This window comes from Acipenser ruthenus, chromosome 3, assembly GCF_902713425.1.
Source record: "Acipenser ruthenus chromosome 3, fAciRut3.2 maternal haplotype, whole genome shotgun sequence".
Lineage (NCBI taxonomy): Eukaryota > Metazoa > Chordata > Actinopteri > Acipenseriformes > Acipenseridae > Acipenser > Acipenser ruthenus.
The window spans coordinates 74,611,214-74,886,909 of record NC_081191.1 but is presented as its reverse complement, the minus strand read 5'-3'; the positions used below and the strand labels follow the sequence as shown (position 1 = coordinate 74,886,909).

General features: G+C 39.0%; 3 protein-coding genes across 4 annotated transcripts; all 3 read left to right on the top strand.

Annotated features, from left to right (window-relative positions):
• Nucleotides 1-16,006: 16,006 nt before the first annotated feature.
• On the top strand, nucleotides 16,007-48,726 carry LOC117435269 (protein-L-isoaspartate O-methyltransferase domain-containing protein 1-like). Its single transcript, XM_034058311.3, has 6 exons — nucleotides 16,007-16,207; nucleotides 38,032-38,488; nucleotides 44,738-44,840; nucleotides 45,573-45,744; nucleotides 45,982-46,105; nucleotides 47,868-48,726. The coding sequence occupies exons 2-6, from the start codon at nucleotides 38,182-38,184 to the stop codon at nucleotides 48,227-48,229; spliced, it is 1,068 nt and encodes a 355-aa protein (XP_033914202.1). The 5' UTR covers nucleotides 16,007-16,207; nucleotides 38,032-38,181; the 3' UTR covers nucleotides 48,230-48,726.
• A 9,009-nt stretch (nucleotides 48,727-57,735) lies between these two features.
• LOC117435611 (peroxidasin homolog) lies at nucleotides 57,736-183,416 on the top strand. Of its 2 annotated transcripts, XM_059016748.1 has the most exons (23): nucleotides 57,736-57,986; nucleotides 122,130-122,201; nucleotides 125,356-125,427; nucleotides 125,608-125,679; nucleotides 128,683-128,754; nucleotides 130,334-130,405; nucleotides 130,705-130,874; nucleotides 135,767-135,884; nucleotides 145,785-145,954; nucleotides 149,258-149,527; nucleotides 151,753-151,869; nucleotides 160,736-160,894; nucleotides 162,005-162,117; nucleotides 162,549-162,705; nucleotides 163,607-163,715; nucleotides 168,118-168,275; nucleotides 168,486-169,989; nucleotides 172,245-172,379; nucleotides 174,672-174,880; nucleotides 177,374-177,497; nucleotides 178,259-178,394; nucleotides 181,232-181,345; nucleotides 181,443-183,416. In XM_059016748.1, the coding sequence occupies exons 1-23, from the start codon at nucleotides 57,820-57,822 to the stop codon at nucleotides 181,572-181,574; spliced, it is 4,422 nt and encodes a 1,473-aa protein (XP_058872731.1). In that variant the 5' UTR covers nucleotides 57,736-57,819; the 3' UTR covers nucleotides 181,575-183,416. The 2 variants fall into 2 exon arrangements, with proteins under 2 accessions (XP_058872731.1, XP_058872738.1); XM_059016755.1 differs by lacking the exons at nucleotides 57,736-57,986; nucleotides 122,130-122,201; nucleotides 125,356-125,427; nucleotides 125,608-125,679; nucleotides 128,683-128,754 and having other exon boundaries at nucleotides 130,700-130,874.
• Nucleotides 183,417-185,790: 2,374 nt separating this feature from the next.
• On the top strand, nucleotides 185,791-236,098 carry LOC117394535 (uncharacterized). The gene is made up of 8 exons (XM_059020879.1): nucleotides 185,791-186,966; nucleotides 198,034-198,110; nucleotides 211,415-211,540; nucleotides 213,449-213,677; nucleotides 215,557-215,730; nucleotides 225,735-225,814; nucleotides 233,658-233,807; nucleotides 235,142-236,098. Exons 1-8 carry the CDS (start codon nucleotides 186,117-186,119, stop codon nucleotides 235,412-235,414), a joined length of 1,959 nt encoding a protein of 652 aa, XP_058876862.1. The 5' UTR covers nucleotides 185,791-186,116; the 3' UTR covers nucleotides 235,415-236,098.
• Nucleotides 236,099-275,696: the final 39,598 nt, after the last annotated feature.

The following is a 275,696-nucleotide window of genomic DNA, read 5'->3' as shown; positions in this document are numbered from 1 at the left end:
TGAAGTATAAATGCCAGCTGTTCTAGCACAGTGGCAGAGGAAGAGAAAGATGGGCACCAGTGCAGGAACTTATTGTGGGCAACTTAACACTTGTTTATAAACACACCAAGTTAAGTGTTTAGTATTTAACAATATGTCATTAGAATGTATGTGTCTACTTGTTATAAGAAGGTTTTTTACACACCTACTTGAATTGCATTTTGCATTTTGCTGGTTTAATCACCAGTCCCTTCAGGATTCCGCGATTCTGCTATTGCACAAATCAGTACAGAATGCACACAAAGGTGAAAAATTCTGCGCAGAAATTCGTTTCTCACATGGGATAGTGCTTTTTTCAATCGGAAACACAAGCATGTTAATTTGCTGTAGTTTATTTTGGCACCCAGCAAAACTCCGCCGATGATGAAACATAAAACAGTGCCCAGTACTAGCCTCCATGCAAAGACAGTTGCGAGGAAAGAAAAAAAAAAAGGCTTGGAAGCTAATTTTAATTCAGTCATTTTTATTATTATTAGTTTATTTAGCAGACGCCTTACAGAGACTAGGGTGTGTGAACTATGCATCAGCTGCAGAGTCACTTACAATTACATCTCACCCGAAAGATAGAATACAAGGAGGTTGACTTGCTCAGGATCACACAATGAGTCAGTGGCTGAGGTGGGATTTGAACCAGGGACCTCCTAGTTACAAGCCCTTTTCTTTAACCACTGGACCACACAGCCTTTTTAAGTGAATAGCGGCACCTGTTGAAATGAGGGAGTCGTAACATCAGCAAATATAAATCTCAAGGATATTAGGAATGTTAAATATATTTGTTCCAAACTTTCCGACACTCTGGGGATCCTCTAATTGCTGAGCCCCTGTGCAGTTGCACTGGCTGCACAAGCTATTCCTCCACCACTGCTCTAGCACCTCTAGATCAAGACACTTGCTGCTCAGAATTGATGGGTGCCCAACTACTATAACACTGACACCCTACAGCTGTAATACACGTACATGCAAAAAGTTTTGCTTTTAATTATGCATACTGTATAATTATCATTATTTTCATGATGGCAGTTCCATTTTATAGCTATTGAGTAGTAGAAGATGGTATACAGTGTATATTAGATTTTTCTGCATGTTTTACTAAAATCAAGTGTTTTATTTCCGTGTCTAAATTTACTCTTCTGACCCGCCCATCCATTGTTTTGTTTCTGGTACTTCCTGGTCCGTGACGTCACCACACACGCCACTCAACAACAGCACTCGGTCACAAGGCTTTGCAATGATTCTGTACAGCTGATCACTGCAGCTGTTTAGTTGAAAGAATCAGTGCATCATAATCTAAATTGTACAGAACAAAGGTAGTCAAAGGATATTAAAACTAGTCTTTTATTTTTTGTTAACAACCTCTGTATTCTTTTCAGTATTTCTCAGAACATGGAAGATGTTATTACAACTTAATTCTAAGAGCATTTTTCAAAAGCAAAAGATGCAAATACTGCTCATTGACTGTAGTGTGTGTTTTGTTTTTTGCTTGTTTTTGATACAGTATAAATATGGATTTTACACAGACATAATCTATTGTACACTAAAATCATCAGGTTAATTTTACCCAATGACTAAGGAATTCATCATCATTACCTCAAAAATCTGTTTATGTATTCACTGGATAAATGACATCAATATGACTTGTAGGGTGTAATGATACACTAATCTCACAATACAATTCATATTGTGATATGCTGGTTGCAATACAATGTGTATCACGATACATCCAATTATCCTTGTATGATGTCATTTAATGATGGATCATTTCATTGAAAGACAAAAATGTAATGGAATATTATTATTATTTGTATTTCTTAACAGACGAATAGGGAGAGTATGTATCCATATAACTATAAAAACACATGTATTCTTCATTAAAGAACAATACAGTGATCTACAACAAGCCATCTTTTGCTTTTGGTCTTGTATCACAATAGAAACAATACATAGCTACATCTATTACAATAAAATAGATAATTTAATGAAAGTATAACGATTCATCAATACATGATGAATCGTTACATCCCTAATGACTTGTCAACCATGTAACCCACTTGGAGCCATCACTGCAAATATACCTAAATCTCGAGTTTCAAAAGCTGAAAATAGTCTTAAACGACAAACACAGAACCAAAATTTCTTGCATTATGGCATCAACCCCCAAGTAAAATGTATGATACATAGTAACCGTAATAAGAGCAGGAAGCTGACTGTTTGAAACATCAATATCATGTGAATGGGGAAAAATATAATTTAGCAAGCACTTACACTGATGGCTTCACTTGTGTGCTTCAAACATTCCCATATGTCTTTCAATTTTAGATAATCTGATTATGTATCCCAATTGGTATCCCTGTATAGTGCTTACTGAATCTGTGGGATTTTGAAGTTTCAAGCAAAATACTGCAGACAAGCATCGATTGAGACTGGATTTTCCATACAGGTTATTTTTTTTCTTTAATTAAAAAAGTTTTTTTATAAGGCGTGCTGGCTTCTTTCTACTTTTTTGAGTTTCAGCACCCACAGAGAAGTCATTAAGGTTTGAGTTGAGCGTGTTTCTTTGTGAACTGTTTGTTATTTTTTGTTATCACACATGCCACAAACTGTACCTGCTGTGCGAGTTTATCATGACTATGTTTATTTTCTAATCTTTCACAAATTTCCCACATATAATACAACTATTCTACCTAACTCAGCATCGTTTACATTTGCTGTCGATGAATGTGAGTTTTTTTGTGTTTAATGCCATGTCATGGTGGAGTTAACTTTTAATTTATCATTGCGAAAATCACCTAACCTTGCCCTATATATATGGTGCTTTGTAGGGAACGCTGAGTTTAGTTGAGTTATTGACGCCTTTGGTGTGACACCAACTTGAGGGCGTCAAAACATACCAGACTGATACAGCAGTTTGGTGTGAAAAGACCTTAACACTGCATTTGTTGAAATTAAATATAATTTGCCACATTCCTGCCGAGTTCTGTATGTGTTCTAAATCCCTTTGGATTTCCTGGGTGGCTAAAAACTTGTCGGCCACTTCCACAAGCTTTATGTTGTTTGAAAATTCTACAAGCTGTACAAGTCATTGATGTAGATAAGAAAAAACAGGGACACAAGCACAAATCCCTGCGGCACCCCACTGAATACACGGTCCCAACAAGAGGTTTCTCTTCACACAAGTACTCTTTGCTTTCTATGTTTTAACCTATCCATTTGCATGTGCTTCCTTGAATTCCAACTGATTTCCACTGTAAGACCAGCCTTTTGTGTGGCACTTTGTCAAAAGGCTTTTTGGAGGCTTAAGTATATTATACCATGTACTCTTTTTATCAATTGTGTTTTTTATCTTGTGTTTTTCAGGCACAATAAAAGCGGATCAAACTTGCATAAAAAAAGCCAAGTTAATAGAAACAATTGGGGCAACCACAAAAAGATTTCAAAATGCACATTAAAATAGTTGTATATAGTAAGCTGTGGTAAAATATCCCCTCGAATGAGGGTAAAGGACTAATAATAATAATTGTTATTATTATTATTATTATTATTATTGTTTTTTTTTAATTCATGCCGTCCGATTTTTACCCACATGCCATATTATCATAAATCAGCATTTTATATGTGAAGTGTTCTAAATAATTGTACATTTTGCATGACAAAATGCACAATTTTAAATGAAGTTTACAAATTATACACAAAATAGATATTCCCATTATTTTTTCCATTTGGCTGCTGCTCGCTGGTGGGAGAGCCGTCTCCGTGTATGCTAGTAGTTTCCATAACAGCGAATTCTGCTTCCGTTCATTTATCTTGATCTCGTTAACATGCATTTTGATGAACGAGTTCCCCTTATCAAGTTGTTGAGACAGGAAGTGATGTACGTGACTGTGGCAGAGCAGGGCTCTGCCCTTGTAAATATTGGCAGGGATGGGGTTAAATTCTTCTCCCTGCCCAGGTTTATTGTGTCAGGTGGGAATCATTAGTAATCAATTAACACCCAGTGCCTGAGTGGGAGGAGCCCGAACGTCCTGCGCCTGAGTGGGAGGAGCCCGAACGTCCTGCGCCTGAGTGGGAGGAGCCCGAACGTCCTGCGCCTGAGTGGGAGGAGCCCGAACGTCCTGCGCCTGAGTGGGAGGAGCCCGAACGTCCTGCGCCTGAGTGGGAGGAGCCCGAATGTCCTGCGCCTGAGTGGGAGGAGCCCGAACGTCCTGCGCCTGAGTGGGAGGAGCCCGAACGTCCACAGCCCAAGAGGGGGGAGTCGGTGCGTCCACAGCCCAAGAGGGGGGAGTCGGTGCGTCCACAGCCCAAGAGGGGGAAGGCCACCTCCATGGGAGGACTGTGTGTTGCTCCCACCTCCGCCAGCAGAGGGAGAGTTCCTGCTGGTTTCGCCTCCACCTCCGTGGGAGGACGACTTGCTGCTCCCACCTCCACCAGCAGAGGGAGAGTACCTGCTGGTTCCGCCTTCATCGCCTCCGCCACCAGAGGGAGACGTGCCGCCATTCCCGCCTCCGCCACCAGAGGGAGACATGCCGCCGTTCCCGCCTCCGCCACCAAAGGGAGACGTGCCGCCATTTTAATGAGAAATGTGTTCATTAACGACCTCATCGACTCAATTTCAAAGCATTAACAGATTGATTTAATTAACACATTTCATTTGAAAATCACTTGCTACTAAAGCTCTCGTTACTATACCACGAGTTCGATACAATAACACAGTTTTATGAAAATCCTGCCCTATTGTACTTGCTGAACAACAGTCTAGAAAAATTCCACATGTACCTTTATTTAAACAAACAAATGATAACATAAACCTTTGTGAATACAGAACACTGTTTACATTCTGCAGAAAGGAATTGTGTGAGTATCTGGTAAGTATGTCACCATTCACTATATTACCCAGCAGAGGTATGTAGCATTTCAGTCTGAGAATTGTCAGGGCAAAAAACCAAAAAAACAGTGATCCAAATCCAAAAGTGTTTTGTTTTCTTTCTCTTTTAAATAGCGTGTTAGTAAATTGGCATAGAGGACAATCAGCAGGAACACCTAGTAAAGAAACAGAAACAGATTTAAAAGAAGAGAAAAAATGAATGGATATTAAACTGGTAAACAAAAATATAAACTTTTAATAGTTTACATGGACCGGTATGGAAGATTACACCAATGTAACCAATCATAGAACTCATGAGCCAGACAATACAGTAATACTGCTACAGCTATTACCACATTATATAGCTTTATTTAATATAAGACTGTGTGACAGGATAGCGGCGAGACTCAGAAGCCAGAAAACTGCAGTACAAAGAGCCAACGTGCACTTTAATAAACAAAAATAAAACAAAACACAGGAACAAATAAACAGGCACACGGGCCAAAACAAAAAGGTTTAAACCAAATACAAAAACATAGGCTGAGCATTCGCCTTCACTACTAACACAAAAACAAAATGTGCAGAACCACCGTAACAAAAACACACTGTACACTCAAACTCCTCTCTCCAAATGGAGCCCTGGGCTCTCCTTTTAAGTGATGTGGCTGCTCCAAATGAGCCCTTAATCATTCTATTAAGGAGCAGCCACATTCTCACATGTTTTTGGCAGGGACAGGAATTAACCCCATCCCTGCCAACCACCACCAAAACACAAACAAAACACCACAATATTTACAGACAGAGCTCTTGCTCTGCCACAGACTGAAATGATAATTTCTTTAAAAACATGATGGCACATCACACTTTTAATGTGATACATTCTTGTTCAATTAATCAGTGAGTGGATGAAAAGAGATTTGATAGCAGAGGCCACCAGTGGTTCTTCAATGCTCTTGATCATTAAGTGTGTTGCAGCTGCGAGAAAACATTTGAATTGAGTAGAAAACCTGGTGTAAAAACTATAAAAAATATATTTGTCCTTCAATAACCTTTATGAAACTGCATTATGCTTCACTTAATGGATAATGGCATTGTTATGGTGTTTACAGGAACAAGCTAATAATGCCATTATGACTATTATGCTATAACTTTTTAAAGTTATTTCTTAACTATTGTAAAGTGAAATAATGATTGTAGTCCACTGAAAGAGTTCATCTTTTTGAGAGCCAGGCTAGAGCGTCATGGTAGCAGGTATCATTAACTAGTGTCAGCTCAGCCGTGCTTTATTTGCTGTTCTGTTAATTATGGAAAACGTCATGTATGAAAGAACCAATTAGTTTACATTAATCCCTGCATAACCAAGTCTACCTATACTATTTATTGATGGTCACTGATGTTCATTATTCATATATATATCTGTGTTCCCCAGGTCAACTATAATTAGCATGTGTAAGAGATTGCACCTACACGGGTTCGTTGCCCCTTTAAAAAACACTGACCCAGGACACCAGAAATGGATTTTTAAAGAGCAGTTGCGCTATTTTTAATGAACAACACAAAAACTAAATAAACAAAACAAACACCTAGCTCTTTTATGAGCACTAACTAAACAGAACAGGAACCTAAACTAAAAAAAACAGGACAGCTAAGCTGTTTACCTGTAGCAAAATAAACAAAACAACACACACTGTTTTCACGCACATCACACCAAAAGGCTAGCTTGTGGCAGCGGCCTAGTTTACGTCGGGGGATATAAACCCAAACTAGAAAGTTAAAGTGCTGTCCCTGAGCATCATAGTACTGCTTTTGGTGGCCACCTGCATCCTGAAGCTGGTCGTGGGTAAAGCAGTGTTTTTGTCCAGTCGGTCTTGTAGACGTCTGCCGTATTCCAGGCCGGAAATGGTGTGTCCTCAGAGGTGTCTGGGGGCGGCCGAACAGCAGCTCAGCCAGGGTCTGGAGTTCCCGGCCAAGCATCAGCAGGGTGGGGGTGCAGCTGGTGGTCTCCTGGACGGCGATGTGACAAACCAGCAATATCAGGGGTAGTCCATGTAGCGACAGTGGCAAAGTAGCAATGTGTATTCCCAGGCGGTGGCACATCTCGGCAAAGACCCGAGACTCAAAATTGCGGCCCTGGTCTGAGTGTAGCTCCTGTGGGACCCTGAACTGGCAACATTGCCTGTTCTTATTATTATTTTATTATTTGTTTATTTAGCAGACTTACAGAGACCAGGGTGTGTGAACTATGCATCAGCTGCAGAGTCACTTACAATTACGTCTCACCTGAAAGACGGAGCACAAGGAGGTTAAGTGACTTGCTCAGGGTCACACAATGAGTCAGTGGCTGAGCCGGGATTTGAACCGGGGACCTCCTGGTTACAATCCCTTTTCTTTAACCACTGGACCACACAGCCTCATGTTCTTCCTGTTTGGTGGTGGTGGGGGGGGGGGGGGGGGGGGACCTCACGTAAGCTATGCAGCTCCCCAGGCTTCCGGGGGGAAGGTAAAACAGCATCAGCTGTGCATCACCTCTCAGCAACTTAGTTCTGCAAAGTGGCATAGTTCAGTGCAAGCACAGTTCAAGCACAGACACACCAACAAACAAAGTCCCAACGCCAGCTCTTTGTTACAGTATGTACAACATTTAGTGAAAGTACTCATGACATTTTACTCACTTACAGGTTGATTTTAAATAGTGGGCACTCTAGCCTTTCTTGCACTCAAATGCTGCACCCACTCTAAGCTTCCCTTGCGTGCACATATTCAGCGTTTATTTTTAATGATCATATTCCTCCAGGCCTGGTAGCGCAGCTGTAACCTGCACCAGGTGTAACCCAATTTAAATAAGGCTTGCGCTCAGGTGCATAGTAGGTGTTTTTTATTTTTAGCAATGGATGAACAAACAACCAAAAAAGTGGAAAATAAAACAAAAGAAGAAAGGACACGGATTGCAATACAAAGAAGAACTCTTTGGAGAAGGAAGCTTGAGGCTTGGAGCAAAAGACAAAATAAGAGATAATATCAATGCAGTGTCATCTGTGAAAAGAAACACAAAGCAAATTTTAAAAAAAAACTAGCATGGATTTGAGCACATGACTGGAACAGGTTGAGGACCAGCGTCTAAAGAAAAATGAACAAAGCGAAAAGTACTCCACCTCATAGACAAATATGCATTGGATGGTGCGGGTATAAAGGACTCCCTTTCTGTTCAGGTTAATGCTGCAAAATGTAAGTAGTTTATTAATTTTAAAATCTCAATGACCCTCAATGGAACCATTCAATCTATAATCTGAAATGTTGAGTTGATCTTTTCAATAATGTTTGATACGTAATGCAGGCTTATACTGTACAATTTACTGGCATGTTTGTTAGGTTCTACATGTTGCCTTTTATGAGTGCTGCAGCCTACAATTAAGTATACTACTGAGACTATATTAATTTGAAGCAGTGAATACATACACAATAAGCCATCAACCATTGCATTGTAATTTATAGACGTTGTCTTTTGATCTGATAGGTGAAGCCCCACCAGCAGATGCAGATGAAATTCATGAAAATCAGGAGCATGATCAGCCTGTGGATGTAACTTTTGAGATGACAAATGCTGCAGAAAATTGCATGCAACAGACTCTAATGGTACCAAGAAATTCAAATGCCTTGACATCTGATGAAAAAGACCAGGGTGAACCTAACATGGAGGTGGAAAAAAATGGTCAGTAATGATGAGTCTACTCCATCATACTTACACTATGAATCTGTGTGCAAGCAGAGAAATCCTAGCAATAATAAATACACTGTCAGTGAGTCTGCTACAAAGAGAGAATAACCAGTTATTAAAGTGCTGCATTGACAAAGCTGTTACAGTAATGAATGTGTAATAAAGTTAGAATAATAATACTTTTTTGGTGTTGGTGTGGGGAATAATGAGTTGGCAGAGAGGGGGTTACATTTCTCCCTGTCAAAAAAATTTGGAAAGTGGCTGGAGCCGTGAATTTTTATAAGTGATTAAATAATTAATTAAGGCTCCAGCCACAGGTGTATAAATATGGTGATCACGGGTGTTGGATAGTAATGGTTAGAATTGATGTTGGTGAGAGGTGAAGGTGTTTTTCGTGCTCCATGCTGTCCCGTCTCGTTTGTGTGTTTATGTTTGTGAGTGTTTTTGTAGACCTTTTGTTTTGGCCCTTGCGCCTGTTATCTTGTTAATGTGTTTTATTTGTTAATTAAAGGTGTGCATTAATGCTTTGAAACACGCACCTTCCTTGTCTGAGTCTCCCTTCCTGGTGGAAACAGCTTGCCAGTGACAGTATCCTGTCACATGTGGTGTAAGAGGTGGGACAGCGCCCATAGAGACCAGAAAGTTAAAAAAAAAATTATAATAAGAAGAAAATAAAAGAAAAATGGAGCAGAAGGAAAGCGTGGACAAGCAGCAGCGCCGGTTGGAGGCATAGGGGCTCCTATGTGCAGGTCATGTGGGGACTTTGGGCACGGCTTCATGGAGTACCCATAGGGAGAACACCTCTTCAGGGAGGCTTTCTTTCGGGATGAGGTGTAGACGTGTGAGGAATGGCTCCGCCTGAAGGCTCTTCAAGTGCGAAGAAAGGGAGGGGTGGTCATTCCTGAAGGCGAACAAAGAAGCCAGTGCCAGCTCCAGAGCCACAGAAGGAGCAGCCACCGTTGCAACTGCTGGAAGATCCCGCACTCATGCCAGCTACATGGCAGGAGGGCAGCGGGGACACCTACAGTAGTGCTCTCGAGGTGGAGGAAGAGGGAACAGCTGCTGGCCCCGAAGAGGAAGAAGGGGAAGAGCAGGCATCCCCGGAGGCAAGCCAAGGAGCTGGTACCATCTCCAGCGCCAGAAAGAGACAGCAGCTGGGACACGTATCTGTGCTCTCGGGGGCTTCCTGTTTGTGCCTCATCTGCAGGGAGTGGGGGCATTTCCCGCTCAACTGCCCCCTCCCACAAGGAGTGCCCAGCGGGACCACCACTGCCGGAGTGCGCAGTGCCACTGCCACTGCTGGAGTGTCCCACGCTAAGAGCACGATTGCCGCTGTCAGCGCCACTGCCACTTCCGCAGTGCCCCGTGCTGCTATCAGCATTGCTGCTGTCAACCTCACCACTGCCGGAATACGCAAAGCCACAGGGAGAAGCCCCGCTGTCTCCAGTGTAGGGACCCAAGAAAAAGCCACAGACAAGGATATAATACAACAGACTCTGTTGTTCAGTTTTCTGGAGAGAAGCAAATCAGGCAGTCTGAATATGGTTCTCTGACCTTACATTCAGGCAGCTCAGTTTATATAGTAGTGCACAAACAAGCCTATGTGCACTTCATGCAAGGCGCGTATCTACTAAGTTAGATAAGCTGAGGATACATCAGCATTAAAAACAAGAAGCCAGTATAGGCAAGTTACAAAACAGTTATACTGGAAGTGAGCCAAAAGGCATTGACCTTCAAATTGTACATATCAGCACTCTATACTCCCCTTCTCAAGATACACTATAATAATAGGCCCATGAGGCCAACCAGGGCAATCTTCTGCACTATATAGACAGAGGTTACCAGCACATGGCTAATAGTGACTTATATTCACAAAAGAGCATCCTTCACAGTCCAGACCGTTCTCTGTGACTGTCGATGATGACGGAGGGTGCAATGCATGCGGCAGTACAGGACAAGGACCAGTACCAAAGTGATAAGAGACCCTAAAGATCCACCATCCGAACCAATCAACTTTTGCTCTAGGTAAAAAATCCCCAAGTATCGGAGGATGCCCGAGACCTACCAACCTTCGCTTCTGCCTGAGCCATGCTAGTGTGCACCTCCATCATCATTGCCTCATGTTGGGCCCTTTCTAGGGCCTTTCTTATCTTCTGTATTGCTTGAAATAGGGCTGCGTGATCGATGGTGTACAAGAAATTGGCAGGTCCATCCTCATCATTAGAGACATACAAGCGAGGTAAGGTATGTATGGTTCTGGATCCTAAAGTAAGTGTGGTATTAACATAAACACAATATGAAACATTAGTAATACATTGGTGATGTCGTATAGAGAGATGAGTTCTATCACCAATGAGCAATTCTGCTGTACAATTTGTTCAAACCCACGAAAAGGTTTTACTATAACTTGCATTTGCAAATTAGTGGTATTAAGCTTCCCATCACATGTACATTATTATTTTATTATTATTATTATTATTAGTTTATTTAGCAGACGCCTTTATCCAAGGCGACTTACAGAGACTAGGGTGTGTGAACTATGCATCAGCTGCATAGTCACTTACAATTACGTCTCACCCGAAAGACAGAGCACAAGGAGGTTAAGTGACTTGCTCAGGGTCACACAATGAGTCAGTGGCTGAGGTGGGATTTGAACCGGGGACCTCCTGGTTACAAGCCCTTTTCTTTAACCGCTGGACCACACAGCCTCCTATACATACAACAATCGACAGAGTACATAGAACCAATACCAACCCAGCCAACAGTGGCCAATGTATATACATGGTTACCTTGGTGCATAGCTAGAGGACTGTGGCAATGTGCCCCGCCCCTGTGTGCATTTGTGTGTTATATGTTGCGTGTGTTAATTTTGGTGTATTGTAGTTGGTACACGGGATATAATGTGAGTAATGAGCACGAGTGTTTAAAATGTATAATTGTATTTAGGCACGGGGATTGCACTTCACTTCACGTGCATTTAAAATATTTAATATGTGAGCACTGGGTTCACAGAATTAATTTGTGTGCTGGGATTCAAGTGAATAATTAATTAGTAATTGAATCCCGGCACAACAAACAGTATATATAGATGCACAAAGCACTCACTCAGGGTTGTGTGTTCGTGAGTGGAGAACGGGTGAGAGAGAAGGAGATTTATAAAAATAACAATTGCTATTTCGTGCTGGAAGCTCCAGCTCGGTACTTGTTTAGTGTTCGTCCACTTTGTTTGTCTGTCTATTTACTTTGGCCAATGCACCGTTTTGTTTTGTGTTTTGTGTTACAAACCTTTTATTTTCTGTCTGTTTGATAATAAACCGCGCAGCAGCGCATTCAATTCACCACATCACCTCGCAGTACTGTGTGTTTCCTTTCCTCGGGCTGACATCATCACTCAGCCAGCCTGTTCACAGGACGAACAGCCAATTCTCCAATTTCAATAAGCCCGTGTGGTGGGGATTCAAAAGTAGATGGGTATGGAGGACACTTGTTTTCCCTGTGTATTAATCTTCCATATGTAACGGTGCATAGCATCCCAAGCTGCCACACCCCATAGGGATTCTCAGGACCATATGAGTGAGGCAGCCATCTCATAATCGCAGTTATATTGTTTTTAAAGGCGAGATGTCCTTGACATTGTGGGTATGTGAAACGGATGACAAATAAAGTATGGTTGGAGACTGAGGACCTGTAAATGTACCCATGGAGTTGAGGAGAATGTGTGTACAAGCATCAAAGGGGTAGTCTCTCGCCATACCAACCCATTGTGGGATAGGTTCCAAGTCTGGACCCTTCTGACAATCGTTGGAGCTCAATCTGAGAAAGAAAAATATGAGGTTAACTCAGCAGTCTTGCCCCTTGTTGACTGCTCTGTAATGAGATAACACATAATACATTAATGTTCATACAGTTTAGTCTGTGTTTTATGAACCCATTGTCCCCTGTTCCCCTTCTGAATACACACACTGGTAGATGTGGTCATAAGGACCATATATGGTCCAGTCCATCATGACGATAGACCTTGATTCACATATTGGGTCAACAACACTTGATCCCCTACCTGGTACTCAGTTTGCGGTATATGTTTCATCTCATTTTTATATTCACTTTCTCCTGCTGTTGTGCAGCAATCTCACGAATTACCTGTAAGTGCTTACCGAGTTCCCGGAGGAACTTGACCTCACCATCTCATGCCAATACCATGACTCCATCGGTCTGTACTACCGGATCCATTGGCAGCCACATCCGTCAGCCCATCATAAGTTCATATGGGGACACACCAGTTGAATTGGACGGTGTGGCCCTCAGTTTCAGCAGAGACCAGGGTATCATGGAGACCCAATCTCTGCCCAGATCACCCAATAGTTTTGTAAACGTTTCTTTTAACGTTCTATTAGTGCGTTCAACCACGCTCGATGACAGGGAGAAGCCCCGCTGTCTCCAGCACCACAGGGAGAAGCCCCGTTGTCTCCAGCACCACAGGGAGAAGCCCCACTGTCTCCAGCACCACAGGGAGAAGCCCCGCTGTCTCCAGCACCACAGGGAGAAGCCCCGCTCTCTTCAGCACCACAGGGAGAAGCCCAGCTGTCTCCAGCACCACAGGGAGAAGCCCCGCTGTCTCGAGCACCACAGGGAGAAGCGCCACAGGGGGAAGCCCTGCTGTCTGCAGCGCCACAGGGAGAAGCCCCGCTGTCTCTAGCACAACAGGGAGAAGCGCCACAGGGGGAAGCCCTGCTGTCTGCAGCGCCACAGTGGCAAGCCCCATTCTCCCCAGCACCACAGGGAGAAGCCCCGCTGTCTCGAGCACCACAGGGAGAAGCCCCGCTGTCTGCAGCGCCACAGGGAGAAGCACCGCTGTCTGCAGTGCCACAGGGGGAAGCACCGCTATCTGCAGTGCCACAGGGGGAAGCCCCGCTATCTCTAGTGCCAGCATTGCCACTGCTGGCTGCACATCTGAAGGAGCCAACATTTCCACTGTCAGTATTGCCACTGCCGGCGTTGCTGTTTCCGGAGTGCCCCGCACTGCTGTCAGCATTTCCACTGCCAGTGTTGCCACTGCTATCTGCATGTCCGGAAGAGCCAGCATTTCCGCTGTCCGCATTACTGCAGACAGCATTGCCAGGGCTGGTGCCCCGCACCACTCAGCATTGCCAGTGCCACTACTGGCCGCAGGTCTGGAGGAGGCAGCATTTCTGCTGCCGGAGTGCCCCACAAGCATTGCCACTAGCAGCATTTTTGTTGCCGGAATAACTTGCCCCACTGTCAGCCATGGGCACACCCCGGCAGAAGAAGGTGAGGAGACCGCCACGACAGCCCTGATCACCAACAAGGATCCACATGGGGAAAGACAGACATGAGGGGAGGGGGGTTGTGTTTTAGGGGGAGAGGTGGCCAATGGCGGCCATGTGTGCTGGTCACATAGGGGGGAGGTATGTGGCAGTGTGGCAGGGGGGAAAGCCCTGCCAAGGCATGTGTGTATGTGTTGGTGTGGGAAATAATAGGTTGGCAGGGAGGATATTAAATTTCTCCCTATCAAAACACATGCGAATGTGGCTGGGGCCGTGAATTGAATAAGTGATTAAATAATTAATTAAGGCTCCAGCCACTGGTATATAAATAGGTGAGAGGTGAAGGTGTTTTTCGTGTCCGCGCTGGCCCGTCTCGTTTGTGTATGTTTACGTTTGTGAGTGTTTTTGCTGACCTTTTGTTTTGGCTGTTCCGCCTGTTATTTTGTTTTGTTAGTGTTTGTTTCTGTGTTTTATTTGTTAATTAAACACGCACATTAGTGCTTGACTGCAACTTCTGTGTCTGAGTCTTGCTTCCTGGTCCTAATAGCCTGGCCAGTGATGCTGTCCTGTCACAAGGACTTTGTGGAACGCAAATGCTACATTATACAACTGCAACATGACTTGCCCCTATTTAATATCAAACTAAATTGGAGAGTAAATTACTCAATGGCCCAAAACCTTATCTGGAGCACTACACAAAGGTGAAAGGAAGTACTAGAATCTACTCCAGGGGTCTCCAACCCTGGTCCTGGAGAGCTACTGTGGCTGCTGGTTTTCGTTTCAGCCAATCTCTCAGTTACTTAACTGAACCAGTTATTGGCTTAATTAGTCAAGATTAACAGGTGTTCCAGATCTTTAGCTACTGATGATGTAAAGACACCAATAAAACCTGCTGGATAGGGGCTCTCCAGGACCAGGGTTGGAGACCCCTGATCTAATGTCTATTCATTTGCAATGTAATACAAACATTTAATATCAATGACAAAGTTACTGTGACCCACAATATAGTTTAAAATTATAATGTATTGTTTTCTTTTACACGAATTTAACAAAACATGAAACCATAAGCATTGCAATATCAACTGGGTAGCTGGTAACTGTGGTTTCGGCTGAACTGCTTAGAAATTGATTGTGTGCCCTGCCTGCTCAAAGTAAATTCTGCAGCTAGTTATTCTGGAGCATATGGTAGTCATTTGTGTATTGGGCAGACTCGTTTGTGTATTGAATACTCCAGCCAAGTCATTTCAATCAGGTCTGATGTGACTCAAATTGAAAGGTGGATCCACTTTTATAAAAGTGTATTACGTGTTTCTTCAGGACTTTCTAGCAGGACTGCATAACAAATGTTGGTTGCATAGTTGAGTAGATTTAAAACATTCTCTATACTGCATTATTATTACAAATTGACACAAAGGCATACGGAAAAAATAAATAAATAAATAAATAAATAGACTTATAATGGAATGTTGAAATGCAATGCCTCTTAACTGTGGTTTGAAACAATCAGTGAGTTACTCAATTCATACTGGAGATCATCCCTTCTTTGTTTTTCTACTCAAAGCATACATTACTCCACCAGTTATAAGAAAAAATATCACCACAAGGCAAGCTTACCAGGCAGCAGAGCAGTAGCAGTGTCTGCATGTGAACACTTCTCAACCTTAACAGTTCTGTGATGGGGGTGTCAGACTCCAGAGGTGTTACAATTTACTTGTTAGTAACAACAATTTTATGAAAAAACAGACATTTTACAATGTACTGTTTTAGATAAGGTAGGTCATTATGAAAACATATTCCAGAGGAAATCCAGGGGGTATTTAACATTTTATTTATAGAAGACATACAGTAACATCTAGTTTGGTGGTGTTTAAAGCCTTCTATTTAATTAAAGATTTCTGCATTTTAAGAACAAAAAGCTAAGTACATGAACCCTCCCTTAAATTCTTAATCTCACACTGTACTGCAATTTCCTTTGGTCTGGTATAGTTTAATTTATATCGAAGAGATCCTTCACATTAGCATTTATGCACCGTTTCCCGAAGCCCCCATTTGGCCAAAAGTAAAAACACACTGCATGTTTAAAGACCCCAGTTTGCCAGCTCTGCAGCTCCATTTGCTGACGACCACGTGACTTTGTGTTTACTTCCTCCCAGCTGTTTCTTTGGCGTTTAAAAGACACTGAACTAAACATAACTCTTTTTTTAAAAAACACATACATTCTTCATGTATTCCAATTCAATATATCTGTAGATTTCTCTGGATCGTGCAGTTTTATAACGGTTGGCTGCTGACTGCAAGCAATACAAATAGGTGAGTGATTATTTAAAAACAAAATACTGATGTCGACATTTTGTTGTTTTTCTTAGACAAAGTAGCACGTCTGACTTGTGTAAAGACTGTCTGGAGACGTGGAGGTCAGAAATAATTATTGTAAGAAAAAAAAAAGGATTTCATGCAGTAAAATATACATTGTGAACACACATTTCGTTTAATTTGTTTAATTTTATTTCAGTTTATCAAATGAAAATTATATTTAAAATAGTCCCAGTCAAAATATACAGTACGTGCCGGCGGTGTGTGGTTCCAGGGGAAGTACCTACGTGAAGCTGTTAAATTATGTAGTTTTTTGTGACTTCAATTTCAGGTGCTATTATTATTATTATTATTATTATTATTATTATTATTATTATTGTTAATGATATCAGACGAGTGAGTGTCTGTTAAAATAAAAAACAAAATATTTTGACTTCACAGTATACTTTAATAATTTTTTTGGCACAGGCCCGATTAGTTGTGGTCAGAGTAGTCTATATAATAAAATGTAATATTTGTTTTAAGGTTTGTTTGTATTACATTGTTGGGAGCTTAGAATAACAGTCCCCGGTGAGTTTAGGTTGATATTGTTCATTCGTCTTAAATTGACGCTTTAAATTAGTGTACTATATAAATGGTGTATCTTGATCAACATGGCATAACTAATCCAACTAAAAGGAATACATCTGCATCGTTAACTTTTGATGCAGTTATATTAGTTGTAAATTGTATTTTTTGCAACAATCATTGCAAAACCTCCACTTTGCATTTGCATTTTAAAATTTGCAGCAGATTTTAAACATACTGTATACATTTTCTTTTCTAACGTGTAATTATTTATTTCAATGCCAAATTCTAAGTTAGATTGTAGGATACTAGCTATACATAATCGCAATGCTTTGTGTAGACCTTTTGTTGCTACTGTGATTGCGTCAATGAAAAGTTTTTCCAAAGTACACTGCTGCAGTTAGGGATGGTGAATAAATGTTTTTGCAAAAATCCCAGCATAGTACAGAGTAGAAGTGAAACCCCTGTTGAATTAAATAGTAATGTCCCACTATCAAAGAGTTAAGCATTACACCATAGAAGAACTGGGAGAAGGTTATTGTAGTGTAGTAAGGCTGAGTTTTGCTACAAGTGATAACTACTGTAGAACACAAGCAATGAACTGTAAATAGATTATTTATAGTACTCTTCATCCTTGGTGTCCTGAACAGTTTTGTCACCCAATGATGAAATGCCAACACAGGTTTAGTTTATTTTTGGATTTATGTCACTAGCTTGACAGCAGTATCTCCACATTACTTTTTGGTTACTTGTATTAAGCATGGGCAGCATTGGTGCACAATGTGACTGACAGGCAGTACAATACACAATTGTAAAGTACTCGATTTCATTGCCTAAAATACATTACCCGTTACAGCAGTCACTTTCAGCATACAGGCTAATTATACATGTAATCTGTAAATACTCCATATCTCTGAAAACAATGCAGCTTGGGAACTGCAATTTTGGAAATAAAATAATGTACTAATTGACAAGCCTGGTAATTTTGTCACATTCTGATACAGTGAACTGGGAGCCATCTTTTCATTTACTTTAGCATGGGTTATATACAGCAAACTCATTTACAAGTAACTATGAATTCTACTAACATATGTACGGTCGCAGACAAAAGTATTGGCACCTTAAAGAAAAGGCAGCCCAGTGTCAGTGTGGGCCCAGGGCCTGCAATCCGAGACCAGGGCCGGCCTTTGTATGAATGCAAAGCAGACAGGCCGCCTTTTCGCCTCACATTACCAATTTGATTTTCTATGCTAACACGGAAAAACTAGGATTTTCTATGATGTCAAAGATTTTTTTTGTTTTACATTTGAGGAGGGGCAAAAAACATGCAAAGCTTTTTTTGTTTGTTTCAAAATAACCAAATCAATACACATACCATATATAAACATTAACACAGGCAACTTTGCTTTAAATTTATGTAAACATACCTGTCTAATAAAACTGCTTCCGGTATTCAAGTTCAGTGTTGAATGAGGCTTCGGTTTACTTCAGTCAGTATCCAGAGCTGTTCAAAGATGCCGAAAACAATTAACAATCATCCCTAAAGATCGGATCAATGAGTTTGGCAAGGACGAATTTCATATTGATGGTAATGTGCTGTTTTGTGCAGCAAGGCTGTAGATTACACTCGTAGGCAGACCATTGTAGAACACATGGGAAGTGCTAAACATAAATGAAAGGCAACGTAAACAACAGTAAACTTGGGATTCTTTTTTCTAGTACGTCAATATATCTGTATTTTCTATCTGCTGTTGCTGTCCCACATTAATGTTTTTGCAGCACTCCTGATTAGGGCTGTGTATCTGCAGTGTCTTCACTATATGATACGCATCGCAATACTATTATAATAATAATAATAGTACAAAAATAATAAATATAAAATCTATGGAATTGCATAGTTTCTGGAAACAATTGTTTTTAGAATTTTTTTTTATTTTTTTTTATTTTTTACTGTTTTTGCAAAACATTCTGAATCTGATAGAGCTATCTAAATGGAGATTCATTTCAAAGCAAACACTTGAGATGAATGCTACCCTCTGCATGACCACTTATTTTACAAGCCGGTATAGGCTAATTCAGGAATAGAATCAGTAACACTAAGACCCTGTGAAAATCCCTGAAATTTTCTTTAAAATTCACTGCAGTGTCACGGGTAAAGTATTGTATTTCACAGAATGTGCACTGAACTATTTTATAAATTATGTGTACAGATTATTATTATTTTTTTAAACATCAAATATAGAGATAAATGCACTGACATCAACATCAAAGTTATTCATGCACTTTACAATAGCTTGTAAAATGGTGTTGTAATTAACAGCCTGTAGGTAAATCTGCAAGGACAGCTTTCAGTTCTAGTACATCAGATGCATGTTCACCTTAGGTCTTGCAAAACAAATACAATGTGTAAAAAAACCAAACTGATCTTGCGCACCAGTCGACTCGTCAGTGCGACCACTGACAAAAAACCAGACTGTTTTACCAATTCCATAATCTCCTGCTTGTGATGTCCTGCAACTTTAGGTAAGTGTTCATGTCTCAGCTGGGCTGATGAAGGAATCACTCCACCATTTGCTACACTCAGTCTGAAGAATATACATACTTTTTGGTTGTCCAATTTTTCAAGAAGGATATTCGTGCAAACAAACGCCTCTGTCGGGTCTAAATGTAATGTGTTTCGTGCTTCACGGTTTTCAGTGGACTTTTGGAACATGGAAGTCTTTTTTTTTTTTTTTTTCTTCTTTGCGAGTAAAACAGTCGCAGTACTGCTCTGGATTTCTGCCTTTCTCGTTCGTGAATACTTGAATCTAAATGCCTGTCAACAGCCGATTCTCTGTAGTGATCTACAGTAATGTTGCAGGACATACATCACTGTGTAAAACTCCTGCTGGATACTGCTTTACGTGATCTGCTGCAGACACTGCCTTTTTAAGAGACATCCATTTTCTTGTTTACAGTGTGCAGTATATTAATTTCCTGCCTAGACTGCATATAGTCACATGACATAATCACTGCACAGCACTATGTGCATGGCGAAATAGTACACACAGGCACACATAGGGTATTGGCATCTGTGTCCCTGTGGCAGGAATTAACAAACCCGGACGCCCTAATGTTTTAAGTGAAACGCATAAGAAACACCAACCTTCCTTTAATATTTTCTTTGACATACCATATAATGGGATTTTTTGGAGTGGAATTTATTTTGGCTTTATTGGCTGTTTGGATTGGATCGCCAATGAGTGTGGCATACAGTGTGCGATCCTGCCCTCTGACAGACTGGTGGTATGCAACACAGGTTAAAGAAGCACATGCTGGACAAGGGAAAGAATGTGTCGGATGTCAAAGTGAATATGAGAATGGCAGTGAGTGATGAAGCCAATTTGCTTGAAAAAAATTAAAAGCAGTCCAGACATTTCCATCAATGGATTTAGGAAATCTGGAATTTATGATGCGATCAGAAACTCTGAGGGTGTGTAAAATGCACCTGCTACTGTGGTACCTGTAGGACTATTCTTTTTTAGGTTAAGCAGTTTTGTTTGTATTTATTTATTTTACAAGGGGTTAATTAAGTAGCAGCCAAAATTGTTTATGCCAGAAATCTGTAACAATGGTGCAAATTTGCTTTGGATTGTTATTGTAGATACTACTATCCACGGTGCAGGTATCGCAAAGTCCCTAAATAAATTAGTTCAGCACCGTATAAAAAAAGCTGATTTTGCCTGTGCTTGCTAGTCTATTAATCAGTTTTAAATTTAAAGTGTTTTGGTTTTGGCTTTATTGTTAAAGTTTTCACAAGTGCAATACTGTCCTACAATTAATACATGATACTCTGATCATTCCACTGTGTTATGCTAATGAACCATAGCTAAGTTTTAAAACTGAGAGTTATCAAATGCCTACCGTTAAAGTGTATTGCAGTTAATAATCCTTTCCAGTTACTGATATTTTATGAATGAAATTTGCCATGACACAATGGCTCTAAACTAATTCTGACCGTCACAAACAAGCTTTTCCTGCTCAGAAATTATTTGTAAAAAAAAAAAAAAAAAAAAAAAAAAAAAAGAAAAAAAAAAGGCACGTTGACAGGATCTTTGCTTCAGAAATGGCATTGATTTGCCACAGCTACTTGTCTCAGATAAGATTAGCCTCTAACCTACCAAGATATAGCTACTATTTTTCTGGCTTGCAAGATCGAGTGCTAGAAATATCAAGAGCACAATACTGTGTATACTGCATGATTATTGATTTGTACCGAGATCTGGTGGTATTGTGTTAGACTGTATTACAGTATACTGCAGTTTTGATAGACCTAGACTGAGAAATATGTTCAGCTTTGGTCTGTGGAAAAGGTGGCAACCCTAGGCACACAGCAGAGCTGTACAGTTTCGTTAATGTGATTGTGATTTTAATAATTATGAAATAATTTATTTTTATTTCTTAAGAATATTGTAAAATCACGGTATTGGGCTAATTTCACAGTTTCCGCGCAGCCCATGAAATCGCGATTAACACAGGGCCTTAAACATAAGGACTGGTTAGAAGTGTGTACTGTAGTTTGGCTGCAAAGATGTACATTTGTTTTCCACAGTACTGTAGGGATGCAAATGAAATACATGAGGGACTGGTTTTAGTGCTCACAGATACTTAAGTCTATAAACGCCACAAGCCGCTAAAATCGGCCTGACGCACGCACACCCGCCCCTGTACACCAGAAGCTGCTAAAGAGCCTTGCTCGAATGAGCACAAATACACCACGAGCCAAAAATGCAGCTTGCAAGCATCATGTGTTGCCAGATCGGTAAAAGCTTTATGTAAAGCTTTGATTTGTTAACATCAGCAGTCATACAGAAAGGGAGTGTCAATCATTGCAAATTGGCCAGTAGGATTTCTTTTTTTTTTTTATCATGATTGTAAGCGGGTTCTTTGAAGTGTTTCTGAGGTGAGATTTGACAGCTATGAAAATGTACACAGTGACTAATAAAGGTTGATATTTGTGGTGAACTAGTGAAAAGTCAAGTAGCGGGTTGTCTGATTGAGTTTTAGATTTCAGTTCAACCTCAGGAAGATTTTAAGGGGTTTACTACATAGTAAATCTATAGATCCGGTCTCCACTATAATCAGTGGAATAAAGTGACAGGAACCATTCTGACAGGCACTTTCTTCAAGGAAATGGCAAGTTGTAGAAATATTCCTGTATGTATCTCCAAATCGTCTGATGCTCTGTCATTTTTCAATCTTATGTAGGGTGACGATACTTGGGAAATCTTGGTAATAAATATGAACAGGAACGTCGATCAAGTTATCAGAAAGCATCCTAATAAAGCAATTAGCAAGATGTGGACACTCACTAACGTAAAAAATAAAAGCTTTTTTGGGAATTAGGCTATCAATGGAGCATTGTGTGGTGAAGAGGCTATACGAATCGTACTGGTTGTCAAAGCAATTTCAATTTGACACTCTGGGTTGCCGAATGGTGATGAATAAATAAATCGGTTTACAGTAATATGGATTTTTTGCATTTGAGACAGTAGAAAATCCAAGCTGTACAAGGTTCTGCAATTGATGAACAAGCTGATAACAAATGTTCAACTTCTGACTGAATGGGAGCTGTCAATTGATAAGGGAGTGATTCCAGCAAAAAATCTATTAGGCTTCAAACAGTATATGAACGGTAAGCCTGTGAAGTTTGGGTTCACATCTTTTCAGCTTGGTGAATCGAACATGGGGTATGTTTTAAATTCTGAGATTTACACTGGGACTGAGAGAAGATTTTGGTCTTGTGTCATGGGAAAAACAGAGAGCACAGTTTTACGGACTGGACTTCTGCCGCGTAATTTTGAACTTTTTTTTTCAGGGCAATGCTTTTTTTTCTGTAAAAATCTTGTAGGTAATGCTACAAATGCAGATACACACAACACATTTGTTGAGGTTGACAGGCCACCGCCTGAGACATTGCCTTTTTATATATCCTGATTTGTGATCAGCTACTATCTATGAAATACCAAGCTGTGTGTCAGTTCCCCCAATATTCTATTGAAAAATAAATTGTGTGTGGAGGTTCAGGGATATTACAGGAAGGCTACAGCAACTTAAAGAAAACAACACTAAACACCATTTAAATTTATAAAAAGTATGTTTTAGACACAGTTATGCTGTCATTTATTTAGCTAAAAACAATTGTATTTCATTTTACCATAATGCTGTACAACAATGCAAATGTATTTAATTTAACTTCCACCTGTTGTATTTGCATATATTTTCAAACATGATGGCTCACAGTATACTCATGATGTGTGGGCTTATGAATCCAATAGAGTACAAGAGTAATGCACTTATTTGCATGATTATATGGTAATACACATTTACTGGTATTTGTGGAAACAGTTGCATACACAACCTACCGGTAAGAGACAGCAATTTACGATATATTGGGTCAGGATGACTGAAGCTACTTGTACTTTTATTAATCTTGCATTAATAATAAATAGAATACATGTTATGTCTCTACACTGTTACTGTGTCTAATAACTGTGACAGTTTTTGAAACATCCAAAACTGTCCCTTCTATTGTCGATAGTTTCAACACCTAGGTTAATATCTAATAAACCATGGAAACTGCACAGGAATGTCTAACAGTACCTTTCACTTTGACCTTGGCTGTTACATTGTGGTCATGGTTTCTGGAACAAAAATACAAACCTGTATGATTCTCTGGCCATATCCATGATACACAGTATTTGAACATATCATTTTTACAGTATGCCCCAAAAATACATTTTAGTTTGTAGTTACTTACGTTACTAATTTTTTTAATTTTTTTTTTTTAATATGAACAATTCTACATAGTACACCTTTCTTCATCTTCTTCATTGTTCATTTGTAATATGTACTGTATGCAATGCATTTTAGCTGCATTTTAGGAACACTCAAAGCCAATAAGAGTTGAAAGTTAAACACAAACATCCTGATGTTGGCCAACCACCTTATTTTAAAAGAAGTTATTTATATTAGTTATTTCTCATCCAGAAATTCAATAACATTTTATAGGCCTATGTGGTCTCATCTGGATGTGAATGAAATAGGCTGGTCAATGTTATTCTGAAAATCATTTCATTTCCTTCAAGGCATTGTATTTGATATTTAATTAAATAATGAGACATTAAGAGTCTGTGATCCTGGGCTGTTTCTTTGTACATTTGAAGTTGAGGGCATTAACAGTGTGTCTTTAAAGCACTGCTTTCTGTCTGCTTTTTTTGTTTTGTTTTGTTTTGTGCCTAATGCATTAACTTAGCTGGTCAGCATATTCAATCTATAAAATAGATCAGATATGCTATACTGAGGCAAAATAGACAAACTTGTGTCTATTAGCCCCCGGTAGCAATCATGGCTTTTATTTCATATTGGCATGTGATTACTTACTCCCTTCTTTTTTTTCTTCCTTTTTTTTCTTCTTTTGCTCAGTTGGTTGTTGTTTATTTTACTTTTATTGCCGATTGGTTGTAACCAGGAGGTCCCCGGTTCAAATCCCACCTCAGCCACTGACTCATTGTGTGACCCTGAGCAAGTCACTTAACCTCCTTGTGCTCCGTCTTTCGGGTGAGACGTAGTTGTAAGTGACTCTGCAGCTGATGCATAGTTCACACTCCCTAGTCTCTGTAAGTCGCCTTGGACAAAGGTGTCTGCTAAATAAACAAATAATAATAAAATCAAATCCTTTTTATTACTGCCTGGTACCTAATCACTTGCTGTGCTGTAGGCAAGATTTACTGCCGACCTTGGAGTGAATATCGCCTAAGTGCAGTCGGACCAGTAACAGCTCAGGTTTTATTTTACATTTGCGCTTTGTTCTCTGAAGTGTGATGAAGGTTTAGTGTACAGTAGGTGTTAATCGAAGCTCAGTGAGGTGAAGATGGCAGCAGATGAAAGAGTCACAGTTTAACCCCTTTGTGTTGCTGCAGTTTGCACCTTATTCTTTAATGCTTTAGCATTTCCTTCCTGTAGCCACATGTTGTTTGTTACTGATGACAAAACATTAAGGAGGTTAGCTCAGTATTTAATTTGGGTTTGTTAGAGATGACTAACTTCCTGCTCGTTGTGGAGGTTGTTTTGTTAACAACAGACTCCTCATTAAGACTAAAAGTATTTGTTATTTATGTCATACCAGATATGTTTGGTATGTGTATTTTTTGAGGACCATACATGTTTACATATTTTCAGTGCTACTGTATATTAGACTTTATACAGTCAGCACTCGCACAGCCTACCTTATACAATTTTGACTTCAGTGACGGTTAAACGCGTGTGACGCATATCTGATTATTTCATTTTGGCTCGTTCCAACCCTTGTCCATTTTTCAGGGAACACATAAAAGATACAATATCAAAAATACATATTTGAAACTACTTTGTCTTAAAATAAGTAGGCTTCCATCATGGACATCCACAGAATTAATTCGGGTGTTTAAAAGTAGTCGGGTAACATGGTTTTGTATTGCATGATAATTCTTCTAAGCCTCATTTACATTAACAACTGAGACTAAAGCTAAAATCAGATGAAAACCAATACTGTAAATGCACCTCCATTGGGGGGCGGGGGTTCTGTTTGTTATTTTATTTAAATATAGATGCTCAGAAATCATATCCTGTGAAGGAGTAAATTACAAAAAAATAAAAATAAAAACTTTGCACAGTGGAGCTTTAAGAGTATAGCTCATACCTAAATGGCAATTAACAGTGGTAACCCTAGCCTCCATATTGACTCCGATTTATCAAATTCAGACTAACGAACGTCAAGACATACACAGTAAAATGATTTAATCTAATTAGTGATAAGGTACCTGACTGGTCCGGGTTTCTTTGTGCTCCTGGTTGTTTGAATGTGTGAGTTCTTTAATGTCGCGCTGCCTTTCTCTCCCTGTAGTCTGCACACTGAACGCACAAGTTATTTCCTGCCAGCGAAAAAAAAATTCCTGCTCCTGCCCAAGAATCTCTGGACAGCCAGCTTGTTATCCTTTTGATCAGCTTAGTGTGCTTTCAAAAACATTATATCATATATATATATATATATATATATATAATTTGTTTTCTTACTATTTATTATTTAAGATGTGTAAAGTAAATTACTAACAATTAATTAAGATTGGGTCATTTTTATATGCATTCTGAGACCAAAAAAAGGCCAAAGGTCAAATTTCAGGGTAATGCCTTTTTTTTTTTTTTTTTTTTTCATTGCCAATGATTTTTACCCCAGTATTCTCCCCAATTTGGAATCACCAATCGTCTTATTATTTATTTATTTTTTTAAATAAATTTAGTCGTTGCCAATTATTTTTATTATTTTTCTCCCAATTTGGAATGGCTACCACCCCTGCGCTGACTTGGGAGGGCGAAGACGAACACACGCTGTCCTCCGAAGCGTGTGCCGTCAGCCGACCGCTTTTTTTCACACTGCAGACTCACCATGCAGCCACCCAAGAGCTACAGCGTCGGAGGACAACACAGCTCTCGGGCAGCTTACAGGCAAGCCTGCAGGCGCCCGGCCAGACTACAGGGGTCACTGGTGCGCGGTGAGATAAGAACACCCTGGCCGACCTAACCCTCCATCCCCCCGGTCGACGCTCGGCCAATTGAGCGCCGCCCCCTGGGAGCTCCGGTCCTCGGTCGGCAAAGGAATAGCCTGGACTCAGACTCGCGACGTCCAGACTATAGGGCGCATCCTGCACTATACGCGAGTGCTTTTACTGGATTCGCCACTCGCGAGCCCTCTAATCGTCTTATTATTAATCCTGGTTCATTGCTGCAACCCCCTGGCAACTCGGGGAAACGGAGGCTGAAACATGCATCCTCTGAAACGTGTTCCTACCAAGCCGTCATTAATTTGTAAAGGAGAGGCGAAAAGTCGGAAGAAAACACCGAAAGCCAGAAGCCCTAGTGTGTGTGTGTATGTGTGTAACTCGTCTTGACATATAGGAGAGGGAGGATGTCTCTCAGAGAAAATTAGAGGTAGTCTTTTTATTTGTTTATTTAAAAAAAAAAAAAAAAAAAAAAAACTTAACTGAATATACATTTTTACATTTTTTTGAACTATTGCACCTACCTGCGGACGCCCAGAACAATATGATTCTGAAAATATCGCTTGCCAAAACTAAAGAGACAACACATTAACTGTAATACAGTACATACTTTTAAATCCATACGTATTGTAGCGGTATGTAAAATTTCCTTTTGTTGTGATGTTTGATTTATTTTTCTAGTGACAGTGCCTAATAATAGAATATATTGTAATACATGTACTGTGAGGACACCAATGCTTTTTTTTTTTTTTTGTAACATACTGCCCCCTCCTCTGCCTCTTAGGGGAAAATAAAAGGTTGAGTTTCTGCTGTACATAATATATTTGTATCATTTATTAAGGGTACTCCAAATCTAACACACTAACTAAATAACAATTCACCAAAAAAAAAAAAAAAATCATCAGCATTGATGCAAAAAAAAAAAGAACATTTCCATTTTTCTATGCGTTATTTTTATAAGGACGCACCAGTGCTGATAGGCATAAGAAAATGGGACAAAGAGTGTGGCAGTAATGCTGGAAATTGGATTAGATTTTTTTGGTCTTTGTGAAATAAACGTAATGTAAAGACTGCACAAACTGTATTGTTGTCCATTAAATTCAGGGATATCTTCAATATTTAGAATACCATTGCCTAACAGATGTGAAGGTGCAGATAAAGATACTGAGGGGGTTCCTCTTGCCTTTGGCTCATGTCATATAACTCTGTAATGAGGTTCTGCAGCCATCATTTCTGATAAGCTACTTGGACCATCTGTTAATCCTGTACACTATTGCAGGGGCCGCCCCCCAAGACTGAAAACACTGTCATGTCTGTTTCTTTGATTTATTGAATAGACTTCAGAAATATAATGAAATTACCTAAACTGCAGATTGAATACATTTTTTTTTACCAAACGAACATTGCCAATAATTTAGCCCAATGTAATTTTTGTTTTTGCATGAATAAACTAAATGAAACGACCATTAAATCAGTACATTTACGAAAATGTTTATCAAAAAATAAATGGATGTGTGTGTGTTTAAACATAGGTGTACTGTACATGCCCATATGTTTTTTTTTTTTTAAAAAAAGACTTACTGAATGGCTTTGTAAACTGATTTTTCTGATGAACTAGGCAAGATGTATGAAGTGATATCACCTTCAGTTCACTCAGTCTTGACTTACCAATGAATGTGTCGCATGCAGATGAGTCTGTTCTACAACAAAATACTAATACAGTATATTTTACTGTAGATCAACATCTCAATTGTTATGTTGTCTGCATATCAGCAGGCACAATAAACAGTTTTTCCTTATCACTGACTGTATGACAGCCTCCTTATTTATCTTTTTTCCTCATTACACTGACTCTTGAGTAATGTTATAAACCTGCTAATTTTAGTAGGTGCATTTGTCTTGGGATACATCAAAACCAATAATAGATTCCTTATTTAGTAAATGATTTAACTTACAGACCTGATTCACGTTTATTCATTTTTAAGGAACTACAGGAAATTAGACGGTACAGTAAGCTTGAGTTTAACTCTGATTTATATCGGTCATTTGACGTCCGATGGATTATTATTATTATTATTTATTTTATTTTTTTATTATTATGTTTAGAATGACTGTAGGTTTAAATAAAAAAAAAAGAAAAATGAAGTAAAATGTGGTTACTACACTACTAATACATGCAGCATACAGTATCTTCAGATATAGACACGTGGGTCGTATAGAAAGAGAAACAGAAGACCTCCATTGTATTGGCCAAACACCTACATTTTGTTTTGTGGCCTCCCAGGGTTGAACGTTGCAGTTCTGCAGTGTGAGGCAGGAATACCCTCACAGAGAGTGCTGAACAGGAAAAAACAAAATTGTCACAAAATCTTAGCAACTGATCTCTGGTTGCAGAGAGGAAGTGGTAATTGCCAGGGACTGGATGAAATGAAGCAACTGACTACAACTAATGGAAACCAACAGGGTCAACCCTATATGCTAGACGTGTAATCAGTCATGTGACAAATTTGACCAAATGCATATTTTTTAATGTATTCATTTTAGTAATTTATTACCATATACAGTCAGTCCGTCGCATATCCGACTGCTGTGGTGCCAGAGTTAAGGCGGATATTATAAAAAGGAAGGGATTTGGCAATTGCCTCCAAGTAGCTTTTCTAATTGGTGCAACAGAAAGATTGACACTGGGGCGGGTTTAATTCTCAGTTGATCTGGCACTTAATTGGTGCACTCTGTTTTTCATGCTGTAGTAGGCGTGGTATGGCATCAAGTCCACAGGGTAATAAAGTTAGTGACAAGCGTTTTTTCTGAAGTTTGTTAAATATTTTTAATAAAATGGCATCTCTAACAAAAGAATGAAGCGAAGCTACGTTTGGAAGTATTTTGAGGAACCGGGTGAGAACCATGGTATGTAAATAATTATGCCAAACAAAATTGCCATACCACAAAAACACGTTCAATGCTTCACCATTTGAAATTAAAACATTCAGAAATTACTGTGGATGGAGTTACTGATGGCAGTGAAAACCAAACATCCATAATAAACAGAACGCTTCAAATAGCGACTGATGTTTAGTTAGCCCTTACGTCCCTGTGAATACGTATAACACGATTTTAAAAGGATATTTTTTTCCCAATATTAATTCAGAGAACACATACATGTAAATAAGTTATGTATAGGCTTTAATTTACCACTACACTTTTACGGAAAATTGTTTGTTTTAAAAAAAACAACAGAAGGGGCTATTAAAAAAAAAAATATATATATATATATATATATATATATATATATATATATATGGATTTGTGGCACCGATCCCTGAACAGTAGCGTTAATATATGGGCTCGCCCCAGGTCGCCCCAGGTTCGGCTGCCGGAGCAGGACTGAAGCGAAGCTAAAGCGTCTCGTCTCCCGGAGAAAGCCTCAGCTCTCCTCGCAGCAAAAAAAAAGGAAATACATTAGAAAAGATAACCACATAACAGGCCTAATATTTATTTAGTTATAAAACGAGTGGTTTTGTAGAAAAGAGCATAGCTGTGCTTGATGAGCGCTTGATCGATTACGTACTGCACTTTCTTCCAAAAGCCTAAACAAAAACACAGCCTCCATGCTGCCGCCACACAAACCTAACGAATGTCGTGTAGTAATGGCCCGAGTTCAGTGGTTTGTTTAAACAGGGAGTGCACGCACTTCAGTAATGAAAGGCATGTGTGTACAACAAACAACCGCAGCGAGTGCAGTTTGTTAATACGGTTGTCGCGTTAACAGCAGTGTATGTGTGTACAAGGCCTCTCTTTAGTTAGCTACTGCATTCACCGAGTCTCCTCCCACTAGTACTAGACTATTATAATTGTTGTTTTCTGTAAATCTTCCTTTCTCAGTCTCTTGTTGAGCCCTCCCTTCAATATATGAAATAACTTAAATGCAAAAAATGTCCAACATTTTTTTTTTTAAACCGTACTGATACTGCACTATAAAAACACAATAATGTTGTGTTTAGGGGTGAAATTGGTACTTGTTCCACAACGAGAATCAGTTGATTGTTAATTTAGTAATTGGATTTGGTTTTTGCTCCTTTGTTATGCTTAGTTCAAAATGTGTCTCTCACATTGCGGCGATGTTATCATGAGTTTATTGGAGTTGGAGTTTGAAATTCCACTTTACACAGACACAAGTGTCTGTTGTAAGTGAAGATAGTAGAGAGCACTATGTTTTAGATGTAGAATATGAAAGTGGCATTAGAAAAATAAAAATGCAAAAAACAAAAAAAATGTGAACCAGAAACGGAGAGGAACGTTATTGATAGTTTTAAAACAGATGCAGACCTAAATGTCATTTCAAGAAATCAGTTTTCAAAAAGTATATAAATGGGCTGTAAGCTTGTTTGAATAGTGGTTAAAGCCAGGAATGAAATGCAAAAGCTGTAAATGTAATTGATGGAGGTTTACAAAGTGATGATGAAATTACTTTTGTTACTGAAAAAAAAAGTTAAACTAATACACCTGTTCATAATTTAACAAGCCAGGAAGGTATAAAAGAACAGGTCTGCGCAATACAAATTAAGTGCCACACCTGAAAGCCTCCCTCTGCTGCTATTAACATTGTTATCTTCTTGCCTGTGCATTCCTTGTAAAGAATAAAAGAGTTGATGGCTGCGAGATCCAATACATTGTAAAACACATGAACAGGCCACCTGCGAGACCCAGCTTTCACTGAATAGTTCCCTGCCATCTGGTCTAAAATGTCAACTCCATACTTCGTTGTATTGTAAAACGTCCCCAGTCCCTGATGGTAACTGATGGATGAAGGTAGCTGAGCATAATCACATTTTTTCTCTGCACTTGTAAAGTGAGTTTCAGAATTGTAGTGGAGTACAGCTCTGTTTGCAAGTCTCCTGCAGATGGTGGCAGTTCTTTCCTTTGTTTATTTACAGTTCCAGCCAGTTTTTTTTTTTTTCTTCAACTCTGTTGTCACTTGCAGTGAGGTGAAAAAAAATTGTTGGTGGTAACATTTATTTTCCTAAATAGGGTCCCATTAGCCGAAGTGCCACATTGTCACCCAGCCTTTGGTTAGCTGGGCGAGTCTCATCCTTTCCCAAGTAGGGGTAGCCATTGACCAAATATTTGGACTGAACGTCTGCGGCCTGCCAAAACTTGATCCCATATTTGTCAGGTTTGTTGGACATATATTGTCCATCAACACATTGCTTTTGTTAGAAAAAGCTGCTCATCCACTGTAATGTTTTTAGCAAAGAATGCTGTTATCATTGAAGCGGTTCCAAACTTAGGATGCCAGGGAAAATTTATTATTTTGAAGACACATGCTTCTGGTTGTCTTCAAATCGAAACACAAAAAAATTATAATTTCATAAAAGCAATTCCGTGCCATTGTCTCTGGGGTGGAAAAAAAAAAGATCCCCATTCACTGGACCACAAGCTGTCCAGCGACAGGCTGTTGGCACCATATACTCCATGAACAAACAATAGTGCAATAAATGCCAATTCCTCCAAGGGCATTGACAAGGAATCATCGTCTCCAAATCACGTCCTCTTCTGCGGCCCTTTTCGAGTCCGGTTCTGTGTCCAGATGTTCCTAATGGAGTGCTGGGCGATCTCTTTGCGCACTTGGTCTTGGCACTTTGCTGGCACTGTCCTCACTTTCACTGCTGCTGGAATTTTCTCATACACAAACCCACTCTTCACCAGAGTCAGTTGCGTCAGTGACAAGAACTTTTTCGTCTCCAGACTCACTTTCAGATAAATTCTGTTAGTAACTCGAAGCATTGCTCAGCAGTCTTACGTCTTTGGCAACTCATTTTCACTTTCTCCAGTGTAATTGTGGAAAACTGAATTCCTTTGGGTAACTTCAGACATGAATAGTATTCGGTGGCAGTATACAGTCTTAACTTGAATGGAACATTTTTGTTCCATAGCCAATTCAGAAGTTTTTTAATAATTAAATAATATATCAAGTGGCAAGGGGGTACATTACAAAATTGGGTTTTTTGTGACCTATTATTAAGCAATAAAACTCTGGTTTCAATTGTAAACCATACATTTTAAGGATAGCCTTTATTCACTGACTGCGTTAGCTTGGAGTACAATCGTAAATCTTTTAAAAAAGAGGTAAAAACTTGCAACATGCAACAGGTGGCTTAGAGAATTACAATAACGGTAAATTGCCTGACTACAACACCCTTTTAGTTTCAAAGAGCACATGGGACAATTCTGTTTAGCAGCAAACAACAGTATGGGTTGACCAGGCTTAAAAGTCGTGGTGGAGAAGTAAGGACAACAAAATAATGTTTAACATTAATGTTTGTGCATAACTGACTGAAAACTTTCAGGGCAGCAGTTAAATAGAAATCTTCGGAGATATTTTCTTTAACATTGTTTTCATTATTTGTGGGGTTGCGCTGTACTGGGTCTCACGGTGATGGGGTTGCACTGTACTAGGTCAGGCGGTGGTGGGCAACCTTTTATCAAAACAAGGCCTGTTTTGTAATGTTATAAAATACATAGTTTATAAAATTATTATTATGCTTTTGTAATATATATTAAATTGATAGGTGTGGTTTCTGGCTGGTTTAAAAAACTGAATTTTGCTACTTTTTGGCTGATAACGTCCATAATTTTACTTTTCTGCTTCGAATTATGCAGTCCATGTTCAATAGCACCCACCACAATTTCATGTGCCCAGTACGCCACCAAAGAATGAGATACTGTGGCAAAGTGGCTTGCAATGCACAGGTGTAGTTGGTGCAGTGCTCAGGAATAACACACACAAGACAGTGAACGTTCAATAAAACAGCTCCTTAATTTGGCTGGGTTGTGTATCAGCAACACTTAAATAATAAACACAGGCTCTACACAGCAATGTGTATTGCTCTGTGCAAAACAAGGTTTTCAGTCCCAAAATAATATGACACTTTTTAACAACACCAAACACAGACATGATCACTTCACCAGACTGCTCGAGTGCAGGTGGGGTGAAATACAGCAGTTCATGAAACAGTGGTGCAGTGCAGTCCGGGTTTTGGTGCTGGCTAGTAGCGACAGCTCCCGGTTTGTGTTAGCCGTCTAACAGCGACAAAAGACAAACAGCACAATCAAACAAACAAAACACGAAACACTCACAATAATTAATTACTTCCGTTTCCTAAATGGGTCCTTTCAGTAACCACATCAAGGGAACAGATTACATCGTCACACACCCTGTTACACCCTTAGTCACGTCTCCTCCAATCCATGAGTGACACATCGCGTACCGCATTAGGACGATGACTTCGGACATTGTGACTCCACCCCCTTCCTGGATGGCAGCCTTCCGACTGACCCTGGAATGAACTGCCAGACTATCCAGTACGAAGCACACTGTTCCTGTTATACAGCACCCTCACAGGTCGGGAGGGAGATTGTTAACTAGGATTCATTCGCTCTCTGTCACGGATACCCAGGCAAAAATATATATTTTCTGAATCAGCACAAAATAAGGATTTTAGAAATGGGTAACATAACATCTCCAATTAATAATTAATATTTGTTCTATGCGTAAAACACCCAGTATGCAGCTTACCTGGAGGTCTGATTTTTTATTATATATAATATATATATATATATATATATATATTGTGAGCGATCTTGCCACTCACTCGGGTTCGTGCCCCTTTAAGAACTGCGACCCAGGACAGAGAAATGGAGGTTTAAAGCGCGGTTGCGCTATTTTTATTAAATAGAAACAAAATAAACACAAAACAAAAACCTAACTCCGTTTTTGGAGCGCTTACTATACACACTGGAACCTGACTCACTCGCAGGACGGCTAAGCCGTTTACCTGTCCCAAACCTTCACAGGTTTAAACTGTACCTCTTTCTCCTGACTGCTCAGAAGCAGAGCACCTCTCCTGCTTCCTTCTACTCAGCAGCCCGGAGCATTCTGGCTTCACTCCTTAAATACCCTGCACCTGGTCCTAATTTAATAACAACCACCAGGTGCAGGGGATAATTAAACAATAAAACAATTAACCAATTTAAATTAACAATAAACAAATACAATTAAACTAAAACCAGTGTGCATTTTCACCTGTTTTCTGCGCAGGGAGGTTTTAACCCCCTCCCTGCTGTCTCACATACCCCTCCTCTTGTCTTTTCAAGACACAGGCCACGAGACGGCCACCTCCTCCCTTAAAACCCAACCACCCAACCTCAAGTCCATCAATGTCCTTTTCCTCCCTTTTCCACGGGCAGACTTGAGGGTGGATCTGTCCACATCCTGGCCCTGCCAGGTAAGGACCGCTCACCGGCGACAAGGGGACTCAACAGTTCGACAGGGGCGACCAGAGCGTAGGCCGGGGCACTGGAGGACGCAGCAGTGGACAGAGATCTTCCCCTGGGAACCGGCGCAGCGATGTCTGATCACCCAGGGGAAGCGAAGCAGCGAACAGGGGGAGCGACAGCGACGTCTGGCAGCAGCCCAGCGACGTCTGGGTGCTTGGGGAGAGCGGAGCAGGGAACCAGGGGCAGAGCTGTGGCCAGTGTTGCAGACTCCTGGGCTCTAGGCCCAGCACAGGGAGGTCCAGGAAAACCGGCAGGGTGTCCAGGAGCAAGGGGTGAGGGACTGGACGCAGCGGCGCCGAACTGGACTGTAGGGGTGGTGGTCGGGGCTGTGGTGGAGGTATGCTTTTCACTTCCTCCCCTCTGGGCTTCGGAAGCGGCGGCTCCTCCCCTCTGGGCTCTGGCAGCGGCGGCTCCTCCCCTCTGGGCGACGGCAGCGGCGGCTCCTCCCCTCTGGGCGACGGCAGCGGCGGCTCCTCCCCTCTGGGCGACGGCAGCGGACCCTCGGGAGGCGACGGCAGCGGACCCTCGGGAGGCGACGGCAGCGGACCCTCGGGAGGCGACGGAGCTCCGCTAGCCTGCTCCCCTTCTAGGAGCAGCAGCTCCAATTCTGTTGGCTCCCTTCTTTTCAATGGAGCCAACCCCATCTCTCTGGATGTAGGTGAACCCAGTGGCACTGGAGCTACCGGTGTTGCTGCTGACGCTTGGGCCGGCGCATTGGGACATCCGGCCCAGTTGTGCCCATACTCCTCACAGCGACCACACCAGTCACCCGGTAGCCCCTCTGGGCATGCCCGCCAGCGATGGTCCTCGTTCCCGCACCAGGAGCACCATGGGAACAAGCTGGCTGGGTCCTCCAGCAGTTGCTGTTGCAGCTTCTGCTTGCTCTTCTTGTCCATTTTTTTTTTTTTTTTTTTTAAAAACCTGCACTTCTGCTCTGAGTCTCTTGGGGCGCTGCCCCACTTCTGGTACCACTTGTGAGCGATCTTGCCACTCACTCGGGTTCGTGCCCCTTTAAGAACTGCGACCCAGGACAGAGAAATGGAGGTTTAAAGCGCGGTTGCGCTATTTTTATTAAACAGAAACAAAATAAACACAAAACAAAAACCTAACTCTGTTTTTGGAGCGCTTACTATACACACTGGAACCTGACTCACTCGCAGGACGGCTAAGCCGTTTACCTGCCCCAAACCTTCACAGGTTTAAACTGTACCTCTTTCTCCTGACTGCTCAGAAGCAGAGCACCTCTCCTGCTTCCTTCTACTCAGCAGCCCGGAGCATTCTGGCTTCACTCCTTAAGTACCCTGCACCTGGTCCTAATTTAATAACAACCACCAGGTGCAGGGGATAATTAAACAATAAAACAATTAACCAATTTAAATTAACAATAAACAAATACAATTAAACTAAAACCAGTGTGCATTTTCACCTGTTTTCTGCGCAGGGAGGTTTTAACCCCCTCCCTGCTGTCTCACAATATATATATATATATATATATTTTTTATATATATATATATATATATATATATATATTATATATATTATATATATATATATATATATATATATATATATATATATATATATATATATTTCAACCAAGAAAGGATTTCAATAGTAGTGTACTTTAATAAACCAATATAGTGTCTTTTCAGTGTCCAAGTTTATTTTTGAGTCTTTTGAAGTTCTAGGTGATATACCTGAAAGTAAAATACAACCTGGAAAAATTATTCTAATTAGTTAAATTTCTCCCCGTCAGGTGCTGATTCCTACAAAACTATTGTAACTTTGGTATATAATAACCTCCAGCCAGGAAGAGGTGGTCCCGACAACACATGCCTGCCCCTGTGCAGCATAGTGCTGCAAACAGATAGGTATCAAGGTTACAGAATAATCTTCTACCAAACCCTACAGTGCAGAATCTACACCAGTGACCTGAGTATATTGATAGCAGATGAGCTCAAGAGAAATTAAACCGGTATTATTTTTTTTATTTACTTGTGTTTTTCATGCATTCAGAATTAGCATATTTAATTACAAAGCACATAAAGCCAATTAAAATAGTTTAACTAAAAATTGGACTTTCTATGAATTACTTTTTCGACCAGAATATTTCAATAACATTAAATCATTCTGCTGCTCGATGAGGAAAACCAAGACACTAGAATCGTTATTTGTTGTTCATTTGCATTGTACTGGGTCAAATAAAGAACCATAACACTTGTAGAAATTGACAGTAAGCAAGTATATGCATATATCGAACTGTTCATCCAAAAGTTCTTGAGGGTATCTGAATGTAGATCATGGTAACCTGCTGTTGCATGTCTTCAGACCAGCTTACCCAATGTGATAAACTTGATAATGGTAATGGAACATTTACATGCAGGGTCTATAAAGGTTTTGGCATTCAAACCTTTTAACTACAGTATGGAGCTATTGTCAGATTCAAATATCTGTGTAAAGAAACAAAGCATTGTTATATAACTAGCATTGTAATGTATACAATGAAAGATTAGGGCAGCAAGCAGTCAAAATACTTATTTTAGGATGTATAGTATGTATAAATTGTGTGTTTTATACAAAAGTTTTGGCAACATGCCAGCCAGTTGATCCTAAGTAAATAACACTTACATAAGTAAGGTCATCCTTCTTCAAGATACAGGGAAGAGAAGGATAAAACCAAGCAATTATGCAGAATTGGCTACCTCTGTTTGAGGCTGCAGACTTTAAATTGAACAGGTTTTACAAGCTCTTTCCAATATGGAACAGTCATTTCCTTTTTAAATATGTCAATATACTGAATGTAACATGTCCAAACATGTATACATAACACGCAAGCCATATTTTATATGTTACTCTGCTGGGATCTGGCTTGCAGATCCTAAATGCTCATTTGTGCTGCCCACATTATTTGTAGTCTCTGTCAGTCATGGTATGCTGGCTGGTAGGTCTTGTCCATGTGACACTGTACCTGGCATATAGCCATTAGGCTACTGTTGACTTTCGACAGGTCACAAGACCAACACTGAAACACATTGATTCCGATCAACCTGCAGCTGTACAGGAGGCCCGAGGAACTTATTAAATGTAGTTTACAACCTCCATTAAGGAGATCCCAAAAGGAAGATGGTCCATCTGTTTGCATTCTGGGTTCTAAATGTCATGAGGAATGCCAGTGCTGCCTGCTCCTCCATTTTGTTTAGTTTTCTAAGCAAATCACGTAAGCGCCCGTTGGGCAAAAATAAATAAATAAAAAATATTGCTATCTGCTGGCATAGAAGAGTAGTGATTTTGTTCAAATATGTGTATTGACTAATTGAAGTAATGTCTTTTCTTTCACTCCAGGATTCTGCTGGTTGTTCTGCTCTGATTCACAGCATACAGCACACCTGGCCTTAGTGTCCCCCATGCTCCTGTGTTGCCTGTTGCACTAAAAGATAAGCAGAAGACCAGTTGTTGGGAGTTTGTGTGTCTGGGATCTCTGCTTATCTAGCCATGGGAGGAGCTGTGAGTGCTGGAGAGGATAACGATGACTTAATCGACAATCTGAAGGAGGCTCAGTACATTCGCACTGAGAGGGTGGAGCAAGCCTTTCGAGCCATTGATCGGGGAGAGTACTATTTGGAGGGATACAGGGAAAATGCCTACAAAGACTTAGCCTGGAAGCATGGCAACATTCATTTGTCAGCACCATGCATTTACTCTGAAGTGATGGAGGCACTGAAACTACAACAGGGGTTGTCCTTTCTGAACCTTGGAAGTGGAACTGGTTACTTGAGTACAATGGTGGGCTTAATCATAGGTAATGTCCATTTATGCTATTCCCAGTTTAAATGGATAAATGGTTTCATATATAGTAAATTTTAATTTTTGTATAAGTCTGTCAGCTTGTCTAGGTGTCTGTCTCATTCTGTTGAGTTTTTTTTTTGTATAGAAACATATGCCTAAATTGGGTGGCACATTGTGTTTCACAATTAAAAATGAACGCAGAATTTAATAATAATAATAATAATAATAATAATAATAATAATAATAATAATAATAATAATAATAATAATAATAATAAAAACAACTTAAATAAAATGTTTCCTTGTTGACCAGGAGAGTAGTTTTAAAAGCAGTCATAACATTTAAATTAAATATTACTGACTTTCCTTGCTAGTGTTTTTAATATCATAATATCTGTATAAAAGATAAGCTTGCCATTAAGTTATTACTAGTGGCCCAGCAGCTTCTAATGTGCAGATTATTGACTTGGTTACCTCTGGTCACATGGCCATTTTGTTTGATTTGGAACTCCCTTTCCTTCCATGTAATCCCAAACGATTAATTACTTTTCATAACTTAAGGTCATTTGACCATGCTAGGTTCACTGATGCCATTGTTTCCACTCTTCGTTTCTCCTTGGTGGACACTTTGGAGGATATGGTCCAGCTCTACAATAACACCCGGATACCATTCTTAGTAATGCAGCCCCTGAAAAACACGATCTCTCTCCTATACACGCTGTTCTCCTTGGTATACGGACCAGCTGCGCTCTATGAAGGCAGCTTGTCATAGGCTTGATCGTAAGTGGAAGGATCCCGGGTTAACTGCACTTTCAGGTCTGGAAACAACACCTGTATGAATATAGGGATGCTACTGCCTCAGCTAGATCCACTTATTTTTCCAGGCTTATTGAAAATGGCCATGGTAACCTGAGGCTTCTGTTTTCCACTATAAGTCGCTTGTTAGAGCCAAACCGTTCATCTACATTATCAGCTTCTCAAAATCTATGTAATTATTTTTTTGAATTTTGCATCACCTAGATTGAAAAAAATATACGTCAACTTCCAGTTTTTGACACACCAATTATTTAGTTTTACCCTGTGCCTGAGTTTATTGGTATTCCCTGTATTCATTTTGCCCAGGTTGCCTCCCTAAGCCTGACTGAATTGATTCCAAAAATTCAACACACTGCTTGCTTGTTAGACCCCATTCCTACTTTTTTACTTCATTCCTGCTTTTCAGCTCTCTGCCCATTGGTGACTAATATAATCAAGCAGTCTTTGAGCTCTGGAGTTGTGCCTTCAGCATTTAAAATCACTGCAGGCATACCAGTGCCAAAAAAAGTTACTGATACTTTTGGTAGTTATAGGCCTATATCAAATTTGCCTTTTTTGTCTAAAATTTTGGAATGTGTTATGGCACAACAATTGAATAATTATCTTTCAATAAATAAACTCTATGAACCTATTTAGACTGCTACATAGTACTGAAACAGCCCTTGTCATGGTTGTAAAGGATCTTTTAATGGCTTCTGACTCGGGTGCTCTTTCTATATTAGTTTTACTGAACCTTAGGTCTGCTTTTGATACCGTAAACCATAACATTCTACTTGCTCGGTTAGAGAGCCTGTTTGGCATTTCTGTCCTTAGTTGGTTTAGCTCTTATTTCTCTGAAAGCAAGCATTTTGTCTCTGGGAGGGTTTAGGTCCGTTACTGGGACGGTTTCCTCGGGTTCCACAGGGCTTCATATTGGGGCCTCTTATTTAGTATGTATATGTTTCCACTTGGTCAAATTCTTAGACATCATGGTGTGAATTTCCATCTCTACGTGGATGACACTTGGATTTACTTGCAAACTAAACCTGACTGAAGTGGCTGTTTCCATACGTAGTAATTGTATAACTGATATTAAACTTTGGATGCAACAAACTTTTTTTGCAATTTAATTGTGATAAGAATGCGGTCATGTTACTAGGTTCTCTGCACCAACTGCGTAATTCTAACAGTTTAAGCATGGCTGTCGATGGTGTACAGACCATGTGTTAAAATGAAAAATTTGGGGGCCATTTTTGACCCTAGCTTAACTTTTGAGCCATGTACAGAATATCGCCAAGATGGCCTTTTTTAATCTTAGGAATATCGCCCGGCTACGCCCTGTTCTCTCTATGCCTGCTGTGGAGAAACTGGTCCATGCCTTTTTGTCACCCTTGACTACTGTAATGCCCTGCTTGCTGGAGTTATCAAGAACACCCTAAACAAATTTGCAGTATGTTCAAAACTCTTCAGCCAGGGTTTTGACTAGGTCTCGATCTGGTGATGAAATTACCCTTGATCTGGAATCCTTACATTTTGGCTTTTTGTTACGTTTTCGCATTGATTTTAAAATCTTGTTATTGACTTTTAAGGCTTTGAAGGGTGTGTCTCCCCCTTACATAACTGACCTTTTGTCTGTTTATACCCCTAGACGCAATTTGCGGTCCACTGATGTTGGACTCTTATGTGTCCCCAGGACCAGACTCTGAACTGTGGGTGATAGGGCCTTCTGTTCCTATGCCCCTAGGTTGTGGAATGCCTTTCCCAAAGAAATTAGGGACTCTGAATCTTTGGCTGTTTTAAAATCTTGCCTTAAAACTTATTTGTTTAAACTGGCTTTTTTAAATTTAGATTTGGATATTTTTCTTATTGTTTATTTGTATTTTCTGTTCTTTACAGCACTTTGTGATGAACTTTTGAAGAAAATCAATTTTTACATAACAAAATTACATGTTAATAATGCATGATACATTTCTGTTTTTTGTGTTGTGTTTTTTTGTTTGTTTTGTTGTGTAATATATTTAAATGTTGAGCTCAAGTTAAATATATGTCTGGCTTCAGATTTCTAGATGTTTTACATTTTCTTTTCTTTTCTTTTTTTTCTTTTTTTTCTTTTTTTTTATTTACTCCTGTCAAGTTTGGATTATGATGGTAGATGAGTATACAACAGCTTTTTGAGGCAGTTTAGTCCTTAAAAGCTAGATAAGCTGTAGGCGGCACCTGCTGTACATCTGTTGCTGATATAGCATTATCTTTATGTTTGGGGGTGCTGAACTGAAAATGGCTTGGGAAATAGAGGGTTTTGGCTGTATTTAGGCAATTCCTCAACTGCTCATTTAGACCAGGAAATATCTCTAAACTGCCTCTTCCAATGTTGATTAAGCTTGATTGGATTACTTAGAACAACTTTATGAGAGTGTATCAGGATATAGGTGGCTTACTTCTGCAGAAGCTTTTGGCCTCCGAATGGCTAGGCCTTTATCTCAATTTGCCAAATTTGATGAAACTGTGCTTGTACGTTTGCCACAAGAACTAATTGACTTTTTCACGGTATTGATGTCTGAATGGTTGTTATTAAAGCCATGAGTTGATTAAACTAATGCACTGGCACTTATCTGATGCTATTATATAGATGCAGTTCATAACCTGTTTTTTTTTTTTTTTTTCTCTCCATGATTCTACAACTTAGGAGACAGGAAGCTTTGCCTTTGCATATGAAAGGCTTGCAATTATGTGTACAGTCAGTATGTTTTTAAAGTGTACCCCAGCTGTGTTGTTTAATTTGTATATTAGGCCAATACAGTGTATGGTATATACAAGCTATGGCAAAGTTTGACATCACCTACAATTGTAGGATTATTATATATTATATTATATAATATACTGTATATATAAAAAACATAATTTATATATTTTATTGAACATCATGTAATCAAGGAAACTACAAAATGATATCACAAAACATTTTTCAATATTTGTCAGTTTGTCATTAAGTAAATGGGAAAACTACAAATCAGTATATAATTCAATATGTTAGCATAACATTATTCAGCAGGTTTAATTTGACTTTATGAAGCAACATTTGTAAATTCTGTAGGGTGATGCAAAACTTTTGGCAGTAGGTTGTTGTTATTACCTACTTAAAATGAAGTGTTTACGTTTTTGTTACTGAACAATGATGACAAATTAAGGATAACTGAAGTATGTTTAAAAAAAAAACAACTCTAGTCTTTGATGAAACATGAAGTAGTAGCTTTGAAATGTTAGTGTATTGTGCCTCCTTGTGGACATGAAGTGTTTTTTTTTTTTGTTTTATTTAAGATTTACATTTTATGTAATTTATAACCCATAGACATTCTAACATGTTTACATAATCTAAGTGAGAAGAGTGAAATATCACAAAGTGTTGAATTGACCAGGGGTTGAACTTATGATCTGGTCCATAATACCTTCACGTGACTTGACAGAATTATGTTAACAGAGGTGGTTGTTGTTGTTGTTATTATTTTACAAGTTAATTTAATGGGTTGCATTACATTTACAATCATGCTTGATTTTCTTTTTCTTTTTTTCTGAGGAACTAAATAACTCATTTGTATTTTTTGTGTTTTAAAACACCCTTCATAAAGTTTCAAGCCTTAAATTAATTTTCAGGGTTCATTCATTGTTAGACAGCCAAACATGTATCTCTAACATGCAAACACTTGTGTTTCAAGGTTTCTCAGCTACACCTTCATGTACATGTAACAACAACATTTTGTTTTGACACTGGGAATAACATAAAATGAAAAGATTTAAAAATATGTATTTAGATGGCTGCCATAGCATCCACTTTCAAACAAAACCTGAAGTTAACAAATCATGGGAAGTTACATTGTTTCTTGGTTGTAATCTGCTAAGCAGTCAACAGGGATTTATTGTTATGGTTCCTTTGAACAGGATCTACAACAATCAGCTTTTACATTGATATAATAACCATAGATGTTATGGAAATGGAGCGCCTAACAGTACTAAATGTAAATGATAAATGACAAATCTATTATAGAAAATGATGGTTATATGTCTGGCAGTGGCAAGTTAAGATACCGATAGTGAGCCATAAATTGATGCTGTAGGCTCTACTTTATACATAACTTACAGAATCCTGTTCTGTGTACTTACCTGACATCGTTCTGTCATCAGCAGTTATGAATTAGTTTCATTATCTAGAAGTTTTGAAAGAAAGTAAAGTGTAAATGGGAATTTAGCATCTATGGGTGTGCTGCTACCACAAAGTCTGTATAACCTTTTGATCTCCATGTAAAGAAAAACCAATGGTACAGGAAAACTGAATACTCTTGGTTAAGGTTCTAAAAAAGAGCCACAGCCAAATATAATTAAAAACAAATTAAATAAGAATTAGTTCAAATGCAGAGTAAAAACAAACTTTATTCCAGGCCTTTTTTTTGTGGCATATTTCTATACGTCACAGAAAAAGCAAAGCTAATTTTCTAAAGCTAAACAAGTGTTTTAATATGACCCATCAGTCCTTTAACAATGAAATCAGCTAATCCATCTGTATGATGTACACCAGGGGTTGGCAATTAAATTTCATGGTGGGCCAAATGACCGCAAAGCAGCCACTTACATCCCCAACCAACCCCCCCCCCCCCCCCCCCCCCCTCCAGGTTTTGGATATTTAGCCCACAAGTAAAACTGCTTTTTTATTTTTATTAAATTGTTCTTGCACTGTTCTATTCAAAGGGCCTCTCTCTCTTTCATATTACCTGCTCTACTCAATTCCCTCAATTGGCATGCAGAATGCCCTTTTATGGATGCTGACTCATCACCCATTGGCCCATCGATATCCACTCGCATTCATACACACATGCGCAGGCAGGTTGCTAGGGAGAGAGATTAGCCAGCGAAAAAGACTCACACACCCACTCACATCAGCGGACAAAACATTACATGTACAGTATACAGTTTGTTGTGTTTGCCCCGCCACTATTATATAAGAAGATCATATGGGGATTCCCCATGACAGCCCCCCTTGCGGCAATATTACAATGAAGTTCCACGGTCGCTCTGTCCTTGATACAGCCCTGCCAAGGAGGTTTCCGCGGGCCACTGATGTGCTCTATCCTGTGTGACATAATTGTTTATTTTACAAGTCCATGTATTTTAACAATATAAAAATCTATTTTGGAGCACCTTTACATTAAAGATGAAAGCCTTGGCTGAAAAATGGCACAGTTGTCAAAATGATTTATGAATGTATAATCTACTTTACTAATGTACTGGAATTAATTTGATCAAGGGCCAGCAGGTCATTTTTTATTTTATGTGTGCATGCAGTACCGGTACATATTTATTTTAAGAATGTATCTGTTCATGAGTACATGGACTGCAGTAAGAAAGCAAATTACTTATTTTATTTCATATCTTTCCTTAATATAGCCTTCCATTGACCTGTTTCTTTTTAATTTTAGGTCCATTTGGAGTTAACCATGGAGTTGAGCTTCATACAGATGTGGTAGAATACGCCAGGGAAAAGCTAGATGATTTTATTAAACATGGTGATAGCTTTGATAAGTGAGTATTGTGTTATTTAAAAGCTGTAAATCCACATTTCCGAAATTATTATCTCCAGTTTTAAAAAAGTGTTTTAATGAAGAGGAATTCGTCCCAATGTGATTTTAAATATTGTATTCTGCAAGCTATTTTACATAATATTTGATGTGTTGTGTTAACTAAAATTGTGTTAGCCTGTCTCTCTCCTTTTTAATTTATTTTTTATTATTTTTTTTATAGCAGAATTCTGTGTTTTGTGAACTTCCTGAAATGCATAAATTGGTAACCAATTGATTTGCGTTGTTCCCAGTTTGACTTCAATGAAAACGCACATATTTCTGTTCAGCAATAGCAAGTAATTATGTAATTAAGTTCTGGTTTATACTACGGTAAGATACAAAAGCTGATGTTTATTTCAAATCTTTCTGTATACAGATATGTTTTAACCAAACATTAGCACAGCTAATGCAGCTTTGGAACAAACCACAGAGTACTGGACTTTTTATAAATGCAGCCTTATACTGAATATAGTAGCAAATTACACATCTCATAGTGTGTTCTACAGAAAGCCAGGTAATCGTGTGATAAATTATTACACTGGAGAATACCATTCAGGCTTTTCTATATGCAGTAAAAAAAGCACTTCAGGCACTTATTATAAACCCAGAGCACATAGGGTTATTATGAAAGCAATGTAAATTCTCTGTTGAACAGAACAATATTAGACATTCCATTTGCTTTAATTTTTGTCAGGTTTGAGTTTTGTGAGCCCAACTTTGTTGTTGGTAATTGCTTGGAGATTTCTTCAGACTGTCATCAGTATGACCGAATCTACTGTGGTGCCGGAGTTCAGAAAGATCATGAGAACTACATGAAAATACTGCTGAAAGTAGGGGGAATCCTTGTAATGCCTATAGAAGATCAGGTATGTTTATTGTACAACTACTAGTAAATGTTTTGCTCATACTGTACTTATTAGGGTGTTTTTTTTTTTTTTGTTTTTTTTTTAAATCCACCATTAAAAATGACAGGAAATCTCAAATGATGTCATTAAACAGCGTAATAATGCACTGTTTGCTATATATTATTCTCTACATATAGACATGAAGTCATTTAAACATTGAAATACCTTGCACTGTGTTTTTTTCTGCTTTTTCCACAGCTGACACAGATAATGAGGACAGGACAGAGCGCATGGGAAAGCAAAAATATCCTTGCTGTGTCATTTGCACCTCTTGTTCAGCCAAACAGAACAGACAGAAGCAAAACAGATACAGTAAATCTGCGTAAGTATCGGATGTGTATTTTTTCCCTTGGGTGAAACTGTTATCGATACTGCTTGAACTGGTGCATTGTTGAACAGTTTTGAATTTATTTATTTATTTATTTATTTATTTATTTATATCTATCTATCTATCGATCGATCTATCTATCTATCTGCAAGGATTGAACCAGAAAAAACCTAATCACTCTGTTTTACAGAGACTTGCATGTCGAAAGAAACATTTTTTTTTTTTTATGACATTAAGGTTTCGTAATTGTGGAAACTATGCATTGGAAGACAAAATAGTAAACATGTTCCTAATTGTATTTAGTCAGTGACCCTTTCTGTAAAGAATGAGATTTATGTAGGAGAAGTTGTACTACACTACATCATCCCGGCTAATGCAATTTGGTCTAATAGCCCCACGGTTGTGTTAGGTTAACAGTATTTGCAAGGACAGTGCTAGGGTTACCATATTTATGTCAGCTTTGGTAACGTGAAGAATAGTTTGAAGACAATCTTGTAGTGTTTAAGTCATTGTTTTTCATGTTTGCTGAAAATCATTTTTTGGTTGGCACAACTTAATATATACGTTGTGATTTCAACTGGAATTCTTAATTAAAATGGAATTTGTACACCTGGATTCACTGCCATAGCTAAATAATGTGATTGTTTTCTGCTTTGTCTCTTAATCCTGCATGTTAATATTTTGAGAGTTGTCAGCCTGCCCTCACTTTACCTATATTAATCACTCATTTTATCTATGTAGTTATTCATATTATCTTTCTTTCAGAATATGGAAATAAAAATGTCTTGTTAAGAGCCATGCTAAACAACCTACTTTGTAACAGTGTCCAGAAATTCTCTTCGGAGGTATACAGAATGCCATTCAACCCATGTAGCTTTTAAAATCAGTGGCTATTTATGATTGGATATATATATATATATATATATATATATATATATATATATAGATATATAGATATATATATATATATATATACACACACACACACACACACATAGATAGTGGACAAAAAATGGAAACACCAATGTAAAGTCACTTAATAGGGCTTTGGGCCACTATGGTATCCCGCTCTGTGGAGTTCTTGGTGGACTGTTTTTGATTAAACTGGGTGCTTGCGCCCCAGGTTGAAATTTGCAGTCAATTGCTCTGCAGTTGCTCACCTGTTTTGCCTTGCACTTCGAATTAATGCACAGATATCACGATCCTGGAGTATGCGCATCCGGCCACTGTTGCCCTTTGCTGAGCCATGCTAGCCATAATTATAGGCAACCAGGCCTGTCCAGCATTTTTATACATGACCCTAAGCATGCTGGGATGTTATTTGCTTAATTAATGCATGAGCCACACCTGTGTGGAAGCCCTTGCTTTCAATATTCTTGGTGTCCATGATTTACCCAGGTGTTTCTAATTTTTGTGTCCACTACCTGTGTGTATGTATGTATATGTATATAAGAATAAATCATTACTATTAAATCTGCTCCAGCTCTTTAAACTAACAAGTAGGTTTAGCGAATATTGTCCCCAGTACCTGTTGGATCTGAGTTACAACATTTTGTGCCACTGAAGTTCTGAAACATTTGCTTAAAAAATATAGTATTTTGGGCTATTTATCTCACTTGCAAATTTAAAAACAGAAGTGAACTTGGCCTAAAGCCACTGGAATTGCAACACATTCAAATATTTGTACCTAATGAAAAAAAAGCATGTATCCAGTGCTAATTTATTAAGCATTACAACTGACTTTTTTTTCTTTCAGCCCCAATATCTGTTAGAAACTTACAGGACTTGGCCCGCATCTACATTCGACGCACCCTTAGAAACGTAATCAACGATGAAACGCAGGCCAAAGGCACTCCCCAGATAGCACCTCAGAAGCGCAAAAGGAGGAGGTGTCGACTGCGTAGAATCAACACCTATGTATTTGTAGGAAATGAGCTAATCCCCCAGCCTGTTGATAGTGAGGAAGATGAACGAATGGAGGAGGATAGTAAAGAAGGGGAAGAAAATGAGAGCATCAAGCAAGAGGAGCCACCGCAAAATCTGCTCATAGAAAAAATAATGTCTTTGCCTTTACCAGAATCTTTAAAAGCATACTTGACGTACTATAGGGACAAATAACTCACCTACTGAAACACTTCAATTTTTAAATCTAGAATTTTTTTGGTGTATCCAGTTTGTTCTTTAAGTAGATGAGACTGCCATGGTAATGGCTGTCACAAAAGAAGTCACTAATTTACAAGCAGAGTTTAATGAACAGAGTTATAACCTATATAGATTTAAATCTAGTCTGCAAAATCTGAGGAGCAACTGCTAATGTTGCTTTCTTATTTGTTCATAACAAAACACTGTTCTTGTGGACATAGAATTTGTCACCTACAAGAAAAAAAAGAAAAAATAACAATTCTAACATATACTAGTAAATATATAGTTCAAACAAAGCTTTGAGCATAATTATGTTGGTTCAATTTTTTTATTGTGATGGTCCATCAAAAGATTTTGATGCTTTGAACAATTTCCCAAAGTTTGCTTGTTCTGAAAATATGTTTGCAAATGTTTTGCTATTATGAATTTTTAAGTAAATGTTCTACAATAATTACATTATGATTGAAATTAAACTTTGTTTGCCTTTGTAAAGATAATACAGGGGGGCTTGCAGTGGCACATAGAGCAAATGCACTTTATTTGGTTTGACTTAAGCATATTAGAGCAGACTTTTCTGCTTTCAAATTGTGTTTTTGAACACTGTTGTAGCTTACCAGCCACAGGTAAATCAATCCTTATCCCTTTAAATGGTAGCATTACATTATACTGGTGACTGTGTGTAGTCCTGGGACCTTTAAAGAAACAAGATATGTGTTTTTTTTCTTTTATCTTAAAAAAAAAAAAAAAAAAAAAAAAAAAAAAAAAACTTTTGGTCATGTTTTTTTTTTTGTTTGTTTAATTCCATCTCCGTCAGTTGTACTTGTCCAAATTGATTAGGCTTTGCTTATTGGCAAAGGGAGTGACAAGGATGTGTTAAGAGAATCTATAGCTGTATCTGTTTGTATAGCAGGGACAGCAGTGCTTTGATTTGCTGAGGTGATCATGTAAATTGCAGGGATGCTTTTACATTCCTTAAGTGTTTATGAAAAACAAAAAACAAAAAAAACATTTACAGCATGAGAGAAGCATGTGGCCATGTTTTACTTACCTGTAGCCAAACCACTTGTTGCTACATGGTAATGCAGTGCACCTCGATCACAACCAGCATTTATTTCATACTACCTGTTTTATTTTACTTTCATTTAAAATTAAATTATTGTATTTTTAGTTTTCTTCAATAGGTATGTAAGATACAAAGAAAACAGGTCAGGTAGTTGGTTGGAAGGCTTGACAACCATGCATCTCCCATATACCTTTGAATGACAAAGAAGCCTTTCACATGTATTATCTGTGGCATATATTACAAGGATCAGGAACATTGTCCTTTCCAGGAACACTGAATAGAAGCAACATTTGCTTTCTAAATCCCTCCAGGTAATAGAGAAATATAGGTGGAGATGGTAGTTCCAGGAGCCTACATGAAGACAAGACTAATGGTGGAACAAATTCCTGCTTGAGGAAGACAGAAGCCAAATATACTGTACAACCATGAAAGTATGGATCACCTGAAATTGAATTCCTATCCCTGAAATGCCAAATATTTTTTGGCACTGAACTCCTACTTGATCCTTAGCATTAGCATGTAAACTGAATTGTAGAAATTTTAATATTATTGAAAACAAAAATGAATCAAGTTTTCTTCTTTTAAGTTTTTATACATTAAGCTTTTGAAGAATGACATTGTTCTGCACTGTTTGTATTTTGGTAATTTATATTATAGGTACAGCAAGCAATAGATGTATTTTCATAGATACTTTTTAGATCATCGAAATATAAAACTATGGTATGGTGTTTCCTTTGTGTTGAGAATGTGGATTACTTTACATTATATAATTCATAGAATTTTTCATTGGAAAAAAAATAAATAACAAAGCTTTAACTGTTCTGCAAATTCTGAATACTGGGTTTTGCAATAAAATTTTCGATGTAATCAATTCCTGTATATGTTGTGTCCTTATGTTGCTCACAGTTCTGGACATTTTTTTCAAATCATGTTGTTTTTACTTTTGTGAAAAATACCAGGTCTTTTGTGTTCAGTTGATTGTGATAAAGAAAGTTTGAGGTTTTGAGTTTCACTACTCAAATGCCATAGTGCAAAGGGACATGGCAGGTAGCAACAGTAGACCATGGGGAATGGGGTGATATGGTTGGCCATTTCTGCCCTATTCTATAATGGCTTCCCCTAGGGCAGAAATGGCCAACCATATCACCCCATTCCCCATGGTCTACTGTTGCTACCTGCCATGTCCCTTTGCACTATGGCATTTGAGTAGTGAAACTCAAAACCTCAAACTTTCTATAAAAAAGGTTCGCATAAAATTATCCTAAAGGCAATAATGTTGCCTTATGCTGAGGGATGTCTTTCCCTTGAAGTTCCATGCCGACACACCGCTTGGGGGAATGGTTGACGTGATTTTAATCACCCAGGAAATCTAAAAAGTTGAGCTATGAAGATAGGCTGAAATAACTGAATATTTTTATTCTAGAACAAAAAAGAATTGGGGGGGGGGGGACATGATTGAAGTCTTTAAAATCTTAAAAGAAGTTGGCAGTTAACCTTGACCAATACGTTAAGCACATTACAGAGACCAGGACCAGGGGATACAGCTGGAAATGGAAGTTCAGATAGACTTGGGACAGAAGCAAGGAGTCATTTTTTGTAAGGGTATGGGATTGATTACTGTGGAGGTTCAGGCATACAGGTCAAGCGCTGCGTCAGGGAGCATTCCACACAAATATCCAAATAAAGCTCTTATTAAACTAAAGCCTACCTTCCACTGGAGCACTAACAAAAACACCTAGCCGTTACCACAGGCAGAATAACAGGAGCTTGGCAGCAACTCCTGGCAGGCACACCCTCTCCTCCTTGATTCCAAAAACTGACTGCATGGCTTCTCTAACCAGGGCCCATATTTATCATTCGTGCATGCGCACATGCAGACAGAAAGAATGTAATTTATCAACACAGAAGTTTGCGTGAGAATGTTTATAGACTCACACACACCTTGTTGAAGCTCCTATTAAAATCGGCTAAAGATCCGTAATTAGTGCAATATGTAAAATAATAACATTCCCATTAGATTTATGTTATATACGTAAATATTGCTGAAATTGCAATGTTTGTCACATGTAATTCCTTTATAAATTATTACTTTTATATACCAAATATGCTAATATAAATATTTGTATTAATATTTAGGCAGTAGTATGATATAAATGTTGGTTACCACCACCATGATTATTACTTAATGAGCAGAATGTATTGTTTTTGTGACTCCCTTATTTCAGTTGTACGCTGGCAATTACAGAAGACATTGCAAGATACCGCTTTCCAAAGGCAGTCCAAATGGAATTGTGCAAGATGTTGGGTCCCAGGTTGCACTGACCAACCAAGAGCACATATCCTATTTCTGCACATATTCAAGTTCTGTCTACTATTGGCTTTTAGGCCACTGATAGCTTTTACAGGCAGATCGGAGACTTAACTGGCATTTCACAAGCTCTTTTAACGCATTGATGCTTGGACTTGATCATTTCACTCTGTCTTCAGTACATTCAATTTCCCTACAGGGAAGAACAGCAGATTGGAGTAGAAAGGGATTTGCATTAAAATGCTAGGTTCCCCAATACAATACGGTGCTATAGACTGTACTAATGTAGTAAATAAAGCACCAAGAGTGAACTAATTTAATTTCATGAACAGAAAACAGTTACATTTAATTAATGTGCAGACTATATCTGATGTCCGTCTCTATCTACTAGATGTTGTGGCTAAGTGGCCAGGTGGAACACAATTAATTTATTCTTCAAAACAGCAGTACAGGCACTCGCCTAGAATACGGAGCACTGACAGAGGGCTACATTTACTGTATATGGCTATATTAGGGGCGTTTTAAGAGCAAATTTCCACGTGTGAACAGTTTTAATGACATTGTGATTTATTAACATCTATTACAGTACTTAGAAACGTGTATACGAGTGCCTTACACAAGATTGATAAATCAGGATTCAATTATGCATGTGACAATTCTAAATGTTATGCCTACGAACAAATCAATCATTTATTTATGCACAAATGATACATATAGGCCCTGTTCTTTGTGCCAACATGATCTGACCTGGGCAAGAGCTTGTCTGCCCCCAACCCCACTCTGTTTATGTTACTTGATTAAATGCATGATGATTTTAATACTAGACAAGCAGAATAAGCTACAACTTCAAAAGCTTGTTGCTAATTGTCTTTTTTATTCCCCTCAGGGACTGGAGAATGATTTGCTTCAGATATTTTAGAAAGAATGACTGGAGTCAACATAAGTGGTGAATCTGCATTTAAAAATCCCAAGCTTATTCAAATGTATGTTGTGTGCTACCCACCCCAGTCTCCACTGCCTCTCTACCCCTCAACACTCCTGGGTGTCATACAGTTTGTCACACATATGTGTTTGGTGAAGGGTAAATGTGTTATTTTTCTCAATGTGTTTCTAGTTTTGTAGAGAGTTTCCTCATGCCTAAGCTCTAGTTGCATTACATCATTTGAAACTGTTCAACTCTGAAGACAAAAGGCATTGTTTTCCTACAAATGGCAGTTAGGAATAGGAATGATAATAAATACCACCAGATGGCAGTAAAACTATCTAAAAATCTAATTTTATTGTGAAGATCCTCTTAGAGCTTTTTATGGATTTTTAAACAAATGTTTAGCATTGAATTTTAAACAATAAAAAACATACTGTATATGGAAAACATATACAAGTTATATACAGTACAGTGCAAAAGTTTTAGGCAGGTGTGAAAAAATTCTGTAAAGTAAGAATGCTTTCAAAAATAGACATGTTAATAGATTATATTTATCAATTAACTAAATGCAAAGTGAGTGAACAGAAGAAAAATCTAAATCAAATCCATATTTGGTGTGACCACCCTTTGCCTTCAAAACAGCATCAATTCTTCTAGGTACACTTGCACAAAGTCAGGGATTTTGTAGGCATATAGTCAGGTGTATGATTAAACAATTATACCAAACAGGTGCTAATGATCATCAATTCAATATGTAAGTTGAAAAACAATCATTAACTGAAACAGAAACAGCTGGGTAGGAGGAATAAAACTGGGTGAGGAACAGCCAAACTCAGTTAACAAGGTGAGGTTGCTGGAGACAGTTTACTGTCAAAAGTCATACACCATGACAAGACTGAGCACAGCAACAAGACACAAGGTAGTTATACTGCATCAGCAAGGTCTCTCCCAGGCAGAAATTTCAAGGCAGACAGGGGTTTCCAGATGTGCTGTCCAAGCTCTTTTGAAGAAGCACAAAGAAACGGGCAACGTTGAGGACCGTAGACGCAGTGGTCGGCCAAGGAAACTTACTGCAGCAGATGAAAGACACATCATGCTTACGAGTGTCTACAGGCAACAGTGAAGCATGGTGGAGGTTCCTTGCAAGTTTGGGGCTGCATTTCTGCAAATGGAGTTGGGGATTTGGTCAGAATTAATGGTCTCCTCAATGCTGAGAAGTACAGGCAGATACTTATCCATCATGCAATACCATCAGGGAGGCATCTGATTGGCCCCAAATTTATTCTGCAGCATGACAACGACCCCAAACATACAGCGAAAGTCATTAAGAACTATCTTCAGCGTAAAGAAGAACAAGGAGTCCTGGAAGTGATGGTATGGCCCCCACAGAGCCCTGATCTCAACATCATCGAGTCTGTCTGGGATTACATGAAGAGAGAGAAGCAACTGAGGCTGCCTAAATCCACAGAAGAACTGTGGTTAGTTCTCCAAGATGTTTGGGCCAACCTACCTGCCGAGTTCCTTCAAAAACTGTGTGCAAGTGTACCTAGAAGAATTGATGCTGTTTTGAAGGCAAAGGGTGGTCACACCAAATATTGATTTGATGTAGATTTTCCTTCCATTCACTCACTTTGCATTTTGTTAATTGATAAATATAAACTATTAACATGTCTATTTTTGAAAGCATTCTTACTTTACAGCATTTTTTCACACCTGCCTAAAACTTTTGCACAGTACTGTATATATATATATATATATATATATATATATATATATATATATATATATAATGATAAATGTGGCTTAAAGCGACCTAGAATATCAGAAACTGCAGCTTTGTTTCCATGTGGAAGGCCATAACTGAAGACAGATACAAATATGTGGTGTAGTGTCCCGGGCAAGGCTGGTCTGCACCCTTGAATTATAAGACCCAGACACTGAAACTGCAGATCAGCACTCTTGCGAACCTTTATTTAACAAACACAGGAACAAAATTAAAGGGTCAAACAAAACACTGTAAACAAACTCTTACACAAAACAGCAGACAAGCAATGGCTATCAGTTCCTTCACTCCTGAGCCAAGATGGCCACCAAACACACATACATGCAGAGCCTCTGCTCTGACAAAATAACAATGCAGACAGATAAACTGTCAACACCTTTATCTCCATGCCATCTATACCAACCAGGATTCTGTATCAATTTTTAAATATCTGCCATAAATATTAGCATAGTATAACTGATTCAGTACATTCCATGGACAGCTCAAATTAATGGCAAGTGGATCTATTTGAAAACAAATTTAGGAGGATGATGTCCCACTAGTGAAATTATTTGAGTAGTGTAGCCTTCTGAGAAACAGCAGAGATATGACTGTGTATCCTGAGGGTAGAGAAATGTGTTCACCATGGCTAAATGAGAGGATTACACAGACTGGATTAATTAAAATATGCAGAACGTTGCTTTTGCGCATGTAGATATGAAATTGGCTGCATTGTAGGAGTTAATGACATCACAGGAACCTCTGTAAATAATCAGCATTACCTCGCTGGTCAGCACATGTTGGCTGTGTGGTAGGAGAGAGAACAGAGCAAACAGAAATGTAGCTGTCAGTATCCTTTCAAAATGTGCAACAGGAAAAAAGTCATATCAGAGAGGTTTGCTGGTTATTGATCCAAGAATTAGTTTTGGCCTTCAAAAGTCCTTGTGATGCTTTCCTGGAGAAATCATGAACAAGAATAATGTGTCAGAAGCGTTGTTCCACATGTAGGCTATACTCTGCTATATCTGACCTTGATAATGTGTTGCAAATATTATTATTGGGCAATTGATTTATTTCACATTCTGTTCATTTTTTATGTATATAATAAGGCAGTGATTCGTTTGCAAATTTATGATGACTTGGTACTACAAGAGCAAAACTTCAAGGGTGCAATTTTGAGAATTGTGTAACTAAATTCAAGCACAACTGGATAAGTGATAAAATGAGACATATGTATATATGGGTGTCTGTATGCATGCCTCCACCATACCAGGGATATGCACCCTCTTTGGGGAATAACAGGCTAAAACATAGAGATCTGGAGCATTATTTTGCTTAAGTGCAGCAACAAAGAAGTCTTGGTTCCAACTGTGCAAATGAAACCATTAAAACATCCTGAGATGGTAGTTGACTAGCAGGAACTTAAGGAAACTGCAGCTCTTTGGAGAGCCTTCAGCTTAAGGAGTAGCAGTTAAAAACAATCATGTACTTGTGCAATGATTTATGACAAAAAGAAAAACCCTACAGGGAGTACTAATAAAAGAAAGTACCAGTAGTACTTCCTCTCTGCAGATAGTGCTGGAGGAAAAACTTCTAGTTAGATCCTACAGTGGTACGAGTGTTCTCTGGCTCCAAAACTAAATGGGGTACGGTGACCAGCTTTTTAATATGGTCAAACCTTTGATCTTCTTAAGAAATGAACCTTCATTTCTTCGAGTGACAAGACTTTTCTCTTGCTTCGAATAGTATTCCATCACAGCTGCTTCCCTAATCCCATCTAACAAGATTACTGTGCAGTATTTTAATAAATGTTGCTCTGGCACTGTAAAATAAATCCTCTGGAAATATTGCTCAATACTGCTCAATGATGATTCACTATAACCATCAGCAGACATACAGAGATTTATAATGCAACACTTTTCTTCCTTGTAACATCCATAGAGAAAAAAAGAAAATCATTAATTTTATATGAGGACCCATGCATTTTTCTTCAATATTTCTCTGTAGCTATTTGAATAAGTCACTGAAAAGAAACTCATGATGCTTCTACTAGAATACAGGGCCCAGCAATCATTTTTCAATACTTTCAATTGATAAATGCTCTTAAGAACTCACCCACATCCTATATTTCAGGCAAAGTGGGACCTACAATAACACATACACCAGATGCAGGTACTTTTTTAACCTCAATAGTTTTAAAGCTTTTGCCTAATACACATGTGCCTGAGGCCTTATCCTTCATTCTTTATCCTTAACCTCAGAGTGAGGTCAGACTGTGAGCTATCTAATAACTATCCAATAAATACACAACACAACATTACAAAAATGTGTTGAGCCAGTCAGTGCCAGCCTATAAAACCCCACAATTGTCCCCATGTACGTGACACCTTCGAGCCAGTCTATTATAGTCCCAAACCCAGCTGGCCCCTTTTACCAACCACCCTGTTGGAAATACCGTGTTTCAGGCACTCTAAACTAAGCCAACATGTTACAAAGGTCATTTATATGTTGAAACACATCTACACAGTTTGACACATTGTTGGGGAAGCACAAAAAGGTCAAATGACTTTTTGGCCCTGGAGTAACAAGTGGTGTGTTGTTACAAAAAATGTAAAACACATGTTTTTACATGAGACAATTATAATAAAGTAGATATTTAAGCAAATATGAAGGCTTTGACTGAATTATTACCTGTTCGCTATACTAATGCCAATATCTGACTTCACCCTGAGGGGTATTTCTTAATTAGATTTCTTTTTTGACTTATGAGCTGTATGACCTGCTTTAAAAAAAAAAATCCTAGAGCTGTGTGACCTGTCTTTTTAAAAATGCTTAGATACTGAAAGGTACTATATCAAATTTTAATTTGCTAGATAAATCCCATTAAAGAACCCCACATTATCTCATTATGACCATAAGTCAGTGCTAGTTTTGGGTCCAATGGGATTTCTGTTATAGAAGTGAATTTTCCATATACTGTACAGTAAGCTATCAACACCAACACTTCAACGTTATGTAAATTGACTGCGTAATGTATTTATTTTTTCCTTTATCCTGTGGTTTCTGCATTCATTTGTCTATTAAATTACCGTAGTTGCCAAATAAATCAAATGTAAAGTAAATTCACATCTTTTCAGTGCCAACACAATTCACAGAGATCCATATGAGACAGCTGCTAGTAGAGACATCATGTTCATTATTCTATAGTGTGAAAAAGGCTTTCACACGGCCCAGGAGAACCCCAACAATGAGAATGGAATGCGTAGTGTCAGTCTGTGCTGGGTTCCACGGTGAGACAATTCACCTCACGCTAACTTTAAACATCTACAAGCTTTGCAATTGCAGCATCATTATATCATGTTGTTGCATTGTAGTGTAGCACTTGCAATGTAATGTGATCCTGCTGTCTGATTGGGTGGCAGGCAGTTTTTAACATAAAGCTGTCGAGAGGCTGCACTTTTTCCAGTGCAGCTCCAGGCGCTGCCAGAGCGCTGAACAAGACAACAAAATGAAATCAAAACTACTTTACTTCTTGTGCATTGTTCTGCCTCTGTCTTTATTTTTCACCTATTCTGCTTCTTGCCCCACTCGATGTCTCTGTTTTAGAACCACCATTCGATGTATGCACTTGATGTTGGACAACATCCCCAAAGTGCCACCACCGACTGCTATATTGTAAGTGTTTAATATGTTTATGTTTCATTTACTTCACAGAGTTTAGAGTTTTAAGTTTCAATCCATATGGCTACTTACGAATTCCTTGTTTACATAAAAAACGAAAACTGAACAGTTTGCATAAAAAAAAAAAAAAACTACTGAGCAAAAAGTTAACTTTTCAACTGTTACGCCCTATAGTACTATTGCGTTTTTTCATTGATTATTTGTTTTTGTTCCGAAAGAGAATTTCTGTTGTTTTTTTTTTTTTGCTGTAACAGCTGGTAATTGCGGTTTATAAATATTTTAATTTATGTTTTATTATTGCGGTGTATGTACCACTTTAACACGTATATAAAAGTAGTCATATAATTCTATTCAGTACATGTATGCAAGGTTAGTTGTTGGCGAACATTTGCACATTGACATATTGGCATTTATTTCGCGAACACTGTTATTTCTAATGTGTTCGTACTTTACAACAAATCCTTTGTATTTTCTTAGTTATATCATAATGCATTGCTAAACGGTCATTTGGAAGTAAGTTGTCTGTGTCAGTTTTAAGTGATTATTTTAGTTTTTAGCTTTGTCTATGATCTTTGTAGATTGGTATTTGTCTCTTGGGTCAGTTATGCCTATCTACTTGCCCAAGACTGGTTTTAATTATTGAAGTTGGTGACTGCACTGTGTTAACTTAGGAAAGTGAAATCATTCAAAGTGGCAGAAAACGTCAATGCTATATGTATAGTGTTCCAAAATAAAGAACAATGAAATGCCCAAGGGCTACAGAAACAGAAACATTATAAAGAAAGTTGTTTTAGTTGACCTTTTGGAATTATGCATCCAGGAGAACCTATGGGATTGACCCTGTTACTGATGCATTGCACCTTGAGAAGTGATTGCTTGGACAGCTGTTATGCATTTTCACTCCAGTTAAGGTTTTTGCAATTAAGGGATCCTTTTCTGATCCTTTTCTTGTATTTATTTGGAACTTATTGCTTGCTTCAGAGTCAAGGACCTTGTAAATTAATGTGTGAAATGGCAGTGTATGTAACATATTATTTTGTTGTTGTTTGTCTACCTCCAAAACACTAATAAGCTGAAATGTTTGGCTTCTTAACTACTTAGTGTTTTGGATTCTAATGGAAACTCTACACTAAATATAACAAATGTATTAATAGTCATGTATGTGCCTGAAAACTATTTACACATAATGTTCCCTTTACCTAACCTGAACTTCAGTGTGTTTTATGGCCAGGCAACAAGGAGAAAACACATTTCATTCCTACATATGTAATGAAGTGCTTAGCCCAAACCAATGTGTTGTATTTCTCACGCTTACAATAAGAAAACCCAGCCCATAAAGTAAAACACTGGAAAGCTAACTACACAATTTAGCTATTAAGTTATGTAAGTTACTTGGGAATAAAGGGTGGGGTGATGGGGGAGGTTATTCACATTTATAGCATTTTATTATACTGTCAAAGTAAATCAAAATGTCACCAGCTTTACCAAGGTATACAAATAAAAAGAATACAGTTTTTGTGTAGAATAAAGCATCATGGGTGAAAGCAAGAATTAATGAGGGTTACCATATGACTTCATGTTTACTAGGACATTTGGGACAGTTCAGGCTTTTCAACTCACATCGCAATGCATTTTAGGGTGTTTTACCTGTCTCAGGTACTGTACCTGTCGCTTGTATCTTTATTTCTTTATTTTTTTTTATTTATTTTTTTTAAAGAAGCGGGATGACACTTACCAGAATGTACTTGGGTACAAGTTAAAAAGGCTGAATTGTTCCAAACAGCAGCAGCAAAGGTCATTCAAAATGATCTAGACAGCATTCAGAACTGGGCAGACACATGGCAAATGAAATTTAATAGAGAAAAGTGTAAAGTATTGCATGCAGGCAATAAAAATGTGCATTATAAATATCATATGGGAGATACTGAAATTGAAGAAGGGAACTATGAAAAAGACCTAGGAGTTTATGTTGGAGTTTATGTTTATGTCAGAAATGTCTTCATCTACACAATATAGCTATAAAAAAGGCCAACAAGATGCTCGGATGTATTGTGAGAAGTGTTGAATTTAAATCAAGGGAAGTAATGTTAAAACTTTACAATGCATTAGTAAGACCTCACCTAGAATATTGTGTTCAGTTTTAGTCACCTTGTTACAAAAAGGATATTGCTGCTCTAGAAAAAGTGCAAAGAAGAGCAACCAGAATTATCCCAGGTTTAAAAGGCATGTCGTATGCAGACAGGCTAAAAGAATTGAATCTATTCAGTCTTGAACAAAGAAGACTACGCGGCGATCTGATTCAAACATTCAAAATCCTAAAAGGTATAGACAATGTCAACCCAGGGGACTTCTTTGACCTGAAAAAAGAAACAAGGACCAGGGGTCACAAATGGAGATTACATAAAGGGGCATTCAGAACAGAAAATAGGAGGCACTTTTTTACACAGAGAATTGAGAGGGTCTGGAACCAACTTCCCAGTAATGTTGTTGAAGTTGACACCCTGGGATCCTTCATGAAGCTGCTTGATGAGATTCTGGGATCAATAAGCTACTAACAACCAAACGAGCAAGATGGGCTGAATGGCCTCCTCTCGTTTGTAAACTTTCTTATGTTCTAAACTGTCCCAGTGATCATGGAGTCATATAGTAATTCTAAATCATGTTGTTATATTTTCTGACTGTCCTGCTACTGTTAAACTTTTTTTTTTTAGTTTTATGTGATTTATTCTATAATAGAAAAATATGCATTAATTATTTCCATTATAGTAAACATCCAGTGATAGAAGCTTATATTAGGCATGGGTGCCAAGTCTCAAGGTTTATCTGTGAAACTCACGGTTTTTCACAATTTTGAGAGTCTCACGGCCGTGCAATGGATTCTCACGTTTGTGCATATTAAGTTTGTTATTGTTTGTGAGGCTGTGAAACCCTTTATACGTGATACAGCGGTAAATCCAATACAGCTGTCCAAGCGTATTGTTTCATTTGGGGGGAGGGGTCACCATGAAGAGGTGTGCATTACCATTCTATATTCCAGTAGCTGCTATGCAAACTCCCCCCTTACTCCAAAGATAGAATTGCCTTGTTGTCTCAAACTGACGGTTTGTCTGAGTGACGAGCCTTCACTGTTTCTGTACACAACATGTCATTACTTGGACAGAGTCGAAGGAGAGACTGTCACTGTCTTGTTCACACAGAAATTACCACAGAAGTAACAAAAGGACATCAATGAGAATTTAATTATTTATGATGCCAGTGTCAGTGGTTATAAAGACACTATATGGTAAGAAATAGCAGAACAATTGGAAATGGATGGTATGTCTATCTCTCTTTATTTCACCTTAATTTTAGTCAGTGACTGGGGGCACCATAAACTGGTTTCGTTTTTCTGTAAAATGACGCTTCTTTGTTTTATTAATGTTGACCAATAATATTAATCACATTCACACACTGAGAAGATTTTAATAAAACTGAAAACACTATGTAACACAATTTTTGTTCCTGGGTAGTAAGTGTTATTTCCAAATTGCTTATGCCTCAAAAGTATAGAAAATGGCTATTATTCCCCACAAACTTTGCTTTTGTGACCAGGACAGTGATATTTTGAAATTTACCTATTTCCAATGAGAAAGCGGGCGAATGTGTGTCTTTTCGTTCACATAGTCAGAAAAAAAACAACATATGAATCCAAATTAACATGTATTTATACTAAAGTAATACAAAAATGACTACAAAAGATTTAGAAGTGAGTAGTTTTTCGAGATTTACGATTATACTGTAAATCACTTTCACGAATCAGCCCCCAAATGTAGTCTCCCATCATGTTTTCGTTATACTGTCCTTGGTAGCAGCGTTCAAAGTCCAGTATATTCCGGTGGAAGCGCTCGCCTTGCTCCTCCGAGTACGCTCCCATGTTCTCCTTGAATTTATCAAGATGAGCATCAAGGACTTTGAGGGACATCCTACAGCCCATTGTGCTGTAGTTCTTCACCAGAGTCTCAACCAGCTCCACATAGTTTTTTCGGCCTTGTGATTGCCCAGGAAGCCCCGAACCACTGAGACAAAGCTGTTCCAAGCTGCTTTCTCCTTACTAGTGAGCTTCTTGGGGAATTCATTGCACTCCAGGATCTTCTTTATCTATGGTCCGACGAAGACACCGGCTTTGACCTTTGCCTCAGACAGCTTAGGGAAGAAGTCTTGAAGGTACTTGAAGGCTGCCGACTCCTTATCTAGAGCTCTGACAAATTGTTTCATAAGGCCCAATTTGATGTGCAGTGGTGGCATCAGCACCTTCCGGGGGTCCACCAGTGGCTCCCACTTGACGTTGTTCCTCCCCACAGAGAACTCGGTCCGCTGTGGCCAGTCCCGTCTGTGGTAGTGCGCCTTGGTGTCCCTGCAGTCCCAAAGGCAAAGATAGCAGGGAAACTTGGTAAAACCGCCTTGGAGACCCATCAGGAATGCCACCATTTTGAAGTCTCCTATGACCTCCCAGCTGTACTCATCATAATTCAAGGCGTCCAGCAAGGTCTTGATGCTGTTGTAATCCTCTTTGAGGTGCACCGAGTGAGCCAGGGGATGAGACGGGTACTTGTTACCATTATGGAGCAGCACGGCTTTGAGGCTCCTGGATGAGCTGTCAATGAAGAGGCTGTAGTGGAAATTTCAATATCTCCTTTTAGACCCGAAAAGAATGTGCCAAGAGACGAACTGAGTCAAACAAAAGTTTACCTTTAATAAGTTTGCAAACTGGAGCGTTCAACAGAGTAACACAGACTCTGTTAGCAATAGGCAGAATCGCACCACGAGCTAATTTTAAATGCAGCTTATATAGTTTTCTGGAACATCATACAGAAGAAGGAAACTAAGCAGTGTAACCATATAAGGATTGGTTATAAAACTTAAAGGAAGTGGAGACCATATAGGGTCACAGTCAGGCTATAGAACAAGAAATTATCTCCATTTCGGAGAATCATAGAACAGTCATAAGACAAGTACACGCTAGACATGACAGCTAAAATTAGATTAAACTGGTTGCTCCTTGTTACCCGCAAAGTTTGTTTACTTTAGATTCTCATTGGTTCGTCTGAATTGAGAGGTTAATAAGTCTCTGATTGGTTGTTGCCCCCCCGTGAGTTCCAAGGAACAGCCAGTTTAGTTTAAAACAAATTATACTTTTTTTATATTTGTTACACACAAAATCATTATTTTCCTAATTACATGTCCTGCTAGTCCTATTGACTTGGACAGGCTTCAACTTCAACTTAACGTTACAACCTACATTGTCATCTTAAAACCTATTTGCGAGCTATTGAGCAAGCTTTGTTATCTTAACCTATTTGTTTGCTATTGAGCAAACTAAGCAAGTGCGAAGTTACAAAAATTCCATTACAAGGCACCACTCATTCTGGTTACAGGCGATTCCAATTGCCTCGAACAGACTGGTCACATTGTGGCAGAAGCAGAGCCCATCTTGACGGGTGAAGAAGCTGGAAAAAGGGGCTCCCGAGTGGCGCATCCAGTAAAGGCGCTCCTCGCAGGATGTGCCCTATAGCCTGGAGATCGCAGGTTCGAATCCAGGCTATGTCACAGCTGACCGTGACCGAGAGTTCCTAGGGGGCGGCGCACAATTGGCTGAGCGCTGCCCGGGTAGGGAGGGCTTAGGTCGGCAGGGGAATCCACGGCTCACCGCGCATCAGCGACCCCTGTGGCCGATAGGGCGCCTGTGGCTCTGCAGCGGAGCCGCCAGATCTGTGTTGTCCTCCGGCACTATAGGTCTGGTAGCATTGCTGTGGATCTGCAGTGCGAAAAATGACGGCTTGGAAGGAGCACGTTTCGGAGGACGCGTGTTTCAGCCTCCGTTTCCTGAGTTGGCGGGGGGGTTGCGAGCGGTGAGCCGGGGATACAGATAATAATTGTGCATGATAAATTGGGGTGAAAACCGGGGTAAAAATAATTGGCGACGACTAAATTTAAAAAAAAAAAAAAAAAAAAAAAAGCAGCTGGAAAAAGGTTGGTGACCTTTCTCTGATCTGCGACTTGCACACTTTCATCCAACAAGTTCCACTGCTTTAGCCTAGACGTCAAAAGCTCAGCATTGGGCTTGGTGAGACCAAGATCTCTAATCAAGTCGTTGAGGTCTTTTTGGTTGGGGTAGTATGGGTTTCTCTCCTCAGCTCCACCTCTGAAATTGTCATCTGGATCTACAACGTCTTCCTCGCTCTCTGACTTGCTGCTCTCTTCTAAAGACGGCTGCTCTCTCTCCGGAGGAGTGGGTACGGGGAGCTCATGGCAGTGTGGCACCGGGGCGATGGATGAAGGAAGGTCCGGATACGTGATAGCAGGTGCATTCTTGCCAGTCCGATGTTTGGAAGGGTCCACCATGCAGAAGTAGCAGTTGCTTGAGTGGTCAGTGGGTTCCCGCTAAATTCTTGGGATAGCGAACTTCATGTCTCTCTTTTCCCCTCTGTACCATCCTACAAAAATACATTTATTTCACCCATGACTAATGTGTAAGAGATTCTCGCAACATTTTTCATATATGATATATTTTTTCAATAACATTTTAAAATTAAAAACTTTTACAATTTTAAAAATTAACAAATTTTATAACATAAAATTCCGAGCAACAATTGTCCATCTTACCTTCCAGAGTTTTTTTGCAGTGCTCGCAGGTGAAATGAGGTGCCCAGGGTTTGTCTTGATCCCTGACAGGCATGCCGAAATATGCCTTGTATTTATACTACTATTTATATTACTGGAAAGTTCTAGAAAGTTCTAGAAGTTACTCCAAGTTTACTCAGTACTGAATCTATCTGGAATGTTCTGGAAAATAGGTAAATTTCAAAATATCACTGTCCTGGTCACAAAAGCAAAGTTTGTGGGGAATAATAGCCATTTTCTATACTTTTGAGGCATAAACAATTAGGAAATAACACTTACTACCCAGGAACCAAAAAAAAAAAAAAAGTGTTACACGGTGAAATCAATAAAATTATATTGTATTAAACTAATTCTCAGTATTTACAAAGAAATGTGTAGATGCATTCTTTTTGAATAATTTACATGTTAAACCCAGATCACATATAAACATTCACTATTAAATGGCATTTTATTTTAGTGTGTGGTGTACCCAGACTCTTTCTTTTGTTATTTATTTTATTTCGTCTCCACAAAGAGCAAAAGCAGTTTGCATTTTCTTTTCATGACAGTTGTGTTTTTTTGCATAGCTCTTTAAGTCTAGGTCAGTGGTGTAGCTGTCAGCCATGTGCAAAAATCTTGATCTGTCTCCAGCACCCCCCACCATCCCCCTGCCCAAATTAAAACTGAGTGGTCTAGGTTAAAGTTTTTGATCAATCCAAGGTTTTTCAGCAGGGGTCTCACTGGTGTGAACACTTAGGGGTTGACATGTCTGATTAGGGCAGAAACTGTATCTGTACAATATGGAATGTAAGGAACCTTTATAACATACTTAATAATTACTATTAGAAAATGACTTGGTACCGTCAGCCAATCAGCTTCCAGCTCTAGTGAGCTCTAATAGATGGTAGATGCCCGCTGGAATGTCTCAACACCAACTGTGAATTGCATTTAAAATATACCAGCTTTTTTAAAATTACATTCATACATACCTACAAACCACTAAAAAAACACCTTTGGCAATTTAATGGCTACCTTCAGTGAAAAAGCCAGTCTCACCAAAAGTACACAAATCACTGTGTGAGAGCAACAGCTGTAACAGGACACCGTAATGAAAGTTCAATTCACAGCTATTGGACAGCAAATGTTCATCAAAAACACAATTGGTCTACAATACTATCCTGGGCTGGATCCTCCAAACAAGACTCAAAACCAACCAATCAAGCAGTGAATCCTGTTCCTGTCACCACCGCACCAGCCAATCCACTCCCTGTCAGCTCAAATGACACACCAATAACAAGCAGTCTGACTGCGTCGTACAGGGACTGTTCAGTAATTGCTCCGTTCATTCCTCAGGCAATGTCCAGATTATAAATAGGGCTAAATTAAAACTCTAACAAGTTAATACAAAATAAAAATCGATTTACTAAATAAAAACTAATTGTTTTAATCTTTATATGTATGCCATCCTTGTTTTTTATTTAAAAAATGTTTGGGGCTATTTTCTTAGAATGTCTTTACTCTGTACCTGACGAATCAGTACAAGTTCAAGGTAAATCTAGGTTGTAAAAATAATAAAAAATAGTAAAAATAGTTTTCTAATAGCGATAGTGCCCTCTCGATGATGGCTCTACCATGTCATAGTTGACCTTGGCTTTCGTTAGCGCCCTCGCCTTTGGCTTGGGATGCGGTCAACTATCGCATGGTAGAGCCATCATTGACGGGCACTAATCGCTTAAGAAGTAATTTTATTGTTAAGAGTTTTCATTATGCTTACGTAGTTATTATTTTAATTTCCTATTTTTTTCGGAAATATCTGCAGTTGTGGCTATTAACACTAGAACTACCGGACGTACATATATACCTAGAACAGCCGGAGCGGTCTTTTTTAAGTTATGTCATATACACTATGAAACTGTTCTGTGCTAAACAAAATTAGGAGTATAGATAAGACTACCAAATGCAATAATTTCGATGCATCCTGATGAATACCACTTACCTGCATATGCTACTGGATATAATTAGATGATTTGTTTTGTTTTAATAATGGGGCGGTATCTCATGCATGCACTTTCTAGAAGCTACATCCTGACATTCAATGAAAACCTGTAGTCAAAACAGTGTGTTTATTTTAACATACCAAACATAGTGCTTACCTTTAAGTCTGTTTTCCTCACTTCTGTTTTCCCGTAATTTCTTTGTATTCTTTATCAAGATATTTCTTGTGCTGCTTATCCTAAAGAACAGGCTATTGCTGCACTGGTATAATCAGACGTTCCCCCATCTTGCCTGTGATATTAGGAGCGCAAATGAGCATGAAGAAGAGGGTTGCGAAAAACTTTGCGTTTGATATTATTGTTCATTTTCCTCCAGGATTATGTTTGTGACAACATTTCTGCCTGCTTGATACCAGTGAGGGACACCTGTTGCAGCACGACCAGGGACACAGAACTTGGGAGTGGTGTTGGAAGGGGAGTTATGATTGGCTGCATTGTTTAAAATGTTGTACATGTATGCCAATGCTGGGCTATAAAATGGGGTGGTTTTAGCAGCTCAGAGGTAACTTTTGGGATGCAGCAGGAGCTTACAACACTCTGAAGCAGTAGAGAATAGTGCCTGAGATTTGTTTATTTGACTCTTATTTTATACAAGTGTTTTCTGTATGGCGCCGAGCAGGTGGAGTCTTTATACCTAAAGAAAAAGATTCTACAAGCATCAGTCAGTTTCGTCCCATTTCCCTATTAAACGTAGAAGGCAAGATTTTCTTCAGCATTATTGCTCAGAGATTGTCAGCTTACCTATTAAAGAACTGCTTCATTGACACTTCAATACAAAAAGCGGGCATTCCAGGTTTCCCAGGTTGCTTAGAACACATCAATGTGATCTGGCAACAAATTCAATCAGCTAAAAAGGAGAGGAAGGAGCTCCATGTGACATTCCTGGATTTGGCTAATGCATATGGTTCAGTGCCACATGAACTACTTTGGGCAGCATTTGATTTTTTCAGTGTACCGATGACAATAACAAATTTAGTGAAAGCCTATTTTGGAGATTTGCAATTCAGTTTTTCAACTTCAGAATTCAGCACTACATGGCAATGCCTAGAGGTTGGAATAATGGCAGGATGCACCATTTCTCCACTGGCTTTTACCATGGCAATGGAAGTAATCATTAGGGCATCAAAATGGGTAGTAGGAGGAGAGCGCTTGGCTTCTGGAATGCGACTACCACCAATTCGAGCATACATGGATGACATGACAACCATGACTACAACAGTAGCCTGCACTAATCGATTATTGGGCAAATTAACCAATAACATTGAATGGGCACGAATGCAATTCAAGCCCACTAAATCAAGGAGCATCTCTATAATTAAAGGCAAAGTAGTAGATAAAACATTCTTCATTAATGGTGAGGCAATACCAACAGTGTCTGAGAAGCCAGTGAAGAGTCTTGGGAGATGGTACGACGGGGATCTAAAGGACACAGTTCGTGTGGGAGAAGTTAGACAACAAGCAGTGGAAGGGTTGAAGAGCATAGACAGCTGCGCTCTACCAGGTAAACTAAAACTCTGGTGCTTTCAGTTTGGTCTACTGCCGAGGTTGCTGTGGCCACTGACTGTGTACGAGGTTTCTTTGACAACAGTAGAGAAGCTGGAAGCTTTAATCAGTTCATACATCAGGAAATGGTTGGGAGTTCCACGCTGCCTCAGCAGAGTGGGACTTTATGGTAAAGGAATACTGCAGCTACCAGTCTCTGCTCTAACCGAGGAGTTTAAGTGCGCCAAGGTCAGACTGGAAATGACATTAGTAGAGTCACGCGATAAATGCGTAAGGGAGGCAGCACCTGTGTTGAAAACTGGAAGAAAGTGGGCGGCAAAGAAAGCTGTGGAAGATGCAAAGGCTGCCCTTCGAATTGGTGATATCATGGGGCAAGTTCAGCATGGAAGAGGGGGTCTTGGTTTCAGTTCAACTCCTCCTACATGGCACAAGGCGGCCCCAGCTCAAAGGAGGAAGCTGGTAGTCAACGAGGTGCAAAAGCAGGAGGAGAGGATGAGGTGTATAAAGGCCATTTCCCAGGCCAAACAGGGAGAATGGATGAGATGGGAGAGTGTGGAACAACGCAAGATTGGCTGGCAAGACCTATGGTCAATGGAACAGAGCAGGATCAGTTTCCTCATCAGGTCAACATATGATGTTCTCCCATCACCACAGAACCTAAACCTCTGGGTAGGAGAGGATCCCTCATGTCCTTTGTGTTCATCACCTGCAACATTAAGGCACATTTTGACAGGATGTAAGGTGGCTCTTAGCCAAGGACGGTTTACTTGGCGCCATGACCAGGTGCTGCGATGTTTGGCCTTAGCATTGGAAGACAAGCGTAACATGACCAATAAGTTGCCACCTGTTCCATCAAAACATTACACACAAAAGACAACATTCCTCCGCCCAGGAGAGCAACCACCAAGAAAAGGTGTTAAAACCAATCCTCGCCCAGGACAACTGGAAGCTGCTAGAGACTGGAATATGCTGGCAGATGTTGGTCAACGGCTTATTTTTCCACCTGAGATTGCCACCACTAACCTTCGACCAGATATTGTCTTGTGGTCTGGATCAGCACGCCTTATTCACCTGGTAGAGTTAACAGTGCCATGGGAGGATGCTGTAGATGAGGCGTATGAGAGGAAGAAACTGCGGTATGCTCAACTAGCCACTGAAGCGGAACAGCGAGGATGGAGAGTTCGGGTTTACCCAGTGGAGGTGGGTTGTCGAGGATTTGTGGCACACTCTACAACCCGGTTTCTCAGAGACGTCGGATTCAGTGGCCAAGAGTTGCGTCGCACAGTGAAGAACTTATCTGAAGCAGCAGAGAGGAGCAGCAACTGGCTGTGGTTGAGACGGAAAGATTCTGGCTGGGGACAGGTAAGTAAGCTGGGCTGAGTTGAGTGGGGGACGGAGGGGGGTCATGCTGGGACGCCAGAATCACCGTCGAGCCCTCTTGAGGTGTCGTGGGCTAGTCGACGAAACACTGAGGATGGAAGGTGCCCACTTGAAAACCCCAGAGATGTACCCTACTTAGCTCAATCCAGACGGTTGTCATGCTGATGCGCTGGGGAGGCCGCACTTTGGTTGATCCCCGGAGCCAGCATCGCAGCCGTTGTGTGTGCTGATGCGCCTGGGAGGCAAAATAAGCTGATCCCTGGAGCCAGCATTACACTTCAGCCATTAACACCAGACAGAAGGATATCTACATCATCATATGGAAGGAAACGTAAATGGATGGAGACGCATATGGATCACATTAGTTTACTGTAAAGCTACGTCTTAGTTGGTGCTTATCTTGGCGAGAGCCGAGTTCAAATCAGCATGAAGTTTTAACATCTACTCTCGTGTAATGGAAATCATGTTTACCATTCTTTTGTTTTGTGGCTGAGTTCGACTCTGTTGGCTATTCAACAATAATTTCCGCCTCCAGTCTTGCAATAGCTGGTTTGCTGCACTATTATTCTGTAACTTCCTTTTTGTTTTTCAATATAATCATGCACAACAGGACTACATTAAAAAAGTGAAGTACATTAGTGACGTGAACAAGTTGTCAGTAGTAATGTTCCTGCCTTTACCAATGTAAGGTGGCATTAGGCGAATAACCACATTTTCACCTAGCTGTTGGCCAGCTGGACGATTCTCATCCTTGCACAGGTAGGGGAATCCATTTGCAATATATTTTGACACATCTACTGCAAGCCAAAACTTGATGCCAAATTTATCTGGTTTGTTGGCCATATCCTCTCATCCACCGACACCTTGTTTTAGTGGGGAAAAAGTTGCTTGTCAACTGTGATGTCCTCTCCTAGTTTATAGCAGAGAATGCTGTTGTCAATAAACTGGTTCCATACCTCCGCTGCCAAGGCAAATTTTCATTATGAGGGGCTCCCGAGTGGCGCATCCAGTAAAGGCGCTCCACGTGGAGTGCAGGATGCACTCTATAGTCTGGATGTCGCGAGTTCGAGTCCAGGCTTTTCCACAGCCGACAGAGGACGTGAGCTCCCAGGGGGCGGCACTCAATTGGCCGAGCGCCGCCCGGGGGGGGAGGGGGGGTTAGGTCAGCCAGGGTGTCCTCGGCTCACCGCGCACAAGCGAACCCTGTAGTCTGGCCGGGCGCCTGTGGGCTTGCCTGCAAGCTGCCTGAGAGCTGCCTTGTCCTCCGACGCTGTAGCTCTTGGGTGGCTGCATGGTGAGTCCGCAGTGTGAAAAAAATCGGTTGGCTGACGGCACATGCTTCAGAGGACAGTGTGTGTTCGTCTTCGCCCTCCCGAGTCAGCGCAGGGGTGGTAGCAGTGAGCTGAGCCTAAAAATAATTGTCCATTTCCAAATTGGGGAGAAAATAATAAAAATTGGCAACGACTTAAAAAAAAAAAAAAAAAATTGTCGTTATGAAGATCCTGGCTTCTGATTGTCTTCAAGTCAAATCGCAGAAACTGCATGATTTCAGAGAATCTGTTTTATCCCATGGTTTATTTAAAAATGCTGGCCCCCACTTGCTGGACCGCAAGCATTCCATTAGCTCCAAATGCACCACGAGCATACAGAAGTGAGATGAATGCATCCAATTCCTCCAAAAGAGATTTACCAGGAGACATCCTGCAGTTGTCGGTGGGCTTCAGCTTCAGTGCATCGGTGTATGTGGTGAAGCACAGGCTCATCTATCAAGAGTCGGAAGGCACTGAATACTCTCTCTTCACTGATACTGCGTTTTGCGTATGGGGTTGGTCCTGAAGCTTCCTTCAACACGTTCTGTTGAGCCATTTTTCTTGCAGCTTCCACACCAGGAGTTATAATGTCCCACACAGTCCCATCATGAGCAGCCCCTGGATTACTTTCTGGTGCTTGGGCTCCCAACTGATCGCGGGATGGTCCATGACTTCGTCCCCTTCCCCTTTTGTGTCCACAAGTTGATGGTAACAAAAATCTTACTTCAGTATGCAGCTGTGTTTGTGTTTGTCTCAGTCCCAAAATTTCTGCAACTTTGTTCTCACTATCACTAACCTCATTGTGATCAGAGTATGTTTCATCACAGTGGCACATTTTCGTGTCCAGATTCAGCTTCCGATAACTCCTGAAAGACTTGCTGTGCAGTCCTACATTGCGTTGGTCTATTCATTTTAACTATAAAATAAGTATTTTACTTTTGATAAATCACATCTGAAAAAGTCTCATGTTGTAGCTATTCAAAATAAGCACGAAGCTGTCAAGTTCAGCAGCTCGATCATGTGATCGATCTCATGTGCACTAAGCTAAACCCACTGTTTTTACTATGACAGTCAGAATGACAGCTCCGGTAGTTCTAGGTATAACATATTATATCTTCATAAGTTTCTGCAACCCTGGGTCTACTGATGCTTTGAGATGTTTAATACATGTATTTGGGAAAAATAAAAAAAGCACAGGCACCAAGCTGCCAAATCAGTGGAGAAAAATGCATTTAAAATCCGTGATGGGTCAAAAAGACCACTCCGATAGTTCTCGTGTGAAACAAAACACAAATTGCATGTGCGCTTTTAATAAACTGTATCAGTAATTTAAAGAGCAGCTCTAAGTTATCACACCAGCTCAAAACATAGAGCCATGTAATAGCTACTAGCTTGCAAATACAAGGCTGGATTGTATCAAAAGCTGTACTGTAGATATGCCTGTGAACATGTAGGATAAATACCATGTTACTTTGGCAGTATTTAGTGTTGCCTGATTTTTTTTTTTTTTACTGCAGTTCTATTTCTAATGTCTGATTTTTGTTCACAATGTCTGCACTTAAACCCGACATGAATCTGGTATGTGCCAGTTTTTCAAACGGTAGTATAGGACTGAGCCCCTTTCAAGCAGCAGCTGCGTGCCTCAACCGCCCCCCCCCCCCCCGCCCCCCATTAAAGATTTTAGAAAACTGATTACACTTTTCCAATAAAACCTTCTTTTTTTACCTTCCTAAGCTGCTTTGTTAATCAGTAAAAACCTTGCCAAACTATAGTTTCTTATTTTCTTTTAACCTAGTTTCTTAATTTCCTATTAACATTATTATTTATATTTATTTTAACAATCTCTCTTCACTTACGCCAACACACTTTTTGTACAGCATAAAAAATACAGGAATATTTGTGTACAGTACTGGGTGATTGCACATCAGACATGATAAATACATGCTGTAAAGCCAGTGTTTCTCAAATACGGCCACCTGCGGGACTCCCAGCAACTCCTCAACGTCTTTACCTTAATCAGCGCTCATACTGGATATATGAACAAACATTGCTGTACATTCATCTATGCTGTCTATGTCTGCCGTAAATTACAAAGTTAGAAATACATATCGCAACACGTTTTTGCTTTGCCCTGATTTACCAACTTTCCAGAATTTGCGTGATAGTTTCTAAAATGTAGGGCCCTATGAAATCTGTTTTATTATTTTGAATTTTGGATTTATTTTTTCCTGATTTCGAATTTTTCGGTTTTAAAAAATATGTAATTTGTTAGTTAGTTTGTTTTTTATAAGTGCTTGATACATTGACAGCAATGATGAAGCTAGAAATGCATGAAAAATATGACAAAAAACACCTTTCTAAACGGTTTTAATCAAAGTGCTTTCAGAAAAAAGGGTACAAATTGGCACAATGTAATAGAAACAAACTAGGAACATTGTAAAAAAAAAAAAAAAAAAAAAAAAAAATGTAGGCTTTTTTAGTAGTTTTTCTTTTCAACACAAGCTGAACTATAACATTTCAAAATAGATTCAATAATTATTTTGATTTATTCTAATTTAATAAAAAAGGCACTAGTAATATCTCCCTGAGAACCCTGAGAGCAAAATGCAGCAACTAGACCCTACATTCTGCAGTAGTCATTACAGTACTGACTGCTCAGAATAATTTATAGGTAGTTGTTTTCCCCGAAGTGATAACGGTAGCTAGCAAGTGAAGTGGCACGAGAGGCAGCGCTTTTTTACAGTTAAAATCACGGTCGTGTACGGTGGCTGAGAGGTGCAAAAATAGTTTTTTCATGCGTTCCCATGAGGTCTGTTTCTTGAAGCCTCTTGTCATAGAAACACCGTGCTATTTCAGTGTAATTTTAAAAATATATACATATATTTTAAAAATGACAAGTGATATTTGGGACAGTAGGGATTAACATAATCAGGATCACAAAGTGCTGCTTTAGATTTGGCAAGCGAGTCAGAATCTGGGGATACCGATGCAGGTGTGCTTCATGCTTTCCAAACACTGCCCCTGTTGGATTTTTATAATTAGTAATATTTGTTCTCTGTAATAATTAATCAATTTTGATACAATATATGTTTGTTTTTATTCAAATTGATATGTAACACATAGTACAACAACAAGTATGGTAAACAGTAATTCAACATTCATCAAATTACATACTACCACGACATCTTGGTACACTGTATATTAACCAGTTTATTATACTGTACCAAATAATCCTGGACAGTTTAAGACTACAGTATTCATTTGATTGACGTATACTGTATCAAAATGCTTTAAATGTAAACAAGAACCTTTAATTAATCTCATGCTTTCATCAGTAAAGATGGATATATTTTTTTAAACCTAAAGAAGACAGTTAAGCTAAAGGAAAAACACAATATTTTAAACATTAGTCCAGGTACAGTTTCAGAAGGAAGAGTTCTAGTATGCTTACATAGAGAATAAATGCTGTTTTTAACCATGCTGTACAACATTGCTTTCATTCAGTGTTTTACAGGTTTTTTTTTTTATACTACTATAGTTCACAAGAGGATTTGCTGCAGCACAGTAGTGAAGGAAAGCAACATAAAAGTATTTGAACTTTTATTTTTAATGATAATCAGTGGCAATAATTAGGTGAGCTACTATTAGTAGTACTGTATTAAGATTTATTTTAATGTATGCAAAGAAAAAAATGTTGACCGAGTTTTGACCATGTTGGGATTACATGTTTGGATATCGGTTGTATCGGTTTGTTACTTTGCAAATAAGTTTAATTTAAAATGACAATTGGGACTTCATACTGTATTCCGGCGGTACTAGTGAGGTATTGGTATTAATTAACAGGTTTTATTGGTTTGGGACTGCAAATAATTCTGGCTTTATTTTTGAAGATCTATTTACATTGAAGTCAGTGAAAGCAAATAGGGGGAAATGTGGCTGGATGACTTGTGAAGTGGCTGTTAAGGGAGGTTATACTTTACATCTACATGAATTGACTGTTTCTTACCTGACTTTGGAGAAACGTAATTAGATCCCTGTGACAGGGTAGCATCACGGCCCAGGCTGTTACTGGCAGGAAAGAGACCCAGAAACCGAAGCTGCAGTTCAAACGCTAAAGCACACATTTATTAAACACAAAAACAAACACAGGAAAAAACAAACTGGCACGAGGGCCAAAATAAAGATTCAAACAAACCCATACTGTATCCAAACACTGCTGTCAGGCTGGGAATTTGCAATTAGCACTCTCTTACCTAATTGGGGAATGGCCACACCTGTGATTGCTGGCAGGGACAGATTTAACCCCATCCCATGCAAACCTTAAGCCCCTTTCACACTAGCACGCCTACCCGGTTCTGGCTACCCAGGTCACAATCCCATGTAGTGTGAAATCACGTACCTGGGTCGTACCCAGGTCCCAGCGACCCACCTCAGGGTCGACGCGCTTTTACCTGGGTTGTGCGAGACAAAATGCATGACAGCCGTTCATATGCCGACGAAATAACAAACAGCCTCGCCTGCGTGAAGGTTTCACTTCGGCAAGGAACGTTTCTGTTTGTTCTGTTTAGCCATATTTTTTGTTGCATAAAACACATCATGAGCCAGATTGCAGTATGGACGAAGAAACATTTGCTCTCATCAACATTTGGGCCGACGGTTAAATCCAGAGAAGCTTGGATGGAAGCGTTCGTAACAGGCTGCTTCCGGGGCATTGATACGCACGTTGTGTACTTGTGTCTGTCACCCAGGTCAACCCTGCTTTATTAAAAGCAGTGTGAAATAGTGTACCTGACCTGCATGACACCGGGTCCTGACCTGACCGGGTCCTGGGTTCCGACCCAGGTACAGCATGCCAATGTGAAAGGGGCTTTACATTCCCACACACACACTATTTACAGAAGCGGGGCTTCTGCCCTGCCACAGTCCCCAAAGTCTGAATTCAATCTGTTGGTCTTTGCAAGATATTAGGCAGTCCACGTAGCTGATAACACAGCATCCTTTTCTTTGCTGAGCATATTGGTGATGACACACTCAGTAATGGCTGCATTGCTCGTGGTTCTGTGGCAGGAACATGATCTTTTGTACGGCTTTTTCATCAAGTTGTCTTTCATGAAATCTCGGCAGCCTTTCGTAAAGGCATTGGCTTTGTTTGCTTCAATGCAATAACTACAGTTCATCAGCACGTTTTTTTTATATCATACTAGACAACCCATGGAAATAGAGTATTCCAGTGTGTCTAACACTTTGCCATTTTGTTTGTTGCTGTTTTGTGTGATGCATTTGAACTTTGTTTTTTCTTTTTTTTTTGCCTTAGGTTCTTTGTGGTTTCATGTATGCAGGTTCTTTTTTTAACTGTTGTGTGGTTTTCATTATTACTGTCACGCTATAAGAAGTTTTTCCGCTGTGACATGTTTAACTGTTAATTGCAAACTGCTTCATCATTTTCCACTACTGCGCATGCATTCCCTGCGTGAGAACAACTGTTATGGGGAATTTGCCGTCCCAGTGTACATCACTCGGGCCCCTTGCTTACTAAATCTTGAAACTCTGAGGAAGATAATCAACCATTTTATTGCCTGGTGACTGCCATACTGAGCATTATATACATAACTGTGTATGATGGTATCTGTTCGCCAGCCTTACCAAGTTAATACTTAAAGCTGTATAATGGTACAGTTAAAACAAAACAAACACATAACTCTGTATTGGCTTTTGTTTTTATTGAGGACATATTTGTACTGGCAAACATACAACTGTGTTTTCACTTAAAGCCCAAATGATGTATAATCACAATTTAAGAAATTAAATCTTAATATAATTAAATCATTAATTTGTGTCAGGACCAAAAGTACTTTCTGAATCTGATGGTACTGCAAAAACCGAGGCTAGACCCTTGTCTAGAAATTCACTGTCTTCCTATATTAAATCCACATCCCCTAGAAACATTTTTAATACAATCTCCAACTTAGAATACTGTATTGTGCAAGTATTTTTTATTTTTCTTATTTCTTTTGTATAGAAAGCATGTACTTAAGGGGGGAAACAACTGTGCTATCTGGTCTCAAGTATAATACTGTACCTGCAGGCCTTTCTTTCTCAAATTCAAAGATAATAATTGTTTCATTACACAAATGTCCTGGCCTCAGTGACCTCAGCTAGCTACATTATAAATCAGTTGAGGAGGCGGGGTTGTTGTTTTGTGTTGTGGAATTCTGCCAGTTAAGAGATCATTTGAGTTTAGCTTTCTGGGAGAAATGCTTCAGACTAACACAGCATTTGAGCCTGGTTTCCCGAGGTAAATTATTCCTATAATGGTCAAACTCCCCCATATTTATGTAGGAAAATAGTATAATAGATAAATGTAGAAATTATAAATGATTGTAAAATGAATAGGGGATGTAAGACATGACCGACACAATATTTAAAACTACCTTCTTTGTGTGTGAGATACTGTACAGTAATTAAGACATGCTTGTATAATGTATGTATGGTACTCCATATATGTATTTCATTAGTAACCTATCATCCACGTCGTATAGTTAGCTTGAGAGATGTTTGTGGTTTTATAGTTCACCATCATTCATTTTTATTTTTGGAAAGTGAATCAGGCTCTGGTTCCCTTGAAGATTTTGAACAGATTTTGTTACAGTTAATGAAGACCCTTTTAAATAATAGTGTTTTCTGTTGGCAGAGCCCAGTAAATTGGTTCATGTTTTAAATTTCTTTAGGAATGTTTTGTTGGTATTGTGTATTTTTATGGGTTGATAAAAAGATTGGCTACACTGTAATGGATTAGGGAGTGGTTAACATGTAGAAAACTGAAAACTGATTAGAGGAGAAACCTCAAAATGGAGCGAGGTAACCAGTGGTGTACCACAGGGATCAGTATTAGGTCCTCTGCTATTCCTAATCTACATTAATGATTTAGATTCTGGTATAGTAAGGAAACTTGTTAAATTTGCAGACGACACAAAAATAGGAGGAGTGGCAAACACTGTTGCAGCAGCAAAGGTCATTCAAAATGATCTATTATTAGTTTATTTAGCAGACGCCTTTATCCAAGGCGACTTACAGAGACTAGGGTGGGTGAACTATGCATCAGCTGCAGAGTCACTTACAACTACGTCTCACCCGAAAGACGGAGCACAAGGAGGTTAAGTGACTTGCTCAGGGTCACACAATGAGTCAGTGGCTGAGGTAGGATTTGAACTGGGGACCTCCTGGTTACAAGCCCTTTTCTTTAACCACTGGACCACACAGCCTCCAATCTAGACAGCATTCAAAACTGGGCAGACACATGGCAAATTACATTTAATAGAGAAAAGTGCAAGGTACTGCACGCAGGCAGTAAAAATGTGCATTAAAAATATCATATGGGAGATACTGAAATTGAAGGGAACTATGAAAAAGACCTAGGAGTTTATGTTGACTCAGAAATGTCTTCATCTAGACAATGTGGGGAAGCTATAAAAAAGGCCAACAAGATGCTCGGATATATTGTGAGAAGTGTTGAATTTGAATCAAGGGAAGTAATGTTAAAACTTTACAATGCATTAGTAAGACCTCATCTAGAATATTGTGTTCAGTTCGATCAACTCATTACAAAAAGGATATTGCTGCTCTAGAAAGAGCGACCAGAATTATCCTGGGCTTAAAAGGCATGTTGTATGCAGACAGGCTCAAAGAATTAAATCTGTTCAGTCTTGAACAAAGAAGACTACGTGGTGATCTGATTCAAGTATTCCAAATTCTAAAAGGTATTGACAGTGTCGACCCAGGGGACTTTTTTGACCTGAAAAAAGAAACAAGGACCAGGGGTCACAAATGGAGATTAGATAAAGAGGCATTCAGAACAGAATATAGGAGGCACTTTTTTTACACAGAGAATTGTGAGGGTCTGGAACCAACACCCCAGTAATGTTGTTGAAGCTGACACCCTGGGATCATTCAAGAAGCTGCTTGATGAGATTCTGGGATCAATAAGCTACTAACAACCAAACAAGCAAGATGGGCCGAATGGCCTCCTCTTGTTTGTAAACTTTCTTATGTTCTTAAGACATAACCAACACTTGATCATAGATGTAAGTTAAGCTACAAAGCAGTGTGTCTGTTAACTGGTAAATACTGGTCAGAGACGATTTCAAAAACTAGTTGACAGGCAGAGACTGAAGCCGACCATCAGTTTGGCTGGAGGGTGCGCAAACTTACATAAGACTAGACTGACATATCTAGAATAAAGAGAACATGTAAAAAGCATACAAATATATAACAGTAAACAGCACTAGCTTCATGCTTTCATTTCAACGAACACACAAGGCACAGTCAATCACAGTCATGGATGAAAACAAAACAAAAAAATCCTTCCCTCCAGGAAAAACAAAAGGAAGGGATGTGGATTGAATCGGCCTATCGGTGACTTGCTTTGTGAGCAAGCAGGCGCCAAGACAGGAACTGCCGAATCACTCACTCATCTGATTGCCTGTGCCTTTTAAGGGGGTAGTCTAGAGGCTCACTAGAGGCACACTCATTCTTGATAGTGCCAGTCAATGTTTCTAGCTGCCCGTCGCAGACCTTTTGCTGTTAGTCAAACTGACGGCCAGCTTCATTCTTGCCTGTCAACTAGCTCTTGAAACCATCTCTGATGGGTATTTACCAGTGAACGGGAACGCTGCTCAATTTCATTAAAGATGTTCACACGTGGAAATTTGCATTTAAAATACCCCAATATAGCCATATATGGTAAATGTAGCCGTCTGTAACTGCTCCCTTTTCTTGGCGAGTACCCACATTGCTGTTTTTAAGATTAAATGAATCGTGCATTCCGCCTGGCCACTAGCCACAAAATGTAGTTGACAGAGACGGGCATCAAATATAACCTGCACATTAACTGAATGGTACTGTTTCCTGTTAAGGAAATTAAATTATTTCACTCTTGGTGCTTTAATTGCTACATAGTACATACAGTCTATAGCATTAATCGTATTGAGGAACCCAACAATTGAATGAAAATCCCTTTCTACTCTAGTCTGTTCTTCTTCCCTGTAAGGAAATTGAATGTACCAAGGACAGAGTGAAATGATCAAGTCTAAAACCCCAGGCATCACTGCCCTAAGAGGCTTGTGAAATGCCAGTTATGTCTCCGATCTGCCTTTAAAAGCTTCCAGTGGTCATAAAGCCAATAGTAGACAGAACTTGAATATGTGCAGGAGTAGGATGTGTGGACTTAGTTGGTCTGTGCAACCTGGGACCCAACATCTCACACAATTCCATTAGGACTGCCCTTTGGAAAGCGGTATCTTGCAAAAACTCCGTCTGTACTTTCTGCAAATAAATCATATGGATCCCGAAACTGAAAAGCGGTTTTAACAAGGTCTCCCAGAAGTGCGAGATCAGTTATTTTCAAATGATGTTTTGACGTATTACGTATGAGAATTTAAAGAAAAAAAATTCTTAATAGCATACACACCTCCTACAACTTGTTAATGTCTTCTGTAATTAGGTAGTCACAAAAGCATTACCTTCTGCTTATTAAGTAATAATCACAGTGGTGGTAACCAACATTTATGTCATAATAACTATATAAATATTAATAATAATAATAATAATAATAATAATAATAATAATAATAACAACATATTGGTATATAACGGAATAAGAAAGAATTATATGTGACAAACATCGCAATTTCAGCAATACTTGCATCAATAACGTAAGCCTAATGAAGATGTTATTATTTTACATATTGCACTGATTATGGATCTTTTGTCTATTCAATAGGAGTGTGATCTTGTCTTGCAATGAACATTTTCACACAAACTTCTGTGTTAATAAATCCGAATGTGTAAGACTGGAGCGATGCCTAATTTTTCACTATCAATGTATCATTTTCCAAAAAAAGCTGATGCATCGATTCATTGACGTTCAGGCTTCTCGCCAAGAATTTTTCACAGCGTGGTGGTGGGAGGAGCAGGGGGCGGGGCAGTGAAAGAAATGCAACCCCTTGCAGGCGAGGCAGCACAAGTCCTGCACATGCTTACGCTTTGTGGAAGTAGTTGTCAGCATATATAATATTCTGTATCTACGGTTGTCAGTAGGTAGAGATGCAGAGTCTGCATCATAGGATGACGTGCTCCCTAGCAATGCATGGACAACATTCCACGGAGGGGAAACTAGATTTTTTCCATAGTGTTATAGTTTCTGTCTGACTGAGAAACCTGTTTTTACCTTTCAAAACATTAAGAATGGCCTACAATTATATGTATATATAATTATGCTGTTTTTATTCTTCTTTCAAAAATAGCCTAAATATTAGGTTTTCTAAACTTTTTTTTTTTTTAATTCACGACTGTTGTAGCCTATTGCATAGCAGTAGTTTCTGCATGTGAGTTGTATTGTATTATTTGTAGTTAAAATAATATAGGCTACTTATTGATTACTAAAAGCTATACTAATAACATGCATCATCTCACATTTTAAATATTCTAATAAACTTTACTGTGATCATGTGATTGTGGAGTTTTGCTTTTGCTGTCGTTGTTCCGATATGGTTGTTGCGCCATTAAAAGACGTAACTTACACTTGATCACACGTGTGCTTGCAAGAATAAGTGGAAGATCCGTTTGTCACTGTTGTTCCATAGTTAAGGAATATACAACATAAACGTTTTTCCACTTATCGCAAGTAAAACTGGACATGTACTGTGTCCCACATTTTAGATTTTAAAATCTATCTATGGGAAACTGAAGTCATACGAAAGGACTATTGTAAAATTGTGGAACTTTGGATTCTTTTCTAAAGACCTTGAAATAAAAAAGATTGAATATCTCAAAACTGTGTGGAATACACATTACTGTTCTTCGTCTGAACGATTTATTTATTTAACCCAGCTTGTTATGCTAGGTTCCCGCTAGACACTCGCCACGTTGCCACAAGCGAAACGTTTTCCCTTGTAGCTCAACTATTTTTCCCAAAGTTTGCCACGGTGGGAAGGTTTTGAAAAATGTACTTGTGTAAGACTGCCAGCACATTCAACGTGTGCTGGTAGATGAATCAATACAGACTTTTTAGTTTGATTTCATTTTGCCCAATAAAAGCTCTTTAGCTTGACCACCTAACATATATTCATGCCACAAATGTTGTGTTTGGCGGGAGGACAGAGGCTCTCTTAGAAACAGTCGGGACGGCGCTGCTTGTAAAAAACAAAAAAAACACATGGCATCCAAATGGAAAAAAAATGTATAAAACAAATTGTACAGACCAATTACCAGAATCACGTTCTGAAAGATGTAGCCCAAAGAATACCAGTCACCCATGTACACACAAGTAAAATATAACCGCGATACTAGTCACAGGGAGGTGAAGCAGTTGTGGTTTCAGACATATCCTCTGGTCCCGAAAGAACATTTTCACATACGGCAAGAGTGGATTCGAAAGAGGAATAATTTAATAAAATAATAAACACATTTATTATTTTAAAAAGAATGATTCTTCTCACTATGATTTATTGAGTTTTAATGTCAGAATCGATGCAATATTACTGTCAGTAGTCACAGGTGACATAACACAGTAAAAAAAAAAAAAAAAAAAACCTTTTTTTAAAACATAGTAGCATCTCTAGTAGCTCTAGTTAGTAGTATCTGTACAATCCTACTAACTAGAGCTTTGGTTGGTCAGGGAAGCATTCATATTAACATACACTAATAGCACTGTTTACTGGCACAATTTTGCTTTACCGTTCTGTAGTGGAAAGAAAACCGCGTCTCAGTCAAAATAATGTAAAGGATTATTGCAGTACATGATTCTCTCTGCAGACCTATTCAGAATTTAGGAAATCTGTAATGACGTTTTTTCACGTGGGACTAAGATTGGCATTTATTATTCAGAGTTATAGTGCAATTTAAATATAATATTTATGTGTATTGTAAATGGTAGGGTCTGGCATTTAAATATCTACATGTTTTCAAATAAAATACATGTCTTTTTGCCTTGCTGAAACAGTATGTTTGTAACCTGTTTATAGTATTATTATTATTATTATTATTATTATTATTATTATTATTATTATTATTATTATTATTATTATTTCTTAGCAGACGCCCTTATCCAGGGCGACTTACAATTGTTACAAGATATCACATTATACATTATTTCACGTTATACAGATATCACATTATTTTTACATACAATTACCCATTTATACAGTTGGGTTTTTACTGGAGCAATCTAGGTAAAATACCTTGCTCAAGGGTACAACAGCAGTGTCCCCCACCTGGGGATTATTGTTACGTGGCTAAAGTTTTTTCAGTGTGGCTAAAAAATGTTAAGTTACTTTAGCCACAGAGGCTAACTAAATGAAAGTCTTGGAGGGAACGTAGTTATGGTATAATAATAATAAAGATCTGCAGTGGTGTTGGTTGTTAGAGCTGTGTATCAGTGTGCACCCACGATCTAGTCTCATCCGTCAACAGGGAGGAATGTGCTAATAAAGTGAAGTTCAATCTCTTCTCTGTGTCGCATACATTACGTGCACCAAACTAAAGAACATGCTGTCACAACCAACCCATTGAAGAGTATTGAGAGCTGAAACAAGTATTTTAAGCAAACCAATTTCTCACATAAAGGAATAATCAACAGTGTTTCACAGGATTATTAGTATTTTTTGGCCGTTACACAAACTGAAAACACAGCGTAGGCCTAAATACAGCGTCATTTTTCCAGGTAACAACGTAACAGCCCGTTGCGCTCAACAGCGCTGGCGAGAACCCTGATGTTGTGAAAGGGTAAAGTCCAGCAGTAATGCATGTGGAGCTGTGGATTAATGTGCAACATTGCTAGTAAAGGTTTTAAACTATTTTATACTGATTTAAATTACATCAGTCTGTGCATATAGTAATACAAAAAAAAAGATTGTATCATTTTGTTACCTTATCTGTGTATTTGTGCCAGCTGAGGCTCATCGATTTAAAAAATAATAATAAAATTGTTAAATCCAGTTGGTTTAACAACCAATCCAGAGAACAACACAACTAATTTTCAAAAAGTAACCACTGTCCACAGCAGTTCAGTAAATTGTCCATGGCTTATATTTTACTTGGACACCGTCTTTCGGCAAGGCATTTGGTAGGCTGGTGCAAGATTTGTAACCAGTTTTCAAAATGCAGCAAGTTAAAAAATATATTGTTTTATTCATATTATAAGACTACTGTATATACACTATTTAAACTGCAAAATCAAATGTCAATCCATGTTTGCCTAATCACTGTTTTTTAAGCAAAAGAAAGAAAGTATGCTTATTAAACGTTTAATATTCTCATAAACATACAAAGGGGTGAACTACCACTTTTTAGAAAACAGGTTTTGCAGACCCCAATCAGTACCAGACAGTGTCACTCCTGTGGAATTAATATGGAGACTGCTTTTTGACAACAAGAAAACCTTATTAAATGTTTTTATTTTAGATGATGACAACTTTGGTAAAGTAACATTTTGAAAAGAAACCATATTGAGAGCTCCACTGGGCTACTGAGCCTCATTATAAAACACTGTTTTGATTGTTTAGCTAATAAGTCAGGTACAATTAAATCAAAGTGGATACATACAGACGTGCTCAAATTTGTTGGTACCCCTCCACAAAAAACAAAGCATGCACAATTTTCTCTGAAATAACTTGAAACTAACAAAAGTAATTGGCATCCACCATTGTTTATTCCATATTTAATAGAAATCAGACTTTGCTTTTGATTTTTTATTCAACATAATATTGTAAATAAGAAAACAAATGAAAATGGCTTGGACAAAAATGATGGGACCGCTAACCTAATATTTTGTTGCACAACCTTGAGGCAATCACTGCAATCAAACGTTTTCTGTAGCTCTCAATGAGACTTCTGCACCTGTTTAACAGGTAGTTTGGCCCACTCTTCCTGAGCAAACTGCTCCAGCTGTCTCAGGTTTGATGGGTGCCTTCTCCAGACTGCAAGTTTCAGCTCTTTCCATAGATGTTCGATAGGATTCAGATCAGGACTCATAGAAGGCCACTTCAGAATAGTCCAATGTTTTGTTCTTATCCATTCTTGGGTGCTTTTAGCTGTGTGTTTTGGGTCATTATCCTGTTGGAGGACCCATGACCTGCGACTGAGACAGAGCTTTCTGACACTGGGTAGTACGTTTCGCTCCAGAATGCCTTGATAGTCTTGAGATTTCATTGTGCCCTGCACAGATTCAAGGCACCCTGTGCCAGGCGCAGCAAAGCAGCCCCAAAACATAACCGAGCCTCCTCCATGTTTCACTGTAGGTATGGTGTTCTTTTCTTTGAAAGCTTCATTTTTTCGTCTGTGAACATAGAGCTGATGAGACTTGCCAAATAGCTCCAGTTTTGACTCATCTGTCCAAAGGACATTCTCCCAGAAGGATTGTGGCTTGTCAATATGCATTTTAGCAAATTCCAGTCTGGCTTTTTTATGTTTTTCTGTCAAAAGTTGTGTCCTCCTGGGTCTTCTTCCATGGAGCCCACTTTCGCTCAAAAAGCGACGGATGGTGCGATCAGAAACTGACGTACCTTCACCTTGGAGTTCAGCTTGTATCTCTTTGGCAGTTATCCTTGGTTCTTTTTCTACCATTCGCACTATCCTTCTGTTCACTCTGGGGTCGATTTTCCTCTTGCGGCCGCGCCCAGGGAGGTTGGCTACAGTTCCATGGACCTTAAACTTCTTAATAATATTTGCAACTGTTGTCACAGGAACATCAAGCTGCTTGGAGATGGTCTTGTAGCCTTTACCTTTACCATGCTTGTCTATTATTTTCTTTCTGATCTCCTCAGACAACTCTCTCCTTTGCTTTCTCTGGTCCATGTTCAGTGTGGTGCACACAAGGATACCAAACAGCACAGTGACTACTTTTCTCCATTTAAATAGGCTGAATGACTGATTACAAGATTGGAGACATGTGTGATACTAATTAAAGAAACTAATTAGTTTGAAATATCACTATAATCCAATTATTTATTATCTTTTCTAAGGGGTACCAACAAATGTGTCCAGGCTATTTTAGAATATCTTTGTAGAATAAGCAATAATTCATCTCTTTTCACAGCTTCTTTGCTTTATTCTATGACATACCAAAGGCATGCAAGTATTTATGATTAAAGAGCTTTTAATTTCATCACTTTTCCGGAGGAATGATGCATTATTTCAATGAGCTGTAAGGGTACCAACAAATTTGAGCACGTCTGTATAAAGAACCCATAATGAGAGCTAACATACAAATCACTGTATTTTTATTTGTCTTTGCAAGGCTTGCTGCTGTGGAATTTAGAATTGCACTAAACGCCCTTACGCACTCAGAAATACTTTGTTTGACAAAACTTGTTGCACTTGCAAGAAATGAAGCCTTGCATCTTCAAAATCTGTTCGGGAACTGTGCATTTGCTCAAAGCACATTTTGCAATTTGATTATATCGCTTTACTCAAAGACCGAAGAAGCTATCTGTTGTTTTCTATTTTGTTCTTTGCTTGTTTGGTATTTTCTATTTCGCAATTTGAGCAAAATAATTTGCTCAAAGACCGAATTAACCTTTTATTTCGTTCTTTGATAGTTTGTAAATGCTGAAATTGCTAAATGGTTATTTTTTTATCAGAATCCTGACTTTGAGTGTAGTTTATCTACTGAAACATGTACTTTTAAAAAAAGGCATGTGTTTATGACATCTAGAACATAATACCAGCATGATATATTAAACAAGCCAAACGCATTTCCTCTATCCTCTTGTTAAAATCAAGACAAGGCAGTTGTAAACTTGGAAAAGCAGTTCCAGCAGGTTATTGATTGGGCACTAGGGCCCTTCAAAGAAACTTGACATGGAGACCTTGCTTAACCCTTTGCGGTCCATTGTCGGACTGGGTCTGACATTGCAATTATTCCTCTCAGATCCTTTGTCGGACTGGGTCCGACATCATTATAGCAACGCAAAAAACGGGTTTCTAGTCGTTTTTTCTCCGGAAAAAGCCGAGAAAACCATTCAATTGCCGAGTGGGAGCGACAGGAGCTAAGAAAAGTCGGGGAAAAAAAATAAATAAATAAAATAAAGGCGCATCTCATGAATAGCCATACATGGCCGTGGTATCAGATAACGGGGCGGTCATAGTAAACAAGCTGGCTGAGTGTGTCAGCGCACAGAGACTATCATGGACATTTGCAAAGATTTTTTCAGATGTTATAGTAATAAAATAATGACTTGGATCGCATTATTGAGGAGTTTGGTGATAAAACAAGTGATCAGGAGATGATTGATTGGTATGTACGACTATTATTTTTATTATTATTTATTTCTTACATAGGTGAAAGCGATAGCGAACGAAAGGGTGGGGCAGGGCTGGAGATGCCTAGTGAGTACTTTGTTGATATGCAGGGCCATTTAAACCCGTTTGACTGTGAAAAAAAAAAACTTTTAAACAGCGCGTCTAAAATTAACTGCGTGTGTGAAAATAAATTAGACCTGACGTGCCTGACGCGCAATTAATAAATGGACTGCAAAGGGTTAAATATTACTCCCCCAAAATATTATGAAAAAGGTAATGCAGTTTAATTGAATATGAAGGTCAAAAGAACGTACTGAGGCAAAAGCTTTCAAGCAAACTGACTTTCAAGCTGTAGTATATTAAAAAAATAAGTAAGTACATTTGCACATCTACAAAGTAAATTAACAATTAATTCAGCACGAAAAATGTATTCTAGCCCATTAATAGCCCTCTACAGCCAAAGTATAGGGACTATTTTGCATTGTCAAAAGGATACATTGAATACAATTTAATTTGAAGTTTATATTTTGTGTTTATGGTATTTTATTTTTGTAAAATAGTAATTTTGTCATTTTATTAGTGCAATAAAACACTTGAAGGTGTTAATTGCATTGATACAACCACTTCTCAACCCGCCCACCAGCCGGTCAGATATCCACAGTTATCCATCCCTGGTTGCCATTACCTGTTAAAATACACAGACAATGGCAAGTGTATAAATTGCTGTCAAGCACACAATATAATACTATGCTATTCTTTGTATTCATTTTCTGAAGTAAATGCAACAAGTAAACAATACCTGTTCATTGTTGCCATAAATACAACAAGTAAATGATATCTGTTCATTTTTTAACATTTATAATTATAAAACAGTTTAAATATCGGCCAAATGTCTTGTTCTAGTAGTCGACAATCGCTTACCTGCACTGTCTAGTATTATTGGTATCGGCCGATATAGGTAGATAACCATCGGTATCGGCCAAGAAAATCTTTTTCGGTGCACCTATAATATATATATATATATATAGTGCTCGCCCATTATAATGCGCCTCGTTTTAGTGCGAATTGGGTATAACACGGTAGGTTTGTGGTTCCCATTTGCTCCTTAATGCCGTTACAATAGCCCTTTCATACTCGTTATAAGGCGGAACACAAATAGCACGGTCTTGTAACTATGGCTCCCCACTACAGCGTTATAAAGGGTGAGAACTGTATGTATTATGAATGTGTGTTTTATTTATAATTAAAATACTGTGTTCTATTATGATTAAAATTATAATTAAAGTGATGCACTTCCCCAAAAGGACACCTTGAAATGTGTACTGTGTAGGCTACAGTCAGACATTCTTTCCACTGCTATGATCCACCTAATTTCTGTCAAAACCCCAAAGCACTGTTGACATAATCCACATCACAAAGATAAATGATTAATAACAGGTCAATATTAATTGTTTCACTTTTTTTCCCACATCATTTGGATGTTTAATTTGCAAAATGTAATGTAAGCATACAATATTTACAGGTCTAATATTCTAGTTTGTGCAGCACTGAGTTAAATCAGCACTGAGTTAAACTTTTAAAATGAAAAATGATGAATATTTTTTCAGCCATTCAGCAGTGTATCTAATAATTCACCTCACTGCTCTCTGTTATTGCTGGAAGGGATTCTGATGATTATCACATTTCTGGCATCTTAATCAAATGTCTATGACTTGGGAGATGTCATTTGCTGCAGTTGCTGTTTGGAATAAAAGCCTCTAAACTCTGTGCACTTGAGCAGTCGAGATCATTTTTTAAATGTGAACATCAAATTGGTTATAATGCAATTTATAGAACCCCACACAGAGTATAGAAGTATGAATATTAGGGCTGCAACGAAGGGTACATTTTGACCTTCGAAGGTTTGGAACACATTACCGAAGGAAGGTTTGAACCTTCGATGGTACTGATTTGCATACATTACTGGTGATATCACCATAGCTACTTGTTTATATTTGATTAAAAATCCTATTTTACAGGTAATCCATGTAAATTGAATAAAATATTCACATATAGTTTAAAAATATGTTATATAGAACAGTAATGTTTTTATAATTTCAATAAAAAAATACACATTGCTTATTTACACGTAATTGATGCTGCTTGTGATCTAAACAGTAAGCTTGCACTGCAGCGGACTTGGGCAAAACAAAGCTTATTTTAAGAGTCATCTATCCAAGCAGGTTATCGGTCACATTTTACTACTACTAAAAATATTAATAATAATATGAAAACGCTTGTCAGGTGACCCCGCAGATTGGTTGTGCCTCCATGATACATCAAAAGTCGCTTTCACAGTTTGCATTCAACTTTTTTTTTGGTCGTCTAAAATCCCAAACAGCAGAGGGGTTTCGAGACATTTGTTTCAATACAGTTTACGCTATACAACGCTTTTATGTTGAGACGACGAATGAAGAAATTAAAGGTTTGCCTTTGGATAACACAAGCTGGAGCGGAGAGGGGCGGATGATGCTCAGTTTTCAAAATTACATTTATTGGTGTTAGTGTGTATTTTGTATGTTTCAAACATATTCTACCATAGCACTTCTCTTACACTGTCTTGTACACTAGGTATTCAGTGTACAGCATCACCCCTCCGTCCCCCACTCAACTCAGCCCAGCTTACTTACCTGTAGATCAGCTTTCCTTTCTATTGTGCTTGAGATCCCCAGCCAGTTGCTGCTCCTCTCTGCTGCTTCAGATAAGTTCTTCACTGTGCAACGCAACTCATGGCCACTGAATCCGACGTCTCTGAGAAACCGGGTTGTAGAGTGTGCCACAAATCCTCGACCACCCACCTCCACTGGGTAAACCCGGACTCTCCATCCTCGCTGTTCCGCTTCAGTGGCTAGTTGAGCATACCGCAGTTTCTTCCTCTCATATGCCTCATCTACAGCATCTTCCCATGGCACTGTTAACTCTACCAGGTGAACAAGGCGTGCTGATCCAGACCACAAGACAATATCTGGTCGAAGGTTAGTGGTGGCAATCTAAGGTGGAAAAATAAGCCGTTGACCAACATCTGCCAGCATTTTCCAGTCTAGCAGCTTCCAGTTGTCCTGGGCGAGGATTGGTTTTAACACCTTTTCTTAGTGGTTGCTCTCCTGGGCGGAGGAATGTTGTCTTTTGTGTGTAATGTTTTGATGGAACAGGTGGCAACTTATTGGTCATGTTACGCTTGTCTTCCAGTGCCAAACATCGCAGCACCTGGTCATGGTGCCAAGTAAACCGTCCTTGGCTAAGAGCCACTTTACATCCTATCAAAATGTGCCTTAATGTTGCAGGTGATGAACACAAAGGACATGAGGGATCCTCTCCTACCCAGAGGTTTAGGTTCTGTGGTGATGGGAGAACATCATATGTTGACCTGATGAGGAAACTGGTCCTGCTCTGTTCCATTGACCATAGGTCTTGCCAGCCAATCTTGCGTTGTTCCACACTTATTATTGGTGCATGGGATATAATGGGGCTGCGGAGCACAAGTCATTTAAAATATATAGTTGTATTTAGGCACACGGATTGCACAATCACTTCACGTGAAGATAAAATGTGTATTAATATGTGAGCACAGGGAGTGCACAGATTAGTTCACATGCCGAGATTCAAGTGAATAATTAATTAGTAATTGAATCCCAGCAGAATTGATGCACAAAGCACTCACTGGGGGTTGTGTGTTCGGTGAGGAGAGAACGAGAGTCGGGAGGCAATTTTAATAAGAATAATTACAACTGTTATACTTGCTGAATTAAAGCAGCACGGTACTTGTTTTGAGTTTGTCTCATCGTGTGTTTTGGCCAACTAGCCGTTTTGTTTGTTTTTGTGTTTTGTGAAAAGTGTTTTGTTTTGTTCAACCTTTTTATTTTGTTCATTTAATAAACACGCAAGCAGGGCGTCTTCATTTCACTCGCAGTACCGTGTGTTCTTTCACACTCAGAAATGTCATTTTCAAAGGACAAAAGATTACTCTTTTTTTTTTATATGCTAAAATAAAGTACTCTCATATAAGCATTTTGAGTAAACTTCAGCAGAACGTGCTGAAAGACGTCTTGAGGCATGTTAATCTGTTCTTTAACATTTCACAAAATTGGTGCAGAGAAGTTGGCAGAGTATCATGATGAAAGTAGTCATCCGAGCACCTTTGTTGGGTTGTTGTTGATCCCCAACAATGCTTGATTAAACTTTGTCATTCATTCGGCCTTCCAGTGATATCAACTGCTAAAAGATGCTTCAGCCAGAGTGATGCCAAATTCAATTGGGTAGACAGGTCTAATAGACTGGCCAGGAAGTCTATATCTGTAAACTAGGATGCCAATAAACTAGGCTGTGCAGTGATAGGCCTTTGTCAGTTTAGTAAATCAAAGTGAGGAGTTTGTCTCAAACTGTTGGAAGACTATAGTGTTAGGACAACTGTAATTTTACAAATAAAAGCAATATAATTTATTTGAACAGCTTTTGAGTTACATTCTCAAAATCACTGTAAATTAACAAACATAAAATATTTTCCAATATGCAATACATATTTTGTTTTTTTTTAAAGCTTGTATTGTGAAGCTTTAAGTGCATTTTTGTCAATAAGTAGGCTACGAAGCAGTATCACAACTTTGCCTGTCAGGGTTTAAGTATCCTCAAATTCAAGTGAACAATACCACTGGTCTACATGGAAAATAACCATTCTTGTATATTCAGTAAATGATAGGTATTTAGTGTTCTAGCATGCATACATACTCTGACCTTGCTTGTCTGTGGCTTGATTTAGGTAGATTTTTGTTGAAGTTATTTTGTATGTTTGAAGAAAAAAAAAAGCAAATGCATATGGGATTTGCACGCATTTACTGTAGGTCCTCAGAAAGAAATTTTTTCTAGCATAGCAGCTCTGGAAGTTTGATCTTTGTTTCCTGTGCCCATCTGATAGCCCATCTTGATCCGAGCATTCAATTATCTCACTGTTTGTACTGTACAAATTGATGGTGGTGAAGAAATTGAAATTAGAGCATGAAGCATTTGGACAGCAGTGAGTAATTTGGACACAGTAAAAGCTGGGGCATGATGGGATTAAACATCAGATCTATATTTAGATTTAAGTGTTGCGCACACTGACAGCGATGCTATTTTCCATTTCAGCTGAGCCTGAAACACATCAGAGTGTTGATAAAAATGTTATCTTTCTAATTACCTTTTTTTGCATTTTTTAGCTTTGCTTTGAAATGCTAAATTTATATATTGAATCGCTGAAGTAAAATGTATTTATTTCTAGCTTTTCTTGTATTACAGCCGAGTGCTGGTAAAGTTCCAGTGCGGCCTATTTCCCCGCGGGAAGCCTGCGGCTCAAGTGCTGTCCTTCCTAGAACCTTAGCAAAGTGGGTTTGTGCTCTCAGTTTTTCTACTCAGCAGAGTTAAAAAAAAAAAATTGTTCAACTGTGTTCGCTTTGCATTCTCAAGTGGTGTGTAATTATTGTACATTATTGTATATTATTATAATATATTCATATTTTGTTTCTTTTTTCTTACAGAGGTAAGGATTGAAACAAAACCGAGCAGCTACTGTGGGTGTGCCTACTTTAGCAGCTTGTTGTTGTATTAGAGCAGCTATCAGCACACTTTTACAAAAGCTTGCTCACAAGCAGGCTGCTTCCAGTCTCATGTATGTACTGACTGTAAGGTTAGCCAGTGGCTGTTTTTACAGTTGGGCATCCCTGTTAACACACCACTAACGGTAACTGCGACACTGTTGCTCCCGCTCCCGGTACCAGTACCGAGACTGAGGTTATCGAGTGTTGGTACCAAGTGCACTGTGTCGGTACCGAGTGACACTGACACTGTCTTTGGTCGTTTCTAAAGCGGACAAACTGGGTCTGACCCATTTTCCGCCAGTAGAGGCACCTAGTGCAGCACTGGTTCAGCCTACCAACCTGTCTTTGTGCCTGAACAAGCAGTGCAGGGTGACGGAGGTCATCTTCAAAAAGGCTTATGCAGCTGATGCATTTAACACACACCTGGGAAGCTATAATAGCATACTTGTGGCTTACCAAGCACACCTTCTTTGGTCCTTTGCCCAGAAGCCATTGTCTCAACAGCTGGATACTTGATCGCCAGGAACCTGCTCCAGCTGTCCAAGCTTAGTGGACAGGCAATTGGTAGAAATCTGGCAGCATTGGTGGCTGCTCACAGGCAGCTTTGGCTCTCTCAGGCATGTGTGCTTGACGGGGACAAGAAGGCATTGCTCGACGCTCCGGTCAACCCCAGGTCATCAGGCCAGCCGATTGGTTCGCCATGGTGGACCTAAAGGACGCCTATTTTCACATTCCCATAAAACCAGTGCACAGGAAGTACCTGAGACTCTCTGCTTTCCTGTCTAGCCACTCTGCTCGACCCTCTCCAATCTGGTTTCCGTTCTGCTCTCTCCACTGAAACTGCTCTCCTGTCTGTCACTAACTCGCTAAACTCTGCCTGTGCTGCCTCTCTCTCCTCTGTCCTAATTCTCCTTGATCTATCTGCTGCCTTTGACACACTCGATCACTCTATTCTCTTATCTTCTCTCGCTGACCTGGGAATCTCTGACACTGCTCTGGCCTGGTTCTCCTCCTACCTCTTCGACCGCACCTACCAGGTAACCTGGAGCAGCCTCCCTGCGTTCGCCACCCGTCCGCTCCAGCTCATCCAGCATTCCGCTGCTCGTCTGGTGTTCTCTCTGCCTCGCTTCTCCCATGCAACTCCACTGCTCCATTCACTCCACTGGCTCTCGATCACCACTCACATCCAGTTCAAGACTCTTGTACTTGCCTACCGATGTCTTGACCAGACTGCACCCAGCTACCTCCAGACCCTCATCTCTCCCTATACCCCCACCCGACCTCTCCGCTCCACCTGCACTAGAAGACTGGCTGTACCTCCTCTATGCTCCCCTGCCTCCAGAGCCTGCTCCTTCTCCACCCTCACCCCGTTGTGGTGGAACAACCTTTCTATGGATGTCAGGACTGCCCAGTCCCTTCCGGTGCCTCCTCAAGGCACACCTCTTCAGACAGCACTTGTAAAACTCTTCCCTTCTGGACAATATAGCGCTCTGCCTTTAATGCACTTTAATTTGCACTTATCTGCTCCCTATTTTACTGTATTTAATCCTACACTTAACCCAATCTGTAGTATCTTGTATTTCACTTGCAATCGTATCTAACCCTGATGTAACTATCAACACTGTTATCTGCTCTTGAACTGCCCCAATATCAAATCGTACTGTGTTTTATATTTGCTCTTATTAGGACTGAAGTCATTGTATTTTGTATCTTCCTCTTAATTGTACTGCAGTTCTTGATATGTATTTTTTTGTATACAACTGTAAGCCGCCCTGGGTAAGGACATCTGCTAAGAAAGAAATAATAATGTTGAATCGCAAGCTCCTGTTGACAGTGTCTCGACACTGTCTACAGGCACTCTCTGGTGAAGACAGCCGGCCCATCTATGCCTAGGCGTAGCGCTGGGCATCATCACAGACGCGTCCAACTCGGGTTGGGGTGGAGTGTGGAATGGCCGAGGCGTACAGGGTGTGTGGCAGCTCCCGTGGAACGGTCGCCACATCAGTGTTTTAGAACTGCAGGTAGTGTACCTGTCCTTGCAACATTTTTTGGAGCAGGTTTTGGGGAAGAAACATGTCTGTGGTGTCCTTCATCAACCACCAGGGTGGTTTGAGGTCATCCAGTCTCCACTGTGTGGCCAACAAGCTACTGCTGTGGGCACAAGAGAACCTCCTCTCACTCTGGGCAGTCCATATTGATTAACATGCACAAGGCGGTTTTGGGTTAGCTTTGTAGCTCAGTAGTATACAACCATGTCCTTGCGACAGCTTGGGTATACTCACCCGTTTTGTAATGGTTAATATTCCCTACTTAAGGGAATTTTCGGTTATTATCATAACCCTGGTTCCCTGAAATAAGAATATTAACCATTAATTTCAGGGTCGCGGCATTCATGGTCACAGTTCTGGAAGGAAAATGACATCTTTGTCAGTGTGCGCAGCACCTATGTGGCTCTCGTGGGCAGAGTAGCAGCTGTGTCACACTGCTCTGACGAGAGTCTTTGGTAGTTTTCAGGTTTCGGTATCTTAAATGGGAAACATCCATTTTGTAATGGTTAATATTCCTATTTCAGGGAACCAGGGTTATTATAATAACCTTACGTTATAATTCCTACTCTTCCAGAATTTCTGTACTGTGCAATACATTCTATTTGGGTGTGTGGGCCTGGGGGTTTTAGGCAGGGAAAAAAATCCTCATTCAATTCCCAAAAGGCAAACACTGAGAATTTATCTTGGAAACACTGTGGCTATTCACAGCTGGATCACAGCTGGATCAGTTGCATCATGCAACTTTTCAGGTTGTTGGATTCTGTGACTCCATGACATGGCTCTGTGGGTGGCTAATAGAAAAAGCGGTTAACTGCATTTTCAGTAAAGATAATGCACATGTACTACTGCTGGAAGCAACAGTGTCCTTTTTGCTGCATGGGAAATTTTTGCAATGCATTTTTTGTCGAATACAAAACATTTATGTTTTTTGTCGGAATTGTTTATCCGCTATTTGAGGATGTTCATCACGCATTAACAGCATGGGAGTTCATTTTAAATCTGAGGCCTTTCTTACCAGAGTACAGTTTGGATTACCCGAGTGTGGTGGGTCATCTAAAGATGGAAGGGAATTATTTGTGTCATGCTTGCCAACCCACCTACTGTATAACCTTCATAAAATGATTAAATAATTAAGAATAGAAAAACAGTCCCAAACGTAGCTACATTATATATCTTAGTGTGGCGTGTAACCCACAATCTGGAAAAACTATGTTGCCTATTTCTGTAAGTTTCTGTTATTTTTGTCATTTATTGCGGTGCTAACATGCAAGGTGGAAAACACCACAACAGCTTTAACCCTTTGCGGTCCTATGTAGGACCAGGTCCAACATTACAATGATTCCTTTCCGGCCCGATGTCAGACCTTGTACGACATCATCAAAAAGACGTCAAGCACAGGTCTCTAGTCGTTTTTTCTCCGGAAGAAGCAGAGAAAACCTTTCAATGGCCGAGTGAGACCGGTAGAAGAAAAAAAAAAAAAAGGCAGATCTGAGCAATACACATACAATACCACAGACATAAACAAACAAGATAGCTGCTTCCACATCCAGTGCTGATTTCCATTACGTGAGAGTAGATGTTAACACTTCATGCTGATTTGAACTTGGCTCTGGCCAAGATAAGCACCGACCTAAGACGTAGCTTTACAGTAAACTAATGTGATCCATCTGCATCTCCATCCATTTGCGTTTCTTTCCATCTGATGATGTAGATATCCTTCTGTCTGTGTTGATGGCTGAAGTGTAATGCTGGCTCCAGGGATCAGCTTATTTAGCCTCCCCAGCGTATCAGCACACACAACGGCTGCAATGCTGGCTCCGGGGATCAACCACAGTGCGGTCTCCCCAGCGCATCAGCATGACAACCGTCTGGATTGAGCTCAGTAGGGTACATCATCCTTCCATCCTCGGTGTTTCGTCGACTAGCCCACGACACCTCAAGAGAGCTCAACGGTGATTCTGGCATCCTGGCATCACCCCCTCTGTCCTCCACTCAACTCAGCCCAGCTTATTTACCCGTACATCAGCATTGCTTTCTTTCTATTGTGCTTGAGATCCCCAGCCAGAATCTTTCCATCTCAACCACAGCCAGTTGCTGCTCCTTTCTGCTGCTTCAGATGTTCTTGATGTATGAACTGATTAAAGCTTCCAGCTCCGAAGCTTTCACTAAATTTGTTATTGTCATCGGTACACTGAAAAAATCAAATGCTGATCAAAAGAAGTTCATGTGGCATTGAACCAAATGCATTAGCCAAATCCAGGAATGTCACATGGAGCTCCTTCCTCTCCTTTTTAGCTGATTGAATTTGTTGCCAGATCACATTGATGTGTTCTAAGCATCCTGGGAAACCTGGAATACCCGCTTTATGTACTGAAGTGTCAATGAAGCAGTTCTTTAATAGGTAAGTTGACAATCTCTGAGCAATAATGCTGAAGGAAGTCTTGCCTTCTACGTTTAATATGGTAATAGGGCGAAACTGACTCGTGCTTGTAGAATCTTTTTCTTTTGGTATAAAGACTCCACCTGCTCGGCGCCATGCTGTTGGTACAACTAGTTTTTCCCATGCCCCTTTCATCAATTCTCACAGGATTCGTAGAACTCCAGAAGCACTCTTGTATACTCTGTACCAAACTCCATTAGGCCCTGGAAATGATGACGCCTTTGCTTTTTTCACAGTTTGCTCTATTTCTTTCCACTTAGGTGCACAGCCCTCCATTTGGTATTCTGTTAGATTGATAGGTGGGATGTCTGAAGGAATTGACATAGGCTCCTGCGTTTTTGAATCTGGATGTGTTTACTCCAAATATCTCTCCAGCTCAAACTTAGATGATTTAGTGTGCCATTTTTCTCAATGTTGAATAACTTATTTACAAATTTGAATTATTATTATTTGTTTATTTAGCAGACGCCTTTATCCAAGGCGACTTACAGAGACTAGGGTGTGTGAACAATGCATCAGCTGCAGAGTCACTTACAATTACGTCTCACCCGAAAGACGGAGCACAAGGAGGTTAAGTGACTTGCTCAGGATCACACAATGAGTCAGTGGCTGAGGTGGGATTTGAACCGGGGACCTCCTGGTTAGAAGCCCATTTCTTTAACCACTGGCCCACACAGCCTCCTCAAAGAAAATATTTAAATAACAGTATGGATCTTTATAAAAGTTAGTTCTTGCACGCTCCTTCTTTTTGTAGTGTTTCCATAGGTGCTCAGCTCTGCACAATGTTGCTAGCTTAGCTTTTATGACCCTTTGTAACAGATTGAGTCCCTCCTTCTGACTTTGTTCTGCTCTTCTCCATTGCTTCCTCAGCTGCCTCCTTTCTCCAACTAAGCATTCAATCTCCTGCTGCCGTCTAGACTTTCCAGGAATAATTTGTACTTTTTCCTTCCTTTTTTCAACTCCAAACCTCTCGCTTCCATATGTGTGATGTCCCCAAAGTTATCCAGCTTCTTTTCAACTGTTCCACTTAACCTTTCCAACGCAAGAGATCCGTGTTTACTGTGTCCTACGCAGTTTTCTCACAAGCTCTTGGCCATTTAACTCCAGGCTTATGCCCGTTGAGGTTCTTTTCTCTCTTACGCTGGTTCATCTGACCGGGTTTGCAAGGATCATTAGGTTCACCACTAGTTGTATCCATGCAAGTCCTCCTCACGTCTATGACAGGGTGCCGATATCCTGTGAACTGTGGTTTGCTTCCTGTTGCTGGATTTCATTCGACTGACTTCGTAAGAAGTTCTGATCAGTGTGAGGCCCTTGTCCCTTTTCCCTCAAGCATTTCACAATTGTAAGTCCTCCTGGATAAGGGTGTCTGCTAAGAAATAAATACTAATAATAATAATAATAATAATAATAATAATAATAATAATAATAATAATAATAATTTCATTCTCCCTCGATGAATCATCAAACCCCTGACCGTTGTCACCTTGTTCCAGCCACAGACATTTGCCAAGGTTTTTGAGATGTTATAGTAATAAAATAATTACTTGGATAGCATTATTGAGGAGTTTGGTGATAAAACAAGTGATCAGGAGATGATTTATCAGTATGCAGTACTATGAAGAGATATGTGAAAAATACAGCGACCAAGGTGTGGGGCGGGGCTGGAGATGCAGTACTGAGTGTCCTGTTGATATGTAGTGCCTTTTAAATCCGTTTTAGTATGAAAATAAATTGGACCTGACCTGCTTGACAGGCACTGAATAAATGGACTGCAAAGGGTTAAACACAAAGGGAACCTTTAACCTGGCATAGCAATATTATGTTTACTTAACATACTTTTAAAAGTCGTTATCAATGTCAAAACCATAAGCTAAAATTAAGCACCATGATGCATAACTGTTGGTGTGCTTCCCATCCTTTGCATTGATGCCGCTAAACTGAACTCACCTACTTTAATCATTTACCCCTATTTACATACCAGGGGCCTCATAATTCCAGACTACATTAATGTATTGCACCCAAATTCACCCAAATCTAAAAGGCTATGATGCAAGTTTGTAAAAATTCAAGGCAGATATAATTTTACTATGGAGAGTGTTACAGACAGACACGCTCATAAAGACCCCAAAAGTGAGACAATTACAAAATATCAGGAGACATCAGTGAATTCACTGACTGAAGACTGAAGGTCTGGAGCACCTGACATTTTACAGGAAAACCCTATAGCAGGTGTAGAACATTTTTTAAATTAACATGCCCAATGCAAAAATTCACATGCCCAAAGGGTTAAAGTAAATAACCTTTACCCTACCTAAAGTGCTCAAATTGTTTAATTAATTTTGAAATTTCATGATTTCCAAATGTTGCAAGAGCTTCAGCATTCATAATAGGCCATAGAGTAAAGTCAAAGACATTGAAGTTTGACAGTGGTTTCTGTAAAAAAATCTTCAAAATGTTTTCCAGTGCAGCTGATGGTTTCATTCAAAAGGTCTGCCAGTTCTCTTTCTTGATCGTTTGGATTTCCAGACAGAATTATCTCAGCATAGCCACTAGAAAATGACTGCAGATAAAGACCAGGTTGGTACAGGAGTGCTTCTAGTCGTATGCAAGCCTCTTCCAACACACAGTAGACCTCTGTAATACAGTAGTCATCAGATTGAAACTTCACTGACACCACCACCAGTATTTCCAAAAGGTCTAGCCAGTGTTGCAAAGTTTTCATAAAACACACACTTCTGATCTCCTTTAAATATCCCTTAGCTTCGAGTAGTGCAGGTCGCTGGCTAACTAACCATCAAATTTGCTTCAGTGTGCCCATTTGTACTACAGACATGTCTAAAAACGGACTAATCTCCTTCAACAGACACCAAAGTTTCAGAGAATACTGGTATAGTTTCAAAATGCCTTTGACTGTATCCACGAACTTTCCATTCAAGTATGTAGATTTAACGGCATCTGCAATAGCCAATTCAAGATTATGCGCTATGCAATGAATGCGAATGAGATGTGGAATGTCTGCTGTCATTCTTGCTGCGACACCAGAGTTTTTTCCCATGTTTACAGCAGCACCAACCAAATTCAATCCCACTATTTTCTCTAACCGTTGTTCTTCATTTAATTTGATTTCTTCTAGAGCGTTGATAATGGCTTCAAGCACACCTTTTGCATCTTTCTACATCCACTAAGACAGCTAGTTTTGTCATTGGTTTACCATCATGTATGTAGCAAACATATCACAATGTCTTCCTCTACCACATTAATCTCGTTACTCCCATCTGCCATTACACATATAAACCTTGCTCCTTCCAATTACTAATTCCTCTTTTTAAGACTTCTGCTATGCTTTCATTTTCTGCATTTGGGGTTTTCTGCTATTTTGCTCTCATGCACAGCTGTGTTTTTTGGTTTTGTTATGTGCTCTCACAAAAGTAACTCGAAAGTGCATCACCCTGTACACCTGATTCTATGACTCTGATCTGATTTTGGGAAACTGGCGACATATTTTGCACCTCATCACAGTACGTTCTTTATTGCATTCAAGCCACTCAAATTCTTGTAGCCATTAATTCATAACAACACGTTTGTGGGTTTTTTCATACTCACTTTTCTTTTTTCTTTTGTGGAGGTTCTGTCGTAGATAGGCCTAATTCCTGTTCAGTTTGTGTTGTTGGAGTGGTTCTAGAAAGTTCTTTGACTTCAACAAAGGCTTGAGTCGTAGAAGGCCTTTCTTCTTGCTCATTTACTGAACTGTCGGGAATCGCTTTAAAAAACTTGCGAATATCCATTTTAAGAGATTTTATTACGGCCACAGAGGGCCTCTTTTACCAAACTGAATTTTTTTGTTGTTCTTAAGTTTGACACTCGCGAGCAGTTGGAATACTGGACTCTGCTGTTTGTACATGCACTTTTGTCTTCCATATTATTATTTATTTATTTTTATTTTTTAAAGAGGACGCAGTACTTCATGAAAGTAGTGAGTGCGAACATACAAAAGTTTATTCCGTCATATATATTAAATTAATAGCCTGTTTTGGTTTTATGACATGAAAAAAAATTAGATGCCCGACTCGGGCATGTGAAATATATTTGTACATGCCCAACCGAAATTTTTACATGCCCTGGGCATGTCGGGCAATATAATTTTCGAACACTGCCTATAGCCTATACTAACTTGCTCAGACCTCTCCCCTTTACTTTAGATATACACCACCCCTCCCTCCACCATTCAGTCCCTACCCATGCAGTCCCTCCCCATGCATACACACAGGGGAGAACTGTCACGCAACACTAGATTTTGACATACTTTCATCATTAATCAGAGTAAACCACACATGTTTCTAAAAAAGATACACCCATCTCACATATTCTTTTAAGATTTGGCTTTCTGTGGGACTGTTAACTTGTGTTTACCAAACTGCTATTGAGTTTTAAGCCTGAACTCGGGAATGCAGAAAATAACACTTTTAGCAGCATTTTATACGTACCATTATAAGGTCTGATCCACATTTTCTTGGTCCTGTAAAGGCACATACCCAACAAATAAAAGGCTGAATATTCAACTTTTTTATTAAAAGAGTGAACTAGCCATAAATAATTATTTGATAATTCTGTGCTTTAGGGATTAGCTCAAATGTTTTAATAGTTTAGAAAAATGTACACATATCTTAAGTATGCTTAAGGGAAATTACATGAACAACATTACTACATAGTTCCCAAACAGCAGTAAATTATATTCAAGTAATTGGATTTAGTATATTCTACAAACCAGATGTTAAAACATGGAAATCATAAAAAAGTACAACCGAGCTGATACAAAATTATAGTTTAAGTTTTAGTCACAAGATTTGAACTCAATGTCTTTCTTGAATGCCATGTATAAGGCGTGGTTCCAACTTTTAATATGGTGTAGCCTCTAATGAATTTGTTTATTTTGTTCTGGAAGTTTCACACACTTGTAAAAAGTTTATGAGGAAATAATTCCTTGAAAAACTTTTAAAAGTCTCCTAGGCATAGATGGCTGTCAAAAAAAGGATATGGTCAGTTGGCTGTTGTGTCATTTTAAATTCTTTATTTTAATGTATTTTTTTTTAGAAAATGGAATCATCATCATAATATATATATATATATATATATATATATATATATATATATATATATATATATTGTGAGGCAACAGGTGGAGTGAGACAGCAGGGAGGGGGTTAAAACCTCCCTGCGAGATGTGCGAATGCACATTTGTTTAATTTAGTTTGCTAATTGCTTTATTGTTTTGTGTAATTGTTTTATTATTAATGATCATCCGCACCTGGGCGTTATTGGAAATCAGACCCAGGTGCGGGCAGTTTAAAAGGAGAGCAGTCAGTCTGCTCAAGGCTGCTGAGGAGAAGGACATGGAAAGGAGTACTCTGTGTCCTAGCAGTCCCAATGTAAGTACTGTGCTGTGTTGAGCTGTGTAAAGCGAGTGTTTTGGTTGCTACGGGTAAATGGGGTATCCGTCCCGTGTTAGGAAGGGCGTTCCTGTATGTTTAGTTAGTGCTCGTATAAGAGCTAGGTGTTTGTTTTGTGTTTTTGTTTGTTTTATTAAAAGTGCGCGTAAGCGCTGAACCGCCTTTTTCTGTGTCTGGGTCAATTCTTAAAGGGGCAACGAACCCATGAGAGGTGAAATCTTTTACAATATATAACTGCTTCAGGGGATTGTGCTATTCCATTGAGATTTCAGCAACCAATGAACCACTGCAAAATCAAAACATTCTCTTAAAACATTATTTTCAAGAAGCGTGGTTGTTTCAGAAGCAAATATTGACATGCATAGGTAATAAATAGCACTGCATTCAATGAACCATTTTTTTAGTGATCTGAAGTGTTGTCTTTGATACGTATTAAATCGAGTGAAGTTGTATTTGTTTATATGTTTTTAAATGTAATACTTGTACTGAAAGGCACCATTTTACACTGTTCAGGAATAATCAGCAGGTGCGTGCTAGAGTGGAGATATGTAGGAGAGTCAGGGGTCCAGGGTTACTACAAGGCTCTTGGCGGAGGGAGAGAGCATGGTAGATTCCAGAGGAATGGAGATGGAAAGATCAGAGGAGGGGAAGAAAAAGAGGTCAGATTTAGAGAGGTTGAGTTTGAGGTGATACAAGTGCATCCAGGAGGAGATAGCAGACAGACAGGTAGAGATACAGGAGGGGATGGTGGGGTCAGAGGGGGGGAAGGAGAGGAAAATCTGAGCATCATCAGCATAGAAATGGTATGAGAAACCATAGGATGCGATGAGGGGGCCCAGGGAGCGGGTGTAGAGAGAGAACAGGAGAGGACCCAAGACTGATCCTTGGGGGACTCCTGTTGAGAGAGGGTGAGGTGTGGAGGTTGAGCCACACCAGGTTACCTGGTAGGTGTGGTCGAAGAGGTAGGAGGAGAACCAGGCCAGAGCAGTGCCAGAGATTCCCAGGTCAGCGAGAGAGGATAGGAAAATAGAGTGATCGACAGTGTCAAAGGCAGCAGAGAGATCAAGGAGAATTAGGACAGAGGAGAGAGAGGCAGCACGGGCAGAGTTTAGCGAGTTGGTGACAGACAGGAGAGCAGTTTCAGTGGAGTGAGCAGAGCGGAAACCAGATTGGAGAGGGTTGAGCAGAGAGTGGTTAGACAGGAAAGCAGAGAGCTGGCGGTTTTCTGCCCGCTCAAGGGTTTTAGAGAGGAAGGGTAAGAGGGAGACAGGATGGTAGTTCTGGAGGGAGGTGGGGTTGAGGGTAGATTTTTTGAGGAGGGGGGTGATAGAGGCTTGTTTGAAGGCAGAGGGAAAGAGGCCAGAGAGGAGATAGGTGTTGAGAAGGGAGGTTATGAAGGGGAGTAGAGCAGGAGCAGTAGCTTGAAAGAGGTGAGCGGGGAGGGGGTCCAGGGCACACGTGGTGGTTTTGTGGCCCTGGAGGAGAGAGGAGAGATCAGAGTCTGGGAGGGGAGAGAAAGAGGGTGAGTTAGTAGGGGAGACAGTTGGGGTTGGGGTTGGGGTTGGGGTTGGGGTTGGAGCGGGAGGGGGTGGGGGGAGGGAGAGGTGTTAAAGAGTTTGTGGATATCAGAAATTTTGGAGGAGAAGAAAGAGGCAAAGTTGTCAGAGGAAGGAGGGGGGGTTGAGGACGGAGGAGAAGGTAGAGAATAGTTTCCGGGGGTTGTTAGTGGAGGATTGGAAATAGGAGCGTTTAGCAGAGGAGAGAGTAGAGGAGAAGGAGGAGAGGAGGGAGCGGTAGAGGTCTAGGGCAGCAGGGAGTTTGGTTCTCTTCCATTTCTTTTCAGCAGAGCGCAGTTAGGTTCTTGCCGAGCAGAGCACAGAGGAGAGCCGGGGTTGGGGTGGGGAGGGGAGGGGAGGGGTGGGGTGGCGGACGGTTAGAGGACGGGTGGCGGACGGTTAGAGGACAGAGGGAGTCGAGGGAGGAGAAGATGGTGGAGGTAGCAGACTCTACAGAGAGTTGGGATGTGAAAGAGAGCGGTGGAGGTAAGGACAGACGAGGAGAGAGAGCAGAGGTTACGAAGGGAGATGACAGTGGGGTTAAGTGGAGTAGGGAGAGGGGAGAGACGGAGAAAAAGAGATGAAATTGTGATCAGAGAGGTTCAGAGGGGTGACTGAGAGGGTGGGGGGCAGGGGGGCAGGGGGGCAGGGGGGGAGGGATGAGGTTAGAGAGGTTAGGGGAGCAGCAGCAGAGAGAGGACAGAGGATGGGAGTGGGAGGACAGAATAACAGGGATGTGAGAGACAGTCATAGCAGGGCAGGTGAGACAGAGAGGTACAGTAGTAGTGGGAGGGTACAGATCTGTCTATTAGTTGGCATTTATCAGAGCACTGCTAGGTTCAGTTTTTCTCCAACAACCTCTCCTCGCAACCTCACTTTGCAAGGGAACTGGTTAACAGCTGCTAAACTGCGCTAAGACAATACTTAAGTAATACAATAGTTTCAATGCAGTTCAATGGGATCACAACTATAAAAGCTGTGTGGAAAACAATCAAATTGCAAAGCAACCTATATTTAATTTAGCCACACTTTCCTGGTACTAATCACAACAATGGATCACCCAATTAAAACCCGACCTTTTAATAATGTTACTTAAATACAGCTAATGTTAAGAGTTGGAGTGAGGCCTCTAGTAGTCAATGGGAGATATTTGGAAAAGCAAAAGGTCCTCGCTCGGACTGCCACAGCTCAGACTGCCCTTGGATGTGTGGCCCTTCGACGGCTGGCGCTTAGAAAGGCTGTCGTTCTAAGACACTGATTGCCAATTTATACTATCCTGTTGGCCTGGAGCCGTATACTTAACACTAAATTTGCATCAACCTCACAATGCAACACACCCAACACACTTTGCATAACTTAATTACTTTTTTTTTTTTTGTGCAGGCTGGTTACTTAAGCAAGCAATGATTATAACAAGCAAATATTGTTTGTAGCTTATTATTCCCAGAATCTCATAAAGCAGCTTCTTGAAGGATCCCAGGGTGCCGGCTTCAACAGCATTACTGGGGAGTTGGTTCCAGACTCCCACAATTCCCTGTGTAAGAAGTGCCTCCTATTTTCTGTTCTGAATGCTTCTTTTATCTAATCTCAATTTGTGACTCCTGGTCCTCGTTTCTTTTTTCAGGTCGAAAACGTCCCTTGGGTCGACACTGTCAGTACCTTTTAGACTTTTGAATGCTTGAATCAGATTGCCATGTAGTTTTCTTTGTTCAAGACTGAATAGAGTCAATTCTTTTGCCTGTCTGCATATGACATGCCTTTTAAACCCAAAATAATTCTGGTTGCTCTTCTTTGCGCTCTTTCTGAATACAATATTCTAGAAAAGCACAATATTGTCAACAGCTTTCTGGAAATCTAAATAAGCCATGTCATATGCTTTGCAATTCTCCATTGCTGATGTTGCATCGTCAAAAAAAACAATCAGGTTAGTTACACAATCTCCCTTTCCTAAAACCATGCTGACTGTCTCCCAGGATACTGTTACCATATAGGTAATTTTCCGTTTTGTATCTTATTATAGTTTCCATAACTTTACATATAACAGAAGTCAGGCTTATTGGTCTGCAGTTACCTGGTTCGGTTTTGTCTCCCTTTTGCGGATCGGTATTATGTTAGTAATTTTTCAGTCTGTCGGTACACCCCTCTGGTAAGAGACTGTTGCATGATATTGGTTAGCAGCTTGTAAATTGAGTACTATTGGGAGGATCTCATCCGGCCCAGGGGATTTGTTTATTTTAAGAGCTCCTAGTCCCTTTAACAATTCTGCCTCTGTTATGCTAAAGTTATTTGGATAGGAACAGGTCGACATGTGGGGCATGTTGTCCGTAACCTGTTGTTTTAAGGCACAACCTATTGTTAAGGCTGTATTTGTTTTGCGATTAGCATGGATTTCACAATTTCCGTGAAATGCACCTATTGCTGTGTAATATGTAGTTCACCGTGAAAATTCCCATTTCTGTAATAATAGTGTAAATGTACATATTTATCACTTTCCAAAATACAGTAGACATTTGCCTTATTGATGCACTACCTGTTACACTGCATTTAGGAAAATGGCAGACTGTTTTGTTAGCGGTAAATTATGGAACACACTGCATTGAGCTGTATGATTTCTATAAAATGTCTTCAACAAAAAAGACACCATCTGCATCAAAGATTGTAAATATTTCTGCTAAAGATCTCTCTGTCCAGTACAAGAAAGGGATATTCCATTATTTGTACATGTTTTTATTTTGTTTGATAATTCACCGATTGTCTTTATAAAGTGGACATAAAATATATATATATTCTACAATTTAGCATGTACTTTTTTTTAGGTAAGCATTTAAATATTTAGGAACATTTGTTGTATAATAACTGCGTAGAAAATGATCAATTTTGAATGTGACAATGGTATTTTTTTTCTGTTTTAAAAACTTTGTTTAATCCTGAAATATCTTGAACAGAGAATGTGAGCAGAGTGGAGTGGTGACAGAATTCCGCTCCCCTCTGCTCTTTTTTTTTTATTCCGCTCCACTGATTTGTGTTTCCCGATCCGCTCCCCCGCTCCAGACAAAATAGGTACGCTCTGCTCCATTCACATTGTATTAAAACAAATATATAATAATAAATAAATAAGCTAGCCACCCCCCCCCCCCACACTGTGTTGCCGATTGCAGATCAAGAGATGGAATGTATGTTCAGAAAGGAATACTATTTAATCATCCTTATTATAATTGCATACCTTGTAAAAAAAAAAAAAAAAAAAAAAAAAAAGAATCCCCAGCTATGATTAGCAAAGAAAAAAACCAACATAGTGTTCAGAGAAGTCATCCAATTCAATTCGAGGACTCTTTCTCATTATTATTGACTTCATGATGTAATATTTGAACGTCACCAAACTTGCAATTACGATTTACTGTCATGTAGGTTAACCAAAACACTCCGAACATATTTTAGCAAAAACGTTGCTGTCTTGGTGGAAATACATTGCCCTAATTGAAGGAAACATGGATTGGCACGTTTCAGCAGTGGTCAACTCTTTCAGTAAATCTTCCAGAGAAGCTCTCTGGTTTCAGTAAAGAGAGTATGGATTCCTGACTGCATGCAGCCTTAAAAAAAAAAAAAAAAAAAGCACCCCACATCTGCTCTGGCTTGTGGCCAAGGAAGGGCCTCAACTGAAATCTCCAAGGAGAAAGCTGGGTACACTCAGGAAAGAAACAGTTTGAACAAATTAAATCATTTCTGTGAGTTGTTGAAGATGCCTGGAAAGGGACATTCTTTGATGGTTAAGTCAAGGAATTAAGATATCTTGTCGGACAGAGTTTAGCCAGTATACTGTAAATATTAACCATTTCACTCCTACTGAATATACCATGTACATCCTGCTGAAGTAATGTAAACACAATTTTCTTTTAAATGTAATGGTTTCCCTTTAATTTGCCATGTTTGTTTTAATTAATTTATGAAGGGCCTGGCAATTGTGCACAGGATTTACTGTACCTGTGTGCTGCACTCAGTTCAATTGTGGCCATTCTTTCCTGTCAGTTCAGTTCTAACACTGGGCCGCTTGCTTTTGTGTGGGTGGAGATTTTGAAAGTAAACAGACTTCTCCAATTAACAAAACATTTTTTGAGGGAATGAGGTGGATTAATGAGGTGGATTAAAACCATACAGTTTGTAACAGAATGCCATCACCAGGCATGTTGCCATGTAACACATTTGATTGACAGATTACCAATCAAAGCTGTAAAGAGTGAGAGACACGTTGCTAAAGTATGAATATTCAGGAATGTAGTTACTAACTTACAAATGTAAAAAACTAATATAATGATAAAATAAGAAATATGGTTTTATTTAACACGCATGGTTGGACATTCAGATTTTTGTTTTTAATCTATAGCCACTTTCACTAACTGGTCTCACTTTATCTGCATCCGAAACCTGTACAGAAACAGGAGACTTAAACTGACAGGAGATAATGACCATGATTATGTTCATGAAATGGTGTGCACAGATATATCACTTTTCAATTATAATCGCTTTAGATTTGCAAGAAATCAATGAACTTAAAAAAATATATATATTATTATTATTATCTGTTTATTTTAGCAGACGCCTTTATCCAAGGTGACTTACAGAGACTAGGGTGTGTGAACTATGCATCAGCTGCAGAGTCACTTACAATTACGTCTCACCCGAAAGACTGAGCACAAGGAGGTTAAGTGACTTGCTCAGGGTCACACAGTGAGTCACTGGCTGAGGTGGGATTTGAACGGGGGACCTCCTGATTACAAACCCTTTTCTTTAACCACTGGACCACACAGCCTCCTTCTGACTGGTTGCAGTCATGGGATTAATAAATATTAAATCAATGTTTTTCATGCCAAGCAATAAAAAAAGCAGTTCTAGTCCAAAAGGACAAAAGTTAGACCTGGAAAATTGTGGGGAATGGGTAGGAACCTTTTATAAACATTTCCCTGTAATATGTCCTAGCAACAGCAGTTCTTGACAAAAAGCCTTATTTATTAATGACCCATGAAAAAACTGAACAAAGGTTACACTTCGAGTGCTTCATTTCACATGAATTAAGGGACTGGTCTTTTGGACCATTCTCAGAGTATCAAATAATTGTACAGGAGATGGTGGTGTTGGTTGATTATGACTGATGAGAAAGTACTATTTTATGAGAGAGTACTATTTTATAATAATGTAGCTCATGAGACATAGTTTAAGAACAGAGCGATTTTAATAGTTTTTTTTTGTTTTTTGTTTGTTTTTTTAAAGTCGTAGGCTGTTTGTTAAGCTAGGTAGGAAAATATTAAATGATTACTTTTCACAAGTTTTTACAAAGGAGAATACAGACAACATGCCCCACATGTTGACCTGTTCCTGTCCAGTTTTAAATAACTTTAGCATAACAGAGGCTGAAGTGTTAAAGGGACTAGGAGTTCTTAAAATAGACAAATTCCCTGGACCAGATAAGATCCTCCCAGTAGTACTCAAGGAAATAAAAGAAGTTATTTACAAATCGGTAACTAAGATCATGCAACAGTCTGTTGAGACAGGGGTTATACCGACAGACTGGAGAATTGCAAACATAATACCGATCCATAAAAAGGGAGACAAAACCGAACCATATGTAAATTTACAGAAACTATAATAAGATTGAGAATGGAAAATTACCTCTATGGTAACAGTATCCTGAGAGACAGTCAGCATGGTTTTAGGAAAGGGAGATCGTGTCTAACTAACCTGCTTGATTTTTTTGACGATGCAACATCGACAATGGATAATTGCAAAGTATATGACATGGTTTATTTAGATTTCCAGAAAGCTTTTGACAAAGTCCTGCAAAAAAGATTAATTCTCAAACTGAATGCAGTAGGGATTCAAGGAAATGCATGCACATGGATTATGGAGTGGTTAACATGTAGAAAACAGAAAGTACTGATTAGAGGAAAAACCTCAAAATGGAGCGAGGTAATCAGTGGAGTACCACAGGGATCAGTATTAGGTCCTCTGCTATTCGTAATCTACATTAATGACTTAGTTTCTGGTATAGTAAGCAGAATTGTTAATTTGCAGACGACACAAAAACAGGAAACACTGTTGTAGCAGCAAAGGTCATTCAAAATGATCTAGACAGCATTCAAAACTGGGCAGACACATGGCAAATTATATTTAATGTAAGGTACTGCACGCAGGCAATAAAAATGTCCATTATAACTACCATATGGGAAATACTGAAATTGATGAAGGACTCTGTGAAAAAGGCCAACAAATGCTTGGATATATAGTGAAAAGTGTAGAATTTAAATCAAGGGAAGTAATGTTAAAACTTTACAATGCTTTAGTAAGACCTCATCCAGAATATTGTGTTCAGTTCTGGTCACCTCGCTACAAAAAGGATATTGCTGCTCTAGAAAGAGTGCAAAGAAGAGTGACCAGAATTATTCCTGGTTTAAAAGGCATGTCATATGCAGACAGGCTAAAATTATTGAATGTATTCAGTCTTGAACAAAGAAGACTATGCGGCGATCTGATTCAAGCATTCCAAATTCTAAAAGGTATTGACAATGTCGACTCTGGACTTTTTCAATCGGAATAAAAGAAACAAGGACCAGGGATCACAAATGAAGATTAGATAAAGGAGCATTCGGAACAGAAAATAGGAGGTACTTTTTTACACAGAGAGTTGTGGGAGTCTGGTACCAACTCCCCAGTAATGTTGTTGAAGCTGTCACCCCGGGATCCTTCAAGAAGCTGCTTGATGAGATTCTGGGATCAATAAGCTACTAACAACCAAACGAGCAAGATGGGCCGAATGGCCTCCTTTCGTTTGTAAACTTTCTTATGTTCTTATATAGCCTTCAGTGTTGTGTACGCATTCTTTTTTAATTTTCATGCTGTTTGTCATGCTGTGTTTGGTATTCTCGTTTTCCCATATTGGAAATAGATCTTTCTGCAGGGCTACCTGGGCTATCATTACGTATAATTTTGTAATGCAAACCTAAAAATAAAAATACTAAGATAGCAGTGTGGAGTAGTGGTTAGGGCTCTGGACTCTTGACGGAGGGTTGTCGGTTCAAACCCAGGTGAGGACACTGCTGCTGTACCCTTGAGCAAGTACTTTACCTAGCTTGCTCCAGTAAAAACCCAACTGTGTAAATGGGTAATTGTATGTAAAAATAATGTGATATCTTGTAACAATTGTAAGTCGCCCTGGATAAGGGCTTCTGCTAAGAAATAAATAATAATAAAATAGGGCCAACTTGGTGTAGTGCAAAATTAGCTTTGAAAGGATGCCACTGGCAATACCACAGCTTTCTAATGTAGCTGCAAGAGTGAGCTCCAGCTGCAAACTAAAGACTTCTGAGATCAAGATGCACCCAAATACTGACACCTTCAGAAGTGGAAAACAGCATTAAGATTTCACATTTTAAAGGTGTCTATTGGGCAGCTAGAGCACCTCCATTGTTTAATAGAATACCTATGGCTATATCAGACGAGTGATTGATTAATCCAAAGTACACACTTGATAGCTTGCAGAGGTAAGATTTAAGATATTAAACCTAAATCCCTGGGGTAAATCTCAAGGCCTCAGGCGAGCGTACTTACATAGCACTGTCATCCCAATCCATGGAGCCTGACTTTTATTGTATATTGCATTCAATTAAATTAGGAATCACTAGTGTTAAAATGAAGAAAGAGGTATCAAACTTGTCCAAATGGTTGGTGGGTAGGCACATTAAGATTTAGTTCAGCACTGTCACTTCTAATATATAGCGAACAGAATGTGTTGGAACAGTATGTTCATTGTACTGCCAGTAAATTGGTAATGCATTGTTCTTGTCACTGCAGGGAAAAGGTTGCCAAAACAAAGTCTTCCAATGCACTACATCACAGAGCAATAGTAAGGAACTACATGGTTCACATGCAATCATTAACTTAAGGGAAGAAAGCACAGGATTTCTCATCTGAAGATTGGAATAAAAGTGTGGGTCCATTTTTATTGTATTAAAGTGTTATTAAAGTGTTACTGAACACAACACTTTACTTCCTGCTTTGTTGTACGTATTCCAGAAATATCTTTTTTTCAATATAATTGCGATTGTTATGATAAATCAGTTATGACCGTTATGCATTGGGTTCTTTGCAGTTGTGAAAAACCCTGCTTATGTTCTAACATACACACAGAAGGACGTACAGCAAGTACATTTGTCTCCACTATATCCAACGTGAAGAAATGCATCCCAATCGGAATAATTAGACAGTACAACACGTAGTTTCTTTCTGAGACTGCAGCATTAGCACTTCACGTGGCTGCTGGTTAGATAATTCAGGTCAATGTGTTAAGTTTCTTTTATAAGTTATCTACACACTACATGAGGATCAGCTTGTGGATACATACACTTACAGTATGTGTTCACCTCAACGAGAAAGCAAGCAGAATAAGCAAAAACATTGAATTGCATTGCCACAAAGTTTAATAAAATCTAATGCATGTTCTTTCCTATAAGAAAATGCAAGAACTACATACCTAATATATTTTAACATTGATTTGAAATTACATTTTATAGTTCAGCATAGAAATTCGAGAAGAGCAGTGAAAGGGTAAACATTAGTCATCCATCACAATACTGCTGTTGATTGATTATTTGTTCCTGCATTTTGAAACTAAATCTATTAAAAAAAAATGTTAATACAATAAAAAAAGGTATGTATTATAAAAGCAGATACTCTTTAAACATCCTTTTCTATGACTTTCTTTTCGCACAGCAATTCACAAGTTAATACATTGCAGGGTGTAAGTCTTTCCAAACAAAGCCTTCCATCAGCTCTCCTGATTTGTGTGTTAGATGTGGAAATACAGATGAACCTGCTTTATATCATGATTGCTGTGCAGGTATACTTTGTGATATAAAGCAGGTCATGATATAACCCGGGTTTCACGTTTGCCTATGACAGCACATTACGAGTGCGAGAATAAAAGAAAGAAAACTAACAGTGAATTAAAGAGCTGGGTTTTAAAACTGTACTGTCATTCTTTACATTTAAACACATGCATATAGTTTACTACAGGACAGCTATGTTTTGTATCATTAACTGGAATGAAACAGTTTGTTTCATTAACAAAAAAGGCATGAATTGTCGAATGATGCGAGCTATCAATTAGGCGTTGTACGTGGTGTTTTACCACTTTTTGACATCACTACTGTGGTATTATGCCTTTTTCGAATGGCTCAGGATGCAGATATAGCCTTCATCCATGTATTTATATATATATATATATATATATATATATATATATATATATATATATATATATATATATATAGCGTATACCATGACTTGCATGCTAATGAGCCGCTTCACACTGAATAAATCACTATGCACCACTATATTCTAAATTCCATGACAAACTGCCAGAAATGAGACATTCCACCTATTTACTTTAATATATTTGGGGATGAAACTCCAGATAACTGGTACAACACCAACTTTGAGTGAAGACAACTGTCCATCAGAATAATATAATAATATACAAGTGCACCAGCAACTGTCATAGAGTACATATAACAGTAGATGAGGAACAGCTAAATGAAATAGAAGAAAACAAATATTGAAAAAAAACTACAGCATGGGTTGTTAATGTACTTAGACTGGCTTGAAGAAAAAAATATGGACTGAAGTCCAAAAAATCTCAACATCATTATGGGAATTTTATGCCAGTGCAAGAAGTTCAACTATTATTATTTATTTCTTAGCAGATGCCCTTATCCACGGCGACTTACAATTGTTACAAGATATCACATTATTTTTTTACATACAATTACATTATTTTTTACATACAATTACCCATTTATACAGTTGGGTTTTTACTGGAGCAATCTAGTTAAAGTACCTTGCTCAAGGGTACAGCAGCAGTGTCCCCCACCTGGGATTGAACCCACAACCCTCCGGTCAAGAGTCCAGAGCCCTAACCACTACTCCACACTAAATGGATGAAAACAAACTTGAATATGTGTGCCTCGCATATAACGAGGACACAAACTCACCTCGATGTGGCTTCAGCATCTATCATAGCTGCTCTCCTGCCCACCTCAGTGTTATTCGAAACTCCGCCCAGACCATCCAAATCATTAGCTTGTGCTCAGTCCCCTAGTTTCGAGATGCCACTTTTGATGCAGAAATTCGCAATAAACCGATTTATTTTGAATAAGTGAACAATACATTTAATTAAATGTTGGTCTATATTACACTGCAGATGTATACATAATAAAGTTTCAGATTTTGTCTTAATTTAAAATGTGCCTTATCACGACCCAAGGCGTGATATATATCATGGGAATCATGGGATTCAAGAATATTCTGATTTATGACACCAACTACTGTGGTTAAGAAAAACAAAAGCAACAGATATGCTGAGCCTGGAGGACAGACTTTGAATGGACTCGGATATCTGTACAGTATGTGAAACCCATTAACACTTAATACCTTCGTTGTAAAAAAAAAATGACATGAAATATTTAAAATATCAGTTCAGAAAGGAAGATATTCCAACTGTGTGTACTTATGCTGTTTTTATATGCAGTCTTTTTGTGTACAAACAGAAAAAGACAGCAAATAATCACACAGTATTTGGTACAAAAATGTGCCAGTGCAGTAAACAGTGTCGTAACATGTATGTGAATGGCTTCCAATATAAATATTGTCTGTACAGAAAAGATACTGCTAGGTTACCTAAAAGCTTTATTGTTACCGGCTATACAGATGGAGGCTAAACACTTCACTTGAAAGTCATGTTGATAGATGACAAGAAATGAAAATCACAGTTAGTTCCAAGATGTGTTGATCATGAGCCAGCTGTGTGCATTGTTTATAATCTGAGTTTCACTGTGTTATAATCGTAGAAAAATGTTGTAATCTGTTTTTTACACTGAGGATGAGATTCATATATATATATATATATATATATATATATATATATATATATATATATATATATATATATATATACAGTGCCTTTCAAAAGTATTCAGACCCCTGACCAATTCTCTCATATTACTGAATTACAAATGGTACATTGAAATTTCGTTCTGTTTGATATTTTATTTTAAAACACTGAAACTCAAAATCAGTTATTGTAAGGTGACATTGGTTTTATGTGGGGAAATATTTTTAAGAAAAATAAAAAACTGAAATATCTTACTTGCATAAGTATTCAACCCACACATTAATATTTGGTAGAGCCACCTTTCGCTGCAATAACAGCTTTAAGTCTTTTGGGGTAAGTATGTACCAGCTTTGCACACAGTGTCGGAGTGATTTTGGCCCATTCTTCTTGGCAGATTTGCTCCAGGTTGTTCAGGTTGGTTGGACGACGCTTGTGGACCGCAATTTTCAAATAGTGCCACAGATTCTCAATGGGATTGAGATCAGGACTTTGACTGGGCCACTGTAGGACATTCACCTTTTTCTTCTTGAGCCACTCCAATGTTGCTTTGGCCTTGTGCTTGGGATCATTGTCCTACTGAAAGGTGAATTTCCTCCCAAGCTTCAGTTTTTTAGCGGACTGAAGCAGGTTCTCTTGCAGTATTTCCCTGTATTTTTCTCCATCCATTCTTCCGTCAATTTTAACAAGATGCACAGTCCCTGCTGATGAGAAGCATCCCCACAGCATGATGCTGCCACCACCATACTTCACTGTAGGGATGGTGTGTCTTGAGGCATGGGCAGTGTTCGCTTTGTGCCACACATAGCGCTTTGAGTTTTGGCCAAAAAGTTCTATCTTGGTCTCGTGACCACAAAACCTTTTCCCACATCGCAGCTGGGTCACTCTCATGCTTTCTGGCAAACTCCAGACATGCTTTCAGATGGTACTTTTTGAGTAACGGCTTCTTTCTTGCCACCCTCCCATTCAGGCCAGTGTTATGCAGAGCTCTTGATATGGTTGACTGGTGCACCATTACTCCACTCCCAGCCACTGAACTCTGTAGCTCCTTCAAAGTGATTGTTGGCCTCTCTGTGGCTTCTCTCACAAGTCTCCTTCTTGTTTGAGCGCTGAGTTTTGAGGGACAGCCTTTTCTTGGCAGTGCCTGGGTGGTGTGATGCAGCTTCCACTTCCTGATTATTGATCCAACTGTGCTCACTGGGATATCCAAACACTTGGATATTATTTTGTACCCTTACCCTAATCTATGCATTTGTATTACTTTATCTCTAACTTCTGCAGAATGCTCTTTGGTCTTCATTTTCCTTCAGATTCACAGCCTGACCAATGATCCTTCAACAGTGGGGTATTTATCCAGAAAATGTGACAGCAACTTTAATGGTTCACAGGTGGAGGCCAATGGTAAGGTAATTGTGTTCTCGTTAGGGCAATTTCTTTCATCGGTGTAAACTGGGAGCTTCTACAGCACAGGGGTTGAATACTTATGCAAGCAAGACATTTCAGTTTTTTTTATTTTTTTAAAAAATATTTCCCAACATAAAACCAATGTCACCTTACAATAATTGATTTTGAGTTTCAGTGTTTTAAAATAAAATATCAAACAGAACGAAATTTCAATGTACCATTTGTAATTCAGTAATATGAGAGAATTGGTCAGGGGTCTGAATACTTTTGCAAGGCACTGTGTGTGTGTATATATATATATATATATATATATATATATATATATATAATTACCATATAGAAAGCTATAAAAATATGACCGTGTATGATGTAATAGTAAAGAATGAGCATTCTTTGCCAAGTCTTGGCACATTATATTTCCACACACCCCAAGATCTAAGCCCTGAGCCAGATTTCCATTTTTCGAGTCAAGACAGTTTCTTTTTGCTTATTTTTTGGAATACCTTGTTGTTTAAATTATTATGTAAATAACATAAAGATGATTTAGAATGTAAGTGATCTTAATTCTGTTTAGTGAAACAGTACAACTATACAATTAAAATGATGAACTGGATTTAGGTTAAACACAGGATATTTCTCATCATTATAAGACTACTTTCTTTTTTGAATAGTTTTACCGTGGGCTAGTCTCTAAAGAGAAGGCAATGATAAAGCGTACAGAAGGATTTAATAGGTTCTGCTATAAGAAAAGACCATCTACTTCAGGGGACGGATTAAAAATAAACTTCCAAGGATGAGTCTGCACAGGAGATGTAATGATAACACGCTTTTCAAATCACTGTGGTTCCTCTGTACTGGGCTGGAGGCCAGAAATAAATCTCCATTCACAATCCATAGAAAAAATTGTGAGATTTTTAGATAACTGGTGAATGCTGCCTTTCCCACTTGTTACTTTATCACCTTGAATTTAAAGATCCTTACTTGCAAGCAATTGTGATACGGCTCCTTACAACTAGATGCCAGTAAACTACAGGAGAAATGGCTCACATACCACCACTGTAATATCTGGTCCAGCTTGTATTTATGGGATTTAGGGTTGATATAGCACTAGCACTGCAATGAAAGCAGTGCAAACATTCAATCTCATGTCTTTGCTGACAGCCTACGAAGTCCACAAAATACTGTTGAAAGTCAAATAACAGAAGAACAATCAAATCACCCTTTCTTCTGTTGCCAAAGCCATGTTAAGGAACTTGATATTTGCATACAGAGGAACCAGTAGCATTGCTAGTACCCTCATGATAAAAATGTATAAATAAACGCATGCATTTTTTGTCTAAACGAAATGTAATGGTCAAATAAAAATGTATGCTTAACTAATGACACTTGTATGATGTGTAGTACATGCTTTTGCTAACAGGACTCAGAAGTAAAAAAAAATGCAACAAATTGTACCTGTACTATACCAATATGAATTAGATTTGTGCATTTTTGCATAAACATGAATCTTTTCCTTAAGGATCGAGACTATAGAACAGGCATTGAAATTATACTTTCTAATAATTTGGTCTTGCTGGCAACAGCTAAACCTGTATACACATGAACAAGCTTACATTTTAGAATCCCCTGTGATGGGTTTCTGTCAGCTGCAATAGTTATATAGGATAGTTGTTTGTTTGTCATACTGATAGCTTTCATTTTTAATTTAGAGATATGGCAGGGAAGGTATGTCACTGTCATATTGTACTTTTTAATCTTTGGATTAGATAAACACGGTAAACAAAGTATGTTTTCATTTCTTGAAAGATATGAAATTCTTGCCATATAATAATATTTTATCATTAAATTATTGCGAAGAACTGCTTACAACTGTGTGTTGGAGATGTCCCTAAGCACTGAACCTACCAGTTTATACTATGCGTTTGTGAAAAGTATACACATTTAATCTGTTGAAATACATTGGAAAATTCAGTGTAAAGGACAACCTATTCTACACATTCCCAAGTAAAGGAAATAATCACATTGTAAGAAAAGGTAGTAATAATTAATTGTAATTTGTATTTTTATTTGTTTATTCTTGGTTGAATACTCTTTTTAATAGACTGCATTCTTCAAAGAGATTTTCCTTTCAGCTAATATACTACTCTTAAAGAGTAAGTAGGAAACATATAGTGTTACACGTCCCCATGTGTTGCTACAACTGTTTAAATAACATACCTGTAATTTCTCTTTTCATTGTTAACATCCTGACTATTTTTTACACTTATAACTTTAAAGTCTGTTTCATGTTATTTTCAAAATGGCTGCTGTAATGCACTGGGGTTTGAGATCTGTGCTCTGAATCACTGCAGGAAGAGCAATTAAAAAAAATTAAAAAAAAAACAAAGTGCTGTGATCGTTATTGCTGTGTTACCTGTTTGACAATGTGGCAATAATCCTTACACTATCAATGCACTACGGTGACCATTTTGAAAACAGTGCTGAAACAGAGTTTAAAGTTATAAGTGTAAAATGTTGTCAGGATGTTAACAATGAAAAGAAAAATGACAGGTACATTATTTAAACACTTGTAGCAACACATGGGGACATAAAACGCTATATTTTCTGGAACCCTGCTACTTACTCTTGAAGAAGTGGAAGGTTAGAGTATAAATTTAACTTTTTAGGCCATGCATGGACTTATTATACACGATTTTTTTCTAGAATTTATGTGTGAAATTTTAAGACTTACTGGAACCTAACTTTTCTACAAATTATCAGATACAGAGAAAATAAATACTGATCTGAAAGTGACCAGAAGTACTGGATAGACATAATTTTGCTTTCTGTTCAAAAAACAATTTATGATATCTTTAAGCACATAGCTTACGGTGCTACAATGTACATAATAACAGGTGTACTTAACAGCTACTGATTTTCTCCTAATAATGACATGTTTTCCAACTTTGGTACGACTGTGTTTCACATGAAAACATTCCATCTCTAAGATATTATTTTGCTGACAGTAATCTTGCCGCTATGTTTCAACAAAACATATTACCTTTTCAAGTAAATACCATTATGTTGATGTAATAAATTGAATTCAATTATTTATATTAACAAAAACAAATTTAATCAGAAATATTTAGCTTTAGGGTCTGCATTTATAATTTTGCATGTCTCTTTGAAGCCATTTTTTTTGTAGACACATTTTAAATTGGCTCTGAATTATAATAATGACTTGGGAACTAATTCCCAAAACATAACAGTGGGCAAAATGCATGTACCATATATTTTCAAGAAGCTTACATCTGCAGGAAGAGGAATGTCAAGGCTAATCAGGGAATGGATGAAATGGGAGACTGGAACAGCTAAGATTGACTGGCGAGACCTCTGGACAATGGAAAAGAGGGGGTTCAGCTTCCTAATCAGATCCACATATAATGTTCTTCTATCACTACAGAACCTGAATGTGTGGCTAGGGGAGAACTCTGTTCTTTGTGTTCATCACTGGCTACCCTGAAGCACATTCTTCAGAATGTAAGGTGGCTTTGAGCCAGGGTCGCTTCATTTGGCATCATGGCCAGGTTGTGCGATGCTTGGCATTAGCACTAGAAAAATGGTGTAATAAGATCAACACCTTGCCGCCAATATGAGCAATAGCTGTCAGTCTGGCACACAGCAAACAACATTCCTCTGTCCAGTATAGCAACCACCAGGAAAGGTTATTAGAACTAAGATTCATTTGGGACAATTGGAGGCAGCTAGAGATTGGAGAATGTAGACATCACTGTTTAGCCTGCCTGAGGTGTTGTCAGCTAGTTGACACTGAAGACGGGAGGTGCCCACCTGATGACCCCTGAGAAGTGCCCCACCCAGCCCATTCCAGATTGTTGCCATGGTGAGGTGCAAGAGAGGCCACAAATAAGCTGATCCCTAGAGCCAGCATTACACTTCAGCCACCAACACCGGGCCAATAGGAAATATACATTACCTGATGGTGGAAAAGCGCTGAAGGCTCTTATATTAGATTAAACCTATATCTTGGTTGGTCCCCACCATGCAGTTGGTCAAGCCCCAAGCAGCATATTCAGTATTTTATGTTGATTGATGTCAACACATTGCAAGCAGTATTAAAACTTTGTTGGTGATTGTAGTTAAATACATTAGGGGTAATATTCATAAACCATGGGCGTGCAGAAGAATACACAGAAGTGCTTTGCAGATATTAGGCTTCTCTGTAAAAGGGTGCGTATATGTTTTTGCAAAGTCTCCACTATGTCAACACTTGTTTTTTGGAAACCAATATAAGACAGAGGCAGGAACTGTAGAAATACCTCAGGCAAAATGTACCAGTGACCTAATATGACTGCAATGTTGCTGTAGTGTGACTTTTTTTCCATTGAATGATAAAGACCTTAAGGGTTGAGATATTTGCATCACATTTACAACTATTCCATAAAAAAACAGATTGCATAGTATAAAAGATTATCAAAAGTCCCAGGGCAATTCAGTGGACGTATGTAGGGGCAGCAGGGACACCAAGGCGCACTACCACAGGCGGGACTGGCCACAGTGGACCGAGTTCTCTGTGGGGAGGAACAAAATCAAGTGGGAGCCACTGGTGGACCCCCGGAAGGTGCTGATGCTACCACTGCACATCAAATTGGGCTTTATGAAACAATTTGTCAGAGCTCTAGATAAGGAGTCGGCAGCCTTCAAGTACCTTCAAGACTTCTTCCCTAAGCTGTCTGAGGCAAAGGTCAAAGCCGGTGTCTTCGTTGGAACACAGATAAAGAAGATCCTGGAGTGCAATGAATTCCCCAAGAAGCTCACTAGTAAGGAGAAAGCAGCTTGGAACAGCTTTGTCGCAGTGGTTCGGGGCTTCCTGGGCAATCACAAGGCCGAAAACTATGTGGAGCTGGTTGAGACTCTGGTGAAGAACTACGGCACAATGGGCTGTAGGATGTCCCTCAAAGTCCATATCCTTGATGCTCATCTTGATAAATTCAAGGAGAACATGGGAGCGTACTCAGAGGAGCAAGGCGAGCGCTTCCACCAGGATATACTTGACTTTGAACGCCGCTACCAAGGACAGTATAACGAGACCATGATGGGAGACTACATTTGGGGGCTGATTCGTGAAAGTGATTTACAGTATAATCGTAAATCTCGAAAAACTACTCACTTCTAAATCTTTTGTAGTCATTTTTGTATTACTTTAGTATAAATACATGTTAATTTGGATTCATATGTTGTTTTTTTCTGACTTTATGTGAACGAAAAGACACAAATTCGCCCGTTTTCTCATTGGAAATAGGTAAATTTCAAAATATCACTGTCCTGGTCACAAAAGCAAAGTTTGTGGGGAATAATAGCCATTTTCTATACTTTTGAGGCATAAGCAATTAGGAAATAACACTTACTACCCAGGAACAAAAATTGTGTTACATAGTGTTATTAAAATGCTGAAATATATGTATGATACACATTGTTAAAAAAAAATAAAAACTTGTGTTTTACATTTTTTGCAGAGACCTCAGATTCAACAGAATAAGTGAAATAACACCTGGAGCATTTAAAAAGCTGAAGAACTTGAACACCTTGTGAGTATCAGTGATTTAAAATATACAATACTGAGGCTTTGCATTGGTAGCCTCCATTTAGCAATAGTATCATGTTGGTGAGATTGGTAAATCAGTTTTGCGCAACATTCACAACATTTACATAGCAGAGCGCTAGCAGACACACACAATCAAGTCAGGAAATCCAAATGCAGCATTTACATGGCAAATTCATTTCAAAACTTTATTTTATTCTTGTATGTATACATTCACATTATCAGATTTAGTGTCGTTTTTATCTGTTTTGGAATTACATTTAAGGGGAACTTTTTTATGTATTTGAAAACGTGACGCTGCTTAACGGTACCCTGACTGCCTGATTGGAGTATTTTCTGAGTTACTTTTAAGACGAGGTGGTTGGTTAGGCATAGATTGCCCAACAGTACTGTAGGTAGGAATGCCCGGTTATTAGATGACCTAAGTTAAGGTGTATGGAGTAAAATGGAAATGGAACATAGATGAAGAAAATGCTGTTCAGGCAAGTTAATAGTATGCTGGTTAACTGATCTTACTTGGCTGTAAAAGAGAAAACACAATTGTTATCCCTACAATTAACAGTTGAATATTCAAAATATTCTAGAATGCAACCTTTTCTATGAAAAGAAAGTGTGACCCAGTTCCCTGTCGCTGACTGTATTCCTCTGGTACTGCCCTCTACATGGTGTCCCCGTCAGAACCGGTTGCAACTGTGTACAGATGGTAATAATCAGAGGAAAGCTTTCCTCAAAACTGACGAAACTGAGATCAGTGTTTGTGTAAGTACATAAAAATACAGATTATTACAGATAAATACAATAAATACAAATACAATAGTCTACATAAGTGTTTAAATTCTGTGTCATTCATTATTTACACACTTTCTGTAAAGAGTTGCAATAGCATTACACTAGAGATCCTTACAGTTTCTCATCAAATCTAAATTGATGTTCTTCAAATCTGTGAGTGATAGCCCTTCATATCCCCTTGGCAAGAAGTAGTAGATATCAGTATGTACACTTCAAATGTATTGGTTTGGACATTCCTTGAATCACGTTATTGGCCTTACATTTACACAAGTTATTGTGAGGAAAGCTAATATGTCATTATATTGTCTATTCTCAACTGCAAGTTTTTTTTTTTAGCTGCAAATATCTCATAAACCATTTTAAATGCTTCATACAACCTACAATTTTTTTTTTTATGATTCTGTATGTCAAGTTAATTTGTGACTGTCATTTTACAAAGCTGCCCCAGCCCCACTGCAAAACCTTCATATATCTCAGTGAATAGTTGAGGTACTGAGTTTCAGGGTTATATAACACTATATGCAAAATATGTTAGTGCCTTGGCTTTGCCATGGCTGCCCAGTTGAGTTCATGGGGTATAGAGACAGAACACTATTTTCCTTAGCTCACAGTTGTTGGTGTTTTTTTTTTTTCAGTTACGTGCCTTTACCAATTCTGATTATCGATATTCCATGTAAAAAACAGACATATACCGATTTCAATTCTGCGCTCTTGAAAATGTGTTTAAACTTTAAACTGAACACACCACAAAAGCATTTTACCTATTGTATATATTTTTATTGATGTATTTTCAAATGACATGTGATCTGTTTACCTGAAATATATATGCATTGATAAGTGGGACGTTTTCGAACGAGAGGAGGCCATTCAGTCCATCTATGCTCATCTGGTTTGTAGTAGCTTATTGTTCTCAAAACCCATGTTGGGTCTTAAAGGGTCCAAGTGATTCTACATTTTCAAGCTTAAAATCTGCTTTTTACTAATTATATTTGACACTTTTGTTTAACATTGCAAACATGAAATAGTCAAGTTAACATGAAACAACTACTGTACTGCTAGACATAATAAAAATAAAGACGTGGCTTACATTTATTTTGGAATATTTTATCAAGTATATAAATATACTGAACTGGGACTGTAAGAAAGGGTACATAATAAAAACACAACACATTTGAATTTGTTAACTAAGAATGCTTTCTTCCCATGACCATACTTTAAAAGTTCCCAGACTTTCACATGACGTACTGTCACCGCATAGTGCAAAATGCTAAATACAATTCCTAGCGTTTTTAGTAACAGTTAAACCGATTCTTCTCATTAGGAAATATGGGATAATCCATAACACACTTAAGCTTTACCTTTTATGAGTAGGATATATCTAATTTGCTCTGAAAGGCCAGCATGGTTTCCATAAAAAACTTCAGAGTTGATGTTAAAAAAAGAAATACTGTAGAATGTGTAATTGGTCCACAAGTTAAGCAACATGAAGTCTATGCTTCTACAATTTACATCAACCCATGGCAGTGGTGAGTGAAACTGAAGAAATTCCTTTGTCGTTCAGAGGAGCTGGAGAAGCTGCAATTCTCTTACTTACGTCAGACCTGACATTAATTCTGTCAGTTCATATTTACTTTATGTGATTCCTCGAGTGTTTAAAATGTTTTTCTCTTTTTTTTTTTTTTTTTTTTTTTTTTTACAGAAATTGACAAAAAATAGAGCAGATAGAGGGAGAAAAGAGCAACTGCTATACATTGAATTGCAGTGATTCTAATAAATGACTAATTATAGTGTTTATTGTTAATTGTTTTTTGTTATTGTTTATCTCTTTGTCTGATGTTTGTATAAGAGTGTGTCATGGGCCAAGTTTACTGAGATTTCTCACAATTATTTTCCAAAATCATAAAGAAGCCTATTAATACAGATGGAATACTCAAAATGTGACTAATTGTAGGTCTCCTAGGCCATATTCGCAAAACATCTAAAACAATACATATGTATATGCTTATGCTTATCAACACAGTCCTCTGTTAGTTGCTATGTTCTTTTTTAAAAAAAAACATGCTTGAAGTGTTTTGTTGCCAATTAAACATACTGTAATTTCGAATTGTGTGCTTTTTTTCCGCTTGTCAAGATTATATATATTATATATATATATATATATATATATATATATATATATATATATATATATATATATATATTCATTTTTTTAAGTGCATCCTGGAATTGTTTTTCTTGTGTAGTCTTTACAGAGAACCGACAATATCCAAAAAATAAAAAAAATCCTCAAACTATGTACATTACCAAGTAGTTATTGTTTACTGTGTGATATGCATTTTTTTTGCTTACAGGTTACTGAACAATAACCACATTAAGAGGGTTCCTAGAAAAGCGTTTGATGACCTGGAAAATCTAAAATACCTGTAAGTTCAATGATTTGTCTGTTAACAGTAATTGGACACAAATCATTTTTTTTTTTTAGTTGACCAAGGGACTGTAATGGTAACAACTACAAACATACTCTACTCAGAAAACAGACCTATAACCTTTGTCTTCGAAAATAAAAGCAGATCTATGATAAACTTATTGTTTTTGTGTTGCAGCTACCTATACAAGAATGAAATCCATGCAATAGATAAGCAGGCATTTAAAGGTTTGGTGTCCCTGGAGCAGCTGTAAGTAACGATCCATTTCTTGCTAGATGACCTTCTCTACTTCCCAGCTGCAGTGTTTACAGTGTAAAACCTCCTTGTACCAAAAAAAACCAAAAAAACCATAGTGCCATTTTTATGGTACTATTTAATATACAAGCTTCATATTTGTAGGGTTGTATAAACACTGCTTAGTAAATGTGTTGGTGACCTTGTTTTTGGTATTTTGTTTATTTTCATTTGTGTTTTTGTAAATAGTTTGTCAGTTGTAATGATCTATTTATCTGTTTCCATTTGACTTCATCTTTACAAACCATTCGATCTGATATGATATGTCACTCAGATTATGCTAGTAAGGATGCTTTGTTTTTATTGAGAAAAGCTTGTCTGTCATTGCAAGTCTGTCATTGCAACACTTTAAAGTAATGCTGGTAAATAGGATATGAGGAACCACCTGCCTGGTAGAAGACAAAATCCACTTCTATCTTAAATAATAGTTTCCTGTTTTATTTTAATTTAATTTAAATTAATTTAAAATATTTGTAGGTGTTCAAGCATGCTTCTTGTTAACATTTGCTTGTTTTCAAAAAACCTTGCTTGTTGCGTAATGCCGTTTTGTTCTTTTTTTTTATGTATTTGTATTATACCATGGAAATGTTATTATAATATAGTTACTCTAGGGTTAAATGTTTATTGTGGCACCAACACTTTTTTGGTTGTTGTTACCTTTGTTATGCTTTTTCTATTCTTAAAAAGCAATGAAGTGCAGAGGGAAAACATGTGATAAGTGTGTGTGGCACTAGTGTCTTAAAAGTAAAATTTAAATTCCAGGTTTTGTCCTGTTTTTAATATTTAAACAATTGCTGTATTTTTAACCATCGCTGTTTAGATCAATCGAATATAGACAGTTGTCACAGTTAATGTCTGTTTTAGGTTTTTTGGATTTTGTTAACAGCTGTTACAACAATATCCCAGCCACAATTAAAATGCAGTCCCACAGTTAGAAAACTTTGGGCACTGATTTAAGAATCTAATGTTTAACGCAGACAGCGATCTAGCAACTTAAGCCCGCTGCACACAGCCCGACTCAAGCCGTCCCGACTCATCTCATCTGAGTATGCACAGATTCTGTGATCAGTTGTGCTCAGTTTTGGTTTGACGTCACAGTTCAGTTTTTCCCGACTGGGTGTCGCACACTGCAAAGACTGAATTACTGACCACAACTAGATACTGGTGATTACTATGTATGCAGATTTAATTAATACTGCCCTGTACACATTTTTAGCCCAACATAGCGACCCTCACATTATGCATGGCATCATATGCTGATTAGACGACGGAGACAGCACCGCGAGGCAACCAAAAGAAGCGCTTAGCCTATTAATTTAGCTATTGACCATTTACAACGTGCAAATGTTTCAGGCAGTGTTTGACTTTTTGTATAGTTTGTCTACTACACTTTAGCCTATGGTAAATAAAATTCAACCTGTTGATTTTTATTTGACTTTGGCATTTTTTTCTCAGTGTGTGGATCTAGGGGCTTGTGATTTGTGACCTATTGGAGATCGATGCACCGGTTACTTCTGTTTTAGCTCAGTAAGAAAATATAGGTTGCCAGTAGATTGATAATAAAAAGGTAAATTGATAATTTACCTTTGATTAGTAAATGCCAAAAAAAAAACCTGTTCAAATTATTATTATTTATTATTTGTTTATTTAGCAGACGCCTTTATCCAAGGCGACTTACAGAGACTAGGGTGTGTGAACTATGCATCAGCTGCAGAGTTTTTTTCTTTTACCTTTTCTTTTCTTTTTACCCTTTCTTTTTACCCTTTTCTTTAACCACTGGACCACACAGCCTCCTCCAAATGTGCACATATCTGATATTTTTGAATTTGGGACACTCAGAGCTATTCAAGACTAATGTATTTTTACCTTTGGAACTAAAGCTGTGAATGTTCCGCCATCTTGTATGACAAGTTACATGACAAGCTATGTCACTTAAATCTGCTTCACCATTGGTTGACACTCTTATGACTAATCAGTCTCAATCAGTCTTGGTCGGCAACTGCCGCACATCACATCTGAACGAAACTGCATCTGAAAAAGATTCAACATGTTCAATCTTCAAATCTGAAGACATCCCGACTGAAATCTGCATAATCTTGGTTTTAAGGGCACTTACACTGCTACAATTCATCCAGACTCTGTACGGCCAGTTGAGATGAGATGAGTCGGGACGGCTTGAGTCGGGCTGTGTGCGGCGGGCTTTAAAGATCTCACAACAAGATATTAGATCTCAACATATCTATTCTGGAGAAATGTATAGTAATTTTAAGTGGCACTTCATATAATTGCCATTTGATTAATATATGTATTAGTATTTGATTAGTATGTATTGAATGTTGATTATTAAATACTTGAGTTCAACAGGAAATCACTTTTTTGGGGTTAATATATATATATAGATATATATATATATATATATATATATATATATATATATATATATATAATATCTGCGATGGACTGGCGTCCCGTCCAGGTTGTAGTCTCGCCTTGCGCCCTGTGTATGCCGGGTTAGGCTCCGCGGCTCACAGTGACCCTGTAAAGGAGTAAGCGGTTAATGATAATGGATGGATGGAAATTATATATATATATATATATATATATATATATATATATATATATATAGTCCTTTTAATAAGGACTCATATGTCAACATTTTTAATATAAAATGTAAAATAACAAAGTCCTGATTTTTACATGTATTATTAGTTTTTCATAATATATCCTTAGATCATTTACAACTGAAACGTTTCACCTTAAGGTACATTTTACACCTGGTTTACCGGTTTGAGATAAAATTCCATGAAGGAAATTTAAATCACTGTCCAAAGTTTCAGCTCAAGTATTTATGGCAGGTCTCAGTTTCACAGCTGCTTGGAGATGGTTTTCCCTTGTGGAACCACTTTGATCCAAACCTTGGTGTTTTACTAATACTAACATGCAATATTCTTTCAACAGATACATTCACTTCAACCACATAGAAACACTAGATCCAGAAACATTTAGTGATCTTCCCAAACTAGAAAGATTGTAAGTGATGCTTGAGCTGACGTCTTGCTTGTTGTGTGTCTGTCTTTGTACCATCTTTCTAAAATGATGCCTTTTGCTTTGTATAAACATTAAGGCGCATTGCTAACATATCTGAAAAGACTGATCTTTTAACTTGTAGCTTCATATGTTGTAAATCTCAAGCCCACTTTTTGAAATTGATTAGTGATCACATTTACTAATTAGCAATGCAGGACCTCGGAATAACCCAATTCTATTAGTGGTAGAAGATAAATATATTTTTTTGTATTCAACTGTGATATTATTTTATTTTATTATTTTTTTTTTTTTTTTACTGGATCTCATGTTTGAATCTTGCATTCAATTAAATCCAATGACAGATTGAATTGGCTGATCAATTTCAAATTCAGAAGCCTTGCAGAGGTTATTTTATTATCCATCCACATTTGTGAAACAACAATGGTTCTCCAGGAAAGTGCATGTAGTATCCTGTGCATAATTAAAATACAGCCAATGGATTCATAACATTGTACAGTAATACAAGTTTGATTCAATACATTTTACTTTTAATGTCAGTAAAAATAATTTATACATACTAAAGAAAATATTATTCTGGTTAATGCAGTTTAGAAATTCCTGGTCCAGGGGAAGTTAATTTCAAAGTAATAAAAAACTCATTGAAAATCATGTGTAAAATACCATAGTCTGAACATTTTACCGGTAGTGTCATTTTCCATTTTTCCATGAGAGAAACAATGTTAGTGAGGAATTTTAATGTTAAGAAAACATGTTGCAGCAAAGAGATAAGAAACACGTTCACATTTGTTATCCTTAATCATATATTTTTTTTACTTAAAAAAAATCCACTACATGTAAAATATCTGAATGAATTGAAAGATGTATACAAGACTTAACATATTTGTAGCTAATGCGCTTTTTTCTTTGTAATTGGCAAATAAATGAAAGATTGGTTCACAGTATTACTGGCCTAAAGGTATTCCTGCTGACTCACTTTGTATCCTTTTCTGTTAAAGTCATCAAAGAACAGTGACTTTTGAAAACTCAAAAGTTTAAAGCACCACTGTGGCTAATATAGCTGTCAGAATTCACCTGGTTCACCACAGTGTAACCTTTAACCTGTCCCTCTGTAAAACTGTTCCCTTTGTTGATATAAGAAATACCATATTTGTTTATGTAGTTTTTCTTTCTGACATAATACCTACATCCAATAGAGGAAGCACAGAACCACTCAGTGGGATTTCAAACATCTTAAAAAAGTTAGTAAAATGTAAAAAGAAAAATCTATTAAAAGTACATTTTACGCTATGTACTGTACTCTTTAATATTAAGTATTTTGTGAGACATGTATAATTGCAAGAAAAAAAAGAAAAGAAAATTCTCTTATTGTGGGAAAAAAAAGATCATAAGAAATGTACCCTCTATTGACTCCCCTGTTGTTGTTTTCAAATAGCTTGGAAGTAAGGACTCGCTGAGAAACAATTTATTCACACTGTTCAAGTTCATTCAGACTCATCAGATGCCTGTTTGATAGGCATGGTTTATTCTCCTGGATCTAACATATCTTTTATTTATTTATCAGATTTCTTCATAATAATAAACTGTCTAGGATCCCAGCAGAAACCTTTGATAATTTGGATTCAATAAAAAGACTGTAAGTTTCATTAAAATGTGCAGGATTTTGATCATATTCTTCATATATCACTGTAATAAGCGCTGTTTATTAGGGCACATGGATTTTTATTTTATTTGTAGATGCTTTTCGTTGAATACTTCAGTGATTTATATGAATGTGTAAAATCCTTGTGTGTTTTCTTTTCCTATAAATGAAAATAGTGAAAATGTAAATGAAGTAAATGAGATGTACAGTATTTTAACGTATATCAAATCACACCTTGTTTTCTAAAAGCCACAGTTGTAATTTAAAGTAACTTTTTTTTTACATGAGTGCAGTCGTTTGGATTCTAATGGCCTGGTCTGTGACTGTGAATTAATGTGGTTGGCTGAACTGATGAAAGAATATGCAAAGAATGGCAACACTCAAGCAGCAGCCACCTGTGACCACCCCAGGAGGTTACAGGGCAGGTCTGTTGCAACAGTAACAACAGAAGAGTTCAACTGCGGTGAGTAAAGCATGCTGTGGGTCATGTTCTTCATCCTTTTGGTGTTATATTGCACGCATTTTGTATTTCATTGCTGGATAAGGAACTTCAGGGGGCAATGACAAAAGCCAAGTAGGCACTGACTCCCTCAATAATTTAGTACAGTAATTCATTTTAAAGATGTGTATTTATTGTAGGTCTTTTAGTCCACCTCCATAACTTTGAACAAAAGCATGGAGTTGAATGATTCAGTTTGATATCCTTTCAAAGGTATACTTTCCATTTTTCTTTGTACAGATGAAGCCTTCTGTTTTATTTTATTTATTTTTATTTTTACTACGTTTCTAATTAACAAAACAAGGTACAAAGTAAATGAACATGCCACTCCAAGAGCACACCCTGTTGTGCCTTGCTCAAGGGTACAGCAGCAGTGTCCCCCACTGGGGATTGAACCCACAACCCTCCAGTCAAGAGTACAGAGCCCTAACCACTACTCCACACTGCTGCCCCATGTATAAGAGATACAATATATATATATATATATATATAGAGAGAGAGAGAGAGAGAGAGAGAGAGAGAGAGAGAGAGAGAGAGAGAGAGAGAGAGAGAGAGAGAGAGAGAGAGAGAGAGAGAGAGAGAGAGATGATGAAACTCAGTCACTAGTAATTGAATATATAAACATTACATATTTATTTTAAATTTTGAATTTCAATACTTGATATGATCTGTAAACTTGAAGTATTTTTTTTTTTTTTTAATTTAGTCATTGCCAATTATTTTTTATTAGTTTCTCCCCAATTTGAAATGGCCAATTATTTTTAGGCCCAGCTCACCGCTATCACCTCTGCGCTGACTCGGGAGGGCGAAGACGAACACACGCTGTCCTCTGAGGCGTGTGCCGTCAGCCGACCGCTTTTTTTCACACTGCGGACTCACCATGCAGCTCTTGGGCAGCTTACAGGCAAGCCCGCAGGCGCCGGGCCAGACTACAGGGGTCGCTGGTGCACGGTGAGCCGAGGACACCCTGGCCGACCAAGCCCTCCCTCCCCCCGGGCGGCGCTCGGCCAATTGAGCGCCACCCCCTGGAAGATCCCGTCCTCGGTCGGCAAAGGAATAGCCTGGACTCGAACTCGCGACGTCCAGACTATAGGGCACATCCTGCACTGGATGCGCCACTTGGGAGCCCCCAACTGAAGTATGTTGAACCAATCTGTGGTTGCCTCCCTCTTTAGTTACATTTCCAAGCAACTTTTTAGCAGTTACACTTTTTTAAGCTTACATGGCCTTCTATGCCGTTCCACCATCACCTGGAGTTAATTATAAGTAATAGGGTCTTTAAAGTAAATGAAATCTGATTAGCAATCATCACTCTGAGCCCTACTCTCAGATTATAACAAACTACAGTATTCTAGGGCTTTTCCTGCTCGCTGTCAATAGCTGTCATCAAGTAATAATTATTCGTCTCAGTCAGCCAGCACATGGGCAGCTCTAGACCACAGGCCAAAAAGTATGTTATGTTTTGTTGGTCCTCTGTCAAACGCAATCAAGGATTACACACATAATTAGAGAAAAAAACTTTATTAAACAAATAACTTTTTGTCAAAGCTGCTTATAGTTTATCTGAACAGTGCCAGATATATGAATGGAGCAATATTACTGAACCTTCCATGTCTTGGTTTGTTGTTGCTGAAAGATGCTGTGTCTGAGCACTCCAGTCGAGCTGACAGGCTGTGATTGGCTGACTCGGCAGTTGTAGGTACAGGATTGGTTGCTTTTGTCGATGCAAAATATTGAATGGGTGGTTTTGGTGGATAATAAAATAAATTTGGACCAAATGTGTCTTTGTTTTGTATTTACTGTCCACTTGAACTAGTTTACAGGTGATGCTTTGATATTCCAGCGGGCATCTACTGTCTATTAATGCTCACCATAACTGGAAGCTGATTGGCTGGTGATGCTGAATCGTTTTCTAATATCTGTTATTGCATTTGGCACTCCTAGCTCTTAGATTTTAATATAGAATGAAAAATATATGCGCAAGTTACCAGTAGCTATTTGTTTTGATTAGGTTACCGTAGGAAATCAAGAGGCAGAGAAACATCATTACGTCAGATCAATAGCTCATCTCATGAGCTTTGATATCAGCATTCCCTTCTAGTGTAAATTCCGTTTTTTGTATAACCATCTCATACTTAGGGTCTTGTGTTTTACGCGACCTGTTTTTTTCAATTGTAAATCAACTGCTATCCCCTAGATGTCCCTGCAGCCAATCCAGTTATAGTAATCGAATTAACAATTAAGAAATCAACACACGCTTTGACTAATTAGAAAAATAAAAGCTAATTATGATGAGTTTTAATGGTAATTGAATAAATTGATGCGTTAAAAGAAAAATCCAAAGACCTAAACATGGAGTCAAAGACATCGCAATCAAAAAGCATTTCATTGAGTGAACGCACGCAACAATGTCCACCTGGTGTTCTGTACACCGATGGGTATAATTTATTTTGCACAACTTGCAATTTATTGTTGGACCACACTCGAAAGTCAACAATAGATCAACATTTATCATCAGAAAAACGCAGAAAACAAAAGGCTGAGATTGACAGCTATGAGACGGCGTCCTCCAGTAAAAAACGTAAGGGGAATGAAAATTATGAATGCAGACAAGATGTTATTTTCGATTTGACAGAGGCACCTGTTTGTGCTAATATTCCCCTGGAAATAAAATTGATAATCCCAAACTATATGCATTTCTGAACAAACATGTAATAAATGCGGGAGCAATTCCTACAGCAGGTCAACTGAGAAGGGAATATCTACCCCAAATTGCTGAGTTGCACAAGATGAAAATTGTACAACTGGTAAAGATGTCTGACAGTGTATCTGTAGTTGTTGACGAGTCTACAAATGCAAAAGATCAGTATGTTTTGCACATTTTGTTTGTTCTCCAAGGACTATCGAATACCTTTGAATTGAAAGTAATATTAGACGATACAGTTAATCTGCACTCTGTGAATTACTCATCGGTGGCACAGGGCGTTGTGAAATGTTTAAACACATTTTAAGTTAATTTTAATAATGTGACTGGATTTGTCTCCGATAATGCCAGTTACATGATCAAGGCATACAATGACATTCTTCAAGGTTTAGTGCCAAATTCAGTACATTTGACTTGCAATGCTCACATAATAGCCCTTGCCAGCAATATCTGGGCAAATAATTTTCCAAAAGCAGACAAGCTGGTTGCATCCATTAAAAAATGGCTTAAACATTGCCCAAGCAGAAAACTACATTTTAAAGACCACCTGACAGAGGCAATCCAACAAGAAGGCTGTACTTTACCCATAAAGTTGCCACCTGAGCCATGCATAACACGATGGGGCACTTGGTATTCTGCTGCTGAATATCATTCCAAATACATCCCTTTTTACTCAGGCTTCGTGGAAAAGGAAATGCACACCAAACACGGTAGTGTTAAAGGACCTCCAGAAATTGCTTAAAGTTGTGCAAAGTTTAAAATCTCAACTCTCCCTAATTGCGACGCATGTCAAGGGACTGGTGGATCTGATTCAGTGGTTTGAAAGCCGTGACGTGAGAGTCTATCAAACATATAATAAAGTTGCAGATTTAATAAATACATACCAAGCAATGGCACAAGAGGTACACAGCACAGACGCAGCAATACACAAACTATGTGTAAAAAACCTTCCATGACGTTTCTGAAAAACTGACTAATTATTAGAAGTCCAGATCAATGCAAAAAGAAACCACGTTTTTTTCAACCAGCTCATAACTTTCTGATGGCAGTAAGGATATTCGACCCACAAGTGTGTAGTTTGGATCTGGAAGCCCTCCCATTATATTCTATTCCAGGATTTGATGCTGACTGTAAATTAGAAATGGACAGATACCTACCATATGCAAAAGAAACGGCAGTAGAATGACTTTGAATGAATTTTGGATTAAAGCAGAAGAATTATTTCCCAATTTAACACGAAAGGCTAAAATATATTTGTCAGTTGTTACCAATTCTGTAGATGCTGAAAGAAGTGTTTCTTCTTATGGCCATGTTTTTACAGAACAATGTCAATCTATGAAAGAAGGCAGGGTTAACCAACTGACGATGCTTAAGTTTAATAGCAACATTTAATGCATGGGACATTTTCTTTCATGAAACTGTAAGTGACACTTAATGTGCTGCATGTGAACAACCTTGCATTGTTATTATTATTATGTTATATTTGTAAGATATGTTACAGCATTGATGTTATGATTTAAGTATTTTATATAAATTGTTCTGGGAATCAGTGCTGTTTTTTTAAAATATTTTGTTGACAAATGATGTGTTCCTACTAGTAAACTGAAACAGTTAAATTATTTTTTTACATATTCTAAGAAATAATACTGAATAAGACGTATTAGTAATAAAGGGATGCATGACTAAATAAATGTCCGTAGCTGCTGCTGCCGCCTAATCAACACACCAATGCTCATTAATAGAATGACTAATTGAGACGATTAAAGGAATCACCAATAAGTGGTTTAATTAAGCAGACTACATGACCACCTTGTGGTGGGAGGAATGAAGTGCAGCCTAATAAAGCAGGTCACGTAAAACGCAGGACCATACTCAGGATAAACATACTGCTGGTATCACTGCAAAATGGAATATGTGTGCCACATGTAAAGTACTGGATATTCTGAGCTTCCAAAGGTTTACTGGAGTAATACAAAGGCACATGTGTTGTGAAGTGTGTAACACAAAGTGAATGTAAATAAAGGTTTGCCAAGCTAGGTAAATCATACACCAGTAGAGTATGGTAAAACAAATGACAAATGTGTCAATGTAGTATCTCTAAATCATAAAAATCTACGGTACAATATTTGTATTTCTGCTGTCTTTTCCACAGAAAGGCCCCGTATCACCTCAGAGCCCCAGGATGCAGATGTATCGCCTGGAAATACTGTCCACTTCACTTGCAGAGCTGAAGGGAATCCTAAACCTGAGATCATATGGCTTCACAACAAGTAAGTGCAGTGTTTTAACCAGACCAGAAGCACCCCTAAAATGTCAGTAAAAAGATTTGACATGTAGGTGTTGTATTGTAGTCATTCCAACCCATTTCATTGAATAGGAAGCTGAAGAAAATACAATCTTGTAATAATGTATATAACCTAAAAAAATGACAAAAATAATTTAATGGAATACAAATGTTTCAAATGGAATTACTTATAACACTAAACTGTAAAGCTTTTAAAGGCTGTTTTTTAAATGTTAAAGACAGATAACGATATAAAGTGAAAGCCCAGATCAGAAAGAATGCAGATTTGTAACATACTGTAGGCGCAAGTGTTCAATATAGAGTTTACAACAGTAAATATGGCTCTTAGTCCCAGTAATGTTCACTTGTTCAAACCTGTTAAATACTTATCCAAATTACTTATGAGGTTTAATAAAATATAAAATGATCCAATAAATAATACAATAACATTTAGCAGGTTATTTTAGAGTATACACATTATTGAGAGGAACGGTAGATGACTCAACGTTGGACAACACAGTTAATGACTTAGGAACAGAAACAGATATGAGTATGGAGAGTACTTCACAAAAGACTAGTTCAAGATCTGCAGTTAGCAAAGACATGGAACTCCAGGTTTATGTCTGTGACTGGAGCAAGGTGACAACGGTCAGGGGTTTGAAGATTCATCAAGGGAGAATGAAATGCTTGAGGGAGAAGGGACAAGGATCAGTACTTCTTACGAAGTCAGTCAAGTCAGTCAAATGAAATCCAGCGACAGGAAGCAAACCACAGTTCGCAGGATATCAGCACCCCTGTCATAGATGTGAGGAGGCCTTGCATGGACACAGCTAGTGATGAACCTAATGATCCTTGTGAACCCAGTCAGACAAGCCAGCATAAGAGAGCAAAGAACCTCAACGGGCACAAGCCTGGAGTTAAATGGCCAAGAGCTTGTGAGAAAACTGCGTGGGAAACAGTAAACACAGATCTCTGCTTTGCATTGGAAAGGTTAAGTGGAACAGTTGAAAAGAAGCTGGATAAATTTAGGGACATCATCTACGCATATGGAAGCGAGTGGTTTGGAGTTGAAAAAAGGAAGGAAAACGTACAAACTATTCCTGGAAAGTCTAGACGGCAGCAGGAGATTGAATGCTTAGTTGGAGACAGGAGGCAGCTGAGGAAGCAATGGAGAAGAGCAGAACAAAGTCAGAAGGAGGGACTCAATCTGTTACAAAGGGTCATAAAAGACAAGCTTGCAACATTGCGCAGATCTGAGCGGTACGGCATATGGAAACGGTACAAAAAGGAGCATGCGAGAACTAACTTTTATAAAGACCTGTTCAAATTTGTAAATAAGTTATTCACCAGTTAGAAGAATGGCACACTGAAAGCATCTAAGTTTGAGCTGGAAAGATATTTGGAGGAAACACATACAGATTCAAAAAAGGCAGGAGCCTTCCTTCAGACATCCCACCTATCAATCCACCAGAATACCAAATGGAGGACTGTGCACCTAAGTGGAAAGAAGTAAAGCAAGCTGTGAAAAAAGCAAGGGATTCATCATCTCCAGGGCCTAATGGAGTTCCGTACAGAGTGTACAAGAGTGCTTCAGGAGTTCTACGAATCCTGTGGAAATTGATGAAAGTGGCATGGGAAAAACAGGTTGTACCAAGAGCATGGTGCCGAGCAGGTGGAGTCTTTATACCTAAAGAAAAAGATTCTCCAAGCATTAGTCAGTTTCGCCCTATTTCCCTATTAAATGTATAAGGCAAGATTTTCTTCAGCATTACTGCTCAGAGATTGTCAACTTACCTATTAAAGAACTGCTTCATTGGCATTTCAGTACATAAAACGGGTGTTCCAGGTTTCCCAGGATGCTTAGAACACATCAATGTGATTTGGCAACAAATTCAATCAGTTAAAAAGGAGAGGAAGGAGCTACATGTGACATTCCTGGATTTGGCTAATGCATATGGTTCAGTGCCACATGAACTTCTTTTGATCAACATTTGATTTTTTCAGTGTACCGATGACAATAACAAATTTAGTGAAAGCCTACTTTGGAGATTTGCAATTTAGTTTTTCAACTTCAGAATTCAGCACTACATGGCAATGCCTAGAGGTTGGAATAATGGCAGGATGCACCATTTCTCCACTGGCTTTTACCATGGCAATGGAAGTAATCATTAGGGCTTCAAAATGGGTAGTGGGAAGAGACCGCTTGGCTTCTGGAATGCAACTACCACCAATTCGAGCATACATGGATGATATGACAACCATGACTACAACAGTAGTTGGGCAAATTAACCAAATTAACAAATGCAATTCAAGCCCACTAAATCAAGGAGCATCTCTATGTTTAAAGGTAAAGTAGTAGATAAAATGTTCTGTATTAATGGTGAGGCAATACCAACAGTGTCTGAGAATCCACACAAGGACACAGTGTGGGAGAAGTTAAACAACAAGCAGTGGAAGGGTTGAAGAGCATAGACAGCAGTGCTTTACCAGGCAAATTAAAACTCTGGTGCTTTCAATTTGGTCTACTGCTGAGGCTGCTGTGGCCACTGACTGTGTACGAGGTTTCTTTGACAACAGTAGAGAAGCTGGAAGCTTTAATCAGTTCATACATCAGGAAATGGTTGGGAGTTCCACGCTGCCTCAGCAGAGTGGGACTTTATGGTAAAGGAATACTGCAGCTGCCAGTCTCTAACCGAGGAGTTTAAGTGTGCCAAGGTCTGACTGGAAATTACATTAGTAGAGTCATGCGACAGATGCATAAGGGAGGCAGCACCTGTGTTGAAAACTAGAAAAAAGTGGGTGGCAAAGAAAGCCGTGGAAGATGCAAAGGCTGCCCTTCGAATCGGTGATATCATGGGGCAAGTTCAGCATGGAAGAGGGGGTCTTGGTCTCAGTTCAGCTCCTCCTACATGGCACAAGGCAGTCCCAGCTCAACAGAGGAAGCTGTTAGTCAACGAGGTGCAAAAGCAGGAGAGGATGAGGTGTGTTAAGGCTGTTTCCCAGTCCAAGCAGGGAGAATGGATGAGATGGGAGAGTGTGGAACAACACAAGATCAGCTTGCAAGACCTATGGACAGTGGAACAGAGCAGGATCAGTTTCCTCATCAGGTCAACATATGATGCTCTCCCATCACCACAGAACCTAAACCACTGGGTAGGAGACGATCCCTCATGTCCTTTGTGTTCATCACCTGCAACATTAAGGCACATTTTGACAGGATGTAAGGTGACTCTTAACCAAGGACGCTTTACTTGGCTGCGATGTTTGGCCTTGGCATTGGAAGACGAGCGTAACATGACCAATAAGTTGCCACCAGTTCCATCTAAACATTACACACAAAAGACAACATTCCTCCGCCCAGGAGAGCAACCGCCAAGAAAAGGTGTTAAAACCAAGCCTCAGCCAGGACAACTGGAAGCTGCTAGAGACTGGAAAATGCTGGCAGATGTTGGTCAACAGCTTATGTTTCCACCTGAGATTGCCACCACTAACCCTTCGACCAGATATTGTCATGTGGTCTGGATCAGCACGCCTTGTTCACCTGGTAGAGTTAACAGTGCCATGGGAGGATGCTGTAGATGAGGCGTATGACAGGAAGAAACTGCGGTATGCTCAACTAGCCACTAGCAACAGCAAGGATGTAGAGTCCAGGTTTACCCAGTGGAGGTGGGTTGTCGAGGATTTGTGGCACACTCTACAACCCGGTTTCTCCGAGATGTCGGATCCAGTGGTCAAGAGTTGCGTCACACAGTGAAAAACTTATCTGAAGCAGCATAGAGGAGCAGCAACTGGCCTTGGTTGAGACGGAAATATTCTGATTGCGGATCTCAAGCACAATAGAAAGAAAGAAACGCTGATGTACGGATAAGTAAGCTGGGCTGAGTTGAGTGGGGGACGGAGGGGGGTGATACTGGGACGCCAGAATCACCGTCGATATAGAACATTTTAAACCCACTTGAAGACCCCAGAGATGTACCCTACTTAGCTCAATCCAGACGGTTGTCATGCTGATGCGCTGGGGAGACCGCACTATGGTTGATCTCCGGAGCCAGCATCACAGCCGGAAGGATATCTACATCATCATATGGAAGGAATCGCAAATGGATGGAGACACATATGGATCACATTAGTTTACTATAAAGCTACGTCATAATTGGTGCTTATCTTGGCGAGAGCCGAGTTCAAATCAGCATGAAGTTTTAACATCTACTCTCATGTAATGGAAATCGTTCCTCGCGCCAAGTTAGTAGACCCCCACCACTTTTACAGTTGTGCCTATTTGCTTGGTGCTGGCCAATGTTGCCCCAGTTGTTTATTCTAACTTAGCTTGTGTTTTTTGATACAAGTTAGAAGACACAATTGGGGCAACCTTGGCACACATCGATTTTACAGTTGTGCCTATTTGCTTTGTGCTGGGCAAGGTTGCCCCAGTGGTCTCTTGAAACTTTGCTTGTGTTTTTGATATCTCCACTTTAAATGGCTCTGCACTTTTGATAACTTGGTGTTTTTTCACATTTTTAATGTGTTTTTGTTACAGATATCATAAACTGGTGCAAGATGATGCTATTAGGTTACTTCTGTTACTTTTAAAATGTTTTAAATTATAGCAATTGCCCATCATTTCTGGGGAAATAGTCCAGATGTCCCTGTTGTGGTTGGGAACAATTCTAAAGTAGACTCTTTTCTGCTCAGTCAAAAAGATGACTAAGTACTGTATTAAAGTGCATTATGGGCACTACAATCAGGCATCACCTATGAAAAATGTTTTGAATACTGCTGTTTTAATGGTTTAAACAGCCTGTGGCTTAAAGTTCACCACTAACAATGTGCCAGTACCTTCTAAGACTAATAAACATATTACAGAAAATGTTAGCTATACTGTGGTAGAACAAGCCTCACTCACTCGATGAATGGCAAATATATTTTGTTTTTAATCATATTTTTGGCATTTCAATTATACAGTATCTCGCTTGGAGATCAAACATTAGGCATACAATGTAACAATTACAGCACCTGCAGTTTTAATTTAAATCAATCAATCATTAAAATATATGTGTATATTAACATTGTGCCTTATAATTTAAAGAAATGTGTCCAAAATGGTTAGAAGCTGAGACAACACTCAATATGAAGCTTTTTTATGGAACAAGTACAAAAATGATGTCAACTGATAGATTAGTAACCAACCATTCCCCACCTCCAGCAGGCAAGTGCAAATAATAAACATCTATCAACAGCAAAAAACAGATGTTTTTCAAAAACAGGTTTTTTTTTTTTTTTAAGCACACATACAGTATTATGGTTTTAGTCAGAAAGAACTGAATGCATGTGACATACCAAAGTTCTCGCAATGATGTGAAAACTTGTGACCAGAAGTTAAAAGGTTAAGTGTTTATACAAGACCATTTGTAAAGCATTTTGGTGTTCATAAGAGGAACCACATGCAAGACATTACAACACACTGTGACAGCTTTCCCTAGCCTAGCCCTCCTTTCCTTAAACTCTGGCAAAAGCTCAAAAGCTGAATCATTGCACAAACTGTGTGATCTTTTCACTTGTTAAATTACATTTGCAATGACTGCCAACTTGTTTTTAAAATCCGTGCCAGAGGAAGCTCTAGGTAATGTTTCTGTTTCTTATGTTTCTCAGTGTTTAAAAGCAGACTGTTAGCCATTGGGCTGTTGCAGTGGCTTTTACTCTTTTTTTTTCATTATTGGAGGGGAAGGCATTTGCTGTTCCCTTTCAAGTATGAAATGTTCTCCTTTACCGATTGGGATAGCCCTCTGTAACCTGAATTACCTGAGTACTTCAAAGCTGCTTGAATAGAGCACCCTCTACACAGGCATGAAGGTTCAATAGTGTGTTAAGGGCAGACACTCAGTCTACCCTTTGACATACATGTACCATAGTATAGGTTAACATACACTTTTGTCTCTAGTTTATGTAACCTATATGTTATGGATTTCTTTTTACAGCACACACACTGAGGTGTGGGTTCTCCCCACACTTTTTTAGGTTATGTGGACCATATGTCAAGGGCCCTGAAAACCTAGGTTTTGGGACCAGAATGCTAAGAGCAGCCTCCCAGTCTACCCCTTTTAGCACATCTGCCAGTGCTACAAGTCCTGCAGCACAACTTGGGTATACTTGGGTATACTATCTCAATCGGTAATGGCTAACATTTCATAATTGTAAGGGAACGTTAGGTTATATCAGAAATCTGGTTCCCTGAAATAGAAATGTTATCCGTTACCTTTTGAGGTTGCTGCGTTCATTCCAACACAGTGGGCTTGAATATAAATTGGCGCTGAGCCCTTGTGAGTGTGGCACTTTATCCCCTGCACAGAGGGGCCTCTGTTAAGTACTCAGGTAATTCAGGCTACACAGAGATATATCCCAATCGGTAATACATAACATTTCTATTTCAGGGAACCAGGGTTATGATATATAACCTAATGCTATATGTTATGACGTTTTCCCTTACACAGTACCACATTTCAAAAGTCATGATTTGTCAAAATCAATGCTTTTATTTCGTACATAGGTTTGTTATTTAAATTTGTTTTCACAGTTAATTCGAATAACACACTGTAGCTTGTTTGTGAGGTTGTAAGTACAATTAGAATAAAACCCCTTCGTTTGCATGAGTGTATGCAAATGGTGTGGTCTTGTGGTTTGTTATGTGATCCACGAGACTTTTATATAAGTTGTGTTAGACTTGAGTGCAACAATATTGGAAAAGCAGAAGGATATCGGTGACTTCAGTACGCAGGGGCCTCTTTGACCAACTGCACAGTCCATCAAGACCATTTCCCTGGTGTTCCTGGACTGGCAACATTTGAAGACAACCAGCACTGGAATGCACTACTCTGGTCACAAGACAATCATGGTGGGAATCTTCAACACACCTGTTTTCCCTCTGTTTATTAAGGAAGCAGTGTGGTCCAGTGGTTAAAGTCCAGGGCTTGTAACCAGAAGATCACCGGTTCAAATCACACTTCTGCCATTGACTAACTCACTGTGTGACCCTGAGCAAGTCACTTAACCTCCTTGTGCTCCATGCTGCATATGAGATGTTAAATCAGTGTCCTATTTTAAGTGACTCTGCATATAAGAATGAAAGGTGCTAATTAAAGATATTATTATTATTATTTGACTTTTCAGGAGATTTAATCTAGAAAATAATATTGTGCCTTCAATTAACAATACATAACAATTATTTTCCATTTACAATAGTCCCAAAGTTATTACAGATCTAGTTATCCTTCATTCTTGTGATTACAAAATCTTGCAAACCTTCAATTCAGAAATGGAGACGTTATACAACGTTACATTTTAAATTACCTTTAAAGCAAACTAAGAAATGTTAAGTTGTGTATTAACTAGGGATGGGCATTTCAGTATATTTTAATAATTCAATACACGTAATTTACTAAATGATTAGGCAATTACACTATTATGCGTTATATCAATGTGCCACTGGTTAAAAATAATGCTTACATAATACCAAAATTGAAGTAATACTTAAAAAAATAACAATCACGGTACTATTTCACAATGCTTCAATAAGTAGGTATTTTATTAACAGCAAGTATAATACAAGTACAATATGCATAAAGCAATTAAAGGCAATGTATCTTTAGTGATCATTTTAACCATTAAGTTAATTATTTGCTCCTTTGTGGAGTGAATTTAGTGGAGCAAGCTGTAATGGTTCATTGCAATTTACCAGTACTTCTGGTGCTTGTGCAAAGGCATACTCTGTCTCGCAATCAACAGCCCGATGCTTCCGGTTGGGCTTCTCTCTGCAGGTAGGTGGATACATGATTGTATCTTAAGTGGTTATTATTGTCCCTATACTGTAGCTCAGTCATTTATTGCAAAGTGTGAATTTGGCTGTTTTAGTGTCTACTTTGGTAAAATGTCCTCAAACATTTTTTTATTTTTTATTTTTTATTTTTTTAAAATCAGACTGTAATTTTTTAAAAGTTTATTGGCTGAAATCTCGTTCATATTCCATTTGGTATTGGCTTGTGTTGGGGAAACATGCACATTAAGATTAAAATATATAGTTCTAGATTGTGTTACTAAAAGACAGTTTGGGTTTAATATTAATTACTGGAGCAGGAAGACAGATGGTAAAGGGAAAGCTTTTAAAGTGCACCAAATGGCAATTTAAAAGGGGACCCTGTGCTTTGTCAGAGATAACAATCTGGGGGCTAAAACCTTCAAAAGCTTAAACAATCTCCTTCCTTCGTTATCTTTATAACATCAGGGTTTCCTGAGTGGAACATCAAACAGGCTTTGATGTTACAATCACTTAAGGTAATAAAACGAAAGTGGACCCACTTGGTCAATGATATTCTGATAGGTTAAGGAATAAGGGGTGCTGTCTAAGAGAAGCTATATTAAATCCCAAAAATGTATTGTCTTGTTGATTCTGTTATGACCTGTGCTTAGGGAAAATGGAATACCCAACTGTTCGACTTGTGACAGAAATACAATGATTCTTGGTAGTAAATCTCCCTCCCGACCTGTGAGGGCGCTAAGCAGCGAGAACAGAGTTCCCTGGACGGGCTGGCCTGACAGTTCTTTCCCAGGGTTCAAGGGAAGTCGGACAGCTGGAAAGGGGCGGGACTCTGTTGCATTAACGCATTGACCCGGAAGGGAAATGACGTGGCAGCGGCAGATTGGAGGGCGGTTGCACTTGTTTACCAAGGGGTCATGTGTGACGGCATAAAAGGGAATGGAGAAACGCAATCTTTTCCTTCGCTTTGGTTTGTGTTTTGAACCTGGAAGTACTGTGATAGACCCCGTCAGAAATAACAGTATCGTGAGTGTTTTGTTTGTTTTTTCTCGTAATTTGTTTTGCTTGTAAATTACTAGATGGCTAACACGATTCCGGAGCTGTTGGCAAGGGCCAGCACAAAGCCGGAACAGCAATACTGTCATTAATAAACTGTATCACCCACTACGAGCACTACTGCACGCGCCCAGGACTGGTGACCGTGTTAGTATAATTGTGGGGCGGATATTTTGTGTTTATTGTTTGGGACTGCAACCCGTTGTTATTTACTCTATGCAATACACAATGTTGTATTTAGTCACCAGACCTGGATATAATAAAACCCCTTTTCCAACCGGAATATAACTCTTTTGTCTGTTTAATCATGCACTGCATCACCCCTGCACCTGTATCCACTTAACCACTTTACCACAGACTGTATTGAATAAAATATTTTTGTTGAAATCTATAACGGAGTTCGGAATCACAATAATTATTTATACTGATGGATGCATGAAGGAACACTAACTTCTAACTAACCTTTTATTTTAAATTCAACAGCTTGCTTATTAATATTCATTGTATGATATCTCTGTTTTTGTAAAATACCTCTATTTTGTAATCTCTTCAATAAATTGAATTGAATAATTAAATATAGTTTTAATATGTGAAATGGTGCATTCCAACCACCTCTGTTACCCATAGCTACAGTATTTGTATCACCTTGCACTTTTGAGAACACATGTTTTTTTTATCTGTCAGGAGCTTGAGAAAAAAAATTATAATTGTTATTAATAGTAATACGCTGGGCTGCAGCGGCAGCTCTTTTCAGACCATTTATATTTCTTGCAGTACAAGATAGGTTATATGATTTAGTAACTTTCTAAATGATTGCATGTGCACATTCCTAGTATAAACTTTGCAAAGTGCTCATTAAAACATTGGTTTAGTCAATGATATTAATTGGGGTCAACAGATATTTCACTCATGGCAATGCTAGCATTATAGCAAGCCAAGCTGTAATTTCCTAGTTGAATCAAGGTGAAGCTCACTCTTTATTTATTTATTTATTTATTTATTTATTTATTTATTTATTTATAGCAATGAAATTAATATGAGAGATGATGTTCGTCTGAACTTGCTGGTGGATGGGACCTTAATGATTCAGGATACAAGAGAGTCTGACCAGGGCACTTACCAATGCATGGCCAAAAATGTTGCTGGAGAGACTAAAACCCAAGGAGTGCTGTTGAGATACTTTGGTACCCCAAGTAAGAAAGCTGTGCTACTCTTTTGTGTTATTTAAACATTGACATATACTTGTTTAAGGTATTTAAACTTCTTTTATTCATTTAAGTGGTAACTTATTGCTGCTATGAGTGTATTATGAAATATCTCTATGCCAATAATTTGCCAAGGCCAAAAATGTATGCATTGCAGTTGATTATTAATATATTACATCTTCCAAATAATGTATTGCTAATGTGATCATTAACAAAAACATGAATTAAAAATGTGTCTTAGTGAAACTAAAACATGTCTTTTAATTATTTTAAAGGAACATTTCAAGTCTGTTGCTTAGTTCTGTACATTAATGTCAAATATGGGAGTATTACACTTGTTCTCTAGTTGGTGAGAACAAGTGTAATATATATATATATATATATATATATATATATATATATATATAAAATCTAAAAAACATATATACATACACTGTCTACCCCATTGGATTTGGCATCACCCTGGTATGGGGCATGTTCTCCTGACATACCCTATGTCCTTTGATTACTTTGGAAGGCCGAACAAAAGCCGTAGCTTACTTAAGCATCAATGCGGACGGAAAAGTGCCAGAATTACGAATGGCCACCATAATCCCTGTTAAAACTGCCCATTGATCATTGATTGAATTCAAATATTTGGATAAAGCAGAGGAAAAAACTAAAGTCTCAATTTTAATGAGTTTTTGTGTAGTTTTCTTGTATTCTGGATAACTCTTTTTCCCATATAAAATGAAAAATAAATCAGATTACATGAAAACATCACAAAAATACATTTTAAAAGATAGTGAATAATTTAAAAGTGTGTGAAGCTGAACACACAGTAGAAGGGAAGCAGCCAAAACCAAACCCATTCATGTGCATCTCCAGTAGTGTGATGGGGCTCCAGTAGTGTGATGGGGAAAATATCCTATGAAACTAAAATAAAGCACATTGCACATCTCTCTAATATTAAAGTATTACAGAACACCCTGCAAAGTAATACATTGCATACCATTGCTGTGTCCCATGCGTTATATTTTTAAATGTACTGCTACATTTTAAATCGCATATCATGGGTCATAGATCAACTTTTGATGCATTTCTCAACATCTACTCTGGAGCGCTCAGAAATTGAAATGGGAGGAAAATGCTTGTCTGAGAAAAAAGGACAGAGTTTCCCCTTGGCGAGCAGAGAGCCACCCTCGTGGAGGTGGGACCGGACCGACTAGCCTCCAGTGCTGGGAAGTCAGCTTCACTTGCCCCTAGAGGGAGACCGTTGCAGAGGTGGCACAGCATAGTGGAGGGGAGGATAAAGGAAATGAAAATACGTCGAGGATACCTTGGCAATTAAAACAGGAGAAAAGTGCTTGTGACACCGAAAAAAGGACAGGGTTTACCCTTGGCTCACGAAGAGCTGCCCTTGCGGAGTTGAGACCAGACCGACTATCCTCTAAGGCTGGGAAGCAAGCGTTACTTCCCCCAAGTGGAAACCAAAAAAATAGGTTAGCGGACGAATCGAAAAGATGAAAAGAAGTCCAGCGATCTCCCCGGCTTGTAAGTGTCACCAATGCTGATGGAGGTTTGGCGCGGCTAGACTTCAAAGGCAAAGAGTGAGCTTCACTTCCCTCACGGGGAAACTGGAAAGCTGGAGAAGAAAAATGAAATAAACATGTAAAGAGGGCTAGAACATCTGCTTGCAGAGGATGAGGCTGGCACTGTTGGGTCTCTAAGGTTGGGAAATGAGCTTCATTTACCCCCAGAAGAGGATGCCTGGCTCTTTGCAACTCTGCCACCAATGCAAAGGAGAAGAAATAGAAAGGAAACAGAGAATAATTAATAATCTATTTATTTTTTTACTCTGGTGGGGAATTAAAGACTAATCTACCGCTCGGTGGTTTGAATGCCAGATTTAAAATGCTCTCCCGAGATTGTTGGTGGGCCAATCTTTTACAGTTGGTCAGTATTGTAGAGGAAAGCAGTTAGTAGAGGAAACCGTCCTGAGGCTGGTTTAGATAAAGGCCGCCCCTAGAAAATTGTGGTGCATTCAAAACACTGGACAGCTGGGGTTATGCTGCCAAACAAGCAAGAGGGCTGCAGAGGAGAGTCTTGGATCGAGAGCCAAGCGGTCTTTGAAAAAAGTGCAGTGGAGAAAAGGATAAAAAGAAGAAACTTTAGTTTTGATGAATGGAGACACTGCCACATCAATGGCTGGAACAGCAGTTCAGCAGCGGCAGAATCCAATGTAGGAGAGAGAAGGATGTTTTGAGTGGATCATTGCACATAAGCTTTTGTTGCGCTGTTTAGCTAATTAGGAGATATTGTATCTCTGTTGTTTTTTTTAGAGTTTAGTTTGGTAAGTTAAATAATGTGGTTTTAGATAGAGATTTTTTACTCTGTAAACCAAAAGTAGCAAATACTCACAGCTCAATGGTTTAGTTTGATTTAGTGTCTAAGTTGTGTTAAGTTTGACACAACTTAGACAATAAATCAAACTGTTCTGAAAGGGGCATTCAGAACAGAAAATAGGAGGCACTATTTTACACAGAGAATTGTGAGGGTCTGGAACCAACTCCCCAGTAATGTCGTTGAAGCTGACACCCTGGGATCCTTCAAGCACCAGTACCAGGGAGTGTAAACTGGGTACACTGGGATGCTTAGAAGAAAAATCTCTTTCTCCTGACAAACGTTCCTGAGTAATGGTTAAAAAAAAGGTTTAATTACCTGAACTGTGTGAATAAAAAAGGAAAAAAAAGAAAACTATCAGGAATATGTTGAAAACTAATTCTGCAATATAGACAACAGCAAAGGAAAGCAATGCGACTCTTGTAAACACTGCAGGGGGTTCTGTCACACTTTTTATACACTTCTGTACATATTGTAGCATTCACTCATACACCTTGACAGTCATCTCATTAATCAAGCAAATTGCTTCTTTAGTTTCCCACTTATTGAAACGACTCAGTGCTTATCTAAAAGTCATCTCTTCTGATTTGAAGATACATATTCTTTCTGTTCACTGTTAAATAATACTGTAAATGCTTTCACTTGATAATTGGTACTTGTGGATATTGAGGGCAACTGTCTCACTTTATTTTCTCTCTAATGTGTTTTGCCGCTAATTTAAAAACTTTACCAAAATTCATCATTCTTGTTACGGTTCTGAAATTTATTTGACATACCGTACAACACATTTCACATGTACTGCAATAGTCCTACTTTTTTCGCTTCATATCTGTTTTCCCCATTCAGTATTGTTTGTAAAGTACAGTAATCCGACTTATCTCATCAGTGGGTTTACTTATTCTCTTGCAGCCAAACCCAGTTTTGTGATACAGCCACAGAACACAGAGGTGCGGGTTGGGGCCAGCATTACCCTGGAATGCAGTGCTACAGGTCACCCCCAGCCACAAATCACCTGGACCAGAGGAAATGGAAATCTCAGAAACATCTCTCGGCACACTATCACTTCATCAGGAGGTCTCTTTATTCAGAATGTATCTTTGGAAGACCATGGTCAGTTTATTTGCCTTGCCAGTAATAACCAGGACTCCATTCAGTCATCAGCACAAATCATTGTTCAAGGTAGGCTACATGAATTGGGTTGTTATATAATAATAATAATAACTAGAGTTGCTAGCAACTATAAAGGCTTCCAAGCAGTTATTGTGAAATTTAAGCACATTGGTTATTATAGATGAAACATTATCATCACAACTGTGCTAACTGTGTCAATTTTGGCACAAATATGATAAGATTTTTGAAAATTGCCTGAAATTTTCATTAAATCCAAGATGGCTGCCACACCATGTGAAAAAAAGCCGGCATATTGACCATGGCACAACATCCCATAGTCCTCTACATCCGTGTCAAATTTTGTGCATTTTGGTGCAGCCGATAAGAAGTTATAGGCAGTTTTATAGTCAGCTGTGTATGTTGATGATGTCATGCATCACGTTTGACCTTTAGGAAAGGTCAAAGGTCGCGGGTGATGACATTTTTTCATAGAGCACATATGACTTCCTATACGTGTTCCACTATAACTATGACCCTGTCGACACGCCTAGGAGTTAAAATTTCAACGTAAATTCCAATATGGCCACCACATCGTGTGAGCAGTCTATTTCAATCTTCAGCAGTTATTAGTTTCCAATGGTCTGTGCAATTGTGTTGACATTGAAGAGCATAAGTGCAATGGTGTTCTTGTTATGGGTTGCAAAAGATTTTTACAATTATCAATATGGCCGCCAGACCATGTGACCAAAATGTGTCAATTTCATATCACCAGTACTTCATGTGAGTTTCTATGGTCGTATGAAGTTTCATGACTATAGTGTATTGCACCTTGGATTTATGCACGAATGTATGAAAATAGAGCCACTGTGAAACGGTTATTTGCTCGCCGCGGCCATGTTTTTTAATGAAAGTGTGGATTTTACAAACGGTAGAAAGGACCTGGTCATGAACATGCGTGCCAATTTAGGTGTCGATTGAGGTTGAGGTTTTAGACAAGAACATTGTTGAATATTTGGCGCCAATCCAGCGTAGCGGGCAAAGTAATTGTTCAATCGACCTCGATTGAACATATTGTAGCGTTTCACGCAGTAGACAGAATAGAAGGAGACAACACGCTTCCAGGTTCAAAGCTTTATTTAGGATCTTTCAGCACCATACAGAGCCCACTGCTCTAGCCACTTGCTCTCGACCGACCACAATGAGCGTGCAACGCCCCATTTTATAACCTAGCCCCGCCCCTTTATGCTAATCGGGTGCCAGAGGGAACAGCTATCCCATTGGTCTCCAGTCGTACACTAGGACCAATGGGCACACACAATCAACAGCCAATGACAGGGACCAGGGCGCACCATGCGTGCAGGATAGCTCGCACAGTTACAGGTTCAGAGCGAACCCGCAACTACAGATAATACAGACGGGGGAGAGGGACACAATACAGCAGCATTAACAGCAGACAGTAGAAACAAGAGGGAATACAGTACGCAAACAATACACAGATCGCTACAATATGTTTTTTATAGGCCATTGCTGCACTATCTGCTGCCATTGTCATAGTTCCACCTTAAGTTGTTTTTAACAGCAAGAGTTTTGAAAAATTACCAAGATTTCCACGAGATCCAATATGGCGGTCGAACCATGTGACTTTTTCATTCTGGGACGCCAGTCTGGTTGTCAAGCCATAGGCATCTACTTACGTATGCGTTTTCATAACTCATAATAATAATAATAATAATAATAATAATAATAATAATAATAATAATAATAATAATAATAATAATAACAATAACAATAGGCTTCCAAGCCAAAGGCTGGGAATAATACAATGTTTAAATCTGAGGAGAATGAATCTGAGAATGTTGAGGGGTAAATGTATCTTGCAATTTGGGGGTAAATGTATCTTGCAATTTCTATATATTTATGGTAAAAAGCTAATTTCTTAAACGGCTACATACCTGTAGTAAAACACTTTCTTGTATGGGTATATTTTCCATTTAAACACATTAGCAGGGATTTCCAGTGGAATACAGTAATTGAGTAACTCATCTGATCAACATTCCCTTTGATAATTTAGTGCTTCTTGTCATTACAGTTCCTGTTACTAGACAGTCATTTCCTGTGTGGTTTCAATTTTTCCATGTTGTAGATGAATCTTTCCTCAGTGGTTTAACCTTTCTATTTTTACTCAAGTTGTTTCCACTACACAGCTACATTGAAAACAGAAAAAAACATCATCCTATATGGTGTAAAGGAATTGTGTTATTAATTTATTATTTGTTATTTTGCTTTGTCTCCAGCTCCCCCTAGGTTCACAGTGACTCCTGTTGATCAAGTTGTGGTAGAAGATCACTCTGTAGACTTTGAATGTGCAGCCGTTGGAAATCCACCTCCTGTCATTGCCTGGTCCAAAGCAGGTAACAGATATCTCAACCTTCATCCACCTGTGTGATTAAAGGCAATGTTTACAATTATTGAAAGTGTTCTAGGTTCCCTATCAAGTATGAAATGTAACCAGTACTTAATGGGTATTTATCCTAAATACCCTGACAACCTGAATAAGATATATATCAAAGCTGCATGTCAGAGCCTGTGATGCAGTCGTGCCTGCCCCCGAGGGTATAAGTGGACTGCAGACACAGACATCATCATTTTTCCTTCAATCAGACCTGAGCGAGAGAGACTACGAACAGATAAGTATCAAGTTACTTATATCTGCTTATTCGCTTGTATAATTACACTATTTAATCTGATTTATTGTTACGTGCTTATAGTAATTACTACTTGCACTTATTGTGCACTCAGCCGTGGTTTTCTTTAGACCCACAGTGGCCTTGTGCCCCGCGCAAAGCCAGCGACTCTGTCGCCCCTTCCCCAGGATCGAACAACCTTAAGTCGGCTACTTGTTTCTCTCTCAGGCTGCTAGCTTTGTTTAAAGTTTAAAAATAAAATTTTGTTTTTTGTTACGAAAATGATATAACATTAATGGTAATCGAGTTGTTACTGTTTTGTGTTACTGTTTCAGAAAAATGTGAACGCAGCTGCTGGGCTCAGCAGTTTGACCGAGATTCATGCTTCAGGCTATCTGCTTACAGTTTTCTCCCACAGTGTCTCGTTGCCACATTAGTTCTGCTTGTAGAATTATTGTGAAGACTGTTAGGGCTCTAATAGTAGGTCTCCCTCAGTTTTCGGACTGTTGGGTTAACCAAAAGCACTACAGGTGGGCATCCCAATAGATCACTCCCGTGGTAACTGTGGGCCCAGGCCTGCTCCCGTTCCCGCCGGTACGAGGTTACCATCCCGATTCACTAGCGGTTGCTGCGCTCAGCTCTGCTTCGGGTCGGGTTGTTTGCAGTCCCTCTCGCAGTGTTTCGTTGCCGCCCTGGTCTTTGCTTGCAGTGCCGTTGCTATTTCAGGGCTCTGACAGTAGGTTTTCTCCAGTCTCAGGGCTGTGTTTGGTTAAGCCAGAAGTTATATAGGTGGGAATCCCTATATATTGCTTCTTCGGTAACAGTAGGTCACAGACCTACCCTGTTCCCAACCCGGTATACGTACCGAACAGCGAGCGAGGTTACCGCACCGGTACAAGTGTACCGTACTGTGTGTACTGGTGTTACATCCCCAGTCCAGTTTCTGTTGTCAGCAAGCTGAGGTAGCAACTGTACAATCTTGCTGTCCATTGCTTGCTATTTGCATGATGCTTGGGTTTTATCCCTGTGACACATACAAGGCCAAGCCACCTGTCTAGTTCCAAGCAGGCCTTGTTGACAGTCCAGTTGCTGTGTTTATCAAACCATTTTTGTGTGAGTTTTGTGTGCATTTCTCCAAACGTATGCTGGAGAAACGTCTCTCCTGGAGTTTTACAGAGCGCTCTGGCGTTCCCGTCTGAGACAGAGTCATATAGCACATCCTTTGCGGTTAAGCTGTCTCTGTAACAGCGGCACTTATGCCATTGATCAAGAGGGCCTCTGCGGTCTTGCAGGTGCCCTGGTCCACAGAGTGTCCGCCCTGTTGCATTACTGTACAGCGGCGTTGCTGCTTGAGCAGATGTCCCCTTGAGGGCAACAACAGTACCGTACACTACTGTACCGACCTACAGGGTGAAAAAAACTGGGCGGTTAACCTCCTCTCAAGGAGGGTCCTAGCACCTCAGAGTGGAGGTGAACCCCGAGGTGGTAGCCTCATTTGGGAGAGGTTCGAGAGAGCAGAGCTAGATCTGTTTGCCACCCAGGAATTAACCCACTGGCCAAAGCAACTGTTATATGTCTTCCCACCGCTCACCTTCCCGCTGTGTGTTGAGAAAATCAGGCACCAGGCCAAGGTGCTCCAAGTAGCCCCTTATTGGCCCAGGAGACTCTGGTCTAAACCGTGATGCAGTTCCTGAGTGGCCCAAACGTCGTGACCTGCTCAGTCAGGCACGGGGGGCATTATGGCATTCCGACCCATCAAGCTTTGCTCTAGGTCTGGCCCCTGAACGGCGGCATTGAGCCAGCTGGGTCTGTCCAATAGGGTTACTTATTGGCACCTTACAAAATGTCAGAGTAGCGTCCACACGTTCCCAGTACAGGTACAAGCGGAGCATCTTATAGATCTGGTGTGCGTTCAATAGGCAGAGCACTCCAGAGTGTTACGTGGCGCTTTCAATTAAAGTACCTGCACGCCGAGAGCGCTTCGTAATGTTAGTTAACATTCTGAGGAGCTTACTCAGTGGGCGTTTCAAAATGGCAGAGGTACAATACCAGTGCGGCGACTGTGGTGTAATTTCCCCACATATTGAACTTTTTGACCAACATATCTGTATGCATTCTTTTTCATAAACTAACAGCGTAATTATTTGACTATTTTTCCTTTTAAAGGAAGTGAATCTGCAGCATCGCATGCAACATTTGAAATGCTCAGCTTGTTGTTGTTTGTTAGGTCGGCCTTACATTAAGGAATATTTTCTTAACTGCATTTAAAAAGAAAAATTAATGGATGAATAGCGCTGTGTTAAAGGTGAACTATGTAATGCTGTTTTGTTTATATAGTTTTGCTATTTCTGTGAGATTAGGCTTCACAGTGTTTCTTGGCTGAAAAAGCACAGCAGTATAGACTACACCAAAAACTTTAAACCATTTTATTTCGTGGAAGAAAGGGGACGTTAGAATAAACTTTACTAAAATTAGTACTTTTGCAGTGTTACATTTCTATCTAACAAAGAGCACATTATAAACAAAATGATGTATGTACTATAAGATTTAAATCATATTGGAGAGAAAAAAAACAAACAGTAGCACTTCAGTTGTAAGACTGCAGAGGAACAGAAAAGACAGATGCAGGAGCTCATGGAAATTCAGGTTGTAAAACAGAAACTAACTGCTAAAGTCATTCACAGATGTATTCAAAGAATCGCTGAAGAAATAATTTCTTTGGAATGTTTTTATTTTTTTTATTTTATTTGCTGTATAAAGATGTCACTGGGTTGAATAATTGTTGAAAAAATAAATTGTTCTGTTTTTGGAAAGCTTTTATTTAATTTTATTTTGCTGTACAACAATACTTACATACAATAGAAACATCTTAATTGCAAGCGTAAACTGCACTGTAGCCACCTGTAAATAAAACATGCAATATGCAATAATCACAGTACTGAGGAACAATGCTCTCAATGTAGTTTCCATACAGGACTCTTGCATGTGTTTGAATTCACTGCCGCTAAGCCATGGTGTTGCAAGTGCAATAGAGGCATTAAACAGCAGATTTTCTGCACAATCCTCAATAAATTAATCCAAAAACAGCACTAGTGCTGTGTTTTCCGCCATCTTGAAAGTTCTGTCTTTGTAACACACTGTTCAATAAGAGCTAACTTATGTTACGTAGCACCACGGCAGAGTGCTCTGCCTATTGAACGCAGCCCTGGTGTCTACCTCCTGGGTTCATCTTGTCCCATGGTAGTAATACTACAGTTTTGCAGGACCTGTTCATGAGATAAATTCCCCTCTACATTAAAGGTCTATCTGGCAGACATTCGGCTTGCCATGTAAAATTGACTCCCCAGGATGTGCTGTTGCTGTTCATCAGCATTTGTAGCCATCTTAAAGAAGTAGTTTTTCATTGCATCAAGAAGACTACTGACTGAATCAGACAGTTGTGCAAGAGATGTGAGTCATGTCTTATCTTGCTTATTAATTATGCGTGTTCTAGCTCGACTACTGCTGCCTATCGAATAGTACCTGAACGGTGTTCCGGTTTGACTACAACACTGGTCCAAAATTTTGCAACCGATTACTGTACAACTAGGGAAACATGTAGATGCTTTGAGTTTCTATGTGAGTAGTATGATGCAAGATGTCTAAGCACATAGGTTTTTTTTTTACATTGTTTATTATGATCAACTGAAACTTTCAATTTGCTTTTCTGCTTTTCATTCAGAGAAGAGCTATTTTTCCAAAGCTAGTGTATTACATGTAGCTGCTTCAGTTAATTCTAAATGTACTAGTGATAGCACACACAAACACAACATCCTCTTTGCTATATCAGAATATATCAGAAAATTCAGATGCAAAACACAGAACCTTGTGTAACTATATATATATATATATATATATATATATATATATATATATATATATATATATATATATATATATAATATAGACTTCATTTATAGTTTTTTGATGTTTAAAGTATACTTTTTGCGACACAGTTACTGATTTGTTTGAAACCCTGCAGCAGCCATCACTATCATCAGACTGTGCCGTTCCATAAAGAAAGGGGAAAAAAGGTTAATAGCCTACTGGCTGTGTTGAATCGAGTGCCTGAAGGGGAGATAACATGCAGTATTTGTGAGGTTAACCAAAGGACAACCAAATAAATACAAGTAAAACAATCATAAACGCATATGCTTAAATAAATAGCAGTCAAAATAGTAATTATAATGAGAATTATATATATATATATATATATATATATATATATATATATATATATATATATATATATATATATATATATATATAATACACATTATATATATATATATATATATATATACACACACACACACACAGTGGTTTGCAGAAGTATTCACCCAGTACCAATAATGTCACATTTTGTTGAATTACAAATAATGTATGCACAGTTTTTCAAACAATTTTTTTTTTTTTATTCAAAGCTGTAGTGTTTAAACTGAACACTGTTATATGAGGAGGAGGTTAAATGTCAGCAAAACCTGCAAAGAAAATGTACAAAATGAAATTTACTAGTTGCATAAATATTCAGCCCCTTAAGTCAATACTTGGTCGATGCACCTTTTGCAGCAATTACTGCTATGAGTCTTTTTGGATAGGTCTCTACTAGCTTTGCACAGTAGGATGGTGAAGTTTTTGCCCATTCTTCACGGGAAAATTGCTCCAGTTCTGATAAGTTTGTTGGGGATCGTCGATGGATTGCAATCTTCAAGTCTTTTCATAAATTTTCAATTGGACTCAAGTCAGGACTTTGACCGGGCCACTCAGGAACATTAATTCTCTTCTTGTTCAACCACTCCAGTGTGGCTTTAGTTTTGTGCTTTGGGTCATTGTCCTGCTGAAATGTGAATTTCCTCCCCCGTCTTGGCTGACTCAAACAGGTTTTCCTCAAGGATTTGCCTGTACTTTGCACCATCCATTCTCTGAAGAGAAGCATCCCCATAACATGATGCTGCCACCACCATGCTTGACAGTTGGGATGGTGTTGACTGGGTGATGTGCAGTGTTGGGCTTGTGCCAGACGTAACGATTGGAATTTAGACCGATAAAGTTCAACTTTTGTCTCGTCTGAACACAAAATCTTTTTCCACATGTCTGCAGTATCATCTTCATGCTTTTTCGCAAACTCCATACATGCTTTAAGATGAGGCTTTTTGAGTAATGGCTTCTTTCTTACCACCCGTCCTACAGGCCAGCTTTGTGTAGGGAACGGCTTATTGTTGATGTGTGAACACTGACTCCCATCTCAGACACAGAACTTTGCAGATCTCTCAAGGTCATTGTTGGCTTCAGAGTGACATCCTGAACCAGTTTCCTGCTTGCCTGGCTGCTCAGTTTGGGAGAGCGACCTGATCTGGGTAGCGTCTGGGTGGTATGATGCATCTTCCACTTCTTAATGATGGACTTCACTGTGCTGAGAGGGATAATCAGCGCCTTTGAAATTTTCTTGTACCCTTCTCCTGCTCTGTGCCTCTCTACCACTTTATCCCTGACTTGTTTCGAAAGCTCCTTGGTCTTCATGGTTGCTTTGTTGGATCACTATGTGAGTTGCAGCTTGAAATTCTTTATATACCTGAGGGAAATTATCTACACACAGGCTGAAACCATTTCACACATTTTGTGACCTTTCAAACAAAACGTTTGCACCTGAGCTGATTTAGGGCTGCAGTAGCAAAGGGGTTGAATACGTATGCAACTGTTACTTCATTAATCTTACTTATTAATATTCTATATGCATTTTTTAACTTTATCAATGTGGAGTAGTTTGTGTAGATTCTACATGTAAAGTCTAATTTGAAAGCGTCATGGAGTACGCTCAGGTACCAACAAAATGTGAAAACTTTTGAGACTGTTAAACATACACACATGTAATTAGTTTTATGATTCAGAATTGACTATAGACTGGTCAATTAAAAAATGTAGCATTATATATGTGCATGGTACACCATCTAATACAAATACAACTCATGATTATACTGTGTTACATAAGTGTTCAACATGCATTAATCATAATATGTCTTTCATAAAAACAAGCTTAGAAGTGTGGTGAAAATGTAAATGTGCACTTGCTAAATGCAATTAATAGCCAGTGGGTGGGTGTTTTGGAAGGAACACTGTAATAACAAGCTGCAGCTATGTGTGTATTATTATCTCACCATTATTTAAGTGTAAACAAATGCTCATATCAATTCAACAAGCCATTTACAAGTTACAAGTGTAACATGCTTTCATAGAAACAAACTGTCAAACATCCATACAAGAAAACATAAGAACAGGTTCACGATAGGAAACAATTCCTTTGCAAGTGTTGGGAATCATGAGGCATTTTGGAGTGATATACCTGATCTGTATTATATGGCAGACAGACCCCGATGGACACGCTTCCCAAATTTAAAGCAGGACTATAGATAGAGACTGCTATTTGACAGCCCGTGCACATCCTAATCTGGACTCTGTATTAAATGCTAAAGTTTTTTGATAGCCAGAGTAAATAGGGTACCAAGGGCAGCTGTGTTGATCTGAGTTGTTTTTTATATCAAAAGCCCACACCGACTGAGCTCTTTTTGCACTTGCTCATTTGGAAACTACTGCACACATTTTGGCAAGGTGGCAAGCAAAACACGTGATACATAGTTCAAATTTTCATCAATTAAGTAATTTCTGGCAGACATGGATATGTTTTTTTTGCCTTTGAGTAGATAAAAGAAATGTTTGTTTGAATATGCTGATATGCTGATAGTTGTTCCACCACCGTGACATGATTAGATATGTAAATTTGATTTCACATAACATTTCTTTAGGAATTTGAAACTGATCATACCAATAAGACCGGTAAGATCATTTTGAACACAATCTAAATAGAAAAATATTGTAATCTGTTAAACCCTGGACACACTGCCTGATGCGATCAATAGCGACATGATTTTTTCAGTCGCTTCGGGCAGTGTTATGCTTTGTGATGAGATTTTACAGGATGGGCCTATTGATCGCAAAGTTTAAACATGTTTAATATTTTGCGATGTGACCCTCGCATCGGGTAGTCTCAAAGTCAGCAGCCAATGAGTTCACAACGTTAAGTCATGTGACTGAAGGCAGACATTCATGTATTCTCTCTCTATTAATGTACACACACACACACACAGACACACACACACACACACACACAAGGTATTCCATTGGTTTGTATACCATGTCTGTGCCGATATCTTTTGAAAACAAGCCCTGACTGCCCCATACCTAATAACGTTTTTATTTACAATGAAGGGAAAACATAATACTGTACATGTTTTCAGTATAAGCATTTGGGCGACACAGTATGTTCCCTACATTGTAAATAAAAACATGATTAGGGATAATTTAATTAAAACGCTATTATAATAAATGAATCATGGTTGTAGCACCAGTTTTTAAGTATTTTGTAAATATTTCTCTAACAGTTAAAAAGTACAATGCTTATGGGGCTGTCAGGGCTTGTTTTCAAAAGATATCAGCACGGACATTATATACAAACCAATGGAATACCTTGTGTATGTATGTGTATTACTAGAGAGAATATATGCATGTCTCCAGTCATGTGGTTTTCACAATCACGCCGCCTTCTAGCAAAAAATGTAGATAGTACTGTCATAGCCTTATGTTTTCATGTATTGTCATTGATTTGCCCCATTGCCGCTGTACTTAATGCATACAGGGCAGACCAAACATCAGAAAAAAATCACAACTTGTGCGTCCCTTCCTGCGATTTCAATCGGGCAGTGTGTGATGCCCGCTCGCAAAGGTTTTTTTGCGACACGACCTCCTCCATTGAGATGCGACGGTCGCATCAGGCAGTGCATTCCGGGCTTTATTTAAGCATTAATTAATTGACCAGGCCATCAGTTAGGTGTCCCAAGCCGAGGGCAATTATCTACAGGTATTGACGTCTGCAGAGGATATTAATGCTATTTTAAACTGCCTATAAAGTCTGTGAGGCTTCTAATATCTAATAATCTCTGTTTAACATTTATTAAATAAAAACGTGGTTTCAAAGTGAAAAGTAATAGACAGGCAGGGCTGTTTGAGTTACTGATGGTAGCTTGGGGCCCACAGTGAGCTGAGCACTGTATCAGTCAAAATTATTGGATGGGCAGGCATATTATGGTCATATATGTCTGTCCTTATGTCACACTTTTATGTACATATGGTGGATGATCATTTTGTTTTTTATAATATTGATGGCTCCATTTTTCATATACAGCGTGATGGAGTGATGTTACTAACACATTTGTTCATTAGTGTATTAGTGATTACATTTTTCCATTTGATTATATAATACAAATGTTACATGATAGTGTTGTTTCTGACAGTATGCTCCTTTAAATTAAATAATACATATCAAGGGTTTTTATCATGTTCATGTAAAATGAATATAATTCCCAAACTTGAGTAATGGCTGAAAAAAAAAAAAATAGTTTTGTTTAATGGATGTAGACATTCTGCATTAGTCATGCTGTAAAACAAAATGCAATGCTGGAAATAAAACCTGACTCTATTGATCTATTTCCCAACTGCACAGGGGGTCAGCTGCCCAATGACAGGCGGCACGCTGTGTTGTCATCCGGTACCCTACGGATCACTCATGTGGCCCTACACGATCAGGGGCAATATGAATGCCAGGCAGTCAGTGTGGCTGGGGTGAAGAGATTCCTGGTGCAGCTGACCGTGCAACCCAAAGGTAAAATGGCTCTTTTGTACAGCTGCTCTGAATCTGAGATAATGCAACCCTGAATTAATTTGACATGCTTCTGTCAACATGTTATATGCACATGTTACTGATATAGTTTAGTCTCATCTAATAGAAAATGGATACGATAAAATGTTTTTGGTATCCATAGTATGTATTATTATCTCTTTGATGTATAAACAAAATGTGCAATATAAAAAAATAATGTGTGGTTGGTTAGTTGTGTACGGTGCATTGATAAACTAGCCAAATATTGACTTTTCGTGACTTTTGAAGTAGTACATTTCTAATACAGGCAATATTAATAATAAATAAAGTTAAAATAATTTGCCTAAAGCAGATAATGACAGTATGAAAAACATTACCAGCCATCTGACAAGTTTGGCAGCTTATTTAAAATAAAAGATCTTTCTTAATATTTAAAAACATATTTGGGTTACCTACTTCAGTAACTTACATGAATGCACAGGGATGGCAATGTAGCTACAGTAGCGGCATGTGACGGGGTACACATGAATCATTAATTAGCAATAGAGTCCCGACACAGCTGTATATAAAGTCACAGATCTCGCACTCAGGGTGGGGTGTTCAGTGTAGAGAGAACGGGAGAGAGAAAGCTAAAATTTATAACAATTGCTACTCAGGCTGAAACAGCTCAGCACAATACTTGTTGTAGGTCGGTGTTTGTTTTGTCTGTTTTCGTTTGGCCATTGTGCTGTTTGTTTTTGTATAGCTGTTTTGTTGATGTATTTACTTTGTGTTACATCTGCGCACCAGCGCATGTACTCACAGTACTGTGACTCTGCATTTCCTGGTCTAACGTCACCCGCAAGTCATTGTTTAAGTGAATGCAAATTGTAAGGTTTGTGTTCAACTGTTTATGTACAGAAGCAAAAAACACTCTTGCAAGTGTGTGGAGTGAGATAATTTTATGCAATTGCCAGTCAGTACAAAATTTTACATAGTGTAGCATCTCTTTTGGTACAAAAAATAAATACATTAAACAGTTTGTAATAATAATAATAATAATAATAATAATAATAATAATAATAATAATAATAATAATGTTTAATGTTATTATTATTTGAATTTGCATTGCAGCCCTGCCATTGTTTACCCATGAGCCTCAGGATGCTATGGCTGAAGTGGGCCAGGATGTGGAAATACCCTGTAGTGCTCAAGGAGAACCTCAGCCTGCTATTACCTGGACAAAAGTTAGGACCCTACTCCTTTATAACAATTATTGATGTGAACGGCAGGCAGATTGTAATCATTTGAATCATACGGCATCATTATTAACAATTATATTAAAAAAAAAAAAACTGTTTTTAATTAATTACCAACCAATCCGATCGGAAGCTTATCAATACAATTTGCTAGTGGTAGGAGGTCATTACTTTTTCAATTTTTTCTATAACATTATGCTATTATCTGATTTGTAGTAAGTGTTGGATAGATCAGAGGATTGCAATGGGTGTAGTGTGGCCTAGTGGTCAAAGCTAATGAATGCAGTCTAAGAGACAAGTTTGAAATCCTAAGATGACCTATTATGAGGTATCATAATATAGAAATATGTTCTTTAGAAAATGTCCAGTTTTAAAGGGAGAAATTTTACACTAAACTATGAATTGCATTTCTTTATCAGGATGGTGTTCAAATCACAGAAAGTGGAAAGTTCTATATCAGCACTGAAGGAACCCTTACTATTAGGGATATTGGTCAAGCAGACAGGGGGAGGTATGAATGTATGGCACGGAATACCATTGGTCAGTCAACAACTAGCATGGTGCTAAGCGTTACAGGTAAGTAATATTGTGCAACTGTGAATTTAATTAAGGAAGACTGCTGTAGAATGTATGAATGTCTGACACCTTTACTGTATATACAGCTGAATAAATGAATAACAAAATACCCAATTTGCAGAAGACAGATTATTTTTTTTGTTTTATAATACCATATATCACTCTAGCACACAATTTTTGTGTGAATTTGCCCATAATGTCTGAAATGTCTCAAACAGCAGAACCCCCTGCAAAATGTACAAGAAACGCATTACGTTACCTATGCTGTGTCTCTTGTTGTCTGTATAACAGCGTTATATTTTTAAACATATTGACATTTTTACTTTTGAAGTTTTTAATCCCACATCAGTGGTCATAAAATTAATCTCGTCAACACATTTCTCAACATTTACTCGGGAGCGTTCACCAGGGAAAAAACACTCTCCTAAGTTTCTCAGTGTATCCAGATCCTGCTGTCTCCTGCAACAATGTTGATTTTCTGTTCCCACAATATGCCTCTAATTTCAATCACAGCAACAGCATTGTTACAGGAACTTGATATATATTACGATGTTTAGAAGAAAAAAATATCTTTCTCCCATGAAAATATCAAAACAATCAGGAATATACTGAAGAACAAAATGCTGGATACGGCAAAGGCAAAGTAATGTGCTTCTTGTAAACACGGTAGGGGGTTCTGTAACACTTTAATAGTGCATAGGAAGGTTATAAAAAGTTAGAAAAAAAGTCCAGATTTAATTTAAAAGAAAGTTTTTGGGTTAAATATTTTGAATGAATGTTTGTAACGAAAGCAACAAGATTGTAACAATATAAAAACAATTTAGCAGGGTATATTGTTTATTTCACCTTCGTGTAAACCAAGTACATGAACCAAATTAAAAATGATTTTTTTCACTTTCAGTTCGAGCGGGAAAGCGTGTGGGTGATAGCTTTGTTGAGCCATCATTTCATGATGCAACTCAAAGGGTTGACAGTGCAATCAATTCCACCCGCAGAGATTTATTTGATAGGTAAGAATTAAAACCTTGGTTTCTTGTTTTAATTTTACTGCACTCATAACATGATAAGTAATTGGATTATGTATGGTTATTTCATAATGAACACATTGAGCGGTCATGACTGGATAGTAATGACCACCTTGTGTCTGGTGATAATTGAAGTGTGAGGGTTTTGTGATGTTTTATTTTAATGAACACAAGTTGGAAAGTTCTGTTTACATATCAGCATTTATAATAACTCATTATACTGTAATTCTGGTTGCAGTTAATTATTAATGAGCTGGGAGGACTGTGTTTATGGCAGCAAAGGATTATAATGAATACAAATTTTATTCCCCTGACTATAATGCATTAAATGTACATTTAACACTCGGGTAGAAGCATCAAGGTTCTTGGTCTGTAACTCAGACAACAACAATTCTGATTAAAAAAAAAACAAACAAAAAAAACAAACAACCATTACTGGATCAAGCAAGAGGTTGATGAAATATTAAGAAGTTAAAGGCAAGAGATATCCCTCAGATACATTATTGTGTGATAATGTACTCTGACCTACACATTATTATATTAAAATTCATATTTTTCTTTATTTAAAACATTTCTGTGATGCCACCCTTTGATCTTTTGATTGATTCATTCTACAAATCTTCTAACTATAAGTGGCTATGTGGCTTTCAAGAGAAGGGGTGCGGGATAGATATAGTGTTCATTAACGAATCCAGTTTGTGCAACGAATCCACAGAAAACTGTTGAGTTGTCAACGAAACCCCAGTCAGAACAATTCAACAGAAAAGCGAATACCATTTAATTATGCAACAATCATTTAAACCAATTAGTTAATTATAGTATTACACATTTCAAACGTAACACTTAGAAAAGGGCTTGCAGATTCAGTTTAGCATTTCATATTGTTTGCTAAAAGTAATACAATTATACATTAACATACTGTAAAAAAAAATTCATAATTACAAATTCATTTCCACATAAACACCCCCCATCTAATTTTAATTTCACATATCTTCTGGACAGGTTCAGGAACAACAGCAATTTCAACATCACTGATGTTAGATTTGAACTCGGCTTTTTCTTTTTTTTTTGGTTTAACCATTTTTCAAACAAGCTTATAGCCAAGTTACTTCTCGAAAAATGATCACTGGCAATGCTATTTAGGTCTTCATCTGTTTTAGGTGTGGCAAAACCATCAATAACTTTACTCTCCATTGCTGGTTCACGTTCCTTTCAGGTTGCTTTTTTTATTTTTCTAATGCCACTTTCATGTTCTACAGCTAAAACATAGATCTCACTACTGTCTTCACTTGCAACACTTTTTTAAGTGGGATTTCAAACTCAAACTCTGAGGTACTTAGGATAATATGAGAGATCAATATTTTAACTGTTTGAACTAAGCATACATAACAAAAGAGCAAAAAACAAATCGAATTATGAAATTAACAATCAATTGATTCTCGTTGTGGAACAAGTATCAATTAGGAAGACATGTTTTAAGTGGCATAAACAAATCAAAGTGTTTAATCGGTAAGGAAATAATCCAGTTTCTTGTGTCTGATGATACTCGAAACGGTGAATTATTTTTACTGATTCAACACTTATCGTTGTGCATCTCTTACATAATATTATATTCATGATCAGTGTTTGTAGGAATACACTTTTACTGGTATGACAAAATATGCCAGTGATCTAGAAAAATATACTCATTGCTGGAAAATGTTAAAAAAAAAAATCAATAAATGTAATATCAAACTAACTTGTTTTTGACACCTTTTAAACAGTTACTCAGCTATCAAATAAGCCACATTCAGAATGTTCTGGGGGCATTCTGTCATTGTTTGTTTGAAGGAATAGAAAAGGTCTGCGGTGTATGACTCAGATGATGACTGAATGTATAGGGCAATGCTTAGGCTTTTTATACATTATGAACTGTATGTTGGGTTCTTTCATAGAAGTGGGGATTTTAAAAGCTCTAAAGGGGAGGTACTGACACAATGAAATAAGCATCATCTTTAAATTATTATATTGCAGAATGTGCAGTTTACAGTGCTGCAAGGCTAATTTTCCAATTCCACTTTTCTAGACAGAAGAGAATATATCCCTGTAAGGGGAGCATATATGAGTGCAAATCCACTGCCGCTTCCTCATCCTTCTACTAATATTTAATGAACCATTTAAGCTGGCAACCTTTCAGTGTTCTGGAAACTCCTCAGGCAAAATCAAATGACAGCACAACTTTGACCTGAGACCTAAGATGGATGCCATATTGGGGTCAGGTGATGCCATATTGGGAGATATTGGCTTTATATCTGGTACACATGTATTCTGTGATTCCCTTGCTCGTTGATCGTGGGTTTCGACCCCTTTAGTGTCAGTTTTTGTACAAATCTAGCCATGCCACGTTGTCGGAAAACAATTTAGGTAGTGACTTTATAAACACTGCATGCTTAATGTGTTGGTGACTATGAAATTGACCTCTGACCTAATATGGTGCCTATATTCAGGTCATGTCTTAACTTAAGTTCCATTACAGGAGGTGTCCAGTAGAAATTAACATGTTAACTGTCATATTCTGGTTAACCTCTGGACATATCAGTGATGCAGATCTTTTTTACATGTCCCTATTACTTAAAGTTTATAAACCAGTCAATCTGCTGTTATGTTACAGGAGATGCTGTGTTTTTGTTCACAAAAACTCCTAATTGTAGTAGTGCTGGGACATGGAATTTTCACATTCGGATATTCGCTGATAATTTAAATATTCGTTCGGATATTCGTTCGTTTTCAGAAAGTAAATAAAGCCATTATATTGCTCAGAATGCACGCAGAGACAGCATAGCAGCAGGTCCAGGGGGCGTGGCCCCTGTGTGTGTGCCTTTATTTTACAGCAAGACCTTACAATATGTAACATGTTAAAGTAGAAAAATATCCCTTGAGTAAAGAATACATTATGTAGGCCTTACTTTACCCCAGTAAATTAACTACAAATGGATGCCAAATAGCAGTTCAAGTTTAATGTTGTTTTTTTTATTCCCAAAATAAATAGTTCATAAAGTTGACACTGCATTTTATTTACTTTTTTTCATTGCTTGCCATTGCCGTTTCTTCACAGTAAACAGTGGCCATCGACACATTTTCATGAGGTTTACTTGTGCCTTTCTGTAGCTGAACAAGTAAACGAAAACTGAAATTTAACTTTAAATACTTCAAATAAAACAAATGTGGAAATGACATTGTAAGACAAAGGGGGAAAAAAAAACACTGTTATTAGTTCTCGTTTATTACATTCCACATAACAAAGTCGCAACAAAAAATATATAATATATACAATCTATATAAAAATCACTACACACCATTTCCAGCAAGTTGGGCACTGTTTAAGTGAGGCATTTCAGAATTACGTGCTTGCCTTTTTTCTGTCCCATGAGATTCTGACTCGCTGTAAAGCAGCATAATGTGTTTTTGAACCAGGTGGCCTTCCATAGAGATCACTATGCTTGCACAAGCACAATCTGATTTGTTTACTTTTTGCTGTCTAAAACTTTTAAATAGAGGCTGCTGTGTTGATCCTGTGTTTTTTTTGTTTTTTTTTTAATATATTAAATCTCACATATCACATGGAGCTCTTTCTCATTTGCCATTTTCTTTTTAAACCGTCGCGCAACTTCTGGTGAGGTGTTAAATAAATGCAAGGTTTTTTTTAATCATTTCTAGCGAATACAAACATCTGATTTTTGTATCCGAATACAAAAATATTTGTTCGAATATTCAGATATTTGTCCCAGCACTAATTTGTAGTATATAATGCTGTGAGCTTATAACTGATAATAGTGCAGTTATGGGCAGCAGTGTGGAGTAGTGGTTAGGGCTCTGGACACTTGACCGGAGGGTCGTGGGTTCAATCCCAGCTGGGGGACACTGCTGCTGTACCCTTGAGCAAGGTACTTTACCTAGATTGTTCCAGTAAAAACCCAGCTGTATAAATGGGTAATTGTATGTAAAAATAATGTGATATCTTGTAACAATTGTAAGTCGCCCTGGATAAGGGCGTCTGCTAAGAAATAAATAATAATAATAATAAGTTATTTTCACTAGAGTGGAGGATCAGGTTTTAATCCATCAGGATTTCATTTTATAATGGTAACAGATGCAGTCAGATTGTACATTATGATGACATCTAAACTAGAGCCATCTGTGCCTCACTTTATTGAACATGTTTTATTTATTTATCTCTATATTAGGTCTGAAACAAACAAATCATTTGGTTAGAGGGTTCCTATAAATGCATTTTGAATTCATTAACATTTCATTGTAATAACATGTTCTCACTCTCAGATGTTTATGTAGGACAACAGTTTGTGTTTAAAAACGTGATTGTAAAAATGTATTTTTTAAAACTCCACAGGCGTCCTCGTACTCCCAATGACCTGCTGGCCCTATTCCGCTACCCCCGAGACCCTTTCACCATTGAGACAGCAAGGGCAGGAGAGATTTTTGAACAAACCCTCTTTCTGATCCAAGAACATGTGAAACAAGGGCTAACTGTAGACCTCAATGGCACAGGTATGTTTATAGAAGCATGACGATACAATATAATCAAATAAGCACTGGCTGAGTTATAGTGTGGAATTCCAAGAATCCAGCCCATCAGCCTCAACCTTGACGAAACAGTAAGTACTTAACTGATCTAGAAAGTGAATCAGACATGTCTAAAGGAACACAGAGAAATAACTCATTATTACCTAATTAGTATTTATCTTATTGTCTTCTTAGAATTCCGGTACAATGACCTGGTTTCCCCACACTATCTTGACCTCATCGCCAATCTGTCAGGCTGCACTGCTCACCGACGCTTCCCAAATTGCTCAGACATCTGTTTCCATCAAAAGTACAGAACCCACGATGGCACCTGTAACAACCTTCAACATCCCATGTGGGGTTCTTCTCTGACAGCTTTTGAGAGAATCCTTAAGCCTGTCTATGAGAATGGTTTCAGCCTTCCCAGAGGGGTCAGCCAAAACAGCATGTACAATGGCCATCATCTACCAATGCCACGTCTGGTCTCCACAGCCATGGTCGGCACTGAGGCCATAACTGCTGACGACCGCTTTACACATATGCTGATGCAGTGGGGTCAGTTCTTGGATCATGATCTGGACCAGACTGTTGCTGCTCTAAGCATGTCACGGTTTTCTGACGGACAGCCCTGCAGCTCTGCGTGTTCTAATGACCCCCCCTGTTTTCCCATCATGATCCCTGAAAATGACCCGCGTGTTCGGAATGCCAGGTGTATGTTCTTTGTCCGCTCCAGCCCAGTCTGTGGCAGTGGAATGACCTCAGTTCTTATGAACTCTGTGTATGCCAGAGAACAGATTAACCATCTTACCTCATATATTGATGCTTCCAATGTGTATGGAAGCAGTGTGCGTGAGTCTGAAGAGCTACGTGACTTCTCCAACCAGCATGGCCTTTTAAAGCAAGGCACGGAAGTGTCAGGCTCTGGAAAACATCTGCTGCCCTTTGCCATAGGACCACCCACTGAGTGTATGAGGGATGAGAATGAAAGCCCTATCCCATGCTTCCTTGCTGGGGACCACCGAGCCAATGAGCAGCTGGGGCTGACTGCCATGCACACTCTGTGGTTCAGGGAGCACAACCGTATTGCGCGAGAGCTGCTAAAACTGAATCCCCATTGGGACGGGGATACAGTATATCATGAAACCAGAAAAATAGTAGGTGCTCAAATGCAGCACATCACCTACCAGCACTGGTTACCCAAAATCTTGGGGGACGTGGGTATGAAGATTATAGGGGAATACAAGGGCTATGACCCAAATGTAAATGGGGGCATACTCAATGCTTTTGCTACTGCTGCTTTCAGGTTTGGACACACTCTGATAAACCCAATTCTGTACCGTTTGAATGAGACATTTGGGGAAATTCCACAGGGTCACATTCCTCTCCACAAGGCCTTCTTCTCACCCTTTAGGATTGTCCAGGAAGGTGGCATAGACCCACTCCTGCGAGGTCTCTTTGGAGTAGCTGGTAAAATGCGGGTTCCTTCTCAACTTCTGAACATGGAGTTGACAGAGAGACTGTTTTCCATGGCCCACTCGGTGGCTCTGGACTTGGCAGCCATGAATATCCAGAGAGGCCGTGATCATGGGATCCCTCCATACAAGGACTACAGGGTTTTCTGTAACCTAACCTCTGTTCAGGACTTTGAAGACCTAAAGAATGAGATTAAAAACCCAGAAATTAGAGAAAAGCTTAAAAGGTAAGTGACATATTTGAACTAAATGTTTTTGATCACCTGGCCCTACATGATTAGTTACAGGTATTTTGGTAAGTCAAGTGAAAAAAGAAACAGGGAAAACAGTAAAACAAAATTATGAAATGACTACCATTAACCGCTTAACTGCTATGTTGAACTTATAGACACTACCAGTACTATTGACAAAATGATATCAAAAGAGCTTTGCATGTTAATTAAACATGTTATTCTTAATACACTTATGAGGGGATGAATTGTTTGATTTGACAGTAATCCAGTTTGTATTTCCAAGTCAGATATAAAGTATCTGTTTAATTATGGGTTTTAGTGAATTAATGACTCATTGATTAATAACACCTGTGAGCTTTGATTGAGTAAGAATTATTTATTGATTAATCTTGTCTATCGGAATGGTGAAGGGTACTTAACAGAAGGTATACCCAATATTTCACAATATCTCAGAATGAAGAAAAAAATGCTACTTGCAACATGTGCTCATCGTTGCACTACTTTCGTGGCTACTACAAGCTTATCGTATCATCTTAGTCGCAAGTAAGTTGATTTCTGTTGAGTAAGATGATAATTGACAGTACTTAACCATGCAGGTAAAGTGCAGGTGCAAAGAAGGAAAGCGGTTTATGTTAAAATGTTCTGTTTACTGATTTAGTTTGGGGGGAAAAAAGAATAATACAATAAAGTGCCAGAATTTACAAAAACAATTCTTACACAGTTCAGAAATTTACAACAACAAATGTTGCCACGGAGATCATAACAGTTCCATTTTTGAAAAACAGTGCTGTTAATTTCACGCAATGGTGAATGTTGCTTCAGTAGCTTATTTAATAGCAATACATCCAAGAAAGGAGGGGGGAAAAAAGGGGAAAGAAAAAAACTCACAACAGCTAACCCAGGTGTTGGTCGCAGCACACAGATGGCAGCCCAGATTACGTGTGCAACAGCTCACAGGCCGCAACCCCAGTCTCACCAGGCAGCAACTCCTCCAGACACGACACAGCTCATATACTCTAAAAGTGAAATTGAAAATGTAATCATTAAAACATAGTTTGTGTTGTAGTTGTATTACTGATTTATAATTGAGCTGCTGTAGCTTGATATTATGTGCCGCAGTGCTTGCAGGGACAGTTGAGCAGTTATGGTAGTTGTGCAAGCATGTTGTCAGAGCGTTACTTTGGCAACTTCAAATTTGCAAAGATAACAGTTCCTATTCCTTTGTATAATCGTAAAATGCATAATCAAGTTCTTGTATATCCGGGAGACACAAGAATAAACGTGACCTGGATTGGTTTCACAAACATCTGTCTGGAAAGGGTTTCCTTTAACCGATCGACCTGCTACAATAGCATTATGTTAATACTTTGTATTACTTGTAATTGTCTTTCAATACAATTTCATATCACCAGCAAACAGGTGTGATTAATCTATTTAATAGATTGGATGATTAATCAATCAATAGGAAATGCCAAGATTAAAACCCCTAGTTTTAATATAATACATTTTGAAATAATGGGATTAATAAATAATTTGATTGATCTTTATCTTTTGGACATTAATCACTCAATTCTGAATGCTGCACTGAGAAAATATCTCAAGTGGTTTTTGTTTAGTCAGTGTTACAAATATAATAGTATTTACTTTATGAAGAAAAAAAGTTCTGAATAAATGTAAACCATCATTATTCCCATCATCACTGACTTAACAGAGTGTTATCAAGTCAGGACAAATGTGTTTGTAAACATTATAAGGCGGTTTATTTTGTTTAAATGTTGAACTTTGTATATAGGTGATTAATGGCATATTCTAGCTAAAGTGCTTGATTAACATCATAGCAAACTATTCATGATGATAAAGCACAGGGTGTTGGAATGAATAACTATGCTCTTTGGCTAGATGCCTAGTTGTTACCTAGTTAAAGGGGTTCAAGGACATAGCTTTCATCTTCCAAATGTAAATATACTATGGTATTTTAAGAAGAGAAAAAAAGGATAATTGTATTATACCTGTAGGTGCCCTTGTCAAATATACCCTAGAATATATGAAAGTAAATGTTTCCCCTTCATCCTTTGTTGGATTTATTTATTTATTTATTTATTTATTTTTTGCTATTTGATATTATCTTAAAGTAATAAGCACACTTCACATTTTTATTTTGTGCTTTGATGAATATTTTCAGTATACACTTGAATGACTTCTATCAACAGTGTGCCTTTTTCTCCCAAATCTGTGTTTAAAATGTTTAGGTTGTATGGTACACCCTTGAATATTGACCTTTGGCCTGCAATGATGGTGGAGGATCTTATTCCTGGAACTAGAGTGGGGCCAGCCCTCATGTGTCTGTTTGTTACACAGTTTCAGCGACTCAGGAATGGAGACAGGTAACAATATCTTCCAATAAAATTAGAGCCATAATAGTGTTATAAATACTATACTCATTACCAATTGCAGGGGGGGGGGGTGGTGGTGATTTACAACTTATGTAGATAAAACAACAAAACACTAGTTCCAATAATTTTATTTTGTAGAAATGCTGCCTGTGTCTAATGACACTGCTTTTTAGCAACATTGTAAGTTCCTGCTAATTTAATTCTACACCAAGTTATCCAAAGGTTTTCATTGTTAGTCCTTTGTGCATAATCCTGTTCGCTTGACCAACTAACTTCTGATGCGGTGTGATATTATTGGCTAACCATGACAATCTGCACCAAAGCAAAGATCTATAGAACTGTAGCCAAGCAAGTTTACTAAATATAACTGTTTCATCTAGAAAAGGTTTAACAGTATTTACCCGTACTGAAGAACAAATTCTAAGAACCCACACCAGGCTGTAGAAGCTGTACAAACTATTTAACTTTTGCTAGAGATCAAGATTTTCAGTAAAGAGGAGTCACTTCCTGTGTGTTTACACATGATCGGTAAGTTCAGTAGTATATGTATTCAATTCTAGTTAAGTAAACCTGTGTTGGTTTGCTTCCCTGCTGACTGGCATATTAAAATTTGAACTAGTCAAAGAAAACTAGCTTCCAGATGTAAACTAGCCACAGCAAAACTCCCCTGTAAGCTGAACTGCAAACCCAAAGCAACTGGATGCAAGTCACTTAACCTCCTTGTGCTCCGTCTTTCGGGTGAGACGTAGTTGTAAGTGACTCTGCAGCTGATGCATAGTTCAAACACCTTAGTCTCTGTAAGTTGCCTTGGATAAAGGTGTCTGCTAAATAAACAAATAATAATAATAATAATTTGTTCACCTACTGTTGGTATATTAATCTACATCTACCACCTGTTGTCTGTTATTATTTTATTATTATTTATTTCTTAGCAGATGCCCTTATCCGGGGCGACTTACAATCGTAAGCAAAAACATTTCAAGCGTTACAATACAAGTAATACAATAAGAGCAAGAAATACAATAACTTTTGTTCAAGTAAAGTACAAGTTTGACAAACCACAATTCAATAATACAGCAGATAATAGTGATAGTTACATCAGGATATGATTAAATAGTGATAGTTACATCAGGATGTGATTAAATACAAAGTACTACAGGTTAAAAACTTGGCAGATTACAGTATTCTGAAGTACAGGATTAAATGCAGTAAAATAGGGGCTGATAAGAGCAAAATAAAGCACATTTACATGAAGGGTGATAGTGTCCCAGGATACAAACAGAGGAGTTCTACAGGTGCTCTTTGAAGAGGTGAGTCTTAAGGAGGCGCTGGAATGTGGTCAGGGACTGGGCAGTCCTGACATCTGTAGGAAGGTCATTCCACCACTGCGGAGCAAGGGTGGAGAAGGAGCGGGCTTTGGAGGCAGGGGAGCGTAGCGGTGGTAGAGCTAGTCTTCTAGTGCAGGCGGAGCGGAGAGGTCGAGTGGGGGTGTAGGGAGAGATGAGGGTCTGGAGGTAGCTGGGTGCAGACTGGTCAAGGCATCTGTAGGCTAGTACAAGAGTCTTGAACTGGATGCGAGCGGTGATCGGGAGCCAGTGGAGCGAGCGGAGTAGTGGAGTAGCGTGGGCGAAGCGAGGCAGAGAGAACACCAGGCGGGCAGCAGAGTTCTGGATGAGCTGGAGCGGACGGGTGGCGGACGCAGGGAGGCCAGCCAGGAGGGAGTTGCAGTAGTCTAGGCGGGAGAGTACCAGGCCCTGGACCAGGAGCTGGGTAGCATAGTTGGTGAGGAAGGGTCGGATTCTTCGGATGTTGCTCAGGAAGAATCGGCAAGTGCGTGCCAGAGTAGAGATGTGCTGGGAATAAGAGAGGCAGGGGTCCAGGGTGACTCCAAGGTTCTTAGCTGAGGAAGAGGGAGAGAGTGTGGTAGATTCCAGAGGAACAGAGATAGAGAGATCAGAGGAGGGGGAGGAGGAGGGAAAGAAAAGGAGGTCAGATTTAGAGAGGTTGAGTTTGAAATGTTGCAAAACATTTTAAAAATGATGCAGAGAAAAGCTAAGAATTACACATATGAAGCAGCAGCTACAAAATAAAATTGAACAAATTCACGTGCAAAGAAATATTGATCAATTTAGGTATGTCTTAATTGAATGGAGAGAATGTCTTGATAAGAATGTTGATTTGAAGGAAATCTTGTCTGTATATGTAGAAGAAGCGTGATTGACATGCTGTTATCCAATCAAAGTTAAACCATATGCATGGACTTGTTCTTTCTGCATTTTCTAGGCTATGGTATGAAAACCCAGGAGTGTTTACCCAGGCTCAGCTCACACAGCTTAAACAGGCCTCCTTAGCTCGTGTCCTGTGTGACAATGGGGATAATATCCAACAAGTCCAGTCCGATGTCTTCTTAAAAGCAGATTACCCTCAAGGATATGTGTCCTGTGAGGAGATCAGCAGGATTGATCTGAGAATGTGGCAGGATTGCTGCGATGGTAAGTTAATGAATCACAAATTTCACTGAACTATTAAGTGCTTTTGGAGCGTGGATGATGTGAAACAATGTTAAACTTGTGTTATCCCATGTTCACTGTAACTCAGCTAGACATAAAGCAAATGAAGGAAGGGTCACCTGAGTTGGCTGTTTTGAATGTACATGCAACCTTGATAAATAGCAATACAAATTAAATATTCCCCCTCTTTTGTATTGATTTCCTTATATATTTTACAACGTTTACATTGCATTGAAAAGAAAATAACTTAGCTTAATTTCACAAGAGAGCACAACACAGACAACATGAGTTACCGTCTAGTACAGTATAACTAATGCTTTTTATAATAGTAGTTTATTTAATATTTGTACCCACCCAAGAGCTCAAAATTCACAACCCTGTCTGTGGCTCATGTTTGTTACTAATTTTCTTTTTACGTCTGATCTCTTTTCTTTGTTTTTCAGCATTGTGTTTAAATGTTTCCTGTGGATTCTCCACGTGTTTCAATTATTTCCATTTTCACTGTACAAGTATTTCACTTTTGTTTGTCTGATTTTTAATGTTCTAAGCTGACCATTCGGGCCTTTTCAATTATATTCCTTCACAACACTTTCTCTGTGCTCAACCAGCAGCACCAAAATGTACACAGAAAAGCTGTTCAGGGCAGGCACTGAGGCAGGTTGGTTACAGCCAGACACAATCATTATTTTTCTGCATTCCTACAATTTACATGTGTGTATGATACTATCAAAAATGAAATAGTATTCATTAGGAGATGTCAATTTTAAGCTCAGCCACAGTTAATTAACCAGAGGTTGACTTTATATTTGTAGTCAACAACGTTTAGTTCTTTTCACTGCTGATGTTCATTATGTGTTATTAAACTAATGTCTGCCCCTGTGTTTTATACGTAAATTGGCAGCTGTTTTTTTTTTTTTTTTTTTTTTAATGAACAAATTCCTTTGGTAATGTTAACGGCAGGTATGCCCTATGCTTCAGTTATATTACTTTAAAGTTAACACATTATGTCAGCAAGTCAAAAAGTATCATATCATCCTCATTGATTTTTGAGCAGCAAAAACCTGAGTTATTAATTTTGGCAATGAAATGCAGTTCTTAATTTGCCAGTTTGAACTGGCCTTAACTTTTGCACAATGTAATCAACTAAGGCTGCACTTTTTGATCATTATGCTGACTTGTGTTTTGACGAGGACATGCACTGTACTTTCAGTACTGTTGAAAAGTCAGCAAAAATGAACATGCAAATTACAAATTTTAAAAAGGCCATTCTCTACCCCTTATCTCACTATCCACATATGGCTCTACAAACCATTCGTAGAACTATATTTACTCAGAACACAAAACATATGTTTATCATTTTCACCATGTGATACCACCTACCAATTTGTTCAAGTTTGCTTTTTAAGTAATTTGGTGGCTTATCCACATGTATATGTCTTAAATATTTTTTATTTGAGGGCCAGTAAATAAACATAAGATGATATGCAACAAAGTTGACTACAGCATTTATATTAGTATATTCACTCACTGTACCTTATGGTGTCTTCTAAATACCACTCTGTAGTACAAATGTGCTTGTCTGTGCTGCATAAGTATGGAAAGTGGCAGGCCAATTCTGTTTACTTCCTCCACATGTTATCAGTCTTGACCCCAACAAGGATAGTGCATTGATGTGAGCCAGAATACAAACGCTGCCACATTATAAGAGAGGTTTTGAATACCAAGATGAAGTCTGCTCAACATTTAAGATTTTCTTGCAATTATATTAAAAACAAACAGCAGGAGACTTTTAATTAGGTATTATATTAACAGTTATAAAAAAAGCTATGCCAACAATTTAAAAAAACTAATATTTGTAAATAAGAGAAAATCTTTGATTACATGGTGTTAAATAAAATATCAAAATTATGTTTATATAGTTGTTTTTTTTTGTTTTTTTTTAAATATATTACGGTATGTCTTAATCCTAAAAGGTAAAGCAAAACTTTTGGCCATCGCTGCACAAGGCGTTGTAAAGAGTCTTGAGAGATATAAATCCATTCAGTCATTACTATTTCATACAATTGGTGCAGAGAGGTAGGCAGACATGCTCAACTGGATTGACATACAGGGATTGAGGTGGTCAGGGAAGATACCATACAGTCTCTCTCATGTTCCTTAGACAATTGGCGAGAAACAAGTGCGTGGGTGTAGATTTTTTTGCTTGAGGCAGAAACTCAGTGTGTGAGACCGATCTATATATCACTTCACAAGTGTTAAAGCTAAAATAACTTCTGGAAAACAAAAAAGGTCTGTAAATAACAAATGGCTTTTTAAGACTGCTGCCATGCTAATTGGAGGTAAGAAAATGGGTTTTAAATCATTTGTTGCCCTTTTAACAAGCCGTATTTGAATTACGTTGTTTAGAAGAGGTGCTTGTTGACTAGGTTATCATGCTCTTGTACCACTTTTTCTGATTCTTGTATTTGTTCTCAGATTGTAGATCCCGGGGACAGTTCAGTGCACTGTCCCAACACTTCCACAACAAACGCTCTGCAGACCACAGCTATCCTCTAGAGAAACAACAGGGAGATGTCCGAAAAAATAAAAAACAAAAAAGGTATTTACAGCATTGTAAAACTGAAAATGTTGAGTCATTTTAAGTCAAGTCAGACAGGGGCCTCAACATCACAGAATTGTATGACAATTTGCCAAAATATTTTTGCTTCCTATCTGTACACGACAAAATTACTGTACCCGATTTCAACTACTTGGGAATTTATTACTACCCAGGTGTAATGGGAAAACAGTTGGATAACGCTTTAAAGTAATGGCCACACATTCATAATGAATTTAAGTGGAACACCACAGGTATAGCAGCTAATGCACTGGAATTCATAGGAAATGGCAACCGTTATTCTTAAGTGTAACCCAGATTGTACAGTACATTAACAGATACTTTGTTTTGCTAACTGATTCTTCAAAAACACAATACAGTGTTCTCTTTTGCTTTCCATGCTCTTTAAGCCTGATATATGTTATTAGCTGTTGTGTCTTTGCTACTTCTAACTTTTTTTTATTTTTATTTACTGTACTTAATGTATTATGCATTATTCTTTACTGTATCTTGTAAAGCGCTTTGTGATGGTGGGCCACTATGAAAGGCGCTATATAATAATAAAGATTGATAGATGAATATTTTAGAACAGATTAATGGGCACTTTAATCCCACTTTTACATAATTTGAAGATCTCTGTTTATATGTGCACATATTGATATCTAGGCAGGGTTTACCGAATAGCATTTTATGAACGTTTAAACATTACTTTTATGTTCCAGTAACATGCGTTTTCTTTAATATGGTTGTTGTTCAATTGTTAGTTTCAGATTTAAGGAAGTAATGGAAACAACCAATAATTTCACTGATTATTCAGAGGGAAATCAATTAGACTTCGCTCAGGATTTCAGCAGCTTTATGACTGAAATGCAGAGGACAATATCTTCTTTAAGAAAACAGGTAGGTTTGAAAATGATAGTAACTTAAAGAGAATAAACATACTGTATTTAGCATGCACTCATACTCTACAATATTATCCCAATTTATAACAACACATGCTTACAATAGCTAGCCCCATACAATAGTGCACTTACTCTAACCATGATATAATAATGTTATTCATATTTACCCAATTTCTCCAATGTCCCTATTTACATAGCTTTCTAAGAATGTTTTCAGTTTAAATGTTTAGCACCACCATTAACATCTGACCGATCTTAACCTTAAATCAGAATTTACTAGCAAAGATGTAAAGTACTGTAACCCACAGGGCATGTAACTAGATGAAATCAGTAAATTACTTCCCTGTCAAATGGCGGTATGCTGCAGCGCTTCTGGGATCGACCACTCAACCATTGATTACAACAGCTTGGTCTAGGAGTCGTCCCAGAGCGTTGTTGCGTGCTTGCTCGAGTCTCAAATTAAAAAATTGGCCCCATGGCTTCAAGCTCTGGGTCGCTCTGGTCCCGAGCAGACTCAGTCGGACCAGCTATCGCTGCTGGCTCATCTGCATCCGCCCCAGAACCCTCACTGACTGCCCTCAGTTGCAGGACTGCCTCCACTGTTGAACCTCGTTCTTAGCGGCCCAGCGTTCCTGCTTTGGGTTTAAATTTATGACAAAACCATGCCAGGTCACGGAATGGGAAAATATCTCCAGTTGTTTCCTCTTCCTGAGCCAATTGGTCAGGAGGGGCTGGGGAAGGGACTAACAGTGCACTAAACTGCTCCCAGTCCCATCCCAGAACTACAGGTTACAACACACGAGGGCACAATCCTACTCGTACCTTGGCTGTACAGGCTCCAATTGTAATACTCACCTGGTATGGACGTACCCATGGATGCAGGCCACAGCAACCTGTCCCTTTAACCGGTGAGAGCAACCCTTCTTTAACCGGTGAGAGCAACCCTTCTTGAATCAGTGACTGACTACACCCTGGGTTAAGGTAGGCTCGGGTTTGTGTGCCTTCCACGGTCACAGGAAGTACAAAACCTGGAGCGCTTGCACTCATTGGGCAGGCCAAACCGACTAGGCGAAATCGCAATCCATGGTGGGGCAGTCCCGGGAAAGATGCCCCACCTCGTGGCATGACCAACAGCTCAACGGTTCTATTTCTAGCCCTGCAACTTCAGCAGCAGGTGCAGATGTTGGAGCTAGCAATGAAGCTCAGCGAAGTTGTGGCCCTCTAGACCCTCAGCCTGGTGCAGCCCGCTACTCAGGGCCCGCTCCTCAGCCAATCAGGGATTCACGGTCAGCCTCCTGTAGAGGCTTGCAGGTAGATAGATAGTTTTCAGTGAAAGCCAGAATACTACAGTGTAAAACAGCTTCTGGCCACTAAAGTAATAGAGCATACATTTTAAAAGAAACTTTGAGGCAAGTGGGGAAATCTGGACCTGGAGGAGATTAATGGGGAAATGAAAAAAAAAAAAAACATGTAACACCGCAAAAAAGAGAGGATGATATAAAAATTGAAAAAACAGCATGTATATACTGCAAAACTGAATTTTAAAAAAGCCAGTGATTACAAATAATGCCCTTGACTGTACTGATGAAAAATAACTAGCCTGAGGAAATGTTTCCTTATTGAAATTGATTGCAGGAACAAAATAAATGGTGTAGACATCAGGGCATTCTCACAAATCGACCCCAGGAGATTTAGTTAGTTCTTCTATCTTTCCCTAAAGAAGGTACCGTCTTCTTACATAATCTTTTTTTTTTTTTTTTTTTTTTTTTTAACTCACAACACCTCGTAAATATGTTTTAAATTGTTTTTATTTTGCACCCTTTATCTTGTGTTTTTATTAATGAACTATAACACTAGGGTTTACTTATTACAATTATATCTACGGAAATACCATTCAGGCATAAATCATTCAAAGTGTGGTTAGAATGAAATTAGTCAAGCATAATAAATAGATTGATTAATATCCAGGCCATATAAATGATAACATTATACATATTGATTGATGCTGGCTACTCAGCAATAATTATAATAACAATAAGAACAGGAAGAAGAGTATACATGTTCAGTTTAGCTACTCCAGAGAGCAGCATGTTCTACATTTTGAGTAGGTCCAACCTCCAATATCAGATTGTGGAGGCAGCACATTTCTGATGTGTTTGCCAGCACAGTCACTGCTTTAAGGGTACAAATGGGACCTTTAAATGGCTGCAGATAATTTGCTGACCACGAAAGTTAAAACACTGGTCTATTGGGGATGTTCAATGTGGCTGTATACAGACCATTACAAAACCTCAGAATGCCCATAGAAACACAAACATGGAGTCAGTCTTATAATAAATATTGAGAACAGAGAAGACATCTGTTCTCTAAACATGTATTTTACAGTAAAGCATAGTAGGCATAAATTATATTTACAACTGAAGAAAAAAAAAATGTTTTGTTTCAAAACACAATTCTATCAAACTTTGAATGACTGTACAGTAAGGAGAACAACAATAGAAAGTAATGAGGACAAACATAACAAATAAATGAGTCTCGTTGTACCTGGAATTCCAGTGCCATTTTCCCATATTTTGTATTTGTTTTGTTACGTAAGAAAAGTGTGAAAAACCCTGAGAGCCTATGATCCAACCATTTTTAAGAACTAAATAACAAAATAAAACTGGAAAGCAAAAGGGAATCAGGAATAGTAATTGCAGAATCAATTTATCAGTCATGTGAAAGACATTCCTTTACATAGACGTGCATGACTGTTAGAGTTTTCATTTTTTGTCCAACCCCAGTCCAGTGTACTATATATGGCATAGTAACTTGAATATTACTTAACCTGAACAGATAAACAAGCTGGAGACTCGGCTTAAAAAGGATGTCTGCATGGATGGAAGTGGAATCCACAGAAAAGAAGGTGAACGATGGGCAAAGGAAGTATGCACCAGCTGTCACTGTGAGGTAGGCAAAGCTGTGTGCTTTTTTTTTAATAAGCATTGCTATTCTCCACCGCAGCTGACATACATTAATGCCATCATGTTTTGTTTTTTTCTTTTAGAATGGACAGATTACTTGTTTTGTTGAAACCTGTCCTCCAGCAGAGTGTTGGAAGCCCTTCAGAGTGAAAGACAGATGTTGCCCTGTTTGTTCAGTGCAAGAAAAGGGAACTGGATCAGTCGGAAACTTGTAAAGACAGGATGCAGATGATTGGTCATCAGCTTGCATTGTCTACTGATGTTCACAAGAACCTGTCAAGCAGTTATTGTTACTGCTTACTGTATGCACTAAGTCATCAGAACTATACATGTGAAAAACAGGGAGGATTTATCAATTCTTCCTTTCACTATTGAGACATTTTCTGCCATTGCCAAAAAAAAGTAGATTTTAGCTGCAAAACTGCAGATTTACTACCAGAGGTAGCATTATGTGGTTGCATTTTTTTTTTTAAGTTGAGGATTATAATTAACGGGTCGAGATTTTTTTTCACATTTATTACAATTTTATTATTACTATTAGTTTTTGTTATTACAGCATGCACCACACACAGGATTAGCAAATTCATTTTTTCTGACAAAAAAGTTGAGGTTAGGAAGATAGCCTTTAAAATGACATTAACTAAGTATTGTTCATTGACTACAAAGCATTAGTTAACTATAATACAGTGTTACAGTAGCTGGTGAAACAAGCACTTCCTATGACAAGATTATTTTAAAGTACCCATTCCCTTTGGTATTCTGTAAAAGGGGACCTTTAATTTCAAACAAGGATAAGCATTAATGGAAACCTAGACATTGCTATACAATACAGAAGAAGATTCAACACCTAATTTGCAGAATACTAATTTGACACAATTTTGTTTGTCAAAATGTCAAGCAAAACAGAATCAGGTTGCAGTTAATCTAGAATATTTTCACAGACTAGAGCTGGGCACAAAATAGTACAAAATAGTGCTTGCTTTGGAACAGATATTCCCACCCTCAAGGCTCTTGGTTTATACAACGAAAATGTATTTTTTGTAATTTGCATATAATATTAAGATAGCTGAAAGTCACATTTAAAACCAATTCTGTATGATAAATGGGTTCAAAACTCACAGGTCAGTTTTATTAAAGTGCGCCACAGGGTGAATATGTTGTCAGAATTTGAAACAGCATTTCCTGATAATGAGAACATATAAATGCCATAATATGACATTTGATACCAATTATAAAAAAGGTTGCACACTGATTCATTAAATATATGTTATTATTCATAAAATGTAATATGCAGTACCTTTTAAATGATATGTGAATAGGAATACAAGTACACTGCAAAACTGCTTACTCAACTAAAGTAGACATTTCAATGGCAGTTCATCTACATTCACGATGTGGAACACTGTAAAAATACTGACAGGCTTTCTGATTTTGCTTGTGAAATAACTGTACCTCATAACAACACAAAGACAGGGATGTTCGACAAAAATTGGTGCTAAGTGTTATGCCTCAAGAATAATAGTGTGTTTTTTTTATAACTGACTATACGCAAATACTGTAACATGCTAATATGTGTAAAGATTAGTTTTCAAATAGTTATTTTACAACTATATGACACAAGTTCCTTACATAGCACTGTAGTTGAAATGTAAGCAGTGCATTTTAAAAGGGCCAGAACTGTATTTTCTTTAACAGATTGCAATTAATTTTTAATGTGGCTTACAATATTTTCCCACAAAAAAAGTGCTAGGTTATTTAATAAAGTAACATATTTTGTATTTTACAGGATACAGGACAGATTATATGGCATATGAATACATTGTATTTTTTTTATTACAAAGAAACATTTTTGCATTATCATCCTGTATAAGTATATTGACACAACTATGTGCAGCAAAAACCATTAAACAAAATGGACTGTACCACTATAAGCATAATGTACAGTGAAAAACTAATTTGATTACCACCTTTAAATGGTACTGTAATAGTGCTTTGTGCATAAACATTTATCCTATTGTATATATTGTGACAATAAAGTTTTATTTTCAAATTTGAAATGTGCATCTGGTTCATGAAGAGCATTATTTTTTTTACAATAAAAGAAGTCTCTTGTATGATTATGTTCACCATGGAAAAGGTTAATTTCCCCAAGATATACTGTAGGTGATTCCCTTTCAAGTACGAAATATAATGATTACCTTATGGGTGTTTACCTCGTAAAGACCCCATACCTGAATAGATATAACAAAGCTGCACACAGTGCCTATGACGCAGTCATGCCCATCCCCAAGGGCATGTAAGGACTGCACGCACAGATCACAGCATCATTTTTCCTTTCACGTGTTGCTTTTATCTGCATTTAATACTAGCTATTTGTGTATTACACTAATTAATGCAATAATTACTGACGTTGTATTAGTTTACGACTTGCACGTAATTTATGCACACAGCCTGTTGTTTTTTTATGTCCCGCAGTGTCCTTGTGCCCCTTGTGAAGCCGGCGGCTCATCTTGCTTAGCTCCGGCTGAAGGTAAAATTAGAGTTCCGTTTTTGTAAACGATATTATTCTTTTCTGGACTGTAATTGTTGTATTAGTGTTTTCTGTGAGAAAATGTTTTTCTCGTTTGTTTTTCTGTCTTTTTTCACAGAAACATGAGCACAGCTGCTTGGCTCAGCAGCTCTACGTTGACCGAGATACGCACTTCGGCTGAGGCTGCTTGCAGTCTCTCCCACAGGATCTCGTTGCCGTCTTCGTGACTGCTTGCGGCACCATTATGAAGGCTGTTAGGGCTATAACAAGCAGGCTTCCCTCAGTCTTGTATTCGTATAGACTGTTGTTTTGCCAGAAGCTTATAACAGGTGGGCATCCCTGTATACTGCTTCCTGTGGTAACGCAAACAGAGTAGACCTGTAGGTCACCGACCCGCTCCGTTCCATTCCTAACCCATTACATTACCGTACTGAACCAGGACCGAGGTTACCGCACCGGTACAGCTATTGAAGCGGACCTGTTCCGTACCATACCAGTACTGTACCATCGGTACCGTACCGTACCGACCCAGTGCTACAGGCACCAAACCTACCCATACTTTTATGGTTCCATACTGTACCGTACCAACCCGGAGCTGCCAGCACCGAACCGACCCGTACCGCTTCCTGGTCAACGCACCAACCCCGTACTGTCCCAGTTCGGACCTGTATTTACATCCCCTGTCTGGTATCAAGCAGGCCTGGTTGACAGTCCCGTTGCTGTCTATAGCAGCCGAGGTAGCAACTGTACATTCTTACTGTACATTGCTTGCTAATTGCATAATGCCTGGGTTTTATCCCTGTGCCAGCAGCCTCAAGGACCAGCACAGTCGGCTGCCCCTGCTGCCAGAGGTGGTATTCAGAACAGGCCAACGGCTATTCACCGTGGAGGCTATGATAAGTTCCGCCACCCGGTGCAGAGACAAAAACCTCAGGCCAAGCCACAAGGTGAGCAGCGGCCCAAGGCCCCTTCTCAGGGAGCCATCTGGAATATTGGCGTCAGTGCACCACAGACATCTGGGTGCTTACTACCGTTCAGACTGACTACTCACTGCAGTTCAAGCACAGTACCCCTCCCTTTCGGGGTGTGACTGCAGCATCAGTCACAGACCCACAGGACGCCGTTGTGGTGTCTCAGGAGGTAGCAGTTCTGCTGCAAAAACGGGCTATTCGTATCGTACACCCCTCCAGTTGATTAATTAGGCTCCAGTCACAAGTGCATAACAAGGGTAATCACGGGTGTTGATGTTGGAATTAATGTTGGTGATAGAGTTGTGTTGCTGTGCTGTGCTTATGTCTGTGTCTGTGAGGTTTTTGTATAAACCTTTTGGTTTGGCCCTTATGCCTTTTTATTTGTTAAATGTGTTTTGTTTAGTGTTTGTACTTGTAAATAAACATGCGCGAAAACATTTCACTGCAGCTTTCTTGTCTCTGAGTTTCCCTTCCTGGTAGAAACAGCCTTGCCAGTAACACTCCCCTGTCACAAGGTCATACTTGTCTGTTGCTTTTCATAAAACATTATCCAAAAATTAAGCCACAATAACAAAATGTTAAATTCAACCCTCACTCATTATAACCAGTATTGGGGCATTTTTGGGAGGTTAGTAGTATATTGCTGCAGGGTCAGAATAATGAGATGTTGATCATGAACTGTTTAAATCAACAGTGAGGTTTCTTTGGTTACTGTTTTTAAAGCACGTATTGTTTGTTTGTTTTATACTTTCCTAACCTATGCATTTAACAACTCAGAACAGGTTTGTCTGCTTTGAAGTTAGACCTTCAAAGTGAACATCATGTGCCTTTATTTAACCTGCAAGCTGTAGTTACTGGGCAACGCTATGTTTAGAGTGTGCCAAGAGCAAGGCACTTCCAATACTACTTAAAAAAAGAAAAGAAAAAGGTCACAGTTAAGTTAAATTACATCTCGGCACCACATGAATGTTAAACAGAATGATTTAAGAATATACCTGAAATTAACTCTGGGTAGGGACAGCAGTTTATTGATTAGTTAGTTGGTATTTTTTTTAAACTTTTCTCAGGTAGATAATACTGGGTTTTAAAGGTGTTTTGTTAAAATTATATAAACGTCAATTCCATTTTTGTTGAAAGAAATATAGAGGATGTGTGCTCAGCTTATTGTTGTCTTTTTTGTTGTTAAATACAGAAGATGAGCAATTCTGAGGGTGCAGAAGAGAATCTTTAACAATATTCTTCTACAAGTACAAAATATGGCAGAACAGAAGGACAAATCACAGGGAGAATTAACAGAAGATCCAATGGAGAGAAATGAAATGGATTTTAATGAAAATGCAGCAGAAAATGGAAATGAATTTGACAGGAACACGCAGCTGAAGACATGCACTGATTCTTCCAACGATTCAAATGCTCCAACGTTCAGCCAGAAGAGATCTACCAAAGGAATTTTTATTTCATATGGAAATAATGCCGGGTTCCTGGAGAGACAATTTGTTTGTGAGACAGTCAGGCAGCTTAAGGAAATTAACTTATCTGAAGACATTTGGTTTGACAAAGATGAAGTGGATATTTCTTCCTGTATGTGGTTTCCACAGCGGATTGAAGCCTTGGAGAAATGCAAGGCTGTGATACTATTCCTTTCTCAAAGTTATTTCCAAAATAAAGTGTCTCTCCTAGAGAGCAAAATACTATTGAAAAGATTACAATCAACCGAGAGAAGAGTTCATGTATTTCCAATTCTTTACAATAGGGTGGAGATACCCAAATCATACTCACAATTGTTGGATGGAGCATTAGACCTTTCAGGAGCGCAGGTGGCCAAAACAAGTGTGTCTGAAAAAAGCTCCATAGTAATAGGAAGCCTTAGTGAAAAGATTGATAGATATGTCATTAAAGCTCCAGTTTCCCTGGTTACAAACCAACTGTCTGAGAGGCTTGGAAAGTTCAAAGGTAAAAGGCTTGCCACATGGTCAGTAGAGGACACACAGGAATGGCTTCTTCATGCTGGAATCAAAGAGTTTTACAGACAATCTTTTGCAGAACTCATGATGGATGGATTTCTGATGTCGTCCCTGACAGATGAAGATCTGTCTCAGTTCTTAGGTATCTTTTTTTCTCTTTATTTTTTTTTACTTTAATAAAGTAAACATCTGATGCTTTGCTAACTAAATCCATTGCTCATTCATTGATTAGTCTTTAAAAACACCTGTGTGTAGTGAACACTTCTGTACAGTATATTTTCAATCTTAAATCATACTTCTATAAAGACCATCTAACTCTTGGAAAAAAAAAGGTTATTAACATATTTTTCCTTTTTTGTTTTAAACTGTATGATTCATGCAGTTTTCAGGGATTCTGGGGGATCTGTTTCTGTTTACAATTCTAATATAAAACAGTAAACAAAAAAAACAGTATACAGTGGATATGGAAGTTAACCCTAAAGTATGTACAGCAGCAGAGCCTACACAGACTCATGTCAGTTTGATAAATATGGCAGCATGATAGTCTGTGGCTATGAATTTGTATTCAAGGAAGGAAATCAAGAATGAAAGACCATGGGCCATGGGCAAGTTGAAAGACACATTTTCAGAGAGGAACACAATAATTGTAACATTATAAAACTAGCAAGAAACTACGAATAACTCTTAAAATGCTCCTTCCTGCAACTAAGTTGTTAATATTGCACCATGTACCAGTTAAATTATTTTATTCAACTAAGAAAAATGGCCTTTGCATTTGCTTCAAAATGGGGTCCTATATGATATATAAGCAGTTAAAATGATTTTTCACATTAGAATGATCCTGTTTATCATGACTGACAGTATCCTCCTACACACGATCTATTGAGTCAAGACTAAAAGCCCAGCTAAAACTTTATTCAACAGGAATGCACAGTGCAATCAGCAGGGGATGTACCTGTCGGCAGCAACGCCACAATGTCTTGTCACTCTGTTAATCTTTCAAAAGCTTCAAGCTGACATGTTTGGAGTTTTTTTATTTTAAAATAGGTAGCTATCTTATTATGTGTTGTTTCAAAAGTGACATTATATATATATATATATATATAATGTTGTATAACACTATTTTTATTAGGTACACTTAAATATATAGTATGTATGTAGGTTTATGACTTGTAAACAAATGCAAGCATGAACATTGATCTGTGATTTAAGATAAGTTTAAAGGTCTGCTAAGCTATAAATTGGTAATGGAAACAAAATGGATATGACATTAATGATGGTAATAATTTGGTTACACTTTAAAGTCATTGCTAATACAATTAGTGCTCACATTATTCTATTGGTATGAAATACTATGTCATGTAAACCAGGGCAGTGGTACAGAGACACAATGCTGCACCGTTGTCAGTTACATTTCATCCATGCCTATAAAGAATGAGAGTAAACACTTCACACAGATCTTAAATGTTTATTAAGGGTTTTGTCTTGGTTTCCCCCGAGCTAAACCTCAACCTTCTCTCTCTGACAGTAACAGATACAATTTGCTGTGGCCTGTATTTTAAAACCATCTATTTCTTAGCCTTTATTTGTATTCGTCTGTTCTGCATCCACCATTATCCAACATTATCGTTGTTGCTATATATCACTGTAGCTATATAAAGAATGTAATATGTGCTGCAGTCTTAAATAAGACAGCAGCATTCACCCAGTTGCTAATACTGGTACAAAAAAATGCAAATATTTGCTGAGCATTTTAATGTTAAATGGAAAAATCTCAAGTAAATTAATTAGTTTGTAGCCTTATAAAAATTACTATGCAGTTAAAAACATATTCTTGAATAACAATTTAAGTAACCATTTTTTTATACTGGCCATAACAATTCTACTAATATTAAAACAACAAAAAACTTACAATTTCTACTTAGGTTCAATAGATCAGTGACACTATATTGTTCTTTTTTACAATTTTAAACTCTGTTAAGGGGCTAACTAAACAGTTTCATGGAAGTTAGTGAAGAAATGTGTATGTTAAATGCTTACATGGACACTGTCTGGTGAAGCCTAAAGGCATGGACATCCAAACTCTCAGCAGCAGCATTACATTTACAACTTGTCTTTTAAACCACCAGAGGGTGCTATGGTGTAAAAAAAATACAAATAAAACATGCTGAAAATTAGTTGTACTTCAAGTTCTATATCAGCAATTTAACAGTCTTGATTAACTATTATTGCATTTTCTTGAGAGAGGTAAAAGACAAATATCCAGAAAGGAAATTTAATTGAAAATGCTTATTGCATTGAAAAATAAATTGTACAGATAGAACCCTACGGCAACAGCTACAGTAGTTTCTTATTTCCAAGGAAACTGCATTTTGATGTAGGTTTAATTATATGCCAGCTTGCACATAAAGTCAAGCCTGTTTAGAATGAGAGTTGTTGCACCTGGGTGTACAAATACGGTCAGTCAGGAACAGAGCTAACCAGCTTGTAACTGGTGTTATTTAGGCTGTTTTCATTATCAGTTAGGCTTCTGTAATTATAAGCAGACAGGGAGAAGTAGGCAGCAGTGAAAATGCATTGCAGGGGTTGAAGACTGAAACACAACATCACCATGTGCGGGCAAAGATAGTGAGGGGCCTCAGGCTGTCTGTTTCCAAAGTGTGCAAGTGCAGCTAGTGCTCCAGAGCAATACATGTAAAAACTCCATTCCTGTGATTGTTCGGGGCATACAGCTGCCACCTGGTATTTACTGTACTGAGATACTACAGAAATATAGGTTCACTGCACCCAGCACTTCAGTAATGTATCCTTCTCTTTTGTCCAGCAAATTGTTGTACGTCACAAGTGGGTTTTTAGCTGATTAAGTTGCAACATGGGGCAACTCAATTTACTGAATAGTACCAGCAAAAAGCCTACTTTATAATACATGTGAGGTTGCTAGGGATATAATTCCAATAATAATAACAGAGTACATTGTACAGATCACCTCTAGTTAATTCCTTTTGTACACTTGGAACCGTGTTTTCAATGTGCCCTCTAGATGTGTTATATTTGAGAATGGGCATTTTAGTGGTCACTAGTGATATGCCCCCTTAACACTAAAACCGCTGAGATTTTGGACTACATACAACCACCGCACCAGCAAAGTCAGCGGCTCCATTTTAAAACGGATTCGATATAAAAATGAAAAACAAACAATCGGATACAACTTAATATTTTTATTTATGAATATCATACATAATATTTTCAGAAGAGAAACGCCGTATTTACATTGAAAATAATTTTTTTTTCTTTTTTTTTTCAAAAAGAGCACATATACATAAACATGAAAAACTGCAATAAAATAAACTTCACGCAATAAACTTCTGTGTAAACAGGTGTAGAAAGCTGTATGCACATATAACATTATAAAACATAAATAACTAGTTAGAAAAATAGCATACATCAAAAATAACTTAACTTATGCAACGTGAAAGCGCTCTGAGTGAAACAGGAGTTCAGAGGTTCTGAGTTCAAAGGTCTGTTCAGAGTTTTATTACAGCTTTCTAAGTACAATTAATGCAGAAACATGCTTTTCAACTGTACCAGTGCATTTGCCATAGACTGCCTTTTCATAATGGGCGCAGACATCAAAAGTTCTGTTTGTATTGCATTTAGCAACCTGGCATTGTATTTTATTCCGTGTGTTAGTGGGCACAGCGCTGGCTGAAGGTTGAGGGTCAGTTGTCTCTTATCAAAATGAAGTAGCTCCAGGGCTAGCTGCAAAATGAAGCCTTTTCGAGTGATTGTGTTGCCGGTGCACTCCTTGTACAAAACAAAAGCCTGTCCAAAACATTCTAAAAAACAAACACAGGCCGTCTGCGAGTACCACCTTTGACAGAATACAGCCGTGTCATTTGATCCAGTATATCCACACCGTACTTTGTTGCGTTGTAAAATGCAACAGTCTGGCTTTCGTTTAGCATCAGTCCCGATCGTCACTGATTTGTGCAGAGCTTAGAATAAGCACTTTTTTTTTTCTTTACACCTGTAAGTAGCGTAGCTATATCACACTGTATTGTGGTTCAATGTGTATATTTTGTGACAACTGCTAATAAAATAAGTAATAATAATATATGATGATGTGTAGAATGACTTTCATTAGTGTTTCAGCACTCGACAGAAGTATATAATATAATTCTTCTTTCACAATGACTTTGATTTTATTACAAAGCCCAGCCTAAATTGTCAGCTATATTATATTGATTTCAATATGCAGCATAAACTGCGGGTCTGGCGGTTAAAGAAGCAAGTGCTTATAACATATTCATGTTTACGATTCTGCAGCTGAAACACTGTATTGGTATTTAATTCAAATATTTAGTAACACTTAAGAACGGACATGCACGAGATATTCACATACGCGGAGATATTTAAATTTGAATTGCAAAAGCCGTTCAAAAAGCGGCTATGGTGGTGCTAGTGTTAAAGGGATACTTTATGTTATCTGCATTTTCCTAATAATTAATTTATTAGATGTTTAATTAATTACTTAATTAAGCCAATCGCTCCTTTTGGAGCATAGGCCATCGACAATAACCAGCCAGTGTATCCGACTCTGGGCTATCTTTTCCAGTTCTCTTTAGGTGTAATCCGTCTTCTTTATGTCTGCTTCAAGGTCGCGCCTCCAGGTGTTCTTTGGGGTCCCTCTCTTTCTCTTCTCCTGTGGGTTCCAGGTCAGGGATTGTCTGGTGATGTTGGAGGTAGGCTTCTGTAGGGTGTGACCAATCCAGCCGCACTTTCTCCTCAGGACTTCTTCCACGACAGGGTCTTGCTTGGCCGTTTCCCTTAAGTCAATGTTGCTGACTTTTTCTGGCCAGTAAATGTGAAGGATCCTGCACAAACATCTGTTGATGAAGGTCTGGATCTTCTTCATTATTATCCTTATCATTCTTCACATTTCTGAGCCATACAGGAGTACTGATTTGAATTTACAGATCTTGGTGTGTGTTGTAATTTCTCTTGAGTTCCAGATGTTCTTCAGTATGATGAAAGCTGCTCTTGCTTTACTGATTCTTGCTGTCATGTCTTTGTCGGTGTCCCCCTGTTTGCAGATCACTGCCCAAGTAGGTGAACGAGTCTATTTCTTCAAGAGGTTCACCTCCAAGTGTTATTGAATTGTTACTACTGGAGTTGGTTCTACGGACCTTTGTTTTGCCCTTGTGAATGATGAGTCCAATTTGGGCTGATGTGTTTTCCAGACATGTTATTTTCTCCTGCATCTGGTTGTGACTGTGTGATATGAGAGCTAGGTCATTGGCAAAATCCAGGTCTTCTAGCTGTGTCCACAGTGCCTTCAGTGGTTATCTCCATGATCCAATCGATCACTAACAGGAAGAGGAAGGGCGATAGTAGGCAACCTTGCCTAACTCCTGTCTGCACCTCAAAGTTATTGGTGAGTTGTCTCCCATGCACCACTCTGCAGGACATTCCATCATATGAATCCCAGATTAGTGTGATAACAACTTATCTGGTACACCATAGTGTTTTAATAGTTTCCAGATCCACGCTGCCGAATGCCTTTTCATAGTCAAGTTGACATATAGGGATGACTTCCACTCAATGGACTGTTGCACTATGATACGCAGAGTAGCGATGTGGTCTGTGCAGGATCTATCTTTGCGAAAACCTGCTTGTTGATCTCTGAGCTTTGCGTTAACTGCTTTTTTCAGTCTCTCCAAGATGTCTCTGTTTTGCACCTTTCCTGGCACTGACAGAAGCATAATTCCTCTGTAGTTCTTACAGTCCCATAGGTCTCCTTCCTTGGGGAGCTTCATAAGATGACCTTCTTTCCATTCTGCTGGTCTTTCTTCTTCGCCTCAGATCTTCCCAAACAGGGAGTACAGTATGTCTGTGGAGGTATCTGTATCTGTCTTAATTGCCTCTGCGGGGATTCCATTGGGACCTACTGTTTTCCTGTTCTTCAAAAGAGAAGTGGCTTTCTTAATCTCTGTCTTATTTGGTCTTCCGCATTCAACCTGGAGAACTGCCTCTGCGGGTGGGATATCTGGTGGGTTCAGAAAAAACATGTTTAGGAAACACACAGAGCTTTAAATGCTACTACACACAAAAGATCATGATGACATTGTTTTTAAAAAATTTGGTTACCAGTACCTGACTTTTCAAGGTATAAAGGGGTAGGTGTACTTAGATGGGCCAGTCGCAGCGTAAACATTTTGTTTCATCAGTTCAGGTATTTCTGGTGTATACTGTAAATCACGAGATCCTACTCTGTAAATCACAAGATCCTTCTTGATAGATTATGGTGTTTATTTGGCATCTCTGGCACTGCCCTTAACTGGTTTAGATCATGTCTAACAGGACGTCAACAATTTATCTCCCTGGGTGGGTTTAGTTCTGAGGTTGGGCCAGTAACTTCTGGTGTCCCGCAAGGCTCTATCCTCAGCCCCCTGTTATTTTGTATTTATATGTTTCCCCTCGGCCACATTTTAAGGTCTCATGGCATACACTATCATTTTAACGCAGACAACACTCAAATCTATATTAATTCTAAACCTGATATCAATGTTGCTGCCTCTGCCCTAACTGCCTGTATCTCTGATATAAAAAATTGGATGTCGCAAAATTTTTTACACCTTAATTGTGACAAGACTGAGGTAATGCTATTAGGTAATCCCCACCAGCTAGGTAGAACCAATGCTTTAAATCTGTCTGTTGTTGGAACCAAGCTTGAGTTCAGATCTAAGATGAAAAATGTGGGTGTTATTTTCGATCCTGGGTTAACTTTTGAATCGTACGTGCTGAATATGTCAAGGTTTCTTTTTTTCACCTTAGAAATAATGCCAGACTGTGTCCCATGCTTTCTCTACCTGCAACTGAAAACTGGTTCATGCTTTTGTTTTCTCCAGGATCGATTACTGTAATGCCCTGCTCGCTGGGGTATCTAATAGCATCCTCACAAAAATTCAATTTGTTCAAAACTCTGCAGCCAGAATTTTGTCTCAGGCCCGCTCAAGAGATCACATCACTCCTGTCTTGGAGGCGTTGCACTGGCTGCCTATCAGGTTTAGAATTTATTTTAAAATGTTAATGCTGACATATAAGGCTCTTCATGGACTAGCTCCAACTTATCTGTCAGATCTTTTATCTTTTTACACTCCCACTCACACCCTACAATAACCCTACCATAACATATTTATGTCCTGCCTCTGCTCACTAATGACTGAACAGCTGTAAAACTAGAGCAGATCTTTGACTGTCCCATTGGTTAAACTCCCAATTATGTCCTGCCTCTGCTCACTCATGATTGTACAGCTGTAAAACCATATATATATATATATATATATATATATATATATATATATATATATATATATATATATATATATCAGTGGTTGGAAATCCTGGCCTGTGATTGGTTAAAACCTCATCATCGGAGCAAAAATAGATTGAACTATTGCTCTAACATCCTTACACCGCCGGGCAATAGTCTCTGTCTGTCATGTGATTGGTTAAAAGGAATGCCTTCTCCCCTGCACTCACAACAAGAGAAAATGGCTGAACACTGATTCTGTGATTTCTGTCTCAAAGATGTAAACAAATATGACGGCTGGGATCTAAACTGAATTATGCAACAGTCAGCAAGCTGCACGGAGAACTGTTTGCCAAAAAAAAAACTTTTATAATTACTGTATGCGGTATGAACATCAAAAACATTTTCTGCCATTTATTTATGTTATTTAAGTATTTACTTATGCTGTATCAGCTATATTTAAACAAAATATATGTAAATATATATTTACGTATACTGTATCAGCTATATTTAAACAAAATATATGTAAATATATATTTACGTATACTGTATCAGCTATATTTAAACAACATAAAGTCATATTTACTGTCCAACCTTGCCTCACTTATTTTCTGACTGATTCTTATATTAAATATGTACTGCAGACTCAGCCATAGTAGTAAATTAAATGCCCCTTGGGAAGACTATTGTTACCTCCAGCCTCTGGGCATTATAGCCCCCTGTCCGTAACAATAGTGTTCCCTTGGGTCAATCATTTTCCACTATAGCCATCCTCTCCAGCCCGTTTTTACTATATATATGTTTTTGTTTTTTAATGGCTATCTTATCTATCTTTTAAATGCAAATCCAGTGTACTGTTAAAAGATGGCTTACTAAGCTCTCTGGAATGATAAGATAGTAAGGAGGCAAGGTAGGAATTGCAGTTGACATCATTAAAATGTTGTAATTAATTTGTGGAAGATGATGTCTCAGAATATACAACACTGCCTTGATGTTCTATTTTTTTTTACTGTCCTTTAATGTCTCAATTGAACTATATTCTGCCTTTGATTTAACCTTTCTATACTCATACACCTCCACTCTTAACTCCCACATCTGTTCCATTCCTCTGGAGCCCCATTGTGGGCCTTAACTCAGGAAGACAACCATAAAGTATTAGAGTCTTTCTGTAGCTTTCCTCTGTTCTTTTATTCTATGTTTTGAAGCTGAAATGATCCACATTTTCACAGTTAATTATTTATAGAATATTCTTATTATGAGATTGAATGTTGCAAGTAGAAAACATTAATCGGGGGAGTCACCCAGCGGTTTGTGTCATTTCCAGTGTCTTTGACGGTCTCAGACAAGCAATCCACAGTGGAAATGGTGGTGTGATTTGCCACTAGAAACGCTCGTTTCAATTCTCTTTTTGTCGCTAACCACCAACACGGGTGCTACTTGGAAGCAGTTTGTTGTTTTATTCAAGGCAGAATGTGGAGCAGTATTGTTAATATATTTAGTTGTTTTTGCATGTGTTGTTGACACTCTGCAGTATTTGCAGATGCCGTTGGCTGTACCTCCTGGATCAGCAGTTAGCCACACTAAAAAAAAGAAGACTTTAATTAGCTATTTACTTTCATTGTTTAAAGATGTGCTCTATTAAATGACAGATGAACACACGTTATATCATGATTGCTGTGCAGGTATACTTTGTGATATAAAGCAGGTCATGATATAACCCGGGTTTCACGTTTGCCTATGACGGCACATTACGAGTGCGAGAAAAAAAGAAAGAAAACTAACAGTGAATTAAAGAGCTGGGTTTTAATACTGTACTGTCATTCTTTACATTTAAACACATGCATATAGTTTATACAAGACAAAAACGTTTTGTATCATTAATTGGAACTAAACAGTTTGTGTCATTATCTAAAAAAAGGCATGAATTGTCGACTGATGAGAGCTATCAATACTTGCTGTTTTTTTGTGATTGACTGTGTTACAATTTGGTGAGGTTGGTGTTTTGTAACTGAACTGTATTGCATTAAGACCGCCCATGTAGCATTTGACAGGCTGCACAAAATCTTTATTAGCCAAGATGATTATTGGTTGTTAGTTGTGTTGGAAATTTAATTATATCCTTTGATTACTTAGTAAAGCGTGGTGATATGAAACGGGTTCATGTGTATTTATTGTCAAATACAATGGAAACTGAAAATATCAGCATGAATCTAAAGCTCTGTATTTTTAATTGGAAAATAAGCCATTTATAAGGGAGTTCCTCTGCTACATTTTAAGGGGTCATTTTATTTATTAAGTGTGAACAAGTAGCTTTCTAATATATTAAATATTTCCTTTTTCGGGGTTAGTAAATATAACTTGAATATTATTATTATATTTAGGATTGCTGTTTTTCAGTGTTTCCCCAAAGTTTTCTTTCCCTTTAAGAATTTGATTGATCCCTGCTAGCCATTTAGTATTAAAATTGGTTTACTGTACATGTTTTGGTGCATGCAGAATGAAGAAACTCCATGAAAACGAGGGTGCAACATTTTAATAAGCGATTCATCTATAATTTATAAAAGAATAAATGCAGGACACACTTTATTACAATCACTATTTGTAATTGTACTAACATTAATACAGACTAGTCCATTTGTTAAAATGTCGTGCTCTCGTTTTTGTGTTCTGCATTCTGCATTTAATGAGAAAGTAAAGACTGACGATTTAAAAGCCTACTTAGTTGTTTCACATTATAACCCTGTAGATTAAAGTAACCACCCAAAAACAGACAACCAGTCTAGCATAATTTTCTCCCGCAAAACAGCATTAAAAACAGCCCAATTTTGCTGAAAAACCGCCCATGTTGGCAGCACTGCAGCTTACATCCGATGTGCCAGACGGAAGGCTCTCGTGGGCCGCCAAATGAAAAATGCTGCTCTAGAGTAATAGCACATTTTAGCTCCACAATTTCTGTGCTATACCCCTTTAGCTAACGATCATGGTTCAATGCAGTGGCATACAATGATAATTTAGTGGTTCTTTACTGGACACACTGATATGAGCTTTGAGTACTGGGGGGGGTAAACCCTGCCCCTATGTATATATATTTTGTATTGGTATTATGGTTATTATAATTATCATTATTATTATTATAGTGATTTTATAAATATATGGTGGGTGGAAAACCTGTCTGGTTTATTATTGTTTTAAAATAACATCACGTGAGAATGCGTGGTTGGCAGCTAATTATTTAAGTTATTGATGATTTGGCTGTTGGCCATGCTTACTCAGAATGTAGCCGAGGGATAAACGAGGTAATTGACAACCAATTAATCCCTCGGCCACTATATATTGGCTGAGCGGTGGAGGAAGAAGGGACCAAGGGTGTTCGAATGTTAAATGAAAGAGAGAAACAATTGCTACCAAGCCGTAATCGCTGTAAGCACAAGGCATTTGTTTTGGGTTTTGGAATAGTGTTTGTTTATTTTGGCCCTTGTGCCTTTTGCTTTGCTTCTTTTTTAAAGTGTTTATTATTTAATAAAAACCCTGAGCGCATTAGCGTCTCACCCCACAGTACTGCCTGTTGTGTATCCATCATTTCGTGGTCTGATGTCACCTGCCAAGCCGTCCTTGTCACAGGTACACAAATGTAACATCTTCATATTAACACATAGCAATGTTATCACAATTGAACCAACACACACTGATGTAGTACCATGGTACCATACACTATAAGAACCAATGTGTTAATACAGCATGACCTCATGTTATTATTCCAGATCCATACGTGGTTTGCCTGTTTTGTGCTGCACTAGGATTACGTTTGTTACAAATTTTTGTTTTCAAATTTTAACGTAAAGGTTTTCACTGTGCATACAAGTGAACCTGCTTAACTTTCTTTTACTACTTTTTAAGGTGTTGACAGCCGAGGTACAAGAAGAACAATTCTGCACCAAATAGTAATTCTTCAAGAAAGAGAGAAAAAGCTTCCTGTAAGTAAAATATAGAGATTTTCAAATATATTATATATATTTAGGTCTCCTGATTCCAGAAAATAGTACTAATATAATTCAGTGTGGCTTACTTAAAAAATGACTGCATATTGTAGCTTTGTTGTTGATTTAATGCTGACCCTTAACGAGTTGCTGCACCAAAATCTTATGTTGTGCAGTGTTGTGGTTTGAGGTTTGTGTTTTTACTGGTTTATTCCTATTTACCAAATGATTTGTGTTTGTAGCAAGTCTGAATATGCAGGCAGAAAACCAAATCCATTTGAACGCCAAAACAGCATGATACAAGCAAAAAATATACAAGGCTGTCCAGATTCATAAAATACTTTGTAACGAAAAAGTAAGCTTTAACTAGAATGCTTGTGTTCTGAAGCTTAGAGCAGCTAAAACTCTTTGGAGTTAGAAGCTTTGCTTTCTTTGGTCAACTGTCCTTTTGGTACCTTTTCCTTTTGTTATTATCAGTGTTTTTGCTTATCATTTTTTGAAGCACTTGAAAAATGTAATTATGCATCAAGTGTTAAATTGTATAACTCTGATTCCTGTCTGAACCTCCTGACTGCCCTGAATCGTGAATCACTTTCCACCGTCAGGTCCCCATTGTTTTGAGAATCACAATTATTTTTAGTTCAAATGAAAAATATGTTTAAAAACTTCCCAAGATTCCAATTCATATTCATGTATGCACTCTGTGGGACTGGGCTTGTACCCAATGTAATGCTGATATTTTAAATATTCTTCTGAGAAATAGGTGTTGAAAAAGGGAATGAGACTGCAGTAATAATAAAAACTCAACAATACATCAAAGCAAAGTGAACTAGAGATTATGTCGGCCTGCATGATCATGTGATGCTATCTGAATGAACTGTGTTCCCCCTGCAGTGTTCAAATGAGGATTTATGCATTTTAATAAGAACATGACACGAATTTATTAATGGAGATCAAATTCTAAATCATAAAGTATTATTATTATTATTATTTATTTCTTGGCAGACGCCCTTATCCAGGGCGACTTACAATTGTTACAAGATATCACATTATTTTTACATACAATTACATTATTTTTTACACATTATTTTTACATACAATTACCCATTTATACAGTTGGGTTTTTACTGGAGCAATCTAGGTAAAGTACCTTGCTCAAGGGTACAGCAGCAGTGTTCCCACCTGGGATTGAACCCACAACCCTCCGGTCAAGAGTCCAGAGCACTAACCACTATTCCACACTGCTGCCCTTTAGTAACTAAAAATATTGTAGCGTGCACGGGGAGAGGCAACAGCAGGGTTGGTAGGTGACGTAATCACACACGAAGACTATATATGCTCCTTGCAAAGGAGCCGGCTTTTTTGTACAGCGGTATCGGTGCTATGCTTTAGTGCGAGAGGTCCCAGGTTCGTGCACGCCCTCTGCCTGTGTGTGGATTGCCTCGCCCTGGGTGATGCGCTTGCCTGCGTTAACCAAGATTGCTACAATATGTTTAGTACTTTTCCACAGGATATTAGAACGATGCCCTTTTATTAAAATGTAATTACTTTTCTAGAAGATTAGAGAAATCTCAGATATGTGTTTGCAATTTCAAAGAGGGTTTTTGTGAAAATAAATCTTCATATACAGACTATATAGGTCAAAAGGGAGGTGGATAGTGCATAGTAATAATAATACAAAATCATAAGTTATCACAGAACATGCATTCCCACATACACTGTACCTATTGTATTTATAGACTGGTAAAATTCTACCTTCTAAATACTAATAATGACAGTTGATCACAGGGCACAACCATTAACCCCTGTATAACAAATACCACAATTGCTCTATGGAGTGTTTATTAATGGTTACCCCCTGATGCACTTGATCTTCTGAAAGCTTTATGGAGGCCACAGCGGTGCTTTAAACAGTTTTAAAAAGTAACCAGGATGAGGCACAAAATGATACAAAGTGAACAACAAGAATAAGATTAGTTAAGCTGTGGTATTTCATACCCATACTAAACTGCTATTTAACACACAGGGACAGCACAATAAAACCCCCATGTATTTGTGTTTGTTTATATGCTGAAACATGCTTGTGCTCAGATATTTACTGCAATGTTACAAGGACAAGATATTATTTATTATTATTATTTATTTCTTAGCAGACGCCCTTATCCAGGGCGACTTACAATTATTACAAGATACCACATTATTTTTACATACAATTACCCATTTATGCAGGTATTTTTTTTTTTACTGGAGCAATCTAGGTAAAGTACTTTGCTCAAGGGTACAGCAGCAGTGCCTCCCACCTAGGATTGAACCCATGACCCTCTGGTCAAGAGTCCAGAGCCCTAACCACTACTCCACACTGCTGCCCCTAAATATGTCAAATAATAACATTTAAATCCAGCTGTCATACATTGCTAACCCAATGACCTGATATTGTTGAAGATTAAGATTAAGATATATTCTGTTGAGATACAGTCGTCCCTAGCTAAACCTATCATGTCGGGAGAAGTTGCCCGGTTTAAAAAAAAGAAATTGCACACACACTGCGCTGAAATAACCTTAAAGAATAAGTAGAGGGGTTCTGAAAAATATAGTGTTACACGTCCCCACGTGTTGCTACAACTGTTTAAATAACGCACCTGTCATTTTTCTTTTCATTGTTAACATCCTGACACCCTTTTACACTTAACAACAGTTTTAAAGCTCTTTTCAAACTTTCAGCTCTAGTGCACTGATATTAAGTATCAAACAAGTACCACAGCAATAACTATCTTTCTGCAGTGATTTAGAGGACAGATCTCAAACCCCAGTGCACCAGAGTGGACACTTTGAAACAGACTTTAAAGTGATAAGTCTACGAAGTTGTCAGGGTGTTAACAATGAAAAGAACAATTACAGGTATGTTATTTAAAAAGTTGTAGCAACACGTGGGGATGTATAAAGCTATATTTTTCGGAACCACAACATTTACACTTTAATTGCCCTGTAAAGTCATTTTGGTACATAACTATTGTCAGTCTGGGTACCAAAACTAACAACACAAATACTTTCAAAATACGTACCGCATGTGCAGGATATAAGCCTTGTACTGTAGAGACAAGGCGTGCTTATGTGATGAGTCGGCTGCTCTGGAAGTGAACTGCTTTAGGAATTAAGTCATTAATTCCAAACGAAATACTTTTATTTTAATCCAATTCCAATTGGTGTCAGCTTTAATTTGTACCGGCAATGCGAAAGAAAGGACATTCAAAATTAATATAATCTCAATATAAACTCCCATGGTGGAATGTTTACTCTAATGGAAATAATCAATGCTTATTTTTTGGTTATTACATGAATGCCAATATGTAATATATACAGTATATTAAAAAAAAAAAAAAAACACAGAAAATGCATTTGCTAATCCATTCTGCCTCCCACTTTTTTTTCAATGGAACGGGAATTAGAAATGCCAGGCCTTTATCACAAATGTGTTGGTATGAGCATAGAACTGTGCTGTTATTACATTTTAATTGTGTTTTTTACTCTAAAGGCCTTTGTAATCAAAGTTATAATTAGGTACTGTGACAGGACGGCCGTGTGATGACGTCCCCAGACCAGAAAGCTGACAGAGATATACAAGCAGGTAAAGCGTTGGTGCGCCGTTTTTATTGAAAACAAAAATAAATAAAAATGTTGTACAAAAATACTACTGCTCACAGAGCAAAAATAAATGTTCAAACAAAAACTAAATTGCTTTCTTTTCTTTTTACTTTCATTTCGATGCTCGCTCGCTCGCTCACGTTCCTCCTTCCAAACACCCACCCCGACCAGCAAAAGTTGCTGGTTTTTATACCGGTGACCATCTCCAGATTAGCAATAAATTAAATAATTAATCTAGAGATGGGCACATTCTGCTCGGGGGTTTTAATATCTGCGTGGTTGACAGCAACTCTTAATTAATTCGCTGCAGTCGATACAGTCTCATGAGCTGTCAGACAAGCTGCGCCTCTGCCAGACCACATTTAAACCAACAATAATAAACAAACCGGAGGCTGTGTGGTCCAGTGGTTAAAGAAAAGGGCTTGTAACCAGGAGGTCCCCGGTTCAAATCCCACCTCAGCCACTGACTCATTGTGTGACCCCGAGCAAGTTACTTAACCTCCTTGTGCTCCGTCTTTTGGGTGAGATGTAATTGTGAGTGACTCTACAGCTGATGCATAGTTCACACACCCTAGTCTCTGTAAATCACCTTGGATAAAGGCATCTGCTAAATAAACAAATAATAAAACCCTTCTTTTAAAAAACACAAAATACATTCAAACACAACAAAAATAACATCTCCCATTTAAATAAACTTAAACAATACATTTTAAATCATAACAATACATTTCCAATAAAACCCAAACACACCACATTTATCAGCAGAGCTTTGCCCTGCCCCTATTTACATGCAGGGCTTTTCTGCCCTACCCCAGTATATTAAATAATAACTAAAAACTTCTAAAATATTAACCTTGTCAGACTTCTGTCATCCTGTTAACAACAGGGGACTGAAGAGAGCAGTTTATTAATGTACTGATTTAATGTGCGGCTTGCTGGCATGGAGGATTAATGCAGGGTAGTAATGTACTGGCTTTTCATTTTTATTTTTGGATAATCTGCTATTTCATCTTTTGCTGGCAGTCTTGCACTGTGTCTGCCTGTCTGTGGGTTTGATACATATCAGCAAACCATGTAATGTAACTGTTTTATCTTCACAGTGTCACAGTAATCTAGAGAGTGAAATGATAACCGCTCAGAAATGTTGAGTCTACTTCTATAATCTGAACAACTCTTTGACCTCTTCAAAATGCACAGCAATGACCCTGGGAATAATTTAATCAAGGGTTAGTTCAAAAATTCACTTAAACACTGAATCTATCTTCATGTATTAATCTCTAATTCTTACCCAAGTAAATTGAGAATTTAGAATCACTGTATATTAGGTAAGATGACAGTAATTCTTACTGATCAATGATCGAATTAAGTTGTATGTTGATGATGTCACAACTCAAACAGTTTCAAACCTCTATGAAAATTGTAGGTGGCTGTGGGGACACTGAAGCTTTAACTTCTTTCCAGACCTGTCTCCGGTTTATAAAGATATACTTTGAATTCAGTGAGGGTGTGCTAAATACAGTACAGTACACGTCATCTGATTTTATTAGTTTACATCTGGAGTTCCTTCTGCTTTAAAACTGTCTGTAGTTAAACCACTACTGAAGAAACATAACCTCTCTCCTGAAGAACTTGAGAATTACAGGCCTATCTCCAACATCCCATTTCTTGCAAAACTGGTAGAAAAACTAGTGGCAATCCAACTTCAGGATTATTTCTATAGAAATGAGATGCTGCAGAAGTTTCAGTCTGGTTTCCTTTCAGGACATAGCACAGAGACTGCATTAGTAAGGGTCTGTCATGATCTCCCTCGGTCTGCTGATTCTGGTCAATTATCTATTTTAGTTTTACTGGATCATTCAGCCGCTTTTGATACTGTAGACCACAGAATCTTATTGGAAAGAATGCATAATCTTACTGGAATTGGAGGCATTGCCTTGGAGTGGTTTTGCTCATGTTTATCACACCGGCACCAATTTGTTTCTTTGGGTCACTCATTTTCTGAAACCAGTGATGCAAAGTACGGAGTTCCACAAGGCTCTGTGCTTGGCTGTTTAGCGTATATATGCTCCCCCTTGCATCCATCACTGCCAAATACAACCTTGGATTTCACTGCTACGCTGATGACACACAAATATACTGTTCATTTCCCACTGAATCAGAAATGGCAGCTGCTGTTCTGTCTCAATGTTTGAATGAGCACCAAGCATGGATGACTGCTAATCATCTGAAAATTAATCCACAAAAGACAGAGATGCTGTTGCTTGGCTCCAGGCACAGTTTGGCTAAATCGCCTTGTATTAATATTCCTTTTGGTGGTCATTTTTGAAAAATTGGGGAGTTATCATAGATTCTGAATTGTGTCTGGATGTTTTGGGGTCTTGTTGTAAAGCGCCCTGGGATGCTTCGCATGAAGATCGTTATACAAGAGCAAATTGTATTGTTTAACTTTCAAAAAATACCTTCATCATTTGCATCAAACAATGCTACAGCATCAAGTACTTTCTTCTCAAAAGTGATCCCTGTGGGAACTATTAATCTGTGTTCAAAGCTAAGGTCTCACTGCAAGCAGTAATTTTATACACTGAACATACTTTGCATTTTCTTTGTTGTATTATGCCAGCAATATGTGTGATATATATATATATATATATATATATATATATATATATATATATATATATATATATATATATATATATATATATGCTATTCCTAATCTACATTAATGATTTAGACTCTGATATAGTAAGCAAACTCTTTAAATTTGCAGACGACACAAAAATAGGAGGAGTGGCAGACACTGTTGAAGAAGCAAAGGTCATTCAAAATGATCTAGACAGCATTCAAAATTGGGCAGACACATGGCAAATGAAATTTAATAGAGAAAAGTGTAAAGTATTGCATGCGGGCAATAAAAATGTGCATTATAAATATCATATGGGAGATAGTGAAATTGAAGAAGGGAACTATGAAAAAGACCTAGGAGTTTATGTTGACTCAGAAATGTCTTCATCTAGACAATGTGGGGAAGCTATAAAAAAGGCTAACAAGATGCTTGGATATATTGTGAGAAGTGTTGAATTTAAATCAAGGGAAGTAATGTTAAAACTCTACAATGCATTAGTAAGACCTCACCTAGAATATTGTGTTCAGTTCTGGTCACCTCGTTACAAAAAGGATATTGCTGCTCTAGAAAGAGTGCAAAGAAGAGCAACCAGAATTATCCCAGGTTTAAAAGGCATGTCGTATGCAGACAGGCTAAAATAATTGAATCTATTCAGTCTTGAACAAAGAAGACTACGCGGCGATCTGATTCAAACATTCAAAATCCTGAAAGGTATAGACAATGTCAACCCGGGGGACTTCTTTGACTTAAAAAAAGAAGCAAGGACCAGGGGTCATAAATGGAGATTAGATAAAGGGGCATTCAGAACAGAAAATAGGAGGCACTTTTTTACACAGAGAATTGTGAGGGTCTGGAACCAACTCCCCAGTAATGTTGTTGAAGCTGACACCCTGGGATCCTTCAAGAAGCTGCTTGATGAGATTCTGGGATCAATAAGCTACTAACAACCAAACGAGCAAGATGGGCTGAATGGCCTCCTCTCGTTTGTAAACTTTCTTATGTTCTTATGTTCTTATATATAAGCTCAAAGAGCCAGCTGCTCATATTGAAAAAGGTGGCGATTATGGAAACAGAGCACACAAGAGGATACATTGTAATGCCATGGTCTTGGAGCGTGGTAACCAGTAGAGTACCACAGAGATCAGTATTAGGTCCTCTGCTATTCGTAATCTACATTAATGACTTAGATTCTGGTATAGTAAGCAAACTTGTTAAATTTGCAGACGATGTCTATAGCAGGAGTGGCAAACACTGTTGCAGTGGCAAACACTGTAGCAGCAGCAAACGTCATTCAAAATGATCTAGACAACATTCAGAACTGGGCAGAAACATGGCAAATGACATTTAACAGAGAAAAGTGTAAGGTACTGCACACAGGCAATAAAAATGTGCATTATAAATATCATATGGGAGATACTGAAATTGAAGAAGGAATCTATGAAAAAGACCTAGTAGTTTATATTGACTCAGGAATGTCTTCCGCTAGACAATGTGGAGAAACTATAAAAAAGGCCAACAAGATGCTCTGATATATTGTGGAAAGTGTTGATTTTAAATCAAGGGAAGTAATGTTAAAACTTTACAATGCATTAGTAAGACCTCATCTACAATATTGTGTTCAGTTCTGGTCACCTCGCTACAAAAAGGATATTGCTGCTCTAGAAAGAGTGCAAGAAAAGCGACCAGAACTATTCCTGGTTTAAAAGGCATGTCATATGCAGACAGGCTTAAAGAATGTAATCTATTTAGTCTTGAACAAAGAAGACTACGCTGTGATCTGATTCAAGCATTCAAAATTCTAAAAGGTATTGACAATGTCGACCCAATGGACTTTTTCGAAGAAACAAGGACCAGGGGTCACAAATGGAGATTAGCTAAAGGGGTATTCAGAACAGAAAATAGGAGGCCCTTTTTAACACAGAGAATTGTGAGGGAACCAACCTCCCAGTAATGTTGTTGAAGCTGACACCCTGGGATCCTTCAAGAAGCTGCTTGATGAGATTCTGGGATCAATAAGCTACTAACAACCAAACGAGCAAGATGGGCCAAATGGCCTCCTCTCATTTGTAAACTTTCTTATGTTCTTAACAAGCAACAGCTCAAAGAGAACATTTCATGTGTTCAAAAGAATTTCATAGTTTTACATTGGCCCGTCTTTCTGCACCTATACCCATTTTAAAGTTGTTATAAAACATGTATAGGTGGCAGTATTGTTTGAACTACTGAAGCACAGCCCTGTCCTGAATTTCAGCATCACAGCACTGGATTGGAATGTAAGCAAACATACTCGAAACTAGTCCTGGTAAGCATGTTATCCCACTCAAGTTATCTCATTCATGTTATCCACTCATGTTATCCAAACACAAATATATCCCCTGCTTGGATTTTCAGGATTTTTTTCTGTAGCAGAGCATTTTCCTGCAGCTTCAAACCAGGGTGCGATCAGCTCTCCATTCTTCTTTCCGTCCGGCATCTCTGTAAGATCTGAACAGGCTCCTCCCAACCGGGATACTTTATCTCTACCTGCCGCCCAAGGACCTAATCTCCACCGATCCAAGTGACTGGGATGCATCTCCTGAACGACTGTACTGGAAGGACTGGATGCTCAAGAAGTTCATAAAGACCCTTCTCAAAAATGGTAGCGTGATCCCAGCAGGGAGCAATCGAGAATCACTTTTTCTCCTTTATTGCAGTTCCATTTCAGCAGAACCAGTTTTTCCACCCAAAAAAGCTCCCCATCTGTGCCCAGCCGTTCAGTGTTTCCAACCAGACAGCAGACAGTTTGTGCCAGAGCAAGATATCAATACAGCCAGCACATCTAATCAGCAGGCAACCGCTCCAGCTAGCGGAATCCAGCAACAGCACTCCCTGATATTCCATGAAATAAAAACATTCATGCAGCCATTCGCCGACACATTATCTTCGGTCAGTACCAAACTGAGTGAAGATGGATAAAAGAGTATCTAATATCAAGCAAGATAAACAAAGTTCTGCTCTTTCAGTAATTCCTGCAGTAAATACTGTAGCATCTGCTACAGTTACTTCCGGTTCCGCTCTAACATCGATCATTACAACAGACCCTCCGATATACAACGTTGCTACTGCATCAGCATACGGCTCATTATTGATATCGACATCAGAGTTCTTCGATCATAGAGTGGTAAATTGTGAGGATCTATCAGTAACACTAAAAAGCAGAGACCCCAGATTACTGAAAAATCTATCATTGGGGAAATTCGTCCTTGCCTTCGCTATTTTCAGAGACGCGCTATGTTTAGTATATCCTAACAGCACAGCCGAACTAGACTCCTATGAATTCTACATAGTGGAACTGTCTGTCAGATACTGAGGGACCACCATTTTTTTAATTATCATTAAGCGTTCTCAGCAAAAGCAGCAGCTATTCTGGCATCCGACAACCACATCATTGACTGGGCTCAACCTGATTCAGATTTGTTTAATAGGATGTTGGTGGTCTGAGAGCTAACGTATGTGGGGTCTATGCTTCTACAGGTCATTCAACATCCCTCTGCCCGAAGGCAGCAATAGCAATAATTTGATTTGCAGGAGGAAAACAAATCTGTAATAATTTCAACACTGGTTTTTGCTCAGACAGGCAATGCCATTTCATCCACATGTGCACTACTCGCAAGGATGCACTCCAACACAATCTGCCCAGTAGCTTGCAAGCAACTTTCTCCAATGCACACAGTCTCCACTCCCATAAACATTCCGGTATTATAAAAAAAAAAAAATCGGAAATCCTTTATTCTCTGGAATTTCTGGGAATCATACTAGACACAGAAAGTTTGAAGCCAGCCTCCCCGAGTCCAAACTCAATCATATTCGTTATCTTATTCAGAACTTTCAGATCAGTAACAACGATCAGGAAATGTGCACTGCTTTCCTTGCTAGGTCATTTCAACTTTGCAATTCGCATTATCCACCAAGGGAGGACCTCATATTCAGCATTGGAACGGACTCTCTATGTTTTATGACGACCTGGCTTTGTATACAGACACCTCACCTCTGGGATTTATGATTAATGATTTTCCATATGGCCTCCGGAAATTGAAAATCTATCTCCACATCTAAAATCCACAGCTCTTCTTGAAATGTACCCAATAGTTGCGGCAGCCCAGCTGTGGGGTCATCCCTGGACTAAGAAATTACTACTATTCTACTGTGATAACGTACCTACAGTGCACATTATTAATAAAGGCCTTTCCAGTTCCCCTCTTATCTTGCAATTACTACGGCGGCTAAATATGGATTTCAGTATCTAATAATTTTCTAATGCAAGCTTGCCATCTACCGGGCATCTATAATAATGCAGCTGATGCTCTTTCTCGTTTACAGATTTCCAAATTTCACCATCTGGTTCCCACAGCCCTGCCAACTCCAGCAGCAACCCCCCAGTTCAATCAGCTGATCTTCAACTGAACCCAGCTACTGTATCAGCAAGCTACTTAATTCAGTGCAAGCTCACATGGCTTCAGCACTTGCTCCCTCTACCAGATCTCTGTACTCTACAGGCTGGGTTACTTATGTAACTTTCTGTTCCCAAAGCAGGATTAATCCGACTCCATTCAACCAGGACTGGGTCATGGCTCCAGCTACAACTATCAACTCTACTATCAATTCCAGCTGTCCATCTCCTCCTGCGTGGAATCTCTAAGAGCTCTCTGGCCGCTTCTCTTTCTCGCCTGCCTATCTTTATAGACATTCTTGGCAATTTGATTTCAATCCTCCATCAAGGCTGCTTCTCTCCATTTGATGACTTAACAATGGAGACCATATGTCTATATGCATTTTGGGGGATTTTGAGATGCTCAGAATATACAGTTCATTAGATTGCCAGCTTTCCTACTCTGGGTATTCGCTGCAGTGATCTCATGGTCATTTTAGATTCCCATTTTATTCTCTTCCTACGCATTTCAAAAACGGATCAGCTTCGGCAAGGACAACGTATTCAGCTTTCAAAAAATTGACTCTCCTCTATGCCCATATGCTTCCATGCAGAGATATATTACAGAACACTAGCCCATTTCATCTTCTGACACCCTGTTCATCAGTTCAAGCCAGTCTGTTGTATCAGGGCTTTGGTTCACTTCTCATCTCTCCATTTTGGTTTCCAGAGCAGGACTTCCCCCGCAATTCTACACTCCTCATTCATTAAAAATTGGGGCAGCCACATCAGCAGCAAAAGCAAAAATTAACCAGCATCTAATCAAAAATATGGGGCACTGGACCTCATCAGCAGTTGAAGCTTACATTCGTTCTTCCCCATTTGAAATATCCTCTGTTCACCAGTCCATTGCTAGTATGTCCAGAGTGGGAATAACCTTTCTGCCAGGGCCACCAAAGGTTTCCTCCTAAAAAAGATTTTTTTTTTTTTCCTTTCCACTGTGTAGAGCGTCTACACATAGTTAGTAGGGAGCAACTTACTAACCCCTTTGTTGTGTTAAATGTTTTCTTTTCTTCTTGTATTAAATGTTTTCTTGTTTTCTATATGCATTGGCGGGTCTCATTTTTTCTTCTCAAAAGTGTCTTTAGCGGGGAGCCAGGGGTCCATTCTTTGGGGATTTAGTGATTCCACTTTCTCCATCCCTTTGTCAAGCGTTGCTTCATTTACCTCTTAGAGGAGGGTTCTCCACGAGTCAGACAGGACCCCCAGCCAAACCCCTCCTTTAGCATGCATGATCCATTGTCTTCTTCTATTTCAGGTTCTGATGACTCTATTTGTGTGAGGTGTTTGTCAGGTCTCCTCAGCGATGGAACCCCCTTCTATTATGTTGGGGTTTTGAAGCGGTGGAACACCCCGCTGTATATGTTCTAATAACTAATAACTCCATGTTTTCTTTCTGGTTCACAAGCCTCTTTGTATGTCGGGTCACTTTAGAGACGATGTCACCTCTTTATATGTCGGGTCACCTCAAAGACGGTGGCCCCCCTCCTGTTTGTCGGGTGTCCTCAGCAACAGAATCCTCCTACTGCATATGTTGAGCCATTGAAGAGCTGGAACCTCTCTCATGTGTTTAATATTAATAATCAATGTTTTTTCTTTCCGGTTCACGAGCCTCTTCATATGTCAGGTCATTTCAGAGACGGTGACCCCTCTTCTTATGTCGGGTCGTCTCAGAGACAGTGACCCCCCTCCTGTTTCTTGGGTCTCCTCAATGACGGAACCACCCTACTATGCGTTGGGCCTTCGAAGAGGCGGAGCCTCTCTCTTTACATGTTTTATATGTTACTAACTCCATGTCCTAAACATTACATCAGGTGGCCTTGGAATACACTTTAAAACAGGTACATTTACTACACTGTGCTTACACTATTATTAAATACACAATGAACTAAATTATATAAACAGCATAAAGACTTTGCTAAATAAATGTTACATTTTGTTAATGTGCTATGTTCATATAGAAAAATATTATGAAATAGTAACCACAATGTAATTAATAAATAGTAACTGCGTGTATTAATGAATCTGCATTTGAAAGTGTATAAAGTTCATTTTAAAAACCATCTTAACTTTATTCCTTGACAGTGCATACAGGGTGAATCAGTGAAACTACCATATACCCCTGCTTATCATGTATTCCATTATCAAAATACCTTTGCAGTCATACTGATTTTTATTAGACTTTCACTGTAGAACCTCATGGCCCCCATTATTTACAACTTCAGTTGAGTTTTTTTTTTTTGTGTGATCAATAGAAGTTTGTCTAAGATAGATCTGTTTAGTACAAACAAAACAGGGGTTTGAAAACAGTTCTCCAAAGGTACATGTAACTTGGCTCCCATTTTTCTGCCTAAGTAATGATGTTAACCGTAGCTTGTACATTATTCATTTGAATGTAAGAGACATATTCCCATGGCACAGATCAATTGATTAAATACCCAAAGACGTCATAACAAATAATTGTATCCAAATGTCTCAATACAATTGTTTAAACAACTGAACATATTGGAGTTGCATATTGGACGAGATCTGAGGTAAAGATTAATCGGTCTTGTGTTACTGCAGGACAGCTGGCACCTGCAAGCGAAGTCTGCACGCCCTCGGACAGGCACTGTCTACTTAATTTATGACCCTGCTGATACAAACTTGGCAAAAACCCTGAGTACTGAGCTACAGAAGAACAAACTGCTGGTAAGAGTTGTGAATCCTTACATTTTTCTAGTTTCTAAATGTAACCTGTGAAGAGGTAACTTAATTTCACACATATTTCCATAAATTTCCACCACACATGAAACGCATCTGTACTGCCTACTTTGATCATCATCTCAAATATTGTGTCATCTAACTAGGGACCACACATTTTAATGTAGTTTCTATACATGTTTCTTATCTCAATAACTACTGCAAATGAACCTACTCAAATTAACCATAGTCATTATAATCCTTGAAAATAGATCAGCAAGAGGTTTTCCTTGTTTGAGTTGTCTGTCATACACAGAGAAAGGCACAAGCTATCACATGGGTACCAAAGGCCAGACTTCCACAGGCAATGGAACCCACTCATTGAACCACCCTCCCCTGCCATTTCCCTGTTCAAGTCTCTCAGGTTTCCCAAGTTTGGGCTTGAGATGAGACTTTATCGGTACGGTAACAACTGAACTCCAAGCTCCATGGGTTTTACACCAAACACGTTTACAAAGCTCTGTTTATGCTGAACAGGAATGCAACCTAAATAAAATAAAATATTGTAGCGACCCAGACAACTGGGGGCTCAAAAGACCTGCTGTTATGTGTTGTACATGTTGTGTGTATTGTTAAGCTGGTATGCATGTGAGTGTGTATGCGCAGCCAGGAGTGAATGGGGTTAGTTAGACTGCACGGCTGCATAGGACTGCGCATGTGAGTGGTGGGGGAGGAGCCGTTAAAAGTGTGTGTGACAGCCTTGAGTGACAGTTGTCAGCGACTTTATTGCTGGTGCCGCAAAAAAAGGGACAGCGCTACAATATGTTCAAAAAGCTTTTTTTTATTGTAAACATATACATAAACGTATGAAAGAATATCTACAGGTAATACATTTTATTTAATAAAAAAAAAGACCTTAACAAGTGAAATTCCAAAAGTGATATTAATATTGCTTAACCATCTCAATACTGTTTGTAAAGTACTGTACAAATAGCACTTTTCTATATTTTCCTGTTATGACATGATAAATGCATTTGCCAGTCTTTGTTACAGTTGTCCCAGTAGAGGCTAGACAAGATTGTTTAATTGTTTTGTTTTTTTCTATAGCACATTTTTTATAAACCTTAGGACTAAGCTTTTTGTTTTTATTCTGTTTTGTCTGAGCGAGAATGAATGGGATGAAGCCAAGCAAATCAATGAGAGCTGACTAAGCAAAGTATCAAAAAGGTACACAAAGATAAGAAGGGTTTTCACTAAGAAATTGTGCTTTGTCATGAAAGTTTCAAAATTTATTTCTGATGATATTTCCATTTTATTTAACAATTACAAATATTTTATTGCACTGTCAATCATATTTTTAATGTAGATAAAAAGCTATGAAGTGTAGTGTTTTGCTACTACACTGCCAGGTGTGTGTGTGGGAGTCCTTAATAATTCCACAAACAACTGAGTTACCAAAAAAAAAAAAAAAAAAAATATTTAAGACATATTTTTCAAAAGATGTGGATGTGATGGATGTTATATCCAGAATATGATTTTATAGTTTGAACTGTATGTTTTCATTAAATCGGAAGTACCAGGTTAGACAAGTACTTCCACTTTTATTTTCAACCAACCTTAAAAAATTAAACCTTTGGTCACATAGCTTTGGTCACATAGCTTTTCTCACCCATAATATAATACATAAATACAGTGTGTGTGTGAGAGAGAGAGGCAGCCATAAACCTTGACATCGTAATTTGTCAAAAAATAGAACAAGTTTTAAGATATGTGAATATGTAAATGAAAAACAGTTATGACAGTTCCGAGGGAAAAAAAAAACAAAAAAAAAACCACGACCACCAAGTCTTCATGGCCATCCATGCTTGACCTCATACATTCTGATTCTATTTTAAAACTGTTTTTTTTTTTTCCCAGGTAGTATACAGCGAATATTTAGGCCAATCCAAAGAAGAGTTTCTTAGAGAAAATGGACCTCACATGTCTTTAGCAGCTAAGGTGGTGTTGGTGTTGACAGAAGCAGAAGCTGGGTCTCCCATTGTATATCTTCAAGTTCTCTTCTGTGAATGGTTGGGGAAAGCAATGATGACAGCAGTCTTCAGGAACTCTTGGGACAGACTTCGTCCAAGCCTTAAAGTAATTCTTGGTAGGGGATACAGTCTACATTTATATATATATATATAAAAAAAGATTTATGACAAAAAAATGGGGGTGGACTAGGCGTTTGGGCATGGTTGTTATAGGAATACTGTACATGAACCAGCCTGGGAAAGTGTCATGTTAATTAGATGGGTTCCTGTGGCAATGTGCCCCGCCCCTGTGTGCATATTATGTGTTGTATGTTGCGTGCGTGTGTTAATGTTGGTGTATAGTCATTGGTACACGGGATATAAACGGGTCTGTGTTTCACGTGTATTTAAAAATGTAGATTTGTATTTAGGCACGAGGAGGGCACAAATCACTTCACGTGCTGGTTAAATGTAATATGTGAGCACGGGGTTGCACAGAATTAATTCACGTGCTGGGATTCAAGTGAATAATTAATTAGTAATTGAATCCCAGCACAACAGTATATATAGACACATTTTCATTCACTCAGGGTTGGGTGTTCGAGAGTGGAGAACGGGTGAGAGAGAAGGAGAAATAAGTTTAAATATCAATTGCTATTACGTGCTGGTAGGACCAGCACGATACTTGTTTATTTAAAACTCACCGTGTTTGTTTGTGTGTCTGTCCGTGCACTGTATAGTCCGTTTTGTTTGTCTCTTTATTTTGGCGTGAAGTGCCGTGTCCTGTGTTTTTGTGTTTAAAACCTTTTATTTTCTGTTCTGTTTATTAAATGCTGAGCGAAAGCATTCGCTCAGCTTCACCAAACCACACCTCTCTGTCTGTTTATTTCCTGCTTCTGGTCTGACGCCACCCACTCCGGCCGTCTTTGTGACAGTTCCCCTCCTAAATAGGTCCATGTTTATGTTCTGTTTATGTACTGGTTTGGCAGGTTTCTTACTGTGCTACAAATAAAATAAATAAAAAACACAGATGGTAGAGCATTCAGTTAAAGGGCCCAAAACCCTGGAATGATCTGCCTAGCTCTGTAAGGGAAGCACCAAGTGTCACTGCCTTTAAAACAAGATTAAACACACACTTTTATGTGTAGCGTTTTTCTGCTAAAATGATGTTCCTTTTATTCTCTGCTTTGTTTTCTGTTCTATGTGTTTCTTTTGTTTTTATTGCTTTTATTTCCATTCTTTTATTAATATTTGTTAATGTTTTTAGGTGCTTTGCAATAATTTTTATTGTGAAAGGAGCTATATTAAAAATAAAGATTATTATTACAGTAGAGGCCATGAACAGTAATTGGGTGGAATCCTGCCTGTCAGTGATGTTAGCTTTATACAGGGTAGTTTATAAATACAAGAAGAATGGCTAAGGAGCGGGCTCCATCACCTGCTGAATTTAGATAAAGCTTACACCATGCCCTAGCAATTTACCGTAAGGGAGATTAGGGACGTTCCTACCAAAGTTTACAGCTCTGCTATTTGAGCTTAATAAAACTTTATTAGGTTAATTCAGGCTGAACCCCTCGCCAGATACACTTGCTCAGAAAAAAAGCTATAAAATATTTATGTTTTAGATGTGGTTGCATTGAGGCTTTTTCTTTCATCCCAACAGTTGGTCCACGTGTTATATAGGTCACAAGTGACTAGAACATTATTGTTAATTTATTTCACAATGTACCTTATCTGTACACTCTTCAAATAAAGTAGACACACAGTGGAGACCACACAGATAGCTAGATGTTACAGGTAACTACTTGAGTACGTTTTACCATAGAAATATGGCTGAACTGTTAGTGTTAATTGCCAGATGTACTTAATACAAATTGTGAGATCTAACAATTTTTTTCAATACTATCCAATGAATTTGATCCAGTGGGTATATGCTATGTTATTAAAATGTATATGGACGATTCTTAGACATCTGGGAATAAGTGGGTAATATTTTCTTTTCTCTTTCAACACTAGGTGATAAGTCAGCTGTGGATTTTGAGAGACAGCTGTTTCAAGATGCACTGCCTATCCTGCAAGACCTACTTCGACCTCGCAGAATGATGCCTGGAGTTATATTAGAGCAAGCATACATTGACAGAATAGCAGAGGGAGTAAAGCCACTGCAAAACCTTGCTTCTTCATCTGCAGGTAAATATGAATTGACACATACATTATTTTATGTTATAATTCTTGTACTGATCTAGACACTTTAAGGATATACACTGTGACAATATTGTATTGTGTTCAGTGACGCTAATAAGCAGTCAATAAATAAAAATAATATATTGTACATTCCTCTAGATTTGTTTTCTATGGTTGCTGATTAATCATTTTATCAAAAAGGATATGACTACATTGTCAGAATTTTGAAAACTTGCATTTTACTGTACAATCCCAGATAGCACAATAACATTGGGCCAACATTGTGTGCTATCTGAGATGGGGTACGGGACAACTGTAAGAAATAAACACACAATTTATTTTAAATATTTGTTAATTTCACGAGAAAATATTTACAAAATCTAGGTTTGTGAAACAATAGCATTGATAGCCTTGCTTTGAATGTAATTTAGCAAGTTTCACGTGTGTTTAATTGGGTGAATTATATTACTGAACTGTTTTTATATTACAATTTTCTGGTGGCATATTCACACACCTACTCTTGACTTTTTTCAAAGATTCTTTAGCAATACTATAGTAGTTATCCACCTACCAAAACAAAGCCTCTCCCAACAACTGTGGAACAGTGAAAATCATCTTTACAAAAAATAATCTAACATGGAGGTTAGCTCTTTTATATTCATTGAAAAAATATTCACGAGTCACTTCTCTGAAGTCAGATCATGCCTGACTAAAATATTGATTAAACAAGTATGGGTTCAGAAAAGAACTTATACATGCTCTGGATTCCATATACATGCTCTGGATTCCATATTAAATTACCTTCTTTGCAGTTCTCAGCAGGTGTATTTATGTATGTGGTCTGTGTGTGTGGAGATTCTACATTATTTAAAAAATGTTTTGTAGCATAGTAAAAATGCTCTTATAAAATACATTTTGACCATTTGATTAAAAGCATGACAGGAAATTATGTAAACGGAAAGAAAAGAAAAATATCTTGCAGTGTAACATATACAAAATATGCACAATATTGTTATTTTGTAAATAATATATACAAAAAGCAGATTACATTAATAGAAACATTACTTTAGTTATTCTAGTCATTTGTGCTGTCTCAGCTAATCCAAAGAAGAATATTAAGTAGTTAAAGTCAATAAAGTGGCTTTGCATGAGCAAAACACAGAACATTCGCAGAAAACAAAACCTCCATTCAGATAACAACCTTTAGGATTTAACAAAGTATTGTTTCACTTTGAGCAAATCTGATTTATTTCATGTCTATTTTTTTATTTGATAATTGTATTTATTAACTTCGATCATCTACACTAAGTAATAATATTGCATCTATTAAATGAATAGATAACCATATGTAATCAATTCAATATTCCAGATCATCTACAAAAGCATTACAGGTAATAGTTCTGTTTAAAGATATTTAATTAAAGGAATCTCAAAATAAATGCAGAACTACTTGGTAACCCAATTATCCTAAGAAATATAGGACATGATGATAATCTGACATTTTTTTTAGTCCACTCTGTCCTAAATATAGTATGAAAAATTGCCTGAAGCTTGATTTTGTTAAAAAGACAAATGACACGAATCTCTGAGGGGTATGTATTTTTGTATTTTTCTGTAGGGAAAAGATGAGCTCCCGCTATAAAAAAAAGTACCTTACCTCCATGAGTATCTGCCCAGATGTAGTGTAGAGGCTTGTTTATATATATATATATATATATATATATATATATATATATATATATATATATAATCGTATGGTACATGTGTAAAATCGGTAAATCGATAGATTAACCAGCTCACCGGTCAATGTATAAAATTACTGGTATATGTGTAGATTAACCAGCTCAGCGGTTAATGTATAAAATAACTAAGGAAATGGTAGTTAATGCTAGAACATTTGAGGTGAATTTGGAAATAAAGTAACGTCAGGGAGCTTAATGACACCAGTGTGTTAAGTTATGCTAAGAAATAAATAATAATAATAGTAATAGTCGTACATACCGATCAGTCATCTCCTGATCACTCGTTTTATCACCAAACTCCTCAATAATGCGATCCAAGTCATTATTTTATTACTATAACATCTCAAAAAAGCTCTGCAAATGTCTGTTATAGTCTCTGCACCTATTCAGTAACAGGCAGCTTGTTTCCTTATGGCCGCCCCTATCTGATCCCAGGAGCAGGTATGACTATTCATGAAATACGGCTTTTTTATTTATTTATTTATTTATTTTTATCGGCTTGTCTCGGCTCCTGTCGCTCCCACTCGGCCACTGAATGGTTTTCTCGGCTTTTTCCTGAGAAAAAATGACTAAACCTGTTTTTTGCATTTTTTTGATGATGTCGGACAGGGTCCGACAATGGACCGGATAGGAATAATTGCAATGTCGGACCAGGTCCGACAATGGACCGCAAAGGGTTAATGACACCAGTGTGTTAAGTTATGGCCAACCCCCCCCCCCCCGATGAAAGCACAGACAAAAGCATGGTCCTCATTCCGCGGAGGCTGGATAGCCGTCGACCAATTTTAGGCTGCCACAGTACACTGACCCTGGTCATGTACAACTGCAGATCTCTTTCAGGTGAAGAAAGACTACAAGAGTTGGAAGAAGAACTTGAAAAGACTAAGGACTACTAGAACTCAAGAGTGGACTCTGTAGTGCCTCGTCTACCGAGGCACTACAGAAGGACGAACAAGAGGCGTTGGATTCATTATCCACAAGAGAATCAAGAATAACATAGTAGAGATTGACAGCGCATCAGAGAGGTCAGCAAGACTGATAGTGAATGTTTCAAAGAAGTATGAACTTCAGGTCATCTAAGTATATGCACCAACAACAAGCTATTTGGATAAAGAAGTCAAAGATTTTTATGAAGAAGTACAAGAATGGGAAGAGCCACTATAAGTTCTTCATCAACGCCAAAATAGGAGCCCAGCAAGAAAACGAGAATTTGGTCTGCAAATTTGTACATGGCAAAAGGAACGAGAGGGGCGACACACTAGTCAAATTTGTTGAGAACAAGAACTTATTCATCATGAACACCTTCTTTCAGACGAAACCCATCAGGAAACGGACATGGAGAGGACCCAACGGAGTGAAGAATAAAATTGACAACATACTCACCAACAAGAAGCACACCGTACAAGATGTCTCAGTACTAAACAATTTTAACACAGGAAGTGACCAAAGACTTGTAAGATGCAAAATACACCTAAACGCAGCACTGGAGAGAGCGAAACTCGTGATGACGAAATCCAACACAATCAACGTAGACATGCTCCAGAAGCAAAGCCTGGTGTTTCAACTGGAACTGAAGAATAGATTCAGCGCTCTTCAAGATCTGCAGAAAGAGAGGTAGAGGTAAACAATATCTATGAGTAAATGATGCAGGTAATTGCAAAAACAGCAAAAAACATTGAGTACAAAGAGACAAAAGATCTCATGAAGAAAAGAAGGGAAATGAAACAAACAGCTGCTCTGAAGACAGTAAGACAGTAAGAAAGCACAGGTTGGTAGAGAAAACTACTGAAAACAACTGAAGCATGAAGAAAGCTAAACCAAAACTAATCATCAGAAAAAAACAGATTTCAAACAAGAGAACTGGACTGTAAAAGAACTGAAAAGAGCAAAGTAGCAGATGACGAAGACGAGACGGTAAAAACGCAACCCGAGGAAGAAGTTCCAGACGTTCTACCGGAAGAAGTGAAACATGCTATCAAACATGAAGACAGGAAAGGCACCCGGAGAAGACGGCATAACGATTGACATTGTGAAAGAAGGAGGTGAAGAAATGACAAAAATACTGTCGAATATTTTTGCAGATTGTATTAAGTAAAAAAAAGTGCCAAACGAACGGAACAATGCATCGGTGACACCTTTACATAAAAAAAGGAGATAAAGAAGACCTCAAGAACTGCAGACCTAGCTTACATCCTATAATCTACAAAATGTTTACCAAGGCACTCGCAAAACAGACTTCAAGATAAATTTGACTCAGCACAATCAAATAAGCAAGCAGGATTCAGGAGTGGATTTAGCACAATGGATCATCTTCAAGTTGTACGGCAAGTGATTCAAACCAGCAATGAGTACAAACCACCACTCAATAAAAAAAAGGTCAGGTTTGTACTGACCACAGATTCGTTTTTTAATCAGACAGTTCCACTACAATACATTGTTATTTACTCTGCATTTGTGATTTCATTTACACTTGCAGTATCCGTGGCACTGTCCTGTGTGTGAACAGCGTCACTGATTCCGGCATTTCTGAATCCACATACCATAACATTCGTTTCCATAGAGACATCAGCAACAACCTTCATGAGCCACTTGGTTCAAATTACTTCTGTTTTTATATATGCATTGCACTAAGCTGCACTAATCTACTTTGAGCAAGAGATGGGGGAAAGAGAAAAAACATTAACTTGAAACTCTCAAACAATTTTAAACAGCAAGAAAACGAGAATTTGGTTTATAGACATATACACAGACACAACAAAATGTAAATATGCAACTTAAACCGTATAAATAAAAAACAGACATTTGAACATAAATGGATTTTCTATACAATTGCAATAGCACAACATGTTATCAAAGAAAGTGTTTGCACAGTCCACGTGCCGTGCCATTTCCACACACAGCTTTTGCATATTGGGCACAACTATCAAGAGTGTTTTACCTGGCATTGTTGTCAATTGCGGTTGGCACTGAAGTCTTTCTGACAAAGTTCTTTGGCTAGCTGCAATATACACTTTCTTGCCCGTACATTCCTTGTAAATAATAAAGAGTTGATGGCTGCTAGATCCAATACATTGTATGGCTCTGTGTCCAGTTATTCCCACATGGAGCGCTGGCAATCTGTTTACCCATTTAGCAATTCGCTGGTACTGTCTTTACTTTCACTGCTCCTACACAAACCTATTCATAATTCAGTTTTCTTTTTTGTCTCCAGACTCACGTTCAGATAAATTCTGTAGTAATTCTAAGCACTGATCAGCAGTCATACGTTTGGCGACTTATTTTCACAGCTCAGACAAGAAGCCATGTAAACTAAAGGCTGAAGACTGTGCCGATCTATTTATTGAACTGTGATTAGTTCTGACATATTTAGTAACTTGAGTGAATCTAAAATTAGATCACAGGAGATACCCTACCTGCTTACATGACTGACACTCGGTAGACACCTGATTGAAGTGCAATAAGGCTGATTGAAGTACAACAGACATCAGTTTACAAATGCCATCCCAGCAGATCTGCCAGCGATCTTTTGAAATGGCTGATAAATACAAATAATAAAACTGAATACAGTACTGTATAAGCAAAATACATTTGTTTTCATGTAGCAGTCAATTTGGTAGTTCTAAGTATGAGGGACTTATATCTCCCTTATTTTTGCAACCCCGCGTCTCAAACTTAGTCAGGATAATTAAGACATATATTTAGGAAAAGTTATAAATGCACAGCCCCATATCTGCCAGACACGCATAGTAAATTAAATTAAAAAAACACAAACGGTCAAATTGACTGCCTTGGCAGTTCTAGTGTTGTTTGGCAGGGATATGCCTTCGGAACTCTATTTACTATATAGATTTACCTTCCAAAAAAGTGGTTGACAGATTGGTTAGGTTAAGGGGGGCTAAGACGGTGCCGTAAAATCCTAGGATAAAGAATCCAGTTGCTTATTCACCAGTCACTTAAGCTGCAAGCGGTTATGTCATTTTTCTAGCTACCACATGCAGTATATTCACAATTTACCATTGAGACACTGGGAACCAACAAGTACAAGAAGCTTGATAATATGCAAACTCAAGTTGTGCAACAAAATTGCTATGCCTATTTGGGACGCATTACATTTAAATATCAGGCGCAATTCATATTTAGTTTAATGTGTAAAACACCTGTTACATAGTACTGATCAATATCTTAAAAAAGACTAGAAAAGTGTTACTAGAGTAGAAAAAGTGTAACTTTCCTTTGTAACTCTCAGACATGTCACATGCACAGACTGATTTATGCACTGACAATGATTTACTCCCACAGATGACTGCATTAATTATAGAATCAAATTAGTCTTGAAGTTTGTGTGAACAATATCAGACAAGATGCTAGTGGTTAGCAGGTTTGTGGTTGACCTCGATTTACTTGCTTATGAATTTCTTAGAATGTACAGGACAGATTATTGTTGTCTTGATTTTAAGGGTAGTTTCCTGCTAGATGTAGACTTTGAACAATTGGCTTGGGTATTTGCTCAGTGAAAACACATCAGCAGCTGTAAGTTCTAAGGCTGTAAAATTATGCATCTTGAAATGTAAAAAAAAAAAATCCTTAGAACATCACTCAGGTATTGTTCCACTGGGTGCAGTAGACCTCTCTCTCATATGTCATTCTGACATGTGAACAAGTGTGAGCTGCTAAACAGGCAGACCTTTAACATCAAGAAAGAGAAGGTGTTGTAGAAATCAAATGCCAACATAGGCACTAAAAACGTGCTGGGTGCAGTCCAGACCTTTCGACATGCAGTCAAGTTAGCAACTATATTTCAAGGTTTTCAAAAAAGGCGTTACTGTAAAATAATAATTCTATGATATAACAGAAAATCTACAACAAACAGACATACTCTATTTGTGGAAGTCACTACTGTCATAAGTGTTACACAGCATAAACACAGTATTATAGACTGCTGAGGATCTTTCAGCCAATCAGATCACATGTTCTGCCTGCTGTATTCTACGACACATCAAAGAGACAATTCATGACATCATCTATATTATTTTCAGTTTTTACTGTGCTGTATTCTCTATATCTGCATGGTTGACGTCACCTGCTTTAAAAATATATAACTGAGGCACCTCTAGCAATTTCAAAGTCCATTCAAAACGATGATATCATGTATCTTAGCCAGTTAACGGTATTGCTCTATTCTTCAACCTTTCCTGTCTTTTCAATGAAAATGACAGTGGACTAAATTAAGGTTGGTAATGATTTGAAAAAATATAGCTAGATTTTTAAGCTGTATAATAATTGTAAAGTTTTGACAGGCATTCAACCATGAAAGTTTATTTTCTTGTTTCCTGGTAAAAGGATCCTATAAACTGTGTAAGGTAATTTAATCCCATTGTGATTCATGTTATGTTGAAGTTCTGTTTTAATAAATATGAGTACGTAATAGGATAAACTCGATCATAAACATTTGATTGTCTTGGCAAGTGTGATGAGGTACACACCGTCCCTGTGCGTATTTTATGTTTTGTGTTATGTGTTATTATTGTTTAAAGTGAGTGTTTGTGGGGAACGGGTGTTTTAGGTCGGCAGGGAAGGCAGTTCATGTGCAGACTGTGCCTGGGCCCGATTTGAATGATTAACAAGTAATCGAGCCCAGGCACAGCTGCATTAAAGAGGTGGAAATCTCTTACTCTAGGTTGTTAGGTGGAAAGGAGGTACATGATAGAGACAGTAAGATTTATGAACAAATGACAATTGCATCGCGTGCTGGGTCAAAACCAGCACGATACTTGTTCGTTGTTCACTTATTGTCTGTTTTGTTTTGGCCATCGTGCCTTTTGGTTTGTGTTTTGCTTCGTCTAAATATTTGACGTGTAATAAACTTCCTCATCTGCTGTCAGTCACTACACTATCTTATTCTTAGAAGTCTGACAGTCATGTTCGAGTAATGTTAACTTAAAAATGGTATCCTTCAACTTCATCTACACTTTTACAGCCAGTGCAGAAACTGTCTGGTTTCTGCCGTCATATGGGAATACTTAGACTCACCTGTGCAGCTTGTCTGATAAAACTTTGCACAGTGGAAATTTCCCCAAAGACATTGCCTTGAATTCAAGACATGTGGGACTAAATGAAAATGATGTCTCTGCTAGTTCTTCTATGGAACTGACCTGGATTCAGTGAACCTGAAAAAGAATTATAAGTAATAAAAGGAATCATGTCCCTTAGACCGGTATTTTACCAATGTTATTAAAATGTGCAGGTATTTGCCTTTTAATTTTCATTCAGACAACTGATTTGTTTCCATGTATAAGTGAGATTGTGATTATTATTAAACCAGCAGCTCCCTATTGAGCAAATTAATGAAATATCACTTTCTATATTTCTGTTTTCTCCCAGATCTTTGTTACATCAGTACTGTACAATTTTGTCACGTGATGTCAGCCCTACTGTTTCTTTGATGTACCCCCTGATCCCTGCTTAATATTCTAAACATCAATTTTTTCTGCTCCAGGTTTATTTAGCAATACCAAATGATAATGAAAAACCTGTGTGCTTCATGGTACTTTACTATTCATAATATGCATGTTTGCTTTCTTGTGGTAAATTCATAGAATGCTGTAACTCAGTTGTACTGTATGTCCAAGGATAAAAAACGGTATTGATCAATGAAAGTGAAGCTGAATTTGATCATCTTGCTAAATAATAATATTTGCTTCTTGATTTATAAAAGGTGAGGCTGTTGCTGAATGTGTTTTAGCAATTTAATATGTATCACCTGTTGACTATGGGACATATATATATATTTTTTATTATTATTTTTTTTAATATTATTAAAGTAAATTAAAACTGTTTTGACTGGTTTCACACACTCCGGTTTGCACTAAACTTGTGAAACCATTTACAGTATGTACACTGTACTGTATGTTACAAAAGTAGATCACACCATTCTGAAGGATATTTTAAGGACTGCAAACTGGCTCAATGTGTGTTATCTTTAACTATTTAAGAATTTTGTCTGTTTATATTTATGAATTACTCCATATCAGAAAAAATTGATTAAATACTTTGGGGTCTGGCAAGTATCATTACATACTGCATGAGGACTCTTGCTTTAGTTATCTTCAGTCAACACAGCCTGGTTATCTGGCTATGGGATGCTGATAATTCCTTCGGTGGTCATCTACTCAGGAGCCCTTGTACATCTCCTTATTTAAATTAGCTGGTAAATACTGTTGCTGTAAACAGCAGAAAACAAAAAGCTGCATCACTTTGCTTAGACTGCTGGACAACTGACATTCCAAACAAGGATGCATAAAAGCCATAAACCAGCATCCTTTTAAGAAAGAATTTGAAAATAAAAATAATAATAATGTGCTTATTTTCTCTGCCATGGTGTCCTGATTACATTATATTATAATGTGCATTTGTGGTGTTTTAGAAATTTATATAACGTTAAAATGTACCCAATACTAAAATGCTAAGGATGAGAGATAACAGTACAGTTTACAATAGAACCACACAAAGTTACTGGTTTAATAAAATACCATCCAACAGAAGGGCTAAAACAAAAACGTTTATTATTATTATTATTATTATTATTATTATTATTATTATTATTATTATTATTATTATTATTATTATTATTATTAACCTGATAAGGTGGTACTGAGGTGCTGAAAGAGCCAAGTCACAGTATAAGCACTACAGTACATACAAACTATATTAATAAACGGGTATCTGCAATGACTATAGTAATGGAGTGTTATTATATCAAAATACCATTATGGCACAAATGGTTTGTTAATTGTTTATACAGTCAGCACTCACATATCCGACCCTACAAAATTTTGACTTCAGTGACAGTTAAAAGAGTGTGACACATATCTGATTATTTAAAAAAATAATACATTACAGTAGCTGGTCTCGTTCGCTTTGTTGCTGCATTTTCATCAGGTGAAACTGGAGGAAGCACTGTGTAACTGCACAACAAAGACAGACTGTGAGAAAAAAAACATGAGCTGTGACGGATAATCAAATAAATTGTAACATTGAAGAGATGGGCTTTGTATCAGAAAACTGGTGACAAAAATCGCGTGTGCTGGGTAAGCGCATTAACTTATTAAATATATGTAATGGGAATTTATGTTATTCTTAATACAAGGACGGTAAGACACGACTGACATGTATCTGAGTGTCGTATATTCTTGTGCTGATTGTATACAGCAATACAAAACTATCTGGTACAATACATTATGAATAAGTTACTACATTTATTATCCACAGATGTAGTTTACTGGCCAATTGACAATGAAGAAATTCAGCCCAAGATATTCATCAGTTACCAGTGGGATGTTCAGACAAAGGTATGTGCTTGTAATATATTGTGTATTTGTGTTACTTTTATGGTTGGCATTTTGAATTTGTTTTAAAAAATAGCTAGTTATTCAACTCAAAAAATGTATTTAAATGATGGTACAATGAAAAGTATTATACATTTAATTGAAATATGGTTGTAACTGAACTTTAGTATACATTGCAACTTGAAATAGTCATCCCATTCTGATCACAGGCATTCAAAAAAATGTTTAGTGTGGCCAATTATTTTACCCCTGATTTTTCTCACCAATTTGGAATGTCCAATTATTTTTCTCCCCTCACCACAATGATTCCCCACACACAGCTCAGGAAAACTGAAGGTTCAGTGGGCGTCCTCCATTCCCACGACCAAGTCAGCGTCCTCCTTTACACCCAGGAACTCGAGCGTGGATGTCAGTGAGCTACCGGCCTCTGTAGGACAAAGGCCAGCCCTACAGGTGTCGGCCTGAGCTCAATAGTCGCCTGACCAGTAGGGTCTGCTGTAGCGCAATGAGGAGAAACAGGCCCAGCAGGTTTTGTCTCCCTAACCCACAGGAGCTCCAGAGCCAATGCAAGACTCCCTTCGGAATCCCCAGCGAAGACCTGTGACTTTGCACGACCAGGACACGGACCTGCGCTCCCCTGACTGTATGACTCACGGCTGTGCTTTTACCAGGTCAGCCTCTCGGAGCCCCCGATTGCAGGCATTTTTAAAACACAAAAGCAAAGCGTTCTCAAAGTCAGGGTATTGGGCAAATTGGAAAAGCCGACGCCTTGCATCCATAGTTTTGCTGTTCACAGGCCTGTAATATTGTGATCGAGGGAATGTTGAAATCGGCAGCAGCTTCTTTTTTTCTGGTATGATGGTGCATTATCCACTGCTTTCAACACCTCCACTTTTGTCTGGGCTGTCAGTTAGTTTTGTGTCAGATGCCCAAGCCGGCTCCGCTTATCCCATTGAAAGAATAGGTATGGATTTAGTCAGTCCACTGGAAAAATCTAAAGTGGATTACGTATATCCTAGTGATTCTTGACTCTGCCACTAGATATCCAGAAGCAATTCCGCTACGAAACACCAGTAGCAAAAGTATAGCCCAAGCACTAGTACAAGTGTTTGCAAGAGTGGGTTTGCCGAAGGAAATAATTACTGACCAGGGGACTCCATTCATGTCTAATGTAATGAAAGAATTTTGTAGTTTGTGCCGCATAAAAAATATAAACACTTCAGTTGACCACCCCCAGATGGACGGGCTTGTGGAACACTTTAACAAAACTCAAAAGCATGTTAAAAAAGGTAATACACCAGGGTGTGTAAGATTGAGATAGCTTTCTCCCATAGTTATGTTCACTATAAGAGAGGCTCCACAGGCTTCAACAGGCTTTTCACCATTTAAGCTATTATATGGGAGACAGCCGAGTGGTATTCTTGATATAATACACAAAATATGGGAGGAGAAGCCTACTTTGATAAAGTTAGCCGTATTGTTAACGATAATTTAATGGTCTCGAAACCTGATGGTTTGCATGGACTTCCAACTAGTAAACGAAATAGCCACATTTAATGCCTATCCAATGCCTTGTGTGGATGAGCCCAGATGGAGGCTGTGTGGTCCAGTGGTTAAAGAAAATAGCTTATAACCAGGAGGTCCCTGGTTCAAATCCCACCTCAGCCACTGACTCATTATGTGACCCTGAGCAAGTCACTTAACCTCCTTGTGCTCCGTCTTTCGGGTGAGACGTAGTTGTAAGTGACTCTGCAGCTGATGCATAGTTCACACACCCGAGTCTCTGTGAGTCGCATTGGATAAAGGCGTCTGCTAAATAAACTAATAATAATAATGAGCCCAGATGGGTTGTTTCAATATACTGTTTTGAAATACAACACAGGAAGGGAAAGGAGCACTGCAAAGCTGATTTTTTGTCAAGATTCCCACAACCAACCGAAAGTTTATATGCCCGACCGCACAGGATCGTGCAGAGGGGGAGGATATGTGATGGAGTGTACACTCCAGAACAGAATCTGACGGGGGTTAGGAATGTATCAGGGCAGATTAAGTGTATAAATGGTTGTATTGTTGAAGTTAATGGGGTGATTAGCACACCTGGAAGTGCTTGTGTGGGGCTTTTAAAATAATCTAACTGGGGCAGAGGGAGAGATTACCAGGGAGGTAGAGAGAGCGAGAGAAGCGATTCATTAAAGGTAAACAAGAAGCTGAAGACATTGTATGGTGACCTGCAATACCTGTGTTGGTCAGTTAATTTTTAATAAATGAGTTGTAAGATAAATTAGTTGAAACAGATTCAATACTAACGACATGCCACCCTGCCAATGACATTTAAAAAACAATTTGGGCAAGAGCAGTAAAACACATTATTAATTAACCAACCAGACACAAGGTATTTTGCTTTATTACACCAGCTTAGATTCACTCGTGTACCATGGAAACCACATTTTCACAAAATTTCAGTAGTAATCTTTGCTTCAGGGTAAATGGGAATAGCCTGTCCCAGGTTAGACAGGGATGTTACAATGTTTAGTTAGTACCCAAAGAAGGGTTAGGTTTTGTTTTGTTTGTTTGGTTAAACTGTTTTGGTTATTTTCAATAAAAATACTCCACAGAGAGCTCCCAAGTGGCGCATCTGGTAAAGGCAATGGAGCCTGGAGGTCGCCGGTTCGAGTCCAGGCTATTCTATTGCTGACCGTAGACGGGAGCTCCCAGGGGGAGGCACACAATTGGCTGAGTGCCTCCCGGGGGGAGGGGGAGGGGGACGCTTAGATTGGCTAGGGTGTCCTCACCGCGCACCAGCGACCCCTTTAATCTGGCCGGGCGCCTGCAGGCTTGCATATATATATATATATATATATATATATATATATATATATATATATATATATATATATACACATATATATACAGTATATATATATATATATATATATATATATATATATATATATATATATATATATATATATATTAGCTCAAAGAGCCAGCTGCCATATACACACACACACACACATATATATATATATATATATATATATATATATATATATATATATATATACATACACACATACGTACACACTTATACTTAGAGGGATTTAATCCCTAGTATATAGACCCTTAGAATGTTTGTAACCGCATCACAAAAAAATAATCAAACAATATCACTCCAGTTTTATTTGTAACAAAATGTAAATTTCAACCTTTTTAATAACATGTCAGTTGACAAATGGGTAAGTCAAAACATTACATTACCCTGCCATTACTGGCTCAGACTTGACAAAAATAAAGTACTTTAAATACAAACACTTCATAAGGTCTGATGTATAAAGTGTGGTTTGACATACAAATACACGCAAAACCTGGTCACAACTCTGTCTAGTGCAAGAGACTTTCAATCACCATCTTCAGCAAGTAGCACCATTTCCAAAATCATACTCCTTCTACTGTCCAATTACAAGGCAACTGTCCCAGAAGCATCTTTAATAACTGCTAAATATCTGGAAATATTCAAATCAATTACCATGAAAAAGGCTAATAATAATAATAATAATAATAATAATAATAGATAATAAACACTTGCCCAATCCAGTTTATTCAAATAAAAGTATACAGGTTTAAAAACTCTGTTTTGTACACTAATGTTATAGAGAAGGTAATAGGCAATGTTGTCATAATGGAGGAATATATTTTGTAGAATGTTCATTTTAAAGTGCTTTTGTGGAAAGATACATAACAAATGCAGTTAAAATAAATGAAAATGATAATGAATTGTGCTGTAACAGTAAAGTATAAATGCAATAAGACCCTTTACATTGGACATTACTTTGTCTCAGGCCCCATTACCCAAATGCCCTCTGTGTCAGGTCTTATACAGTATGTTTCTGTGTGAATCTGTAGCAGGAAAGCAAAAAATGGTATAATCACCACAATGAAGCAGAATCAATCGTTCTCTAAGAGAGAGCTTACTGCATTGCAATGTCCTATCGCTTCAATTAAGTGAATGCCACTTGAAGTAATAAATCTAGCTCAACTAAGCCTATTCTGTAAACCAAATGAGATGCATAATATTTAATATACACGCTATATGTAGCTCCTTTAAGTATATTTGATTTTAAAGAACCCCTTTGAACAAGTCTACTGTGATGTATTGTTCATTTTGAAGGTGGTTTCTACTGCAGCCTCCCTTTGTAAATTATTGGCTGTCACAAAAGGTTACAGCAGTGTTTTTCCCCAGAGGAATATACATTAGATCTCAAGTGTATTTACCTACATTTCTGAGTAACTAAATGTGTGGGTTTTACCATGTAACATTCATAGTTTGATGATTTTGCATCTAGGCAGTTCTTTCTTGAATTGGTCTTTGAAGCAAAATTGGCACTAATGTTTATATATTATACACTGTAGAGAAACATAGGTTAAAAAAAATACATTTAGCATTAACATAGGTTAAAAAAAATACATTTTCAAAATTTTTCTTACTCAGTTGTGTGATGAAAAACAATCCTCTTTGTTAAACAGTTGAATGTAGCATGTATGTGTTAGAAAATAATATAACAATTCACTGCAATATCATTTCTATACAACACACAAATGTGCTTTATAGGGTTACAGTCCGTTTTGTCCCCTTGCGAATGACAGCTTTCAGTTTGCTGATACATTGAATGTTATGTACCACTATAAGCATAAACACATCAAACATATTTAACACAGATACATGCAGATATGTTATAGTATTGGGCACTCTGGCACCAGATTGCAGTAGGTTAGGTTTTATAGCATTTATTAATCATGTATGTTGGGGTGTCACCCAGCACCAGACACTGCCAAAGGGTTAAGAGAGTTGGAAAGTGTTAAAATAAAAATGATAATCGTAAATAATAAATTAAGAAACTTTGCAAGGTTTTTACTGATTAACCCTTTGTGAGTGGCAAGGGGTACAAATGCACCCCAGCATGTTTAAAATGAACATTTCTCATAACTCAGTGAAGATCACGGGATACCCTTACATATGGTTAAGTGTGAATGTAGGTAAAATACTTTTTACATGACACTATACAGCTGTGACCAAGTGTTTTGCATCACCAACAATTTTAGGATTGAGACATAATTAAAATATATATATATATATATATGAACATAATATATATATTTTATTTAACATCTTGTAATTAAAGAAACTACAAAATTATATCGCAAAAGTCTACTGAAAGCCATAATAGTAGTACAGTATTTCATGTTAGATTTCGAAATGTCACATTTTTCAATTTTTGTCATTTGTTCGTAAAGTATATGGAAAACTACATAGCGGCATGTAATTCAATAGGTTAACGTAACATAATTCAGCAGGTATCATTCAACTTTATGATGCAAAATTAGTTAACTCTATAGGGTGATGCAAAACATTTGGCCACGGCTGTACATACAGTTCATTACTTAATTATAAGTGATGTTCCCATTAATCCTGTGAGTATAGCAAATATACATTGAAATGTGTTAAGACTGTCAATTTATACACAAAGGGCAAGCTGTAGATATTTCATAGAATTTCTGCAGGTTTTCAAATGCTTTCTTTACCTACACCTTTCTTTTGTAGCAGCATGACTAATTATTTCTTTATACCTGTTGCGGGGCTCATTTTAGGTTGCACGCCTACATAAAAAGAACGCCTGCGAGAATAAATGACTATAGGTTGCCTTGTAACACATAAAACCATATAAAAGATTCACAGGAATACACAGGCTGCATTCATGGAGGAGAGAGTGCAAGGATGGGGTTAATGTTGTCTCACAGCCTGGTCTCAAAGGCAAAACTAACGGTGGAAGGGAGGCAGAAAGCAATTCAAATGATGTACTGTATCTTATTTGAAAAAGGCAATTTACTGTACCATAACCTACTACAAAACAAATGAGAAACACAAAAATCGAGACTTTTTGCGAACAGCAAATGTATGTATTTTGTTATCTTCTTAAATTGACACATAGATATTCTTTAATCAATTTGATTTTGTTTGCTTGTTTTTGCTATCGCTGTCTCACGCAACATTAAAAGCTCAGCGCTTAACAGGGATATTTTAAGCAATAACACATGACAGCATGTGCAGTCGTTGTGCAATATAGCACGCTTCTGGTGTGGTGAGAAACAAGGCGAAGCCAAGTGCCTTTTACACACCAGAGAAATGGTATATTATGATGACTACACACCCTGGAGCATGTTACTGTGCTTATAAAAAATCTTAATTATTATTTCTTAAAATACTCATATGCTTTGTTGTTAAGGTCCAATGCTCAATCCCAGTTTTAGATACTGCTAATCGATTGAGTTCGGTACCAAAGCCCGGAGCTTCAATTCAAAGACTAACCAGAATTCATTTTTTAGATTTTGAAGAAAAGGCAAGAAAATTGATTTTTTAGTACTGGCAACAGGAGATAGATGGACTGATTAGCAGGTCTGTGCTGAGCAACAAGTACAAACGAATATTCATAACAAGTATCGCCATTTTTCTGAGTACAAATAATACAAAAGTAATTTTGTTATTACTTGTTATTCGGAGAAAAAAAATGGTAGGATTCAATAAGGCAGAGATGAATGTCAATCTTCATAATGTCTATGCGCACACGTCTTTCAAACTGTTTTCATTTATCAAAGGCAGTAAATACGACTTTTTTTAAAAAGGCCTGTGGGGGGACTGTGTGGGTTATAGTATTACTATTTATTCTCTCTTTCTAGACAACGGGTAAAAAGGTTACGCTACTCCATGCTTTCAATGCATTTTGTTAAAAGCAAAGCAATAGTATATCTTGTCCATCCTGTAAAGACAGTGCTTCAATCTTAACAAAGTTTCTTGTTAAAAATATAGTTTTTTGTTGGAAAATGTTTCTAATATACTGTGAATGTGTGGCTTGCAGTGCTCAGGTGTACAGGTGATGCAGGTGCTCCAAACAATGAAAAACAAAGTTCACAGTTCAAGCTCTTTTATTACTTTCCTGTTCTGGTTGGCTGACTGGGTTAAATAATAAAACTGGCTCTACCCAGCTATAGGTATTGCCAGCGCCAAAACCAAGGGGTTGCAGTCCCAAAATAATAAAACAAAATACAGACACACAACACAGACACGTCTCAATGTGTACAGGTGCAGTGCAGTCCGGGTTATCACTGGCGTAAAGCTGCAGTTCCCAGAATCGTATTTAGCCGTCTGGCGAAGATAAACACACAGTTAGTACACAAACAAGACTTCACTCACGTTGTAACAGTCCCCAATTCATGACTGAAACTTCGCTCACCATTACTAGGGCGAGGACTCCTGGTACCGTGACGCACCCCCCCTTCCTGAATGGTCGGCTTCTGACTGCCCCTGGAATAAACTGCCCAACCATTCAGTAGGAGGCACACTGTCCCTGTTGTACAGTGTTCTCACAGGTCGAGAGGGAGATTGTTGATTCGGATTCATGCGCTCTCTGTCACATGTACATACAACATCTATTTTCTATGTCTCATAAACACTTTACCCTGCTATTTTTGCACACAAGGAACCTTCTGTTTTACTATACATAAATTGGTATACTGTTGATTTTTAAAGATAAGCAGTAGTATATCGTCCTGTAAGCCATTTATTTTAACAAAGGAAGATATATTGAGTTTTTTTTTTCTTCATATTTAATACATGTAAAAGCATTAATTGCATTTACTCTCAACAAGACAAGGAGATGTGGGGTTTTACCAGTGTCAACTAAAAATAAAAGTCCAATGTGGTGAAACCTTTTTTTTTTTTTAGTTTTGGAACTGACAAGCTGTTAACAAAAGAAGGAACCAGGTTAACCTTTTACTGTAATTCATTTTTTAGGTGCAGGAGATAAGAACGTTTTTGGAGCTCAATAGCTTGTGGTGCTGGGACGATTTATGTATTAGGGGACACTCAAGTATGAGCACCCGAAGTGTAGCAGCAGATCCAACCACAGAAACACTTCAGAACAAAATTCATAGGCACATGAAGGTAATACAAATATACAGAAATTATGTTTTTAAGATTACATTTCCATGTAATGGTGAATGCTTATGTAAATCAATAAATCAATATAATCTCTGTAATTTTCTATTTTTTCAAATTTAGTTTTATAAGATGTAATTGGGTATACAAAGGAAATCATGCAGTAACTCTTTGTATTCTGCTGGTTGGTTTTATATATTTCACAGAAGAATCAAGTTAAAAAACGGGTTTGAAAAAAAAAACAACAAAAAAAAGGACTGGGCAATTTTAATTAATTGCACCTATCCAGAGAGAGTGGAACACAGTATATCAATTTAAACTCATTTTATTGGTCTCCCTGTCCTTTTAATGTGGCTGTACACCATTTACAAGTCAGATGTTTGAAATGATATCCATTCTCTGGCTTTCATCCCATCCAGAATATTACCCAATGGATCTTTAAACACTTGATTTAATATATATCCCGATCTAAAGCATGGTTGAGCCTTTTAGAGTTCTATGTCATACAGTACCTGTAATTACCATTATAGACCTGACCAGAAACACTGTTAAAAAATGTTAACCATTTTAATGTTAAGCAAAGGCAATTTTTCATTGAGGAATAGTTGCAGTAGTATGTATGATACTTTCAGAAAGGAAACACCCACCAGTAGAATGAAAATGAACAATTTATGAAATTCACAGAAAAGCATGCCTGTAAATGATTAAATTGTAATTTGATTTTGCCCCATTGCATTGTCCATTGGAGTACGTTAGCCTCCCCTATGCTGGCAGGAAATATGATGAATAAAGTATATTAATTAAATGAATAGCTAATGCCAGTGGGCAGGACAAATGGCACTTGAGGCCACCTTCCCCCCTGACACACTGCAAGGTGGAGGCAGGGGAGGAGGGGGACCAGACAAAGAAACAACAAGGGGCTGTGGATAAAGGGGTTATATATATAATCGGGTTTGATAGTTAAGTATTTGATGAATGGGTGGATTCAGCTTTCAGAAATACAACGAAGTTTCCAAAGAAAGAAACTACACAGAACAATAATTCACTGCAACTAAGATATTTCTTACTAGGGAGTTGTTGGCAGTTTAGAGAGGAACTAATCTTGCCGGCCCAAAATCATTTATGAATCTGTTGCAAATTATGTGTTTATGCATCTTCCTATTCATATAATCACTAATGATCAGTACAATAGATAAAGTGATCAAACTACTGTAAAGCTGATATAGTTTGTTTTTTTATTTTATATTAAAAAAATAACAAAAGATAAACTAATTTTAAACTTGACTGTTAATAACAACTGCATAAAATGAAACTGTTTAACAAAACATTGTTTTTTGCAGGCAGCCGCAGTGGTATTAAGCTGCTTCACACCCAAGTATATCCATTCTGACAACTGCAATAAGGACCTCCAACTGGCAATGTCGCTAAACAAGCCTCTAGTTCCTGTTTTGCTGCATTTCATGCCTTGGCCCCCTGAAGGTACCACATCCAGCATCCGCAGGTTTCTCTGCCAATTTGCTACCATTGACCTCAGCAATGATAAACTCTTTAAACGGAATCTCCATCTGCTCTTGAACAGAATTAAAAAATCATTAAAAATTAAAGAGCTCTGATGGATCTACACCTATTCTCACAATGCTTTGCTCTGTCTAGTTTTACTTATTAACACTTAATCTGACATTACAAGGATGATAAATTGCTCTGGCATTCATGTAATTTATAGACATTGCACTGATTTGGGCCTCAATTTATCACTGATGGCATCAAACATATTCTTCACTTGGAGGCTACCTGTAATGTAGTTGCTGTCTTTTTATTGTATTATTACACTGTTTTGTGTTTAAAGTATTGGTCCCACTTTATTATTTTTATTTTTATTAACAAATATGTTTCATTGTTTCTTAGAGTTTGGTTAAAATATTTATAAACATTTAAATTCCTTTATAGAACAGGTAACTGCATTTCACTGATATGAGTTGGAGTTGAGAATTAAGAAAAGCGTGCGTTTGAGCTGAAAAGTCCTCGTAAAGGTTTACCATAGCAAATTTGCATGCTCATTTTGCAGTTTTCTCATGGCTGTACTATACATGCAGTATACAATAATTGTCCATGGTTGTGTTTTATTATACTATGGCAAACTTTTATGATTACTAACCATTAACAAGTAGGCAACCTAGTTACATCCTTTATTTAACAAAAATGACCAGTAAAAAAAAAAAAAGTGATTCCAAATTATGTACCAAAAGGAAAAAAATAACCAAATTCTACTGCCCGATAGTTTGGGAATTCATGTATACTCCATCACCTTATATATATATATATATATATATATATATATATATATATATATATATATATATATATATATATATAGTCTTTTCATTTAAAGTAGGAGGCTAGAAATTCAAGTAGAAGGCAGGGGGGTATGGGGGTCCTCCCCCCAGCGTGAGTCCAGGTGGCAACGCCCCCCGCCAAAATTGAATTTCAGGGTTTTGCAGGGGTCTAAATCCTGCATATTCTGGGCCTAAATATGTGCCATAACAGAGACCTAAAATTAAAAATAAGTGTATAACTTTGTTCGAGATTTAAAGAGCAAGTAAAAGTTATTTGTGTCTATGAAAAGTAATTACAAAAGAATGTATTTATATTAGAATTTTAAAACCACAAACCTGTCTTAGCACATAGTAAATTTCAAAGTAAGTAAAGTCCACATAATAAAAGCAATAATTACACACAGAAAAAAGTGGTGAAAGACAGAACAAGACACTGAAATTATATTTCAGGCATAAAAGCAAACAATGTCACATTATATAGATATCATAATTCCAAGTGAGATGGAAGAGAAAAATTGTGAAGCAATTTCTAAATTAAACACGATTAGAAGCAGTATTAATTGGTAGTAAATTTTAAGACAGAAAAGATAAGCCATAAGCTGTATTTTGTTTTTTATTTTTTCATGTATTCCATTTTCCTTTGCATTTTATACAAAAAAAACAAGACACATTTTAAATTAAAAAAAATACTGAGTCTGAGAATGTGCAAGGTCATTATAAATAAATAAATAAATAAATAAATAAATAAATAAATAAATAAATAAATAAATAAATAAAGGGGCTCCCGAGTGGCGCATCCAGTGAAGGAGCTCCACGTGGAGTGCAGGATGCGCTCTATAGCCTGGACGTTGCTGGTTCGAGTCCAGGCTATTCCACAGCCGACCGTGGATGGGAGCTCCCAGGGGGGCGGCGCACAATTGGCCGAGCGTCGCCCGGGGGGAGGGAGGGTTAGGTCGGCCAGGGTGTCCTTGGCTCACCGCACACCAGCGACCCCTGTAGTCTGCCAAGGGCGCCTGCGGGCTTGCCTGTAAGCTGCCCGAGAACTGCGTTGTCCTTCGACACTGTAGCTCTTGGGTGGCTGCATGGCGAGTCCGCAGTTTGAAAAAAAGCGGTCGGCTGACGGCACACGCTTTGGAGGACAGCGTGTGTTCGTCTTCGCCCTCCTGAGTCAGCGCAGGGGTGGTAGCGGTGAGCTGAGCCTAAAAAAAAATAATAATAATTGGCCAGTCCAAATCGAGAGAAAATAATAAAAAATAATTGGCAACAACTACATTTTAAAAAATAAAAGTAAATAAATAAATACATTTTTTAAAATGCACTTGTGAGAACTGCAATTTCGAACACTGTTGATTTTACAGTTTTCAGAAGTTCGTTTCTGATGCATTTTCTGTAAATATTAAATCAATTTCTACAGTAAGTTGTATTATTTATTTTCTTTCATTTCTAATTTTTTTTTTATTCAAATAAATACAAATAACAATAAGTAATGTATTGGCATTTACTTGAACAACGTTGCTTGAAAGTAAAAATTCAGTACATAAATATCAAGTAATAGGGATATGAAATGGAAAAACATGGAAATTACTTCAAATGGAAACGAGTAATGATGAAACAGAAAATCACTTGTGTACAAATTACATATACAAATTGTCTATTAACGTAGATTGAATACACTCTATTTAAGACTTTCAATGTAATTCTGTCGTAGCTCAATTTTGCCAGAACGTGTCGCCACGAGAAGCACTCAGATCAATGAGCCAACTATACAGCTGGTGAGTGCGTAGGAGTAAAAATTTTAAAAGTGAAAGCAAACACTGAGTTAACCCATTCATTAGTGGCTACATTTTTATACCAGCGCTTCACGTCGCATTGCTTTTTTGTTTTTTTGATGTGCAGTAGACAGTGCCACAACAGCACGTCTATGCCCAAGCGTCATTTACCTTTCCTGGGTAAAAAAAAAACTTTATAGCATTACATTTTGTGCAAAAATACCTTCCCTCCCCCCTCTGTTGCTCTTGCCTAATATAGAAAGAACATATGGCTGTGGTTTGGGAAGACATGGAAAGTGTGACATCAACAGAAGAGGAGTAGGAAGAGATTCGTACTGTACATAAGTTTGAACATAAATTTCCATTTGATTTCTTAAAAAGGGAATTTAGATAGTGTTCTAAAAATAACGAACTTAAGTAGCATGCCTATTTACATCTTGTAAGTGTTAAGGCTGCTAAACAGAACGTAAAACAAACAACAGCTTTCAGAAAACATGAACGTTTTCTTTCTTTTTACTCGGTACAATGTATGGGCAAGTCTTCACACCAGAGACAGAGAATGTCGGCAGAAACAGCTGGGGGATGTTGCATGCTTCTCTTTAACAAATGACAGCACTCAGTTTTAGTAAGGAAGCAACTATTTTTAGGCTTTTATAATGCTTTGAAATAGTATCTACTTTGGTTTATTTAATGTTTAAACAGGACCGCAATGTCCTAATTTATTCCATAGCCTACGTGGGAAAAATATTAATTTGGTTATGCTTCTGAAAAACAAAAGTAAGGTTCCAAACAAAATCAAAAAGCAATTGTCAACAAAAGTCATGCATTTCTTCAAACAAAGGCGTAGGGTAATGCACTCATGCAGAGTTCTATAACGTATTAAATAATAATGAAAAAACACATAAAAGCATTGCAAGTAAAGATAACAGTTGTTTTGCTCCAGCTCCAGTGCAGAATGAGTGAGTGATTTCACAATCTAAGTAGGGCAGCCCAGTTGCCTGCTCAACTCAATAATACGGTTATTTAAAAACGTAAAGGTAGATAAAGCACTGAACTGATTAAACTACTAACACTGCACATTTAAACTCCAGAGAGTAAACTTACCTAGTAAATACTACACATATTTTAAAAGAAGCAACATCATACAATGGCAATCTTTGAGTTTCTTTTTTGTTATTTTAGCCCATAGACTGCAGTCACCACCGCTCAACGCTCACTCACTGTCAGCAGCCAGCTGTATTCATAGTTAACCTCACCCAACAGAAAGGAAATGTACACCAGTACGGCTGTGGTTTTATTTTAAAGGAGATTCAACATTGTTAATTTGATTTGAAGTCACAAAGATGATAAAAAAAAAATGTGTTGTCTGCCATTACAGGATTTTTCTTGCGTACCCCTTGACGAGAGCTTGCATACCCCAGTTTGAAAACCACTGCTCTAAGTCAATGCATAAGACATTTTACAATGCTATAACATATACTCAATGTATTTCATACTCTTCGAGTAAAAATGACTATCTTACATAGAAAATGTAGGTTGTTTTAAAAAAATACATGTTATACAATGTCATAACTCTGCTGTACAGTTACTTACTCAGGTATATGATTGTACAGTTCGGCCTTCATCACCAACATCGCTTGTAAGCTCGAAACTGAGTGGTCCATTCACGGTGTCCATGGAAACATAAGACAGGAAACAAAATGCCCTCAGAGAAGGAATGTTTTACTGGACGTACATACGTAATTAATTGAGGAAATTGACGCTATTTTACTGGAACAAAATAAATATTTTGAATACTATTGACTGGAACATACGAGCACTATAAAAACAAGTTTTTTTCTTTTTGAAATAACTATTTTAAGCGGCTCATCTGGCAAAGTAGACGGCAATATATATTGTGTGTATGTATAGATATATTGAATTGACAACAGAACTGGCAGAAGGCACAGGTGTCATAGCCATCAAATCAACAATACGAAGGTCACTCTTGAAATTAGAACTTAAAGGATGTGTTGCAGTAAGAATACCTCTGTTAAGAAAGGGGAACAATTTGCACAAGAACACAAAAATTGGACTACGGAACAATTGACACCTGTGCCTTCTGCCAGTTCTGTTGTCAATTCAACGCTTGTCTTCTTTCTATTCCTTGTCTACATTATCATAAATACAGATGTACTTTCTTTTGCATGTTCCAATAAAATTCATTTACTTAGCCTAACTTAGTGTGTAGTTCAAAGTTATAAATGGAACTACTTTATTGGCGTTAGGATATTTAATAAAATAAACTAAAAATGTTTTGCCCTAAACATGACTTATGCTTTTTTCTTCAAATCCAGTGTTTGATCTGGACTATAAATGCAATAAGGCCCTTCAGGGCATCCGTATACGTTGAATATACAGACTTCTCTGTGGTTGGAGGCACTCGACTTCGTCTCGTGCTGCACAACACCCAGAGGCGTCCGGATAGTCGACGTATATGGATGGCCTGTTGGCCCTTATAGATAGATAGATAGATAGATAGATAGATAGATAGATAGATAGATAGATAGATAGTAGAGAGAATATAAAATTAACCTTCTGTGTTGAATGTTATGTGGTAAACAGTTTTTTTCTTGGCTAAGGTGTCTTGGCTATGATTCCTCACAAAATCCTATTAGTTTAAGTTTTAAAAATGTTACATTTATCAATGTCTATGAAATACTACAAACTATATAAATTGCAAGGTTGGTGATACCATTATGGACTAGGATGGGAACCACTGTCATAAATGATAGTAGGCTAACTATAATACTACTACTGGACATTTTGCACATTATACCCTGTCTGCTGACACCCTCTACTGTATAATCCAACAAGCTGGCAATGTGTTGGCACCCCCTGAAATGTAGCACAACTGTTGCCTTATCCTCCCAAAGCAAAGAAAATAGTTGTTGCAGTAGTCCTCTGGCTCTGAAATAACAGGGCCATTTAAGAAAGCGGATTTAACCAACTATTAGTAGGCTTTGTGCAGCAAATTATATATTACTACCAACACCATATCCTTCATTGCACATGCCTTCGAGTGATTACGTTTTAATAAATGGATACTGAAATTGACATAGGCCTATATATTTTTTTTAATCGGGGAAGTGGAGTAATGGAAATCTAAGCACAAACTTGGTAACATGCATGTCTATTAACATTGACAAGAGGCTATATAACTGCACTGAATTTCCCGTTTGAGTAGAAAAGATAGCATATTTATTAAATGGTTGCAATAAAGCATCGATCAATTTGACAATTTGAGCTTACAGCTGAACTGCTTTAATGGTTTTTGAACATTATCAGTTACAAAGAGTATATCTTATGTGAATTTTATTCAATGACACTGCAAAAAGGGTTCTCAACTAAAAGACCCATCTTATATATGTGAAGGTTAAAAAGCAATTAATAATAATAAAAATATCTGTGTTATGACAAATGTATGAAATAAGATTTTATGTTATTATAGATGGGTAGGTGTGCAAGCAGTAACATTTTGGAATCTTTGATGTAAGAAATCACTTGAAAGGAAAATAATAATAATCTTTTTTTTTTTTTAATTCAGTTGGCATTTGTATAATCTTCACGGGGCGAGAGGGGCTGGAGTGAAAGGTTGTTACTTGGAGAAGTAGTTTGAGGACTGGCCTCAGGGGATAGGATAGGAAAGAGGTTCCTGACCAGCAGGCACCTTCTTGGCCAGAGGAGAAAGAGCGGCTTCGAAGGCAGGCTATTTAGCAGCCTCGGGAACCAGAAAACACATAAGATAGATTGGCTCGGCGGAGCACACGACAGAGTGGCAGTCGTGTAGGAGGAATAGGCTGTTGCGCTGAAGAACCTGGAAAAGGAATGATAGAATATGGAGCTGTAAATAGAGCCCAGTCTCAATTTGAGTAAGATAAAGAGCAGGAGCTGTTAAGGATAGTGTTTAGCCGGGGGTCCCCTCTGACTCATGCGATGAGAACACCCCCCCAACACCCCCCCCCTCAGCGGATGGCGGCGGCCATAGGGGTCGGGGAAGTGAGCCTCACTTACCCCCAAAGGCTGGACCCCTGGCTCTCTGCATAAGCCCATGGAGAGGTGTAGAATGTCTCGTGCGTGGACAGTAAAGGCTAGGATCCAGTCTTGATTCAATGGAACTGGCTCGAATTTATTTGTTATTTTTTTTGCGCAGACGCACGAGAAAGATGACTAGCCTGTAGAGTAGGATGATCTTGTTGATGGAGCTAGGGCAGCATGTAATTTCTAGCAGATTGAATAAGGTTGAAGACAGGAAAGCTCACAGAAGTACTAAGTGCTGGTATTGCGGAACTTGGAGAGGTGCGGGAGATGCTGTGGGAACCAACTGCTGAAATCTGGCGATCTGTAGGCGAGAAAGAGCATCAGCTGCATTATATGAACCGGGAATGTTACGGGCTTGAATGAAGAAATTAAAAGACACTGAAATCCAAATGAAGCAATGTAGTAACTGCAATATAAGGGGAGAGGAAGATCTTCCTTTATTGATGATATGGACTGTAGATTTATTGTCCCTAAAGAACGTGATAGATTTTTTTGACCATTGGTGGCCCCAGATGTGAGCAGCTGCAAAGATGGGATACAGTTCCAGAAGAGTAGTAGCTTTGAGATGGGAAGAAAGATTCTAAATTTCAGGAGGGCATTCACTGGAGAACCATTCAGTCCCTAGGTAACCCCCAAATCCTAAGAATGAAGCGTCAGCAAAGCGATTCAAATCATGAGGAGCTGAAATCCGGTCTTGATAGAATAAGGACAGGCCGTTCCAGTGATGAATTAAGTAGCCCACATCTTAATATTCTTTCTTGCTTCATTGAGAGCAGAGATCTGCTGAAGCGGTGTTCTGTAACAGTGCGGTGGACTACCACCAGTAGTGTGCAGTGGCCTGCTGTAGAGAGCAGAGATCTGCTGAAGTGAGTGAAAAGAAACTCATTGTGAGACATGAGCAAATTTTATCTGCATGAAGTGCCCCCTTGGGATTGCAGGAGGCTGTTGCACAATTGTCTGCCAATCAGAATTTTGATAGGATGTCGATGTTGGTCTTTAAGTGTTAAGGCGATTTAGAGGAGCCAAAGATGAGGCTGCTTTCAGGAGAGATGTATAATGCATTGCTGTGAGGTCGCTGCAAAACCTATTGATTTGGTCAGGAGCAGTCTATGAGTGTATTCTCCATTGCAAGGTAGGAGGCTGGTGTGACTGAAACGCTGATAAATCGAAGGACATGGTTTCCGTACCTGACTGGCAGCTCCCATGGAATTAAATATTAACCTGATTTGAAAATACATGACTTTCGCAGTGAAAGGACAAGCTAAAATATAGAACTTGTGGTATTATACTGCCATCTGGACGTTATGAATAAAATAAAACTGTTGTCTTTCGAAAATGCTGCAGGGTAGAAGAGATTTGATTATTGTGATCAATAGTCCACGTGATTGGAATGTTTATCCTAAATGCTCTGATGCTGTATCATGCCAACACCTGAAATCTGGAGATCTTCAATAATATTGCGGCGATTCTGTGTGGAAAGACTGCTGCAAACTGCTGAAAACGCGGTTAAGAGGTTTAAAATAAGGGTAAGACCGATCGACAAAATGGTTAACTGCTGAATAGATGGTGGCGGCTTTAGCAGAGAATGCTTTATGGTACTTGTAGAACATAGTACCCCCGTATTATTATTTATTTCTTAGCAGACGCCCTTATCCAGGGCGACTTACAATCGCAAGCAAATACAAATACATTCAAGTGTTACAATATAAGTCATACAATAAGAACAAGAAATACAATAATTCTCAAGTGTGACAAACCACAATTCAATAATACAGCAGATAATAGTGAAAGTTACATCAGGATATGATTAAGTAGTGATAGTTACATCAGGATATGATTAAGTACAAAATACTACAGATTAAACACTTGGGAGATTACAATATTCTGAGGTACAGGATTAAATGCAGTAAAATAGGGGGCAGATAAGAGCAAAATAAAGCATATTTAAATGAAGGGTGATAGTGTCCCAGGATACAACAGAGGAGTTCTACAGGTGCTGTTTGAAGAGGTGAGTCTTAAGGAGGCGCCGGAATGTGGTCAGGGACTGGGCAGTCCTGACATCTGTAGGAAGGTCGTTCCACCACTGCGGAGCAAGGGTGGAGAAGGAGCGGGCTCGGGAGGCAGGGGAGCGTAGCGGAGGTAGAGCCAGTCTTCTAGTGCAGGCGGAGCGGAGAGGTCGAGTGGGGGTGTAGGGAGAGATGAGGGTCTGGAGGTAGCTGGGTGCAGTCTGATCAAGGCATCTGTAGGCTAGTACAAGAGTCTTGAACTGGATGCGAGCGGTGATCGGGAGCCAGTGGAGCGAGCGGAGTAGTGGAGTAGCGTGGGCGAAGCGAGGTAGAGAGAACACCAGGCGAGCAGCAGAGTTCTGGATGAGCTGGAGCGGACGGGTGGCGGACGCAGGGAGGCCAGCCAGGAGGGAGTTGCAGTAGTCTAGGCGGGAGAGTACCAGGGCCTGGACCAGGAGCTGGGTAGCATAGTTGGTGAATCTAACCGAGATCTAAACCGTATCTAACCGAGAGCTCCACGATGTAGAATAAAGTATTGTTCCAGCTCTTGATGGCGGTGTGGAAATTAATGTCATGTGACTTGAGTGTAACATTGATATCTTTACCCTTTTTTGGACACCCAGCTTCTGAAATGGAGCCGTGATGTTGTACTGGAGGCTCTCACGAAGGCCCCGTTTGAGTCTTTACACTCCATAGAGTTGAAGCATCTGTCTATGAAGACAGCCTTCCTCTTGGCTATCACCTCCGCAAAGCGGGTCAGTGAGCTGCAGGCACTGTCGGTGCACAGCTCCTGTATGCGTATTTGGGATGATGGCAGCAGAGTGTCACTGCATATAAACCCTGCTTTCCTCCCCAAGGTGATTACACATGAATCAGTGTGTGGAATTGGAGTCTTTCCATCCACCTCTGTTTGCTTCGGAGGAGGACAGGAGATTGAATTTCCTCTGCCCGGTGCGGGCATTGAGGTGTTAAGTGGATAGGACAATAGCTCTTCGTCATACTGACCAGCTCTTTGTCTGTCACAGTATACGGACCCTAAGACAGCCCCTCTCAAAGCAGCGACTGTCGCATTGAATTGCGGACACATGACAGTCTATGCGGCGTATGACAGTGCTGGCTTACCCCCACCTGGGAGAGTAGCTGCTCACTCTACTAGAGGGTTGGCTACATCTCACTGTCTGATATATGTACGTCGGCTAGCTGGACTATGCCGCTTCCATTCTCCATGTTCTACTGCTTGAATGTGGTAGATCCTTCCTTGCCTTCAATAGGCACGAGGGTCCTTGAGGTTGCATGCTCGCACCGCTAACCTTGGGTTATACAATTCTGATGTGACCCTCATATGCTGCCGTTCCTTCTCCCTCGCGAAGGCTCTGGTATACATTTCTCATACATAATGTTGTTGGTGGTCGTCTTCGAATTGAAAGGGAACGTTAGGTTACTTACCGTAACCCTGGTTCCCTGAAAGAGAAGACGACCACCAACCACAAGGTTGCATCGGTCGCCCTCACGGGTTCGATGCAAAAAGAGAAATGGCTTCGTCAGTCTGATAGATTTAATCCCTCGGAAGGCGGGACCGAGGGCGTCATTTGTGTTTAGCACGAAGGTTAACATAACATTAGTTTAAAACCACTGAATTGAGGTGGCATTCTCTTCTGTGAGTAGGTCAGTCTGTTTTTAATGAGCAAGGTGGTTTAATAATTTACTCACTAAAGACATTAATTTACTGTACTGTAAGTATTTCTTAAATTAGTGCAGCTTTCATTCTGCACATTCAATACATTGAACTGTTCAGAGTAACGTGCATCACAAGCTATAATAAACCAGCCTCCTGAAAGTAAAAGTTGTTCATGTTTTTCAAGGGGCTCCCAAGTGGAGTGCAGGATGCGCGCTATAGCCTGGACGTCGCAAGTTCGAGTCCAGGCTATTCCACAGCCGACCATGGACGTGAGCTCCCAGGGGGCGGCGCACAATTGGCCGAGCATCGCCCGGGGGGAGGGAGGGTTAGGTTGGCCAGGGTGTCCTCGGCTCACCGTGCACCAGCGATCCCTGTAGTCTGGCCGGGCGCCTGCGGGCTTGCCTGTAAGCTGCCCGAGAGCTGCGTTGTCCTCCTACGCTGTAGCTCTTGAGTGGCTGCATGGTGAGTCCGCAGTGTGAAAAAAAGAGGTCGGCTGACGGCGCACGCTTCGGAGGATAGTGTGTGTTCGTCTTCACCCTCCCGAGTCAGCGCAGGTGTAGTAGCGGTGAGCTGAGCTTAAATAATTGGCCATTCTAAATTGGGAGAAAATAATAAAAAAATTATTGGCAACGACTAAATTTATAAAAAATAAAATAAAATAGAGGGCAGCCATTGTCTCACACTATTTTGATAGTACCTTTCGGGGTTTCCATGTATTTTCTTTTTAGGGCAAGAAATTCTCCATCCAATGCAAATTACCTCTTTAATATTAAAGTTTGAGATGGTATAATGATGGTATAATCTTCTGATCTTCTATCGCATATTTTTGGGGGGCTGGTCAGTATATCGAGGAACTGAATCAAAGAAAACCAGCAACTATAATCATATCCAAATTTTTTTCAGAAAAAAAATGGCAGTAATCGAGGAAACAATCTCATTGGCTAACAAGTGCTCCAACCTTTCCAGATATGTAACCATACCAGCACAGCTTTGAACTTTTAGAACTCTGTCTGATTTACTTGATAACCAATTCACTTTTGTAGGGGTGGGGGTGCAATAACACACTACTTGTGCCAAACAATATCCATAGGCATGTGAATATTAGACCTTATTTGAACACTGTGTTACATTTGTCAATTGAGGCATGTGAATATTAGACCTTATTTGAACACTGTGTTACATTTGTCAATTGCTCTTTATAAAAATTACAGAAATAGCATGCACAAAATACATCACAACCGGTTTCTTTTTTCTATAAAGGCAGAATGAACATCTGTTTAAATGAACCTTGTTCATATGCAAATGAGACTCGATTACAGCAACGTATTAAGATTTAATTTGCAATTGTGTATAATTCTCCATCCTCTGAAGATCATGCAATTTTATTTTTACATTAGTCAACATGTGTTTTGTAATTGATTTATTCGTTAGCAACAAACTAATTACATATTACTATGTAAATTAGAATAATATGGTGTTATTATTACCTGTTATAAGCAACTTGTTGATTAGTCTATTAGCCCTCTATAAGAACATTTACATGCACAGTTAAATAAATAAAGTTTAGAGAATTTATATAAAAAAAACAAAAAAAACAAAATAAAAACGCATGGCTTCTAAGTAATCCATAACTTTAAAACGCTCAATCAGAATTCTGTGGTAAAGCATATAAGAAATGCACTGCTTGCCTGACTGAGCCTAATGAAGAGGAACTTGTGTGTCACAGTGTTTCCTACTGTGCTTCTATTGGTTGAGCACAACATGGCAACTGGAAAACACATTTGAAAACTTACAGACTTTTAATATTAATATTTTAATATGAAGTTTGCCAGGTTATATTGTATACTTCAAATGTTAAAGTTAACATCAGCCTGTAAACATGAGAATACCTTAACTTGCCTTTGATGAAAAAATAGCAAGTACAACATTTCATATAAGACAATGAAGGTACTGTACAATGAGATTCCGAGGCAGCAACGTGGGTAGCCATATAGCCCAATAATATGTAATTATTATCAGTGTCAAAAGCAGCCATGATAGTCAATATAAGGTTCAATGTCAAACAGTTATTGTAATCACTGCTAAATGTAGGATAATGTGAACCCAAATGATTTTAGCCAATTGCTTATAAAATGTTATATACAAGATATAAAAGGTGTGCATTTATGCTGAGGCTTTCCCTTTCAGTCCTACTTTTGGCATGAAGTTAGGCTATTTCCACTAATTCTGTTAACACTTGGAATGAAGTAGAAAGAATCATGTGTAGCCCTATGAAGTTTTAACAAATTAACAAAAAAAGCATCCATATAATGAATAACAATTTAATACTCAGGGCCTCTGCTTATTGAAAGTAAGTGTTTGTCCTTTATATACATTTTGGTTTTTTTTTCATTTTTATTGAGACTTAAATCTACATTACCTCATGGGTATTTATCCTTAAAGACCCTGTAACCTGAATAGATATAACAAAGACTGCTCGTCAGAGCCTGTGATGCAGTCATGCCCACCCCAAGGGTATAAATAGACTACACGCACAGATCTCAATATAATTGTTCCTTTCATCTGACCTGAGACAAGAGACTATGAACAGATAAGTGTTGAATATACTTTTATCTGCTTATTTGCTTATGTAATTACACTGTTAATGAGATTTATATTTACGTGATTATAGTAATTGCTATTTGCACATATTGTGCTCTCAGCCATGGTTTTCATTAAGTCCCCCAGCGGCCTTGTGCTCCGTGCGAAGCCGACAGCTCCATTGCCACTTACTGGAGATCGAATAACCTTGGAGTCACCCTGGACCCCTGCCTCTCTTATTCCCAGCACATCTCCACTCTGGCACGCACTTGCCTATTCTTCCTGAGCAACATCCGAAGAATCCGACCCTTCCTCACCAACTATGCTACCCAGCTCCTGGTCCAGGCCCTGGTACTCTCCCGCCTAGACTACTGCAACTCCCTCCTGGCTGGCCTCCCTGCGTCCGCCACCCGTCCGCTCCAGCTCATCCAGAACTCTGCTGCCCGCCTGGTGTTCTCTCTGCCTCGCTTCGCCCACGCTACTCCACTACTCCGCTCGCTCCACTGGCTCCCGATCACCGCTCGCATCCAGTTCAAGACTCTTGTACTAGCCTACAGATGCCTTGACCAGACTGCACCCAGCTACCTCCAGACCCTCATCTCTCCCTACACCCCCACTCGACCTCTCCGCTCCACCTGCACTAGAAGACTAGCTCTACATCCGCTACGCTCCCCTGCCTCCAGAGCCCGCTCCTTCTCCTTACGATTGTAAGTCGCCCTGGATAAGGGCGTCTGCTAAGAAATAAATAATAATAATAATAATAATAATAATAATAATACTTGTGTTCTCTCTCAGGCTGCTAGCTTCATTGAAGTTGAAAATAAAAAAAATTGTTTTTTATTACGAAAATGATAATAATTAATCGAGTGTTTAATTCACTAGCAGTTGCTGGGCTCAGCTCTGCTTCAGGTCTCGCTGTCCACAGCCCCTCCCGTGGTGTTTTATTGCCACCCTGGTCTCTGCGTGCAGTGCCATTGCAAAGGCTGTCACAGCTATGACAGCAGGCTTTCCCCAGTTTATAGGTAGTCTGCTTAATTAGTAACTAGGTCCAGCCCTACCCCGTTCCCACCGGTACAAATTATGTACAACGAACAAGGTTGATTACTTGCAATCTTTCCCGCAGTGTTTCGTATCGCCTTGGTCTCTGCTTGCAGTACCAGTGCGAAGGCTGTCACGGCTCTGACAGCGGGTTTTCCCCAGTCTTATGGCTGTGTTGGTTTGCCTAACGCTATATATGTGGGCACCCCTATATATTACTTCTGCAGTTACTGTGGGTCACAAACCTGCTCTGTTCCCAACCCGGTATACATACCGAACAGCTAACGAGGTTACTGCACTGGGGTACCCGAATCGTACCGTACCAAGTGCACCATACCAAGTGTGCCACTGAACCGGACCATACCAAAGGTATTGGACCGAGTGTACCACCACCGACTATAACACTCACTGTACCGTGCCATGCAAGGTACTGTACAGCACGGCACCAGTGCTCTGGCACCGTGCGGCTGTGAACTGATCGGTTCATCTCGGTTCATTTTACTGTCTACTCGGTTCAACCTCGGTTCATCTCTGTTCAGACTCGGTTCAGAGGTGGTATTGTGGTACAAAACAGTGATACCATTCCTGGTCCAGGACCTGCGGACTGATCCGAGTCTCGACTTGCTCTGTTTTTATCTGTTTTGCAGTACTTTCCTGTAACATATTGTATAGTGGTGTTGCTGCTTGTGTTGTCTGAGACAGCAGATTTTTGTTACAAGTACTGTATACTGCACCAGACCTGTTACAGTACACAGGTTATACAGGAGCTGCAGCTCCCACCCTGTTACACAGCGGCGTTGCTGCTTGAGCAGACGAGTCCAGCCTTGGCTGGGGCGTTGCATAGAATGGCAGTGGGGGCGCAGGGGATGTGTAACCCCCATTGATCACTAATGAACCTGCCCGGTGCTGCAGGCACCGAATCAGTACCAAACACAAGCTGAGGCAGCAACTCTACATTCTTACTGTACATTGCTTGCTATTTGCACAATGCCTTGGTTTTATCCCTGTGACACATGCAAATCCATTCTGATTGTCTGGTACCAAGCAGGCCTTGTTGACAGCCCAGTTGCTGTCTTTATCAAACCGCTTTTCTGCGAGTTTTGTGTGCATTTCTCCAAGCCGCTCTGCGTTTCTAGGAGCTGGCGTTCCCGTCTGAGGACGTGGAGTCAGATAGCGCAGCCCCTGCGGTTAAGCTCTCCCTGTAACGACGGAGCTTATGCCATTGATCAAGAGGGCCTCTGCGGTCTTGCAGATGCCCTGGTCTACAAAGCGTCCACCCTGTTGCATTACTGTACAGTGGTGTTACTGCTTCAGCAGATGCCCCCTTGAGCGCAGCAACAGTACTGTACACTACTGTACCAACCCGATGCTACAAGCACCAAACCAGTACCAAACCGACCCCGTACCATTCCAGTACAGTCCAGATTCAGACCTGCTAGCTGGTTTTACAATCCCCAATCTGGTACCAAGCAGGCCTCGTTGACAGTCCAGTTGCTGTTTTTAGAAAGCTGAGGCAGCAACTGTACATTCTTACGGTACATTGCTTGCTATTTGTATAATGACTGTGTTTTTATCCCTGTGACATATGCAAGGCCAGCCTGCCTGTGGACAAGCAGATCCTCTTCCTGCCTGAGGAAGCAGCACACAAAGGAGGACATTTTTGCATGTTTTGTGTGAATTCTCCAAGCGTATGTTGGAGAAACGTTTCTCCTGCAGCTCTACAGAGCGCCCTGTGTCCCTTACCTGTACAGTGCTCTTCCCCATCACCCTCTCATAGAGAGGTGGCTGCATCCTCACCCCATGGCTCTGTGCCAAGGGAGAACCACGCATCCAGGTATAGAGAAGCTCTGGGCAGCAGTTTCCCACAGGCACGCGTGCCTGATGGGGACAAAGTTTGCTTAACCGGCGCACTTAAGTACCTGTGTATCGCCTTCAGGGAACAGAGTACGAGTTCAGGATCTTGACGTTTGGCCTCTCTCTAGCTCCCCATGCCTTTTAGAAGTGCATAGAGGCTATTCTGGCCCCATTGATCAGGCATTACTTGGACTACATTGTGTTCAGTCTCCAGTACAGGCAGAGGCTGATGCGGAACTTGCCACATATCACCTTCATCGTTTGGGCCTGTAGGTGAATCGTGTAAGAGCCAGCTCAACCCTCTCAGACAGCCTCCTATTTGGAAGTGCGCCTGGACTCCAGGTCCATGCTGTACACTTTGTCGGACGACAGGGTGCAGAGAATGGCAGCTTATCTCAAGCTTTTCAGCGCCCTCTCCAAGCCTGGTTAAAGAGCAGGGTTTTTCAGCCCGCATCGAACTGTGGCCGCCTGGTGACAGTGTCTCGTCACTGTCTGAAGGCATTTTCTTGGTGGATAGCGTTGGGCAGCGTCACCAGAGGGAGGTCATCACCACGGACGCATCCAGCCTCGGCTGGGGCACTGTGTGGAATGGCAGGGGATTGTAAGGGATGTGGAACCCCCTGTGGCAGGGTCTCTATATCAATATTTTGGAGCTGCAGGCAGTGTTTCTAGACTTGCAGAATTTTTACAGGAGGTTCAAGGGAGACACATGCTTGTCTGGACAGACAACACTACCGTGGTGGATTATATAAACCACCAGGACGGCCTCAGGTCCCCCAGTCTCCATCAAGTAGCCCACAAGCTGTTGCTCTGGGTGCACGATCACCTCCTCTCCCTGTGAGAAGTACACCTGCCTGGGGTGATAAGCTAGGTGGCAGACCTCCTCTCAAGGGGAGTTCCCAGTGTCTTAGAATGGAGGCTTCACTTTGGCTCATTTGGCAACGGTTTGGGAGAGCAGCGATAGACCTCTTGCCTCCCAGGAATTGACCCATTGTCCCTGCTGGTTCTCCATAACAGGAGCTGGGGACCCACTAGTGATAGATGCCCGAGGCAGCTGCTGCATGCCTTCCCACCGCTCACCATGCTCTCGCAGTGTCTGGAGAAAATCAGACAGGACCGGGCCAGGGTGCTATTAGTAGATCCTTACAGGCCCAGGAGACTGATTTTCAGTTCCAGTGCTGCTCCTGAGCGGCCAGCCGTGGAGCCTGCCTGAATGTTGCGACTTGCTCACTCAGGCGCGGGGGACATTGTGGCATCCCAACCCATCGAGCCTGTGGCCCATGGGTCTGGCCCATGAACAGCAACATTTGAGTCGTCCAGGGCTTTCTGACAGGGTTATTGATACCCTGCAGAATGTCAGAGCAGCATCCACACATTCCCTGTATGGGTACAAGTGGGGCGTTTTCAGACGTGGTGCTTGCCTAAGGGCTTTGACCCCATGACCTGTCCCATGGCAGTTAGACTGCAATTGTTGCAGGACCTGTTGATAAGGGGAATCCCCCTCTACATTAAAGGTATATTTGGCAGCTATTTCAGCTTGCCATATCAAAATTGATTCAATCTCCCCAGGAGCTCAGCTTTCTGGCAGGGCAATTTTTCAAAGGAGCTTGGTGGCTGTGGACACCTATGAACGACATTGTCCCTCATTGGAGGCTCCCTTTGAGCCCATTTATCTTTGAAGGTGGCTTTCTTGCTTAGAATCACATCCGCTAAGCGGGTGGGTGAGATGCAAGCATTTATTTTTATTTTATTATTCTGCTTAATTTTTGCAGAAGCCAGGACAAGGGGTACGCTTCATACCAATCCTGCTTTTTCCTCATAAACTATCTTGGCATTCCACATTAACCAGACTGTAGAATTGGAGGCTTTTCATCAGCCTCCTTTCCAGTCTGACAGGGAGCGGCAGCACCATACGCTTTGTCCAGTGCGGGCATTCGCATATTATGTGGACAGAACACAGAGTTGGAAGCAGTCTGAACATGTGTCTGCTATGGGGCTAAGTCCCATGGTAAAGCATTGTCAAAGCAGAGGCTATCCTAATGGATTACAGAAACTTGCCCCCTCCAAAAAAGTTCACTGCCCATTCCACCAGGGGCATGGCAACTTTGTGGGCTTTATTGCAGGGTGCATCTGTCAAAGACATTTGCAATGCAGCAGTGTAGGCCACTCCCCATACCTGTCATAGATCCACAAAACCCTGTTTTGGAGTGTTGACGACGGGTCGACCCTTCAAACAAAAACATAGAGGTGAGTTCTCCCTCAATTTTTAGCCCTCGTTATTAGTACTGGGGCTCCTCATGGTAACACACAAGGTGGCCTTGGCTGATCTTGTGGCATTCCAGTTGTCTGCAATAATTGCCTTGTGACAGCTTTGGTATTTCTACCCATGAGGTAATGGTTACATTTCGTACTTGATAGGGAATGATAGGTCACGACAGGTTATTATCATAGCCCTGATTCCCTGAAATATAAATATAACCATTAACCTTCAAGGTCGCTGCATCTGTGATTGCAGCAGTCTTGACGGTAAAATTATATTGAGATCTGTGCGTGCAGTCTATTTATGCCCTCGGGCGGCCATGACTGCATCACAGGCTCTGGTGAGCAGTCTCTAAGGTTACAGGGCCTTTAAGGATAAATACCCATGAGGTAATGGTTACATTTCTATTCAGGGAACCAGGGTAATAACCTAACGTTCTGTGGAATGCAGTGCCATCGCCACATCCCATGTCCGACTGGATTAATACAACAAGACCCTCCAGTGGTTCGGTGACCTTCCTACATTAAACCAGTTAATGTCACACCACCAAACCATGTCAAATAACTTGTAATATTTGAAACAGTGAATTGAAAAAGCTGAGGCAAACTGAATAGGATGTCATGGGAAAACCAGAGCACTAATGCATTTTAAACTAATCCATAGTGTGTGTGGTACTCATATAATTGTTTCAAGATTAAATTAATTCTAGATGCAAACTTGCATTAATTTCCATCTTTGTCAGCTATGAAACAACTCACATGGATTTAGCAGACTTGTAGTCCCAATTGACCTGTTCTCTCTGGTCTGCCTGGGATGAAGAGACCTGCATATTCTTTTTCTATTAAGTGACGATTCAGGGTTATAATTAGCATTCTCATTACCGAAGCAAAGCATCTTTTTCTGTCCTCTGGTTTCTGTCCTCCTGGTTTGCCCCAGAGCCCCCTTTGGTTTTATTTTGACAATATTCTTTCAAACATAAATATATCTCAAATTGTGATGATAACAGCTTGGAAGTCTGCTGCAACAATACTACATAACAAAAGAATAACTGCATGTTTTATTTTGACTGTTCCTGTTTATATATTCGATTATTTCACTTTTTTAGTTAGTTTGATTTATTGGTTGCTTACTAGTTGTCTGTTTATTATCACTGCTGTAAACTGACAAAGCAAAATGATTTTTATATCAAACGGATAAAAACAAATAAATCACAGATAAAATATGGTTTAAGATGGATTGATCACAACAGGTACTATGTTAAATCACACTGTCAGATTGTTATAGATTTGTACTCCATAACAATGAACACAAGTAAAAGCGAGGGAAAAGCTTTTTTGTGTTATGTAATTAATATGCATTTAAGAGGTTTTATTCAATTTTAATTAATACCGTACCTAACAACTTAAAAACATGTTAAATAACTTTAGCATTTCAGAGGCAGAAGTGTTAAAGGGACTAGGAGCTCTTAAAATAAACAAATCCCCTGGGCCGGATGAGATCCTCCCACTAGTACTCAAAGAAATGAAAGAAGTTATTTACAAACCGCTAACCAAGATCATGCAACAGTCTCTTGACACAGGGGTTGTACCGACAGACTGAAAAATAGCAAACGTAACACCAATCCACAAAAAGGAAGACAAAACCGAACCAGGTAAGTACAGTACAGACCAATAAGCCTGACTTCTATTATATGTAAACTTATGGAAACTATAATAAGATCCAAAATGGAAAATTACCTATATGGTAACAATATCCTGGGAGACAGTCAGCATGGTTTTAGGAAAGGGAGATCGTGTCTAACTAACCTACTTGACTTTTTGAGGATGCAACATTGAAAATGGATAATTACAAAGCATACGACATGGTTTATTTAGATTTCCAGAAATAGGTCTGTTATTCCCAATCTACATTAATGATTTAGATTCTGGTATATTAAGCAAACATGTTAAATTTGCAGATGACACAAAAATAGGAGGAGTGGCAAACACTGTTGCAGCAGAAAAGGTCATTCAAAATGATCTAGACAGCATTCAGAACTGGGCAGACACATGGCAAATTAAATTTAATAGAGAAAAGTGTAAAGTATTGCATGCAGGCAATAAAAAATGTGCATTATAAATATCATATGGGAGATACTGAAATTGAAGAAGGGAACTATGAAAAAGACCTAGGAGTTTATGTTGACTCAGAAATATCTTCATCTAGACAATGTGGAGAAGCTATAAAAAAGGCCAACAAGATGCTCGGATATATTGTGAGAAGTGTTGAATTTAAATCAAGGGAAGTAATGTTAAAACTTTACAATGCATTAGTAAGACCTCACCTAGAATATTGTGTTCAGTTCTGGTCACCTCGTTACAAAAAGGATATTGCTGCTCTAGAAAGAGTGCAAAGAAGAGCAACCAGAATTATCCCGGGTTTAAAAGGCATGTCGTATGCAGACAGGCTAAAAGAATTGAATCTATTCAGTCTTGAACAAAGAAGACTATGCGGCGATCTGATTCAAACATTCAAAATCCTAAAAGGTATAGACAATGTCGACCCAGGGGACTTCTTTGACCTGAAAAAAGAAACAAGGACCAGGGGACACAACTGGAGATTAGATAAAGGGGCATTCAGAACAGAAAATAGGAGGCACTTTTTTACACAGAGAATTGTGAGGGTCTGGAACCAACTCCCCAGTAATGTTGTTGAAGCTGACACCCTGGGATCCTTCAAGAAGCTGCTTGATGAGATTCTGAGATCAATAAGCTACTAACAACCAAACGAGCAAGATGGGCTGAATGGCCTCCTCTGATTTGTAAACTTTCTTATGTTCTTATGTTAAAGGGGATCATTAGAACAATGAGTATCTGCACAGCCTTAGTTCAAATGATTTAAACAAACATCAAAACATAATGGGTTTTGATAAAACATACTGAAACCGTAGGATTCTGAATGATAAATTTAGGTAGCCTGCAATCTAATTAAGTTATGGAAAGTCGGGGTTCACATTGCGGGTGAATGAGTCAAGGTATTTTATTAGTATTTTCCATGCACAGCCTACTTGTTCTACCCATAGAAGGGAATACTAACTTGGCCATGGAGAGTGCTTCTGAGCGTTTTACTAAAGAATGATTGCTGTAGTTTTATATGCAATGGGCACACATTCAGTGGAAATAAAGATGATGATCTTGATGATATTAATTTAGGTGCCGAGACAGCCAAGCACCAGATCTGAAGTAATGGGGTCAAGGTTTGAGGATGCATGTTGCATTGCCTAACAGACATACAAACAAAACTGTCACGACCAAAAACAAATCATAGTGTGTAGTTTTTAAGGTGTAATTATTGGCTATCAGCTCCTCTGCACAGTGAGGCATAACCGTGGGAGGAGTTCAGAACAAAATAAAAAGAATTGATGTCAAGAGCTGTACCAATTCACTAGAGTGCTTGGATGACTTTTTTTTTTTATCATGTAATAGTTTATGAAAGTTTAGATTGCCTGAGGTTTTATATCTATGTAATATATTTTTGCTCAAAAGAGCCAACTTCCCAAAGTTTCAATATGTTTAACATACATGTTTAACAAGGGAAAGTGTGTTTGAAAACAAACAATGAAGGTACATATAGGCTTTTGGCCATGGCAACTAAACTCACTTATTTGTATTTAAATCTATTAATGTGTTTGTGATGTAATTTACTAAGTAGTTAAATATCTACAATCTACTATTACTATATTACTATGTTAATGTAACAGTATCCATCAGGTTTCATTTGATTTTATGATGCAAAATTAGTTCATTCTATAGAGTGATTCAAAACTTTTGGCCACAGCTGTAGTGATCAAGCTAAGGACAACAAAATCAACGTAATTCCCTAATTTATTTATCTCTCTCTCTCTGGGCACACCAGGCTGTGGAACATACCAATTGAATGCGCATGTAACAGGGCGAGGAGCCCTGTACATTGTTTTTTTTTAATTTATTTTTAGAACAGGGTTTCCCCTCCACCCCTGTGTTATTTTGTATTTGTTTTGTATTATTATTATTATTATTGGTATGATTTATTTATAAAGGACGGTGAACTGCCAAGTGTGTTGTGTTATTTAAAAATACGTTGTTTTCTTTGTTATTGTTTGGTTGTGGTCTGGCAGATGCGATGGTAGCAGCATCTCGTGAGAATGTGACTGGTGCCATTTATTGAATTATTGTTTAAGTGTTTGTAATTATTTTACATATAAACCTGCAGCGCTCTTGGTTCTGGGTGTGGGTGTTAAGAGTGAGAGGAGCGAGAGAGAAACGATAGTAATACAGGAACAGTGAAGGCTACTGCCTACCCTGACCTGTATTGTTTTGTATTTTGTGTTCGTGATTTTGTTTTATTTAAACCTTTTATTTTCGCTCTGTGAGCAAGTGTTTTCTGTTTAAACTTTTTATTTTATTTTTGCTGTATTTAAATAAACGGCACACAGCGTCTGTTTGAACTGCAGTACTGTTTGGTGTCAGAGTTTTTTTCCCTTCCTGCTTCTGACCTGACGTCCCCGCAGAGCCACCCTGTCACAGCGCAGTATGTTCCTGTTTGTCAAATTGCTTCCAGTCTCCATGTGGGATCTGTATAGTTAACCTCTTATCTGACATATAGTTAGAAATCCAGGCTCAAGAGCCAACAAGTTAATTAAACTAATATAGCCAAAGATAAGAGAATCAAAGATAAGAGAATCAAACAAGAATGTCACGGACATTTGCAGAGCTTTTTGAGATGTTATAGTAATAAAATAATGACTTGGATCGCATTATTGAGGAGTTTGGTGATAAAACGAGTGATCAGGATATGATTTATCGGTATGCACGACTATGAAGAGGTATGTGAAAAATACAGTGAACAAGGGGTGGGGCAGGGCTGGAGATGCAGTATTGAGTGTCCTGTTGATATGCAATGCCTTTTAAACCTGTTTTACTGTGAAAAAAAATACTTTTAAACAGTGCGTCTAAAATAAACTTTGCGTGTGAAAATAAATTGGACCTGACACGCGCTGAATAAATGGACCGCAAAGGGCTAGAATATCAATATTCAAATGCATCATTTGATTATGAGCCTGAGAAAAGGGAGATAACTGTATTTTAATAGTTGTGTATAAAACAGACTTTGAACAGGTATGCTTAATAGTATTTGACTCATTCATATATACTATACTCCATTGTATAATGGTACTGTACCAAATGAAATGCAAACACTATGGGTCCATTCATAAAGGGTTAACGCCTGTCGAAATGAGAAAACAGGAGTACATGATTGGATTTTGTCCATAGCCGCCTATTTAACAACAGTTGCTATTTATAAGAGATAATTGCGCTGCATCGTTAAGCCCCAACGATTTTCATTTATGAAGGCATGTTTTAAGTGAATTGAAGTAAAGCTTAACGATTAACTCATTAGCATAAAGTTTTTATCGGTCCTGAGCTCCTACTGCATAAATCACTTATCCTCAAAACCCTGGTGTGTTAAGGGCGGCTTCTCAGTCAACCCTCAATTTTTTAGCCCTAGCTACTTGTTACTGAGGCTTGGGTATACTGACCCATTCCTTGAAATAGTAATGTAACCTCTGCTTACACAGCCTTGAGAAACACTAGTATATATGATTCCCTCACCTTCATGCATGGGGTGTTAAATTTGAACATGTTCTTTTACATTCTCTTATTTGTTGTCATTGTTTTGCTAGGCTTTCTGCCTTCCTTTCAACAATTGCACATCCGGGATTTGTTTTAATCAGATGTGAATGGGCATATTTCAATTACATACAGTAAATCCAATTTACTTGAGTGCATTCTAATTTGGTATATGGAAACACGCTACTTAATGAGTAAGCCTCTGATAGAGCAAAAACTGAAAGAAAAAGAATGGGAATTATACAGTAAATGCTGTAGAGTCTTACTGCAAATGTTAATCCTAATAAGGCAGTACCTCTGTTGCACCCAATCACACAAGAGGGCAGTTTGTTAATCTACCAGATTATGAGATTAACAGTGAGAGAAAACCAACTGAAAAGCAGTCACATCCTGTAGATAATAAAGAGAGCTTGAATCATACTGAACATGCATTTTATTAAACATGCCCATCTCTTTCAGATTCAAAATAAATGAATACACACACACACACACACACATATATATATAGAACATAAAGCTTCTATAAAAACCCACACTCAGGATTATGCTATGGCCAAACACTACACCAAAGATGGGCATGGTTGTTCTCCACACTCACTAAGATTTGTGGGGATGGAGAAGATCAATATACCAGCACGCAGGACAATTTAGTTAACATTTTTCTGCGAAGAGAGTCACACTGGATATTTACTCTACAGAAATTGGAACCACTGGGACTCAATGAGGATGTTAATATGTGTCCTCTCATTTAAAACTGTTAATTGGTTTATCTTGATACCTGTAATTTGTGGATACTTGCTTTACAAAATGTATCTAACTTCTCAACATTGCCTTTTTCTTTCCAATGTACAACAATCATACAAAGTAAAATACATATGTGGTTAAGTTTGTTATACCTTGATCATGTAAATCGTTTATGTAATTTGTGAAAAGTATATATGATGTTACATTTTAAATGAGTGAACCAGACAAATATTAAAAAAAAGACGAGATAGTTTATACTTATAATGTAAGGGTCTAACATATAGCAACCAGTCTGGAAATATATGAACGTTGTATGTGATTAATTGACGACATTACTCTGTCGATTGGTCTTCCCCTGATTTAGAGCCCTTTAACCTAATTTTCAGCAGTTTGCAAGCCAAGGCTTGTGGAGTTTGCCCATCCACAACCCATTCTACCTCCCTCTGTCCAAAAGCAGCTTCAAGCTCATTCAAATCTGGTCAACGTTCCACCCCTCCACGCTTCAATACAAGATTATGCACTGCAAACGCTATCCACGCATCAGCCCCACCCGACAGATCTTCAATCCATGACAAGTATGGTAGCAATATCAAGTTCTATGGCGCTAAACAGATCGGTAATAACTTCAAGGTAGCTGTTTATTTTAACAAATCCTGCAAATATCTCCACATCTGCAGCGACGCTCATTCCAAATCCATCTGCCCATCTCTCCCCAAATGACAATCAAACTTACTGCTGGTATCCACACCCATAAAAGTTCCAGCCTTAGCAAAAGGGCTTCATCTTCATCCAGACAAATTATATATTTCTTACCTCATCAATGGCCTGTCATACGGATTCTCCACTGGCTTTTCCAAATTCCCATTATCCTCCTACATATGCAAAGATCTTCACTCCGATATAATCAAACCTCAAATTGTGTGTTCTCTCATCCAAGCCAACATTTATAGTTTCATGGTCGGATCGCTTTCAGCTCCTCCATTTCCTATCTATTGCATCAATCGTAAATATTCAGGAAAGAAGCGCCTCATCATCGACCTATCAGCACCTCAAGGTAGCCTTACAAGCAGTATAAATTATCTTATTCCACACAATCAATTTACATTAAGATATCAGACGCCATTAAATATATTAAAACAGCAGGTCGTGGTTCTTGGCTGGCTAAACTGGAACGCATTTGCTCCCTCATCAATAGCTTCCAGGTTTCCACTTCCTTCAAGAAACACAGTCTATTATCTCTTCTCGGACATTTCAACTTTGCTTTCCGCATTATCCCCCAGGGTAGGACATCAATTTCTCATCTTCTGGCACTCTCCACTATAGCCAAAAACCTAAACTCCTGCATCAATATATCTTCTGAAGCCAGGAAGGATATAAAGATGTGAGCCACATTAATCACCCCCTGGAACGGCCTCTCTATTTTACAAAGACTTCATCTCAGCTTCCCACGACCTTGCTTTCTTTACCGATGCTTTACTTATCGGATTCGCCGGTTTTCTCGGATCTCAATGATTCTCCAGCAAATGGCCCCCTGAAATCCAGAGCTTATCTCCTCATCTAAAATCTACAGCTCTCCTCAAAATGTACTCCATCGTCACAGCCTCTCACCTCTGGGGTCACCAATGGACAAAAAAATCTATTCTCTTTTAAAGTGACAATAAACCCACAGTTCACATCATTAATAAAGAGTGTTTTTCCTCCCCCCTCATCATGCAACTACTTCGACATTTAACCTGGCTCTCAGTCTCTCACAATTTCATAATTCAAGCCCGTCACCTTCCTGGTACCCAGAATTACACTGCTGATGCTCTTTCTCATTTACAGATATCCTGATTTTATGAACTGGTCCCTTCAGCGTCCCCATTCCCTCTTCAAACTCCACAGCTGCTGCTCAACTAAACTTAACATTCTCCAACCTCCTGTAATCTTCCCGGCTTTACATGGCTGCAGCTCTAGCTCCTGCTACCAAATCATCCTACACTACTGGCTGATCAACATTTTCAACCTTTTGTGCTCAAAATCATATCCAGCCTATCCCGTTTAATCAAGACTGGATCTTAGCTTTCACCGTCCACGCAAGAGATTCTCTTCATCTGGCTCCCGCTGCTATCAAATCATATATCTCTGGAATCCAGTGCTTCTACCACTTCATGTCCATGCCGTCTCCAACTCTCCTATCTATTCCTGCAGTTCGTTTGACACTCTGTGGGATTCTCAAGAGTCCCCCCCCCGCTCCAACCTCTCATTTACCTATATCAACAGACAATCTTCATTTTTTAATCTCTCTGGAAAGGCTGCTTCTCACCCTTCGAGGACCTGGTTATGGAAGTCATGTGCTCAACAGCATTCTTCGTCTTTCTCAGATGTTCAGAGTTCACTGTCACATCAGCTTCCAGCTTCCCTGCATCAGGCATCTGTTCCTGTGACCTCTCCCTGTTTCCGGACTCGCACTTCCTCATTTGGCTCTGCACCTCCAAAACCGACCAACTTCATCAAGGACACATTATTCAACTGTCAAAAATTGACTCTCCAGCATGCCCCTACTCTCTATGACAAAGTACATTTGCCCCATTATACCCGCTGTTCATCGATTCCTCACGCACATTCATATCTTGCCACTGGTTCTCATCTCATCTAACCACCCTTGTCTCCAGAGCAGGCCTTCTGCTTCAATTCTATACATCTTATTTAGAAATGGGGCAGCTACTTCCACAGCCAAGGCTAACATTAATCTTCATCTAATTAAAAATCTAGGGCGCTGGACTTCCTCAGCAATTGATTTATATATCTGCTCATCATCTACCAAACCAGGACTGTTCCTATCACCCTGAGAGGCGCCTCTACCGAGTCAGAGCCCGGGATAGCAGCTTGCTCCTCTATCTTAAGTCCGGCCTCTCTCCGCCCGCTACTATCCCAATAACAGCTTGTTTCTGGTTCCTCTGCTCTATCCTCATAGCCCCAGGTCATGCCCCGTAAATTGAAAATGTTGTCATCTAAAAAAAAAAATCTTTAAGGGGTTCTTGCTGTCAAAAAGCAGTCTCCGTCTTTATTCCACAGGCGCAGCGCAGATCGGGGTCTGCAAAACCTTTTTTCTAAAAAGTGGTAGTTCACCCCTTTCTTTCTTTCGCTTAAAAAACAGTGATTACACAAACATGGATTGACATTTGATTTTGAAGTTTAAATACTGTGTATACAGTAGTCTTATAATATGAATAAAACAATACAATGTTTCGCTCTTTGCTTGTTTGGTATTTTCCATTTTGCAATTTGATCAGAATAATTTGCTCAAAGACCGAAATAAACTTTCATTTTGTTCTTTGATAATTTGTAAATGCTCAAATCGCGAAATGGTTATTTTTTTTTTTTTTGGTGATTGACTGAAATAAACAATATATAACTATTTTGTTGAATGGAATCTTGTACCAGTACTTCCTGTGATCTTCTGTAAGCAAATTCAAATCGAGGAAAACTCTACAATGAACTCTGACAGCCAATGACAAACAAAGGTCTTTAATGTTTCATTCCCAATTTTGCCTCTGTGATATGCTCAGTTCTATTATGTGCCCAATTTTTGGACTATGCTGCATTAATACTACTTACCCAAAAATATCACAGTGAAATGTACAGTTTCTCATCACTGCTCCAGAGCTGGCTGTTGTGTTGATTTGTTGTGGACTGCATTGTAATGTGCAGAAGATTAATGGTTCCTCCTGATGACTGTGCACAATGCCAATTAATATTTTTGTAAGTTTCCATGTATTAATTCCAATATTCAAAATGTACACCATATAACTTAAACATTATCATTAGACACAACAATGTAGCAGCTACTTATAAACAGAATTCATATAATGATCGATTACCCTATTTTCTGGGAGAAAGCTTAGGTATGGCGATGATCTGTCGTCAGGAGAGGATTCAGGTAGAAAATGATTATGTTTGCATGTTAGTATCCAAAATATATTTCTGTAACAGGCCCCAATGTATGTGCTAAATGAAAGACGCCACTCTTGGCAGGACTAAACTGAAACCAGTAGAAACTCCCTTTTATCTGAATGAAGGGGTTCTACTCCAGAATGTCAGAGCTTAACAATTTTACTTTTGGAACTGGTCTTTGCCGTGACAAGATGTCTATAAAAAAGAATGATGCTATACAACTGCTATGTTTTTTTTATCCTAATTAAAAATTATTTCCCTTGAACTTAATACATTATCTGATTATATGATTGGCTATAAGAGTGTTCCTGATCAGTTTTCCAAAGATATCTCAAAATGATCTCATGCATATGGTGATTTATCATGAACCACTTAATGCAAATGGTCCTTGAATCAAGTGATACTAGTAACCCATCATCACAGCAAGTTTACAAAGGAACACATTTAAAGCAAACAGGTGTAATATGGAAAACACATCAGACCATGATCACTGTGATCTGCAGAAAGACAGCAAAATGTGATGCACAATGCTTTGACAGTTAAATATCCATGCAAGTGCTGTGCGTACAGCCACTGGCTGGTTTCCAGACTTGTCAAACCACTCTCCATGTCACAGGTCATTTATTTTTAATGATTAGCCATCACCAGAACGTTAAAATAAATGATGTTCTGAGTCCTTTAGGGTGAAAATATACCCACAAAAGAATAACAATTTGAAATTGTTCTTGATTTTTTTCTTAAATTTCCATGTACAGTTGAAGCAATTGTCAAATGTGTATTTACATTTTTACAACGGCATAAGAAATTAAACTTGCACAGGTACCATGTAACGGAAACCCATCACTTGTACATACAGGGCTCTATGTATCATTTACTTTTCTTTCGCATCTTGACTTTTCGTAGGTTTTTGTGAATTCGTAGACTTACCCACAATGTATTAAAGTCATTTTCATTCCCGTAACTTGGTTTCATCCTTGCTCCGGCAATTTAGTTACGACTGTTCGTTTCAAAGTACTTTGGTATGCAAATGTACGAATCTCATTATAATATCAAAGTTTCGCCCTTACGCTTGCTGTATTATAATTTTTTGCTGATTTATGATTTGTGCCTGTTATTTTACGCATGCCTCTCAGTGGCATAGATTCAGCTAGCTGTTCGTATGTCAGACTGCCTGTACATTTGTGGGCATTTAGTTACTTAAAACAAGTATTTATTAATAGTCTTTATTAAATAACAATAGTAATAAATACATTTTTGCCTTGCCTGCAAAACTGACAACAACGAATCATGTTATTGCAGCTGAAATCGATCTCCAGTGCTATGCTATGTTATTATTACAATCCGCCAGATGTTGCCCCTGGACTTTTTTTTCTGCCATTAGGTGCTTCTAAATGTGTCACGGTGGGGTTGTATTATATAGTGTATTGCAAATACTGTTGACTCTGACTCTGAGCAGCAGCACCAGTGTCGCTAGATTTGGCGACCTTTTAACACAATGGCGATTTTATACATGTGAGTGTGACAGTTCTCTAAATAAAATCTAGTGACATTCTAGCGACTTTCTATTCTAAATAGAAAATACATGAAATCCCACCCCCGTACTACGATTTGCCACTCCCGCGATCCCCTCTGCTCTTCTATAGTGACTGTGTTTTGACTGCAGATGCGCTAGCTGAAATATGTTCTTATCAGTAATTAATGGTGCAGTGCATAGACAACTCAAATACGCCAAGTACTTACATAGCCTACTGTATGTAATGTACTTTTTTCATTTACACATCAAAAATATACATAGAATCAAACAAAACGTTTCTTGCTATATTCTTAAATTAAAGCACTGAAAGCACGTAGGGAATCTTAGGGTACAGACGAGTACAAACATGGTATCAACTGCAGAATTATCGTACAAATTTACCATGGTAAACTTCCATGTATAGAAACAAACTTAGTTTTATTCTTGCTTTCCGTTTTTGGGGACCCTTTCTTTTAGATTACATTATGGTTTGTTTTCGCTGTGCATGGGGTCTGTTTGCGCTACACATTATTGCATTGTAATGTTTTCTTTACTTCTGGAAGGAAGTTCTAAATCTTGACTTTTGGCGTTGTGAATCTGTTTATAATGAGATGCAAACTCCGATCTCTCTTGTATAATGAGCAGTGATGTATGCTGTTCCCTTTCAAGTCGAAAATAACCATCAAGGTATGGGATATTGCCGTCAGGCAGTAGCGATTGGCTGAGCTTTTATAGCAAAGCTGCCGATAGGCCTCTGCGCGAGCTGCCACGTAAGCCCGCCCCCTTGGGAGCTTACTATACGCAGCGCGCAGAGACTCACTTCCTCTTTTGTCTTCAGCATTGGTAGCGGTAGGTATTAGAGCCTGTAGCTGACTGTACTCAAAAAGCTTAAAGCTTGAGAAGCTGGTTTTTGCCCCTTCTCCGAGTTTATTTCAGTTACACTCTTCGGAGTCGTTATTATTTAAGGATTTTATATATTGTGTATATTTTTATTTATTTTATATATTTCCTTCACGCTTTGCTTGCATCGCGTTTCTCGTGGTCTCCCGTCTTTCCTTTATTAATTAATTTTGATTATTGTGTTGTGTTTTGGGTTGTATTAAAATATATATTTTTCTGTGTGTATTGTATATATTTGTGACGCACGTTGCGTTGGCCTTGGCCGCGCGCGTGTCTGCAGCCCCGGTCTTGCCTTGGCTAGACCGCGTGTGTGTGGAGCCTGCTCTGCTGTCTCCCACGTACTGCCTGCGGTAAAAAAAAAAAAAAAAAAAAAAAAACCGCGTGGTAGTTGTACTGTGCCCACATATACTGTGTCCCAGTCACATAATCACCACCAGCAGTACTGCTGCAGCGAAAAAAAAAAAAAAAAAAAAAAAAAAAAAAATCCCATTCACTACACAGAGGAAGACGATCACTAAGCCTCTATCCCCAGCACCAGCAGGTAAGTAGTGCACAGCATAAGACACTGTACCAGCACATAGCGTCTCCGCTCTGCGGGTCAGCTGACGCTTAGGCGTCTGTGCTAGCGTTCTACGCTCGGTACTCACGCTCCGGCGTGCTGCGCTTAGGCGCTTGGTGTCGGCACTTTGCCACTTGGTGCAGCGCTTCGGCGCTTTGTGCAGCGCATCAGCGCTTGGTGCTAGCGCGTCTGCGCTTGGGGACTTCGGCGCATCGACGCTCGGTGCACGCACCTCGACGCTCGACGCTTCGGCGCTCGACGCTCGGTGCACGCACCTCGACGCTCGACGCTTCGGCGCTCGACGCTCGGCGCGTCGACGCCTCGACGCTCGGCGCGTCGACGCCTCGACGCTCGGTGCACGCACCTCGACGCTCGGCGCGTCGACGCCTCGACGCTCGGTGCACGCACCTCGACGCTCGACGCTTCGGCGCTCGACGCTCGGTGCACGCACCTCGACGCTCGACGCTTCGGCGCTCGACGCTTCGGCGCTCGACGCTCGGCGCGTCGGCGCCTCGACGCTCGGTGCACGCACCTCGACGCTCGGTGCACGCACCTCGACGCTCGACGCTCGGTGCACGCACCTCGACGCTCGACGCTCGGTGCACGCACCTCGACGCTCGACGCTTCGGCGCATCGACGCCTTGACGCTCGGTGCACGCACCTCGACGCTCGACGCTCGACGCTCGGTGCACGCACCTCGACGCTCGACGCTCGGTGCACGCACCTCGACGCTCGACGCTCGGTGCACGCACCTCGACGCTCGGCGCTTCGACGCCTTGACGCTCGGTGCACGCACCTCGACGCTCGGTGCACGCACTTCGGCGCTCGCTCGGTGCACGCACCTCGACGCTCGGCGCTTCGACGCCTTGACGCTCGGTGCACGCACCTCAACGCTCGACGCTTCGGCGCTCGACGCTTGGCGCATCGACGCCTTTACGACCAGGGCACGTCCACGCTTCGGCAACCATGTCCGGGTTCCACCGTTGCGTCACCTGCCAGGCAAAATTGCCAGCGAGCGATCCCCATGAGGACTGTGTGGCGTGTCTGGGGCCAGAGCACGCCGCATCCGCGTTGGCGGATAGGGCTTTTTGCCATCTTTGTGCTGGTTTCCAGACACGCACCCTCCGCCAAAGGGCGAAGAAAGCAGTGGGTGGGCGCTCTCCTTCCACTGGATCGTCCCACACCATTTCTGCCCCGCCGTCATCTACGGCGACGCCGCCAGGGCGGCTGCAGCTCTCCAGGAGCCCGTCCTCCCAGCTAACGGCTGGTCAGAGGTCCCCCACCAGACGCGCTCGGGAGCGCAGCCCCTCCCCTCGTAGGGTACGCCCCCGTCGGGAGTCTAGGTCGCACTCCAGATCGCCTCGACGGAGAGCACGCTCTCGTTCCCCTCGTCGGGACAGGCGATACAGAGACAGGTCGGGGGTGGCAGAGCTAACCTCCAAAATGTCCCAATTCATGGAGGTTATGATGGGGCAGCAGTCCATCCTCATGTCCTTAGCAAATGTGGTGCCTCCAGTCCCAGGACAACCGACTGGGCCCATTGCTAGTCAGCCAGTGGCCCCTCCACAACCTGCACCGGTCGTCGCTCCTCCAGTGCAGTCTCAAGGGGAGTGGGATATCGATGCGCTGTCTAGAGACGCATCTGACATCCTAGAGGGGGACAGTACAGAGGCTGAGGTAGCCTCCCAGCACTCTGAGGACGAGCTCCACGTGCTGGACACCAATGACCCTACGTGGTCTGTGGTGGACAGAGCAACCCGCCACTTGGGCGTCGAGTGGCCGATGGCGGAGCCGCCTCGGCGCTCCTTGTTTGAGTCGCCTTCAGCCCAGTCCAGTCAGTCCAGGATGCTTCCGGCATTCCCGGACTTTATTAAGGAGGTACAGTCCACCTGGGGGGCTCCGGCCTCTGCCCCGGCGACTTCTCGCAAGGCCTCGGCCTTTAACATGCAAGGGGCAAGTGAGGCTGGGTTGGCGTCCTTCCCACCTGTGGACGCTGCGTTCGCCGCGTTGGTGAAGACGCCAACACTATCGGGGCTGACGAAAGATCCTGCATGCCCCAATAAGCAGTGCAGGACCACTGAGGTACACCTCAAGAAGGGGTACGCTGCGGCCACAGAGGCGGTCAAGCTCTCTAATGTGGCCAGCTTGCTGACGGTCTACCAAGCGGCATTAATTAAAGACCTGCCTGAGTGCCCTTCGGCGGCCCTCAGAAGCGAGTTGGGGACCGTCAGTCAACTGCTGGTGAAGCTGGCCCAGCTCAACGCGCGGGCTCAGGGCAGGAGCATCGCGTCTCTGGTGGTGGCCAGAAGGCAGCTCTGGCTCTCGCAGGCGAGAGTGCAGGAACCTGATAAGGCCCCGTTGCTGGATGCCCCAATTACACCGGGACACACATTTGGTCCAGCGGTGGAGGAGATGCTGCAACGCTCCGCCAAGGCGCGGGAGGCGTCACAGCAGATGGCGAAAATGTGGCCAAAACCGTCGTTCCAGCCGAAGCGGCCTCAGGAACATCAGTGGCGCAGGGCACCACCACAGCACCAGCCACGGCCAGGGGGGACTAAGACCTCTCCCTCAAGCACAGCAGCGCGCGGTCAACCTCCTTTTTCAAGACCGCAGCGCGGAGGGTGGCGCCCTAGAGGTGGTGCCAAGCCACGCCCTCGGGGCTCTGGCCAGGCCCCTCGCGAACGAGCCCAGCCCAAACAGCCCTGAGAACACCAGGCAGCTGTTAACCCTCCCCTACACTGTCTCCCAGCTCCAGTTCTGGCAACAATGCACCAACGACATCTGGGTGCACAAAACTATATCCACCGGGTACACCCTTCAGTTCCAGTTAAAACCTCCCCCCTTTCGGGGGGTGGTCGTAACTGCAGTGAAGGACTCGGTTCAGTCCTCAGCTCTGAATGTGGAAATACAAGCATTGCTCAGCAAGCGTGCCATTCAACAAGTAGACCCTGCTCTGATCGACCAGGGGTTCTATTCCAAATACTTCCTGGTGCCCAAGAAGGACGGCGGGCTCCGTCCTATTTTAGATCTGCGAGTACTGAACAAATACCTGCGGGTGTTATCGTTCAGGATGCTTACGCACAGGCACATCATCCAGTCAGTCCGACACGGCGACTGGTTCACCACCGTGGACCTGACAGATGCGTACTTTCACGTTCCCATCTGCCCGGGTCACAGGAAGTATCTGCGTTTCGCATTCCAGAGCAGGGTATACGAGTTTTGTGTCCTTCCGTTCGGCCTGTCACTAGCTCCTCGAACCTTTTCGAAATGTATGGATGCCATTCTAGCTCCCTTGCGGGCTCAAGGTGTCCGACTGCTGAATTATCTGGACGACTGGCTCGTCTGCGCGCAGTCAAAGGAGCAGGTGGCACAGCACACAGTGATGGTTACAGACCATCTTCGGCGGCTAGGTCTGAAGATCAATTCAGAAAAGAGCCGCCTAGTGCCGAGCCAACAGACCGAGTTCTTGGGTCTGCATCTGGACTCAGTGTCCATGGAAGCGACCCTGTCGACACAAAGAGTTGCCTCAATAGAGCGGTGTCTTTCCCTATTCAGGTTGAGACAAACAGTCAGCATGGAGCTGTGTCAGCGCATGCTGGGGTTGATGGCTGCCGCCTCACAAGCCCTTCCTTTGGGCTTACTACACCAGAGACCTCTGCAGGCCTGGTTCAATGCCTTCGCGTTGCATCCGCGGAGAGACAAACACCGCAGGCTAAGGGTATCCCGAGCCTGCTGGGAAGCGCTACGCTGGTGGAGAGTTCCGTCAAACCTCCGCCAAGGCGTACGCTTGGGTCCCATTTTCAGAAGGCAGGTCATCACGACCGACGCTTCCAACCACGGTTGGGGAGCAGTCTGGAACGGGACAGGGACCCGTGGAGTGTGGTCAGGACCCTGGAGGTCAGCCCACATCAACGCTCTGGAGCTCAGAGCGGTGGACCTCGCCCTCCGGCACTTCTTGCCAGTGCTTCTAGACAAGCACGTGTTAGTGCGGTCAGACAACACCACAGTAGTGGCGTATATCAATCGCCAGGGCGGATTGCGGTCCCCCAGTCTTCACCAGATGGTAACGCGGCTGTTGCTCTGGGCTCAACCGCGTTTAGCCTCTCTGCGTGCAGTTCATCTGCCGGGCAGAGTCAATTACGCAGCGGATCTCCTGTCCAGAGGAGGTCCTCTTGCGGGCGAATGGCGTCTCCACCCTCAAGTGGTGGAGCGCATCTGGGAATGGTTCGGCACAGCGCAGGTCGATCTCTTCGCTTCGCGAGAGACCACGCACTGTCCTCTATGGTTCTCGGTGAAGGACCTCGACAGCCCCCTGGGGGTGGATGCACTGGCTCACGAATGGCCGCCAGGGCTCCTGTATGCCTTTCCACCGATTCCGATGCTCCCCGCCTTCTTGGAGAAGGTCAGGGTAGAGCGAGCGACAGTGATTCTGATCGCTCCTCGGTGGCCTCGGAGAATATGGTTCCCGAGTCTAGTGCAGTTACTGCACGGTCGCCCGAGGGAACTCCCTTTGCGAGCGGACTTGTTGTCCCAAGCTCAAGGACAGCTTTGGCATCCGAACCCCAAACTCATGCAGTTGTGGGCTTGGCCCCTGAGCGGGAGCGCCTGTCAGCCTTAGGGCTTTCGACTGCAGTTATATCGACCATCCAGAGTGCGAGAGCGCCCTCTACTAGGTCGCAGTATGCGTATAAGTGGCAGCTGTTTCAGAGTTGGTGTCTGGCTGAGAGCCACGACCCAGTCTCCTGTCCTATGGCAGTAATATTGCAGTTTCTACAGAAACTGCTGGATGAAGGGAAATCTCCTTCTACACTTAAAGTGTATTTAGCCGCCATTTCGGTTTGTCATGTACGCATTGACGGGTTATCACCTGGTTGCCATTTTTTGGCATCTCAGTTTCTGAAAGGTGCAAGACGCTTGCGGCCTCCAAGAACGACCAGTTTACCGTCGTGGAGCCTTGATGTGGTGCTAGAAGCCCTTACCAAGGCACCGTTTGAGCCTCTCCACAGCGTGGATATGAAGCTCATATCTATTAAGACAGCTTTTTTGCTGGCTGTGGTATCAGCAAAACGCGTGAGCGAGTTACATGCACTTTCAGTGCATCCTTCTTGTACTCGTTTTGCAGGAGACGGTTCTAAGGTCTCCATGCGCCCTAATCCGGCCTTTTTACCAAAGGTTATATCCCCGTTCCACATGAACCAGTCAGTCGAGTTGATGGCGTTCCATCCTCCTCCTTTTTCTTCCCCAGAGGAAGAGCGGTTACACATGCTCTGCCCCGTGAGGGCATTGAGGTGTTATATGGACCGTACAAAGACTGTGAGGCAGACAGAACAGTTGTTCATATGCCATGGTTCTAGATCTTTGGGTCAGCCGCTGTCTAAACAGCGCCTTTCCCACTGGATAGTGGATGCTATTAAATTAGCGTATGAATCTGCAGGCCTTCCACCACCAGGGCAGTTGAAGGCGCATTCTACCAGGGGTATGGCGACATCCTGGGCCCTCTTTCGAGGGGTGCCGGTGTCTGATATTTGCGCGGCAGCCAGTTGGGCTACGCCGCATACTTTCATGAGGTTTTACAGGTTAAATGTACTGGATTCCTCTGCTCCACTGTTTGGAGCATCTGTTTTACACTCTACGACGCCTCAGGATGCGGACGTATAGAGTGGTTGATAGCATGGTGTTGACTGTTCCACCTTTAAGACAGGTGTCATTACGAGCATAGACGCTGAGGCGCAGCTCCGCATATGCCTAGATGTTCTGCCTACGCAGTTGCGTTATGACGTAAGTCTGTCCTACTGCCGAGAATCCTCCCTCGCGACGGCTTGGGTACACTGTTCCCATACCTTGATGGTTATTTTCGACTTGAAAGGGAACGATAGGTTGCGGATGCAACCCCGGTTCCCTGAAAGAGAAAATAACCATCAAGCCGCGTGGTCGCTTCAGAAGCCTTCACGGCCTGAAGAGCAAAAGAGGAAGTGAGTCTCTGCGCGCTGCGTATAGTAAGCTCCCAAGGGGGCGGGCTTACGTGGCAGCTCGCGCAGAGGCCTATCGGCAGCTTTGCTATAAAAGCTCAGCCAATCGCTACTGCCTGACGGCAATATCCCATACCTTGATGGTTATTTTCTCTTTCAGGGAACCGGGGTTGCATCCGCAACCTATCGTTCGTAAACTTGCAGTGATATTACGGTAGTTGTTCATGAAAAAGAGCCGCTTAGTACATCGCACGCAGAAATTCTACGAAGGGCGGATGCTACGAATTCGCAGTATTTACGAACACGCAAGTAATATTACATAGAGCCGACAGTATGTAGAGTCAATTAGTTCTGGCTCTGTTTTTTGTCTTTTTTTTGTTTCTAATTTAGCCAAGTCACAGCCATGAATTTTAATCCAACAATAACTAAATCCAAATTGATTTTTTACTTACTCTTGGCAAGTCCAAAGTAATTGATTATAAACATTTAAACCTGATATGTACAGTTAAACACAACTTTTTATCAACAATATTTCATACTTACTGTCATAAAACCAAAGTCCTGAACTAATAGCTTTCCCAGAAAGCATTTAATTTAGTCTCACACTGGTGCTCTATCCTTAGTTATTGTTTATCAGTTTCTGGACTTTAAATGCCAGAATGTATGTAAAAAATAACTATTTTAGTAGTTTGAATCTACCTTTCATCTTTTCATCATAGAAGCAAAAAAAACACAAATACATCAATTTCAGATTCAAGTTCAAGTTTTAAATCCACTCAAAGGAAAATCACCCAATGAATTTCAGATGTTTCAGGTCTGTTGACTGTGTTTTTGTGAAAGAGTAGATTGCAACTAACAGCCATTAGATTAACTAACTAACAATTAGAGTGTCATATTACCAACAATAGTTTGGGGGGTTGCCTACTGGTCAATATTAAACAAACAAAAAAAAAACCCAAAAGATTAAACAAAAACGCAGTAACACAATGTAATATTAATTTAATTAATTTAATTCAAGTGAAAGGCTTTTTTAAAAAAAAAAAAAATCTTGACACCACAATGTAGAATTAGTTACTAAACAGCAGGAGTCATCTATTAACACTTCAATCAGTAAATCAATCATTAAAAAATGGTGTTGTTCCATGTAATTAGCAATGAATTGGAAGAATACAATATGTTACAAATATACAAATTACACGTGTGTGTGTGTGTGTGTGTGTGAGCAATAACACCTGACACGGAAGGCATTACCAGGCATTATGGACCGCTTGGGCACTAGGGCCCGAGATGAAGTCGAGTGCTCGAGTACTCAAACTCACCCCTAGCTGCTACGGTGACACATCTGAACACATTGAAATAATTCCAATGAGTTTACTCTCTCTATTCTTACCATTTTATAACATGAAATCTGGAATGGAAGCACTGTGTTTAAATAGGTGTGAAGCATAAAAAGCAGAAAATATGCATATGCTGCTTGGTTCAACAATATTTATAATTCTCTATCAATTACAGATTTCATATGACAGACGGGTAACACAAAAGGGGATTATAATTCAAACTAATTTTTAGTAAATACAAATATTCAACACACTGTAGTGTGTTTAAAATGAATCTCAAAACCCTGGAGTCCCCTGGATCATCTTATTTGTGATTGAATGTTAGTTGATTACCTGTATGAACCACATACTTGTCCGACTGGGGAAACAGGAGTAATTCTTCTTCAAAGTGGATGGTAAATGTTGTGGCTAGTTTTGCCTCTTATTCTACCTTCCGAGGGTTTAAAAAATATAACATTTTCTGTTATTGCAATTATACCATTTTCACACAGAAATGCAGCTACTGTGCCATCTCTGAAACGTTTTAACGAGTGTGTAAAATACCCTTTCACACAGCATGAAATTGCACAATCTATGGCGATGTAATACTGTCATAACCCTTTCACACAGCCAAAGAGATACAACTTTCAAACCTGTCAATCAACAGATTGTTCTCATGGCAACAACAGACTGTTCTTGTGCAACAAAGAAACACTGACAAGACCTGATACATGCACGCAGTGCTTAATTTGTAAAGAGGTGACGGAGCACAAGCAATGACAATATGACCGACCCTAAGAAGCGCATATTCAAAATCATAACATGTTTATTTGAAAGAGTATTGTACGTACGTGTGTTAGATGTTTACAATCACATATTCTACATCATATACAAAGTAGTAGTACATGCAGAAAAATTAATTAAAGGCAACCAAAGGACAAATCATTAAAAATTTATTATGGTTTTGCATTAAATGGTTTAAAAACAAACAAATTAAATGGCATTCAGAGACACTCCAGAAGGACAATGTTGATGAAAAAACACCACTTACGGAAAAAAAACACATGTGATTCACATGGGAAACACATGTTATCACATGTGAAAATAATTATTCACATGTGTTCATATGTGACCACATTAAAATGTCATTGATGATCACATGTGATTATAAAATTCTCAGCTGAAACACATGTGAATATGAAATTCACATTTAAACACGTGAATATTTCCTGATCACATGTGATTATACCATATCTGATATGTGATAAGCTCTTACAGCAAATTAAACTTGTTTGATCAAATAAAAACATGTTAAGTTAAAAAATTATAATAATGGATACAATAAAGAATAAACCTAATAATACAAATATAAATTAAAATAAGCATAGTATTATTACAATGAGTTTACAGAACACCACGTATTTTCACTCTAGCCTGATCAGACCTCGAGACCCAATTTGAATAGGATATGTTCTTTGTAGTTCTAACGGTTAAAACAGTTAAAATGTCTGCAATAGAAAATAAACACCACCGGTATGTTCTCATATTCTGGGTCAAATCAAAGGAAATTAGTATCAGTGAAGAGAGATTTGTACAGGACAAAAATCTCCACTCTGATCCTGAGAGTATTGGACTTGTGATTCATGGATAAAAAAAAAAGGAACCAAAAGATGGATGGAAATCGTACCCGGCCCGAGTCTTAGCCATCAGTG

Bases quoted from the DNA above. Each gene is read 5' to 3' on its own strand.
- LOC117435269 (XM_034058311.3), top strand. From the start codon at position 38,182: ATGGGAGGAGCTGTGAGTGCTGGAGAGGATAACGATGACTTAATCGAC. The intron at 38,489-44,737 runs GTAATGTCCATT...TTTTAATTTTAG, and splicing joins AATGGTGGGCTTAATCATAG to GTCCATTTGGAGTTAACCAT. The intron at 45,745-45,981 runs GTATGTTTATTG...CTTTTTCCACAG, and splicing joins TAATGCCTATAGAAGATCAG to CTGACACAGATAATGAGGAC.
- LOC117394535 (XM_059020879.1), top strand. From the start codon at position 186,117: ATGGCAGAACAGAAGGACAAATCACAGGGAGAATTAACAGAAGATCCA. The intron at 198,111-211,414 runs GTAAGTAAAATA...GTGTTACTGCAG, and splicing joins AAAGAGAGAAAAAGCTTCCT to GACAGCTGGCACCTGCAAGC. The intron at 211,541-213,448 runs GTAAGAGTTGTG...TTTTTTTCCCAG, and splicing joins TACAGAAGAACAAACTGCTG to GTAGTATACAGCGAATATTT.
- LOC117435611 (XM_059016748.1), top strand. From the start codon at position 57,820: ATGAAATCAAAACTACTTTACTTCTTGTGCATTGTTCTGCCTCTGTCT. The intron at 125,428-125,607 runs GTAAGTTCAATG...TTTGTGTTGCAG, and splicing joins CTGGAAAATCTAAAATACCT to CTACCTATACAAGAATGAAA. The intron at 145,955-149,257 runs GTAAGAAAGCTG...ATTCTCTTGCAG, and splicing joins GAGATACTTTGGTACCCCAA to CCAAACCCAGTTTTGTGATA.